At 43.4% G+C, this 264631-nt stretch overlaps 7 protein-coding genes and 1 long non-coding RNA gene across 41 annotated transcripts; 3 read left to right on the top strand and 5 right to left on the bottom strand.

Annotated features, from left to right (window-relative positions):
* Positions 1-4940: 4940 nt before the first annotated feature.
* On the bottom strand, positions 4941-79884 carry col12a1b (collagen, type XII, alpha 1b). Of its 7 annotated transcripts, XM_029114769.2 has the most exons (85): positions 79671-79884; positions 79004-79074; positions 78579-78683; positions 74790-74906; positions 74418-74561; positions 73665-73724; positions 72712-72975; positions 72374-72538; positions 71596-71769; positions 71157-71447; positions 70427-71029; positions 68743-69021; positions 68374-68649; positions 67219-67491; positions 60072-60341; positions 58744-59004; positions 58123-58315; positions 57681-57805; positions 55522-55671; positions 55201-55320; positions 54940-55104; positions 54586-54732; positions 53989-54131; positions 52886-53018; positions 51783-51928; positions 51057-51186; positions 50818-50954; positions 49411-49540; positions 48340-48479; positions 48070-48202; positions 47922-47942; positions 47062-47201; positions 43983-44112; positions 43548-43687; positions 42970-43099; positions 42439-42581; positions 42193-42322; positions 41690-41829; positions 41136-41259; positions 40885-41027; positions 40622-40751; positions 39742-39884; positions 39491-39620; positions 39219-39358; positions 38378-38507; positions 37579-37718; positions 37303-37432; positions 37053-37192; positions 36811-36940; positions 36426-36565; positions 36200-36329; positions 35836-35975; positions 35569-35698; positions 33301-33443; positions 30825-30954; positions 30475-30617; positions 29641-29770; positions 28886-29005; positions 28477-28629; positions 28138-28254; positions 25783-25935; positions 25588-25662; positions 22790-22929; positions 22373-22496; positions 21947-22090; positions 21649-21813; positions 21457-21495; positions 21068-21206; positions 19236-19378; positions 18417-18526; positions 15055-15213; positions 14717-14794; positions 13475-13561; positions 12974-13027; positions 12455-12550; positions 11917-11970; positions 10719-10772; positions 10553-10606; positions 10106-10177; positions 9959-9994; positions 9802-9868; positions 9505-9690; positions 8905-8973; positions 7286-7456; positions 4941-5878 (listed from the first exon to the last, which is right to left on the bottom strand). In XM_029114769.2, the coding sequence occupies exons 3-85, from the start codon at positions 78649-78651 to the stop codon at positions 5751-5753; spliced, it is 11769 nt and encodes a 3922-aa protein (XP_028970602.2). In that variant the 5' UTR covers positions 78652-78683; positions 79004-79074; positions 79671-79884; the 3' UTR covers positions 4941-5750. The 7 variants fall into 7 exon arrangements, with proteins under 7 accessions (XP_028970602.2, XP_028970601.2, XP_028970603.2 ...); XM_029114768.2 differs by lacking the exon at positions 79004-79074; XM_029114772.2 differs by lacking the exon at positions 79004-79074 and having other exon boundaries at positions 5772-7030.
* Positions 79885-83598: 3714 nt separating this feature from the next.
* Positions 83599-85917, bottom strand: LOC105017838 (cytochrome c oxidase subunit 7A2, mitochondrial). Its single transcript, XM_010882759.5, has 4 exons — positions 85639-85917; positions 85182-85271; positions 83956-84040; positions 83599-83817 (listed from the first exon to the last, which is right to left on the bottom strand). Exons 1-4 carry the CDS (start codon positions 85654-85656, stop codon positions 83759-83761), a joined length of 252 nt encoding a protein of 83 aa, XP_010881061.1. The 5' UTR covers positions 85657-85917; the 3' UTR covers positions 83599-83758.
* Positions 85918-86096: 179 nt separating this feature from the next.
* Positions 86097-90927, bottom strand: LOC105017839 (cell cycle control protein 50A). The gene is made up of 7 exons (XM_010882760.5): positions 90228-90927; positions 89585-89704; positions 89375-89482; positions 89093-89180; positions 88855-88998; positions 88548-88754; positions 86097-87933 (listed from the first exon to the last, which is right to left on the bottom strand). Exons 1-7 carry the CDS (start codon positions 90462-90464, stop codon positions 87740-87742), a joined length of 1098 nt encoding a protein of 365 aa, XP_010881062.2. The 5' UTR covers positions 90465-90927; the 3' UTR covers positions 86097-87739.
* Positions 90928-91926: 999 nt separating this feature from the next.
* LOC105017840 (filamin-A-interacting protein 1) lies at positions 91927-121111 on the bottom strand. 6 transcript variants are annotated; one of them, XM_013138669.4, is made up of 8 exons: positions 120705-121111; positions 108914-109192; positions 107005-107181; positions 106597-106775; positions 98035-100876; positions 97766-97830; positions 97157-97214; positions 91927-92763 (listed from the first exon to the last, which is right to left on the bottom strand). In XM_013138669.4, the coding sequence occupies exons 2-8, from the start codon at positions 109184-109186 to the stop codon at positions 92743-92745; spliced, it is 3615 nt and encodes a 1204-aa protein (XP_012994123.2). In that variant the 5' UTR covers positions 109187-109192; positions 120705-121111; the 3' UTR covers positions 91927-92742. The 6 variants fall into 6 exon arrangements, with proteins under 6 accessions (XP_012994123.2, XP_010881066.2, XP_010881065.2 ...); XM_010882764.5 differs by lacking the exon at positions 97766-97830; XM_010882763.5 differs by lacking the exons at positions 91927-92763; positions 97766-97830 and adding an exon at positions 109551-109645 and having other exon boundaries at positions 96172-97214.
* A 7011-nt stretch (positions 121112-128122) lies between these two features.
* senp6a (SUMO specific peptidase 6a) lies at positions 128123-146837 on the top strand. Of its 6 annotated transcripts, none has more exons than XM_034287815.1 (23): positions 128123-128542; positions 132198-132291; positions 132720-132786; positions 133848-134086; positions 134333-134353; positions 135257-135336; positions 136041-136141; positions 137218-137659; positions 137936-138192; positions 138740-138877; positions 138997-139030; positions 139312-139500; positions 139758-139942; positions 140232-140395; positions 140574-140690; positions 140846-140968; positions 141131-141223; positions 141478-141830; positions 142248-142339; positions 142427-142515; positions 142674-142742; positions 142838-142988; positions 146338-146837. In XM_034287815.1, exons 1-23 carry the CDS (start codon positions 128515-128517, stop codon positions 146578-146580), a joined length of 3369 nt encoding a protein of 1122 aa, XP_034143706.1. In that variant the 5' UTR covers positions 128123-128514; the 3' UTR covers positions 146581-146837. The 6 variants fall into 6 exon arrangements, with proteins under 6 accessions (XP_034143706.1, XP_034143707.1, XP_034143708.1 ...); XM_034287816.1 differs by having other exon boundaries at positions 134336-134353; XM_034287817.1 differs by having other exon boundaries at positions 132723-132786.
* A 2361-nt stretch (positions 146838-149198) lies between these two features.
* Positions 149199-205439, top strand: myo6a (myosin VIa). Of its 17 annotated transcripts, XM_029114640.2 has the most exons (37): positions 149199-149332; positions 161232-161369; positions 163842-163911; positions 164354-164427; positions 165272-165401; positions 165871-165976; positions 166139-166194; positions 166283-166380; positions 166617-166781; positions 169945-170025; positions 173598-173778; positions 174030-174041; positions 175626-175770; positions 177745-177902; positions 178549-178640; positions 182386-182458; positions 183460-183587; positions 183757-183852; positions 184587-184757; positions 186429-186467; positions 187098-187191; positions 188061-188191; positions 188315-188392; positions 188990-189119; positions 189816-189906; positions 190294-190444; positions 192647-192855; positions 194079-194157; positions 195790-195950; positions 196206-196247; positions 196703-196741; positions 197696-197734; positions 199257-199363; positions 200194-200334; positions 201433-201459; positions 202861-203079; positions 203190-205439. In XM_029114640.2, exons 2-37 carry the CDS (start codon positions 161253-161255, stop codon positions 203387-203389), a joined length of 3930 nt encoding a protein of 1309 aa, XP_028970473.2. In that variant the 5' UTR covers positions 149199-149332; positions 161232-161252; the 3' UTR covers positions 203390-205439. The 17 variants fall into 17 exon arrangements, with proteins under 17 accessions (XP_028970473.2, XP_028970470.2, XP_028970471.2 ...); XM_029114650.2 differs by lacking the exons at positions 149199-149332; positions 161232-161369 and adding an exon at positions 162839-163036; XM_029114651.2 differs by lacking the exons at positions 149199-149332; positions 161232-161369 and adding an exon at positions 163054-163158.
* On the bottom strand, positions 204856-236899 carry LOC105017843 (interphotoreceptor matrix proteoglycan 1). The gene is made up of 17 exons (XM_010882775.4): positions 236490-236899; positions 233674-233916; positions 232671-232837; positions 232042-232076; positions 231292-231341; positions 230946-231058; positions 230471-230620; positions 228445-228503; positions 227907-227927; positions 226694-226863; positions 226544-226605; positions 223737-226446; positions 222675-223210; positions 216663-216882; positions 215993-216203; positions 211866-211948; positions 204856-206127 (listed from the first exon to the last, which is right to left on the bottom strand). Exons 1-16 carry the CDS (start codon positions 236557-236559, stop codon positions 211906-211908), a joined length of 4860 nt encoding a protein of 1619 aa, XP_010881077.3. The 5' UTR covers positions 236560-236899; the 3' UTR covers positions 204856-206127; positions 211866-211905.
* A 9811-nt stretch (positions 236900-246710) lies between these two features.
* Positions 246711-250455, top strand: LOC105017844. 2 transcript variants are annotated; one of them, XR_828547.4, is made up of 3 exons: positions 246711-247020; positions 247118-247244; positions 249763-250455. It is a non-coding gene; the product is annotated as an uncharacterized LOC105017844 (long non-coding RNA). The 2 variants fall into 2 exon arrangements; XR_828548.4 differs by having other exon boundaries at positions 247121-247244.
* The last annotated feature ends 14176 nt before the right edge of the window (positions 250456-264631 follow it).

The raw sequence follows: 264631 nt of genomic DNA on the forward strand, positions 1-264631 counted from the left end.
TTCTGCTTCCTCTGGTTACGTCATCCCATAAAAAAGTCCATCGAGAAAAAAGCATTAGTTCAATATAAGTCGAGTGGTTTTGCTTCACCCTTTTCGATCCCAAAATAATGTAGAGCAGTTATGTGAGAGGAAGATGAAGCCAACAGTATTATCTAAGTAATATAATTCCATACAGGGAAATGTATTATACAGAATTATACTTATACTCCAGTCCAGGCAGTTATCATAATAATTAAATACATTAGATTGTCATAGTTTTTTTTTTAGAACTCACTCAAAAACATGATAAATGCATCCCCATGTTGTAGTGGGACAATGACCTCAACAGGCAGAGCAGCAAAGAAACAATAGTGATTGTTTTCTGGTGAAATCCGTAACACAGGACTAAATAGCATATCTAACTAAAGCCACTCTTCTTGAATGATTTACTGTCTTTTGTTGCAACCTTGGCTGACTGTTAAATGAATTAGTCTTACTGAGGCCCATGTAAGACATAGAGAAAATCTGACTGCTAGCTTAATGCTGTCTCAGCATTTGTCATAAAATATGAAAACATGTTGGAGTATGACTGTAGGTTTTTTGGCGCTATGCCTATGCAGAACAGCTATGTGGAGATGGTGAATATATGAAGCATGTTAACAACAGAATGAAGAAAAGCCATCTTATTTATAATCTAATAGGGATTTTACTATCACAAAAACACATATTCTCTCCTGTTCTATTCCAAGTATACATTATCTGTCATGTACTCTTGATAAAAGTTCCAAAAGTTAAATTGATACCAGTGTAAATCATGATCTATGTGTGATCACAGTGTATAATCAGCACAACATGGGAGTATATCATTAACGACCATCTTGTCTTTCTCTGCCATAACACGCAACAGTGAAATCTGCTTTCACCATGTAATTTAGTACGCTTTCATAATATGATGGTCTAACAACCAGTTTAATGACACTGCACAGCTTATTACCCGGTAAAAGTACGACTTACTGTATGTGTAATTGTACAATTGACATGGATTTTCCTTTGACTTTTTCTGGAAAACATCTGTAACCCCATGTTCTCAGGGAGCGTCTTATATCACGTGGGGGGGAGTTATATTGTCTATGCACTCCACTGTCAGTCGCTCTGAATTAGAGCATCTGCTAAATGACTCAAAGGTCAAATGTAATCTTAAACTCTTAAATCTTTGCTCTTTCCTGACTGTTTCTAAGTGATAATGTAATCTGTCTATATCATTTAGAAAATGAACCATTTTTTGAAGAACTGAGTTCTTTCATCCCTTAAGCCTCCAGGCACTCATCCTCTAATACAGCACTGGAATCCCCACTGGAATGTGAGTGTTCATGAAAGAGCGAGCGTGTACAGAACAGAAACCATGTTATATATGTCGGATCATCTCTGTGGTGTTGAGGAAGGCCAACAGTTATCAGGAAATGGAGTGGCTGCTCAATGAACACGTTATGTTGTGCAGACAAGACCCTCCGCCAGACGAACATCTACTAGCTGCTGCCTCTTTCCATGAGATCATCCCTGGCTGGGGAGATTCTGTGAGTTTATAGTTCTGCTAAGTGCCTCAAAAAGTCAGACAGGAGATGTTTTTTTTTATTTCAACTTCACAGCAACATATAAACAATGGTCTGCACTGTGTTGAAGGCAGGTTGGACCCAAAACCTCCGATCATATGGATTCAATATTGTGGCCAGGTGAAGTTGGGTAACCCCTTGCTTTTGTTAATTTCTCAGTAAACACTCGAGTCATTGTGATACGAATGTATTTATCAGTGTGATACAGTATGCATCGCTTTGATTAATTTAGAATTTAGTACCCGAACCCTGTGTGTATGCAAAGCCAAAGTGCCATTGTTCAGAGACGTCTGCAGACAAATTAGGTTTTGCACAAGTCTTTGATTATATTCTGCAGATGTGAGAACGTTAAGCTCAAAATCGGGCGAGACCCATTTACGGACCCTACTGCCGTGATGCATCCCAGAATGCACTGCACTCCCTATATTGCGCACAAACTTTCACCAGAGCCCTGAGGTTTGATAGAATTTAGGACTCTCTGCATTGGGACACTCTGTATCGAGGATAGTTGGCAAAATGTGCAAAAACACTTGCTTTCATCTGTCCTGGTCTGGCTGTGACAGAGGGTGGCGGACTCCCATTCAGAGCACCTGAGTCAACAGGGTCGGCTCCAACTCCAGGAAGTGAGTCACCCCCGGATTTGAGGGGTGGACTACATTTTATAGGCAAGTTGGTAATATTACGTATCTCCACGACAATGATACACCCCCCCCCCCCACACACACTTCCAACCACTACCTAGTAAAGATAGAAAAGGGTGACTTAACTATTTCTAAAGGGATCCACCATAATGTAACCGCAACATTTTAATCTACATACCTTTTCCGAGGTCCAGACCAGGAACACTCGTAGAAGTCGGCGCAATGAAACCAGTCTCCTTCCTCCCTCCCCGGTCATCCCCTTTCAGTTTAGTACCAGAACTTACATGCCAGAGCTGCATGAAGACGCAGTGATTCCTTCAAATCCTTTTTTCACCGTGTCGCCTGGGAACGTGCTTTTAACTCAGAAAAGGGCTGCGTCTGTTAAATCTATTAAATGTCCAAGAAAACAAAAATATCAGGGTTTGTTGGATGGGCCTGTTGGAGGAAGGATTGTTGATGTATTTGGACATTTGTATCTGAAAGTAACTGAGAAATAATTCATCAATGTTGACATATTTATTTTTGGCCTTAGGCATCCTTTAAGACTGTACTACTTCAAATACTGTGTTGGTGCTACAAAGCACCAATTTGTGTAATACAAAGTTTTTTTTAGCATGCTCTAAAAATTTGATAAAATAACCTTCCATTTGTTTTAAATAAAATTCCACCAACTAAACACAACTGTTAGGGCAAATTCTATTGCTCAATATCAGTACATTTGGCTGGGAGTCAATTATGGACAGCTATGCAAACCTTGTCTTTTTTTCTAATTTATGTTATGACAGAGCAGACAATTCAGGAAAACTGGACACAAGTAATGCCATTCATGTCTTTTGCATTTAAATGTGTTTAACTATATAAAACAACCCCAGGCAGGATTTTGCGAAAATGTTTATCTTAGCTCCATTCTAATTCAATTTCACCCAGACAAATTGATCAGTACCTGCTGGTGGCAGAATATAGATATAATCAGTGGTGTCGTTAGCCCTGGACAAAGGTATTGTGATCCTAGCGACGTCTCTGGATATGATGCTGCCACCTCAGTACTTGACAATACAGGGAGGCACAAAGCAAGACACATCACTGCCAAATGTTTTCAGATTGGGGTGGGTTGAGCAAGTGGCAGGGGACTTATGTTCAGCTAAGTGCCTCTGCCCTGACCAGAAAAAGGGAGCAAGTGAGATGTCTCCTTTCTGTGCTGTCACTGGGTAGAATCCACAGCTAGAACCATCAAAAGAAACAGTTAAATTGAATCCATTGAGAGGTGTTATTTGAAATGTGTGTTACATTTTTTTCAGTGAAAAACCTTTAGGGATTCCCCAACAGATTCAATGAAATGTTCCTCCAAGAACATTACATCTAATAAAATAGAAAACGTAAAAATGGGTGATCTGTATTATTTTCAGCCTTCCAGTTGCTCAGCTTAACTACGAGCATTTAAGTTCAAAAGAACATACCCATACCATGTAAAACACATTGTACATTTAAACAAAAAAGAAATCCTGTCCCAGACTAGGATGTCGAGGTGTCCATGTCGTTAATACACTGTGCTGTGGTGATTGTAGCTTATAAAAACTACATTGTGCACATAACATTAACTTTTATATTCAGAGCCCAGGCAAATGTTTTGAAAGGAAAATGTCTGAGGGGAAAAAGTGTTGCACAAATAGGTCAGAGGAATTCTCAATTATCCATGAGTGTTGTGCCATACAAAATTGAATGCTTAATAGCAAGCTCATTTTCTCATCTCTTACACACACAATAACCTAAGTACCTTTACAGATTGTTTACAATATTCTCTGTAAAGTCTGTAGGAAAACTATATTTAGAAATGTGTAAGTTAATGGTTCAAAGTTTTAAAAAACAACTGTACTTTCTGTCTGCGTTTCTGTAAAAACCTTGGATGGGTTCTTCTCTGGAATTTCATAGACAGAGCTATGAATGCAAGGAATGACCACCCATGATCTATGTTTTGAGGCTGTAGTTTATTTACATTGACTTTACCAAAAATGAAAAATTACATATTTTGGGTTCTAAATAGCATACAACCGTTAAACTAGAAGTGCATGAGGCTTTTTAAAATTATATTCTTGAAAAATGTATGTATAAATAACATGATTTTATTGGTCTAAAAATTATGAATTTAACAATTTCTCCACTAACTGAACAAGCTTGCTACCGTTTTCTACCTCCTGACATTTTCTTTCTACACAAAACACACCTGTTGTGACATGTTATTTCTAGTTGTAAAAATCTAAATCTAATTCCATATAGGTCATAGGGACTGAGGGGCTTGACAAATGATTTATGTTTTTGAGCAAGCATTCCATGAGTGCATTAATTTGTTTACAAACTCATTGAAGTAGTAAAATAGTAAAAAAAACATACTACACTACACATTTATGTTAGACTCACTAGTGTCTCTGGAACATGAGAGTGTGTTCCACACAAGCATTAATGTGCTTCAAACAAATATCCCAATTATATTTTTTTCCCCAGTTTGTTTTAGTACTTAAATATGTTTTACAATGTCTTTCTATGCACCATAGCAGGAAAAGCCAAAGTCACTGTATTTTTTTATTATGTTTTTATAAACCTGTAGGTCCTAAACTAAAAACTTAAATACCAAATAATTCATAGCATACATTCATGAAACCAATCCATCTCCAGATCATCTATATTTAGTTACTTGGAAGAAATTGACACATTCAATTTTCAGTAGTTTTATTGAAAAATGCCTCTTCTGTTTCAGAAATAAATAAGAAAATAAGGCTGTGGAATTCACAATTTGCAGTTAAAACATGAAGAAGCAATACCATATCCATAGTCTTGCATACAAATTCTAACTGCATTTGATATTGATAAAACAACAATGACAACAACTATATTCTGATTAAAACTTTTACTAAATATACAACACAGACATGCAATTCCACCTTTGGTAAAATCAGCTGTGAGTTGATATAAGAAAACTAATAAATATTTAGTCTAATGATACAAAATGGAAGCCATGTTTAATTGCAGTACTGAAGTGGAGAATGGTGAACAAATATCCCTCTTTCACGAGAGAGAGCGGTTAAAAGAATAACATAGGATTAAATCTAAATTTGATCAACAGACATTTTGAATTAAAGTGATATGAAAAGAGAGGCGTTTTTCATTGGATGCTCCAACACTGTGTGAACAAACATTAGCTTTCATCCAATACCTTTGGTTGTTGGTTTTGATATAAAGAGTGCATTGTCTAACACTGCAATTCAATTAACACTTAATGCAGATATGTTACAAGCAAAAAAACAAAAAAAACACAAGCTCACTGATTGTCATGGAATCATTTCTAAGATTTGGTTTTTGTTTCTCCTCCCCACAACGAAAAATAAATGCATATATGATTTAAAGTTCTTCCAAATATAGATGAGGTATCAAACCCCTTTTTAATTAAATCTGCATAGCCCTTTATTACATAATTATGTGAACACAGCAACAACAAACACAAGAAGAACAAAAAACGAACATCTTTTTATGACACTATCCTTTTGGATTCCCTTCTTGATAGTGATCTCTTTCGACGTTGGTTTTGAGAGACCTCAAATTCATCTTCTTCGGTTATTGGGTCTACTTGTGTCTCAGGCTCTGGTGGATATGATTCTGGTTGGAAATAGTATTTTACGCCAATTGAAAACGAGTGTATTTTGCAGAGTATATATATAGAAATATATATATATATATCTCAACATGCACAGAATGAATTGTGTTATGTTTCCTTGGTGACATGCGTAAATTGAGTCACATGTTGTTTCTGTAATTCAAGGGAACTGATAGAAAGGCTTTGTAAACAATTCAGTGCGATTTTTTTTTAATACCCGGGTGAGTTTATCAATGCCATGTTAGTAAAGATTAAGTGTTGAATGGGTTAGATAATTTAACAGAATCCTCATTGCAATTTGTGGCAACTCATTCATTTTACAAAATATCAACACAAAGAATGAAAATAATCTAGTACTAGTTCTACCACCTACTCATTCATACGTTTTGGAATAATTAAGTTATTCCTTATAACACAGAGGTCACCAACTGGCAGTCATAGAGAAATAATGAAGAGTGAATGCATGAATGAATAAATGAATGATGATTCTTAGAATGGTACTACTGTGTACTAAGAGAGAAAAGCTAAACCTCCAGAGTCACATGGTCTGAAAAGCTGTTTCATTATGGCCCTGAGCAAACTGTGCATGTGTGGTAGCTACAGGAACAGCCATTCATGTTGGCATCAGGCAAGAAGCGGGTTACAGGGCAAAAGCGTACGTACAGGTGTTAAAACTAAGTTTAGTGGATGTTATTCAAACATCATTTACAAGGCACAATTAGTTTATTTACAGATATCACCTCAGAGTAACCATGTTAATGTTGTTGTTCTTGAAATTGTTGTTTCTCATCTGCTACAAAATCCCACCTGGTTAGTAATTTTTTTTGTTTTGTTTTTTTGTTTGTTTGTACATGCTTCTCCATCCGATAGAAGGCCTTTGTCTGTTCCTTCTTTTTGCTTCAAGATGCAAACAGGCCACTACGTTGATGCCATCACCGATGCTTGTTTGTTCTAGTTGCTCTACAATGTTGTTAGTACCAGTCCGTGATGTCGTTTGTCTTGTCTTTCTCAACATAGTTTGTTAATGTTATCCTTTGGTGGTTATCCTCAAACAGCTAGAGCGTGTGAGCAAGTATCTCAGTTACGGGACTTTTTTTTTCAGGAATTCAAAGTGAAAGCAGCACAGGCGATTTAGAAAGTTTACTATGGTGAACCTGAAATAGGTCAAACAGTGTGTTAGTCCACAGTTGGGATGGGAATATTTACCGTCTCACCAAACGTTAACCAATCAATCATCAAAGCCGTTAAAAAGTCGATTCTGAAATATATCAATTTTGTTATCACTCTGCACTGTAGTCACTTATCTAATGGCTATGTGGTAAATTGTCATGCTTTTCCCTCATGTTTCATGCTTCAGACTCATGCAGTCATCGAGTATGTCGTGCCCATGAACCTTTTCAGTCACACACCTCTGTATCCTTGACCATTGTAAGGAATGCCGACACACTGGGAGGAATCACAGTAGCCAGGGTTGCCAGGTTGGCCCCTGATTCCTGCGAACCCTTGACGCCCAGGAGGGCCCCGGGGTCCGGTGGAACCTGCTGGGCCTGGGGGGCCAGTCCGACTCTCGCCTTGTGGGCCTGGGGGAGAAAAAAATCACAAACTGACCACTCTGAAGCCATCTGAGTGCCATCATCCTTTGACATTAGTGGGAACTGTTTCCACAGCAACACTTCGGAAACATTTAAAAAAACAAAACAAAGCAAAGGCCAAAGGCGGAAAATTCTAGATTCATTCGTTGATCCTTTTTTTCCCTCACTTTCTTTTCGTCTAGACGTTTATTAAAGCTAAGCCCGGAATCGTTCCCCTCATAGTCTCTATGTCTTTCATTAATGGTCCTCAAAGTCCTTTAGGCCTGTGTTGTGAATGAGGTCTGGAGAAGAAGACCTCAGCGCATTGATCTGACCAGCCCCATAACAATGACGCTAGCAATCCCAGCAATATGGGCAATTCCTTTTTCCCCAAGTTAAGAACAAGTCTTTCTCACGTTGTAAACGTCAGTAAATTACATGCTGGTTTCCCCCGGCAACCCTTATTCAAAACAAGGCTTCTGGAATCCCATTAACTTTCTAGCTAAGCATTTGTATAACAATGAGAGTTGCTGGCTGTATTAGCTACCCAGTGGCTGTCCCGCGACAACAGGGTATGTCACCTGACAGGATAAGCGTTTGTTATTGCTGGATGACCAGCCAAGTAGTTTGGCTGTGTTACGGGGTTAAACTAATAGGAATACTCGGTTTCAATACTTTATGATCTCTGTCAGAAAAGTGGGCCTATCAGTGCCAACTTCTACAGACAGTGTTCCTGCCTGTGACATCGGAATGGAGACAGGATAAGGATAGATTGGACACTGAAATAGACTGGAGACTATGTCCGGGAAAAGCTGATGCCACTTATTTGTTTGGTACAGGTGACGGACATGAACCTATCTCACTCTTTTTGGTTTTTCCCATCTGCGGCCATAATTGGTTTCCTTTACTTTCCCTCTGAACCTGGTACTTTCCCAATCACGAGGTGCCATAGAGTTTGGATGAGGCCTTCTATCTTCAGGTGCAGCAGTTAATGTTTGCCCCAGTGTGAATAAAAAAAAAAAGATTTCAACATCTGTGTGTAAGTGCACCACAGACACAAAAGCAAGATAAATCCCTTAGAAGCCAGAGTGTTTAACTGGGACATTTGGTTATTAAGCACAGCTGCCCCAAAAAACGACTTCAGCCAACACCTCTGAGCAGGGCTATATACACACCCTGCAAAGTAGACTTAAACTGGTAAGAAACTTTTTCCTTTCACAGTGACTCAATGAGACAGTGACAGACGTGTCGAGGAACTACATCTGATACAGTAGCTATTATGTAATAATCGATTTACCCACAGGCATTAGAACAAGATGATATGATGCCACGCGAATCATGTGTGGGACATATCAAACCAACGGGATGAGTGCCCTCAGAAGAGTGGGGATGAGGTTCTAATATGCTGACACGAAGACGTGAGCAGGTTGGGATGTGAAATGTTGTGTGGAACTAACCAGGAGGTCCTCTCGGTCCTCTCTCTCCGACTCCCGAAGTCCCACGATCACCCTTCTCTCCTGGAGGGCCTGTGAAACAAACATTCACAGTAGTTCACCGAGACAAGACGGAAGGCCTGATGCAACCACTACAACTGCACAGGAAATTAAACATTGATGAAGCTTGAAGTAAAGAAGAGAAAAAAAAAACTATTGACATTTCTTAAGCTACTTAAATCCGTCTGAGGCAGACAAATGGAAAAACATTTAGACAGATGGAATATTGTTGAAAAATAGACTTTAGAGAAGTCTTGGTAAGACATGATGGCAATATGAGAAATTATCTTATGATTTCAAACTGTGGGACGAGGCCCCAGTTGGACCTGCTGATAGTAGACAGCTAGGCCAGGTGTGGAGCATTGCGTCTGCTGGTTTTTGCTATTTATTTTATTTCCCTAAAATATGTGTCCACCTAAGACCTTGACAACCAGGTGAATTTAACAAGAAGCTGTGAAAAAAACACTCCATAAATTGAATGTCGAGACCTGTTAAACTGCTGAATTAGTCAACTTATGGGAATTGTTGGGCTCTTGACTGTCATGAACTCCTGGGACAACGTACCTCTTTCTCCTTGCTGGCCAGGTTGTCCAGGGCTTCCTGGGAATCCATTCCTGCCTGCCTGTCCAGGCTCTCCACGGGGACCCTGGTTGCCATTGGGCCCTGGGGGTCCGGGGGGACCTGGGTTATTGCTGCTTCGGTAACCATTGGGTATCTGGTTCAGCATCGAATTGACTCGACTCATTTGTCCTAAAGATCAATACAAAAAGGGAACATTAAGAACATTTCACAAAATGCATGACTCTCTCAGGATTTAACGGAACTGACATGACTACTTAAGTGGTGCTGAAACAAGCTCACCATTTACAATCTGCTCACACACTTGTCTGGCAATAGATCGCATCATGTTCTGAGGAGCAAAGTCGCCCTGGAAATAAACAGAGGTAGGCTTGGTGATGAACATACACAATTGACTGAGACTCACTGGGATATGTGATAATTCTTGGCCTTTACTCACTCTTTCTCCCCTGTCTCCTTTCATACCAGCAGCTCCCTGAAACAACATTCAAAGCCCCAAGCTGTTACATCTCTCTCTGACCACGGACAACTGCATGACGCAACTGCTTTGTCTTTGCTAAAAAGCATTTGTGAGAAAGATGCTTACCGGAATGCCTGCATCACCAGGCTTTCCTGGTTCTCCCGAAGGTCCAGGCATTCCAGGAGACCCAGGAGGTCCCTGAATATCGTCAGGAGGAAAGTAACCTTGTAACATCCGATGTTTTGTACCCTGTGTTTGGTGCTGTGCACTTCGAGGTTCCACTGAGTGGTTGTGTTATTTCTGTCTAGCTTCTGAAGTGTAATGTGCTGTGTGTTTTGCTTCTTGCACTGGCAAATGAAATTAATCAACTGATGATATTAGGCAAATTAACCGATCAGATACATTGACAAGAATAAAGTAACCAATCAGGTACAGAGAGACCACAACAAAAGAACCAATCAGATACATTGAGACCAACAAAAAAAACATCAGAATACACCCAAGAGATGTTTGGCCTTGACAGTCACAGTGGTGTAACGTACATAGATTTGTATTTATTACGTCTGAACATACCATTGGTCCTGTCTGACCTCTGGCTCCAGCTTGTCCCTCCTTTCCTGGTGGTCCCTGCATTCACACAGTTGAGGTTAGAGTAACATATGTCAATGAGCTGAAGGGGTCAAGTACAGTAGATGGTCATTAAATGATAATTAGACAATGGTTCATTGATGTGACCCACCCTCGGTCCAGCAGGCCCAATTGGACCGGCGGTCCCAGCTGTCCCAGGTGGACCCTGTGAAAAACACAAACCACTTCAGAGCGGGATTCTTGGTTTCGCCGTCATTTACCTTTGACCAACCAAACCCAACAGCTTGTTTCGCCGCAGGTTTTCTGCGCGTCAAACTGTGAATCTATTATTCATTTGCTCTGAAACCCTGCTCACTTTTTTTTATTGTCAATCTTTTGCCTTTGATGCTTTGGCATAAGATTTACAGCTAACATAATTTATTCCAGATCCATTTTATTGGCCATTATAAACCAGGACTGCAAACTCTGCAAGCCATTAAAGGCATGTTTCTATAGCATCTGTTCTAGCATGGTCACCTGCAAACACTACCCATAATCTGCATGAGGATGAGTTCACCAAGGCTGTTGTCTTGAAAGTCACTAATTATCATGAACTGAGTCATTCATTCTCAAGTGTCTTGAGGCATGTCATGAACATTTTCCCCAACTTTGTCCTCAGTGTGAAGGTTCTGAGTTTCCTTGGGTACACCTGTTGTTGTTTCATCTCTAAATAAAAGTGGGGCCTCTTCTACGAATACAAAGGCAGCACTTTAAGTATATTTATATTTGTCTGTGGACACACTGATTGACGACACATGGAAGACCATTGTTGTTCTGTTAAATAATCTCAAACTAAGCCTGGAAATCATTGAGAGGCTCACATTATTTTGTCAATATGGAAATAAAAGAGCCGGCTTTGTTAAGTCAGCAGAGAAGGGTTGTTATAAAATAATGTCCTGTGTATCAAAGCCATCTATCATAGATAGTGGGTACATAACAAAATATGGACTCCATTAATCCTGATAATCAATTGTTCTACTGTTTATCATTTCATCCCCTGATCTTCCAAGTATAAAAACTGACACAATGAGGAAGGCCTTACCAGCCTGTAACCAAGAGGAACAGTGATTCGTATATCAAGGTGATTTGTTTTCCACTCACTTTCCACAATCAAGATTAAAGCCATATTTGGGAATTTCAGCCTTTTCAGTTAGTTGCTGCCTCTTTCTGAGTCCTCCTCACATGAAATATCGTCTGTGGCTTTGCCACATGGAGGGAGGCCAGAGTAGTAGCATAAAAGTACACTGTGAATTATTCCTGGTTTCCTGTTCTAAACCACAGCTTAGGCACCGGGCCAATGCAGCACTCACTTTCTGTCCAGGTAGCCCAGAATCACCAGGCTCTCCTTTTGGTCCTTGGCGACCCTGAAACAGCGGGAGGGAGAAAAACACGCTAAGACACGGCGGAGGACAACCCGAAACTCCAGTTGACAGTTATTAAAAAGAACTGCAGATCTATCTCAGTGTAACCCAAGATAAACACACTGTGTGGGGAGAGTTGAAGGCGAGATGTGGAAGGGTCCTGGTAATTTGCAAACTGTCCAGTGCTAATGGCAAAAAAACATTTATCTTTGGTTTGGGTGGATTTCAAAGGAGGAAATCCCAGTGGTGATTTATGCAGCAGCATTGAGATTAGGCTGGTTTAAAGGCCTCAGATTTCATGTCCATCCCCAGACATGAATACAGACTCAATAGGCACAGTTACCTTGTAAATCATGAATTCCACACATAATAAACAACCAATTTATCCCTATTTTGCGTGCGGAGACATTGTGTTATTTATGTCTAATCGCTGGAAAAATAACTTGGGGAGCAGCAAGTGTGTGTGGAGTGTGGGAGTGAGACTCACTGGTTCTCCAGGAATAGACAGCCCGCTGGGTCCTTGAGGGCCGGGCAGACCCATAGGTCCTGGCAATCCTGGATCTCCACGCGGTCCAATTGGACCCTATCGAAGAAACCAAGACACGAGATAAGAATCAGTTGGGCCTGGAACCTTTTTTGCTTCTCCAGACTTACAGTAGTGACCCAGTCAACATGCTACTGTTGCAATCTCTGAAAAAAGGCACCAGAAATTGTGGAATGCCTGCACTGTCAAACTGAGCCTCCCTCAATTTCAAGAAGACTAACACACTCCCATTAAGTGAATTCAGATGGGTTTCTTCCCCTTCAAATCAGTGAAACTGTAAACAGTCCTGAGTTTTCATCAAGAGCAGAAAAAGCTTAAAAGTCAACCACTATCCCACATTCTCCGAACTCGGCCAAATGCCTTCAGCAGTTTATGACTTGCCTGCTGTCAGTCATGACTTTAAAAGGTATCCCTGAAACCTCCGCAAGGAAACCCGAGAGTTGAGATAAGGACGGTACTTACAGCTGGGCCGGTTTCACCTCTTTCACCCCGGGGACCTTTGCTACCTGGTGCGCCCTGGGAAAAGAAGAGCATTTGTCAAGTTAATGCAGTGAAAGAGGGAGTGAGAGGGAGACGGAGGAGTGTCCAGAACCCCAGACCCAGAGCACCATCTATCAAGAAGCCGTCAGGATGGATGTTCCCTCCCACACTGCCCCCTCAGTCATAACATATAGTCCTACTGTTGTCTCCGTCTCGTTTTTACCACATTAACTGACATTAAACAGTCATCATCAGCCCAACACAACGGATGCGTTCAACCTACGGCACATAAACAAGAACGTGCGAAGAATGTCAACTTCGATCTGGCAGACCCTGGAAGTCACTGGAACCCCCTAGCTCGTGGAAAGAACTGTGGCATATTCCCCTGTGCTTGTGACCAAAGCCCTAGTCAAGCAGAGCTCTAAATAGGGAATATGGTGCTGTTTAGGGCGGAGATGGAGAAGGCACTGGATTGGTCCTTACCACTGCCCCCTGTGGCCCCTGGGGTCCTGTGCTCTCCGAGGTGCAGGTGCAGGCGTTGGGAAGGGACGGGCATTTGGACTCATCTCTCTGATTGGCAGAGGAAACAAGGAGTACAGTGGTGAGCTGAGGTAACCAATAGGAAGTGCAAGACCCAGTCTTTTTAAAGTCTACAGATCTAGAAGTACAGGAGGTCTTCTCGGGCCTGTCTCACACAAACAGACTAGCTGACATCCTGACTGTAAGTCTCTATGGATACGAGGGTCTGCGAGATGACAGAAATGTACTGTAAATGTAAGCTGACAGCGTCAAGAAGTTGGATTGATTACATCTAAGAAGAATTGATCTAATGTGATTAGTTACTACTAGAAATATAGTATAGGTTGTGTCAAACAAGAAAATAAAACAGACCAACCACAAAGCCAACAAATAATTATTGTGTAGCACTTGAAACAAAGGCTGATTCGCTTTTTTGAAACAGAGGGAGTTCTTGGATACCACTTATGGGACCAGAGTAAGAAATTCCAGATTGAACTGGGCCTTGAGGGAAGGGATTTGCTTTGAAAACACCACAGCCAGTGCTACAGTAGTACTTTGAAAACACCAGAGCCAGTGCTACAGTAGTACATTGAAAACACCTTGCGAAAAAGAGAGGGTTTTGGTTGACCATTTCTTACCAACTCTGCACTATTTCTGGTACAGATCTGTGTATTTTTTAACGCTGTTCATAGTTCTGATGCCTTCACATTTCATAACTGTTGCTTCTCTGGCTACCAGCAATCTCTGGTACTGTAGAGCAGGGTAACTGCGAACCTGCGACACTCTCCTTCAAACAAGATGCGTTTGAAGCTGCGGCAGGGTGATTTAAACACAGTCTTTGTCCTTTAACTGGCAGGACCAGAGACTATAATTATGGTATGGTCAACTAGGACTATAACATAACGTGCCTCACGCACATTCATTGGGAGTCTTCCAGAAGTTTCAATAATTTCGGGAAAAAAACAGGTGGCCTCAAATATTTCTTGTTGTATACAGACTTAACAATTAACTTTCCTTTTCTGCTGCTGAAATGTTCTCTATACTGATGTCCTCTTATAGTCAGACTTGCTTTTGACATTAGAGGACAATTGTGTGAAGGTGGTTATTGCATTATAAGCATGTGTCTAATATACAGGCACGCACACACGCACACTCGCACGCACGCACGCACGCACACTGGGGTAGGAGAAGCTGATCGTAGCACACCATAGATGGGAGGTCACAGCATCTATCTCTGCTCGTCCATCCCAGGGTGCACACAATGTCAAACATCTGGAGCTGGAACTGTGGAACAACAACAAAAAAACACAAGTGTTACTCACACGTGGCTTTGATTCTTCTGGCACATCCAACAACGCAAAAAAACTTGAAAACAAGAGAATACTGACAGGTAGCCCATAGAGACTCGGCAAAGGCAGCCTTCAATTAAGGTGCACTCAACCCATCCTCCGTTTGTATCAGCAGTCAAACATACAAAGGGCACTGACACTGGCAAGCTGGCTCGTCGGTCCATTGGCCCAGAAGTTGTTTGAAGTTTCACTTACAGTCGCAGATTCCCCCGTGGAGCCGATGGACTTGGACATTTTGCCCAGAACCTGATAGCCGTCCATGGATGTGTTTCCAGCTTCTTTGATCTCCTTGTCCGCCACCTCTTGGCAGTCAAGGATCAGCTTAACCGAGGTAGGGGAGACAAGGATGTGCAGCTGCACGGAGAAAACATTGAGAGTTGTTACTTTCCTTGTCAAGGACATATTTTTGTCTAGGACTGTCTGCTTTCTATCTTGAATCAACGGGTTATATGGGGGTTTGGCAATAAAGCCGGGCTTATGTGGAAGTGCTATTTCCTCCCATTACAGTTTATTCCCCTCCATAATGTGCTGCTCACAGAGGCACTTCACTGTCTTAACGCACTGCGATGCGTTCAAGGGATCTATAAGGTCTCCTTTCAGTGTATTCAGGCCGAGCTATGCTGTCGGATAAATGTTTGTGTCCGTCTATGCCCTCTCTGTTAACCGTTTACTACATCATGTATTTTCATCCGATAGCGTGTAATATCATCAGCACGATTAATCGATGGTAGAACTAGTGCAGCAAAATTCCAGATCAGCATCGCCATCCATTCATCTTAGTCACTGTCTTGTGGTGATGGGTAAGGGCACGTGGTATTAACCAAGGGAGGGTCCCCCCCCACCACAGAGTCAACACACACACTATGTCACCAGTCCTTGTTCAGATCTACCTGACCACATTGTCTGATGATGTAGTTCTGTGGTGCGCCATAAGAACTCACTCCTTTGTCTGCCAAGCATTCAGAGGCTAGCTGCTGTTCTGGAGGGTTAAAGTGTTGCCTGGTAATCACATTCTTACTTAGCAGGCAAAATGTCACTGTACCAAGCAACTGAGTTGGCCCTGAAAGGTTTGGCAGTTGAACACAGGTTTATTAACTGTGGTCAACGTCTTTGGAAATGCACGACCATGTTTAGCCGACCACTAGCAGAGGAAACTAATATGTCAGGATTCTTCGATGAGAGCAGGCAGACTGACAGAGGAGCGCAGCAACTTATGGAAACTGTGAGACTATTTTGGACACCAATAGGATAAGATAAGATAAACAGATATACTGTGATGAAGCAACTTGAAGTAAATATTAAATGTGTATGAGGAAATAACATCATCAGGCAAGCCTCTTCGCAGCCTTTAAAGAACGTGATTGGATCATTTGCTATCTAGTCACACATTGTGTTACATTGAGTCAATGCTGCCCACGTGTTTCAACACAAATCTATCAACTGTACGGACATATGGATATTTGCATGTTTTCTAACATCAACAACGGATTAAGTAACTGTTCTGGAGTCTGATTCATGTGGGTCTGCTAGTAAGCTTGGACTAATCTCACTTAAAAGAGAAGGTTACTGAACAAAGCATTAAACTATTGTTGAAAAAGGCCATTTCAACATGGTGTACACAGCTTTAGTAACCAGCACAACCACAAGGGGCTCCGATTGCCTTCAGAATCCATACAGGATTTCTCGATTGAATTCAGCACGTCTGTTTAACACGTTTTAGGGGATTTTGTGTTGTGCCAGTAGCTAAGACCTTTCAGACGCTGAGTTAGCGGTTTTCTCACTGCCTAGGTCGAGGTAAATAAGACTTATGGTAAAGCCGTGCAACCCAAAAGCCCATAGCGCTTCTCACCAGACGACACTTCCATAAATCTGACAGAGATGGCTAAGAAAACAAAACCAGGACATCAATCACATAGAGGAGTGAGAGCCTGGGTTCAAGCTAGTCTGTCTAAATCATGTTTGTTTGTGCTGCATTTGCTGTCAGCAGCAATGGAGAAAGGGTTTTTATAAGTCACTGACTCTCTAAATGACAGTCAGCTACTTCTTCAAAATATATGCATTGTGTCACTTCAAAGGAAATCGTTTGAACCTCTCCACTGGCGGAGAGAAATTTACAAGTGAAAAGGGCTTACATTACTTAATCCCTGCTCATAACTATCTATGTGTCTGTCTGTCTGTAGGCCTATCTGTCGTTCTGACTGTCCAGCTGTCAGCCCGCCTGCCTACCTATCTGTCTGACTGACTCAGAGACTTGTGAGAAGTGTGGTTGAAGTCCCATCGCAGGGTAACATGTCCCGGGGGTGAAGCGGTGGGCAGTATCAGTATGTCAGCCATAGGCTCTCACTCACGAAACAGAAAGAGAATAACCACAACCATGCTGGGAGGTAAACCGCAGAGCAGAAGCCCCTCCCCTACAGCAACGGCAAGAATCCCCCTGTGGTCGGCTACCAGAGGCAACACAGGCCATGCTAGGCCGGCCTCCAACTTACAGAGAAACGGCAGCCGGGCCAAAAGGGAGAGAGAAAGCGAGAGACAAAACGATAGAGAGACTAAGAAAGATACACAGTGAGAGACAGCGAGAGAGAGGCAGGCAAAAAACATCTCCCCAGCCTGTCATTCCACTACCTCTCTGATGTAATTGTTTAATAGCTATAGCAGTGACCCAATATTTTCCAGACTAGCGCGCCAGCACGGACTAGCAATGGACTTTAACGGTCTCCCTAAAAGGACTTATAGATTCTAGTGAAGGTTTGCGATAGGGTCCCCCACACCGCCCTCGGCTGCGGTGTGTCTCGTTAAATTGTGTTGTCTGCGGTCTCTACCTGCACACCTCTCTGACCTTGGCCTGTTACACTTTTCTGGCTGTTAAGAAACTGTTAGGAAAGTGCTACCATAAAGCGCCAAATGCAGACATGGCCCACCACTCTCTGCCCATGGGAAATCTTGAGGGGCCCCCTTCCTTTAGGCTACGACGACGGCATTGCACTTAATGCTAATTCATGTCTTCACATACTGTTTGTCAGCGCAGATGGATTTTTAGACCCACTTAGTCTGGTAGAACTGGAAGGCCAACCCGGGAGAATGTTGGAGCCGGACCAAAGATGACCGTTCTACGAACCAGTCAGGTGATTAATATGCAAATAAACTTGTAGAAGATCAATGGCCCCCTTATATCACTTGATTGCTTCGAGAGGCGTTGATCTTTTTATGTTTATTTGGATTCCCATTGATTACTGTCAATAACAAATCTATACGTCATGTAACATTTACAATTTACAGCCGAAGACCATCTGTTAGCGTGAGCAGACGTTGTTCTGCAGAACACATGTCCCCTGCTTTATCGGAGGTACACCTCCTGTACTATATAACATATCTGGAATGCCAGGTATCTCTTCCCCTCAGGACAAGCAGGCTCACAGCAAGAACAAAGAAGCCAGCTGTGATTGATGCGCCGCACCTCCAGTCCATTTGCCAGCACAGAATGTCATACATCCAATCATTAACTTCACTACATCCAGTATATTCCTCCACACCTGAGAGTCACACAGACAGTTTACCTTGTGGAAGCTTCCATGGAATATTCTCTTCACTTGATCAGTGTCGAACGTGACCCGCTGGATCTCTCCTCTCGTGTCCTTGTTATAAAACGATATTGTTTGGCTAGAAGCTGCAGGAGAAAAACAAGTACAGAGAGAACCAGTGTCCGTTACAGATAGCTCTCCAACGTCGGATTAGCACTTAGTGTCATGCAAAGCTCCTAAACTAGAAACAGGGCTGAAATACCACCATCACCAGTGGGCTGTTTATCATAAAGCACAAGGAGATATGCTGGTTGAAAGCTGCATCACAAAATAACACTGCTGGGGCATTATGAAGGCCAGCTGACACAGGATGCTGGAGCTGGTGGAAACAGAGTCTGAATTAATGGAGACCAAAGCAGCCCTGAGCTCTGGAACCTGTTAAAGTCTATTCACTGTTCTCATGACAGGATTTCAGACAGAACGGCAGAAACATACAGCGGCTAGATAACTTCTCCTCAAGGAACATTACTTCCTGCTTCCTCACAACACTGCTTCCTTCTTCCTGCATTGTTTAGGGCTGGGCTCTATGAACCTCTTTCTTTGTTTAGGACTGGACTCTATGACCCTCTTTTTTAAAAGCTTCCCTGAGGTAGATTTTGGCCTCGAATCACAGCTGTAACTAACCTAGAACTGTGTTGGAGACCTTGTGTAGGGAACAGAGAGCAGGTTGCGAGGCATGTCCAGAATACTCTCGTAACCTGAATGATAACCCCCTTTCCTTCACTCCATTGCACCCCAACCCAAAACACCACCCCATCACCAACACAGTCAAAGAGCAAAACTAGAGAGCCTTACGATTGACGGTGACCCCGACTTCAGGCTTGTGGTCCTTTGTTGACACCTGCCAGATGTCGAAGGCGCTAGTGGGCGTGTCAGGGAGGAGGCGGAAGGTCATGATGATGGTGTAAGAGGGGGGCAGTCCAACTGGGTGGATCTCTCTGTTCAAACCCCACGCACACACACACACACACACACACCCCAAAAGATTAGACCAACCATCAAAAAGACAACATGTAATGATACATAGTGCTGGCTTTAGCCTTTTGGGGCCCTAAGCAACATTTCATTTGGGGGGCCCTCTCCCGTATCAATTGGGGCTCCCTAGTGGTCAGAGACCCCCTAGCGGTCGGGGGTCCGAAGCGACCACTTATATTGGTTATGCCTGGAGCCGGCCCTGACAACACACAATAATGATTTCACCATTTATTTCACAGCACATGTGAATTGTATTAGTCGTACACGTTGTAGCCCTGCGACGTGACTTGTGCTCCGTAGAGCAAAATGAGGAGTTATAACATCTAGACAGTTAAGCTGACAGATCTACGGTGCATCTGATAAAACACTTGGAGATGAGGGGACGTGGGGAGATGGACTGTAGAGTTGGAAGTCTCAAATTCATGTGGGCTGAGTGAACCAACTGACATGCCAGAGCTTCAGACTGAACGAGGAAAACCTCTTTAAGGCCGTCCACGTTGCAACGTGGAAGTCAATAACAAGCACCTTTCTAGGACATCGTAAATCTATTGACCTCGGAAGCAGGCAGGGTCTAACAGTCTGTTTAAGCATGACCGGGCAAGAAGTTAGCGGGCCGTGCTGCTGTTAGCCAGGGCAAGATGTTAGCGGGCCGTGCTGCTGTTAGCCAGGGCAAGATGTTAGCGGGCCGTGCTGATGTTAGCCAGGGCAAGATGTTATGGGCCATGCTGCTGTTAGCCAGGGCAAGATGTTAGCGGGCCGTGCTGATGTTAGCCAGGGCAAGATGTTATGGGCCATGCTGCTGTTAGCCAGGGCAATATGTTATGGGCCATGCTGCTGTTAGCCAGGGCAAGATGTTATGGGCCATGCTGCTGCCAAGTGCCAAACGGAGATAGTTTTTTCCCCGCTTGTCAGTAGGACCACAAAAAGGTAATATTCAAACATGTAATTTCCTAAAGTTTCCCCCCCTTTACCTGCACTGAAATTGACCTCGTTCTCCTCAGACTTCATCGGATTCAGCAATAAACAAGCTATCGGAGTCTGAGCCCCTCATAACATGAACAAACAGCATAAGGGTTGCAAAATTCCCTGGTTTTACCAAAGATTCCGTAACCCTAAGCAGTAATGGTTCTACTATTCTGCATACCAAACATTGGTGGAGGTGCTGCTTTCCTTCAAAGGTTGACCATGCTACAAACCACAGTCAGTAACAGCATATGGAATGATTAGGCACACATAAACAAATCCTGCTGAGCTAAGTATGAGATTGAGCTAAAGTCTTCCAGCAACGTCCCCTGAGGACAGTTTAATGACATGTTATTAATCATAGATGTACAAGTCGATGAAGCAAGGCTTTGTGCTGCAACTCAATTATTGCTGAAATCCATTAGCTCCCCAAAACAATGCAGACATTAAACCGCAAAATTAAGAATTTAACATTTCAAGTCAAATGCATCGGTAGGTTTGCAATATTTAGATAACTTTCAAAAAATGTACAGGTTTTCCAGATATCATATTTGCAGGGTTATGGGAGTCCTGATTATTCTCTTCTGATTCAGTGAATCCAGACTTTAACGTACATTTAAAATGTGTACATTTTGGGTAAAGATACTGAAATCTTTTAATTAAAAAAAACAATAGTATCTCAGACTCACGTGGTGGGCTGGGTGAGTAAGGCGTTTTTATGGAGTCGGTAGGCGGTGTAGGTATTGAAGGAGCCAGGTTCCATAGACACTCCCTTGATATAGCTATAAGTCTTTTCTGTCAGGTTGAACGCCTCCAGCATCCTAAAGCCTAGAGTGCAAGGTAATAAAGTCATTAAGTCATGTCAAGTTCTGGAAAGTTCAACGATGCAGGCTGTTTCAGCAATTTATTCTAAATTTAGCATTGTCAATGCAAAGTCATTGGTTTTTACGGTATGTTATTTCATTTATTGGCATTCTTAAATTTGTTGCATCATTGTTTTCAGGACACTAGTTTAAAACTAAAACGATTTGTATAAAATAATAATTAATAAAATAATAATAACATTAATAAAACTTACCGGGTGATGTGAATCCATTCAGGTATATCAGGGGACAAGCTATAAAGAAAACAAATATCAGCCACAGTTTCCTTTGTTTCTAACTGATTCATTTTTGTTTGTTATGTGGATGAATGCTTAAAATATAGTTTTCTGCTAGATGTTGTGTTATCCAGAATAGCAAAGACCAACAGACAAGATGTACAAACGTACAAGATGTTGCTGTTTCGCAAATGAAGGTGACAAGGTTGTCGTGGATAGTGGCAAAGGCATCAAAGTCGTCCACAACGAAGATGTGTCTGTCGCTCGGCTTGCTGCCGATGTTCTGCAGCTCAGTAAAATCCACATCGGCGACGCCAACCACAAACACGCTGTAGCCTATTGGAGGGACAAACACACGCATTCAGACTGCTGACACCTCAATGGAGACCAGTTGAGAACAGCAATGCGTTGTTTCGTTGTGACCTGTAGGAATCAGAGGATATCAGTAGAGGAACCCAGAGAACCCTACCAGAATGCTGCAATGCAGCAGCGCTTTTCTTAACCTCGTCCTGAGAGCGGCCGTCGGTGACTGCCACAACCACTTTCGGGACGTTCCTCCTCATTCCGTTTTCGGAGATGAAGACCTTCTCTTTGACGTGCTTCAGAGCAACACCTGATGGAGAATGAAAATCAATTAGCATGATGTGGTACACTTGGACGGGTCTTCAACGAATACGCATTTTTGGCCTGCTTTTCACGAAAGGCTTGCGTGAATGCCACTTGCATTTGAATGCTCATGAATTCTCATGAATGCTCATGAATGCTCAAGAATGCTCATGATCATGACTGAGAGCAGAAACAGACCCGGGATGAGGCTCATTGACCATTTCATTCTTTCCATCGTCAGGTTTCTTCAAGAATAGCAGTCGGGGGTGGCGTTTGGGAGGAGGCTCACCTGTCTTTGTGTTTCCTCCTCTGTACGGAATGAGCTGTAGAGCAGCCAGAGCGGTGCCTTTGTCTGAGTAGGTGTTAAGCCTGAACTCCGTTTTTGATTCGTCGCTGTACTGCACAAACGACACCTATTTCCAAAGTAAACATACATTAGCACTACATTTAGGGAATGCCCTTATGACAGATTGACAACAGTAGCGCATACATCGCTTTATTCACCCATCAGCCGCCCACTGGAAGCAGACCCATAACACCGACATTGCGCTGCACCCTGTTTTACCTACCTGAGCTACATGGGACAATCAGGAGCTATGATACAACTTCAAATTGTACCTCGATGTTGTAGGTTGTATTGCTGAGAGGAATGGCTTTCGCCAACTTAGTTAACGATCAAATTCTTCCAGCTTTTACTATTAATTACCTGCATTCCTGTGGATCCGATGACATCGAAGGCTCCAATCATGTTGAATACGAACTGCACTACTTTCTTGAAGCTCTCTTCTCCGATACTCCACGAGCCATCGATAAGAAACACCACATCTGCCTTGGCACCTTTGCACACTAAAGCAACAGGAAAACAACTCAGTGAACTCCACTAATAAGATTCCATGGCAGGCTTCACTCTCTGGGCTGGAACACCAGGACCCAATATGAGAGAATGGCATCAAAATTGAGTCGGCAACCTCAAAAATAAAAACGTCTGGAGGAATCTCACAAACAAAACCACGGATGGCAAAAGCGACATAATTAAGCTATAATTAATTATTGGTTTAATTGATCACACTTTCCTGAATAAACTAACAAAACAACAAACATTTGGTTGCCATAAGGGCGGGATATGAACTGCTATTTAAAAAGCTTTCTTTATTAGTTGAAAATAAGTAGTAGGAAAAAACACAAGATAATGTCTGCCTGATGTGGTAGAACACCATTTTCTATCACTCAAAATACCCTTCTTCCAGGTGTGAATCCATAAACAAGATTTTCCACAAGTACCTTTTCAAATAATCAGCGTCTTTGGACGTGGTGAAAGTCTCTCCACCTTTCTCAACACCTAGGTTAGTCATAAGTAAATGTGTGTTCCCACTGACGAAGCCCTGGAGCCTCAGTATGGAACATGTGGCGGCCATTACTTTAATACCAGCACTAACACTAACTATGATCAGGAGCAGTGGATTTCAACTGGTGTTTTCTTTTTGTAAATTACTTGTGGTCTTTATGAATAGATGATTTTCAATGTTTTCTGAACTATAATTGTCATTACTAATATCTAAACGAGTCACGCTAACCTTAACTTCCAGATGTCTTTTATGCTGACAGCTGGTTTGGAAGGCTAAAACGTTCCATAGTATTGATGTACACTCACCTAAAGGATTATTAGGAACACCATACTAATACTGTGTTTGACCCCTTTCGCCTTCAGAACTGCCTTAATTCTACGTGGAATTGATTCAACAAGGTGCTGAAAGCATTCTTTAGAAATGTTGGCCCATATTGATAGGATAACATCTTGCAGTTGATGGAGATTTGTGGGATGCACATCCAGGGCACGAAGCTCCTGTTCCACCACATCCCAAAGATGCTCTATTGGGTTGAGATCTGGTGATTGTGGGGGCCATTTCAGTACAGTGAACTCATTGTCATGTTCAAGAAACCAATTTGAAATGATTTGAGCTTTGTGACATGGTGCATTATCCTGCTGGAAGTAGCCATCAGAGGATGGGTACATGGTGGTCATAAAGGGATGGACATGGTCAGAAACAATGCTCAGGTAGGCCGTGGCATTTAAATTATGCCCAATTGGCACTAAGGGGCCTAAAATGTGCCAAGAAAACATCCCCCACACCATTACACCACCACCACCAGCCTGCACAGTGGTAACAAGGCATGATGGATCCATGTTCTCATTCTGTTTACGCCAAATTCTGACTCTACCATCTGAATGTCTCAACAGAAATCGAGACTCATCAGATCAGGCAACATTCTTCCAGTCTTCAACTGTCCAATTTTGGTGAGCTTGTGCAAATTGTAGCCTCTTTTTCCTATTTGTAGTGGAGATGAGTGGTACCCGGTGGGGTCTTCTGCTGTTGTAGCCCATCCGCCTCAAGGTTGTGCGTGTTGTGGTTTCACAAATGCTTTGCTGCATACCTCGGTTGTAACGAGTGGTTATTTCAGTCAAAGTTGCTCTTCTATCAGCTTGAATCAGTCGGCCCATTCTCCTCTGACCTCTAGCATCAACAAGGCATTTTCGCCCACAGGACTGCTGCATACTGGATGTTTTTCCCTTTTCACACCATTCTTTGTAAACCCTAGAAATGGTTGTGCGTGAAAATCCCAGAAACTGAGCAGATTGTGAAATACTCAGACCGGCCCATCTGGCACCAACAACCATGCCACGCTCAAAATTGCTTAAATCACCTTTCTTTCCCATTCTGACATTCAGTTTGGAGTTCAGGAGATTGTCTTGACCAGGACCACACCCTTAAATGCATTGAAGCAACTGCCATGTGATTGGTTGATTAGATAATTGCATTAATGAGAAATTGAACAGGTGTTCCTAATAATCCTTTAGGTGAGTGTATGTTGTGCAGTTTAGTACTGCAGTGTAATGGATGTGGATGGTTTGTTGTTGTAGTGTTATGGATGTGGTGCCGTTTGGTGTTGCAGTGTTATGGATGAGGTACGGTTTGGTGCTGCAATGTTATGGATGTGGTACGGTTTGGTGCTGCAGTGTTATGGATGTGGTACAGATTGTTGTTGCAGTGTTATGGATGTGGTACGGTTTGGTACTGCAGTGTTATGGATGTGGTACGGTTTGGTGTTGCAGTGTTATGGATGTGGTGCGGTTTGGTGCTGCAGTGTTATGGATGTGGTACGGTTTGGTGCTGCAGTGTTATGGATGTGGTGCGGTTTCGTGCTGCAGTGTTATGGATTTGGTATGGTTTGGTGCTGCACTGTTATTGATATGGTACGGTTTAGTGTTGCAGTGTTGTGGATGTGGTACGGTTTAGTGCTGCAGTGTTATGGATGTGGTAAGGTTTGGTGTTGCAGTGTTATGGATGTGGTACGGTTTGGTGCTGCAGTGCTATGGATGAGTTACGGTTTGGTGCTGCAGTGTTATGCATGTGGTGCGGTTTGATGCTGCAGTTTTATGGATGTGCAAGCTTTGGTGCAGCATTGTTATGAATGTGGCGCAGTTTATTGTCGCAGCCTGCTCACCTGCCCACCCGGGGGGAATGGTTGGAGGCGGCGGAGGAGTGGGAGGTAGTGTTGGTGCCTCGGTAGGCTTGATCACTAGAGAAAGAGAGAACAAAATATTGGTAAAGGCTGATTAAAAAAACGGGCAACAACAGACAACGCAGAAGGCACATTGGCGCCACTTAAAGTGACTTTCTGAAGACTCGAGACACTCACAGGTTCTCTCCTTCGCGCTGACTCCAGGGCCCTCCAAGTTGGGGGTCTGAACAAACACTGTGGCGCTGTAAAGAGCATCAGGGGACAGGCCACTGAAGCAGTACTGACTCTGACCCGCAGTAATGGTAATCTCCTGCTGCCCTTTACTAGAGGCTGCGCAGAACAAAATGACAGACAAGAAATGAGACGTCGACAAACAGTGGAGGATACATTTTGCACGTGAGAAGCTGCTGCCAGAAACGTTTATACCTCATAAAGCTCACAGACTGACTGGGTAAGCAAAGTTAAAAATGCACTGTGGAAACTGCGTGTCAAATCAGCCACTGGATGTAAAACAGGTGCCCATTATTTGTGTCATCAGGTTTGTGTACTACATCACATACATAATGTTACCACTTACAGTATAGAACATTATATTTTGTATGATAAGAATTGTTTTTTTTTACAATTATATTTACTGCCATTCAGCTAGGGCATTTGAACAGTTCCTACATTAACCTTGATCAAGACAAGTGGAATTATCCCCATAATTCAATTGGCCAGGGTCGACCCTTTTCTGCTCTACAGAAGGCTTTTATAAGTCCTGAAATGCTAAATAATGGCGAAAAAATAAATATTTTTGGAAAAGGAAAAAAATGAAATATAAACTCTTGGTCAGAGATGGGTGTCATGACCACCGCTCCCCGACAACTGTTTGCATTCCATTTCAGTAACAACAGCAACAGCTGTCAAAAATTGATGAGAGGTCAAAGATGCATTTTTGATAGCTGTAACAGCTGCTGAATTAAACAAGAAATTCAGCTATTTAAAAATAAAAATATGTCAATATTGACTCTATTATAGCACATAAGCCATTGTGTAATGGGAAACAGAAAGCCAATGGAATCCAGACATTTTGGTGGGATTCAAAATAATAAGTTGAATGTCACAAATATCACATTAATTTAATCTTTGAAAAGATCCATGCCAACATTTTTAAACCCCATATGGCCCTTTTATATATTTTGTTTTTATATTGATCAAATAATCATGTTTTAAAGAAAGAACAAATTTGGGCATCATTTAATAAATGATCATGAAATGACTCTCTACCCAGTCAACTCTTAATCTGGTTCCTTCACAACGATGATGTGTAACTGTCGCCTCAAAATAATTTGTCAACTTTTACCACGGCTAGAGTACTCACAATTTACGTATTCCAAAACACTAAGTACAATGCTGAAAAAGTTGTAACAACGTAAGGGGCATTTAGTTTTATAATAGCTAAATAATGACACGGTGCATTTGCAAATGGTTATTGTTTGAGCCTCACTAGTATCAAACGACCGATGTTCTGTCAACTGTCGTGGATGCCTTATAACTGATGCGTAGCTTCTCAAAGTTTTGGGGACTGTTTACATCCTGTGAGTGCTTCTCTACAGCAGCTGTCTTTCTCACACAAGCAGAGCCTTCTTCAATTTGAGAATATGTCACGGGTAATGACTACCATGTTGATATTTAAATCCTTGCATTAATGCTTCCTGTTTTTAAAACAGTTTACATCCAGGATCTACATGTGTATATGGAACAGATGGATTTAAAAAGGCTGACAGTAATTAAAAGGGTGTAATCCAATTAAATCTTGGTGGTCGGATGCTCTCAGAACACGCCACAGCATGCATTCTCCTTCGAGGAATAAACACAAGGGAGGGCTGAGGATGACAAGTTGTGTGAATGTCTAGACCCAGTCTCAGCTTGGTGCCGTTCCAACACAGAGGGTGTGGCTCTCCACAATCTGGGAGCTATAGAAGGGCTCTTCAACTGCAACCCAGGAGGGCCCAAACATTACTGGTTTTTGGACTTGTTAGTTAATCACCCACACCCGGTGTCCCGTGTTTCATTCAGTCCCAGATTAGAAGGCAAACAAAGTGTTTTTACCCTCAAGGACCAGAGTTCAATCTCTACCCGAGGACAGACACAAACCGTATTGTGTGTCGACATCCCCAATCTCCTGAATGTCTTCAGAGGTTAGAGGCAGAATAAAACAGGCTATCATGAATAAGCACATTTTTACAGTATAAAATGTGTGTATCTGAGACTGAACGTGCAATCAGCAATGAATGTCTGGCTGAAACAAGAAATCAGTATCAAGTTTCCACGTTGAGACCTAGGCCTCCTAGGTGTGACCCAGCGACCTGATCTGCTGCTTCCTGTGTTGAACTAACGCTGCGAAGCGGGGGCAAATCTGTCCCACTGCTCCTTCCATAAAAAAAAAAAATAACCCTGTCCTCTATCTTTCACCACTGTCTTGGTCCAAGAAAGCATTTAAAAGTCCTGAAAAAACACACGAACGGAACCACAAAGACAGAGACTCACGGTCCAGCGGGTTGAGTTTGATCCGGTAGGACGTGGCGGCCCGGTGAGGACTCCAGCGGACGCAGAACTTGTCAAAGCCGACGTTGTAGGTGTCGATGTTGGTGACGTTCAGGTACACTACGGAGCAGAAACACCATGAGTCTCAGACGGACGTCAAGACCGTAGAAGAGTCCCAAATGGCACCGTATTCTCTAGGTATGGTGCGCTAATATCGCCTGGGGCAGATTGTGGTGTCCCAAGACGTGCACTCTACAGGTAATAGGGTGCCACTTGGGACGCGTCCTTGAGGTTGACATTGACGCTCCACCAAGGCGACATCTGTGCCGAGCGGATACGTACGTGTCGTTCCCTCTCCCTCGAGGGCCCCGCTCAAGCCGGGACCGTACTGAGAAAACACCTTGACATCATAGGTGGTGCCGGGCAGGAGGTTCTGGAGTGTGTACGATGTCACGTCGCCCACGAACACGTCCAAACTCTTCGTCTGATCTTCCTCTGCAGGGCGAAACAAACAGCACAATGTGATCAACGGGGACACTGCGACACTTAACCCCGACAGCCCTCACGAGGAGGGACGGGGACAGCGGTACACCCCACACGCCCTCATTTGGTGTGATCAGGCCTCTGGACTTGCACTGGAATGTATTGTGGATAAGTAGCTCGCAGGGCTCAAACCGCCCCATGTGACAAAACAAGGGGGGGCGGGGTTCCCGGATGCATGCGCGTGGTCCAGAGTGCGACGTTGTCTCACCCGCAGGCGTGTAGACCAGCTTGTATCCGAGCACCGGGGACGGCGAGGGGTCCCATGCCACGCGGAACCGGGTGTACCATTCGTCAGAGATGCGCAGGTTCCTGGGCTCCAGCAGGCCCACTGTAACCAAAGAAAATCCAACACGTGTCAACATTCAGTCAGTCACAATGATGACCCCCCCCACCCCAACGGCAAGTAGGAGCGCAATTCCATCTCCCCCCCCCCCAACAGTAATAAAGCACTGCATGCTGCATGTCTACAACACCCACTGCCTGCTCATCCAATCAGGAAGGACTGTTATGAGCAATGCCAGTGTTTGGATTGGACATATCTGTTCCACTGTCTTGTTGAGGGAGCCGAACCCTCTCAGCAAGCAGTGGATTGGTGGGTCGGCGCGGGCAGGGCAGCATAAGCTCCCCATTGGCGCGGGGCCCGTTTAAACTCCTTGGCTGGCACAGCGGTGCCTCTGTCCGTGCCAAGAAGGGAACGCTTCTATTGTTTGTGTAACTCGGGGTTAATGTTCTCCAGTTGTTTAGCGTTTCCAGTTCCCTCTACTGTGAACTCCCTAATCCTCTGAATTCTTCAAACTGAGACATGTTGGAATTGGTTGGCTATTGAATGGCCATTGTAAGTACTTTCCACTGTTGTGAAGTTGTCCTGGCTCCCAATTCCAGGCTTGGAAATTCTGTGCAGCTAGCTAGACCATTAACTGTGCCGACTGACCACTTCCTAACCACTTTCCCTAACTGCATTACCCGTGCGTCCAGGCCCATTCAGCGTTCCCCCTGGTCCATCGGCGTAGACAGCCTCCACAGTGATGTTGTAGGGAGTGTCAGGAAGCAGGTTCTGCAGAAGGGCATTGTTTCTGTTGCCAGGGACAACCGTCTGTGAGAGAAAGAAAACACACAGAGGAGCTCACTAACTCAAAAGGTTTCAGAAACACACATAGGAACATGACTGCTTATTGGAAGATGCACACTAATGCTAGAATAGCTTGTGTGAACATCCACTCACTGTAGAAGAACGGACAAATTGAAACAGAACCATTGGTTGTAGTGACCTTTCTTTTAAAACTAGGTGCTGAAGGACTTTTTTCTCTTAAGAAGTGTTTTTTCTGTCACTCAGCAGATGTTTAGCTAGAGGAGGCGATAATGCACTGCAGCTGTGCTGTCCTCAACTGCCCCAGCTCTGATTTTAAAGTCATTAATAATCCAGTGTAATGTAACATAATGTTTCCAGTGATAATGTTGTTCTAACTGAGCCTCTGATTCATCTTACTAATCACCAATTATCTGGTGACGTGGACCAAGCAGTCAAGGAATTATGACTTTGTTGGCGTACAGTGCTTGGCAGGTGTTTTACGTCGAACAGGGGCTTGGTGTGAGCGTGCAGGCGTGTGTTTGATTTGACCGTCTGACAAAATATGAAAAATAGACAGTTGGTTAAAGTCAACGGTTCACAAGTCCCTCAAGTCAACCTCTAAAATCCAAAAAAGGTGCCCAGTTTGCGTACACAGCGAACATCTTTTTTTTATTTTTTTTTTACCAGAGCCTGATTTGTGTCATTAGGGATCCAACACATGAACTCACAAACTCTGTGATGGGGTCTCCGGTGGTGGGGGCGTAGGCAATCTTGTACTGCTGAACAGGACCTTCAGCGTGGTCCCAGCCGATCGTCAGGGTGTTGGTAGTGGCATCAAACACACGCATGTTCCTTGGTCCACCACGAGGCACTGCCACAGAAAGAACACGCGTGAATCTAACAACCCCAAGCGTGCGTGCGGCGTGCGTAGACACGCCGGCATGTGAATGCTGCGGACCGCGGCATCGGGAAAGCGTGAGTAACGGTCATGAGTGTGCGATTTCTATGTACACAAGGCGAATTAGTCACTCATATCAATGTACACAACTCGGACAGGTTGATTGGATTTAAGTCTCACATGTTTTGCCGTTTCCCTTCAGTGGTGGTCCATCCCCGTCGGCGTACACAGCCTGAACACTGACGGAGTACGGCGTGTCGGGAATGAGCGAATCCAGGAAGGCAGTGTTGATGTTTCCCGGGACCAGGACCTTCAGGGAGGTCATGAGACATACATCACAATGACGCCTGACCTGCATCCCAAATGGCACTCTATTCGGAGCACGACGTTCGCCCAGGGCCCGCAGTGCTACGGGCTCCCGACAAAAGAAGTGCACTAGATAGAGATAGAGTGTCAGTTGGGACGCGGAGCTGATGGCTTCCCTTATTCAAATGAGCTCCTCTGTGTGTTACATAATGCCCTGGCATTGCTAATGTACATAATGAGCTCACTGTTAATCCCTGATAATGCCTTCTTTGAGGTAGCCTCGTGCCAAAGTCTAACACAAAGTACTAGCAAGGCCTTGAAGGAAATTCAAAGGCTAAACAATGACATTCATTCGGCTAAGCGATGAGTGATAAACAGTTAGTGTTATGTATCGTCCACCGTCAGGTTAATGTTTGACCGACACCACAAGACCAGTTGGACAGGCCCAATGTCTACCTCAGCACTGTCTCAGTTTCACCACAGCCAATAATACAGACCGTTGGCTAGAGTGTTGGTTTATCTGGGTTCTGACCACTACATTGTCCTAAACACAGCTGCGATTTAAATTAGTCTACCTCCAGTCTACCTGCACGGTAAACTTCCTCTGAACACCACTATTCAGACCCCACATTTTGTTGTTTTATCGACTGAATTTAATTGTTTTTATTTATTTTTTTTTACCATCAATCTACAGAACATAATGACAGATCAGAAACATATGTATTTATGAATTTGTTTCAGTTTACTGAATTCGAAGAACTTAAATTGATTGGACATGATTTAGAAAAGGCACACACACCTGTCTATAAAATATGCCACGCTTTATAGTGCCAAAACCAAGCTATGAAGTCCAAGGAAATCTCTATAGACCTCCAAGACCAAATTGTGTTATGGTATAGACATGGCAAATGTTATTAAAAGAATAGCTATAGCAATGAATGTTCCCTGGAGCACAGTGGGCTCCATCACTGACAAATGGAAGAACTTTGGAAACACCAACACTCTTCCTAACTTGGCTTTCTGACCAAACTAAATAACTGGGCAAGATGGGCCTTGCTGAGGGAGGTGACTCAATGGCCACTCTAAAATAGCTTTTGAATTATCTTTCCACAGAGATGGGAGAAAGTGACAGAAGGACAACCATTTCTGCAGTGCTCCATCAACCAGGCCTTTATGGTAGAGAACCAAAACAGAACCACGTCTGATTAAGGCATATGATAAGCGGGCTGAGACTTTTATCCGGTCTGATGAGACCACATCGTACTATTAGGCCTGAATGCCAAGGGCTACATCTGGCAAAAACAAGGCACCACTCATCACCTGGCAAATACCATGCCTACAGCGAAACGTGGTGGTGAGAGAATCATGCAGCGGGTATGGGTTTCGGCAGCATTTTCACTAGAAGAGTGGTTAGGGTCCAGGGAAGGATGAATGAAGCGATTGATGGATGTGCATTCTGGATGAGATTTTCTTCAATGTTCATCTATCAACGCGAAAATGACCCGAAGCACAAATGTGTGTTTTGTCTTTGTCATCATGGGGTATCATGTGTAGACCGATGGCAAAAAAAGGTTTTAATTTGTTATGAATTAAGTCCATAACACAACAAAATGTCAAAAGGTGGAGAGAATGAAGGGATGTGCGTACTTTCTGAAGGCACTGTATAAGCTGTGTTGTCTTCAATAAGACATGTAGGGATATTGAGAATAGATAAGGGGGAAGAGGCTGAATGAGAATAAAATAATGTGTTTGTTACCATGAGGGCTTTTAAGGCCTACAGCTGCATCAAAGAACAATACAATCATAAAAACCCCATTATCCCCTAACCAAGACATTATGCCATCCAAAATGTCAAGGAAAATTTATTTCAATGTCTATCAGATGTGGATGTGCATATTTGCTGATCTGATGATACAGTAAAAGCTGTCTGTAAGGCACTCTCATTCATCTTTGTCTTACAACCCAAGATACAGCATGTGCTTTGGAGTTGTAAAATCAATCCTGTTGGACAAATAATTAAGAGCCCGAAAAATCTTGGTTTCTGATACAACGGACACAAAGACGGGACAATTATCTCTGCAGGCTTCTACAGACGAACAACGTCTTCCAGATTTCTATGCGTCTCGTGAAACACAGCAAGCCTATTCCCAACTCCTGCCGTTTAAGTAGACTTTCCCTTTCCGTCTAAAGGTGGTCGGGGTCGACCTCGCCTCAGCATAATTACGGGATCCCGTAAACAGTCACGCACCAAATGCATCCCTATCCCCTACATAGTGTGATATGTCTGACATAACTTTAAGGCACTACTCTGGGAAGAGGGGGCTATTTGGGGTGCACCTAGTGGACTTACCGTCTCAGAGGGTCTGACTCCAGACAGTGAGGAATAGGTGACGCGATATTGCTGCACCTGGCCGGAGGCGGGCTCCCAGCGTACATTCAGGCTGTTGGGGGAGGGGTTGTACACCTGGATGTTCTTGGGAGGGGTGCGTGGAACTGGAGTTCACAGAGGGTCAGAGAAAGTCAAGAGAGACGAGGGACATTTCAAGGGTCACTTCCCCTGACGCCCTGACCACACAAAAGCGTTTATTTCACACTACTGCGCCATGTCGAGCTTTAAGTCGAGCAAGAAAACAGAGACACAAGAGCAAAATGTTAAACATCTTTATATTGCAAGGATTGAAACTTGACCTAGCTCAGAAGAAAAAGGGGGTGACTGAAATGCTGAGGAAAGCAAAGTCTCGAAAAACCATGTGATTTTATAATGTCTATGTGGAAAGCATCTAAGGAGAAATAGCACACTTTGAGTTCATGCAAAAACCTCTTAACTTCCCTTTTAAACAAAAACAGATGTGCATGTTGCTCTGGCTTTCAGCACTTTCCGCCAAGTGAAGTTATAAGCAGTAGATGGACCTAGACCTAGCTACCCTATGTAGAACTTAAAACATTCACAGTATAACCTACATTATTTGTCCAACACACAGGTTCAATCTACTGTACATGAAACAAATGATGGTGTTTCAGTAGAAAGATTAGCCTGTTAAACATTCCATCTTTACATTTGGCTTGTCATCGGATATGACTCAATTACCATAAATCTGTGTCTGTCTCAAGATTGACAAGCACTTAGAAAGCTCAAACTAAAAGCTTGACGCCCATACTGACGATTTCACATAAGCCTTGCCCAACGGAGTCTCTGGAACTTCCTGTGGGATCATTATACTCCACAGGCTCTGTAATACTGATACGCTCTGCTGGAATCACAGTTTTCCAGTCAACTTCTTTGGGATGAATATCTGCTGACTGAGCATGGCAAGCCATTTCAAACAAACGCATGCACACAATAGGTTATAAAAACCACACAGAGCTACTAAAACAACAATTATTAGTATGGTATTTTTTATATTTTTCTTGGGGTGAGGTAACCCATACAGAAATCTAATATATGGCCATATATTATCATTTAGATTAAAAGACTTAACATATAAAAAATACTTTAAATATATTTTAAAACACATGATCATATATGTTCATTACATATTTCAATCTGACATATAAAATATAAAAACGGCCAATTCTTGTATATTTTGACAGATATGTACATGTGTGTTCATCAAACCAAATATGTGTTTACAACATACAGTATCTCACAAAAGTGTGTACACCCCTCAAATTTTTGCAAATATTTGATTGTATCTTTTCATCCGACAACACTGAAGAAATGACACTTTGCTACAATGTAAAGTAGTGAGTGTACAGCTTGTATAACAGTGTAAATTTGCTGTCCCCTCAAAATAACACAACACACAGCCATTAATGCCCCACAGATGCTCAATAGGGTTTAGGTCTAGAGACATGCTTGACCAATCCATCACCTTTACCCTCAGCTTCTTTAGCAAGGCAGTGATCGTCTGGGAGGTGTGTTTGGGGTCGTTATCATGTTGGAATACTGCCCTGCGGCCCAGTCACCGAAGGTAGGGGATCATGCTCTGCTTCAGTGTGTCACAGTACATGTGGGCATTCATGGTTCCCTCAATGAACTGTAGCTCCCCAGTGCCGGCAGCACTCATGCAGCCCCAGACCATGACACTCCCACCACCATGCTTGACTGTAGGCAAGACACACTTGTCTTTGTACTCCTCACCTGGTTGCCACCACACACGATTGACACCATCTGAACCAAATACGTGTATCTTGTTCTCATCAGACCACAGGACATGGTTCCAGTAATCTAGTTTCAGGGTCTTGGTAATCTTCTTATAGCCTAGGCCATCTTTATGTAGAGCAACAATTCTTTTTTTCTGATCTTTAGAGAGTTCTTTGCTATGAGGTGCCATGTTGAACTTCCAGTAACCAGTATGAGGGAGTGTGAGAGTGATAACACCAAATTTAACACACTTGTTCCCCATTCACACCTGAGTCCTTGTAACACTAACGAGTAACATTTTCACTTAGGGGTGTACTCACTTCAATCAAATATTTGCAAAAATGTGAGGGGTATACTTACTTGTGAGATACTGTATATGCTGACACAAGACATATAAAGCTACGCACTTCAATCCATCTGATGCAGTGTTATTTTTTTTGGGGGGGGGGGGGCATTTGTTAATTGATGACTTACGTGTCTTTCCTTTGTCTGCCTGACGCTGGCCCTCTCCCTCTGGGTAGACAGGGACCACTGTGACGGTGTAGGGTGTGTCTGATAGAAGGTTCCTCAGGATGGTGTTGGTCGTGCCTCCCGACACCTGCTCCTGTTCACAAGGGAGGTGTTCGCATCGACTCATCAAAGTTCACCCCCACCCCCTGCGTATCGTTGAATCTGGCCTCGTCAGATTTCAAGCAAACACGCCGCGATTGGTCACAACGTGCGGACTGCCAGTGGCCTTACCATGTCCTCAGCTCCACCGGATGTGGGGACGTAGAAGAGGCGGTACTGGCGCACGTTGCCCTCCGCCGGCTCCCAGCGCACCTTCAGGGAGCTGGTGGTGGGATCAGTGACCTGTAGGTTCTTCACACCTCCCAACGCCTCTGGCGGGAAGGGGCGGAAAACAATGATGTCAACATCACTCAAAAGCAAATGGAGCCGGTCGTCCTCGAGCCATTGCCACGTCAAAGTGAGCTTAATACTGAAGCGTACAGTCAAAAAAAAAATCTTGCAGTGAGTTTAACTTCAGATATTTGTACGGGTTTCACAGATTGGAAATGTTTTTCATTTGAGTACATATTGTCCAGTTGGTTCAGTCACAACTTACTTGTTTTTCCGTTTTTAGAGTTTCTCTTCCCTTCGATATCCCCGTACATAGGCACCAATGTCACCTTGTACTGTGTGTCTGGCACGAGGTTCCTAAGAATGGTGTTGGTTGACATCCCAGAAACCGTGGTCTGTGAAAACGAGTGAACAAGAATGGAAAGTCGATCTCCATTAAAGATCACAAAGTGATTGCTTACACAGTGCAAGAACAAGTGTTGGCAACATACCGTGAACTCAGGTCCTCCAGCAAGCGGGGCGTAGAGGACAATGTACTGGCGCACGTCCCCCTCGGCTGGCTCCCAGCGTACCCTCAGGGAGTTGGTGGTGGGATCTGTCACCTGCAGGTTCTTCACTCCACTCAGCGGCTCTGAAGGACACCCAAAACCACAGAACAACATCAGGCCGCTCGCCGACACCCATCGAGTGAGCTACTCGGTCGACTCAAAGGCCGACGTGGAAGTACGCAGTCCAAAAATACAGGTGATTTTACACATTTCACTGTTTTGTTGTACGAAATACCGTTCTTGTAATTGTTATTACTATAATGACGTACGTCAATATTATAGCATGGCGTTTCGTGAGTGAAAGTGACCATTGAAATTCTGCACTGACTTGTCTTTCCCTGGTCCGACTGCAAGATCCCCTCCACGTCTGTGTAAACTGGGACGACAGACACGTTGTACTGAGTATCGGACTGCAGGTTACGCAGGACAAGGTTGGTGGTGCCCCCTGACACTTGCTCCTGTTTCGGAGGGCAGGTAAATATCAACGTTAGCATTTCACCACAGCGACAACCAAATGACAACGTCAGCGCGGCGTAGGCTGACCGCCGAAGAGGACAGAGACGGGCGTACCATTTGTTCCGTCCCATCCGGCTTGGCCACGTAGAAGACCTTGTAGTTACGCACATCACCGACGGCCGGGTCCCAACGAACTGTCAGGCTGTTAATGGTGGGGTTGGTGACCTTCAAGTTCCTCACTCCTCCCAAAGGATCTGAGGCAGAAGGGACCGGGTTACACCAGCCCACGGGAAGGCACGGCCTGGCATTCACTTAACGAGTGGCACCAGAAGGAATAACGTCACCCCGTTCAAGTTGGACTCACTTGTCTTTCCATTCTGGGACCTAGAGAGTCCCTCCATCTCTTCGTAGACTGGCACCACAGTCACAGTGTATTCCGTGTCTGGGGTCAGTTCCTTCAGCACAGTGTTGGTTGTTGTTCCAGACAACTGGTCCTGTTAAGAACAGATGAGAGATTGTCAGTGGCCTCAGGGGAGAATAGTACTGGAGGTGTGTGTCACGTTAGATCAAAAGTGGGGCTCTGAAATTGGTCATTCTAGAGAGCATTAGGAAGAGTGCTGGTTAAGCGACCAAGACGCACCACGTCCTGCTCCCCGCCGGCCGCCGGGACGTAGACGATGATGTATTCGCGCACTTTCCCCTCGGCTGGGTCCCAGCGCACATTCAGGGTGCTGGTGGTGGGCTGGTAAACCTGCATGTTCTTCACGAAGCCCAGGGGTTCTGGGCAGGAGGACGAAACAGAGAAAGTGAAAAGTGCTGCCTGCATATTACAACTACAATATGTCTATAGATAGTAGTGTATGTCTACAAATAGTAGTGTATGTCTATAGATAGTAGTGAATATCTAGATAGTAGTGTATGTCTATAGATAGTAGTCTATGTCTATAGATAGTAGTGTATGTCTAGATAGTAGTGTATGTCTACAGATAGTAGTGTATGTCTACAGATAGTAGTGTATGTCTATATATAGTAGTGTATGTCTATAGATAGTAGTGTATGTCTATAGATAGTAGTGTATGTCTACAAATAGTAGTGTATGTCTATAGATAGTAGTGTATGTCTACAGATAGTAGTGTATGTCTACAGATAGTAGTGTATGTCTACAGATAGTAGTGTATGTCTACAGATAGTAGTGTATGTCTATAGATAGTAGTGTATGTCTATAGATAGTAGTGTATGTCTATAGATAGTAGTGTATGTCTACAGATAGTAGTGTATGTCTATAGATAGTAGTGTATGTCTATAGATAGTAGTGTACGTCTACAGATAGCAGTGTACGTGCAGGTTACCTCAGATATTCTCATCTATCATTGAACCACATGCCTGTTATTACCACCGATCACTGACAGGGTCATGTGCAAGACTTTGCCATTACTCACTTGTGGTTCCGTCCTTGGTCTGGGTCGGACCATCTCCCTCCGCGTACACCGGCACGACCGTCACTCTGTACTTGGTGTTTGGCGAGAGGCTCCTCAGAACCGAGGTGGTCGTGCTCTCCGAGACTTGCTCCTTCAGAGGGGAGAGATGGAGTCACACCGGCAGATCTCCAACAGACATACCACAACACAACTGACACATCACGAAGAAACCTAAATGCACTACTTCCTAAATGCACTACTTTTGCCCTGGTAGAAAGTAGTACACTAAATGATAAGTAGGATGCAGACTGTAATACCAGATCCGTATGATAAAGCCCAATTGTGCTATGGTCAGTAAAAGTACATTAACTATACAACTACTACTGTTCCAGTTTTTCCGTGGAGTTTATTTATACGGGAGGTTGGATTTAGAGTGAAAGCTATGACAGGCGCACACAGGCCAACTCAACAGTTAACCAAACAAGACTTAAGAGGATCAGGTTCCACAGACCGGGGCCAAACCATAAAGGCAATTGCATTAGTGTTGTTATCACAGAGCTGCTGTTCTCAGCTACGCTAGGCTACAGGGGCACAACAGCACGACCACTCCACTGCTGCTGCCTCCAATCATAATCAACACTGCAGGCTAACTGCTAGCGGCAAGGCCTCTGCGCTAACTTCTCTAGCCGGTTGACATAATCCCCACTCTACAAAGTATGCTGTGCGACGAGACGGTGCTCTTTCCTCCCTAGACACGGGAAACTGTTGCAATAGGCTGGCCCAGGGACACTACGCTGTCAACACGCGTGACCTCACACGCGTAAGTAATACGCCTCTTGGGAGCACATGGAGTGGGACTCACGATGAGCTCAGGGCCTCCTGTGACAGGAGTGTAGATGATCTTGTAGCCCTGCACGTTGCCGTCAGCGGCGTCCCAGGTGGCGGTGAGGGTGGTGTGGGTGGGGTTGATGACCTGCAGACCGGCCACTCCACCCAATGGCACTGACAAGAAAAACAAAACTTTGTTTATTATTCCGGGATTATTGTGGAAAATCCAGTGAATATACAGTGTATGATGTTCTTCAATGCATGTTTGCCATGCAGCTAAATCCCTTTTTGTGACGGCATACTCACACGTTCGTCCGTTTTCTGACTGACGTCTTCCTTCTCTGGCCGGGTAAATAGGTAAGACAGATATTGTATACGGAGTGTCGGGCTTGAGGTTTCTCAAAACAATACTGGTGGTTGCTCCAGGCACTTGCTCCTGTTCACAAGCATGTGGAAAGTGACATTAATCGGACGACTGACCCCATGACGGATCCTTTGATTTCAAAGTGGAATATGCTCAATGCTATTTTTCAGCTCATACGGTAGAAGACACCAACCATTTCCTCAGGTGTTTCTCCAGCCTCAGGAACGAAGAAGATCTTGTACTGGCGCACGGCTCCGTCCGCTGGGTCCCAGTCCACCTTCAGAGAAGTCATGGTGGGATCGGTTACCCGCAGGTTCTTCACCCCGCCCAACGGTCCTGGTGACAGATGCACAGTTAGAAACAAAGGCCGCTCTATTCTATTCTTCTAAATTGAATTATAACAAGCGAGCTCGCTTTGGGGCTCCTCTGGAACGCACGAACTACAGCTTAGACTAAAGGTTTGATTTAGAGTGAAAGCTTGGATGTGCACAACAGGCAACAGGGCCAATTGAACAGTAAACCAAACATTGTTCTAGAGGATCTTGTTCCACGGATTCGGGCCAAACCATAAAGGCAACTGCATTACAGTCTCTATCTCAGAGCTGCTGTTCACACTCCGTTAGCTCCGACAAAGCATGAACTCTGTCAACACCAGGCAAAAATGAAACAGCAGAATGACCACACCGGGTTTTGTTGGATAGTCTATCGGTAGACGATGTAAAGACAGTCATATTATCAACTATCTGTTGATGAGCAACTGCAAGCTATAGGCTTAGGGTAAGGATCAGGGCTAGGGTTATGACTAGGGGTCGGGTTCATTTGTTGCTGATCTGTAGAGCATCTAAAGATGAACTCTATCCGAATACAGTCAGAAATTGCGTGCCGTAAAAACAAATGAAATGTAGGGCACGTTTCCTCTGATGTCGGCCACTGTTAAAACCGACACGCGGACATGAGCTGCAAATGCATGAACGTTACACACTCACCGCTCATCTCCAAGTATCATCCATGCCCATCACACACAGTTCATGACTGTATGTCAACTCTGTCCACCACCAAGTCAATGTGCTTACTTGTCTTCCCGTTCTCAGACTGCCTCTTGCCCTCTGTCTCCGCGAAGACGGGCACCAGTGAGACGGTGTAGATGGTGTCTGGCTGAAGGCCCCTCAGAACTGTGCTGGTGGTGGTGGCCGTCACAGTCTCCTACGTTACACCCAAGCGGAATCAAAATATTAACCTCTGCCCACAACCAACGTTTAAGTGGCGTTACGGCGCAGCGACGCTTCCTTACGCCCCACCCCCCCCCCCCCCACCCCCCCCCACCCCGCGGTCCTACCATTGCCTCAGGAGCTCCACCGGCGGCAGGCACATAGATGACTTTGTACTCTTTGACTTTCCCATCGGCCGGTTCCCAGCGCACGTTCAGGGTGGTCATGGTCGGGTTGATCACCTGCAGGTTCCTCACTCCGCCAACGGGTCCTGGGACGGATCAAGGGTGACAATCCAGCACTGAAGAGAGATCCCTTCCACTGACCACACTCTCAGAATGTTCATCACCCAACCCCTGCCAATGTCTGTCAAGCTTACTTGTCTTCCCGTTCTCTGACATCTTCTTGCCGTCTCCCAGGTCATAGACAGGCACCACCGAAACAGTGTAAAGGGTTTCTGGCGTAAGGCCCTTCAAGACTGTATTCGTCCCGCCCACAGTCTCCTTTACATTGCACACACACAGTTGAGGTATTTAAATCTGCCCATTCCTCGTATATGAAATAAGGCATGGTAGGGTGTGGTATATCGCCAATATTGGAAATATAACACAAAGATGCCTTATTGGTTTTATAAACTGGTTACCAGCACAATTAGAACTGCAAACATGAATGTTTTGTCATAAATGTTTTGGCCTCCTATACCATGCCCTTCAGCCAGTCAGCAGCCAGGATAATAACGTGCTTAGAATCCTGATTGATAATTGGCTGAAAGTCATGAATTGGCAGGCTGAACGTTATACGGTATAAATCACAAGATATGGCAAGCGACTATAGCCAGTCAAATAGGAGTGCAGAGGCATTATGGGTCCGTACAGTGGTGCTCAAGCCCTAGAAAGTGACCACATTTTCTACACTCTCAGTTAGCAGTCCTACCACGCTCTCAGCTCCGCCCGCAGCCGGCACGTAGATGACCTTGTACTCTCTGACTGACCCCTCGGCTGCCTCCCATTTCACGTTCAGTGTGGTAATGGTGGGGTTGGTCACCTGCAGGTTCCTCACTCCACTGAGAGGCTCTGGGCACAACCAACCGACTCTTTAGTAATGCAACTTTGTGAAGTACTATCGTGTGTTATTTAGTTGAGTTTGCACAAAGCAAGAATCCAGCAAAATGAGTCCTGTCCTGTCTAGGCATAGCTTGTAAGAAGGCCAATAGTAAATTTCTGAACTGAAACTTTTTTTTATTTAATATTGTTAAGAGTCTATATGAGATTAAAACAGATCTAAAACAGTTACCCTCTTCATTGGTGGTTATTTATGGATTTACTCCGTAATCCACTTTTAAGAAGGCCATTAGTCAGACCCAGAAAAGATCACTGAAGAAGTGATCTTTAGAAGATCTTTAACGATCTTCACAAGTAGCGGTCAGACACTCTTACTTGTCCTTCCGATGTCAGACTGTTTCTGGCCATCTCCCACTTCGTAGACCGGCACCAGTGAAACGGTGTAGAGGGTGTCTGGCTGGAGGCTTTTCAGAACAGTGCTGGTGGCCGAAGCGACCACAGTCTCCTTCACACAAACACAAGCTGACCGTTAACCCCTGCCCACCGTCGACATGCCAACAAAACATATTTTATACGGCAACCAATTTCTAACATCTTGGCACACTGCTGCACTCGTCCTACCGTTGCCTCAGCAGCTCCGCCATCCTCTGGCACATAGGTCACTTTGTATTCTTTCACATTCCCATCGGCCGGCTCCCATTTCACGTTCAGAGTGGTCATTGTGGGATTGGTCACCTGCAAGTTTCTCACTCCACCAATGGGCCCTTGATGTGTTGAACAATGCTTAAGTAATATCATTTTATTCTGACTGATTTTACAGTTCTCACTACTAACGGATTTTAGGGAGTTTGAATAGAATTAAAATCCAGCAATAAAGAGTCATCCTCTCTATTGATGATATTAATGGCTTTTCAGAAAGCCATTAGTCTGCCCTTGAATCTTTATACAATAACTTGGGATTGCAAGGAGTCTGTATGAAGTTTAAATACAGACTAAATGAAGAGTTACCCTCTTCATTGGTGGTTATTTATGGATTTACTCCATAAACCCGCTTTTAAGAAGGCCAATAGTCAAACCATGAAAAGATCACTGAATAACTGATCTTTAGAAGATCTTTAACGATCTTCACAAGTAGCGGTCAGACACTCTTACTTGTCCTTCCGTTGTCAGACTGTTTCTGGCCATCTCCCACTTCGTAGACCGGCACCAGTGAAACGGTGTAGAGGGTGTCTGGCTGGAGGCTTTTCAGAACAGTGCTGGTGGCCGAAGCGGCCACAGTCTCCTTCACACAAACACAAGCTGACCGTTAACCCCTGCCCACCATCGACATAACCCTGTTTGACCGGAGATAGTTGTTTTGCGAATATTTTGTGATTTATCATAACACACCACTCAATACATTAAATACGCTTCTTCTACATCGCAAAAAATATCTGCCTTACCAAGTATATTTAACTTGTTTTCAAGTAAAAAAATCAAACCATCCTTAATATTAGGCACATTTTTCTTAACAAGCTAGAATATACACGCTTGTTTTTAGAAAATATGCCTTGAATATCTCTTTTTCCATTGGCATATTATTTCACTTATTTCAAACAAACATCTCTTCAAAAATAGTGAAATTGTCTTGTTCCACTGGCAAAATTATTTGCAGTGTAATGACATTTTGTATTGTTGGAAATGTTTCTACAGTCAGGCGATAGTCCTTCCCATAGTCCTACCATGCCTACCATGCTCTCTGCTCCACCAGCTGCTGGCACATAGATCACTTTGTACTCCCTGACTTTCCCATCGGCCGGCTCCCATTTCACGTTCAGTGTGGTCATCGTGGGATTGGTCACCTGCAGGTTCCTCACTCCACCAAGAGGCTCTGGGCACAAACACAAGATCCTTTAATATGCTTATTTTGCATCACGTTACTGTATATGGACAGAACTGTAGACCAACAATATGGTGCAAAAGATATTTGTGACGAAATGTGTTAATTATTCAGCATGATTATGTTTATTAACCTTTTTAGTACAAGAGTATTTTGTGGAGATTGTCTGACGCGGAAACACAATGAAATGTAACGCAAAAAATACAGATGGAAATGTGGCGGGAAGTGCTGTCTTTTCATGTCTTGTGGGTGTTTATGTCTTTTTATGTCTTGTGGGTCCACTTACTTGTCTTTCCTTGCCCTGAGATACTTTTCGCTTCGCCACTGGGGTACACTGCAGCCACGGTGATGGAGTAGGGCGTGTCAGGCGTTAGCTTCTGGAGGATAACGCTGTTCTTCTTCCCACCCACTTGTGTCTGTGTACAGCACAACAACATGTCAGCGGTCGGTGGTCTTTCTTAATCTCAGGGAGGAGAGGTGAAGAACGTCTCTCTTTAAAGTCAGAGGTTTATTTATTATATGACACCGGGAAAGAAGTGGTAGTCAAGACGACAAGTTACAATTTCTCCATGGATACGATTTGGTCTGTATTCTCCTGGGATCACACAAAAAGTCCTGACACTCATCAGCTAGCTACCTTGGTCGGGTGAGTTCTTCTACACTGTCCGGGGGAAAGCCATTCAGACATGACCAAAGTAAACTCAAAATTCCTCTTTGAATTTGGACTTTTACCAAGTTGTGGAGTATGAACACGACTACTCGCAGAGTCCAGGGACCTCTATTAAAGCAGCAATTCAGTTTCTCTATAATCAGCCCATACTTTTGCCTTGATTTCAGTCTAGCAGAAACCAAAGCAAGGTTCCATAAGTCATCTTTTTTAACTTGATTTATTTGGTCTTTTTTTTTTCATTTGAGTCATTTAGCAGATGCTGTTATAGACTGAAATAATCGGCGGTCACAATCCCCATTAAGTCTAGCGGCACAATTTGGTACTGGGTCGTCTCACATTTCACCATTAATTTATTCCATAAGGAATTTTAGAATCACTTTAAATAAGACCAGTGTTTTGTTTGTGCTTACTCCGGCTAGGAGTTTTGAGAACCTTGTATATCTCGTCAGGACTTGATGACAATATATTTGCATCAATTAGCTTGACAAAAAATATGTTTGATTATATTTATATACACAGGAACTCTTAGCTGCCTTTTGATAGTCATCACAGCTTAGCAATACTCCTCACAGCGCAATAATAATCATTCCAGCCCCATAATAGTCCTTACAGGTTGAAAGGGAGTTATGACTAATACAATTTCAGTCTATACAGAGGAACTATCAGCTGCCTTGTGATAGTCATCATAGCTTAGCAATAGTCATATCAGCGCAATAATATTGTTGTATTACCGGGTTGTTCCTACCCGGTAATAGTCATTACAGCTCTACAATAGTCATAACACTTAATGAAGTAGCTATCAGCAAAGTCATTGCTAGAAGGAACAATGAAAAAAGTGCCTAATTCACAAAAGGGTCAGGGAATGACTATAGCCATGGAGCAGACAACACAATTCCCAAAATATGTGCTTGCATCCATGTAGCAGATCACCTAGGATACAGATCCACTGTTTGTATTCCAACATCACTAAACCGTCGTATCAAAGGATGGAACTTCAGGGTCCTGCTATTTTACAATTCAAAATGTTATGCCTAGCTTATATGGCTTAAACATTAAATCAGCAAGTCTACAGACCAAAACATCACAACAGCAGATGTCTCCATTCTGCTAGTACAGAGATACTATAATACCAATGACGTGCCATAATGGGCTCACTTATTCACCAGTTCTCATTGTGTATGAGATCACAGTTTAGACAACTGACACATGGTTTGTGGTACACTGTCAAAACTTCCCAGAGACAATAACTAACCAAATTCTTTTCATATAAGCGCATCGTCAACCGAAGGTTAAATCCCAAAAGTTTCCTAAAGGTATTTTCTAAGCATTTTCCGTCGCTGATAACAATTAAGTTATCATTTAGGAATGTTGGCTTGGCTGCCAGATACAGACCTCCTTTAAGTACACAAATACACTGGACAGGAGGACAATGTCATTATCCAAAATAATGGTCAGACTAATGATGTGTAAAAAGACAAATTGGCCTGGTGTTATTACCCTTTTAGGGAGGACACCATGTGTGGATTCCAATAGGAAAGGGATTGTTATAATAAACCTATGAACAAAAATGTACACAGTTGACTTTGAAATTTTGGACTGTTTATCTGCTGGCCTTGAGAAGTAGCCTACTGATACTGAAGTAGCCTACCAATGCTTAGATTGTCCTGGATTCATCACTGGGGTGATCACTAGCTCGGGGACATCAGATACTGGAGCAGCATTAAAGGGATAGTTCACCCAAAATATATAGCTGGGGAAATGATTTTACAGAGGGATTGTATAAGAGAAAATATTTTGGAGGATATTTTTTAAATACTTTCAGTTAACTTCCTTAAATTTGGTAGATTTAAACAATCTTTTTTTTTTTTTGCATTGTCACAACAAATAACATGTCATCTCCATCGCCCTAAAATATTACCAACTAGGCATATTATGACAAATATGTTTGTATTAATTAGGTTTTGAGTCAAAACGCAGCTGAAGAAAACAATATTGCAACTTTGTATGCCATTTTGAAAAAATAAGTAACATCAGCTTTTTGATCAAATTCATAAAACTCCTTTTAAGTGCTGAAATATGTGATTGAAGGTTTTATATTCCAAGGGCTAATGGAATTTTTCCTTTCCTATTATATAGTGCTGTAAAACAAAACAAAAAGTGTAGATTTTTTTTCTTAGTTGAATGATAATGTTGGAACAATAAAAGCAGGGCTTTAAATGTATAAATCTGACATTACTGTTGACAATAGTCTAGTTAGTTTCATGACAAATTTCATAAACTGCGTGTCTTTGCACATTGTGGTAGTTGAATTGGTCTATCAAAATATATAATAAATACATGGGAAATATAAAAAAGTGAATGGTCACAAAATAATTCCTGACCAATATGTCAACAATCAGTTAGTTACAGGCCAGCGAGGAAGAACACTATTCTATATATTGTCGGCCATTGTACTGAAAGACACAAATTCTAGGTGCTTTAAACTCAATTGCTTGAAATACACTCAGTCATGTCAAAAGACTAAAGCAAGCTAGGAGCCGGTTTCGCAGAAACGGATTAAGCCTAGCCTCAGACAAAACTAAATTAAGTTCAATAGAAAACTCCATGGAGCTATTGTCAGTCCTAGACTAGGCTTAATCTGGGCCTAGTGGTCTTTATTCAAGAAACTGCTTCAATCTTTGTGTATTTGACTTACTGAGAGAGCTTTGCCCCCAGCCACAGGCTGAAAGGAGATCTTGTAGTTTTGGACAGGGCCTGGGGCATGGTCCCACTTCACCGTCAGAGAGACCGTTGTCGCATTGAACACCTGTAGGTTCTGTGGCGGTCCGGTGGGAGCTGGAAACATATGATAATTAATACATGGGACCGAGTTGCTGGTGATCTACAGTAAGATGGCTTCAGGCAACATGGGACACCCTCAACCAGTCCCACACTATAACATGGTTCAGGAAGCTGGATGAAGCAATGATGATGAGACGATGACGGATGAGATGATGAAATGATTTGTCACATGACTTTGTCGATGAGAACACATGATTTGGTGATGGAGTATGCATGGTTTGGTGATGGAGTATGCATGGTTTGGTGATGGAGTATGCATGGTTTGGTGATCAAGTGCACACAAACGACACAATGAAGCAGCCGGTAAACATGCATGTTTCCAATGACGGCGCTGACGAGGAACGACACTGACGACATGAAGGAACGAAAACGTCACGGCACGTGAGAAATGGCAATGAATGACATGAGAGACGACAACGTTACAACACGAAAAAAATGACACCTGAGACAACATTAGGTATGATGTTATGACAAATGGTGGACAATGATGGTGTCTGTGGAGGACCGACGGCCACATCGCAGGCCGCCGCCCGTCAGTAGTCACACTTTTGCATTTGCAGCCCTAAAAGGCCCAGCAATGCACATGCAAGTTTTATTTCTAAAATTAAAAAGTGTGTTTTCCAGCAACAACACTTTCATTATCAGTCGCTACGTATCATCACAACCATTTGCCATTCGATGTGATAAGGTCCTTCTCCAATCAAAGCAACATACCGGGTGTGGGCATCTTTAACACTGGGAAAACAGGAGCGTTAAAAGAACAAGGGGTTATTTCAAATATGCTGTGGACCACACCTGTGGCCTGAATGTAAAACCTGAATGTGATCGAATGGCGGGCGGCCGAAGGCGAGGGGAGACCTACACGTGCGCTGCGTGCCGAACAGGTCCTCACTCTCCGACTCGTCTGGGTAGATGGCTGTGAGGGTCACGTCGTACAGGGTGTCCGGGTCCAGATTTTGCAGATTATGGGTAGTTTCATCGTTGCTAAGGATAGCCTGGTGAGAGAGAGAGTGACGGCGGGGGGGGTGAACAGCTGTCCCAGCTCACCATTTCATGAAATCCTGCCCACTGCCCTCTGCGGTGGACTGTGAAGTCACAAGCCGCTGTGGGATGTTCACTTGAAAAAACATACGTATTGGAAGTTGTTCTCTCCATTCTTGGTCCAGCCGATACGATAGAGGGCCACGTCTGGAGCCCCATGTTCCCAGGTGGCCCTGAACGAGGTTTGGGTCACTTCAGAGAACTTCAGGTTCTGTGGCGCAGGGACAACGTCTGTGCGCGTGGACGGAGACATGAGAGGTTATGGATGTGACTATTATGCGTGAGTCCAGACAGATGAGGCAAGGCCATTTTGTCAGAGCCGTCGTGAACTATGTGCGGAGCATTTTTACTATGAGTCCATTTATAGGTCAACGGCCAACAAACAGGTTTTGCATGTGCGTGTGTGTGTGTGAGTTCACAGCATTTCCTCAAATCATCTGGAATTAATGATGAACAAGGCCCCATGGAGCGACTGCAGACAAAAACGTAATACTTTTTCGGTTCATATTCAATTCAATACATACAAGGCAAGGCAAGGCAAGGCAATTTTATTTATATAGCACATTTCATACACAATGGTCATTCAAAGTGCTTTACATAAATATCCATTTGACAGAGGAACTGTTACAGAAATAAGAAATAATAAAAACCATTAAGAATATAAAATCAAATACAGAACAGTGAAGAAATAAGAAAAATTAAAACCGTTAAGAATATAATGTCAAATACAGTTTAGAATAAAAAATATAATAAAATACACACATGCAACAGTGGCTTTATGTTTGGGCTTCATCCAGAAAATAATCTTGGTTAAACCAGAAATAAAGTCTTGCATTATTGGTCAGAGACTCTGATAAGTTCAGGGTCCATGTGTGCTCACTTGTGCAAAGAGCTCTAGTCCTTACTGACAATTCAGAGCAAATCTATGGGCCAGTTTCGCCCTTCCATTACAATTTTTTTTAATAAAAACTTGCAAAATTGTGAATTTCTTAAATCCCCGGAACTAATGCCGCTCATCTTCTCATGCATGTTGTTTAAAGACAGATAAAAAATGTATTTACTCCACAAGAGATTATTGCAAAAACTGAATCCAAGAAGGACCTGCAATCTTTCACCTGTCACCACCCAGACATGCTCATTAACCACAATAATGGTTGTGTACCTGTAATAGCATCTCCAAGCATCGGGTTTCCATCACCTTCATCATAAACTGGTGTGACGGCAACATTGTACTCAGATTGTGAGATGAGGTTGGCAAGAGGCAAGTATGTTGTATCGCCACTGACTTCCACCTGGCAGAAAGGGAATAAGTATATAAACTGTATTTTAGCTACTGCCAATGTTAACATGATTGAAACCTATGATTTGTTGTACTGCTAGAGCATTTTTAGCCAAATCCTGGAAGATCTGGATTCCCATTTTGAACATTTATCATGCATAATGATATAATAATGAATAAATGGGTCCTCCCAGGGTAACAAACCAATCTAAGGCGCTAGTTCATACCACCAACATTTGAGCCTTGAATGTGGCTGGAAAATCAATCCCAAGGGCAATGTAAATTGGGCAGCACCACCCAGGTAGGGGAAGACATGAAATTCCCCATCTTAATGTGCTATCGCGACTCAGTTGGTGCTAACTGAGGTTATCAGGTCTAGTGAGCGAGCCCTCAAGCCTGTCTGACCCATGTGACTTCCTAGTTGGATAGAGTAGGCTGAGGGAAAAAAAAGGAATGTCAGGGAGGTAGTTTGTCCCAAGCTTCAACTCTCCTGAATCCGTAGGGAGTTTCAATGAGACATTAGAATAGAATAAAGGGGTAAAACATTTTACAGATCAAAACTATAAAAATGTAATGGGAATTGTTTTCAACCAAAGGGTTTCTCATAGGGAAATCAATCTTCCCTCCAAGCTATGTCTTTGCTTTTTTTAAATGTCGTCAGAGCATTTGGGAAAATCTATATCAATAATATGAAGTGTCATCAAATCCAGGGGATGTTTGATGGTAGGAAAAACCTTTCAAGCCTCAAGCAGAAATGTTGAGAAATATCTCTTTAACCTAAGTTTCCACACTGAAGAAAAAAATTATGGAAAACGTGTCCAAAGAAGCCTTAGTTCTTAACCAGCAGGAAGAACGTCTGCGACAGCAGGCAGACCAGACCAGGGAGCATAAATTCATAGAGGCTACTTTGGATATGTCCTTAGATCATCCATCAGTAATTACTGGAGCTTCTTTAAGCGGTGTCCACAGAGACACCAATTTCAAGTAGGCTTGTATTCCCCCAACGCTGTGTCATGGCCAGGCATGGCCCACGGAGCGAAGATCCCATTCCGCTCCTATAGCCTCTCCCATTACTTAAATTACTTCAGTAACCTTCCCTGAACACATTTCCAGTGACCTCACAACTCCACATTAGACTCTTGAGCGCAGTAAGGGCTGGTGCATTAAGATGGTGGGTGCCATATGGAATAAACCATATGTGTTTTTTATTGCTGTAAACTGAAAGGAAAGTAAAAAATGAAATATTAGCGACAGACTGTGGACCGCTTGGACGTTTGGGTGTGGCGTTACCTCTTTGAGCTCTCCGTCCTCCGGCTTGTACCTGATCACGTACTTGCGGACAGCCCCCGGGGCGGCATCCCAGTTGAGCTTCATGGTGCTGTGGGTGACATCGGTAATCCTGAGCTTGCCCGCTGGTGGCATGGGCACTGGCAAAGGGGAACAACAGAGGAACAGTCAAAGCGGGTGATCGGGTGGGGGGGGGGGGGGGGGGTGGAAACAGCTCTGGGGTGGGGGGTGGGTAGACATACAGGTGACTCCTTGGTCCACGAGCGGGTCACTGGCGTCTTCTCCGTGCAGAGCCAACAGGGAGAGTGAATACGCGGTGTTAGGGGTTAGGCCCTTCAGCTGAACGTCGTTCACATCTGCCCCAACTCGCATCTGCCCCCGGGGAGGGAGAAAAGGAAGGGTGGAGAAAAGGGGGAGAGAGGGAGAGAAAGGAGGAGGACGGACAAGACGGGGGAACAGAAAAAACCAGACAGGACTTGTCAAGAGGATACTGTCTGAACACCTGGTCCGTAGCACTAACACCTGGGGCCGCTGCGTGTGTGTGTGTGTGTCTCATGGGGTCTGGCTGCCTCTCTGCCTCCAGCCCTGAGTGGATGTCCCTAAAGGCTACAGAACTCCCTGCCAGCCCTGACACAACCCTGCAACTCAAAGTATACAGCGTCTGTCAAAGTTTGTTTCGTTAGTATCATCTCAATGACTCTGCTGGTGAGAGAAGCTGTGCAGGGCCAGCATGAGCTAATCTTTCCCGTTACCCTCGAGGTCCAAAGGGTCTGTTATTTTGCAAGGCCCTGCCTGAACACCGCCATAAAAGTCCACTTCCTGCCGTCAGCGGCGGTCGTCGTATACACTCATCTGGAATGAGTAAGGTCTCACTAACAGAGGCTTTGGCTGCCCTGCCTTATAAACTGGATGTGGAAATGCTGAGTACACAAACAGCATCCTCTAAGAGTCCGTGTGTGTGTTCTCACCTCCTTCTCATCTTGGGGCGCCGTGCCGTTGATGGGGCTGTAGAGGAGCATGTAGCCCGTCGCCCCTTGGGCCTTCCTCCAACGCACCTTAAAGGCGGTCATGGTCTCGTCGTACACGTTCAGCTGTTTCACCCCCGGCAGTGGTACTGTGGAGAGAACAGTCTAGAATGTTGAGCCGCGCCGACCGATAATGATGACCCAACTCGCAGTGCTAGTTTAAAATTACAAATAAAGAATGTCACAAGTGTTCTACCAGGACTAATGCGGTATCCAAGTGGTTGCCTACAAAACCATAACCATGTTTTATGGCAGTGAGAACTATCTTTTAATGTCGCCCATAACAATCAAAGGGACTCGTTAATAAAAAATTAACAGCGTCCATTATGAAGCCCAGCGGAACAATGAAAGTGGTTCTGTGTACTCAACCATCGTGTTAAATTATGTCAGTTTTCTTAAGACTCTCTTAATGTGGCGAAGAATGACAGAATGCTGTTGGCCCTATGGGAACCTGTTGTTGACACTTTAACACTTAACCGCCACCGGTAACACATAAACCCAGACTGTGTAGAATGAGCCTGCTTAATATACCAACAAAATTAAAACAACATAAACAAGATCCATCCATTTCTAAAACATTTTGAACCACTCAATGAGCATGGATTAAGGATTTTGTTAATTTCAGCATAGTAGCCTATTATATTGAAACAAAGGCATTCCCAGTGTAGTGAATTTCCTGCAATGCATCAATGCTATCCCCACACTGAAGTCACAAATGAATAACCTCTGTCCCCCAGAGGGCAATAAACAACGTATGTGAAATTAATTTAAGTTTGCATCCTGCATGTCACTGGAGCCCCTGTCTACACCATTCAGCTTCCAAATAAGGCTGCTGGATTCACTAAACCTGGACACCTCTCCAGGAAGTGAAGTCTGGGTTTACTCTGTATAGTGGGGATGATGTTGTTTGTGGAAACGGACAGACATAGACAAAACAGACAGAAAAGGAGGAGGAGGGGAAGTGGAGGATGATAGGAGAAGGAGGATGGCAGGAAGGGAGGAGACTGACAGGACAGGGAAGGGAGCAGAGCAGCTGCAACACTTACAAGTGGTTTCAGTGCCTTTTAAGGGGTCAGCGCTGGTCTCCTCTCCAGCCACGGAGAAGACGTTGACCGCGTACTCGGTAAGAGGGGTCAGACTGGTCAGGACCGCGGTGGTGACTGTCCCGTCAACAGACATCTGAAGAGAGGGAAAATGACATGCTGATTATGCAACAAGTCCAAAGAAAAATAATCAGAGACTGCGGAAGATAAACAGCAACCTCAAATCACCCCTGTGTGCTAGTCTGCCCAGTTCTACATCTGGCAGGGGATACTCTTAGAATTACCACAGGTCAGAATGAAACGTTCAGTCTCATAAGTGCTAGTTTGGATAATATACTAATAAATATGACTAACAACTCTCCCACACACTCTCTTCTATGTATGTCTAAGGGCTATCCAGAAGCAAATTTGAAGTAAAGTTGTGTTTATTTGTGTGGACACGCATCTTTGGGTCCAATGCACATAATTTATATGAAGGAGAATGGAAACCCATAGCCACGAACCTGAGCTATGCAACATGAGCTATGCAGCTACGCAAAAGGTTAATTATTTATGTTTCTAGCCAGTAGCTCCCGGGAGCAGCACAAAGAGTCAAATGGAGTCCTTGAAAGATGTGTTCTGTGTCATCGCATTTTGCCTCCTGAGCCTGCCTGACAAAGATAACAATTCGCTTGGGCACACCCCGCAAAAGCTCACTGGCGAGGCTTTGCCTGTCTGATCCCGTATCCCGCTTGAACATTGCAACCTACATCCAAATGCCAAACCACATTGTCCCTCAAGGTTCCTGGCTAATCTCCCTGATCGACTGGTATCGCATATCAGGCAGGCGATTGTGAAAATGTAATATAATACATCTCGCACCCAATGTCCTGACTTTAAACGTTTTGTAATCATTTTCTGCACTGTTTACTATCCCATTTCATGGAATGCTCGTGCGCACAGTGCGTTGTGACACACCATCATCTAGTCCCAAAACAAAAAGGACCAGCTAGCTATAAAAGCTGTTGCGCTCGGCAGGTATCTCGCCAACATTGTAAATGTAAATAACATATTCTACTTTGCTGCGGCTATAATCCAAATGTGCTTTTTAACATCCGGGCCTTTACCTGTTTGGTGGTTCCTCCCGCTACAGGCGTGTATTCAATGCGGTACTTTTCCACTGGACCGTCTGGAGCAGTCCAGGAGGCACGGAAGGAGTAGTGGGTCACCTCGGAGGTCACAAGGTTGGATGGAGGCTCCAAACTTTCTCCTGGTCAGACAGCGGAGGAATTATGAGGGACAAACATTTCCCGTGCTTTGCTCCCAAATCACAAATGTGTCCTCAGTGCCTCAGCCTTACTGGCACAGCGGTTTCGTGTAGTTCAGTCACAGCTATTTCTGCACAGCTTGAGTTATAACGCACATGCAAGTCAAACAACTACATTCACCGTGTTAGGCTAACCTGTAACTGTTCTGATCATGTGGCTCATCTCTACTTTCTATCCATTTATGTTGACTGATGGGAAATATCGATACAGCTTGTGTTATGGTTACAGATGAATGGCCTTGCAATGTCTGCTGTCAGCCAATAGAATCTGTCTGTTCTGCGTTGATCATCTTAGACTAGAAGGACCCCTAAACACAAATAACAACCTGAGTACGATTATGAGAAAAGACAGTAACGGGAACAATTAAGAGACATGGACAGAGGGAGGTCTGGCTACCTGGACCTTTGACACTGTTACAGAGGTTGATGGTGAGTTCATCCACTATGTCCATCAGGAAGGAGAAGTCATTCACGTTGTACATGTGAATCTCATCCGGGTCTGAAGCAATGGACCTCAACTCATTCTCGTCAGCATTCTTCACACCTAGAGTTCATAAAACACCACAATATTTACTTGTGTCGAGACCATTGACAAAACAGACTAAACAGTCCTGTTTATCGTACAGTCAAAACCTGTAAACCACCAAGATCTGTTCGTGGCAGAAACATGTCCTCTCGCTGGACATGCTTACAAACATCAATGATGAAATGATGCACGGGAGGTTTGGTTTAGACACGGAAGATCACCCACCAATGGCATAGAGCTCAATGTTATCATCCCTCAGCCTCTGGGAGTTGGTGATGATGTCGTCCTGCGACTTTCCGTCTGTGATGAGCACACCGATCTTGCGGGAGTCTTTACGCAGGCCAACGTTGGGCTTGAAGTTGTTATCGAGGATGTAGTTCAAGGCCATGCCTGTAGAGAAGGTCGACGGCTGAGATGTTAGCTATGCGCTGGACTTGAGTTGAGTGACGGCGGCTGTTGGTCGTCTCTCTGACCACGTCACCTCACCTGTCATTGTGTTTCCTCCTTTGTAGGGAAGGTCGGCCACAGCCTTGAGCAGCCCATCACGAGTTGGGTAGGAATGCAGATGCCACTCAGTCTTGGGGTCTCCACTGTACTGGACCATACCTGGAGAGAACAAACCCAGGACGACAACAAGCTGAGGTCAGACTCCATGTGTACAGTATAATCTCTGTCGAAAGAGAGCGATCCAACGTTTCGTTTTTTTCCCCCGGATCAAACTTCAAAGGCCTGAGTTTTTCGGGGGTGATTACACAGCACCGCCCGCATCACATTTGTCTCACACCATACTGATCAACGGAAAATTACCGATCATGACTCTCTCCGGGCCGATGTCAAAGACACCAACGATGCGAGAGATGAAGGTGCGGATCGTTTTGAAGTTCAGTCGGCCAATACTCCATGAGCCATCGACAAGAAGGATGATGTCAGCCTTGGCCTGGGTCTTACACTTGAATTCTGTAACGGGGGAAGGAGAGGGCCATGAGAGGGAGGCGGATGTGTCCACTTAACATCCGTGTTGTGTGGTGGATGAGACAATGTACGCAGGAAGGGATGAGGACAGAGGTGCAAAAAAACAAAGTCATTTCACAAAAGACAAACAACGAAATTACGAAATAAAGTGCACACACCAGATACAGAGATGGACAAATATTGGAAAGACATCTCACGGGAAGAAATCACAACAACACACTAACTGTACATTAAACATTTCTGTCTAAAGTGAATCTGTTTTTATTTTTGCTGGAACACATTTTGCGGCAGCATTACTCTTGCAGGAGCATGAACTCTTTTCTTCATCCGGGACTTTTTTCTCATCTGTTCATAAATTTTTTTCCTCTGTGTGAATCCGGTTGTGTGTTACACGGATCCAAAAGGCCGTGTTTATGGGCCCGTGGCCTTCGGGATGCATGTGGGGCTGTCAATGGGTTCTGCCCCCTTGCCCCTGAAAAACAAGATCATCACTGCTGACAGATGAAACATGACAGACTCCCTCAAAAGCATTGCACGATGCCTGCTGTACTCCCTACTTGCTACACGAGTAACCTGCGGGGAGGGTTGCTTCTTCGTTTGTTCTGCGCCTGAAGCAAAATAAAAGACCCAGAGGCGCTGAGTCATTTGGACACTGAGCTATGAATTCTGCCGCTGTGTCTGCAACGGAAAACAAGTTAGAAGAGATCAAAATAAATTCACCCACTTTATTGCGTCGTGTGCGCGTGTATTTATTTGCAACCGTGCTCTGGTGTGTTGCAGACTAGAACTTCCCAAGCTTGGCTGAGCGGGCAGCGTGTCATTGTGTGTCACTGTCTCTGCACTCCATTACTGACAGGAATTTCTGCCCAGGGTCAATGGCGGCTCTTTACGGTCTTATATGAGAAACACAACATTTTCCTCTCCAGCCGTGGTCAACGGCGGTCCAGGCTGCGCTGGATACTTTCCCGGGTTGTAAAACATCTCTGCTTGCACGCAAATTAGCTTTTTTCCATTGTGACAGCTTTTTTTATATAAGGTAAATTTGGGAAATATTAACTTTTGCATGTCAAGAGCTGGGCTGAATGGGAACAGACAGAATAGCCTTAATAAGAGGCGTGCAGAGTTGCCTTTTCCTTTTCAGTGATTCATAAGTGCATTCTGGTTATTCCTGGGACAAGGATTAGACTCCATTAAGTCCATTAAGACAGAATAGTAGTCTGGGGAATAGCTAAATAAAATAAACATTATCGGGACTTACATCAACAAGAACTACAACATTACAAAAGTTTCTAGTCCTACCCAGATTATTTGTGCACTTAACTATGCAAGCGACGCAGGAAAAGAAACGCAATTAGTTGATGGCCAGGCTACTTGCTTAAAACCGACCAATGACAACAGCCTGGGAGGCAGGGTGTAATACATTACTCCATTAACTGACCAATGGCATTACCATCTCCTAATATTTTGGCTGTGGTGGTGTTCTGAAATATTTGTTGAGAAAAAGCAAAAAAAGAAAAAGTATGTTTATGCCCAGTCACTGACTAAATGGCAGTGAGGCAGAAAAGCTCTGCAAAGCCAAACAGCTACGAGTTGTTAATACTCATCGAAATGAGTGCGTAAGGCGACATGTAATTAAAATGGATTTGTGACACGGGTTTGTTCAAACGAATCCACAAGAGTGAGGTAATTGCTGTCATGTCGCCCACGTCGGGAAGACTACTCCTCTGTTCTGCTCCTCTGATCTACGCTACAAATGGCTCTGGCCGGGACACTGTGTCTTGGTCCGTGTGTTAATCTAAGTGGCCGCACCAAGTAGCTAAAGAGTAGCTGGTTCAAAACCCTGAGCGGACGAGGTTGGAAAAGAGACGGTGGAGAGTGTATGCTGAGCGATCAGTGTTCCATCTGTCCTGCGTCCCAGAACCTCCTGCACACTTCTGAGGAGTATGATGTCATTTGGAACACAGTCTACGTGTCATGGTGCTGTAAGGTTCTACCGTTCGAAGGCTTCAACTCCACTTCTGGTCTTTCATAGAGGGTAGTATTCTCCTCTCCTGCCAGAGGATCAGAGCTGCCTCCGTCAAACATCCCGAACACAGCCACAGAGTACTTTGTTTCAGCCCTGTAAGAGACGGCGACATCACAGTCAAAGTTACAATCACCCATGTCGTTGGTAACGTGCCCTTATCACAGTGCCATGTCCCCTACAATGCAGTCACATAGCTCCGGTCACAAGTAGGACACAATCTAGAGCAGGCCTGTTCAAGTCCATTCCTGGAACTCTGACAGCAGTCAGGGGCGAATTAACCACCGGGTAGAAACAACAGACGAAATATTTCAGCACTCCGGGACCAGACTTGAACAGCCCCAATCTAGGGGTGAAGGGTCACATTCGGGTGCAGCCAATGTTAATGTCAGAGAGGAATTAGTGTGTCTCGCCTGAGCTCCTCTAGCACCACGGTGTTGTCATAGGGGCCGACCTCCAGCTCGCCCAGGTCAACATCGTTGCCACTGGGGTGGAAGGTGACCTTGTAGCCACGCACATTTCCAGGGGCTGGGTCCCAGGACACTCTGAAGCTGGACTTGTCAGGCTCAGAAGTCTTCAGGTTCCTGGGGGCCTTGTAGGGTGATACTACAAAAGAACAAAAAAAAAAGGGGAAACCATATCAGTTGTAACTCACAAGGAAAGGAAACCATATCAGTTGCAACTCACGAGGAAAGCATGGGATATTTCTCATTGAGATCAGCCAACCCACATTTTAATCAGTTTCTGATTAGTGAATAACACCAAGTCTAAATTCCTAGCTTGACTTAACACATTGAGTGGGCTACTTTTAGCCAGTGTAGCTATGAACCAAAAAAAAATATATATGTTCTTAACGGATCTGCTGTTAAAATAAAGGTACAAAACATATCACATATAAAAGGGCCAAGGGTGTCACTGTGTGTCTAAAAACCAAAAACGGTGTGTGTTAGCGGTGAGTAGCGTCTGGGGCACCTGGCCCTCTCCCAGCGAGTCCCAACAACACCCTGCGGGGTTTGATTTATGGACCAACGTACGTGTCGTTCCTACTCCTTGCCTTGCTTTTCCTTCTCCGCGTTTGTAGATGGGGTGCACCGTGATGTCATAGGTGGTCTTATGCATCAGGCGTGTTAGCACGGTGGAGGTGCCGGTAACCTTGGCGGCCATCTCTTTGCCGCCACCCGCGGGTGAGTATCTCACCCGGTAGTTGATAACTTTACCCGGCGCGGCCGTCCACGTCACCCTCATGCTGTTTTCGGTCTCATCGGACACAGTCAGTGCCTTCGCTGCTGCCGACACTGAGGATAGAGAAAACATTGTCATTTTTTTTAGAAAAAATATATCTTTATATTCTGCACCGGATTTTTCTCCTTGATTTACATGATGTTCATATCAGCACGGGCACAAGCTGTTTAATCTTAACTATTCTTGTTCTGAAATGTAGCTAAGCTCCATAAACCATGTCAAAAGTGTTTTTGGTTTTTTTCACCATTTCTGTATGAATAGTCTAACCAAAGGCTACTTTTCCAAACAGTTAATGATACCTGGTTAAAAAAAAAAAGAAACAGGACCACTTGTTCACTGGAAGGAATGTTACCGGTGGAATAAACGAATCCTCCAACTGCTCAATGTGTTGACTGACCTGAATGGACCTAGAACCCTCCTACCGGGGAACCATTGGTTCCGCTACGCTGACGTAACAAGGTAAACACGGGTATGAAAGAGGTGATGTCTCCCGAGACCTTCCCAAGGTTGTTGTTCTGTTAAAAATGTGCTTGACTTGGCCGTGCCATGTCAATACATTAAAGGGCTTTCCATATTTCCATGTGTCTTTTCATGTGATTCCACTGGTTTCTCGAGCGTTTGAGGACCTTCCCAGTGTTATGATTTCCCCTGTGTGCATCTGTAGGACATGGGGACGTGTAGTCGATTTGAGATTTTATCTGAGTTCTGCTCCCACACACCCAGACAGGCCCATTACGCCGCACACATGCATCACTTTAAAATGTTCCCCTTCAGAAAAGTTACGTTATCTCAGAGTTAAGAACACATAATGCATCATAGCTGTCACCACTTAAATTTTCCACAGCAGACTTGAAAGGGAGCACTAGAAATGGTTTCTTCATAACACCGGACACCGAGACCAGGAGAGCGAAGACGATGAGAACTCGGGTTGGAGTATGTTCTTTCTCCGTCCCTTCACATCCTGACCCGGGCACACATTGGGCCAGGGTGTGAACATTTATACGATGGTCAGGTGACTTTTAAACGGTTCTACGGTGCAGGGTTTTTCTCTACCTCCAGGGTCCCACACTAAGAGACTTCCCTAGCTATAGGCAAGGTAGACGGAGGATGGTAACAGTACCGTCAGTGGTTTCCAGTCCTGTCAGTGGGTCTCCGTCTCCTCTGCCGTAACCAGCGGTAACCGAGACCTGGTAGAGGGTCTCTGGGGTGAGTCCCTCCAGGACAGTGTTTGTAACGTCCCCAGGGACGGTCTTCTCCCCGGACTCGCTGCTGTACATAGACCTCCAGCGGACCTTGTAGACCTCTGCATTCCCAGGGGCAGCTGTCCAGGAAACCGCAAAGCTGTCCTCTGTCACGTCGCTGGTGACAAGGTTCTTGGGGGAGCCCAGTACTTAAAACGAAAACAATTTGGAAAAATGTGTTAGGTTTCGGGATGAGGATTTGGGAGAGAATGCATGGTACACTGACTGGTGGCTACAGCCCTGTTTCAAAAACAGTTGGGACGCTGTGTAAAATGCAAATAAAAACCGAATGCGATGATGTGCAAATCATTTATCCCAGTATTTAATTGAAAAAAGTACAAAGACAACATATCAAATGATGAAACTGAGAAATGCTATTGTTTTTGGAAAAATATCGATTGTGAATGTGATGCCAAGAACATGTTTCAAAAAGAGTTTGACGAATTTCATATTTTTGATTTGTCAGACCACAGAACAGTTTTCTTTTTCGCCTCAGTCCATCTTAAATGATCTCGGGCCGAGTGAAGGCGGCTGTGTTTATGGATCTTGTTTATATATGGTTTCTTCTTCGCACGGTAGAGTTTTGTATAGCTTTTTTGGATCCCCAAACTCTTTGCAATTTTACATTGAGAAACATATTCTTAAATTGTTGCAATATTTGTGCAGTCTTTCACTGAGTGGTGAACCCCTCCCCATACACAATTCTGACAGACCAATTCTCTCTGGAATTATCTTTTAATACCCTATCATGTTACTGAGTTGTTGCCAATTGATCTTATTAGTTGTGTGATATTCCACCAGGTTTAGTTTTTTAGCATTACCCAACTTTTCCAGTCTTTTGTTGCCTCTGTTCCAACTATTCTGAAATGTGTTGCTGGCATCAAATTTGAAATGGCCATATCTTTTTAAAGAAACAATAAAATATCTCAGTTAAACATCTGATATTATTTTCTATTGAATATAGGGTTCAAATGATTTGCCCGTCATCGCATTCTGTTGTTATTTACATTTTAAGCAGTGTCCCAACTTTTTGGGAAACAGGGTTGTCGATCTGGGCAGGACTTTTCCAGTAAAGCAAAAGGACAGGCTTAGAACCCAAAAAAATCACAGTACACATGCCAACAACACACACATTCAAACGGATGAGTACTGTTGACAAATCCTCACGCCCAGGCAGAACCTCAGCAGCCATTTGTTGACAGCGCCTGGACAAGCTGAAGAGCTCCGAGTACAAAGTGTTGCTACTGTGTCCGAAAGAATACAACAGACTGGGGAGAACGTGAACAACATCACAGAGACACATCTGTCCGGGGGAGGCAGATAGAGACAGAGCCACAACAAAGCAATATGTGAAACCAGTCAGTTGTCGGGCTCACAGATGGAGGCAGGTAGCTGCGGTTGGACTGGACTCCCTTTGAGCCCGGCTGTTCTTCATTTCAGAGGGTTAAACTGGGAGTACAAACACGGCCATCACTGTGACATACGAGCCCGGGCCAACGTATAGGGAACTGCCAATTAACTGAAGCTCCACTACTGTACACATCTGCTTAACGTACAGGATGGATGCGGTGGGGTGCGCGATGAGGGGGGGGGGGGGGCTGTTGGTCTTTGGGAGAGTAAGGTCATATTGTGGGCTCTCTCCACTCTCCCTTACAGATCACTGAGACAAGGGAATCCTGTTCTCTATAGCGTGTAGGTTCGTTTCATTGAGAAAAGCTGCGCATGGGGCCAAAGTCACTGAGCTAGGACACACAGATCTCATAGTATTTAAACTACGGACGTGACAGATTCTGTAAAGAGTTTGTGATTGGCACAGACAACCCTTACTGTATTTATTGCATTGACCGTGTTCATTTTTCAGCAACCAGCGCCCCAGAGGGCAGAGTTTGTATATTTTTGACCATTGCACTGATCCTAGTAAAGTCTCCACCCACCTAAAGTAGATGGGGGTGCAAAACATACACCCTAAATGAACACACCCACCCTCATCCTGGTAGGTCAGGAGTTGAACAGAGTTAAAATCACACAAAAGTGAAATAAAGAGGGTGAGTCGTTAAACTATGTTTCTCTGTCTATGATAATAATGAATAATTTCAATCTTAACAGCAGAGCAGCCATAACAGAAAACCCTCTACTTTCTGCCAATGGACATACTGATATTCTAACAGACAGTCAACAGCACAAAACACTGATTAAAGGGGAGCTTAGCCAGCAATATTACTCCCAAGATACAGGATGAAATGTTCATGCAATCATCAAAACCGTTGTTTGCTTCATGGACCGGTGAATCAGAGACAGACTGTAGAATAATTCTAGACAGCCCATGGCATAAGAACTTGTGGATGTTTACTGGTAAGATGTGACCAATCTGACCAAGCCACCACAAGTGCTGCAAGCACATTCTGCCTCAAATCTGTTCTCCTTCTGTTGTCCAGTCCAGCGCTGAAGCCAAACAAGCAAACCGTTAAACGCAAAGGTCTGGTTCCACATCGAATCAACATGTGAACATGTGTAATCTTTCATATTGAAAAATAAACATACCAGGGGGTAATTTTTTCTGACTCAAGATTGTAGGCGGGGGGGGGTAGAGATTAACTTAAGCATGTGTTTAATTTTATAGATCAACTAGTAAGCTGCATCTGATTTCACCACAAGCCTTTCCAACTTCCACGCCAAAAAATAATCTATCAAACGTAATGTTGCTCCGAAGCAAACCATTCCAGCACTGGCTTTAGTCTAATTTCCCAAATCTTACTACACACGTCCCGCTTGCCGTCTCAACCGACTCAGAAGGGCGAGGCGACACGGACAAACCTGGCCAACGAATGAATGGCATACTCGCCGACGTACGTGCCGCAGCTTATAGTCAAGCGAACCGTGTCACAAAGATGAACTTTCTATAGTAGCGAACGAAGGAGTTTTTTTATTTGTTGTTCCCTGTAACGATTTTGGCTACACTCCCCTGCTCGGTGGTGTCCAGTAACAATAATATGTTAGTCTAGGCCTGAGGTAAACAACCATTCCCTGGATCCAAGGCAGTGCATGTTTCCTCCCTCTCACTATTTTTTCATGTACCCTTTTAGCCATTAATCTGGCGTTCCAGAACCATCGTGCCACAGAAACAAAAATGGATTGATTAACGTGTTAAAGTGTATTTCCAAGACTCTTAATTGGTGCAGGCATTTTAGGATATGAAAAACATTATATTCCATAGTTATTCAGATTTGGGGAATGGCAATGGGGTCGCCACTCAAGGTAGGGGCTATTCACCAATGGGTACACCGTACTTTATTTAGTTATTATTCATTCTTATATTTATGAGGATTGATTTCCTTATTGAGATTTGATTCACTTTCACGTCATCATCATTTATTTAACGGCGACTGGCTAATCATTTTGGTTTTTATTTTATTTATCTACTTTTGTGAGGTGGACTACTGCTTGACAAGGAAACTTTATGGCAAGGTGGCAGGTAAAAAGTAATCAGCGGCATAATTTTGGCTAACAAATATTTATATATTTCGGAGGTGGAAACCTAGCACGTTTCTTCTGGTCCCGATCAGAGTTGTTGCAAGTTAGATGTCTAACGGTCACCCCCTTGGTGGGGCAGACAAAGCGGACTGCCAAGATTTTAAAAATGAGGGAGGGTCTCAAAGCCAGCTGTCTCCCTTTCCATACTGTCTCTCGAGTTGACTAGTTAAGATCCAAAATCTGAAATGATGTCACAGACTCTCTCTTTCCAGTTTCTGGGATGTTCATTAAAAAAAAATCTAACATTTAAGTACTAAAGCACATCAACTTGTAAGTGCATACCTATGTGCACAGTTACTTTATAATGCAATGTTATCATATTATGAAGACTGGGGGTGTCGGAAAAACACTGTTTAAAACGATGGTCCAATAGAAGGGAGAATGCAGGTGCTAAAGGTCACGCGGTGTCGGCACCGCTTCTTTGTCTAAATGACATCCCCAAAGGTCGATGTCACAGCAGCAGTTTGAACCCTGACGTATGCCAGAGAAGAAACCAATCCACCCAACCAAAGGGGATTCCCAGGTGTTTTTGTATTTATTTACCACTATTTTCCCCTCATTTACAGCAATGACCAGGGAGCAGTTACAGCTCCCCGGGTTGCTCATGGACAGACCAAAATATTTATGTTTGTTTTCCCTCTCTTTGTTTTGTTTTTTTTGTTTTTTTTTTTACGTTGCTGGCTTGGCGATTCCACCTAACAGCCTTTCAGTTACTGGTCAGATGCTCAAGCAGTTAGGCTTCCTTCTGGCCCTAGAGGGGACATATCAACAACTACAGAGACAAGCCCCAGACCAAACCACCAATGTATTGACTTGGCCGGCAACAGTCTTCACGATCGCTGTTGATTACATCTGCATGCCTCTCTTAGTTTTCTTCGGTCTTTATTCCCAGCACCGTCTTGACCCCCCGTCACCCCCATCTCTGATGGAAGTGGATGGTGAGCGCTAATTACGGAGGCAGCCAGCGTCGAGTGCGAGCAGCTTGGATGTCTTTCCGCAGGTAACACTTTCCATATGCCTCCCCCCTGCTTTTAACATCCATTGTCTCATCGCGTTTCCCCTTTCATTTGTTTTGCTAAAACGATTCCGTCCTGCTCCTCCTGAACTGCACAGTACGCTAACTCGATTTATCTCCCCAACGTGAGAAAATGAGGAACACGAACTCCCATTCAAAAATCTATCTACACTTTCCCTCCCATCGGGGACTTGACCTAAGCTGAGCTTGCGCTGGCGTGTTGCTGGCCATATTTGGAGTCTCCACAGAAACTGCCACCACCCTAGGCAGAGGGGTATGGGGAACATTTGGGAAGCAGGACTGAGACAGGCACAGGTCCAGGGCCTGACTAAAAATCCCAACATGAACTCCTCTGGCCATCATCACTTCAAATCCCCACGACGTCAATGGGGCTGCTATTGTCCTTTCGCTCTGTTGATAAAGCAAGCCAGGTTTTGGCTGTTGCTGTAGGAATTCCCAGAACACTGTCGCAGTGAAAGGACTTCCTACACCAAACCCCAGGTAGATATTCCACTCTGTCGGACTGAAACATGCCACAGGAGCCCGGTAGACAGTGTTCAGTGTGTGTGTGTTGACTTGGCGGCCTGATTGAAAGCAGGGAAAGTAGCCGCCGCTGTGTCAGCAAATTAACTAACTCAGAGACTCTGAGACTCCAGTTCCCTCAGGAGAGAACACAGTCAGCCAGCTGGGGCTCGGGCCTGAACTAGACAGGGTGAGATGCATTCTGGGAACGGGGCCTATTCCCAGTCACAGTGGCGGTACCAAGTCAAGGACCAGTCAAATGTCAAATAAGCAACATGGTCCAAGAACTGAGGAAGGAAGGCTGGCTAACATCAAGCTCTTGAAGTTTTTTTATGAATGTAAAATGAAAAAAATTCTGTGGAAAATGTCTGAAAGGCAGAGATTTTCTTAGCACAACTCCGTTCTCTTTCCTACTGGATCGCACCAGTGTAACAAAAGCGGAGAGCCTAGCACGCCTGTCGGCTCTGAAGGACTGGAGCTTCAAAGTCTATTCCGTTTTAAGTCGGCGACAGTGGCTGGCATAGATTCTTCTTTTTTTTCTCCTGTGTTGATCATCTTAACATTTTCTTTCATCTTGTTTTTTTGGCCATTTGCATGCTTTGTTCGACAGAGTCAGTGGAGCAATGGTCCAGTCAAAATCCCTTCAGGGGCAGTGTGTGTCGGGGCAGGGTGGGAGGGGGCGTGGGGGCAGGGTGGGGAAGGAGGGGAAAAGAAAGGCAGTGGCCTAGCTCAGTGGAGCACCCTGGGTCACTGCTAAACCCTTCTAATCCTACTTACTGAGGAGCTGTGTGGAAGAACTCAGTCTTTGCCGACGAGTGTATTAAATTCCAGGCAAGCCCTCACAAGGCACAGAACTTAATACCACCCACCCCGCCCCCACCTTCCACCCACCAAAACCAATCCAGGACACATTCCAACCTGACCCACCCATGCACCAACTGTACAGCTGTTCTGTATTTCTACCCCAAATCCTACAGCATCGCCGATACAGATAGAGCTGTTTGATCTCCAGTCCTGTCTGATCAAGGCAATGCAGAACCAGAACTAGCTGAGCAACACTGTCCGGACAGCTCCAGTTGTGACCTCTCAAATTAGCACAACCTCCGGTAGATACGCTCCTTGTGCTGTATCTGGTGAGCTCATTAGGCGATACGGTGGCCGTGTTGTAGCTGTGGCAATCTGGGGCAAGCAGCTTGACCCCGAGCCAAGGCACAATGACACAACATGATCTCCAGCCTCTAGAGAGATAGAGTTCAGCTTGCCGAGTGCCTTCGTTTATGAAATATTGGCGATGCAACAGCATGAGATCATCTGTGCCGATTCTCTATGAAAGGACCCGTTGTAAGCAAGTGAACAAAGAGCAGTGACGTCGACAGACGTTTTTATTGACTTGTATTCAGGACAAAGTGTCTCCAAGGCTGTATTGTGTTGCTGTGAAAACAAAGTACATAATGCTTGCACTTTCAGTGGACACGCTTTAAGAAGATGATCTGAAAAGTGCAAACTCTACTATGTAGGCTACTTGAATTATGTTTTTTTTTCTTTTTTCTTCCTGTAAAACATCAAATACTGTATGTTACATTTTGTCTAATGTTGTGTGCTGAAAATGGATGGAATGTTTAAGATACTGGTGATTTTCAAAATGTGTTTTTCTCTATATTTTACAAATGTTTGTATTCCCAAAAGGAAAAAAAAAATGTTTTGGTGATTTATCAGCTGATGGCTTACATTCTAAATCACTGTTACGCAACAAATTATGTTTTAACACTTAGAAATATTAGTGATTATTTTCAAGATTTCCTGAGTTAACGACACTATGAGAGACGACCTTCAGGCCTAAACACAAAACGAACATGCTGTTGACTCATACGGCCCATTCCCAAGACCCAGACTAAGATCAGGCTCAGCAAGCCCTTCACATGCACAAACAATCCACCCATTTCCAGGCCTCTGCTTACCTTCTAGCGTGGTCCCTTTCCCCTTCAGAGGCTCCCCCAGGCCAGAGGAGTAGCGTGCCCTGACAGTCAGGTCGTACTCGGTGCTGGGCTCCAGGTTTTTCAGGAGGGCACTGGTGTCACCGCCCTTCACTGACACCTCTTTCGCCGCGCCTCCCTCTGAAGGACGGTAACTGACGCGGTACTGGAGCACGTTGCCCGGCGCCGGCGCCCACGACAGTTTCATGGTGGACACAGTCTGGTTGAAGACCCGCAGGTCACGTGGAGAGCCTCGCGCTGGAAGAGAAACAGAGTGGAAAAGCCGTGCTGTCAATGAGGGGACATTCAAGGTGGGGGATTTTGGGGCAGAGTGTGTTGTTCATGGCATATGGACAATTAACTCAGGTGCCTGTTTGACGGTGTCTATAGGCTGGAAAGACACCAAGTCGTCATTAATCCAAGTATCCCGTCGCATATTTACAGAAACTTGACATTTTTGGAAAGCCACACAGTGAATATTACATAAATCCATCTTGGAGACGGCGTGGCGCTGGATGCCAGAGACACAGGCTGGGATACGTTCGACCCTTTTGACGGCTCTGGAAACAAACAGCTGCTTTATTTAAAGGAGCTGGAAGTCCGTGGACACTAACAGCTCTAAGCACTGATAATCACATAGAAGAATGTGGTTGCTGTGGTAAATAGGAGTAAGGTTTTGGTTATTTACTTCAGCCCCCATTGCTCCAGTATAACTAAGCCTAGTCAACATCTCTTTCGCTCAGACACACCTTTGGTAGTATTTATAGAAAACCCTCCCCTTATAGATCCCAAACCAACTGGCAAGTCTACGTTTGACTTCCAGCCAAAATATAATGACAAAATATAATGACATAATATCACTGGTATACATAACAATAACTCAGTAGGACATGATCAGGTTGGAAACAAAAGCCAGAAACGTTCACACCCCTTTCTGGGTGAAGTGCAACAACAGAGTTGGATTCGTAGTCACACTCCCCACACTAGAAATGCCTCAAATAGCTAGCTTGCTTGAGCGGACAGATGTTTTTTTGGTGAGGCGAGGGCCTGCTTTGAGCCCAGTGAGGGCCGAGGACTGAGATAAGTTAGACTGTAAATGGAGCCCGGTGAGACCAGTTCGGCAAGCAGAAACCCAGTCACCTTCTTTGGTGGTGCCGTCGATCTGCATCTCCCGGCCAGGGCCTGACTCGTACTCCGGCACCACGGACACATGGTACGTCGTCATGGGGAGAAGTTGCGGCAGTATGACGGTGGTCTGATCACCCGTGGTGGTTGTCTCCAGCGTTGGACTGTCGCCCCTGATCGGCACGTAGCTCAAACGATACCGAACCACAGCGCCCGGCGCCGCTGCCCATGACACCCGGAAACTCTCGGCCGTTTCCTCAGAGACCCTCAGGTTGCGCACGGAACCTTGTTCTGTGGAGTGATAGGCCACAGGAAATATTAGAACAGAAGTTACGGCATTGGCATCGAAGCTATTCACATGTACTATTTCCTGACAGCACCGACCATCTAGCGTGGTCTCGAATCCATTCACAGGGAAGCTGTCTCCTTCCACATACTGGGCAAAGACGTTGACCTCGTAACGTGTGGCAGGCGTGAGGTGAGGCAGCAGAGTGCTGAGCGTGTCACCGGGCACGGACATGGAGACAAAGTTCCCGTTGGTATCGTCAGCCGGTCTGACCTGGACCAGATAGGACAGGGCATTGGGGGCTTCGTTCTCCCACGTGGCTCTGAAGCTCCTTGGGGCCACCTCGGAGAAGCTCAAGGATGTTGGCGGTAGTAAGCCTGGGGGAGATAACATATGACCATTAGGTCACCACAGCCGGGACACTAACCCTAACCCAATAGAACCGGCAGCTACGGGACCCGGGTCAAAAGCAGTGAACATAATCTGAACCCCAATCAAATTTAAGCATGATCTGTATTTTGTTTCTCAAAATTCCTGTATTGTTTCCCATGTTTACGGTACTCCATGTTGTCATGATGGATTTTTATATAAGGGTTGAATCAGGTAATCAAACCTTGTGAGTTACACAATGCTCTGGCAGAGATGAACACCTTTCAGCCATGTAATGCAGAGTGATTCATTTTGGCAGTACACTTTCACATGTGAGTCCCAGCTGAGCAAGAGGTTTTTACATTTGTGTGTGTGTGTGTGTAACATGTTGCTAAACCGAAGATGATAATTTTTGTTCACAAGAATCTAACTGTGAGCACACGTTCTGTACACGCAGGGTTTTCCCTTTTACTAGGTAATGGAGTTATTCCTCATGAAACTAAGGAACATTTTACAAAAATGTTTTACATTGTATATATAACCTGTTTCCAAAAATGTTGGGAAGCTGCATAAAATCATCTTTTCAAAATCATAAAATAATGTTATAAAAGGTAAAAGAATAATCAAATTACCCAAATGTTTCAGTGTTTTAAAAACATGATTATTTAATTAAAAGAAAAATGTTTGGAATGATCAAGCAGCTATCTTTCTTATCCACCCGCAAATGAAATAGCCATTTCACTTGTCTGTATCACATTCAAGGTCTAATTACTGGTGGACACAGCCTCAAACAAATTAGAATTACTTATGAAAGCAGAACATTCAGCAGGAAATTTGTTTTAAAACTGCAACATTCTCTCTCTGCCTCATGGCAAAATGTTTGGGGGTATGATCACTGGTAGTTGTTGAAAAGCTTGAATGCTGCATGCAACTCCCAGGAACTAGTTTGATGGCAGGTTAACATACTGGGGCTCAGTATTTGGGGGGTCCACGGCATTAAACTGTTTAAAAACCGCATCTTGCCTACTGTAATGCTAGCACTTTGTTTTGTAAACATACTTTATCTTGGATACTTCCATAAACAGACTTTGGTAATGCCGGGCGCTCTGCCATTATCTCCATTCACATCTTTGACATAAACAAATGTTTTTCATATTACTTCTGTGGAATCTGAGCATTAACACTTACAATATGAAAGTATGTTTCATTGGAAGTGAATGTGCCTAGATAATGAGAACAACTAATTATTACGACCACTATACGAAACGGCCGATTTCTAACACTTCTTTGCAAGAAATTGAAGACATCCATTACCAACAGTAACCCCACCAGTTTGTCTTAGAACCCTTGGCATGGGTTTACTGATTGACAAAAATGGCTACAATATCCAGACATTGAAATGTTACTACTCACTTCTCTTCTTGATGGAAATTAGCTCCTGCTCGATTCTCAGGCATATAGACTGGGTGAGCTCCTTCGAGATCCTCTGGAAAGCGTCAAAGTCCTCCACGGTGTACACATGGGTCTCCACGGGCTCAGTGGCTATGGCCTCCAACTCGGCCCTCACGGCGTCCTTCACGCCCACGGCAAAGACCTCCACATCCGCGTTCTTCAGCTTGGTGGCCGGGTCCTTGAAGGAGTCCGACGATTTACCGTCCGTGATGAGGATGGTGACGCGGGGCACGTTCAGCCGCGATCCCCGGTTGGCCAAATATATCTTCTCCCTGACGTAGGTCATGGCCTTGCCGGTGTTGGTGGAGCCACCGCGGTAGGGGAACGTCCGAACCGCCTTGACCACGGCACTCAGGTCACGGTGGGTGTTCAGGTAGAACTCTGTGTGAGGGTCCCTGCTGTACTGGACCAAACTGATCTGGATCTTGTCTGGTCCGATGTCAAATGAGTTCACCAGCACTTCCAGAAAAGCTCTGACCTTGGCGAAGTTGGACAGTCCTATGCTGTACGAGCCATCGACCAGAAGGACTACATCAGCTTGCACGTCCACTCCAAGAGAACATTCTGGCAGGGGACACAAACGCATCTGTCATGTGACGACGAAATAAGACACCGAATGGACCCCAACAATGACTGGGATTATTATACTGCGGAACGAGGAGTCGTATGGCTGCGTGTAGAGTAGACTTACCAAGAGACACTTTGATTGTCTCAGTTTTCTCCATGGCCATGATGGGCTCGCTGGGAGTCAGGCCTCTGAGTGCGAACAGGCTGATCTGGTACTCCGTGTCCGGGGACAGGTCTCGAACCATCATGGAAGTCTGTCCGGGGCCGACGTACATTTCCTGGCGCCTGCTGCCGACCATCATAGGGATCAGCTGGAGCTTGTAACCAGACACATCTCCCACAGAAGGGTCCCATGTCACCCTCATTGACTTGGAGGCAACCTCTACAACTTGGAGGTTTGACGGTGGTTCAACGACTGTACCGGAAACAACCGCGACCAGGAAATGGTTAGTTCGCCATCTACCAAGCTGGGCATGTTTGGATTATCTATCCTTCAAGTATTTCTTTGAATTTATCCACACCAAAACCAATTCCAACATTAAAGTTGTAAAACTGGATTTTACCTTCCTCTCCGCTTATGGGCGAGTTGAGTTGATCCTCCACCCCTGAGCACACTTGGGTAATAAGCTCTTTCTGCACATCCTTGATGAGATCAAAGTTGAGGACATTATAGACATGGGTGCTATAAGGTTTTGAAGCCATTTGTTTTAGCTCGTCTTCATCTGCTCCTTTGATACCTACATTGGACAAAAGAAATTGAAAGTTGGAGTAAAATGAATGTGGTATAACAAAGGGATTCTGAACTCCTGCCAGAAAGGTTTAAGCAATCTTAATTAGGAGTTAACAGCAGTAACCCAAATACACCCCAATGGTCAATGGTGGCACATCATTCTGATTCTAGAAATGAATGACTTTTTGCGTAGTTCCTCAGGTTTTGACAGTCACAGATACAGAACAAAAAAAAATATCTATAAATATTTTAAATGCAGCAGGAGGTCTTTGCTTCTTTTCTACTTTCAAGAACAACCACCTGGACTTGGAATAATTTTTCAAAAGTAATGTCATAACTACAGATGGAAAAAATGACAACATGGAATAAAATGTGTGGAAAAACCTTTGATACCATTCTAGCTGCTACAAACTGTATGTGATTTGAATACTTCAAAAAAAAAAAATTACTGTCATCATATTTCAGCTGGAAGACTTACAATTTGAGTTGCTGGTTGAACTTCAATGCTGTTTTGTTCAGCAAATTCACAATCCTATTGCAGCTCATTGCCTCACAATTGAACATTGAATCAAACACTTAACATGTTTACAACGCAGCCTGTAGTCACCTACCCAAGGCGAAGATCTCCACCCCCATATTCCTGAGTTTCTTGGCGATCGCCTCCACTGGGTCTTGAGACTTTCCATCTGTGATAATCACGGCCACCTTCGGGAACCCTTTCCTGGCACCGCTCGCCTCAGTGAACGTGTTTTTCAGCAGATAATCCATGGCCTCACCTGTAAAGCAGCACATCAACACGACATCCCCTATGGTTCTGACAGTTCAAGAATTCATATCCTGCGTCCAATCTGGCTGTGCTTTTTGGTGTGAAGCCGTGGAAGTGATCACGGGTGTTTGTGCAGTGTATTAGGGTGTGGTCAGGCACTGTCTACAGGCTTTGATTGGATACCTGTCATTGTGTTGCCACCCTTGTAAGGCAGTGTGTTGATGGCTCTTAGAAGCTCCCCCCTTTTCATGTACTGGTTGAGATTAAACTCAGTCCTGGTATCAGTGCTGTACTGCACCACACCGACCCTGGTCTTGTCCTCCCCGATGTCGAAGGCCCCCGCCATGGCAGAGATGAAGCTACGGATGTATTTGAAGTTCTCTCTGCCAACGCTCCACGAACCATCGACCAGGAACACCAGATCTGCGATGGCACTGAACGAGCACTCTGGTAGAGAAGGAGATGGTCAAGGGGAAGAGAGTTTGAAAGGAACACTCCGGAAAAGGGCCGGGTTTTGGACCCAAAAGGTTCATTTTCTGAACAGAAGCATGTCCTGTTTCCCTAAGTCCTAGAAGCTGTGTCATTGACCAAAAGAAAACAATATGAAGTGTGGTATTGGGCAAATATGTAAATACACAGTAAAAAGGAAAAGTAGCCTCTGGGGGAAAACTGCGGTCCCAGGCTGCATGCATCATCTGGGGGGTGTGGTCGGTGCTCTTGTAAAGAGCTGTGTCTGTAATGGTTTCCACTTCACTCTGCCAGGCTTTACACTTCAGCTCCAGCCCCAGAGGCCCCTCCTCCTGACACAGCTGTAAACTCCCCACCACGGAGCGCCAAACTGAGCATGTGCAAACCCCCTCGGCACAATTGCGATCGGGCTTCATAAAAGGCAGTTTACCAGCTTAATGACCAATATTTTCGAGATTTATATAGGCAAAAAAATGATTTGGCTATAAAATGAGGCCCTGAATGGACTAATATGTGGAAACTCCCTCCACTGTGCAGCTGACCGCACATTGATGGAAAGAGCCCAGGCGGAGGATGAGAAATGAGAAAGACTGTAGCTTAAGAACCAACTGGAAAATGTTGTTAACTGTTTCGTGTCCGAATAAAAGCCAAGTAGGCAATGCACTTACTGACTGCATCTGTAACTTGTGGTTTCCTGGGACCTCCTTGTGCTGTGCCACTTGATTGGACTGAAATACAAGAGTTAATCAAATGAAATGCTAGTCAAGCCTTAAAAAATATAATAACACAAATCTCCATTATCAGAGTAATTCACCAATTTAACAGCATGGGGAAAAAATGTAACACAAAAAATATTTGAATTGACCCAGTCAGTCTACATATTCTGATGTAAGCGTCTGTAATACATACACCTGCAGACACAATAAGCAGGCAAGCAGCCGACTCCCAAATGATACAGTAATGGACCGATTAGTTCCGTCCGTTTTCTCATCTCTAAAGACCCTAACTGGCCTTGCACAGAACCGTGCCAAATAGGCTTCCCCCCACCAAGCAGTTCATATCACATTACAGCACACTGTCGTCGCTGGTCCGTTTGGAAAGGCGGCTGGCCTGACCCATGCATTTCCATTATCTTCTCTAGAAAGTCTGAATCTTTAACGAGTGATGTAAGAATCTGGTGATACCAAGTCCCAAGTGATACACTATTCTCCAAGTAGTGTACTACTTGACTGGGGACAGTTGAAAATAGGTTGCCATTTTGGACACAACCTGGCTTCCTGGGTGTCATAGAGACCCACTTCATTCATTAGTCTACATACAATATTATGTATATGCCAGATGTGATGGTAAGTGACTCACTTCATTCACTGTTAGTCTACGTACTATGATATATACAACAGATGTGATGGTAAGTGACTCACTTGTAAGCTGTCCTGATATGGGCAGACTTTCCTGCGATCCAGAGTATGAGATAATTGTTACTGTATAGTCCTTGTCTGGAGTCAGATCTGTGATGGATGTTTTAGTGGCAGTGGCAGGGAGGGTTATGTCTTTTGTTGGTTCGTCTATGGAAACGGCAGAGTATCAAGTTAGGAATAAACTGTTAAAAAATAAACACTATAGCACTGCATGCGATGGTAATCTTGGGCTTTGAGTGCATAACACGTTTGCATGTTCTCATAAATACATGTGTTTCTCCATGTCAACGGCACCAATTGCGTGTTGTCGTACATGTAGGTGTTGTTGCAGTGGAGGTGAAGTTGAGATTGACCGCAGCAACACAGACCACCCACCTGTTTCTGAGGCCACCTGTATCCTGAAACCCTCTATCCATGTTAACGGCGCTTTCCATGCCATCTGTACCGTGTTCTCATTTAAAATCTTAAATCTCAAATCTGATGGAGGTTCAACTGCGAAAAGGAGAAGTAGCTCATGTTAATTTCCGTCGTTATGCTAAATAAGTGTATTGACCAGAAAAGGCGTAGCCAACGATCCCAACAACCAACACTTCAAGACTGAAGTCATACGTTCATTGTTGGGGCAAACAGCAGGAGATGACGAGAGGCGGATTACATTTGACACACGAGCAGCCATTTTTGAGAAAAATGACATCCGTTTGAGCTGTCCAACCGTGTCCATTCAAACACAGTCAACAAACTCAAGCACATATAGTAAGGACACGACACAGTTTGGCAACGACAAATGTCAAAGGTCACAGAGAAAATCACAAGGAACGACTTTCGTCTTGCATGCTGATGAAGTCAACCCCAACTCATGCCTAAACTGAGTCAAACAGCAACATAGACTTTCCATGAAACTTGTGGCATTGATTTTACAATGGAGTCTTCTCATACCTTTTCAACCATGGTTGTGTTTAGGCCTCCTTACGGCCACAAGTACCCTTCTGTACAGCGTGTCTTTTAATTAACCCCATGTGTATGACTGCCATCCATTGCAAACCTCATAAAAGAATACACAATTGCCATTCAAGACGCTTGTGTACATCTTTTCAAAACTCTCCAGCAGTAACAGGAATCGACATTTTATTATTATCATTATTATTATTATACAAAGGAAAAAAAGTGAACAAAAAGGAAAACAAACTGAATGTGAATGGTCATACCAAATGGACTGAAGATCATGCACATGTACATGAAAAGTTGTTTATAACAACTTATGGAACCAGACAAAAGTGTCCATGTACAAGACAGACCAGAAACAATAATTTATTAATATTTTAAAATGATATTCATCTGACAGGGAACGGGATTGCTCTTTTTTCATTATAGCTTAGTAGTGCTAAAATAATAAAGTGTTAAGTTGTCTATATTGGAATAACCAAATGTCTAAAGAGTCTAAAAAGTAGCTACTGCATTTGTGGATAGAGATTACAGGTGACAAATTAACTTAGATTAACTTTAACAAGATAAGTAAGTAGATATGTGATTGTGGTGCTTGGCATTATTGCTGACTGGGTTCTTTTGGTGTTTTCTGAATAGGAAAACCTATGGGGCTCAAGAATATCATTCTAAAATATTGTTGAAAAGCCATGACCCAGGACACATTGAATGCACGGTTGCACAGCAAATGACCTGAGCAAAGCTTGTCCAGTAGACAATATCATAAATGAGAACCACCAACCTGGCATATCAACTCAAGGACCTTGGTCTGCTCCTTGTCTGTTTCCAAATGGGCTCATCGCAATCATACCGTACTAACGCTCTCTCCTCCATAACACACACACAAACACGTTATGACCATTGACCTTTAGTTCTGGCCATCAACGTCCTAGCCTATAACCTGTAAAATAGCTATCTTGACCTACTTGCTTAATCAGCGTAAACGCGGGGGCGAATGATGACTTGGTGGGAAGATGGTGAATCTTCTCAGTGCCCCTGAGCAAAATTAGAGTAGATTCAAGCAATTTTGTGTACGTGTATTTCCCGTTATGTCGACGTAAAAATCGAAGTGCATTGCTGGTATGAAGGTCAACCTTAATCCATGTTTATGTCAATAACACCAATCCACTACATTACAGTTAGAATTTTTTTGTGCAACCACCGATTTCTGTATGCTAGCAATGACACACACAAATAAGTGGCAGGATGCAGCAGTTTCAGGTTGAGAAGTAAGTTCTTTTCAATCTGAACACAACGATTTTCAACAAAAAAATTAATAAAACCGGACACGTTAACTAGATTGTGGGCCTGCACACAATAAAAAAATCAAGACGGATTGACGAATATCAACTATGTTAGATCAAGGTTTTTGACTGTGTGACAAAGACCGTCATTCTTCTATCCCCCACGTTGTGAGTTCCGTTGGGCTCTTGACTGCATACATCTTCATACTAAACCATCTTTGGTGTGGTGTTTTCCTCAGTCAGAAGTATGTGTGTCATTCTGGGTGTTCACAGAACCTTGCTTACGTGAGTAACCTTATTAGCGGCTGGGACACACTGAGAAATGCTTCTGGCGCATCTTGAAATAATTTTCTTCCAAGAATTTGGCTCGGGGTTTTCAACGGTTGAAGCTATTACTGACTGTGACCCAATCACTGAAAGTTCTACTCAGAATAACACGTAGGCTACGTGTCTTCTGAAACCACTCCTGACAGGAGCTGCGAAGGATTAATTGAAGACTGATATCTAACTGAGGCAAATTATGTGATTTTCTGCAAACAATCATAGCTAAATGTTTGATGATCATGCCTGATATTTTCCTTTAGACTGAAATCTGCCATCTGACATACAGTTTCTTGTGTCAATAACAATTATTGAGACATAGAAAATGCAGTCAGATTCTAAAGATTCATCCAATTTTTTCAAACGTTTCTTTTGTTAGCCCCAGTCATAAAACAGAGAATGGGATTCATCAAATTGCTTGATGGTCCACATTAACAGTAATAGCTTGTACTGTGTAAGAAATCTATGTAATAATGCGATTCAATGTGAACCAATTTTGACTGGAATTCCAACCACCTCCATTTTCCAGTGAGCATGGCAGCTTGCCAGTGATGTTTTTTTTTTTTAAAGTGTCCCCCTCAGAAAATGTAACTGACTACCAGTTTGTTAATAAAAAAAGCTCTGTCATCTGCATTCTATATGAATGGCCATTGTAGCTTTGGAAAAAATGCTCCAAACTCCAAAGTTTCTGGAAAATAATGTTAGAAAAACTCATATTTGTCTTTCTGTTCCATCAGAAAAAAAAATTACACAAAGAGGAAAATTGGCCTCAAAGCCGCTTTTTCTCCAAATTACAATGGAAAGATACATTTGAGTTCTCAGTTATTTTAGATTTCTCTTATTGTAATACAGTATCTCATCTACAGTTTAATTCATAAAGGGCAAAAAAAAAGAATTACTTCCTAACCTTATTTGTTTACCTAATTCCTTAATCATTATCTAGTTCCTTTGCTAAAACATATACCAGATGAACTTCCTCCCTTCAATAGAGCGCTAGGCAATGATTCCTAGTAAGTGCCCCTCTTAGCGGAGGACAGACGTCACTGCAACTATCCCTGCATCGCGATAACCCCTAGGTTCTAGGCTGCTGTGGAGCCTGTTCCACTTTCAATTGAGGTATTCACATTCGATTTCAAACGTACCATTCGTATGAAAAATATGTATCCTTTCGTTTTTCAAAAGATTTGTCTGGTTTAGCTTACACTATGCTACAGTACTTTTTTGAGTTAAGTCCACCTGTTAGAATATTTAGACAAAGTTGGATGAGAAAGCAATTTAAATTGTCAACAGATATATCAAACACACAAAACAAATCGAATACTCTACCGAGGATATACGCATGTAATAGACACAAATACAAAATATATTTTAGACATTTTCATTCCGCAAATATTTATTGGTGATAATAATGTATTGATGAATGTGTTGCATTTTTACCAACACGAACATAACCTACACCATCAGCTTCAGACAGAGAAACAGAGACGGGGTGAGGGGGGTGGAGGGGGGCGGGGCGCTGAGGAGGCTGTACATTTTCATTCAGATGTGTTTAATCAACAGTAGGAAAATTGGAAGGGATGGAGGGAGGAAAAGACTGGCGGTTAAGGGGTAACTTTACCTTCTTGGGCCTCGACGGAGGATAGTAGCACAGCAAGGAAGGCAGCCGCTGCCAAAGACAGCTTTATCTTCATTTTGTCACTGGCTCAGAAGAACATGAATGGGGCTACAAAAGGAACAGGCACGACTCAAGTAAATGCTCCAATATTCCCCACAAGCCCTATGCCTGAAAAAACAGCCCAAATACCCACAGGCAACATCTAACATCTAAAAGACTATCAGGCTGTCTCTAAAGACCAGACCATTATACGTTTAGCACATTATCTTGATAAACTGGCTTACTGTCACAAATTAACTCGTTTTTAAATATCATCGAAAACTTATTCAACTTTTAATGAGGTCCAGGGATATGGAAACACATCTTCCTCCTAATTTAAACAAATAACTGCGGTTTCAATTCAGCTGCAGTTGGAATTCTCTACGCACTATTTTGTGGATAAGCGCGCCTCCTGCCGTGTCTGATCAGGAAAGGCTGTCCCCATTCAGTCAAAACTTGCCTTGAGGAATGCGTTAGAATTGATGGAGATGGGGGAAAAAGTCACTCAAGACTCAAAAGCCATAATCTTTCACACACGTTCACAAACCCAAAGATAACATAAAGTATGGTAGCAATTTCACATCACATATTCAAAATATGTCAAAAAGTCGCAAGAATGCGGGTGTGCTTAAAGCGGACTATTTTAATCGCCATTTCTTTGCGGTTAATTAAAAATCCTTGACATTTTGAAATCTGTACAATCTGAAGTTATCAATATCTTGTAGCTTTACCTTAGGAATAGATTTGAACAAATTTAACCTGATTATTAATACCCCGAATAACCAGCCAAATATCCAACACTTATGCGCAATGGCCATGACTCCAAGACGCACGACTTTATTGTTTTGGGGCTGTAATTACGGGCTTTTATTAATTTCAAATCAACGTAGTTTACACAAATCCAAATAATAAAACACTTGCTTAGAGCGGTCGTGGGATAGACTATTTCCCTGGTCTCCAGGAGAGCAAATCATCATCTCTCCTTTTCTCCATCTCTCCCTCCAAGACAGCCTATAAGCAGTAGCCAAATCCTTACTAAAATAATTCAATACTGACCTGTGTAAATGTTGTTTCCCAAGTTTGATATCAGCATAGAAAAACAATAACGTCTCTTTGGAAATGCCCTTCTGCGTAATGATGGATAAAAAGTTTCACGGGAGGAGATTCAATTAGCCAATGCACAGACGAAAACTTAGTGCTCCTTTTGCGGAGGTCCCAGATAAGAAGACTTTTTCAAGTGGGAAGACTCTACACTATCTGCTACTTAATAGGGGGCTGTTCCCAACTCTCTCTTTACTACCGTAAGCTCTTACGACACTCAGCAAGTGTGGAATCCTGCCACGGGTTGATCTGCAGCCTCTCCGTTACGGGATATACTTTTGGAAACTTTGCATAGTTTTCGACATTCCTTTGCAATGAAATACTCCTCTGTGTGTTTTATTCACAAGTCCACTACACATTAAAGGGATAGCATCTGCGTTTGGTAACCAGGAGATGTGTTACTGGCAGCTGTTTAGCCTTTTTTTTAAACATGGAACAATGGAAAAATCTTCAACAGCCCCAAAGCATTTAGGTCTATTCAGTGACCGCGTTTTAGAGGCAGTATGTGATTTATGTCTGTGTATAAATGCTTATAATATTTTTTTATATATATTATTGAAGGCCTTTGAAATTCCAATCAGCAATTGTCGTTAAATGAGTAGTCATAATTATACAGGCTAAAGAAAAAGGGTGATGCATTCTACTACATTTCGTAATTTCGTAACTTTTTTACATTGTCCAAGTTATTAAAACCAATCGATCCTCATCTGTACATTACAGATTATAGCCCAACAGACCATTTGTAATAACATTATTTTTATAAAAACCTTTTCATTAATTGTTATTGGGAAGTGAATTAAAGAGAGACAAAGAGAGTAGGTCTCTTGTCAACTTCTCAGACGAAATTATTCCTGGGATAGACTTGCATGAGAGACCCGTATGGAATTTGGTCCGTTTCACCAGTTTATTCATTCCATTTTAAGGTCCGTTCCAGCATGGCCAGCGCGAATGCCTCCACGTTAATACAGTAGTACATTTTAGTATTTTTCATTGGCAAATCCTTTATAAGCATCATGGTCATTACTCAAGAATTAGCCAATGACCTGCGGGGTCATCAGGGGGGATCTTTCCAATGAACTTGATTAGTCCCAGTGCATGATATTATGCCTTCAACCCGTACATTTACGCTAGGACGCGTTTTCATGTCAGGTCGTCTAACCATATCTATGGTGAGACCCTTCAATCCCCGTGGAGACATAGCCCTCTAGTGTTACAAGAGGCAAATTGGACATGTAAAACGTATTATTTTAAGATTACAATGTTAGATGCATTTTAATAATCTTTCACGTACCAGTATCTAAACAAGTACATGATCTCAATATATATAATAGACATACAAATAGGTGACTCTGATAGATGTTCAGGCCTTTTTCTATCAAATCAAATTGCTTTGTAACATGCTTCATTACTAACAGGTATCGCCTATGATTGAATTTAAACACGTCGGCTACTGACCAACAACAAAAGAGTTCTTAAGTGGTTCTTGTGACATGGCACAAGTGGCGGTGGGATTTTTCTCTTTTGCTATTTCTTTTTAACTATTGAGCAGTGTGAATGAAAGCTACAAGCCTGTTATTGCAAGTGCCATGCTCTACAAACTGCCTACACAACTCCTCCATTGTTCTGCATGCAAGGAGGGAGAATGGCCTTAACAGCTGTGAGTCATTTGGAATAATATTCTACTTACTTTGCACAACTCATAGGGTAACGTTCTGTGTCCATTGTTTAGTTTTGTTTTTTTTACTGCCCAGGTTCAGTACATTCATTTGGGAATTATTGATGGATAGCAATATTCAAACCATGTGTCTCTGATTGGCATAGTAGATTATAGATTGTACGTTTGTATTAGACTGAGTTAGGCTTTCCTTTATATCTTTTTCTAACATAATTGCCTATATTCCTTTCCGGAGACACCATGCTCTCACCTCAACAGGTGAAAATGCAAAGGGGATTTGCTGGATAACATGAGCACAATCACAGGATGTCTGGTGTATCTGCTTCAATAGATGTCCAGTCATTGCACAAACAGACAATTCAAATTGCACACCAAGACATGAAAAACAGTGTTTTCACAACATCATCTGACACCGGAGAAGGAGAGAAAGGTCCTCACAGCCAAAAGCAAGTCTCCCTGTTGGCCTTACATCTCCGTTACTAGGTAGGCTTACACGCATGATCCCGGTGTGTTTGTGTTCCCTGTTAGTGTAAACTGGGGGGGACGTGTCAGTGGGTCCCAGACTAGCAAACAAATGAAACTGAGGCACTTCATTTTCTTGACACTGAATTTGCTGTCACCCATTTATACACCATTGCTTTGAAGGAGACCGCGGCGTTCTTTTGAATGACGCAAAATGACTGGATTTCAAAACGTGTGGTGTTAAACTGTAGCACAGCACCCTATTGGTGTATTTCTTCCAGACATTTTGGTCAGATGGGGTGGCCAATGCTAGATTTTGATTTTGGGCTGTGGAGGAAATTTCAAAGATCCCTTTTATCGTGTTCTTCAATCTCATAAAAAATTGCAGAAGAAGGCTTGGGATCAGTGTTGTGGCAAAGAGGGGTTGGACATAAGACATAAATTGGGGGTGCCCATAGTTGTTGTTGTTGCTAAACAAATCTTTCTCAGAAACATTTCTTATATACAGCGGGCTGCATAATTAGTACACCCGCCCTTTTCCACTTTTGCATATAGCCCAGCTGAAAGCATCCAGTAATAGCATTTGACAGTTTCTACCACCCGGAAGATGTGGAATTCTGTAGTTCCTTTAATGTTAGCATTGGCCCCCTGGTGCTTTCTCTGACCACCATTTAATAATGGTATTCACCGTGCTCCAGGGGACATTCAACGTTTTCAATGTTCACAGCCCAACACTGACTGGTGCCAGAAATTGTTCCCGTACTTGTGCCAAAATCCCCTTGGTCTTCACAGAGTATTTAATCTAAGCTCATGTGACACACTGACAGAGATTACTTGAATTGCGTAAGCCCTGAAAACAACTGTCCATACCACTGCTCATTTGTGTAATATCAAAGTGGGTGCTTTCCATTGTTTGGTTAAAATACACTATCAATATGGAGCTCAATGGTACCCGTTCTGACTGTGTTCATAATAAGATATGTACATGTTTATTCAGTAAGAACATTTGTACTACCTCTAATTTTAATTCACAGCACTGATAATAATTCCATTGGTTTGGGTGTCATTAGCAGCACACCAGACATGGGCAACATCGCTAACATTTTTCTTCCTCCACCCTTGTGCTGACAAACATACCAGACCAGATGTAGACCACCACCGCAATTCCTTCATACAGACTTTAATGCGAGTGACTGAAATAAAGCAGTCCTTTCCTGTATGTCGTACTGGGTATGTGCATGGACTTTGTGAGGACAGGGCTGTGGGTTTTAATTCCCACAGGGAGACCATATGAAAAATGAATGCACTCATACCACGACAGTAAGTTCCTCGGGCCACAAGCATCTGCTAAATTAATGACATGTTAACAACGAAAGAATGTAAAGCCTCACCATGCCCAGTGGATCAGATGTCGGGGTTTCCACTGAGTTTCAACATCAGGTTAAATTGTTGGGAAAATCAACAGAAAATTACACTCTGTGGTCACAGGCTGTATAATGGCTCCCCGCGCCATCAGAGTTAGAATGGTGTGCCATGTCCCTAACATAGAGACAGAGTGGTCTAGGATGGTGTCAGGTGGTCTGGGATGGTCCAGGCCACAGCCCCCATTCACATGTACTGCAGCATGAACAACAACTTTCTCCAGTGTCCCCCAAAAATAAAGTATTAAAATGTCTTATAATAATAAAACAATATTAAATAATGAACATTAACATACATACAAAATGAAAGACAAATAACACACAGTAATGAGAGGCATGTTTAATTATCCTCAGTTAAAATGAATTAATATCGATCCCGTCAACCTGAAACAAAAGCCATTATGACAGGAAACATTTACTGCATGATTACATGGAAACAGCTTCTTACAACTGACATGGCGACGTGTAAAACGGGCGAGATGTGGTTACGCCTTCTTCTTGGGGAAAGCGGCACAAGCAAGTTCATACACGACATATGCAGCTCCTGCAATGAAACGCAATACACAATTACTGATCAGTATAGTAAACAGCCTTGCGCCAGTAGGGACAGTTAGAGTGTACCGTACCAATATGTCATGCCTAGAGTCTACATAGAACCTCTGCCACTAAGTTCCATACTCACCGACGATAGTGAGGGTCATTGTTGCTCTGTACAGGATAGCATCGCTCACACCCCCTTTCAAATGAACGGGAATTCCATTGTCCTCCTTGTGAGTAAAAACGTGCAGCCTCAAACTCATGTCATGCCATAGACAAACACAGTCAGCGACATGCATTGGCAGAGACAGACAGTGTTTACAGAGTCGGGCCAGTCACTATAAGGCCACAGCAACCTTTAGCCAGATGGAGTGGATACTACTGCCCATAAATTGGCCACCAAGATAAGAAACGCATTGTTAAAAACCTTTATATTCCAGCCATTAAGGTCTTCATTGTTGACAGTTAGACCAGCAGCCCCCTATTACAACACATTTATTGCAACAGTTTTGCACAATATATCAGTGAAAAGCAGCCGTCATCTTCCATCTTCCCTGATCAACAGTCAGTGGTTGTCCTGCATTTTTACTTGGCTGCTCACTGCTCACACGGCATGCAAAGCCAAGCCTATAAGCTGCTTCAGATGTACTTATCTGTCACTAGGGTTTCACAGGAGGGCAAGAGGGAGTCGATTAGAGTGTCACCAGTCATCAAACCTAATTATAAACAGAGTTGTTTGGATCCTGTATGCTGATTGGCAGAAAGTCAACGAGCATGACTTAAACGGTACCTTAATGTTCTAATTAAGTTTGTAACAGTTTGTAATAGCAGTATGGCACCTTGGTGCCAATGGCTCTATCCAGAAACTATACCCCTTAGGCAGGCACAGTGCCACGTGGGGGGGCCTTGCACCTTCAGATAGAATATGTGCACCCCCCCCCCCAGTTTTGTTTCCCCATAAACAGTGCAAATGGTATATGAATTATATATGCCCCCTTATCATTAAAAAATTCCCCCTCAGTCATTTCATCCCGCAGCTTGTCCTGCTCTTAGGCCAATATACCAGAGCTAAGAGGTATTCTCAGTATTCTCAGATAGGATGCATCACACTGTCTGGTGCCAATATACCAGGCACTCCGAGATGCAATGTGCGTAAGAACAGCTCTTATCGGTAGTTTATTGGCCTAGTTTAGTGCCTCATATTATTATTTAAAACAATATCCTATGGAGTTTGTTATGAGGGGAAAATGCCACAACTAAAGGCAATGAGTCGTTAAACAAAACTGTACATTTTGCGATAACGAGGCACGTCAAGGTCCGCGCAGATACTGTTACCCATCAGATCCGTCAACTATATAATGCGTTAGTTACCTGGAAAAACTTCTGCTTCTCTGGGACCTTGTTCTCCACCTGCCGGCGAGCGCTGCTACTCAGCATCCGCCGCGACACCTGCTGGAGCGCCTGTCAAATCACGAAAGAGTGGCTTTTTTCACTTTCTAAAGCCCTTAAAGACATCTGAGATTTACTGTGCAGATTAGAAGATATTTTAGGATCAACGCAATAAAACGCTTTACATATGGAAACTGGACCATGTTAATTTGCCATAAAAATTTATGTATAACAATACTCTAGTTAACATGTTACGTGAATACCTTAATACCAGTTATATGGCTAGCTAGCCGGCTCTAACGTTACGGTAGGTCTCCAGAGACAAGCCCTTTTAAGACATTTAAAGGCTAATGTAATAGCCTCTTGCAAACCAATGATATTGAATACATGCAGACAAAAACGACACAAAAAAAATATAGCTAGGTAATTATATTAGTACTTGAATGTGCCGGTACATCTCCACACGTTAGTCTTCTTCAATGCACCGTAACAGATGTTGTTTCTGAAGACACGGAAATGTTAATCCCGTCTGCTTTAATTCCGCCCAACAGTGGTGTTGCCCCAAAGCGATACGTCACACGGGTAATTTTTTTCTCGTCTAGCAGAAAAATCAACCAGTGAGATTTCTCTGTTTGAGGCAACCCTTCTGTCGTTGGTATCATTGGGTGGTATTAAATCAAAAAGGAGGGGCCCCGCCTGGACAAACAAAATAGAGGCGGAGATCGAATGGCTGTCTCGGTCCATAGACTGTCTCTGATTGGAAAATAGCGTTTCCCGTTACTACGCTTCACAAATAGCAATACCGCCACATACTGGGCTGGAGCGTGGACTTTCTGCAGTACAAAATCTTTGCAAAAGTGTATCAGGAAAACAGAAAATAATCTGGTAACGAATACATGTTTTGTCAAAAAGGTATTTTATTTGTCAAGCCACAGACGTAGAATCAGCAGATAATAGGTACGTTTAATGTGCAACAACCATAGTAAAGCAAATATGGATTTTTTTATATCCAGATTAGACAGACATGAATACTAGGTTGGTCTCGTGTGTTTGTACTCCTACCTACATTGTGTTGACAATCATGTTATGAATGACAAACACGTAAAGGAATTGGCAAGAAAGCCAAAACAGACTGGCACCCAGGCTACAGTACATTGAGGATGGCTAGTTTGAAAGACACAATCATAGATTTTGTTTTTGAAAACCCGCATCGGGCGGTTTTATTTGTATTCTTTATTCGTCCAAATGGATTAATTCAAAACATCCTTGTCCAGTTTTTTATTGATTTACAAAATACCTGACGTTATTAAAACAGTTATATTAAATGGAGAAAACTTTTAATAACGGAGCCTTTTCCAAATACAAATAAAAAATACCTGTAATCGGACACAGACATTTTGAACAGTCGTTCCCGGTTTCAACGACCCCCTGGGGGTACTTGGCCTATCCACTGGGGGTACTTGAGAGAACACATAACACCATTCCCTTATTATTAAAATGTAATTTTGGGGGACATTTCAGAAGTATTCCGGGAAAAGCAAAGCCCAGTTGGTGACAATGTAAAAAAGAAACGTTTGGGAACGACTCATTTGCAAGATGCATCTTTGGGCAAAATGAGAAACCTTATAGCACTAGTAAATGTAGGTCGGTTAAAAAAAACATATGGATTGTGTCTTACAAAGGCTGGTGAATCACCTTACCAGTTTCAAAATGTAGCTATATGAATCTTTGGTCCCTGAAAACCACAAAACCGACTCTTTCCTGGAGCCAAGCTTAGGCAGCTGAACAGCATTACTACTGAGAAAGAAAGTATGATAGAAAACACTGCAAGCAATCCATAACACTTGACCTGAAAATGAGAGCACATCCTGGTGCAATCTAACGAGTCTCACTGCAGTGTAAACAGACCAGAAATATGTGCCTCAAATTACTGAACTGCAAAAGAATATGGACCTACTGCTAACTCTTTGATCTTTCTTAAATATTCTTTTAAATATTATATTGATTTAAAGATGAACAGCTATGACAATCATTTTGTCAGCATTTAAACTGTACTATTGGCATTAGAATTTAAACTCTATCTGCCAATTCGACTTGACGGCAAACCCAGCTCTGTAACTTCACAGCTATCTGACCATGAAAAACAAGAGACTGTCAATATAATTGGAGCTGTCCCCTGGTATTTCTGCACTTCCAGTACTTGCACAGTACTTTTGATAAGCAGGACACTTACACACAGTACACAAGCCAGACACATAAAATCACCAGGGCCATATTCATTTAGTCCAAAAAAAAAGATCTTCAGTCGCTAAACCTTTCTTGAACAGAGACAAACCGAACAGGAAGGGGCCTTGTCATCGAGCATATTTCATACTGGGCAAAATTCAGTTTGGCGCCTACACGTTTTTGCGTCTGAATGAAATGTTTCACAAAGAAGAGCTTTCAGTTTGGTGACATGAATACACCTCGGCGCTTGTAGTGAACCATTGGTTATCCTCATGCCTCTGTGAGCCAGCATGCAACAAACTCAGAGCATACATTTAGTTAGGGATGTCGGCACTGTTGTTGCGGCTTCCATATTTGTGGTGGATGATGAGGAGGACCACTCCAAGGAAGAAGCACACAGAGCCCACGGTGATGTAAGCAATGCCCAGGAAGGGGTTCTTTCCCCCCATCCAGGAGATGGTACTGAGTATCACGCGCTTCCGGCCCTCAAAGCTACGAACAGGGTAGTCTGGGATTAACTCGTTAAGGAATACTCAACAAAATGTCCAACCTCAGACCCGCTAAACAACTAAAACAGTAACTATCTAGTAACATGGATCTTAAAAATGCAGACTCACCGTAGAGATATTTTGTTGTCCATTATGATATTATTATAATAATTAGGTGGGCTTTTGTACTTGTCCTATTTTACATATGTATTGCACTCATGTGAATTGGAAATATGTTTTTTCATATTCCTCACTCCCTGAGACTCCCTCAGAGAGCGAGGTCACTCTCAGCAATTAAGGTTTGACAGCTCAAGGGCTGAATATCATTGTCTTTTTTAAATGTATTCATTACTGTTGTCGGTTGGGATTCAAACCTGCAACCAGATTGGTTGCTGGCCCAATGTGGGAAGAAAGCAAGCATTTTTCAACATCCGGCAGTAGATGCCAATTCTTATAGCAAGTGGTGAAATGACCCCATATAACACGGCTCACCGGCCCAGTCCACCTGACCTATTTTGACACCGGCTAATTTAAAGCATTCCAATTACATCACAGCAGAGAAAAATCATTCCATAAAACCAAACTTCCTGTGAAGCAATATCATTTGAAACAGCTGTCGGTGGAAGAAGGATACTGTAGCTGACTTCCAGTGTGTAGTTGCCTCGAGGAAGAGTCGGCGTCATGTTGTTCTTCTTCTGGATAATACGATACAGCTTACGGAAGGTGGGCAGGGCCGCTGTGCGCATCCACACAATGAAGTCCTCATTGATGAAGCCGTTATTCTCCTCGTCCGTGTCGAGTTCGTAGACAGGCCTGCGCCAGTTGATCGGCTTGCTTGTGCCTGGGGGCCGGTGGAGTGGAGGGTGGACAGCGAGATTCTTAGTCAATGACATTTGGAGTCCTTAATGTCAGTAGTAGCATTTCGGCTGAGTGACGCTTACCTTGGAAAGCAGCTGTGAGGTTGGGGTTGTTCCCTGGGTTCCTGAACTTCACATGCTTGTCCGTCCACCAAGCGATATCCTTCTTGGACAGAGGAATTTGGATCCTCGTGCCGTTAGGGTGAACGTAATACAAGTCCAAAGTGTCTAAGTAAAAAAAAAAATACTGAGACTGAACAAGGCGGTTCCTGTCATAATTCCTGTCATCATGGTCTAAAAATGAAGTGACAAACTGCTTTACCATTGAACATGCTGTTTGCGATGGCGCCACAAGGAGCAATGGGGGCTTTTTCATTGCGAGCATAAGGCTCACACTCCTTGCTAGGGTTCTGAGGACAGTGCATGCAGGCACGTAGTTAGTTCACTAACCAGAACAAACTGACATCTTGACAATTTTACAGTTGCACCGGATAACTAGACACGCAACGTTTTTGATCTTCCTTGCAGAAATTGATACCGTGTGAAATGCATCTTATATTGGCTATAGAACCGTTTTTCCCCCTTCCAATGACATATTCCTTACCTTTAGTGAGTTGATGTCTCCATTCAGTTGGCTGTCATCCCTTGATTTGACATAGCGCCGGTGATTTTGGTAGAAATTTGACAGGCCGTAATACATGAAGACGTTGCTCTGTGAAGGCATTTTTCAATTTGTCGTTCATGACTATCCATCTTGAACTGAAAGGTTACGATGACACCAACGGAGTGAATTTGAGAAATGTTTTATGCTTACCTCAAAAGGATGGTCTAAAGAAAAGTCAAGTGCGCAGGTGCATGGTCTGGTGTTGTTCCAACTAAAGCTCTGAGAGCAGTTGAAGCACGGGTCGTCAATGTCAGTCCCTGTGTAGTCAATCTGTAACAAGATGTAAGGCACCAAATATAACATCCAAATAGATAGCTTTGTTGAAGTGAATCACAGCTACTGTTAATGCAGGATTCACTGCAGAACTTGAGCAAACACCTCAGCTTCTTGCCTTTCCAGACTTAAGCTTCATGTTAGTGTTAGAACACTTACGGGTGGCTATTAACCTTTCAGTGGTGCATAATGGCCTCGGTAGGAAGTGTTCGTGTTTATATATAGGTTATTGATAGAAATTATGAGAAGCAATCTGGGTTGAAACTATGATACGATGGTAGATGGTGAATTTACCGAGGTTATAAATGGCTCCGGTTTATACCAGGAACCTGTTCTGATCAACTGAGTTTGACTTAACCGAACGAGAAATACACCTGTCCCGTGAACGCTTTCTCTACTTCCAAATATATTGTAATTTCAATAATTAGACTGCTGGTCATATTAAGCTGTTCCATATAACTTTATTTATTTAGCTCAAATTACTAATCTTCCACTAGCTAGATCGGTCATGCCCATTTACCTCGAACTCCCTGATGTTGTTGGACGTGACGTATAGGCCGATACCAATAGGGATGAAGATAAGTCCGATAACGAAGAATGCTGGAAGAACTGTGCCCGCAGTCAGGATGGGTTGCCATGCAGGCAACCTTTGCTGTTTAAACGCTGTGTTGTCGGGTTTTTTATTTTTGATGGTCCCACCGACAGGTACGGCGACATGACCGTCTTCCTCCTTCGCGTTGTAGCTGGACGCCATCATGACTATCTGCTAGCTAAAGCAATAACACAAGCACTGCAGCTACTAAAATTAGTTTTCCTGAAGCTCGTAGTTCAGACAAGGCTGAGAAACCTCTCTGACAATACAAAATACGAGTTATATCTGCTAGTTTTCTATTATTTATTCATATTGCTTGAACTCTTTTTTTTTTTAATGAAAGAAACCATGACCCAACGACGTTACAAACCATGACCCAGGACGTTACAGTCTGCAGTAGAACACAGACAATGTCGCGTTCAAACCAACACAACACCCGGAAATATCTTCACATGCGAAACACCTTGGGGGGAAAAAACCTCAGAAGTTCAATTTAGAAATTGTGTTTAGAATAAACGTTCTCCCTTTTTAACTACGTCTTTTTAAATTAAAAAAAAATCCGTAGGTCGGAACCGGCCAGGTCCCGAGTGATTAAAACGTAGCACAAGTCAGGCAGTTTTCACCATTTTTCACTGTACTACACTCTCCGACATTGTGTAGAAAGGGGTAATTATCATCCTGGTAAATAAAACGTAGAAACGTTTAACGCCCCCAGCAGCAGCAGACCAAAAGTACTTAATGAGAAATATTTTTACTAATAACACGTTGGATGTAGCAGGTATCACAAAATAATAATAATATTGGGGTTTTCTTGTTAAAGTAACACCGTTTGTGTTAAAGTTGCGATGTTTTGTCCAAGGAACCGAGAACTGATGAGACATCTCTTTTGAAGACCTAATATGTCTTTATAATGTTTTTGATCCGAGCTGGGCCACATTTCAGCCTGCTTTTTAAATGCTGGCTTCGAGTCTGGTCCAGAGCTATTTCAGCAGACTCTGTTCTCTACATTTCCATGGTATCTTTATCCTATTATACATAATATGCTGTAAATACACAAAAAATAACAATTAGCCAGTGAGACATCTTTCTCTTGGGTATCCCCACTGTAAGACCAAAGCAATAAGATGAGCAGAGGGGCCCTGTCTGAATTTATAAAGTGATGGGACCATGTTTAGTTTTTGCATATATTCATACCAAAACAGCCCATCTAGTGTCCAGCCTTCTTAAGTTCTCACGTGGCCAGCTCCTCTACACATCCCACTGCATTTCAATTACATGGCAGTTAATTCTAATGTAATAATACATTTTCACCTCCTTTGGTCTCTTGGCTGGCTCACCTCTACGAAAGGGTCAGCTCCCCCTCAGACTAGTCAAAACCTTTCTCTGTCCTGGCATCCCAGCTTTCCCTTGAACATTGATCAGCAGAGGCACTCTTACTGTTTTAATAAAACAAAGACCAAAGTTCAGATCAATGGGCCTCATAACAGTGGTCGCTGAAGATTGGTCTAGTTTGCGTCTACCATTGTGTCTACCAACGCCTATGCTTTGCCCTATCTACTTGGATATCCAATTATGAGTTCTCAAATAATGACAAACAACTAATTTAGTATTTAGATTTATTTCTGCAAACAAATAACCAGCTGATAAGCCCCCCCCCCCCCCACACCACCACCACTTGTGTTTTGGTAAAAGCGAAAGGATAGGTCTGGGTAAATGTAATTACCTTTTAATTCATAGACAGACCCACACAAAAAAGGCCTGACCATCCATGTAATCTAAATAAAAGTTTTAACTCAGTTTTAATTTCCTCAATATTGTGGAATTGTATGTTCTGATGGAGTGTGGCAGTTGAAATTAACTCATGAAGCATTTCAGATAAATTCTTCAAGAATAAATGCGTTCATACTATAATTCAAGTCCAAAAATGTTTGGTGAGGAAAATGCACTATCAAAGGCAGATGCTGTCAGATAGGCCTATAGCTAACATAAGAAATAAATCTCTGTGGTCAGTTGGCGGTGTAGGCTTCTGTAGCATGTAACTACTGCACAGTAATGTGGTGCTATTCCTCCCGATCTCTTTTCATTGGCATGTGTGGGATAAGCAGCAGATATCATCCTAGACCAGATCGGGCTACAATAGATTATACTTTGTGTACCTCATATATATCTAATTGAGGTCCTATTAAGCATTGGCATGTAGGCCTGAATCCACTGGTAATGTTAACAGAAAGCCCTCAAAATTGGAAAGAGAGCCTTGTTTGGTACTCTTAAGTTCAGAAACCATCTCCATGACACCCTGTTGAGTGGTGACCTTTTATTTCCTGACAGTGGTTGGCAGTTGTCCCTAACGCTGCGGCTGCACCCTGAGAGAGAAGAGTAGCGGTGCTCAGCTGAGAAGGTGAAGGAAGGAGTTCCCCATCACTGCCTCATCTGGGCTGAACTATCATATGCTGCACAACATTTCCTGTGGGGACAAGAAATCATTAAAAAGGGCTTGACCCTCACATCAGAGTCCTTAATTGATCCAAACTGCACAACACAGCGTCACAGGTTTTTCGCAAAAACAGACAAACATTGCTTATTCGAAACTTGCTACAGGCACACGTCAAAAGCCTTTTTTTTTTCATGAAAAGGACACAATTGTCCTCAGTCATTGAAAGAAAGGCATGTGATTGGTAGAATCAACTTGCATTTCAAACAGGAATAGAGTGGAGTTTGCATTGCAAACCGGCTAGCAAGATCATTAGACACTGTTCCTTCTTTGAATCCTAACATTAATTCTTACCCTAACCTTAACTTTACCCTAACCATAACTCTAACCTTAACCCTAGTCCAACATTAATTACAGTAATTTATTCCTTCAGGACGTGTCCTGTACACAAATGTCTTTCTTCTGTGCTGATTGGAATTTTTCAACAAAAAAAAGAATGTGCATGTCACAAATTTCTAATAAGCAATTTGTGTTTTGACTGTCATCTTACTCTACCTGCATTGCCTTCCTGCTTTAGAGCTGGTATTGGCTGTATCTCAGTCACACTCATAATTGTGGTCCTTACGCAGTAATGGGCCATCTTTGCCCAGGCAAAGCTAAATTCACCCAGTAGACATCTCCACTCAGTCCTACCTTTCACTGATAATTCCTGATATAAATACAGTGCCTCCATTGATCGTCATTCTTTACAGTTCTCTACCTGCCACTGGCTGGGATGAAGTGCAAAAATCATGACACGAGTCCATCCTTGCTCATTTAAAAAAACGATTGTCTGAGCTGCTATTTGATCAGTGTACCTAGGAAGCCCCTTATTTCATCTGTATACAGTGCCTTTGGAAAGTATTCTGGAAATATCTGATGTAAATAATTATTCAGACCCTTTGCCATGACACCAAATTGTGCTCAGATTAATCCTGTGTCCTTTGAGCATCCTTGAAAGGTCTCAGAACCTGATTGGAGTCCACCTTTGGCAAATGCAAATGATTGGACATGATTTAGAAAGGCGTAAATATGTCAATATTAGGTCCCACACTTAGAGTACACGTCAGAGCAAAACCAAGCCAGTAGACCTCAGAGATAGAATTGAATTACAACATAGGACTGGAAAAGGTTATAAAAAAATTGCTATATAACTGGATGTTCCCAGGAGAAGAGGTGGGGTCCATCATTGTGAAATGGAAGAGGTTTGGAACCACCATGTCTCGCCCTAGAACTGGCATATGACATGCTGCCAAGTTAGAGATGCATGGCGTGCTGCCTGAAGAACTCTGAGGGCATTAAGAAAATGTTTCTCTGGTCTGATGTGACCAAGATCGAACGATTAGGCCCAAATGCCATGTCTAGTGAAACAAAGATCCCGTTCATCACCTAGTCTGATCCAGAGGACCTCAGACTGGGGTGAAGATTCATCTTTCAGCACAACAACCCGGAGAACACAGCCAAATCTACACAGGAGTGGCTTTGGAAAAAGTCTGTGAATGTCCTCGAGTGGCCCAGCCACAGCCCAGACTTGAAATCCGTCGAACATCTGTGGGAAGACCTGAAGATCACAGTTCACCAGTGCTCCCTATCTAACTTGACAGTGATTGGGAAAATCTACAAGAAAATAAAAAAAATGCCCAAATCCAGGTGTGCAATGCTGGTAGAGCGTACATAAGAAGACTTGAAGCCGTGACATCTACCAATGGCGTTTCTACCAAGTTCTGAATAAAGGTTCAGGAAACTTATGTACATGAGATATTTCTGTTATTTATTTCCAATAAATTGGCACAAACAAAACAAAAGAAATATGTATTTGCTTTGTCATTACGGCGTATAGTGTGTAGATCTTTGGCAAAAAAATTATATAATTCTACAACACAAATTAAGTAAATAACACAACCACATGTGGAGAAAGAGAAGGGGTCTGAATACTTTCTGAAGGCACTGTATATAATGTGTTTTACCTGATATCTTTTTATATACATAACACCACACCTGGAGTCATTGCCGCAGTTTTGCAGTTTGATCTGACCTCTATGCTTTTTTGCTGACTGTGCTGTACAGTACACTGTTTCTTTCAAGTACTGTATGCATAACTTTGTGTTGTCTTGCAGTGTTTTGAATTTGGCCATGTAGTAATTGCAAATGAGAATTGGTTCCCGGCTTACCCAGTAAAATAAAGGTGAACAAAAAGGGTAAATTCAAAAAGAGTTATGCTTACATCCCAAATAAAACTGTATTCCTTACATGCTGTAGTGGTTTTGACCAAAGCCCAAAGGTTTGGTGAAAAGCAGTGCGCTGTATAACAAATAGTGTTCTATTTGGGACAGCCAACAAGGAGCCTTTTGATCAACTAATAAGATGATTCCAAGATTTACTTAGATATGTATGTCTATAAAAAATGCAGGGGGTGTTGTGTGATTAAATTCATCGACACACACACACACACACACACACACACTTTGATCCCACCAAGCCTTTGATCTGCCGAAGTCAAAGTCAAACAATCCTCCAGCAGGGAGGGCAGGTGACTCCATGGAGGATCAGGATGCAGCTGTTTAAAGTGAACGTGATGTGTTGTACATCTGTGTGTTTCAGCTGTGTCCCGTCGACAATCCCTGGTCTGCTTTAAAGATGATTTTCTTCTGAGGGAGACCTCCCAGGACCCAATCACCCCCTTGTAATCCCTATACGTTTTTTTCCTAACCGCACCATACCCAAATGACCACTATTCCACATATAGTGTGTTACAGGACTTTCTGACATGGACCCAAATGACCACTTCCAACCAGTGGCCAAAACCTATGAAATATTTTTTTAATTGTTCAGAGGATAGGCTTAATCTACCGGTGCCTGGCTCTGAGACCATCACCAATCTGAGTTGAATTTTCTCCCCGTCCTGATCCAGGCATATGTCCTGCTTTGCCTCAGGGCTGCATTTTCACATCCTAGTTTAATTACTTTTTGGAACAGGAGCCATTTGGAGGAATTTGATACTGTAGACCACAATGGTAGCTAGCCAAATCTAGTGGACTGTGTAAATGTAGTATACATCAATTATCCAACATACAGATAACATGAAAGCATATTAGATCAAAAACAATGCTTCATTGACCTAGATGGATAGACCTAGAATGTCTGTCCAGGTGAGGGAGCCAAAGATCAATCTCATATTGAGCGAAGGCTACAAATGCTGGAAGCTAACGTAGGGAAACTTGACAATTCGACAAGGAGGCTACACAAATGATGTCCTTCGTGCTCTGGAAGCAGAAAACACAAGCATGAATTTAACCTTGAAATATTTTGCCCGGTCTCCTCTCAGACTGAGTGCAGTACTGTAACTTATTCCTTTCCCATGGCCGTACTGAATTAGGCTAGCAAAGCATTATGGACATGCAGTATTACACAAGAGGCTTTTATTGTTGTTTTGCTTACTATGCTTAGTAGGCCTAAGACATTTTACAGATGCCCCTCTACAAAGCAGCATGGATAAAACTCTATGGAGGTTTCCTGAGTGTTTACTGCTTGCCTTTCGATAAATACTTTGTTTTATGAACATAAAGATGCTTTTACATTGTTACAATATCTCCACATAAATAGTATAAAACACAATATCATACTTTATTCCAAGCAAAGAAAAATACTTCATTGTTTTGGCTCCACAAATGAGTTTGACTGAACAAAATGTCACACACGAAATTCATAAGAGCTATTGTATTCAGAAACCTCCATAAGAGCCGATGAAATAAACAAGAACATAAACAAGATGAATAATGAAGAAAAAAAAACAGAAGGTATCTCAGTGTGACAACGAACCCAGATGAGGGATTAGTGACATGTCAATAAAAACAAAAAAGCATTGCATTCTGGGCAGATTCTAACATGCATGGAAATGCATTTGGGTCAACGTGTGACAAAGCCAGATTGAAATCAACATGGATATAGAAAAATATTTTTGCAATACATAATTACAATACAATCAACTTTTGGATGTGCTTCACCCAATTATTTGAAAATAACAACATAAGCGTGTCTGTGATATACCGTAGTCATGTTGCGTTTTCTTGTGTGTGTCTGTTCTACTGTGTGTCATTGGAACAGATTATAAAGGTATTGTAAGTCCAGTGTCTTCTATAGTAACCTATCTGTTTTGGGCCGGCTACAGACTGGTTCCGAATTGAATCATGGGTGACCATGGACAGTGCCCCCCCCCCCCCCCACAACGCTTCCATGGCGCATAATCAACACTTCCCTCCCCCTGTCGAGGTAGAGCTGCAGACTGTGGACCTCCTCAGTTCAATTTTCATTGACTGGCTCTCAGCTCGTGACTCTAAACGTGTCACACTAGAGATGCCTGTCACCACCGCTTTGCCAGTTTTCATACCTTTTGACATAGGGATTCGTGTGGCCGTGACCCGAGTTGATGGCACATCCGGCCCGGGCTGAAAGGAATCACACAACACAGGACAAAAGCATTGGTTATTAAGGTGCTGCAATGGTCGTAGCTGGGAACATTAGCAACAACCACAATTTAGTGTACGTTTTGTTGGAAGCAAATTCAAGCTGGCAAGCTATATAACTGTTGCACAAAACCACTGTTTGTCATTGTTAGAACAGTGGTGCAGAATTATATGTAAATTTTATTAATTAATTTACGCCGGTTTTAGAGGGATGACAAGAGTTGGCCATCTTGGATATTGTTGATAATAAGAAGTGGGTTACTGAAAGTGAGGGAAAGTGAATTTAACAAAATTAGGAACATGATATTATACACTACAGTAAGCCAATTATTGCTTATGTGTAGGAGTAGCCAAACATCCAAATTGGTCATCACTGGTTGATCTTGGGTTAAAGGGGAAGGATATGTGAGGTTTTGCCACTAGAAACAGGTGTGTCAAATAAAGGCCCTGTAAGAGGGACATTTTTAAGGTGGGGATTGTGTGAATGTTAGTACTGGAAATTCTGATAAAGAGTACATTTGTTTTTGGTATACCTGGAAAGAGTGCTATCTAGGGAGCAGACACCACCTGATATCATTTTGAAACAATTCAGAAGCAACTGAAATGTAGAATATTGGATACCATTTAGATATTTTTCCAGAAAAGAATGTCACACACATGATTCAACAGAAACTACTCCATCAACAACGATGAAATATGAACTTGAACCATTTAAAATGGTTACATCCATTCAATGGAAAAAAATATAAGTAAAAAAAAAAAATGTAAGCAGATATAAAGAAAGCAGATTTTAAACACTCACCACAGACTGAGTTGTCCTGGAGGATGCAGAAGTAACCGGGACAATGGTGATGCTGCTGGTCAATTTGCTGGCCACGGTTTTCCCGGGTACAAAGGCGGTGCTGTTGGGGTGACGCGGGGAGCGCAGCACTGTACCCGTCGGTGCCTCCCTGCTCTCGGCGCTCACACTGAGGGGCCTGACAGTCACTGTGGGGCTGCCACTGCTGCCATCTGTTGGCCTCTTGAACTGAGGTCCCAGGTGGATGTGGATCTTGTTGTCCTCTGTGGTGGTGATAACGCTGGCGTTAGCGCTGTACTTCTTGACGGGTGACGCCACTGTCTGCTTCTCCGGGGTCACCTTGAACACGGCCCGGCCCGTGGTGCTCACTTCGTGGGAGCCCGGGGATGCGGAGGCAATGTCCTCCACCAGCGGACTGGTGCTAACTGTGATGATGGAGACGGGCGACAGGGGTCTGTATGGGTCTGAGTGGGTGGAGCCTGTACTCCGGTCCGGGGACTTGGCCCTAGAGATGGTCGTGATGGTGACTGGAGATTTGCACCTCTCAGGGCCCACTGTCACACCCTCGCCTGGCTTGCTTTTCGAGGACAAGGTGGTGGGCTTGGGAACAATGGTTATGCGGGGCCTCTGCAGGCCCAGGGTGGGGATGATGGTGGAGCTGGAGAAGAAGTCCTCAGAGCGGGGGCTGGTGATCTCCAATGTGGCAGTGCTGTTCTCATGATCTGGAGTCACTCGGATGTGCAGCGGACGGCCTGGCTTCTGGGACATGGTCAACTCAGGAGGACAAGAGGAGGAGTCCCCATTGACCTGAGGAGCGGAGGTCTTCTGTGGGCTTGTCTGGGTAATCGTCACTGCATCCTTTTTCTTCATCCAGGGGATCCAGGACTTTCTTGTACCCAGCTCAGTGGCTGCTGGCGGGTAGCGCTCCAGCACAGTTGCTGGCTTCTTCAGACTCCCTTGCCTCAGGTTGCTCATGATATGGTTCTCCTCCAGGACTGATTTCCTGATGAACACTGCAGGCGTTTCCTCCTCAGCAGGCTCGTTGACAAACACATCAGTCTGCACTGCCGTGGACGTAACTGGGACATCTACTATCCTCCTCCCATTCATGCTGGGCCGCAGAGCGCGGCTGTAGCGCTTGGTGACCTCTAGCTCTTTGGTGAGGTTGATCACTTCCTGGCTCATCCTCTTCTTATTGTCCTCCTCTTCCAGGAACCTTTGCTGGAGGACAGAGAAGTCCACCTGCAGCTGGGACAGCAGATCCTCCTTGTTCATCAGCTCATGGATCTTCTCCTTTAAGGCCTGGACATCTGCCTGCAGGTCTCTAGTTTTGGCCTCCTCTATTTTACAGCGCATCCTTAGCTCAACCTCTTGGCTCACTGCTTCTCCCTTCTCTATGGCCTTGTTCCTAGCAATCTGGCTTTTCATATCCTCCAGCAGCTGAGAGAGGGCATTTGCTTTTTCCTGCTCTGATCGGAACTTCTTCTCAAGTAAGTCATACTCGTCCTCTGTCTTCATCAGGTCGCCTTCCAATACCTCCAGCTGTTTGAGACGGTTTCTGAGCCTTTCAATTTCTTGCGTTAGCTCCTTGACTTTGTGGTCTTCATCTAAGGATCGTTTGTCCTTATTAGCTCTGCATTTTAATGATTCCCTTTCTGCCTCCTCTAGCTGGTCCATCCGTTTTGTCATTACACCAACCTTAAAGCTAAGACTCCTGCACTTTTCCTCTTCACTTGCAAGTTTCATTTTCAGCTCATCTTTCTCTTTGGTAAGAGATGTTACTTTTACCTCCATTTCTGATTTCAGTTTAAGGAGCTTTTTACTCTCTTCAATTAACTTTTCTGTGACCTCCATGACCTTACCTTGCTCAGTTTTGAACATCTGATTTAAATCATTGCTCTTTAGCTCTTCCTGTTTTATTCTTTCAGTCATGTTCTTTCTTTCATCAACTAATATCACTGTAAATGACTTCAGTTTCATCAGGTCATCCTTTAGACCCAGCTCTGCCTTCTCAAGTCTTGACTCAGAATTCTCCAGTTCTTTCACACGTTTTTTCACTGTGTCCAGCTCACCGGCTAATCCCTTTGCCAGTCCCTTCTCTCTCTCTAGATTAATATGAAGTGTTGCACACTCTGATTTGCTTGTGTTGAAGGCCCCTTCCAGTTTCTCTAATTCCACCATTCTCTTTTGTAGTTTCTCCACCTCCAGCCTCAGCTCTCGGCCAGCGGTTTCCTCATCCTTCAGCCTCTTTCTTAGTTCCCTGGCCTGGTTTTCAGTCTTAGTGATCTCCTCGTCCTTGCCTTCCATCTCCAGGACTTTCTTGCGCAGGGTCTCGAGCTCTGCCATTACGCTTGAGTTCCCACACTCTCCCTTACTGATCTTGTCCCTCAGCTCTACAAGGTCGTCCTCTGACCTTTGCAGTGCCTTGTTGCTTTCCTCCAGCTCTTTGATCTTATTAGTCAGGCCGGCCAGCTTCAGACGGAGCTCGCGGCTGTGGGAGTCCTGATTAGCAAGCTTGGCTGTCATCTCCTCGTGCTCCCGGGTGAACTTGACAGCTTTGCACTCCAGCTCTGCCTCTAGTCTAAGGACCCTCTGGCGGTCCTCCTTGGCTGTGCCGCTAACAGCAGCCAGCCGCTGCTCCCTCTCCTGGAGCTTGTTGCTGAGTTCCTGGACCTTCTGGCTCTGTTGGTCGATCTGCTCAATGTGGAGCTGCCGCTCATCTACAAGCATCAAGGCAAATGACTTGAGTTTGACCAGCTCTTCACGGACCTTCTCCAGCCTTCTGCTGTGATCCTTGTCTTTACGGGCCTGGTACGCCTTCTCCTGCTCCAACAACTTCTTTAATCTTGGAGAGAGAACAAAGAGGGTGAGGGGAAGAGATAAAGTGATAAGGAGAGAAAAAACTGAGAGAGAGAGATAGCGTGCGACTGAAATGTAAATGATCTATTTGAGAGGCTTTTTCATTATCGTTATGTTCTCTATACTGAGAAGACTGTAAAACATACAGTACTTATCTACTGACTGTAAGTAAATCTGCAGGAACCTTGCACTGGAATGCAGTTGTACTTATCTACTGATTGTATTTAAATCTGCAGGAACGGAGCACTGGAATGCAGTTGTACTTATATACTGATTGTATTTAAATCTGCAGGAACAGAGCACTGGAATGCAGTTGTACTTATCTACTGATTGTATTTAAATCTGCAGGAACAGAGCACCAGAATGCAGTTGTACTTATCTACTGATTGCAATTAATTGAGTTATAGCAAACTACAGATAGCCTTAACATTAAAGTTAAACATTATCAAACAAGTATTGTAACTCTACTAAACTGTACAGGTTGCCCTGGTAGTGTGCACATCTCCGTGGTTCCCAGAGCTGCTGGGAGCCTGACCAGACTCAGAATGAGTGCGTTACCCCCGTCCCAGATCCCTGTGAGCAGGGGTGGGAGCCTGGATGGGAGGCAGGCAAGCAGAAAAAATGCCAACAGCATGATTGCAGAGGGAACAAAGGGAGGGGGGGGGGCTTAGGGGGGTAGATTAGAAGCTTGAACGCGCACGTGATTCTCCCCAGCAGAACGAACCCTTAACCGGCCCATCACACCGTGCACAGAGTCACGCCGCTCAACACACCTTAACTAAAGTGTCAAAGAAAAACTTAAAGTGGCGCGCCGGACTGCCCACCTATGGGGATGCACCGAATGAACCTTAACGGGAATAACACAAGTAGATGTTTAACTTAGGACTCTCTGCGGGAGTCTCTGTGTGCCCTTTGCAACCGCCAGAGAAAGAGAGAGAGAGAGAGAGAGAGAGGGAGAGAAAGAGGGAGAGAGAGAGGGAGAGAGAGGGTGCGGGCTGCCTGCTACAGACCCCCCGTATGGTGGCCAGACTAGAAAGCCAGTGAATAATCAGGGGACAAGCCACTTAAATGTCCCTTGTCGAAGCTTGTGTCTGAGTGCATTAGAAATACATCCTCCCTGCACAGCAGCAACATCCAACAGGGGCCCTGCCGAATGACCCTTTGCATGATCGAGGCCCCAGAATACGCTACTTTTAAAAAATTCCAACAGCTCAGAACTCAGACTTACCCACCAGCGGTCGGGAGGGAGACACAGCAGGTAGGTCCATGCCAAGCAGGCTCTGGGCTGTGCGGGAGCAGTGTGCAGCCAGGCTGTGGCTGTCTCTCTCTCACTAACAGGGTCTTGAGAGGGCCCCCACACCACAGGGAATTAGCCGTCACATTCCGAACATGTCATCAGTGGACAATGAAAGGTGAATGTTGTGTTAAACGGGCCCTGTACCGGCCAGCCAGTGATATCATCCCTCCTCCCATATATGGCACAGAATGGTGCAGCCCATGTTTGGCCACAGGAGGAGGGGTTCAAGCCAGACAGGGTAGGTTTTTCACATGTCTTTGCTATTCCAGTTTTTCTCATTCTTTAATTTGCCCCACTCCTATAACAGTGATGGGGACCTACATTTGTGAGATATTCACTGGATATTAAGCAGCCTTTTAGACCTTATGTTAATGTGTATTTAACGGTATGTAGCAGATCTTTATATCCACTGTTGTCTAGCCTGACCCAATTGTCCCTCTTCTGTCTTGCGACCAACTGTGTTTCCATAGAAACAAGACAACAATGCAAGGGGGACGTTTTGTTTGGAGGAAACAATGCTACGCTAATGCCAGACTCTCCAGTCCATAACTGTCTGTCCACTGAATGCAAAACTTAAAACACAAAAACATATTTATTATTAATTAATGACAAATACTACAGCAAAAGTAGACCTTTTCCGAGTTAAAAGGTTAGACTCCACTTGGTACTTTCCCAGTCGTAAACATTCCCCCCATCTGTGTAGTGTGAACAAGCAGACCACCTCCAACGAGCCATTAGTGTCAGTCAGTCTCCAGGAAGGATGAAGCTGCTCTCGGACATGTTCTCCATTAGAGTGCAGATGTCTGACCCTAGCTACAGCCTCCTGACCGGGTGAAGCCCGGAACGGCTTGTTAATGCGGAGTCATGCAAAAGCCACGCGAATGATGTCACTGGTCACATGGATCCTAAAACCTGCGTCATGAAGACAGAGGTGGCCTTCGACACTATCTGCCTGGCAGCGTGTACGATGTAAAGGGTCCAGATGAATGGCAATAAAGGAGTCAACTGTCACAGGACTTATTACTATGGTTGCAGAAGGAGAGTATTTTATTGGGAAACCTTTGCCAGGAAACTACAAGAATTGGTTTAAGGGTTTTAGGGAATTCATGTCGACATGAAGTGGCCTTTATGTGTAATTCTGGTGTCCTTAGTTCTGGCCATACGCCGTATGTGAGTTAATTAAATAATCTAGATATTTTTTTAAACCTAAAACTTATCTTAGAAATAAACATTTCAAGTTAGTGAATAGTTTCTAGCAAAAAGAGAACCTTCACCCATGCTTCCAGGTTTACCCTGGTAAAAGTGTTTCATGCCCCTCTTATGACATGAATAATATTGTGCCTTTACATACACTCCATCTTCTCCTGTTCCCCCACTGGGATGTCACTGTCATGAGCCAAACGCTCTATGACCTTTCAGTGATTATCCTGGCATTATGAATGTCCTATAGCAGGTGACAGGCTTGTTTCTGGTCGTCAAGGCTATTCAGAGCCATTCCGTTGCCTATCTGTTACAACAGAGAAGGTCCAAGCCTCCCACACCACGTCTTTAGCCAAACTAGGCCCAGAAGAGAGACTAAACTAATGTGATTACTGTAATTAATATAACAAACACAAGTACAATAATAAATAAACTCGGGACTTGATGAAGTAGAGGATGAGGTTTCTGGATGATTTAGAAAAATAGTGCATTTTATTGGCCTGTGTTCTCTCTTTGTCCCCTTTTCTCGCTTTCTTCCCTGTCTCTCCCCTCCCTCTCTCCCCCCCTCTCCCCTTCACCCCTCTCTTTGCGCTCTCTATCTCGTCTCTCTTTATCTCCCTCTTTGTCAGCGGAGCAGCATCAGTTCGCAGGTGTTCGGTCTATGACATCACCTGCAGTCAGTCTCTGAGATGACAGTGGCTGTGAGGAATGTGTTATCACACACTGCTGAGAGAACCGAGCGGGGGAGTCGCGGGGGGATAGGGGGTTGTGGCGGGGTCTACTGGAAATCTTTGCGTCAGAGAGCACCATGAAGACCATGAAGATAACACATTTTTCAAGAATAAAATCATTTTTAACAGTGAGGCTCACTAAGAGTGCAGCGATGAGCATGGAGAATATAATCAGTCTGTGTTTGAACGGTACAGGGGGCAGAGGTCACACGTCTCTGTCCTTCCACGGTGCTGTGACTTAATGTGACCCGGTCAAACCAAATATGAAAATAACATTTTAGGTTTATTAGTTCTATTTGTTCAACATGGAATATTATGCATAGCTGTCACACTTTCCCAGGAATTAGATCCATGTAAAACTAGCTAAAGAATTTGACTACTTGTGAAGTTTTTAGTGAAGTAGATTATGTGAGTTCCCTCGCTCTAAAATTCATTCTACTTCCAAATGAGCACAGCACATCTGGGAATTTGTTCACCAGTTCACTCAACCAGCCACTGCATGTCCTCAGCGCATGAAAACACCTTAGGTTTTAGGCTAAACACCTGGAAGATGGCATCCCTCAAAATCATCAAGTAATTTGAAACTCAAAATCATCAAGTAATGTGAAACTCAAAATCATCAAGTAATGTGATTATGTCGAACCTCGGAGGTGAATAGGTTCTATGGAAACTGAATATGTCCCAAATCGCACCCTACTTTCCTGAAAAGCTCACTACTTTAGACCAAGCCTATAGTAGCGCAGTACATTGTGAGCAGGGGGCCATCCTGAGCACACTATTTTTCTCACTGGGCTGTCTGTCTGACAATCACAAAGAAGTAGTATCAGATATAAAGGGGTTTGATGCACAACTGACTGAGTAGCATCATCTTTTGCTCTGCCACTGGCGCACACTGAGAGATTTGTATGTTTCGATGTGTTGTCACAAATACATCGTAGCAAATGCCTTTGTGGATGTTGTTGTTCAGTGTAGGTAAATGTCACTAAAGAAACACGTTGCTTTGGAAAGATGACGAACAACAACCTGTGGAAAATATTAACACATCAGCCAGTAAACTAATTATGGATGAGGTATTTCATTGAGAAAAAGCAGGGCGGCTTTCCTGTCATGAAAGAGGACGCATTTGTTCCCATTGGAACCTCAATCTGTACTGTACATAAGCGTACAAGTCTATACGAATGCAACCCACTGTCAAAACACCACAACATTTTCATGTTGTGGGTAAATGGTTCAGTGAGGCATGAGGCCTTTCCTTTGGGGGGGTGTTTTACGCCTTGAGTAGAACTGGTTGGGCGTAGCGCTGTAGTGTTCAGAGTCTTCTGACGCTGCTGGACCATTCAGTGATACGCTTTATCAGGGAGACAGGTCCCCACTCCGGATCTTATCAGTTACTCTAGTGCTCTGTATCTAGATGATGAAGTCAGTGGTTCTGTCTTGACTTGCCAGCCTTTTAAGGTATGGAGGAGACCACCGAGGCAGAGTACCAGGGGCCCGGATTGATCATCTGTGAGTCCACTTCTGTCATGGGCCTGATAAACTGAATCTGAGGGCATTGTGCCTGTATTACATTTAAAACAAATTGCTTGTTTGTTTAATGCCCGACAAAGACCTATTGGTCTCATAATATAGACTTGGTTTCACAATAGACACAATAGACTAAATATATTTAATGGGAGATCACAGTGACACATATGAAGGTAAAGACTTTTGTCAGGTGACAGCTGTGCATTATGTTCACATGAAATACCATAACACTGTAAATCATGTTTCTAACAAATCATAACATAACTTATATCATGTACCAGATGGCATAGCAGTGCCTCTTCTGCACGATGTGATTAATAAGAATAGTCATGTAAACATGATCTAATGTGATGTTTCGGCAGGTCCTGATCCAGGTGTGCGCCCCTTTCACGGGTTTAGTCCAGTTTTCACTCTTCTGTTGACTCTGTTGGTTCTCATTGACGGTGCCTATCTGGGTCCCTAAGGACCTCTTCTTGGGGCCCCATTCAGGCTCTCTGTGGGGTTCACCAGTTTTGGTGTCTCTGCACACAAGGTCAGGTCTCTCTCATGTAACGATTTGTTCCACCGTCTTTGTCCGGCAATGCTTGGGCAGAGCAGCTCGATTGTGTGTGTGTGTGTTTATGCGTGAGGGGGTCTGTGTGTGTGTGTGTGTGTGTGTGTGTGTGCGCGTGTGCATGCCACTCTAGCATGGCCTCAGGGATGAGGGCTGTTGTGTGTGACTGTGTGGGACTGATAATGATCCCAACTCAATATGGCGGGCACTGACCTCCCTGTAATCCCTCATCCTGTCCGGTTGGTCAACATCCCCTTAGCGCACAGATTAGCGCCCAGCTAGTTCTGTAATGAACACAAGGTGCTCACATGCGTGGACGCAGCACTCTCTCTCGTTCGCACACACTGACACACACACTGACACAAACACACACTGACACACACACACACACCTCACCTCACCTCTCTCTCTCCTGCTCGAGCAGGTTGGTGAAGTCATCGCTCTTGTTCATGAAGTCGGTGTGTTTGTGCTTCTCGTTCTCCAGCTCGTTGACCGTGCGCCGATGACACTTCTCGGCCAGCAGCAGCTGTTCCAGCATGCGCCTGTAGGTCTCACGATGCTTCCCCTCCAGCCGCTCCAACTGACCGCCATATTAGAGGGTCTTTAAATGACAACCACCATTGTTTCGTCCCAAAACGGCACCCTGGTCCCGACATCGCGGGAATACTTTTAAAAGAGGGCCCGGAGGTTCACTGCTTAAGGGGATTGGGTGCCATTCGCAGGAATATTCATTACAAACGTCAACCTCTTCTGCTGCTGTCTATGTTTTTGATTTATTTTTGGGTTTCTATAAATTCAGTGGCACTCACCTCTTGCATGGGCATCTCGTAAACATCGTCCCTGAGTGTTGTTGTGTTATGGGTGAGCAGGCTGTCTCTTTGCAGGGCCTGTAGGGGTTTGATGGGGGCAGCTGAGCCGTAATGGGCCTCCAGAGCTTCGGGTCTCGTGCGTTCTGACTTCAACATGTGGATGATATCTTCTCTGGCCTGCAGGCACAAGGAGCAGAGAAATATGTCAGGTTGCCTATGATCCATTTAAGAGACCAAGACATCCTTGTTCTTATTACCTGTCATTGTTTCTACATGATGACTCAAACCTCAGTGACCTGACTGCTGTGGCTTTAAGTATTGGTTAAGACTTGTAGGTTGTAGTTTTTTTGTCCATGGAAATGAATAAAAACAAAGTATCTTTAAATTTCACAAGCTGTCAGATTGGTTGGAGAACGTCCAGCCTAGGGCCAATCATTTACAATTATTCAAATTAAACGCTATTTTTTCTCTGCCTCAAGGTGGGGTAGCTAATGAGATGAAACAGCAAAATCTAGGTGGTGATCTCAACTATGCCCACAAGGGGGTGCTCTTCCACAAATGCAATTCTCATACCCCAGATTGTTTCACAAAATGCCACCCTATTCCCAACACAAGTGGACCACTACTTGCTCAAACATACTCGGGAATAGATGCCCTATGAAGGCTAACATTTTGGACATGGTTACTCTGGCATGGAGATGGAAACCACAAGCATGTTCTTCATCTCACCCCTTAGTAATGGTTCATAGAGTGGACTGATCGTCATACTGCTGGGCTAGGACGTCACTAGCATGTTATTTACATAGTATGAACAAGACCATTCTTGTGTTACTTGACCTTTCTTCAGTGTTTGATTAGATTCATGTTGGAATTCAACATGCTCAGTGTTGGATTTCAATATTAGGGTGTAGGAGGAGGAAAACTGTCGTTCTCTATTCCAAATTAAAACTTGAAAGTTGGCAGCATGCGCTCGTCAAAACCGACCAGCCAGATGAACAGGGGGAGTTCGAGAGAGGGTTTGAGGACAGATTGCTGGGAGCACCGGATTCCCCCGTCTCCCTGTCGGTTTGTTCTTAAATGGAACTTTGTTTGGGAGCCTAACGAGCAGCAGAATTAACACTGGACAAGCCCCATGGGCCTCTGCTTCCTGTTAATCAGGACCTGCACTACAGAGTGGAACCGCTTTGAAAGCTGCTGACAGTGAGGCCAACTCCCACCAGCTGGAGACTCCACCGGTTGCCTCCACACGTTGCCACCGGCCGACTTTCACTCAAACACGGCTGACCACAGATACCCCAGCGGGCACACGGCGGCACAGTGTCCGTGGAGAAACCGCGTGTGCCCCAAACAGCGCCCTACCCCATATAATGTGTACTAGTTCAAAGGCAGTGCATTGTGGGACGCTATCTGGTGCTGGGGCCTATGTCACTGTCTCATACCAAGACTGCGTCTATTGCCACTATTGTAACAGGTGTTACGATAGCGGCAAACCGACAGTGTCCATGGGTCCAGTGTGGGATGGGGCTAACTGGCTAAAACGGGCTGCCTTGTCGCATTGCACTACAGTGACCCCTGCTGGTTGGTTAGGCGCCTGTGAAGCTCGGCCCTGGTTGTTGGCCAGAAAACGCGTTCTTGTCCACAGCGCGTGTGCGTGTGCCAGCGGAGACCTCCAGGGTTAAACAATCGACGCACATACAGTGGATATTAAAAGTCTACACACCCCTGTTGAAATGCCAAGTTTCTGTGATGTAAAAGAATGAGAAAAAAAGAGGAATCATGTCGGAACCTTTTTCCCACTTTCAGTGTGACCTATAATGTGAACAATTCAACAGAAAAACAAACCAAAATCTTCGAGGGGGGAAAAATGAAAAATAAAAACCTATATGTCTGGAGAGAGAGAACTTCTCACCTGCACCTCTCCCTCCATGACCCCCAGCAGACGGAGCAGTTCCTCCTTAGAGAGGTCCCTCAACCCCGCTGTCTTCCGTTGTACGATGCTGATCACTGGGGTCTGCATCCTCCCGTCTTTATCTTTCTCCACTCGCTGGGCTTTCATTTTCCTCTTCACCAGCTCTGGTGTGTTCTCCTCTGCTTTCTTAGCGAAGGCTTTAGTGGGTTGTGCCACCTGGTTAATCTGTCCATCATCTGGGCTCCCCGTGGCTGTGCTGCTCCTGGACCTCATTCTCACCTGCAGGGGTGTGAGGGGAGGGAAGGAGATAAATAACAGGCCCTCTGAGTCCACAGCCCGAATAGTTGACACGTCATCCGTGTATAAATTGAAATGGCCCTCTGGGAGCCTGTAAATCGTGTGAAGACAATTAGTATTCTGACGGTTCTCTTCCCTGGCTTTGGACAGCAGCTATTTTTGATCACAGGGGTCATTGGGGAGGTAAATGTGACTCTACCAACTCCTGGCTGTAACAGGATCATGTTTTGTTTACGAAGCCTGGGTCTTGTACTATGTCATTATCTCTGCAGAGCAACATAATAATGTGTTAATGTTGCATTCTTTTGTAATTAGAAATGAGGTCACCTAGCATACTCACTTGGCATTCTTTATGAATGGGTTAGTTGGTTTTGCAAATGTTTCTCCAGAGTAGATCTCGTTTGGGCGACAGTCGCACACAATTGACCGGTAAAGCTAAAAAAAGGGAACATAATACTTTTCATAATCTCACCCACATTTAAGTTTTAATTACAGAACTGTGGTGTATTAACCATGATTCCCTTCTGATCTTCTACTCTTTCACCACTGACTAATGCCCTGTGTGATTCCTGCTGTACTTCAAAGTACATAATATTTGTCTTCTATCCACAGTGTCTGGAGTGGGTAAGTTATTGCTTTCATTGCTACTTGAACACTGCATTCCATACTAATAATCTAAGAGCAGGGAGGACTTTTCCTGGCCAAGAGCTCTTGGAACCCAGCTGTGCCAAGTCAGATCTATTGTTTCCATTGTCTTAACAGCAAGAGGCAGAGTCCCTCTGTCCATCATCAAACGCCAGGCAAATGCTAAGCTACAGCATGCCTGGCCTTGATTGGACATTGATCAGACCAGTGTGTTTGTTGTACTTCTGCAGTGACAACCCACAGAGGAATGGGTCAGTGCTGCCAGCTTGTGAAAAAATTCAGACCACAAAAAAATACTCATAACAGAAACATTTTCTATTAAGTACAAGTTCCGTGTGAATTAAAATAATTAGCTCTCATAAGGGGAGTCACACTTTGGGCCAGTGCCAGCCAGAATGACGGCATACAAACACGACAACAGTCCCGGCAACACTCACAGAGACCTCAGAGAGGGGGGAAAGAACGAGATGAGAACGGTGCATCTGAACAGGGGCCCAGAGTTCCCCAAGGTGGCGTAGCCTCTGATGAAAGCAGTGTCTGACTCAGACTGAGAGAATCCTGGCAGCTAAAATGGTAGCAGCCACTTCGGAGCTGGGCGTTATTAATAGTTGTTTCAGGGGAGAAGCCAAGGACTCCCAGGGAATGGTCATGGAGCCGACTTCATTTTGACTGTCAGTTTGATTCTAACCAAAACCAAGTCTTGGCTTTATTTTCCTGTGTATAAAAAGCCCATGTTAAAGGCAGACTGAAGGTTGTTCACTTAAGGATCCTTTATTGAATATCTTAAACAAGCTCATGGGAAAGGGTAGCAATTTTTATAATATAATTAATACAATATGAAGTCTGCTATTACAAGTTACAGTAACACTTTAAGTAACTATCTACACACCCTAACCTTTACCACAAACTTTATCCTAATCCTAACCTTAACCCTTACCCTAAATGTTATTTTAAACATAACCTTAACCTTACCAAGAAGTTGCCTTATCAACAGATAATTAGTTGAATGTTTGTTGATAGTATGAAAATTGGGGCTCAAAATAAAGTGTAACCTGAGACATTTGTTCTCTTCTGTCTCTTCAATGACAGTGAAGTTATTTCCTGTTTTTCACAACTTCTTTCCTCTAAATGATGATTCACATGCTGATTATAGGGAATGTATGTGAACCGTGACGGTAAAAATGACACCTGTGTTAACAAGAAACACTTCCTCATTGAGTATGTTCATTTCCTAAAAACTTTTCCCAGTGTCACAAATTAGCATTTGGCTTTGCCGAATGACCACTGAGAGCAACATATGCACTGACAATTCATCTTCACTGAGCCCCTAGGTTTCTGTAGATGCGACCACGTCAGGCTGGGGTCCCAGCTAACACCTCAGCCTTGATAAAACCTGGGACAGCTTCGGTACAAATTGCAAGCAATCCCCCGTACTGCATCCTTCTGTCCAGGCACTGCGGGGCACGAAATAAGGGATCAGCGTTCATTTGAGACGTACCCTCTGCGAATTCTCTGCATACGAAAATAAGGAGGTAAAGAAGGGCAGGACCACTAGCCCGGACTTCAGGCTGCACAGCTGTCCACTGGGGACGTTTTCAGGGTATTTATAGGGGACCCATCCTTCTACTGGTGCAGTGGGATCCAGAATTTGGAACTCCAGAAGGCTATCACTTTATAAGCCATCAGCATTCTAAACCGATGCCAGTGCTGATATTTTACTCCACAGCTGTAGAACTCGCACGCCAGCCACCAGTAAATCTTTGCTGCTGCCTGTCGGACAGGGCTGAGGTGCGCACATGATCGCATAGTGGTTTATTCGTTGCTGATGATTCTCCATGCACATTTGTCTGAGGTTTTGCTACACCCTGTGACAGCCAAAGAGCTCTGCTATTTATGAAAACAACATGGCGGATATTTAGGGGCACGTGTTCTCTTCTCTCACATTCACCTATAGGCCTTGTGACAGTGCACCTAATCTGGGAAACAAAGATTAGTGACGTGGGATGAGGCTGTTAACAGTGACTTTTAATGGATGTAATATATAATACGTACGAACAGCTTAAACAGCTTACTGGCAGGCTGACAATATTACATCCTGGTATTATAGATGCCCCATCTGCTAGTTTCTCTCATGGTGGTCGTCAAGCATTTCCGCTTATCCGTCCAATACTTCCTGATGTCAGACAACCCAGCCCCCCAGGGTCCCAAATATTAACCCTTGGCTTGCATGAACTAACATTCCACATTAACCCCCACCTGCTTCTTGCATTGCCTTTGCTGATAGCTAATTTGAATAAAAGTGTACTTACACAAGCTATAAGGTTGTTCTGTGTAGCCATCTTAAGATGAATACACTAACTGGGGACCTTTAGATAAGAATGCCTGCTAAATTACAAAAATGGAATTTCATTAATGGAAGTTTTCCAGTAGGATCAGGTGTTATGAGGGCGACTTTAATGTGGAACAAGTTGTATGTCGAAGTGCTCTCCTAGAAAAGCCTGTAAAACTAGATACTGACTGTTGCTGGCACTGGTCCAAATTCATCCCACTTGATTTTGTAGCTTTTCATAAGAAAGGCCTTTGAAATGGAATTTGATGCAGCCATGCATGCGACTGAGGACTCCCATTGTGACTAAATATGGAAAGAGGAACATTTTGAAGAAAGAATTTATATTATGAGGATCCAGTCCAGTACTGCTGTAATAACTCACTTAGCATGAAGGGAAGAAAAGACAGCATAGCTTAATTCAGAGGCTTAACTTGACCATAGATGTGTCGCAGCTATTATGACTCCTCTGAAGATGTGCTTTGTATTTATTTTTACCCCGTTTTTCTCTCCAATTTCATGGCATCGAATTTCTGATTAAGGCCCTAATTCATCGCAGCGACTCCCATTGGACTAGTCAATCTCGAGATTTGTTTCTCCTTAAGCACATCTACTATGCGGTTCTAGTTCTAGTCTTAACCAGAATCTTTATACGCCGGAGGAAACTCTCCAGCGCTTTAACTTGACTGAGCTCACAGCCACCCAAGACGCCAAAGGAGTTGCTAGAGTGCAACAAGGCTACACATTCAGTCGCCAACCCCAATAACCTGCATGACGCTGGCCGTGTGCACTAGCCTCCTCTTCTACTACACCATTTGGAGGTCAGATGACAAAAATACACTGAGTAGATTTTGCCCCATTTAAAAAAGCTAAATATCGTGTTGTGTGCTTTCTTGGCAACCCTGCGCACTGTTTCCCAATCCTGGTCCTGGGGACCCAAATTTGGTGTGTGAGTGCTGTGGCAAAAAATAAAACGTGCAACCCTTCAGGTCCCCAGGACCAGGATTGGGAAACAGTGCTAGAGGACAGGGTAGGTCTCAGAGCTGTGTGCAGCATGGGAACCTAATACAGCGTGGCACTTTGTTTATGAGATGATTGAGTGATATCTATTTCGGCGTCTGATTTGGATCATGCTGTTCTCACGAGTTCAGCTGTCACCGTCATTAGGTATACCGCTACCAGCAGGGAGGGGAGAAACAAACTAAAACAAAGTTCAAGTGACTCACTTCTAATGAGAACACAGCTTGATTGGAGCCCCTACAGGCAACAAAGAGATACTCTGCATACCAAACCCCGCTAACCTCTGGGGAAGAATCTGATTGGTTGCAGTAGTTTAAAGTTTGTTCACGTCTGACTCTTGTAGGTGCATAAGTTCAGGAAGAGGGCAATCTGTCTGTTCCGTGAATTCTCCCACCATTCCTTCTGGCCCAGAAACTCTTTTGAACAAAGGTCAGGGTAGGGTCATAAATGACAGGGGCTCCAGATCAAGGTGGTAGAACAAAACTCTGTCGTGGAAGGAAAAGTGTCTCCACAGGTTTGGGTGCACAGAGCAGAGACCAGTTATAGTGAGGTTAAAGCCAGTGTGGACATCTGGTCACATGCGTCTGGTTTAGTCACAAATTCCACATTGCAATGTTTAATTTAATACTGTGGTAGTTATATGGTATCACACCAAATAAAAACATCCAAAACGCTAATATACTATTTTACTGGACATATGCGGACAGCTTGCCGTGGTGTATATGGAACTCTGCAGATCTCAACATGCTGTGCCGCGTTGTTGTCGCTTATTAATATCACGCATTTATAGCCTGATTTAGTGCTGATGGGTGCAGTGGAATATAACTGGGTCCATCTCAATCGGGCCCCTGGCCTGACGGGTACAGTGGAATATGACTGGTTCCTTCTCAATCGGGCCCCTGGCCTGATGGGTACAGTGGAATATGACTGGGTCCTTCTCAATCGGGCCCCTGGCCTGATGGGTACAGTGGAATATGACTGGTTCCTTCTCAATCGGGCCCTTGGCCTGACAGGTACAGTGGAATATCACTGAGTGCATCTGAATCTGGCCCCTGGCCTGACGGGTACAGTGGAATATGATTGGGTCCATCTGAATCTGGCCCTTGGCCTGACAGGTACAGTGGAATATCACTGAGTCCATCTGAATCTGGCCCCTGGCCTAACGGGTACAGTGGAATATCACTGGGTCCATCTTAATCGGGCCCCCTGGCCTGTGGTTGCACATGCTGAGGCCACCAGCAGATGTTACATACTCATACATGCTATATTACAATCCATAACACTTCCAACACTGGAGCTGGACAGAATGCATTCACAGAAGAGACTGCTATGATTCACACAGCGAATAAAGTTGTTTATTGTCTATCTGAGTCAATGACCTGCATCCTTTGGCAAAGTTGCCCAACATTGTCAGCTGCCACCTTACAAGGCTGTAGCCAGGCTGAGCAGACAGCACAAGGGTTCAAACAGAGGCTGGCATAAAAATAGAATTATTGACCAAGTTCAACGCTATTCACACCAAGAATCCAGCCCAAGGTTTTAAGGTTTTTAGCAGGGCCAAGCCAAGGAAAGGGCTTCTCAGAATCCAGACTGTTTCCAAAACTGAAACCACATGGGTGGATCTCACTCAAGAGAGATGGTTCAGCTGAATGGTCAATCCAAAGCCAACAGCAACAGAATTATAATGGAATATGAAATTACATGGTAAAGTGCTTAGAAAACTCAGTGTTTAATGGAAATGGCTAATTTTAAGCTATTGCCATCAGAAATTGAATACCACTACAGACTAAAAACATGGCTTCAACTTGTGATTGCGGCATTATTTCAATAGCCATGTTTCCATTTCTAAGCCAGTTTTGGCATCGTTCACAGTGATTGATGACGACTAATAACTGTTATGCCATTCCACTCACAATTCCATTTAGTTCTTATTCAGTGACAATTTGTGAGCAAGATATATGTCCATTTTGAATATGTCTTCAGAAGCCAATGTGCTAAGACTTAGCCAGTGGTTTTACATTCAGCAAACTGACATCACTGGCCAGATGCAGTTCACTTTCAAGATGACTAGTTTCAGATAAAACTGGCCAACAACAGGGAAATCTCTCCCCCCTTATAACGTGGGTGACAAAGTTACAGCAAAGAAAGACAGAGGAAGAGAGTGGGAGGATATAATGTGGACTGAAGAGATTATTGCTGACTGTGTTTTATTATTTTGATGTTCGCAGCCTATTTTCTCCCTAACCATGAAACATCCAATGTTCTGGTTGTCAATGGTTCCCCTGCAAACATGTGTTGTCGTAGTTCATAGGAAAGTCAGGAAAGACAATTGTTTACAATAAGAAAATAATACAGCTCACTGAATTGTCCATAGGTAGATTTACAGAAAACATCATTCTTTACTGACGGCGTGATACAATTTTAGGAAGCTTTTAATCAGTAACGATTTGTTATGTTCTCATCACTCGTTTGGGTGAGTGTTTCAGCCTCCAGATGAAAACACACAGCACCACTGCTCTTACATTGGTCAGCTGAACCAAATCTTCTGCTATCCCTCTCCTGTGGGCTTGGACTGAGATTCTGCCATGGAAATTATTCTAATGCAGCCTGTTTAAACTGATAATGACAGAAGGATCTGGGGATGTGTGAATGTGTCCCGGGGCGTGGGGTAAGGGGCTGCACATCCCATCATGCACCACACCTTCGGCTCTGCTCCAGTGTGTGGGCAGTTTGGCTGATTTCACTGTAAGGGTGGGCTGATATGGAATGTTAAATAGCATGCTGGTAATTCAAGGTTTCCCTTGACTGACCATGTTCTGTAAGACACACCCTTGTGGATGTAAGAGCACCCACAACATCTGGCTAACACTGGGGAATACCCCTAAACCATCCTATCCTCATATCCAGTCAACATCTGGCTAACACTGGGGAATACCCCTAAACCATCATATCCTCATATCCAGTCAACATCTGGCTAACACTGGGGAATACCCCTAAACCATCATATCCTCATATCCAGTCAGCGTCTGGCTAACACTGGGGAATACCCCTAAACCATCATATCCTCATATCCAGTCAACATCTGGCTAACACTGGGGAATACCCCTAAACCATCATATCCTCATATCCAGTCAGCATCTTGCTAACACTGGGGAACACACCTAAACCATAATATCCTCATATCCAGTCAACATCTGGCTAACAATGGGGAATACCCCTAAACCATCATATCCTCATATCCAGTCAACATCTGGGGATCACTGGGGAATACCCCTAAACCATCATATCCTCATATCCAGTCAGCGTCTGGCTAACACTGGGGAATACCCCTAAACCATCATATCCTCATATCCAGTCAACATCTGGCTAACACTGGAGAATACCCCTAAACCATCATATCCTCATATCCAGTCAGCGTCTTGCTAACACTGGGGAACACACCTAAACCATCATATCCTCATATCCAGTCAACATCTGGGGATCACTGGGGAATACCCCTAAACCATCATATCCTCATATCCAGTCAGCGTCTGGCTAACACTGGGGAATACCCCTAAACCATCATATCCTCATATCCAGTCAACATCTGGCTAACACTGGAGAATACCCCTAAACCATCATATCCTCATATCCAGTCAGCGTCTTGCTAACACTGGGGAACACACCTAAACCATCATATCCTCATATCCAGTCAACATCTGGGGATCACTGGGGAATACCCCTAAACCATCATATCCTCATATCCTGTCAACATGTGGCTAACAGTCGGTTATGCACTCAAACCATCATATACTCATGTCCAGTCAATGTTTGCCAAACAGTGGGTAATTTAATTATACCATCAGCCATCACATCTTCATATCCAGTCAATGTTTGGCTAACAGTGGGTTATTTAATCAAACAATCATATCCTCATTTCCACTCATGGTTTGGCTGACAGTGGGTTATTGAATCAAAAGGGCACATCCTCATACCCATTGAAGAATTGGCTAACAATGGGTTATTTAATGTGATAGCCTCATATCAAGTCAAAATTTGGCTTACAGTGGGTGACTTAATCAAACCATCAGATCCTCATATTCATTCAACGTTTGGCTAGCCGTGGGTCATTTGATCAATCCATGATATCCTCTCATCAAGACAACAATCAGCTAACAGTGGGTTATTCTCTCAAATCATAACATATAGTCACATTTTATTCACAATATTTTTTGGTGATCTGTCAGTATTTCGTACATCTCATCATCCTGTAAACAATGCAATTAATCTCCCTCTAGTCCCCTATTTTGCTGTCATGGGAACAGCAGTGCTGTTGTTATGAAGAAAAACATGAGGCCACTCAGGCCTTGCTCTGCTGTTTCGCCTCACTGGAATATTGCTGAGCTGAATTAGCTTGGTGATCTCATGGTTCGCTGTCTTATCACTTGGGCTGTGGCAAATGATGAAGTAATGCCACAAACACTTAGTTAAGTAGATGATATGGAGGCAAACCGCTGACAGACTTACAGAAGCACAAGGGAATGCGGTGTGACAATGTGAGGAAAAGAAGGAGGGGCGGCGTCTGCAGGTTGTCATTAAGTTGCTTATCGGTAATACCCAAATAACCAGCCAGTAATCTGTTTAAGTGCACTCCCTCAAGCTCATTCAGGCTTGTTAGAGATGGGGGATTCATTTTGGTTTTGTTGTTATTTATGGTGTCATGAGTTGTAATGATACCTAGCCAACGTGCCTTTCAATACACTGTGTTTGCGGGATCCATGTAAAACTATCATACTTACCTTACAGTGCCTTCATAATGTACCCAGACATCACTTTCTCACAGTGCATGTAACAGCAAAAAACCAAGCCATGAAGTGCAAAGGACTTTCCATAGGCAGAATTGTGTTGAGACATAGATCTGGAGGTTGTAAAAATATGCTAAAGCACTGAAAGTTCCCCAGAACACAGTGGACTCCATCATTGTGAAATGGAAGATGTTTAGAACCACCAAGGCTTTTACTAGTAACCAGGATAGAATGGTCTTGGTCTGGGAGATGATGAAAAACCCAATGGCTACTTTAAGAGACCTCAAATGCCAGAAGGACAACCATCTCTGCGGTAGTGCATCAATCAGGTCTTTATTGTAGTGAGGTTGGATGGAAGCCACTCCTGAGTGAAAGGCATATGACAATGTCGCCTGAAGGACACAGAGAATGAGGAAAAATATTCTCTGGTCAGATAAGACCAAAATCAAACAAATGCTACGCCTGGCAAAAACAAAGTTGAGCTCATAAACTGGCTAATAACATTCCCACGGTCAAGTATGGTGGTAGGAGAATCATGCTATGGAAATGCTTCTCAGTGGCAGTGACTGGGAAACTGGTCAGGATTTAGGGAAGACAATGATCCGAAGCACACAATGACAATGTTGGATTGGCTTTGGGACAGGTCTGTCAGTGCTCTCGAGTGGCCCATCCAAAGCCTGGACTTGAACCCCACTGGACATCTATGATCCCAGTTCACTGTTGCTCCCCATCCAGTCTGACAGACCTTGAGAGAATCCACTAGAAAGAATGGGAGAAACTGCCTAAATCCTGGTGTGCCCAAGCAGACTTGCTTTGAGTCATGCCCAAGCAGACTCAAAGCTGTGATTGATGTGAAATGTGCTTCTACAAAGTACTGAATTAAGGGTCTTTGTACATTGAATACTTCAGCTTTTCATTTTCAATAGATTGGCACACAGTTCTAAAAACAACAAAAGGTGTAGAAAGTCAAGGGTTCTGAAAACCTATTGAAGGCACTGTCTGCAGTATGCAGCCAGTTACATCTATAGATGTATATATATATATATATATATATATATATATATATATATATATATATATACACACACACACACTAACTCACATACACACATAGACACACATACAATTATTTATACCCTTAATAAAGATGTCGGTCTAAAATAAACAATAAATGTAATTAGCAAGACTTTATTAAATAAACATGAATTATAATTTTATCCTCATAACAGTTGGTGGAAAAATGAATGTCACTCCTAAGCATTCTCACAAATTGCAGGAACAAATTGCAGGAATACAAAATGGTTACAACATTGAAGATTTTGAATGGCAAGTCCGCTTCTACAGTATCTACAGATATGTACCATTATACAGCTTGTGAAAGAACGTATTTAGGCGTTTTGGGGTTATTAAACCTGGTTGCCTCTACCAAGAGATTGAAACTTGTCTGCAAATGGATCTTCCAGTAAAACAATGACCCCAACCACACATCGAAATAATGAACTGGTTGGTGACAAAATCAAACTTTTACAACGACCATCTTCGTCTCTGAACTGGAATCCAATTGTTATTTGAATTGAAAAGGGTTATCTAGATACGAAAGATCTCAAGGGTCTGGATAGTTTCTGTATGAAGAAATGGTTTAAAATCCCTTCAAATGTGAAAATGATAGAAAATGATAGGAAGATACAATAATTGCTGATATATCTATGAAGGCAAGGGGTACTGAAAACAACCCTGCCAAAAACCCTGAGAGCCTCGAAAATATTTCTAAACAAACTGCTACACATCCCAGGGGACCATTACAAAAGACAATAGATAGTATGACCATTTAACATCCCACAGATCACAAACAGGATTTGTGGGTGGAGTTCCAAAAGCTGACGATAATGACGTAACGACACCAAAGCACAACCAAATTCAAATGGGCAGCGGACATTCATGGTGTCATCACAAAGGGAAAGATGTCTTCTTCCAATTCAAAACGACGTACGACAAAAACAGTGGAAACAGTGATTATTACTGGAACGTTCCTTCGTCTCTTGGGAATGCGTCTGCCTGGGTATGTTACCACAGAGTGGACTCACAGTGGTGGGGGTCGGAGGAGGGCCACTACTACTTGGGTGTGGGGCATTCAAACCCGGATTCTCTCAGGGAATCTCTCATCAGAAGCTGTTGTTTTGGCACGAGAAAAAGTCTCACTCGAAGAGCCCAGAATTTATTTTTGTCTGTCATGCATGCGTCCCATTTTGATAAGAGGTGGTCTTGAACACTACTTAAGTTCTACTTTGATTCAACGCGAACACGTTCCAACCAGTCACATTTTACTGAGAAAGTTAATCTGCTGTCACTGGCCCTAATTTACCATGATTTTCTCTCTACTCTCACATTCTGGTATTTGTACATTTAATGCATCCTCTAGAGAGAGGGAGCTAAAGCTTTCTTCTGGTAAAAGATGTAATCAATTAATGCCTGCTAATGTACCATTTCCTGAGCTGAGCCTGGACAGGACGTAAGAGCGTGAGGCAACACAACCCATAGTTCAGCAGACGCAAGCCATTCATGAAATACACAAATGACAAAAAGAAATGACAAAATGTCAATATTTGTTCCACTATACCAATAAGAAAGGACAACATTGTTGTATTCCACAAGGGTGACATTTCTTTCATGTTCATTCATTTCCTATTATTAAGAAAAGCAGATGTGGCATTGTTCTTACCTGTGGTAACAGCTGACACAAACCTCAGGTCAAAAGGTCAAATCTCCCCTGTGTCTCAATGTCTTCGGTTACCTTGAATGTCTCAATGTCTTCGGTTACCTTGAATGTCTCAATGTTTTCAGTTACCTTGAATGTCTCAATGTTTTCAGTTACCCTGACAAAAAGAGACCATGTCTAAGGTAGATTTTTTATCAGTCCTTTCCCCTCTAAACTGTTTTGAATTTTTGAATCTCCTCCTCACTCCTCTCAAGGTTCCAGAGGCAATGCAAGAGCTGTCTGAAGATAAACACCCAGCTTTGTGCTCTCCAGACGTTTGGGCCAGCAGAGTCTTTCATACTGAGAGGAAGAGTGAGTGAGCAAGTGAGCGAGAGAGAAATAAAGAGAGAGAGAGTGGGAGAGAGACAGAGAGAGACAAAGAGGGAGAATGGGAGAGAGAGCCAGACTGATATATAGATAGAGAGGGAGAGAGAGAGAGGGAGACCAGCAGACAAGAGGACCAGGGCTGCTCTTCTTCAAATTCTACTTTTATTTCAAATGTCCCTTCACACTTGAAATGCTGCTATCTGTAGTTTGATGGAGAACAGACTACAGTATATTAACTGAGATTAGCCTTTTACTAGCCAGGACCCTGCCTTTCCCCTTTTGTTCCTGGGCAGGAGAGTACAGAACTATGTGTTTAGTGGAGTCTGTCTGGGCTATATTTAACAAGTGGTCTCAGTCACTCATGGGTGTTAGCAGCTGAGCAGATTGACCGAGAGTTTTCCAAGCCCCTCAGACAGCTGAACTATCCCAACAACCACTCCCACCAGAGTTGCAGCAGGGTTATGAAGGAGGGCTCAGTCTCCGGTTAGTGGTTCAGAATCACAGGTAAATAACACAGGCTTACCGGCTGTGCTTCAGCTTTTGTTTCAGTTTTAAATCTAATATTCATCTATTTTCCTGTCGAGCAGTTCTTCCCTAAAAAGGTTCAACCAATGACAGTGTGTTTTAACAGAAAAAAACGATTAAGCAAATAGATGAATAAATGCGAGTACATTTGTTCCCAATAAAACGTCAAAACCAGGCATTCTAAATCCATAGCAGGGATTCGTTCTAGTGAGAGTTCTGTTGCTTCTTCACAAACATGACATCTAGTCTTAAACATGGGCTCTGTTGACACCAAAGTGTGGTCACTTTATTGGGTAGGGGTGTATGACTGTGTTCAAGTTTTAATTTAGAATGGCTTTCACACTGGAGCCAGTTGAACAGCACATCTTTCTTTGAAGTCATGGTACTCAGATAATATAAACATTCACCTTGTGAGTAACTCCAGCCACATCAACACTCGCCAATGATATAGAAAATTGTAACTGCAACATCTTGTCAACTCTTTCCAATAAAACGAACCTATCGTTCAATAAATCAAACCGCTTCTATGACAGATGAAAGCCGGAACTTCAGACCGGCGCAGAGTTGCTATGTCTACTTGTTGAAATATGGCGTCTGGATTTGGCCCGAACTGAAAACCTATATTCTTACAGTGTGTAGTGCATTCCTTTTGACCCAAGCCCATTGGATTCTATAAAAAGTGTGCCCTGTGTGCCCAGGTCAAATGTATTGCACTACATTAGGAAAAGTGCATGATTTGGGGTTTACAATTGTGATCGAAAGTTTGCATACCCTTAGAGAATTGGTAATATATGAACCATTTGTAAAGAAAACATGAGCCAGCAGGCAAAACATGTCTTTTATTTCTTATGGGATTCAAAATCAACTGTAGGTCATAACAGAATGGCAGAATCATAAAACATAACATGGCAACAAAGAAAAAAATGAACTGACCCCTGTTCAAAAGTTTGTATACCCTAAGTTCTTAATACTGTGTATTGCCCCCTTTAGCATCAATGACAGCGTGCAGTCTTTTGAAATAGTTGTCTTGGCAAAATGCCCCCAGGTCATGCACAGTCTTTGGTCGTCTTGCATGTATGCATGTTTGAGATCTCCCCAAAGTGGCTTGATGATATTAAGGTCAGGAGACTGTGATGGCCTCTCCAGAACCTTCACCTTTTTCTCCAGTAACCACTGGAGGGTCATTACCGTGCTGGAGCGTCCCATGCGCAGCATGCTTGGAGCATTCCATCCCAAGTCCAAGAGCGTCCCATGCGCAGCTTTCGTGTAGAAGAATGCAAATAGTCTGCCAGTATTTTCTGATAATTTTCTGCATAAATCTTGCCATACATTTTCATAAGATTCCCCATGCCTTCAGAGCTCACACCCCCCCCAAAACATCAGTGAGCCACCACCATGCTTCACACTGGGGATGGTATTCTGTTCACTGTAGGCCTTATTGACCCCTCTCCAAACATATTTTGGTCTCGTCACTCCAAATTACAGTGTGACAGAAGCTGTGAGGTGTGTCAAGGTGTTGTCGGGCATATTGTAACCAGGCTTTTTTGTGGCATTGGCGCGGTAAAGGCTTCTTTCTGGCAACTCGACCATGCAGCTCATTTTTGTTGAAGTATCCTCGTATTGTGCTCCTTGAAAAAAAAAACACAGTCTTTTTCCTGAGTAGCCTATATTTCTCCTGAGGTTACCTGTGGGTTTTTCTTTGTATGCCAAACAATTCTTCTGGCAGTTTTGGCAGAAATGTTTCTTGGTCTACCTGACCTTGGCTTGGTATCAAGAGATCCCCGAATGTTCCACTTCTTAATAAGTGATTGAACAGAACTGACTGGGATTTGCAAGGCTTTGGGTATCTTTTAATATACTTTTTTTTTTCCATTACCTTGCTGCACAGTTTTTGACAGTTCTTTTCTGCTCCCCATGGCTCAGTATCTAGCTTGCTCACTGTATGCTCCATGTGAGCGCTAACAAACTCATTGACTATTTATACACAGGTGCCACAGGTGTGGGCAGGGTAGGTCACTTTTTGAATGTAATCCCTTACAGTTACAAGTTACCTGTCCACATTTGTAATCAGTAACATAACTTTTTGATTACTCAAACTCAGTAACCTAATCTGATTACTTTCATATAAAGAGGAAGGGGTTTATAAACCATTACTTTCTACTTCAATATGATTGGGCTACATCTCTATATTACACGCTAAAGGTCTTATCAGATATTCAGTCTTTCCAATTAATCCAATAAACCTCGCTCTTCCAGAATCTGACTTTTTATCTGAACATAACCAAAAATCTAATGATGCTTAAGCCTGTTCTGTTATTTGTGTTTTATTCATGTTTTTAATTGATTCAAAACATTGTTAAAAAATAAATGGCAATTATTCGAAAAGGGTATATGAAAATTAAGATATAGCTTTTCGCGCATAAACTAAATCTGCAGTAGTCTGTTGATTTGCCCCCGGCACGCGAATGCACGTTTGCAATAGTGAACACCCGCATAGAAATAAGATTTACCCTGCGCGAACTTAACCTGAGATTATAATGGCCACCGAGTGATGGATTTTCAAAACGCAAATGAATGTATCACACATATATAAAATGATATTTATCCTTTATAAGTATTGTTTGTTACATTTGTGTAAAATCCTGGCAGAAACGCAGTAGCATCTTGCAACAACAAAAAACAACAACAAAAAAAAAACATGATTATCTCTGAAATATCTGTGATTAGGAAATAAAAAATAAAAGCAAACAGGTCACTTTCCAACTCTAGGATATGAAGTTTTGCGTTTTGGTTAGAAACCATTAAATTGTACTTGAATGTCAACATCACCCACACACCTCAATTAAGTTAAAGTCATTGTGCAATTTCATGGTTGTTGTTTTAAAACGATCATTCTATATTTTTAGTCCCTGAATTCACATTCAGTGTTGGTTAACATGAGTTGTGCTCTAGGGCATGTCAGCGGTCTGGGCCACTGCCGTCCGTGCGTATGAACTGATGCAGTAGGTTAGAATACCGCCTAATGCTCTTTTATCAACAACAAAAAAACTCCCTCTTTCACCACTTTCCTGTCAGAAAAAGAATAAAAATATATTTTTATAAATAGAAAGAAAACACAAGTCACTTGAGACATGGCTGTGAAACGGACCATGCTGTTATCTAGTTATCTAGTAGTTCAGATAATCATGTGAGCTACATCTGCCCTCTAACCACTATACTGTCCTAATATTCTGCTATTCTTTTCATTGATTATACCCACCTTTAATCTTCATCCTGAAATGTAGCCTAACAGCAATGAACGACATCTGGAAATGTATTGTTTTTTTTCTTTTTAATCTTTCCGGAACATGAAACCTGATGGTACATGCTGCTTATAACTGAGGCTATAGATAAAATGTTCCCTGCCCTGCTAATGCACCAGGAGCGGAAACCAAAGTGCCAGTCATTACCAACAATTGAGTCAGGGCCTCCGCATACTTCCTATACTTCAAGATGGTTATCATGGTCTGAATCTTTCTCTTGAGCTATTGTTTTGCCTACACTGCCTTTGGAAAGCATTCAGGCCCCTTTTCTCCACATTTTGTTTGGAATTCATAACTGATTAACCACTTTAATGAAAATGCATTAAATACTATCTAACTCAGATGCCATAGTGCAATTCAACACTACTGTTGTTTGCTCCTTGGGGTTTAAGGCTGGGTGTTTTTGTAAAAGCACTTTGTGACAACTGCTGTTGTAAAAAGGGCTTTATGAATACATTTGATTGATTGATTGATTGATAGTGTCCAAACAAGACAACTGAACTTAATTCACTGTCAGTTAAACATTGCGAACTAGTTAGCTTAGCCCCCCCCCCCCCCCAAACTAATGGTAGAACTAATCAAATATAACACATTAAATGAATATGCTTGTTGCTGTTTTTGGGGGATTTGTGTTTTTATTTTAGGGAGGGGGGTGTATCTAATGTAAAATAGGGGGACCTGGTGGAAATAACCCTCCTCTAGTAACCCTGCTCTACATTAACCCTCCTCTACATTTGATTATTTAATAGTTTAGATGTAATGGAAAAAATTTTAGTCAGTCATTGTAGTTAGCTGAAAAGGCAAGATATTAAGCAGACACACCTGTTTTCACAGATAGGGGCAACCATTCTCCTATTGGACTGAACTGAATAGGGTCAGTCCATAACGTCTTCAGATATGGGGGCCTTACGTTTTAAAAGGCTACATGCATTTTTTGTCACAAATCAACACATAATATCCCATAATGTCAAAGTGAAAAAACACGTTTTGAGGCATTTGTGATCATCTAAAAAAACTTTAATATCTCAGGTATATAAGTATTCAGACCCCTTGCCATGGCAATCCAAATTGTGCTCAGATTCATAATGTGCCCTTTGATCATTCTTGAGATGTCTGTAGAACTTGATTGGAGTCCACCTGTGACATCATTTAGAAAGGCACCCATGTCTGTAAAAGGTCCCAAGCTTCACTGTGAATGTCAGAACAAAAACCAAGCCAGGAAATCCAAGGAACTATGTGTATATCTCTGAGATCTAGGAAACATTATAAATTATAAAAAATGTACTAAAGTATAAAGTGCCCAGTGGCACAGTGGGCTCCATTACTGTGAAATGGAGGACGTCTGAAACCAACAAAACTCTTCCTAGAGCTGGCAAACCAGCCAAACTAAGTAACCGGGCAGTAAAGGGCCTTGGTCAGGGAGTTGACTGAGAACCCAATGGCCACAGAGCTTCAGAGTTTCCCCTGCCAGAAGGACAACCATCTCTGCAGTACTTCATCAATCAGGCCTTTATGCTAGAGTGGCTGGACCAATATCACTCCAGAGTAAAAGGCACATGACATCATGCTGCCTGAAGGACTATGAGAGCAAGTGGGAAACATATCCTCTGCTCAGATGAGACAAAAATCTAATGTTAGGCCTGAGTGCCAAGTGCTACGACTGATGAAAACAAGGTACTACTCATCAACTGGCTAATACCATCCCTATGGTGAAGCATGCTGATGGGAGCATCATGCTATGGGAATGCTTCTCATTGGCAGGGACTGGGAGACTGATCAGGATTGACGGAAGAGTGAAAGAGCAAAACACAGAGATGTCCTTCAAGAAAACCCAATGCAGAGCCTGCAGGACCTCAGAGTGGGGAGAAGATTAATCTTTCAGCACGACAACAACCTGAATCACACAGCCAAGACAACGCTGGAGTGGCTTCAGGAAAAGTCTGTGAATGTCCTTGAGCAGCCCAGCCAAAGACGGGTCCCCGTTTTAACATCTGTGTGGAGACCTAAAGATCGTAGTTCACCAAAGCTGCTCGCCCAAATTCTGAATACTTTCAGAAGGCATTGTCTTTGCCTTTAACATTCACTGAAACCCCCAAAAGTGGATTAAAATAACCAATATTCAGATTAAAGAAACATTTGGGGGGGTTTAAGTGAAATTAAGTGTTGTTTTAAATGTTATAAGCAACATAAATGCATGCATTATTGTTTTGTTTTTTAACCTTATTTTACCAGTGACCTGGGAGCAATTAGGGTTATCAGAAAACAAATATTAATGGTTAAAAACACACTTGTATTTACAGCATAATGTTTCAGATATGTATAATGTCTAACTGTTGGGAACTGGCGGATGTAGCAGACTTTGCCACACACAGTGTTTCAGGAAACTAACTGGGCGATGCAGTTACAACAAAGATCTGTGCATTAAATGAGACCTCTGTCTGACTTCACATAGGCTAATGTAATGTAATGGATATGCTGACCACCCCAAACCCAAATGTATCAATGCCGACATCTGTCTTGTTATGGGGTCATTGAATACTTCTAGTAAATATCACATTCCACATCAGTGGTATTAGGCAGTTCAGTCTATGAATACATGTTTATATTTTCATGTAAATTGCTTGACCATAATAACCTTTTGTAGGCTAACAGTGTGATGTATTGAAATGTATGCATCACTTTCAATATTGTATAATCAGGAGGCATTTCACATATCTACACAATTACATAGATTATTTTTTCATTATTTAAGTGAATTAATTTATTTTCAAATGCAAAGTTATCTGTTTGTACGTAATACGTCATTCAGGGTTGTAATTATTTCATTTTAACCAGCCCGGCAATGAGGAGTGTAGAGACTATGACATTCGAGGTGGTTGTACAAAAGTTCCTTCTGGAGAGTTGTCGCCACCTAGCAGGTTCCTATGTTTTGGGAACTAAAGTTTTGGGTGGTAGTCCCAGTGGTGATCGGTGTTAATGTGGTGTCATCTGAACACTGTGTCAATGGGGATGGAAATGATGTCCTTGCCATCATCTATACCTCAAATCCTGTGTACTCTTCAAGTAATTATTTGTCACGGGCAGTTTGTTGGCAGATTACAAGTATTTGTAACTAGGTTTGGAAGTAGGCTACTTGCAAACGAGGTATAGCATCTTTCGAATCCTAGTAAAGTAGGAACACAGTCTGTTCCATCAGGCAATAGTTTAGCCAGCCCTTATGCTCACACAGAACTGGCTGCATGGGGAGCAGTTGATGCGCCTATGTCGACCCACATGTGTTATTTTGATAATGGGTATCTAGCGCCTTAATAAGTAACACGGAAATCAATTTCATTTTTTTCCGTATTTATAATACTACTTCCATACAAATCTAACGGTCGCTACCAAACCCAGTTTATAGCTAACTAGCTACTTACATAAATTGTGTGTAGCGCTGGGGTCCATTATTTAGACAGTGTTGCGACAGTTACATTTTACCATTCGTTGGCCAAAAAGTAATCAACACATTTATTTAGCTTTGTGCGTAGAATCGCCAAGAACCAAATCCCGAGCCATCTGCGAGACTGGGTCGCTGATGAGCAGCAAACACCATCATCTGAGAGGGAGATCATGGAATAAACATGGCCCACAATAGAAGCTTTTTTGAAGGTAAGGTGCTACAGTACCGCATTCAACTAATTGTAAAGATATTTTTTTATTTTGTTAGCAATACGTAGTCTTCCCAATAGCCTAGTATATGAAACATCAGATACACTGCCCGTAGCTACCAATAATCACCAAAGCTTTCTCGCTTGCTAGCTAAGTTAGCGGTGCCTTGCAGACAAGTTTGCTACGTTTATTCATATTTTATAGCTTATTTCTTGACAGGGAATTAACATTAGCGTAGGAAAACGACCAATCATAATAGGCACAATCAAAACCGAACTATTACATATGTGAAGCACGGCGCTTTGTTGAAAGACACGTATATTTTAGTTAGCTATTATGTGCTAGTCGATGCTAGCTTTAGAACATGCCCGTCTAGCTATGTTGGCTTAGCTAACTAGAATCCATCAGATAGATAGCTTGTTAGCTAGTCTCAAATGTCGTATGTAGATGGACGGTAAACGAATTACTGTCCATATATCTGCCCATTATTTTTACTATATAAGTTAACGCTATTTCCACAGATATAGCTTGTGGTCCATGGCTTGGGTTAAACAAAGAAGGCACTGTAAACTCCGTACCAACCTAACGCGTTGCTACTATTACTACTTATGATTGTCAAGATTGTCTTGGTTTAAAAAATAGTTGACAAGGCCTAGTTTAGCTAGCTACCTATACATAATTGGGGACAGGCCTTCCTGCGAGCTAAACTTAAGTTATTTTTTATTCTCATGTATACGTTCTTTTAATAGCGGGTCTACGCTAACTGTTGGTTAGCTAACCAAACTAGCTATAAACAATGCATTCTTTATGTTCAGAGATAAAGGCCAAGTTAGGATTTACTTTATTTCATATAGCGCATTAAGTAGTTACTCTTCATTCTTTAAGGTAAATAGCCAGCAAGCCAGGAAGGACTAAGCATAATGCTTTATCTATAGGATGCATGCTTCAGCACTGTATAGATCGAGGTAACCGTAATGTCACAAAACTAGGATTGAACCAGCCACTTCTGTATGCACCACGCCAGTGTGGAATGTGGCGTCTCAAATTCAGTGTCACAGAGTTGGGGGATGGAGGATTTGAAGCTTTCGCTATATCCTCAGCACACACAAACTACAGGCAACAGCTGTAGTCATGAACGTTTAGGTAAAGTAATTGCCCTTAATGATTCACTGCCTATGCCACATACTATGTGCAGCAGGGAAGAGGTGCATATGTGGACAGTATGACCCTAAGGCATGTTGCTAATGCCAACTCTTGGAATAACTTTGTTCATTCCTTCTGTACTAAATTACTAGCTGTATAGACCACTTCCTGTTAGAGGGGTCAGCATATTGAAATATTCAGAAGTAAGCCAGTCATTAAAAGCAAAATTCTCTAAAAGCACTAATGCCTAGAATGGATCGGCTAAATGTTAAGTATCTGGCTTTCAAATGCTGGTTCGGACAACATTGTCCACATGTAGCTATTCACAGTTACTGTGTGCCAGTGAGCCATGGATTTTAATCTCCTAGCCAGACTAAAGACACCTTTTAAACTGCTCTCCATACGATTGCCTGCGGAGAGTGTTACCTAGGTTGGGCTAGGTGGAGGCTTTTTGATTTCCCAAGTTCTGTTCTTAGCTGTTGTGTTCTCCGCTTAATCTTACTGCAGACAATTTTGGCGTCATTCATCGTTGAACATACAATGGGGCTAGGTCCTGAGCTGTTATTTTGTTTGTGAGTTAAGGCTGAGGCTAGCCTAATAGTCTTGTCCTTAGCAGCAGATTTTTTAAATCCAGTTAGGTGTGTTAGGATTGCTCCTAGATTGTTTGGTTTATACAGTAACCTTGAAAATACACTGCTCAAAAAAATTTGAGGAATACTTAAATCACACATCGGGTTGCGATGAACGAAATATGTTAGATCAGTCTTTACTGTCTTTATGTGTAATTCATTGTGAACAAAATAATGTAACGGTCATTGAAAAACAAAATCACCAACCGATTGAGGGCTGTATTCAAACTCACACCGAAAATCAAAGTAAACAATTGAAATCACAGGCTGTTCCAAATTGTGTGAATTTCAACACGGCAACTCATAATGTGACTCAGTAGTGTGTATGGCCCCCACATGCCTGTATGCACTCTGACAACGTCTGGGCATGCTCCTGTTGAGACGGTGGATGGTGTCCTGGGGGATCTCCTCCCAGACCTGGATCAGGGCATCAGTGAGCTCCTGGACAGTTTGTGGTGCTACTTTGTGGCGTCGGATGCACCGATACATAAAGTCCCAGAGGTACTCAATTGGATTCAGGTCTAGGGAACGTGATGGCCGGTCAATGGCATCAATGCCTTTGTCCTCCAGGGACTGCCTACACACTCTGGCCACATGAGGCCGGGCATTGTCCTGCACCAGGAGGAACCCAGGGCCCACAGACCAAGGGTCTTAGGATCTCATCCCGGTACCTTACAGCAGTCAGGGTGTTGTTGGCTAGCACATGGAGGTCTGTGTGACCCTCCAAGTATATGCCTACCCAGACCATCACTGACCCACCGCCAAACCGGGCATGCTGGAACATGTTGCAGGCAGCAGCGTCTCCAGACTTTCACGTCTGTCGTGTGCTCAGTGTGAACCGGCTCTCATCTGAGAAGAGAACGAGACGCCAATGGCGGACCTGTCAATTCGGTGGTGTTCTCTGGCAAATGCCAATCGAGCTGCACGGTGCTGGGCTATGAGCTTAAGTCCCACTTGAGGATGTCGGGCCTTCATGACACCCTCATGGAGTCTTGCTGCTGACCTGGATTAGGTTTTCTAGACTCTGGACACAGCCCAAATGCTTTTATTAATTATTACTGTTGTTGCGTGCTCCTAGGGGTTTCAGGCTGGGTTTTTTGCAAAAGCACTTTTCGGCAACTTCTGATTTAAAAGGGCTTTATAAATACATTTGATTTAGATTTGTTTCTGACAGTTTGGTCAGAAACGTGCACACCAGTGGCCCTCTGGAGGTCATTTTGTTGGGCTCTGGCAGTGCTCCTCCTGTTCCTCCTTGCAGAAAGGAGCAGATACCGGTCCTGTTCATGCGCTTCCATGGCCCTGTCCAGCTTTCCTTGTGTAACGACCTGTCTCCTGGTATCTCCTCCATGCTCTTGAGACTGTACTGGGAGACACTGTAAACCTTCTTGCAACAGCACGTATTGGTGTGCCATCCTGGAGGAGCTGGACTACCTGGGCAACCTGAATGCGCTGCAGATACCGCCTCATGCTACCAGTAGTGACAAGGACACTAGCAAAACTAAAGAACAATCAGTAAGGAAGGATAAGGAAAGCGCAATTGTCTGTGGCCACCACCTGCAAAACCATTCCCTTTTTCGGTGTTGTCTTGCTGTTGCCTCTCCAGTGCACCTTTTGTCACTTTCATTTGCACCAAAACAGGTAACATTGATTCACAATTGCTTATGCTTCCCAACTGCACATATATACATATATATATATATATATATAAAAAACCCTAAAGTTTAATTGCCTTGGTGTTTTACTGTGATAATTACGTGTTCCTTTAATTGTTTTGAGCAGTGTGTTATTGACGCTTCTGGAAGTGCACTTGATCATTTCAACTGATGCCTTTAGTTGGCTTCATCTAACTGAACTAATGTAAGTTGGGGTCTATTATATTCAAGCTCTGGATAGATCAGAGGCCAGGCGAGATGGAGGGTACAAGCAGAACTGGAGCTTTTCACTTTCTGGTGGCAGTGAAGAGGAGAGGAGACATGAGTAAGCACTTCTCCGGACCTCATTTCATCTCTCGTCTCTCAGCACCCGCTGCACTGCTTCAGTTTGAACCAGGCCAACCGCCGTACCCACCAGACACAGACAGAGCCCAGCCTTCTTTCCGTTGGATTAGTATACCCACCGGGAGACGGCCTGCCTTTCACCAGCCTAATAGAAGGACTGACACACACAGACACAGGCTGCATGCAGAGTCTTGGTGTTGTAATAATGTCTCTGGAGTTTTACTTCCCACTAGGGGGAGCACACGGACAGATGAGCTTTTATTGTGTCTACACATTGGATTGTTTACATTAAAAATCAAACGTATCCGTAGGTTGATCCAAAGGCATGTGTGAAAAATTTTACAAAGAAAAGGCATGGTCTTACCCGCCCTCACCCACCACTGCCCTTTGCTGTTCTTTTCTCTTCAGCAGCACATCAGTGGTGACCATGGACGAGATGGACGGACAGCAGCAGTCCTCTCCCGATGGACAGAAGGTACTGGCCGGTACCTCTCCCCGTGAGCCAAGCTCTCGTCTAGCACCTGTCCACATAACTCACATTCAGGGCATTTTTTCTCTTACAGGAGGCAACAGGCCTCCATCGCTGTGTATGGAACCTAAACTGAACCGTCTTCGAAAAAAGAACTAATCTTCGTGATGACCACTTCTTTCTATCCATATCTATGTCTCTTGTCTCCGGGAAACAGCTTTTTGCCAAAATCATACAATTTGCTTTCTGCTGCTAGAAAGCAAATTGTATGATCCTGTAACATCCTGTAACTCTGTACTGTGTCTTCTGCATGTTGGCTACACAGTAGACATGCTTGGCCATCTATTACATCAGACCCTTTGTGATATTTGTCTTCTTTCAAACCATACTGTGTCTTCTATTACACCAGACCCTCTGTATAAACAGTCTTGTATTACACCAGACCCTCTGTATTAACAGTCTTCTATTACACCACAGACCCTCTGTATTAAGTCTTGTATTACACCACAGACCCTCTGTATTAAGTCTTGTATTACACCACAGACCCTCTGTATTAACAGTCTTGTATTACACCAGACCCTCTGTATTAACGGTCTTCTATTACACCACAGACCCTCTGTATTAACGGTCTTCTATTACACCACAGACCCTCTGTATTAACGGTCTTCTATTACACCACAGACCCTCTGTATTAACGGTCTTCTATTACACCACAGACCCTCTGTATTAACGGTCTTCTATTACACCACAGACCCTCTGTATTAACGGTCTTCTATTACACCACAGACCCTCTGTGTTAACGGTCTTCTATTACACCACAGACCCTCTGTGTTAACGGTCTTCTATTACACCACAGACCCTCTGTATTAACGGTCTTCTATTACACCACAGACCCTCTGTATTAACGGTCTTCTATTACACCACAGACCCTCTGTATTAATGGTCTTCTATTACACCACAGACCCTCTGTATTACTGGTCTTCTTTTACATCAAAAACCCTCTGTGTTAATGGTCTTCTATTACACCAGACCCTCTGTATAAACTGTCCTTTCTTTCTCTCCACCAGTCCCCGGCTATGCGGCGCTTCTCATCTGCGGATCCTCTGAAAACATATGAAAACAGGGCGAATTCAACTAACCACATACGGGCTCTTAACAAATATTCCTTCACTACAATGTCGCAGAGGCATAACCGGACGGACTATTTAATTGTCAGCCCGACACAGTCTCAAGGTGTTGTTCTCCAGGGGAGACAGTTTCAGCACACCCACCGTGTTCCTGCAGCAGTACGAAAGTCTGTCCACAGGTAGGATTCCTCACCGCAGTCCCACCGTAGTCACACAGTGTAGCTAGTTGGCTTCTCTTTTGAAATAGGAAGTGGATGTACTTTAGATAGGGCACTCAAAACCATTCGCTGACACGGGCACTCATATTTGTCCGTTTACCAAGCTTGAAGTGTAACCAGTTTATTCATGGGTTTTTAAAACGATGGTGATTAGATTTTTTTTTTTTATTGTTAAGACAATTGCTCTCTTCGTGTCCCTTTCTAAAGCAGCCTTGACTTGAAGGAACGGTAAGACATTGCACCCTGCTCATTAAATTCAGCCGTGCTTTGTGCTGCATCCCTGCCTGTTGACCTGAACGACCTGAGAACTTTGTTCTGTTCCCGGCCGTGTTGTTCTTCACATCTCATGCTTTGGTCAAAGTAGTGGTGTCTGTGGCTCTGCCCCGTGTCCGTGAGTTAACCGCCTTAACAACCTAGCTCGGCCTGCATCCACCAACCTTTGGCCTTGTTCTGTAGAAGCAACGCTGTTTGCATGGGACACCCAGTGTACTGTTCGTCATGGATTGGAGTTGAGGTTTAAGGCAGTGTAAATATTTGCACTCTGGGACCATGTCTTGAGTAAACATCTTTGTGGGGGACCAGTGTCGAGTCTGGAGCGTATGTGGTTTTACGTGTGAAAACGTTGCCCATAGTCGTGGAGCGATGATGGCGTAACTCCTGTCGTTCTTTGAGTTCTATTTGCTTGCTGACGTTTAATGCAGTGGTTTGTCTACTTTGGTGAACATTGTGTACTACTGTGACTAACATCTAGTCAGTGACTCTTACATTGCAAGTCACATTGTTTAGAATTCCCTCATATTGTTGGAAAGAGCTGGAATATTTTTGTCCTAACATGGTAATCTTCAGCCTTGGTTTCACGATAGCCTTGTTGTCAGTCTGTTAAGCTGACATTCAGCTCTTTGTCATGTGCCAAAGATATGAAAAGGAGTGGAATGTCAGCTATTTGGCACCTGGCAGGGTGTGCAGTGTTGGCATAACACTGGCAACCATGTCTCAGGTTGCACATCCCTCCAGTGATAACCTGCTGATTTGTATACCTCATTATGGCTGTTGGCTTTGCCAAGATGCTAAATGACATGTGACATCCTGAACCGACCAGGCTCTGACTAGACCGTGCCTCCTTTCCCCCAGAAAAGACCACAGCACCACGCAACAGCAGATCCAACCAGTCGAGGTAGAGAGCATCATCCTCACCTGCCCGGAGAGCCCAGGTAGGTCCAGACTCTGGCCTTACACCTCCCGTACCTGGAGGCCCTTATGTATGTTACTGTGCAAAAGTCATAGCCATCGGAAGTTCAAGCTGAAGCTTTTACATACACCAAACACTTAACTGCCTAAATAAATGGCTTCAGTTCAACTTTCAGTTCCTCCGCGGATGCTGCGCTGTGACGCGGTGGGTGAGTGTCAGGGTGTGATTTCGGAGCAGAAGGGAAAGTGTGTGACTAAAGCGCTGAAAGGCTGTGCCGTTTGGCTGTGGCGTGCGCAGTGCAGCAGACCTCTGCTGGGCCTAGTGCCTGTGTCCGCCCGACGAGGCGGTGGCGGGCCTCGGAGATTAATCCGCTGAGCAACACAGAGAGAGAGAGAGAGAGAGAGAGAGATGAGCGTGGGGAGGGAATCGGCTCTCACAGGCAAGTTAACAAAAGCACGCCACAGGCTAGCATCCCTGACGCCCACCCTGGGAATAATGGTGAGGACCACGTGCAGCGCAGCAAGGTGACCTTAAAACACCGGAACACTTCCACCCGTGTGAAACGGTTCCCCTAGGCCAATGTTCTCCACTCCACCCGCTTCTGTTTCCGTTTGTGTCCAGGATGAAGCTGGTTCCTGACATGATCCGTCCTTACTGCAGATCCTACATAACCGTCAGGAATGTGTACTTTCCATTCAATCTACCATATTATCTGGTCTTTTTTAGACAATGACAACTTGATTATCAAACGGCGTGTCCAGCAGCAGAGTCGGAAGGCCTTGCTGGAGGGCGGTTGTAGCTCTCCTACTGAGGTCCACACAGTGGAGGTAAGGCCCGTGTTCACTAAGTCACTGTTTTTATTTTCTGTTTCTGATTGAACGTTATGTTTTGTGGAGTGGGGGGGCTGAACTAAAAAAAAATTTTCACCTTTTTAAATCCTTATGTTATAAATGTGATGTATACTCGCATAACATGCAAAAACAATTGGGAAACCAAATTGAAATCAGCAAATATGGTCTGTAGTGGCACAAATACATCAGGATGGGATTAGAAAGTTGACGTTTTTGTGTTTGCTGCAGACGATTGTCTCTGACAGGACATTCCTGAACATTCTGTATTATGAGTGATTTCTACCCTCTGGGCCTCTCAAGTCTTTTGCCTTGCTAGTCAATCAAACAGTCCAGCCTTCTGCCTGTCTGAGCTGTACTGTTAGTATTGGGACTACAGCCAGAGATATTATGGACACTGGAGTACAAAGAAGTCTTTACATCTGGCAATGTTGTGTGCTGATTGGTTGCACATGAGAGCATCTCCTGTATTCTGGCCAAAATCCATTTTTCCTCATTTATCTTGCAGGAAATATCTGTTTTGAACTTCTGGTGCATGTATATATTTCCGGTGATAAGCCTAGCAGTAGAGGAAAGAAATACTAGATTGAGGCCTCTGCTTCTCTAAAGCATTCTGCTTTCGTTATGACAGTTTTGCTCAACTTAAAAAACTGTTTATTCTGTGTGGTGCTCTTTATAACCTGCTTGCAGCTCTTTAAGGGGAATGCAAAAGGCTGAGTAAAGCTGATTCATAATTATATTCTGACTGATGGGCTAGAGAAACGTGCAGACTGAACAACTAAAACGGTACACTCGGAAGGCCATAGCAGACGATATGCTGTAAAGAACAAGAAGGTGTTAGTGTTGGCCTGGAGATACTATTAATAACTACGTAGAAAGAAGCATTGTACTTACACTTTTTCTTTACTTCAGCGGTTCATTTCTGAAGAACAGCGTCTTTATGATGATACCCGCTATAGTTTGAGCAGTGTCGCTGGCTACTGTCAGCTAATCCAGATATTGGAAAACGAGCGTGCCAGCTGAGGGAATTGAATTTTGTCCGTCTTGTCCCGCAGCCTCTCCATCCAAACGATTACCTCACTGTGTGTGGCAAGTGCAACAAGTCAAGTGAAAACCACACCAAGTGTGAACACTGCGGGAACCTGTTGGCGCCCGAGGCCCTCCGCCAACCCACAGCCCTGCCGGCGTCCCCCGTGGCCAGAGCCCCCATCCGACCCCACCCCAATGCCCCCCTGCACCCCTCCCCGAGTCCCAACAGCCTGAGCAAGAGCAGCTTCTACGGGACGGCCTCAACGATGAGGGTGCCGAATCTGCGCATGGACGCTGTGATGAACCCGCCCGCCCCGGTTCGGGTCACCACGCGGGCCGGCCTCCTGTCGCCACACAACGGCAGACTCGCAGCTGGGGGCCTGGGGGCGAGCTGCTGCGCCGGGAAAGGAGGCGCTGGCAAGGGCAGGAGGACGACGGCTGCCAGGCAACATGAGCTCAACGACCCTAGTAAGTCCGCCGGGTCCGAGGAAAGGTTGAAAACGGCGCTCCGTTGGGTTTACCTTATACTGCTCCAGTCAGAAGCTAGTGCGCTGTACAGGGAAACGGTCTGGGTAACCCACCACACGCCTCAAAACCACCCGACGCCTGTTTGCCTGTACAGCTCGCTCAAACTCCCCGGGCCGTTGGTGAACAAAGTAATGCCCGCTGAAGCGGAGCGCTAAGCTGCGGGCGTGCGATCCACTCGACGGGGTACTGACTCGGTTTGCGTTCCCTGGGTTACAGTCGTGTTGTCCAGTGACGACGACGACGACGAGGAGGAGGAGGAGGCGGACCGCTCCAGCACGGGCAGCGTCAACAGGCTGGACAGCATCTCCCCGCGGCCCGCGGACTCCGCCCACTCCTCGCCAGCCCCCTCGGGAGGCCGGGTGGAGGCGGCGGTGAAGAGCAGCGCGGAGGAGGAGCAGGAGGAGGTCATGTCAGACTTCTGCGACATCGACAGCAGAATTGCGATACCTAGGAGAAACCGTATGAAAGATCAGGTACGTGTGTGTGTGTGTGTGTGTGTGTGTGTGTGTGTGTGTTAACTAATTTCAGTCACACTTACTGGGCTGACGTGAAAGTTTTTTTTTGTAGTTTTTGTTAAAATCTTTCTGGCTTTGTCATGTTCAAAGACCTGGTTATGTTCACAGACCTGGTTATGTTCACAGACCTGGTTATGTTCACAGATGAGGAAGTCTTATAGTGAGTTGTTTTGGCACATTTCAGTCTCGAGCTTAAACACAAAGATGAAGTGCTGATATTCTCAGAAGTTAACTTTTTGGGGTGTTGTGTTTGGCAGGAAATCACAGCAAGACAGTGTCCTCAGGTTGTTCACGTGGCTGTTGTGTTTAATTATTACGTTTCCTCGTTTTAATCTAAACCCTAACCCTTTACGAAACACACCGCTTTCAACATTGAACTCGCAAACTAATTAGGCAGCAGATTCGACTGACAAGTCGAGGAATGATCTGGTCGGGTTGGCAAGATAAGTACGTGGTTCGCACTGAAGCAGCAGTTTTCAAGGCTGACTTTGTGAGTTATTTTCAGTTTGGAAACCAAATACCTGATGACTCCACACCCAAGAAAAAACAGAGGCTGTCTCCCAACAAGTTGGACAGCATCATACTCGACTGTAGGAGCGTGAGAGTGGGGACTCTACGCCGAATGGTAACCAAGCCTGTCATTGTAAGTACTCTGTTCTGCCTGTACAGGCACTCATTCTTTAGCAGAATATTGCTAACAAATGGTCAAAGCAGCGTCAATGTATTATACTGACTTGTCATTCAATTTGTTTTGTCTTTTAGTTCACAGCAGATCACATTCAACTTGAAACTGAAGGTAAGAGACAGAAGATTTGAAAAGGCGGGTTTGAATGTTGCATTCCGGCTGTGTCCGTTAATAAAGAGCGTGGCCCCCAGCTGACAAACATCCGTCCTTTCCTCAGAGAACCAAGGTTACATTCATAATGTAAAGTTCTCCGTCTGCTCTCAAATGACAGCCATTATTGTAAACAAAGTGTAGGCTGCGGGAAACCCCTCGTGGCTTCCAGACATGGTTTCTGGGATTCCCAGGGGACCTGGGGAAACTGTGTGAGCCGTAACAGCGCTCTGTGCCCGCAGGCCCAGAGATCGACGCTCTGGAGAAGGTTCGCCTGCGAGCGTCCGAGCTGATCAGCTGCGAGTGGTGCAACGTGAGGAAGCTGCCGGTGCTGTTCTTCCAGACCACGCCGGAAGAGTGTCTGCGGCTGCGCACCCAGCTGAAGATGTCCCGTGACAAGGGAGGCCTGTGGTACGACTGTACGGGCAACGGTGAGAACGGCGGACTGTCTACCTCCAAACTTGGTTGAACGTTATTCGGAGAAGAAGGGATGTTTGGACCCGTCCTCTGGATCGGTTTGGTCTTAAACATTTGAATCCAGGGCCGATGCGTACCAGGGAAATGTTTGTTGTTCAGAAAACCTGTCGACGTTGACTTGTGTTTGGAGGAGCCTTTCTGTGACTTTGTTGAGATTTGTTGCCTTGCATTTAATAGAATCTCAGCTAGTCCTGTGGCTTTCTTTCCCCAGACTCGGATGAGAAGTACATAGTGCTGATCTTTGAGAACGGTCTGTCAATGCATGAGCAGTTGATTCTAGAGGAGATCCTGTCTGAAATCGGCCAGGCCAACAACATCAGTTCATTCCCCGCCAAACTGACATTTGATGAAGCTAATATCAGATTGGTCAACTACAACAAAGCAACAAAAGAAAAGGTGGGCTTTCTATACACAGAAGAGTAGCATCTTAGGGCCTTTTGAGACTAGCTAACAACTTTCTCTGCCATTAAAAAAAAAAAAAAAAAAAAAAGGAAATACATTTTTTGGGGGGTAATGTTTTGCTTTATTGATAGGAATGGTGGGAAATATTCTTGTTTCGCTAGAAAGAGCTGTGGCTTGGATTCAGCCCCGTACTGCAGCGGTGCATGTGCACTGTGTGAAACGGCGTCCGCCATTCGACCACGCCCGGCCCGTTCAAAATAAAAGCTGTGTTGTTTTCTCACAGGTAAGCAGCGGTAAGAACAACGGCAGTAAAACCAACACGCCAGTTCCGGTTGCGCGGACACGCATGAGCACTCGCCAACGGATCAGCACGTTGTTTGACTACGACGACGACGAGGACGACGACATGGCCGAGCTCCAACCCACCTTCACCGGACCAATCAGGAAGTACGAGGGGTCGTGCGTCTTCTGCTGCTGGGTCATGTCTGTCAGGAAGGGACCGGGGGTCATGACTGGCCGCCATTTTTGGTTTTCGGCTGCCGTTCTGTTGCGATCTATTTTTGCTTTATTGTGCGGTCGTTAATAAATTGTAGCACGCTAATGTGTTCCTGTTGTTGTGCCGTAGGTTGATTGTCTACCCCCCTCCTCCAGCCAAGGGGGGCATATCAGTGACAAACGAAGACCTCCACTGCCTCAACGATGGAGAATTCCTGAATGACGTCATTATAGACTTTTATTTAAAGTTAGTGGCATTTGCTTACCGTCGCCTAGTTTCGGGGAGATGTGTCCTTTTCACTTTGAAGCCACATTCTCGCTTTCATGTTCTATGGAAATACAAAGTGCTGGCTCCCATTGGGCTCATTGTTATTTGCTGTCACTTGCTTCTTCCCGTTTTAGATATTTGGTTCTAGAAAAGTTGAAAAAAGCAGACTCGCAGAGGAGCCATGTGTTCAGCTCATTCTTTTACAAAAGACTCAACCAGAGAGAGAGGAGAAATGTCCCTGATGCGGCTAACCTGCCGTGAGTCTTCTCACCCTGGCATCGCACCTCACACACACACTTCTGTTATGACCCGACAGGAGTACATTCCAAATGATTATAGTCTCATGTAATCGGGACACCTGGCACGGTTGTTTTGAAGAACAGGAGCTAACGCTGCTGCTGCTCTTTGTTGGTTGTCAGGATCCAGAAGAGGAAACACAACCGGGTAAAGACGTGGACCAGGCACGTGGATCTGTTCCAGAAGGACTTCATCTTCGTTCCCATCAATGAGTCGTGAGTCTCCTTAAATATCCCTGTGTAGAACAGCCAATTTCTACTTTTTATATATGATTCAGTGCGGTGACAAGCTTTTATGTGGGTCTGGTTGAAGCACATTCACCATGTGGGGGATAGGCTGCCATTTGGGCAAAAAGATTCTGCGATGAAAGCATACATGTGTTACACTGTTTCTGATACCGATACAAAAATCAGAGATGGTTAACCTTCTCCTTGTTGACCAAACACATTCCCTCCTCGCGGTGTTTCAGAGCTCACTGGTACTTGGCAGTGATCTGCTTCCCCGGCCTGCAAGGCCCCCGCTTTGAGTCCAACCCTCTTTATCAGGCCCAGGAGCCGGTCCGGACTCAGGCTGTCCAACAGGGCAGCCCCCCAGACCACTGCCGACCACTCTCCCCAGAGCCTGACCACTGTGAGCCCCTGTCCCCGGGCCGGGAGGAACCCGTGGCCCCGTCAGAGATGCCCCGCCTTACCCACAGTGGGCCTTCTGTGGAGGGACACCCCCACGACGAGCGGCCGGCTAGGCAGTCGCCCAGTCCCGATGGGAGCAGCGAGCCTCCCAAGTCCTCTGGAGCCGAGGTCAGCACCCAGCCACAGTTCACAGGTGAGCAAACCAGGAGGCGTCACAACTGTCCCGTTAAACTGATTTGGTTTCTGAGCCAATATCCGGTCTTGTGATTAAAAACGTGAAGGATTTTTAAACCGACACGTTTTGTGTATTCTGTGACACCTTTGTGAAATGAGTCCACGGGTGAAACCAAAGCCGGTGTACGTTCCACGAAAATGCAAATGGTTTCTTGTCGGGATTAAACAGTTTATTGGGCAAGCCTTGTTGAGTTGAACCTCGGGCATCTGCTCGGGCTGGCCTGGTGGAGTACATGCGTGCTGGTTAGTAACGTGGCTAGCGCATAGCATTTCACTGCAGTGTGCGCGCCACAGCTTCCTCTGTGCCTCTGGCAAACGTTGTTCTGAGATGTCTTGGATGCTGTGTGGAAACTGACGGAGAGCGTTTGGCTTGCAGACGGCTTGCACAGAATCAGCGTGTGTTACGGATCCGGTGGCGACACCGGCGATGACACCTACACATTTTCCGATGACCAAAGCTCCTGTCAGGTAAGGTTGCAGTTTCCTGTTCCCTCTGGTGACACTGCGGAGGAAGTGAAACGAATGTCACGTGTAACTTTGTCGTGTCTTGTCTAGGATGAGTGTAGTGAGGACGGCACTCTTGCTGAAGAGCCGATCGCTCCAGACAGCTCAGCGTTGTCCTCAACACCTAACATCTGTAAACAGTGAGTGCTGGGGCATGCTCTACCATTCTTGTGCCAGTAGGCGGCAGTATTCTTCTGACGCTTCTGGATAGTGTGATTTGATGTGAACAACAGTGAATATTCACCAGAGGACATCACTGATTCGGCCATTTTCAAAGTCACCGATTTGTTTTTCTCAGGCCCTGTATTCTAATCATGGACTCGTTACGTGGCCCCACCCGATCTTCCGTGGTTAAAACATTACGAGAGTAAGTGAATACACTTTGACACCGTTGTATGTTCCGTCAGCCTAACCGGCTCGCCGGAAACCGGTTAAACCGTGCGGGTCTGTGTGTGACCGCAGGTACCTGGAGGTGGAATGGGAGGTGAAGAAAGGGAACAAGCGTGGCTTCGGTAAAGACCAGATGAAGGGCTCAAGCCCCCGCGTGCCTCAGCAGGACAATTTCAGCGACTGTGGGGTTTACATCCTGCAGTATGTGGAGAGCTTTTTTGAGGTGAGAGCAGAAGCTGAGTAGATGCCACCATACACGCGGTACAAGACGTAGGTTTGCTGGACCATTAGATGTTTGGTGCTGGTTTAGGGTACCAACCACTGCTCATTGTCCCAGTTGAGGCAGACATCAAGGCTAATTGGAGCTTCCACACCAACACACACACACACCTGACCACTGTAAACATCCTACCCAGTACTGGTGTTCTGCTTCTGAAAAAATAAAGGTCTTAGAAGACAGTGCTGGTATACAGTAGGTGTAGTGTACATTGTCCTCCTAATTATGGTGACAAAAACAGCAAATTTGAAGTCCAGGTTCTCAGTTTTTTGTGGGAGTATTTGTTTACATATTGGTTTCAACCTTTTGAAATAACAACACTTGATATATAGTCCCCATATTTCCCGGCTTGACAGAGGTGTCTGGTTAGTCCGCTGTGTTTTGTATTTTTTGTTCAGGCACTAGTCTTAATTCCAGACTTTCCATTTGTCTTTTAAGTCTGTCAACATGAGGACCTTGGGGGGGAGATTGAAAGTCAAGAAAGCCATTACGACACAGACAAACCTCAAAGAAATTCAGCCAAATCGTAGCCAGACTTTAGATTTGCAGCAGAACAACAGATAATATATGAATAAATGCTGTGAGATCAGAGCCTGTCTTCAGCAGGTGGGTGTAGATGTCAGCCACTATATTTCACAGAAGACCTCACTATGGACGCTACACTGCAAGGTGAAACCACTACTTTGCATCAAAAACAGGATGCGAAAAAAGTACCTAAAGGAGCTTGCAAAGTTCTGTGGACAGATGAGACAAAGATTAACATGAGGTAGAATATGTGAAGAGTAAACAAGGAACAGTCAGGAATCGTCTCTACTGGAAAATCTGGTCTGCTAATGTACAAGCAAATGCCTCCAAACACATCACTTCATCAAACAGCAAGACACTGAGCCTGGCCATCCTGCTTTGGAAACTAGGCAGTTTTTCCGGGGACAAAAAGTATGATGTTCTTGCCAAATTAATCTCCAGATTTAAATCTGACTGAACATGCTCTACGTTTGTTGGAAGATGAGACTAATGGAACGAACACCTCAAAATAAACAACAAATGAGGATGGCTGCAGTAAAGACATAGCGAACCGTCACCAGGAAAGATACCATGCGTTTGTTCAGGGCAACAGTCCCACGCTACGGCCAATTATTGCATGCAAAGGATATGTGACTAGTAGTGCACGTGGTTCACTTGAACAATATATGAATCTGTCCCAAAACGTTTGGTCCCAGAATCAGGGGACTATGTGAAGTGTTGTAATTTCTAAATGGTAAACCGAAACTACACGACAAACACCCTGAAAGAGCCAAAACAATAACAATGTAGGACACTGGAGCTGTAGAAGCAAGAATATGTGCCCCATTCTGAATTTTGTCACTGAATGTTTTTGTTTTAGATCTTCAAACAGAATGTCATATTAAATAAAGGGAACCATAGTGAACAGTTTAGATGTGTATACTTTCATTTTCATAAAGTTGTTCAACTTCCCAATAACCTACCAAACTCTTCCTGTTGTTTTTGATCAGAGTCTATCAGAGACATTTGTACTTGAGTATGAACCGCTTTTTTTTTTTTTGTTTAATTGGTCTAGGTATTATCTGTGCAATTCCAAATTTTGAAATGTTTTGTGTTTTAGCCATTCTCATGTAACTTGCTTGTGTGTTGGAGAATGAAGAAATCATTCAGTGACAAAGAGAATCTGAACTAAATGGGGACACATTCTATTAAATGACACTGTATATAACAGCAAGAGTTGTAGTCTACTGCAGGCACAAGGCTGTGTATTCTAGGCTGGTCTCATGTATACTAGGCTGGTAAGTCTTTTGCCATGCTGACCTTAATAGATGTACTAAAATACACAGTACAATAGTATAGTTATGTCTAATGTCAATGTCTTGTTTATTGTCAAATGCACAACGTGTCATTCTAAGCTGTGAAATTCTTATGACATGGCACGCAACATCTATGAAGTAAGCATTAAGTCAAATAGAAAGCGAAAAATAGAAATGTACATAACAATGCATACTAGCAGCAATTCCAAGAGTAGAAAAGGGGTATATGGACTACATGAAAGAAATATAAAATATAATATAAGTGTAATAGTGCTTATGAATGGTACATTAAAATATGCTAATGTGCATAAAAAGTCATCAGAGCATTTGAAGTGTTCATGTGATCAATATGATCATAGATCAATCTTGCTGGTTGAGAAGCCTTATGGCCTGGGGGGAAAAACTGTTGGTGAGTTTCAAAGTGCATGCCCTGATGCTCTGGTAACGCCTAAATAATATGAAAAGCATTTGCGTTTTTCAAGACAAGAAATAGCCTAGCACTACAAATGACCAACATTAAAAATGGCCTCTCGCTAACTAGTATGCCAAATTGTATTTCATTTGTAATGTAAATGCTAAATTGCTTGAGGGAGCACTAGCCAAAAAAACTGGCTAAAGCAAATAATTTGAAACATCAGACAAGATTACTTTAGTTATCAAGGCATTAACTTTTAGATGCATTATTAGAAGAATTATATTAAAACAGGCAGGGATTCGGCTCATATGAAAGAGTTTGGTAAGAGGGAAAACTAGTCATGTACATAAGTCTGCCCTGCTTATGCCAAATGTCCTAGGCATACCAACTTCTGATTGGTTGTCATAATACTGGCATGACAATTCGTGCTAAAAGGTAAGTTGGGTCTTCTGGGTAGCTGTGTGACTCTGAAGCACTAAACACACACACACACACACACGTTTTTAGCTACCTGCTAATGCTCACCTTAATAACCTAAACTTTATGCCCAAACCTAATGTAACCACATACATAAACTTAAACGAAACCACTAAAGCTTAAGTATGAAACTACCTCCAGTTAAACATTTACCACAATTGTAAGTTTGACCCTAAAGCCAAACCACTAACATGGAAGTCTCCTTTTCCCTCTTGGGGACCGGCAAGAAAATACCTTGTGGGGACAGAAGTGACCGATTTATTGTCTTAGTAAAACCAGAATCACACACATACATTTTAAATTGACAGTGTTTACTGCATGTGTTTACTGAAGCTATTACTGGTTACAGCATCAGCTAACCATTACCAGTGGTGGGATGATGTGCTGAATTGCATGAATTACCAGTAGTGGTTTCCAAATAACAGCTACATTTATTCAATTGAGCATTTGCACCAGACCAGGGCTGTAGTGGATATGGATTTGCACGCTCAAAATCTACCATACACAACTATAAAAATAGGACACTGCTTCAGACTCAATCCATAACAAAGACTATTTATCCCCCCCCCCCCCCCCCATTCAGAATCCACTTCCCAGCTTTCATCTACCCATGAACCTGGCAGATTGGTTCCCACAGCAACGGATGAAGACAAAACGCGAGGAGATCAAGGAGCTCATCCTAAAGATCCAAACCCAGCAGGAGACGGATAAGAAGGAGGCGGGCCAAGGCTCAGCCAAAGGTTCCCCCGGAGGACAGGAGGTGGGCGAGGAGGACTCGGCGGAAGGTGTAGAGATACAGATTCAGAACCTGCCTGTTAGCACCTGAGGCGCCCCCGGTCCAACGCTGCTACCGACAAACGCTCTTCTACTTTGACACAACGGTCCTTCCTGTCGGGCGGGGCTCCCCACAGCCTGGCCTGGGTGGAGGTCTCTCTGCCTGCCTGCCGGGCTCGAGCCTGATTGTACGCTGCTGGATTACTCCCCCACTATTCTTTATTAACTCTCCTATTCCTTTCATTTACGAAAAAAACACCGGAAAACATTTTAAATTTGTATTGAATAAAACATGTACATATGCTGGAGGTTTTTGCTGCTTTTGTAATTGACTGTTTTTGATGCTTGGCAACACACGAAAACCATCACCCATCGGTTGTATATTTTGCTTAGTTCATAGACTTTTTCCTGGGTGAATCTGTGCAGACGTCACGCTCTTGCATCATTTTTGCTTCTGACTGAGTTGTGTGGAGAACTTTCTGTTATTTTCCATTGATATCCATACCTCTCAATGCTTAGCCGGTGCCTGTTAACAATTTTTACGTGAGTGGATGGATCTTAAGAATTAAACAAGGAGATGCAAGAGCACGTAGTTTGCCTTAGTTTTTAATAACGTACTGAAGGGTAGGCAACTCTGGTCCTAGAGGGCACAGAAACCGTTTGGTTTATGTTTCTACCTGCTAGTGAGTTGCCCTCACCTGGTGGCCCAGGTCTCTGATTACAAGGAGAGAGTGAAAACCAGAAGTGGCTTGGCCCTCCAGGAACGGAGTTGCCTAGCGTGACATATTGTTTGCCAGTGTATTTCCCTTAGTCATTCTGAGTTGGACACGCCTTTTTACTAGTACAGTGAACACTTACTTTAACAGAACTGTCACCTCATTGTTCAGGTTTTTTGTATAGTAGTGGGTGTCCACTCTAAACAAAAATAAGTCAGGGGAAGGTCCTTGGAATAGTCCCGTGGACATCCCCAATTTTCTGGGTCGTTGCATCGTCTGGTCATCTGGGGTCGAAGGGATTAAACGTCAGCCCTCTAGAACTGCCCGACCTCCTTTGCCTGAACCAAAAATTGCTCTCGTATGGTATGCCATAATGCACCTTATATGGTATGCCATAATGCACCTTATATGGTATGCCATAATGCACCTTATATGGTATGCCATAATGCACCTTATATGGTATGCCATAATGCACCTTATATGGTATGCCATAATGCACCGTAAGGGGTACTGTTTTCCATGGTGTGAACCACCACGACCCAGGCCCGGGAATACGGCCCTGCTTTCCGCCAGAACGTGGGTATGCGGCGCTAGCTTCAAACATCTGTGTGGGGAATAGGATGCCATTTAGGTGGCTCACCAAGAGACGATAACCGAGAGCAGCCTTGCTTTACTGAGAATATGGTAACAGGCAGTAGGTTGTAAATATTTTACAAGCTGAAGTTGGATCAGTGAACCCTGGCGCTCTGCGATGGGACAGGCAGGATCTATTGTTCCCCAAAATATAAAGTGCATTCAAGCCTTGCTGCCACACGACCGGCTGTAATAGTTTCCATGGAGTGTAGGTCTTTCATGGTGTCTGAACAGCGAGCCTTGTTTTTAATGAGGGCTGGCCCCTGTGAGATGGTGAACAAACAACAAACACATTTACTCCCGCATTTCATAAAGGAAGATGAATAATGACCCCGGCTCAACTCACCAGGTGTGGGGTGAAGTATTTTTGCGTTCTCTCTTTCCTCTTTAAGTATGCACATGTTCAATTCCTTTATCCTTAATAACACGTTATTGGCACAAGACACAGTTGTTACTTGCAGCATCCAATTACTCGACCAATCTGATAGTTTACAATGTATGGGGAGCAGTGAGTGAGCGCAGAATTATATTTTCATACTGGCCCACAATCCTGGCTTTCCTGGCACTTTGGGAGGGGGGGTAATAAATTAGCTACACCAGCCAGGTGACAACGTGTTGCGACTTAGACGTCGCCATTGAATGCATCCACCATTTTAATGTAGTCCACTGAGTGAATCGCCTAACCTCATTAAGATACGTGTTCGGCCATACGGTCGCTACTCAAACCAGGACATCCAGAGGGGTCTGCCAATAATACAGAAATGGACTACCTTAACATGAAGATGGTGCTGCCCTTTGCCCTGGGAACAGAAAGCAACAGTTGCACATACACACAGATGAGACCAATTACCAGGTCCACTGGTGGGAAGTACCGGTGAGGTGATCCAGTATATGTGCACTGGCAGCATTTAGTCCCATCATCCATGTGCATAGAAACAGAAGAAGCAGATGTTGCTCTGGCCTCTTCTCGGGTGCTTCTTTAATTAGATGCACTCACCCTGCACATATTGCTTTCAGTCTGGCATCGGGTGACTTCTTTGGGGGGTGGGGAGGGGCGGCTTTGCAAGTTTATTGTTACTGGGTCACTCAAAAATGGATGATTCCCAAGTTGTGTTGTTTCTGTTTACAGCACCCCTGCGTAATTTCTTAGAAATGAGCCTGGTTAAGTGGCCATTGAACCAGGTGGATGTAAAGGCAGTTTGAAAAGATGGTATACGTATTAGAATAGAAAACTGCCCGTTTACCTGTACTGTCAAGCGCTCCACAAGGCCGGCGGATGCTACTGCGTGTAATGTTCGTGACGTCACGGCCAATTCCATGGATTTGTAAGCGAGTTGGAGGTTGCTGTGGGAAGGAGAGATCGGAGGTTGGATCTTTACCCGGCAGTCTATCGGGGAACATTGCATGTTATTTAATATACTAGCGCCTGGCTGCACTGGTTGACACGGATACGAGGTAGGTAATTTCCGTGAGCGTTTTCCCCCATACGAACACAATTTACTGCACATTTTCTTAAAGCTTTAAATAGTGGCAGTTGAATACAAGGTTCTTTTTACTAGCTGGCTAGCTAACGTTAGCAGGCTACATTGATGCCAATGGAGGCTGTCAAAACACATGAAGCTATTGCCATCACATTTATCCTTCCTGGTAAACTAATCACAGCTTCCTCAACAGTCAATGTGTTTTTTTTAATTGTCGCTCAACGTGTGTTCTTTCATAAAACATTACGGGGTTTGGTGATTTCAGCGTAAGGGTGGGAAATTCGACATTTGACAGATGCTACGGGACAAACCAGTGTGTGGGAATCACCGAAGCCTCATTCACTGCTCCAGAGTTCAGTCATTTCCCAGCCTCAGTGAATGTACTGCGTGCCTAAGATGATTGTATGCCAGACGGTTGTTTTATCCGTTCCAACAAACTTCCATTCCAGTTCAATCATGCATCATCAACGCCACTTCATCGGTATTAATGGAACCCTCAATTGTTTAATTCTAATACCGTTTTAGTGACATTGTCCTCCCAGCGTTAGTTAAAACAGTGTGTGTGTGTGTGTGAAGATATTTTATTAGCAAATTGAAACCAAGTTTCAAATTCAAGTCTGCTGTCATTATGGATGCAATAAATCATGCCTGTGTTCTCAGATGCAGTAGCCTATAACCGTCCTTAAAAAAATCACCCTTTATTTTACACGGTTACATAAGAGTTCTGTGTGTGCAGTGGGAGCTGCTCTTCTCTGCGTCTGACTGACACCAGGCAGACATGGAAAGAACTACAGGAGCTGAGGTCACCATGATTTCACATTGATCCTAATTGTCTGGGTTGGTCACCAAGGGAAAATGGTTTGTCTCAGGTTTTGTAAGGGACTTTGATCTGTGGTAATTTCCCTACCTGGGTTTTTATGAGACTGCATTTAGTATCAGTCTTGTCTCTGGGATGCTGCCACCGACAAGTGTTGAACCGGTGTTGACATCCGGCTAGTAAAAGTTGAGGGTGTTCAAAGTTCTTTCAGGAAATGGGTTCTTCACCACCCAGATTCCACACTGCTGGTCTCATCTTTCTACTAACTATTTAGAGGATTATTGGCAAAGTCCCGTTTTCTTTATTCGCGCATGGCCTAGGGAAATCGCTTGTAATGTGTAGTATACATTTTAGCCTAGCAAGTTGTGCGTCCCAGCTTTACTGTCATAACCACTGGGTGTGCTTCAACAATGCAAATATCTTCATAGTTACTGACGTCCAGCCACAATAAAATCTTTAGTTTCAGTGGGTATATGTACACTATAAAACAAGCCTTGACTTTGACTTTGGCCCTTAATGTGTTGTTGATGGTAAACTGGGAGACATTTCCCTGAAACAACTAAACCACATTGAACCAGTTAAGGTTTGTTATAACCCTTTATCAGACAATGGCTGCTTCCCGAATTACGCCTGTTCCCTGTTGGCAACAGTTTTTGACCAGAGGCAAATGTGGACAGAAAATAATGGACTAAAGAATAGGTTTCCATTCTGGAAAGGATGAATGCAGCTATTCCTTCCACAAGAGGAGCAAATTCTGGGGGCCACCGTGATAGAGGAATGGGGACTGCACGCATCGTGTTTCTGGGCTGGATGATACTCTATGGTGGGTTCCAGCGCCCACTGGCTTACCCATGAGCCTTTGTGTTCATGGGGAATGTGAGCTGAATTGGTTACGGCCCAGTGAGCAGACTAACTTCTCCGTTCAGCTCGATGAGTACCAAGGAGTGTCACCTTTCCCTGTCTGTGGCGTAAGTTGGCCTGACCTCGTCCCTGTGCTGTGTCTGGGTCTTCTGGCTTGTTGTGTATTCACACACGGCAAACCTCACCGAACGTTGTTGTGTATTCACACACGGCTAACCTCATCGGACGTTGTTGTGTATTCACACACGGTTAACGTCACCAAACAGCCTTCAGTTACAGTTATGGCACTTCAAAAACACTTCTATTGGTCGTAGTATTTGCAACATACTGCAGTTATACTGCCCTCTCGCTGCAATCTGTTTTCGTAAAGATTTATCTGTAAAGGCTAAAGTTTTGTTTTTCTCATTTCACTACTACCACTCAGACCAATACTATGTACAATTTCTTCCCTTCTTAGACCAATTGCCTGAGACCATCATCTCTGCTTACTGAACCATGGCTGTCCATGATGGGCACAGTTGGCATGGAACCTTTCTCACATTGCACTGTGTATTTTTGGGCGTTGGTTCAAATCCTGAGTTCTCGTGCTTGTTTTTCTCACACCGTCACAGCTCGGCCGTTAACTTGGACTGAGCGCACACAGCTTTAATGCCTTCCAGTGATTAAGCAGCCGACACGCATACAAACGAACCCATCATTAAGGCAAGTAGTCAGGGAAACTGTGGCAAAACACGTTAAACCTTAAATCACGTGTCTCTGACCTTTGGGACTTGAGGCATCGTATGATAAACGCTGTGCTGTTTATACTAGAGCGGCCAGGCTGTAGGTATGCTATGGGCTGTAGATGTGTTAGAGTTGTGGGTAGAGTTTGTATAGCTCTAGGTAATATATTGCCAGTCAGCCTGATGATAGTTGTTGCTAAAACAGGGAGTTGCCCGAGTAGGTTTAGAATAAATAATATAGTTTATTAACTGAAATTTATGGCAATATGGATATTTTTTTTGGTCTGAATAGACAAGGGCTTAGAGGGGACAGATTTGCCCTGAGGCTTTTAAAAGCTTTTTTTTAATGCTTCAGTTGAACAAACTATAGAACTCTATGAACTGTAACTACATTCGGCCATTCGAATCTAACTAACGCTTTTGCTGTAGGAACTGTGCAGATGCTTTGTTTGGTTAAATCATTTCTGTTAAAATCTAAGGTTTTTGTGGCTGCCTTTTCTGAAATTTGTTAATATATGCTTGAAATTGAAATCAATGTTTATAGTTCAAATGCATAGCAGTGCGTGTCTAATCTTTTATTTTTCTTTTTTTCTTGCATGTTGTCTACATTTGTTCCACTAGCATTTATTCCGCAAATCTTCAAGTCCTGGGACTGTCATAATTATTCACGCAGGGTAGTTTGAATCATTTGAAAGTATCTCATCAGTTCTGAAGCTAAAAATACCGTAATCGTGACAATGATTTTTCTGGCATTTGTGCCACAAATCCCATTTGATTAATTCTCCCTGCATTTATTATGCGAAAATAATTTATGATTCATGTGTTGCTGCATTCTATACAATATATTTAGGACAATAATACACAACACATGCTGATATTGGGACTATGACTGAAATTGTTTTTGTGCCTCATGCCAAAACATTATGACTTCAAAATAGTGCCTGTCATGGCTTTATTTCAAAGATTGGCTGGACAAATCATGGGGTGTCAGCTATGAATGACAGAACAATATAATATCCACCTTTGCAATGAGTATTATTCTATACACTGGCTATTATTCTTAATGATCTCTGCTCATGCAAAGTACAGTAGGGTGCAACACAGTACAATAAAGTTCAGTTCAGCACAAAGGACACTTTTTCCATGCAATGCATTGAAGTACAGTACTGTGTAAAACAGTAAGCATACAGTATATTTGAGCAGTAACTATTTATGTATTCAGAACCACGGTCTGGAGCTGCTCTGAATCAGAATCTAAAAATGAATTATCATCAAGGGTTGATCGTGAAAATGAGGACGTCTTCCTGGCCATAAAAAGTAGTTCACAGAATCCTACATTGTGACTACAAAGCCCCCCCCGCCTTCTCACTGAGAGGCAGGCAGTTTCTCTACACAGCATAATAGTAACAGTGGATGAAACATTGGAAAATGGGAATCATTGCCCATTGGACGATCAGCTTTTGTTGTTGTTTTCTGCTCACAATTTAGCAACCGCATCTATAATACAGAGTCTCTATGGCCATGAATCTTGTATTGCTTTTACTAAACCGGCTTGTTCCCTGTGTTTCTCCGCAACACTCGGGGATAAGCAACTTGTGGTCCCAACCGGCCCCTTGCCCCACTGCTGACCTTAAACCTCCTTTTAAAGTAGTGTGCTGCCTGGGGAGGTTGTTGTTTGGGACGCGCTGGCCTGGTTTCCTGCTTGACTCCAGTGAATGTGTCTTGCCTGAGATGGATGGAGTCAGGAAGAACTGGGATGCCCCCCCCCCCAGTGTTTCAGTTGTCGTTGTCTCCCCCCGTGTGGTTTCTGAGCGTCTTCAGGCTGTGTCACCACCGAGGCTTCCTGTCTTTGTTGGTCAGTCCCACCAAAGGGAACTATTTCTCCTGTATTGCTCTAGTACTTCGGCCTGAACCCTATGGGCCTTGGCCGAACGGCATGCCATTTGGGTCGCAGCTTCTGTGACGATCACGTCACACAGCGAGGAGATTACCGCAAGCCTGAAAAGACAAGATTGTGGGAAAGATGTTAGCTGTTTGTGTCGCTCTCGAGGGACTGGCCTTAGGGGAAGTTTTCTTAGGAGTTGGTTGACAAAGGACAGGCTGCACGGACCAGACCCTATTAACAGCATATTTTTATAAGTGGAAGTTTTGCTTGCCTTTGTGTTACTCAAACTTTAGCGCGGGGCCTGATGTCTATGAAAGTTTGGGACAAAACCTTGATATTTAATGCTTTCCAATTAGGCATCTCTGAAGGCATGTTAATTGGAAATGAAATGCAAGAGATTGTTAGCTCTCTATTGTTTCAACGGACTGTCTCAGTGAGTTCTAGTTACTCAACATTGTGAAATTCATGGGAATTTACACTGAATGGTGCTAACACATTAAGCTTGTTTTCAGATGCCACCCTAACCTTATAGTTGATTAATGACTTGTTTTTAAAACCAGATGATCATACCAACTTGTCAATGCTTAAGCCCAAAATCCTGCTGAGCTGTTCATTAGGGGACACAGAGTTGGATTTCATTCAGATCAATTCAGGTTATGTAAAACTCTTAGACACCCTCATGAAATTAGAATTATGGGAAGGAATTGATTTGAGAAATACTTTTGTTTGTTTAATGTTTAACTTTTTAAGTGATGAGGAAATTTTATTGACGTTAGACTTCGACATAAGGAAGATGAGCCTTGTAAATATTTAACCTCTGTAACCGAGGTTATAGGTTGTGGTTAGGCTTTTGTACTCCTGCATCTGCTGACCTAATCAAAACCAAGTACACTGGGCTGGCATTTTACCAAATGGAGTCTGACGATGGTGGGGAGGGAACTCCTGTCCACTTCAATAGCGAAAAGCTGGTAATCTGTTGATCCTTCTGCAACTAGTTTAGGCAAGGCTTGGCTGCGGGAGAATAATGCCTTGGTTTTGTGGACTGCCTGGTCACCACGGTCCCCTTACACAACCGTCAAAAACTTTACCTTCCAGTACCAAACTGGCTTACACCAGGATCAAGGACCCACTCCTGCTGAGGTTCTGTCGGCTACAGTTAACAGGGAATGGAGGGAAGACCTGTTCTGACCCGCAGTCTGGAACCGTCAGTCAGAATTACAATGAGTTTACCCAAAGTGAACTAATGTCTATAGATGGAACTCCTGACTGTAGGAAAACCTGTTGTCTGAGAATTTCCTTAAAATGTTACGGCACCAAGTAGACCTAAAACGATTGTCCATGTTTGAAACCTGTTTTGTCAGGTATAGTAATCCTTACTCAAGGGTTATTAATGTGGTGTACAGTCTTTATTGTAGGCATACAGTCGCGCCCTTTAGGGCAGAGAAGACATGCCTTCGTTTTCTTGCTCCTGGGCACAGGTTATGTCTCAACAAACTGTCTCTGACTCAGTGAGGTTCTAGTTACTCAACATGGTATTGAAGGCCCCTCCCACTCTAAACTCACATTTTCTTTGGCCGGCTTTAATTATTTCCTATCAGGTGTCACTAATGATGATACGAAGTTATGCTTGGACTGGGGACAGTATACTACAGTTTATATGGTAATATGCTATACGTTTAGCCAGGAAAGAGTAGATCCAGTTTGTAAAGAGTAGATACAAAAGCCTTTTTAATGGTCAGCTATGTGGAATTCTTCAGTTCTTGTCACATTCACTGCCGCCTCGGGGGCTCATTGTTCCTTAACATGTCACTGAGGTTTGTGTTCAGAGGCGTGGCTTCTTTGTCCCCCCCCCGTGCCACTTTTCCTTCTCTATGACAGTGAGTTCTCAGTCCGTGGCGGACCGTCCAGATGCCCCTTCGACAATCCTCTGTTTGTCCCAGCCGGGGCAGAGACGAGTGGGCACCACATGAATAACTCTGAGGCCGTTCGACGCGGCCTCTCAACCGTTTCCTCTGCTCTGAATAGACGGGCTACGGTGTGATGCGTTTCTCTTCCTCTCCGGAAACGTACCGGGAAACTCCACCAGCATCTGCTATCGGCCTGAAGGGTTAAACGACTGGTTTGTTCAGTTTACCTTGATGGACTGACTATCTCTTTAATGGTATTATGTTGGTCAACAGGCTCCCAGCCACCACACACACACACACACACAAAGTCAATCCTGCCGCTAGCAACTCCCACCGCTAGCAGTCCTCTCTAAGCTTTTGTCTTTCCCTGTTAGCCTCCAGCTTTTTGCCAGATTGTGGCCAGAGAGCGCAGAGTGAGATGGTGGCAAGATAAGACGACGTCTGGGGCTCCGTGGCATGTAGTGATAGGTCACCAGGCATGGCCTCAGTTGAGCCTTAAAATGCCCACTGTTCCCTACATAGTGCGCTCATTTTCAGCAGAGCGTTAGGCCTGCTTAGGGAAAAGGTAGCCATTCAGGACTCCACCCTTGTCACAAAGCCAAGCAAACAGCGCTGGGTGTGCCCTATGCCCTACCCAGTGATTGGAAACATATTTCCTTTAGATGCACATAGCTCAAGATATTTTAGATGTGCCGGAGTGCCTTCATTAGTTCCAATGCCTTGACAATTGACTGGCACCTTCTCTACTGTGCTTGTCTGGCATGCCTGAAATGATTGTCTGAATAAAGGAAAGTAGCGACTACTACCCTGCTCTCTACATAATGGCTTGTGAAAAATACTCTAAATTGCTGGGAGGGGGGGGGGGTGTATAAACTACCTCCCAGTCTACATCCCAAATTCCATATTTCTTTACAGTGAACTTGTTGTGCCCTGTTGGGCTTTGGTGGAGGTTGTGCAATATATAGGAAATGGGGTTCCATTTAATATTCACAAAGTGTCAGGTGGCTTCAATCCCTATTTCCTGTCCCCTCTAGGAGTTATCAGTAGGGAGTAACTGCCATATGTGGAATATACAATTAGCATTTTGTCTGTACGCTAGACTGATGGCCCTTCGCACAGTCATCATTTGACGGATCTGCAAATGACTTTGGCAGATGTGCAGTCAGTGATTGGTTGGCATTTCTGACTTTTAATTTACCACACCAGTGGATATCTAATTAACATGGCTTCTGTATTCCAGTCAGCTCCGTTGAGACTCTCTCTCTGACAGATGGAGAGACCTTCAGCGTGGGCCCGTGGGCGACCGGCTATTCTGCTCGTGGACTGTTGGACCTACATGTGTGTTGAGCCCTTTCAGCTAGGTGAATGTTGAATATTGAGTGGTTCTATTGACAATGCGCCGTGACATCTTGAATTGCAGCGCGTGGGGTTCTGTGGACCCTGGTCACGCGAGGTGCGGTACTTGGGTGAACTGAGGAGCCATTACTCTGGTGAGGTTAGAATACTGGGTGATGTCATCGTTCCTTAAACAGTAGATCCAATATGAGGGAGAATTTACGCCTCCACAAATCAGTGTTTCTCTGATCTTCATGGCTCTTTTTAAGTGTTTTTAGATTCCTAAAGATAAATAATCTGTAAGGAATATTTAAATTGTATTCACACTTTAATGAGGTTGTCTTGCTGGGCCAGAGGAATGCGGTAAGACTATGAGAATGTGACTTGTTGCCAAATTTGTGAGGATGGATAGAGCAATTGTTTCTTGTTGCTAGGGTGAATAGATTTTATTTACATATTATGTAAATGTTATTTAAAGAGTCCAACAACTACAATTGTTGTATTCTAAATAGTCTCTGGGCTGTTCTAATAACGTGTGTCATGAGAATTGGGGTACTGTGTGTGTTCGTGCGAACGGTTCTTTTTCATATACAGTATCAGTCAGAAGTCTGGAAACGCCTACTCATTCAAAGGTAGCCTATTTCTTTAGTTTTATTATTTTCCACAATGTAGAATAATAATGAAGACATCAGAACTTTGGAATGACACATGGAATCATGTAGCAAACAAAAAGGGTTTATACTTCCACACAATGTCTTTATCTCTGGCTTTTAATCTCTAGGGTAAACGATTTCATTCAAATTCTTAATTCCTCCAAGTAAATATGTATTTGTAGGAAAAAGGTAACAAAACAATAATTAACTTTTTTTCTGCATACCACACTTTTTTTAAGTGATTGCAAGTCTTCTGAATTAATGATTCACCTCAGTACCTATGCAACGTTTTGGAAGCAGTATAACCAGCCATGTGGCCTGTGTGTATGAGGAAAATGAATAGTCCTTTTTTAATTCTGTGAGTCCTATTAAAGTGATCTTGCATCATCAGCTCAGACGTCACATTTAATATCCAGCGAACTTCATTCTCCTCAAATAGTGATTGGTCAGATGTTTAGCAGGTCCCACACAGTTAATGGTCATGCTTTGCAAGTTATATTCAGACATTAGAGAATACTATATTTTTGGAAGCCTAGTATTCCGCTGTATTCCAGTTAGTCTATGTCTCAAAGTACACCTCAGCACGAGTAGTAGAATGTGATGTGTTGAACTTCCATTGGCAGTTTAATTTTACAACCCAGCCAATAAGTTACTTGCAACCTTTGACCTGTGTTTTGTAACGCCTTATTGGGTTAAGGGACATTAATGAAATTTTAGTGAGACGTTTCTATGCTGTGCCATGGAGCGTTCTGTGTTTGAGTGGATTATGAGGATGTGTTATTTTGGGCCTAACAGAATTGTCTTTTCATAGGATCACGCTGAAAGCACAGACTCAGCTCTTGGCACCTTGTTGAATTATTAAATGGGTTATTATGAATGAAGGTCCACACAAGCCTTTCCAGCGTGATATAGTATTCCAGTTGGACTTGACTACAGGCTATGCAGATCTTATTAGAGTTGATGGCTGTAACATTTTAAATAAGTCTAGGTGTCATTGGATTTATTTACTTTTGTTGTTTGTAAGAAACAAATAAAAATGTATCTCCGGTTAGGTTAATAGGCTCAGTGTACACCTTACTGATGCGAAAGAAGCTTCGTAAATTCTGGAAATATTCTGGACAAAATGCTCCTAGTCATTGCCAACATGATCAGTCCCTTGCTCTTCCATTTTTTCACAAGTGGGGAACGACTAGATTTACAGTGGATTATAGAAGTATTGACCTCCCTGTTACCTATTACTTTTCACTTTTTGTTGCATTGAAATGTGGAATTGTAATGTATTGTTCTCTTCTGTGATTGATTGAAACAAAATACACCAGTTGCGTGAGTATTTACCCCTCTTTAGCCTAAATTGGTTCTGGAGTAAAACCTGTGGGTTAAACTCTTATGTCTGAACTCATAGAAATTACTAACCCTTTCTGTCCCTCCATTCATGCAGCATCTATAAAGTCCCTAAGTCATATTTTGAAGATTGTATCTATTTAAGCTTGGCATCGTTATGGTAATTATTCTGCAGGTGATGGGCTAATCAACCCAGACACCTATACAGTACAGGCAGGAAACAACAAGAATGAGTTTGGGACCCACCCAAAACAACATAAAAGTTTACTGCCTCTGTATTCACAAGTGTGTTGGCCTCAGGCAAAATCCTACAGGAACTACTTGGGGAATTCAATCATTATAATTTGGAAAATAGTATTTCTTTCCAGTTTTTGCTTTAGGTAGATTGACTATAAGGATATGTAGGAGGTGGGACCTGCACTGTATCATCAGACGAGAGCGGTACTAGCCATGCGTGGACATTTGTTCATATTCTTTGCTATTTTCTGAGGTTGTTAGCCCCGTTATAGCCGATGTCTGGTAAAAAATTAGGGACTTTAGGCACATGCAAATCAAGTTACTTTTCTCTAAGGGCAGTGTTCAGAGAGGCTTGGATAAGATGGAAATGTTGTAGGCAGATTGAACACAGCATACATTTGTGTGTAACTGTCTATTGCTACTAATGACAATGGTGCGAGTAATGGTATGGGGATGCATTTCCTTTGGTAAGCTTATTTGTTGCATAACACAACATTGGCAGTCCCCTACTTGTTGGATGGATGAGTGGCCAAAAAACTTAACGATGAGTTGCTGAAAAGGCCACGCATAACGCTTCAGTTTCCACAAAATAAAGGCCTATGTTGAACCCGCCCCATTTTGGGATTTGGGTCAAAAATGTTTATTTGCAGCAGTCTCAAAATGACACCTCCGTAAAAGTGAATGGAATCCACCATAACATGAATGTGGTGCACAGTAAGCAGTTCCCAAAGCAAGACCTGCATATTTAATGACAGAACACTTGCAAATCTCCCTTGAAGCCTGGTGTTCTGGGACCTGTCCAAAGCCCGAGAGCTTTGTCTGAATGGTTGGTCAGTGGACCCCTGTCTGGAACAAACCGTTAATTGGAGAAATTAACAGTTAAAAGGAGTTCTGCGTTGTGCCTGGTGGATTCGACGGCCTACCCGGCAGTGCTGCTGTACCTTCACCGGTGAACCCGAAATGTATTACCATGCCGTTGCTCAAAACCTGGTTTGATGTCCGTTTGATGTGACTGGCCTGACACCGTCCCGACCCGATGAATAGCCTGTTGAACTTGGTACTTCTGTTTTCTCAGAACCACCCCGTTATCATAGTCACATCTGGGTGGTGTTGGTGGTGGTGACAGACTCTGTCAGCGTTATTCGTGGCTCCCACCTTGACCCACACGCAGAAGTAGTTTGAGGGCCTATCATCCCCTAAAGGCGTTTCACGGACAACTTGCGGTGTCTTCCGATTTCCCCCGAGGGGAAGCCAGACCGCTAGCTCTGCTGGGCTGTAATCTCGCCACAGCAACAGGATCAGCTGGCGGTCGGGCTGAACAACATGTTAATTAGGGACCTGGTTGTGGTAAGTCCCGACGGGGAGTGTGGTTGGCCTGCTGGTGTGTTGCTCTTCTCCTTAGTGTACAGCTGCTTCACCTAACTGTCTCCAATAAACTGAAATGGGGAGTAGGGTGCCATTTGGTACACATACTCAGGGCACTGTTCTGGCCAGTGATAGTTCAACGAGTAAGTGTAAATCTGTCCGCATGTCGGCTGTATGTACGTCAAATGTCACACGCCATGTCTCCAACACAACTAACCTGAATTTATTTTATATATATTATATTTAGAGCTCCGTTGACTTGTGTCTTGCTGTTGACTTTAGAAACCACTAATTTCAAATACTGGGAATTTTACTTAATTCTCTTAGAATACACTAAATCCACGCAGGGTTGGCGTAATGCATGGTGACCATATCCATGTGGTAATGGGATAAGAGTGCATATAATGTACATGGATTTATAATTGCTCTTAACATTTACACTATGAATATATTTTATCAAGCCCAAATTGCAGGGAGGTACATACCGTATTTTTTAAAAAATGTTTGGAGGAAGTGCTGCTATTTTGTTTACAGACCTGATGATTCTATATTCAGGCTGCTGTATAATGTTTATAAACCACTTATTATTTAATAGGCTCTTGTGCTGGTCATTGTCCTCTTTGCTGAGACGAAAGAAGGCACTGTGTGGATCTTTTCCCTGTCCCTTTGCTGTGGTTTGGCACACATGCTCAGGGATGTGCACAACAACTCAAATCGAATGTTTCAAATCGGTTATCCTATGTCCTGCAGCAGTGCCCGTCCAGCGGTGCGATGGAGGACGGGAAGCCGGTGTGGGCGCCACACCCAGCGGACGGGTTCCAGCTGGGGACCATAGTGGACATCGGAGCCGACAGCTTGACCATTGAACCACTGAAACAGGGCCAGAAGGTGGGTGATCTCGCGCACGCACGCACGCACGCACATGATCTCCATGATTGCTTTTACCGTTTCCACACAATCGTTGACCATATTGTGGATGCATCTGCGACTGAAATGTTCATACTCTGGTGGTTTAATTACCTTGCACTCTGGCTGTTGCACCCTGCCCTTTGGGAAGAAAGTGTCTGGAACAAAAGTAGTAGTAAACGGAAGGTGCCCTCATCCTTCTGTGGTTGAAACTACCTTTTATCAGTCTATAGTGACTCTCTTGCCTTGTCAAATCAGCCAGTTCCGTTTTTTAATCGGGGGGGGGGATGATGTATTGCACCCTTTACAAAGATTGTGGTGTTGGCCAACTCTGTTTCTGTCCTCATATTTCCTTCTGTGGCTTTGTCATCTGTTGACAGTCCTCCTCAAACAATCTGCTCGCTTGGAGTGTTTACTTCCTGGCCGTAAAGTGTGTGTGTGTGTGTGTGTGTGTCCAGTCGTTGTGTGGTTTAGTTCTGGCCCATAACAGGGACTCTTAAGGGGCACAATGTGTGTTCTGTCCGCCAGCAGCCAGTTTGTGCCAGTGTGCGGTAGGCTCACATCACATCGAGGCCTAGCAGACCAGCGCGGGGTTGCGTCAGTGCATGACACCACGTCACACCCACCACCGAGCCACAATGGCCGTCTGTGGCCCGGGCAGCGCTAGGTGATGGCTCTCTGACTGGGTTCCCAAGGGCTCCGTGTTCTGTTGTGGTGCGCTACTTTTGATTGGGGCCATAGTTTAATATGGTGGACAGAAATAGAATAGGATGCTATTTGGGACGTGGGCCGATTGTCCACGGTTTCACTCAGCTCTGGTGTCGGTGGAACTCTGAGAGTGAGGACTGGGGGAGGTACGTCTTTAAATTCAGGGGGCATTGCATCATCCTCCCCCTCTCTGGCCTCCCGTTACCTCACGCAGCTCAGTGCTTTGGAGTCCTGCCAGTTTGGGCCCAGAATTTCGAACATGCCACAGCAGGAAAGAATGAACTGACTGTACGTAACCTTGGCATTTCCGACCTTGGTGGTTTAAAAAAAAAAAAAAAAGAAGGGGGGAAAAAAAGGCCTTTTTGGTGCCTCTTAAAGAGACCAAGGACGTTTCCCAAATGGCTGCCTGGTCCTTTCACTGTCTCAGTTTTTCTATTGAGTCATGGCATTGTACCATCTTCTGTCATTCCAACTCTTTGCATTGTGACTCTTCACTTCCCTGTATTGTTGCTTTATTTTGTTTATTTTATCCGCAATCTGTTGGTTGAATCGGATTAAAACCATTACGAGAAGCCCAAAGACTCGGCAAATGATAGGTTACACATCGCTATTCGAATAGCACAGCATGGGGCGTCTTTCGCAAGCACGTAACGCGTCAACCCGCAAACCCCGCCCCAAGTCCTAAAGTCCGGGGCTTGTGCGTAGTCCTCTTTAAAAAGAGGTGTACTGTGTAGGTTCTGTCCCCTGACGTGGCCACTGTGTCCTGCCTGGCCTGGCTGGCTGGTCATCACCGTCTTAGACTGGCTCACATACGTCTCACGCTGACTTCTACATTTTGTCACACATTCTTTCACTGGTGTGCCACGTGTGAAGTGGATGAAATGAAGCGGCGGAATGCTTTCGTGTGATGTTGTCCGACACGCGAATGTCGGCAGAGAATGGTGAAGCCATCTCTCGCAGGCCTCCGTTACTTATCGCTAATTACCTTATTGGGATGTTGGACCGGAATTAACTTGGAAACATCAAGAGAAACTTTGTTGTAGCGATCATCTTGGCTCCCCGAGTTAGTCTGGACTTTTGTTTGTGTTTGTGATGAATCCGAAGCATGTGCCAGTGTTTCGTTTCAGCGCCGAGTTTTCAAATTCTCCCGGGGTCTTAATGGCGAGTGTGCTGTGGGCAGGCGGGATACTTTGTGAGAAATTTCTGGAGGATATCTTTAGTTTAGCTAACTAGCGGATTTTCACACGTAGTAGCTCTAACTTACTAGCGCCGTGCGTGTGCCTAGAGCTAGGGGCTTGTGTATCAAGGCAAGGTAAATTATGCATGGGGGGGGGGGGGGGGGGGGGCTGTACTCTGCATTGGAGGTGCGGACGTATGACCTTGGGCCTGAATGGGGGAGGGGCAGCGCCTCACCAGATCGCTCCTAGGCCGCAGTTCCTGTTTCTGTCTCTCTTCAAATAACTCATGTTGATGTGTTCCCACCACTGGGTGCTCTAGGGGTTCAGCCGTCCCTTTGTTCTGTTAGTTTGACTAATCGGTTTACTGAGGAGTCAGTGTTTTTAGTTGCGGGGGTGGGGGGGGGGTAGAATATTACATTGGCCATTTTTTTTTAATGGCAGGCACATTAAAACAAATTCACAGGTGCATTGGGTTTATGGACTCCTCTTTTGGGTATTGTTTAATGTATTTTAAGACACGTGTACTTTATGTAAGCTGAGTGATTTATTTATTTTTTCTTTCTAACAGAGCTTTACGGCCCAGATCAACCAAGTGTTCCCGGCTGAGGATGACGTCAACAAACATGTGGAAGACAACTGTGAGTTTGTAGCACGCACCCAGTCGCCATTTGTCTCACCCTGTCTGCGCGACTCACTCGCTCTCACTCTCCCCCGCATAACCACCATTCAAATAAGTGGTTTGACAATTTGCTTCTACCTGTCTGGATTTCCTGAATAAAGTTCAGAAGGTCATAGGGGTGGGGTTTGCTGTTTTGGGATGCTCTATTGATCAGTTTAACAAGGCAAGCTCAGTCAAGTGGTTTAAATACTTTCTTACGGTATTTTACCCCAGTAATGTCTGAGGTTTTTAGATTTTCTCACTTTGAAAGTGGCCCTAGCGGACAATTAGTGTCATACAGGGCTGAAAAGAAAATGGAAATGAATTACAAACCTAGGGCTGTTGTCAAGTTTGTATGCGTTGTACATGTTGATGGATCCTCTTTTCATAGCTCCTCTTGTCTCGGTTTCTCTGTATTTCAGGTTCTTTGATGTACTTGAATGAAGCCACACTGTTGAACAACATCCGTGTGCGTTATAGTAAAGACAAAATCTACGTGAGTACTTCATAACTTACCCATGGCTATATCCTGCTTTCTGCATCGTCTCGTTTTGTCAGTTGTTGTGCACCGTAATGTGTGTGCGTGCGTGCGTGCGCGAGCGTGCCCGGGTTAGCGTCTGGTGGCCCTTGTCACTCTGGGCTGCCCGTCAGGTGTGTTTGGGAGGAAACGCACGCGTCTCTTGTCATCGCGGCCTCCCCGCCGGCCCCTGCGTCTACCTCTCGGCTCCTGTCATCCAGGGAGCGGAGCAGCGCCACGGAGCGCTATCATGTTCCCCCACTGAACTTAATGAGGTACTCAGAGGTGATGTGGGGGGTGGGGGGGGGGGCTGACACTGAGAGGGCCGAGAGGAGAGCGAGCGGTCTCGGCGTCCGACAGGTGGCGTCTAGTGGCTGCAGTTAGGGGGCTGTCTGCCATCTGTCACCGGAGTGTTTTGCCGATACGCTCCTGGACAATTTCTTTTAGCTGTGGCGCGGCGTGCATGTTTGGTTGGGATACTTGAGAGACAACAGGTTGTTGTGTTAGTGTTGGTCTCAAATGCATTGGATGTGCACTGTAGCCCTTTGGAGGCTGATAAACGGCTATAAACTCTATCTTTTCTTCCGGCGTGGGATTTTACTGACAGTTGTTGGCTTGAGCACCGGACGGAACAAAAGGATTTCTCCATCCCTCCCGCTGGTTGGGCTAGTCAGACCAATGATTAAATTATCTGTTTAGCCACAAACTGTTTACTGTGAACCGCTACAGTGTTTACGCAGAGGCTTAATGTGCTCTCTGAGAAACATTTCATTCACCCCCGGTCGATATACAGGCCAGTTCACATTTCTTTGTTTTCTACCAGACGTTTGTAGCCAATATCCTGATAGCAGTGAACCCGTACTATGACATCCCAAAGCTGTACGCTCCAGAGACCATTAAACAGTACCGTGGGAAGTCCCTGGGTACCCTCCCGCCTCATGTCTACGCCATCGGTGAGTCCTGGTTGGGAGAGACACACAGGCTGCCTTTGTAGAGTTTTACACATTTGTCCACCAGAGGGCAGTAATGCTTTTCAGTTTTAGTGTTTCTTTTTTTTAAATGTTTTTATCAGTGCAGTTTAGCAGACGGCATTCCTTCTACTGTTTGATTTGGCTAATGCAACAGGTATATTGGGGCATTGGCACAGATAAGTTGAGGGTAAATGTTCCTGTGAACCTTATCATTTAGAAGCATAAGGAGCCTGTTTTATAAGGCTTGCATGGGTCATGCCGTTTTTCTTTTAATCTATTTCAAATCATGTAAATGAGTAGTTTTAGCCAGCGATCAGGTAAATCACAAAAGTGACGTTACGTGTTCCTTGTTGATTTAACTCTTGTTAAGTCTTTTAAAGACAGTTTTTTTTTTTTTTTTTTTTTTTTTTTTTTACGCGGCCTAATGGGTCTCTGTCTCTGTGCGTGTCAGCTGACAAGGCCTACAGGGACATGAGGGTCCTGAAGATGAGCCAGTCCATCATCGTGTCTGGAGAGTCTGGAGCTGGAAAGACCGAAAACACCAAGTTTGTCCTCCGGTAAAGTCAGCGCATTCTCTATGCCTACAGTAGGTGTCCGAAATGGCAACCTGCGATGGTAGGCTGCCATTTGGGATGCGTGCCTGTGGTCTTATATAGCACATTGCTTCTGTTGCTTAGTGTAATAAAGCACAGTATAATAACTAACACTTTTTTTTGTAGATACTTGACATCGTCTTATGGAACAGGTCAAGATATCGATGAGAGAATAGTCGAAGGTACACTTGAATGTCACTTCACAGAATCATTACCTAATATCACACTGAATAGATTTGTTTTAATTGCTGTTCTTCATCATCCCTACAGCAAATCCCCTGTTAGAGGCTTTTGGGAATGCTAAAACGGTCAGGAATAATAACAGCAGTCGCTTTGGAAAGTTTGTGGAGATTCACTTCAACGAAAAGGTACAGCCAGTCATCCCATGACAATAGCGTTACAATTACTGTTTCTCATTCAAATACCTTTGAGGGGTCTACTTGGGCTTGACCAATGTCCCAGAAGGGCAGACGTTCCAGTTTTCTGACAACTCTATGGGTTACCTTGCATTGGGCAAGCTCGGTCAAACCCAGATTGTATTCTACGGTCATTTCGGGTAACGTTTTGACTTGGGCGTCTACATGGTCCTGTGTTGTATGGTCAGAATGCCGTGGTTGGAGGCTTCGTGTCCCACTATCTTCTGGAGAAGTCCAGGATCTGCCAGCAAAGCCAGGAAGAGAGGAACTATCACATCTTCTACCGGCTGTGTGCCGGGGCGTCTGAGGACATCAGGACCAAGCTGCACCTGGGCTCCCCAGACGCCTTCAGGGTGAGTGGGTCTCCCTTCTGGGTCGGGGTCCCTGTTTGTGTGGTCTCGTGTTTCCAGAATATTTTCAGTCTGAGTTCTTTTGGACAACTGGCTGAGAGCAGTGTTCGGTGACAGGCCACACCCACTGGTTTGGAACCCTCCGCCCCTTGGTTGTGGTCAAGGTGATTGTTAGCGACAACAAACTTTTTATTGATTCTGCTGTGTGGCTTTTGTTCTTCTTACTTTTCTGTCTGTCCACTTCCACGTAGACTTAAGTCCCCAGTCTTTTGAGTGTAACATGGAATTTGGCTAATGCGTCTGCCTTTTGTATAACACCTCTTGTCTATCTAAAGACATTGCTCTTTAGCATGTTTTCAGCATGTACAGGGGGGCAGAGACACTAGTTGTTATTGTAGTAAATTATTAGAAATTGATGTTTCAGGTGACCCAACATCCTTTAAAACTGTCAGGATTATACTTTCACATTTTAATGTCGCCTTGTGTTTTTGGGACCACTAGATGGCACTCTATCATCCTGCACACCAACCATTGTCAAATGTTTTAGTGCCTTTGACCGCAGTCGACTGTGAAATGTGCGCTATGTATTCGCTCAATCTAAATCAATTGAGATTTATGGTATTTTGTTCTTAATGTTCCCCTGCCATTCTGGCTGGCAATGGTAATCCCTTGTTTTCCATAGGGTATGAATCAACAGTACAATGTGTTGTAATTATCTAATTGTCCAATTATGTCATAAACAGTAAATTTACTGTAGCCAAGTAGGTGAATTTGGGCTTGTTTACGCTATTTTCTAGTGACATTCGTGTGGATGCATCCAACATTGTCTTAATGATGCCTAACTCTGTCTGGCATAGCAAAGTTTGCCTTCTCGTTAGGACACATTAGAGTAGAGGACTGAATTGCTAAATAAACAGTGGGCTGGTAGCATGCAAATCATCTGTTGCTAGCGAAACTTTTAATAACAACAACAATCCCATTATGTTAAAATGATTCCCCCTTTCATGTTAAATGTTCTGGCAGGTAGGTTACAGCTTATTGTTTCCATCTGTTTGCTTGATATGCCAGATGATCTGTTCAGTTCAGGACTGCGTGTCTGGCGGACTGCCCAGTGACCACAGACACGCAAATGAATCGAAAGAGCGACCACAGTCAGTTTGGACGGAAACAATGCAAATGAATTGGCCGACCAGCTGGCTTGAGTGGCAATGCAAGATTTGTTGTGACTTTCATAATAAAAATAATCACTAGTTGTAGAGGATGCAGAAGGTCAGGTCCTCCAGAGTTGTCTGGGAAAATGGCCAATGGCGCCAGGTGGGCTACGAGCAGGGGAAATCATGTGGGCTATTTCAACATGTTACATTTTATTTTCTTCTCTGTTTTCATGTATGACACCTTGTATATAACTATATATATCCATTTCCTGTTTTTGTTAAATGTTAAAATTTGTTTAAAGTTCTCTTAAAATCGTACCAAGTACTCCTGCCCCCTCCGTCCGCTATTGGTCCTTCATTTTAACAGTCCATGCCTTTGTTGGTGGCCCCGCCCAGCCTCTGACTCCAGCGGTGACAGGAACATCATCCACTGTAATGGGGATGGCCAGGCGGGATGGATGAAGGGATGATGACGGTGACATTTCAGCTGATATTCAATTTAACTTGGACATTGACCTTTGCAGTTCCTGGCCCTCAGCGCACATTTTAGAGGGCTTAGTCATGCCCTGCCAGCGCCGCTGATTACAATATAGAATAAAATTAAAAGCACCCAGACAACTCCCGTGCCCTCCTGCCTGTCCAGTACAGATTGGCATCAAATGGAATTGGAATAGAGTTTGAACAGCTAGACAGGAAGGATGTGGCGACGAAAAATTGGATTTAAGTCAAACATCAATACTGATAAATCATTTTGGTGTGACCCAGGAGCTCTCGTGTCCTTTTCAGTACAGCATGTGTAGACTCCCTTATTTATTTTCATCTCTACACTGATGTGGTTCTTTTTGCCACCAAGTACTTTTAATAGTTATGTCTATCCAAGAAATGTTTCCGCTGATTTGGAAATGACCTTTGTGCACAGTTTGATTTAAAAAAATGTATGTCATATTTTTATGCCGATTTAAATCAAGCCCTGGGTCTCTTATAGTTGGGCCCTGTATTAGAGCAAAGATAAAAACATACAAATATGCAGATATGAAACACACATGAGAGAGAGAGCGAGAGCGTGCGGGTGGAACGCGAGGAAAGGAAACAGAGATTGAGTAAGGTAGAGAGGAAAGGAGAGGGAGGACGGCGAGGAAAGGAAACAGAGATTGAGTGAGGTAGAGAGGAAAGGAGAGGGAGGGCAGCGAGGAAAGGAAACAGATTGAGTCAGGTAGAGAGGAAAGCAGAGCGAGCGAGAGGAGGCAGAGAAGGAGAGACTGAGAGAAACCTCCCTAAGGCCCATCTCTGTAATGAAAGTCTTTGTTCCGTTCCATCTGGCCGTGTGAAAATGACTCGTCTTGTACAAACAAGATAAGCCACCGGGTTCTGTTTTGTTTTTCTCCCCTACCCACCTGGGAGGTTGTGGTTGCGTTCATCATCAGGCCGTATCTCTAGCGACGGGCAGGAAGGGAGCAGGCTACTCAGAAGTAATTAAAAGTCGCAACAAAAGCAATTACAGGGAGCAATAAACTTATTTTGTGCCAAATGCAAACTCTTTGCCGTGAACAATGGCGAGCGATCAACAAGCCGCTCGTCGGGGTTGTAGGCCACCGGGGATGTGGCAGTAGTAGTTCACGTTGGCTTTCAGTAAGGTTTCCCTTGTCGCCGCTGGTTACGCGTGGTGTCTGAAGTCCTGTCACATGCTCTTCCCGTTCCCGCTGAAAAACGGACCGTGTCGACGTGTCACGGAGGGGGTTGATGTATTGACGCTCCGGTAACCACTTCCCGTTCGGAGTTGATGGGTGGGTCAAAGGTTTGAGGGGAAGGTTCCGGTCTAATTGTTGGCGCACATAGGTAGATGCAGGTACACGATGAAACCCAAGTATTAACATTTCAGGTCGCTCAGCAACAAAATAAACGGGTGCACGTTGGAGCTCTGAGGAGTCAGAATAACCGTACTTTACAGCTGTGTGTAGATCAGTGCAGTATAATGACTTGTTATTGCTGATCGCTGTCTTTTTATGTTGCAGTATTTAAACAGAGGATGCACCCGCTTCTTTGCAAACAAGGAAACGGACAAACAGATCCTTCAGAACCGCAAGAGCCCGGAGGTACAGTACCAAGTTTAATCTCTCTCTTGCTTCACCCCTTTCTGAAGCTCCTCCATCCCTCATTCCATCCCTTCATATCTCTCTCTCGTTGTTTCCTTCTTAACATCCTTTTTTCCCTCATGTACATCATGCATTGGATTGACGCCCCTTGGACCTTTTTCCCATTCTTGTGATACAAACCTTTGAGAGGCAGTGTCATTGAAAAGGAGCTACTTGATGTTTTTCTGACAGCTGTCTCCCACAAAATATTAAATGCTGTTTAAGTGAAAATACTTGAGTTTAGGTAAGCCCTTGGTCACATACTGAAAATCCTGTGTTTTTCTTTGTAGTGTGATATTATTAATTGCGCTTGGGATGATGTGGCTCTCCGATGCATAGCTGTTCTTCTGAACTAAGAGCGTAGAGTTTTACACTATAATTGTATTTTGTTTTGGGGTTGAACGAGACCCTTTGCCAAGTGTCCAATTGCGTCAGAATGGAAAAATAACTTTTTTTTTAGTATGAACGGGTGACAGTGGCTCTGTGTGTTGGAGTGGAATGAGCAGTGATGTAGCAAGACTGGCTGGGTAAGTTCATAAACCAAATCCAAATGGTGAACACCATTGTGAGTTCATGCGCCATCCGAGTCCGGTTGGGCCTTATGGCGAGTTTCTCATTCCTGGAGTTAGTAGAAACTACATATTATGTAAATTCTATTTTAAATTATCCTCTGAACTACAGGAAACTGCTCATGGAGGTCTCTGTGGTCATTGAGGGCCAGATTTTGTAAAGCAGCAAGAGAGTTCAGTTGTAATGGATGAAAACGGAGGACTGATAAACCATTTGGTAGTGACCTGAAATGAACGTGGTGGAAGAAAATACATTTTAAAGAGACTTATCCAATGGCATTCAAAGTTGTAATCGCTGCCCAAGGTGTTTCTAACATGTGAATGCTCATCTAAGCAACGTGTTTTATGTTTTTAAGTTTTAATTAGCCTTTATTTGCCAATGTTTCTTCCACACAAGCAATGCAATGAAATACATTTATCGTACTTTGCAATGCTGTAAATTGGGTGAAGTTCAAGGGGGTGAAAGCTTTTTCAGTTGGTTGAATTAAAAGATCCTCTTCACTACACGCATTTCCACATCCAAAACGCTTCCGGGTAGAAATCCTCCCTCTGATCTGTAGACCTTGTCTAATATGTCTGTTGTTATCAAGTCCGACACGGTGTGGGTTTCATATCTCCAAGACTAGCTGGAAATGCACTTAGACATTACTCTGTCTGCAGAGAGATGGAAAAGGATGTACTTCTCCATCCCCATCCTAAATCCTGTCTCCTTCACAATAGCTTTTACCTTTACTTAGTCAGAGAACTATAATTTGTATTGTTCTGGGGACGAACCACCTGTTCTTTCCATTAGTAAAAAGGGGATTTGCCCTGAAGGCTGCTTCTTAGTTTGGCAACCTCTGCCAATGTGCTCTACAAAGTTTTATTTGTCTTCAGACGGAACATGCCCCTTGGTGTCGCCTCTTCAATTTGGCCTCTACGCAATGTGATGCAGATGAGCTGCAAACGTATTAGTTAGGCAAGGAGTCGCTGAGATGAAGACTGTGTGAATAGATGTAACGTGCGGCATCAATAAGAATTCTTTATCATCGGCTGAGATTAATTCCTCGCTGTGCTCTTCACCCTTTGATTAATTATGCATGAATACTCCTGCATTGCAGCTGTGCAGCCCTTCAGGACCGAGTTGTGTAACAAATTATTATTGTCATTAAGAAATACCCTGGACATGAGTGCTCTTTTTCTTGCAGGGCACTCATGATTTATTCATTGTCTGTAGTTAGGAATGTCATCTGGAGAACTGAGTGTGTTTGTCTGTGTGTTTTATTCCGATAATAGCGTGTTTTTTTTCGGCCTTTGCCGAGTGCCTCAGTAGAATCAACGCTGTCTACCATGTCGAACTATTCAATTGGAGATCACCAGGCCTGTTTCACAGACACAGGCGGCGACAGTCTCCGTAGATGGTGCTTCATAGCCGAGCCCTGGTAATCTGTTTTCAGTGTGTGTTTAAGTACATGTGGTTCGAGGTACTTTATTTGTGAAGGACAGCATTTGGCAGGTAGGGCAGTCTAATCACCAGGCTTTCAGCCAGGTGAGTTTCACGTAGAAAAATATGCTCCCAATCATAATAGTAATAATAATAAATCTCATCATAATGTTCCCGCCCCTCCAATCATCCACCCTAGGGGTTCATATCTCTGGTTATGTTCCTCAAATTCCTACATTTTCTAGGATTCCTGGAACTGTACCAGAATTTTCCCACCCTGGCCTTTACATTGTGCATTTGTTCCTTGTGATTTGTCACTGTGTTGACCCAAGTCGTATGTCTCTTCACACTGCTTCTCTGTCATACAGGACACTGAGGTGATTATGCACGAGGCACACTGGCTGTCATTACTTTTTAGATGTGACGTTTGGGATGTTTCTTCTGCTCAGGGTTCACATCATCGCTGAGTGTAGTGGGTTCCTTGCATGCTTTCTCCCTCTCAAAAATGCATGTTGTGATGTTTTGTTTTTCAGGGCTTGATGTCAGAATGAAAATGGATATTCTGTCCAGCGTTAAGCTGGATCAGAATGTTACAGTAAAGTGGTTTGAAAGGCACTCTTAGGGCAATAAAAGCGTATTCTAGTTGATGTCAGAACGTAACTGTAAACCTGTACATACATTTTTGCAAATGCAGCTATGAAAGCAGTTACTGTAATTGGGCATAGACGTTGTCAAGTGTGCTTTAAACTAACTGCTATATTTTCATTAATGGAATTGGGTTTGGGTTTCTTGTCCTGTTAGGTCATCCATTTTCATATAGAGAACCACTCCTGTACATTAAGTGACTTTAGCTCTTTAATGTATAATATACTGACAAATATTACGTTCCTACAGTTTCTATTAATATATTGCCAAATTAACAATGTAAAATTGCATGAAAGGATTGGTCCTAATGAGTCTCATAAACATTGCATAAGAGAGAGTATAATTGATGACATTTTGTCTTAATGTGTGTTTTTTTTTTTATTCGTCTAAGAATGATCTGCCATTCTAGTCTAGCATTGGAGTTTGTCATAGTTATTCCAGTACACCATTGTGTCTTCTGGTTTGTTTGGTTGACCCGTTTCTTCTGGTGTGATTGGTTTTGGTGTGCTCTACTTTACTATCTTTGATTTTCTTCCTACTGCAGCTTGCTGGAAATGTTATCTTATAATCAATGCAGGTTTTCAGTGCTAATTCCGTAAATACATTGCATCACAGTTTCAAGTCCCAATAATAAATGTCCAATAGAAAACCACAGCCTCAGCAGTTCCTCCACAGGTCAAAAAGAAAAGGTAAAAGAAAAGGAAAATGTATTTCTGTCAAGGGAGTATTTTTAAAATTTTTCACTTCATGGGTTATTGAGTGGTTTCATGGACGTAGCACAGCTTTGACCGTTTCATGCCTACAATGTAAGGCTGGAGTTTCTGAGACTGAGTCTCTGTACAGATTGGATCACTTGGTCACTGGTCCCGTTTCCTCCCCACTCTATGGTTTCTCAGTACCTGAAGGCCGGGCCCCTTAAGGACCCTCTGTTGGATGACCAGGGCGACTTCAACAGGATGTGCGGGGCCATGAAGAAGATCGGCCTGGACGACACGGAGAAGCTGGACCTGTTTCGGGTGGTGGCCGGGGTGCTGCATCTGGGAAACATTGACTTCGAGGAGGCAGGGAGCACCTCAGGTGAGCAGGCTGTCTGTCTGGTTAGTTAGGCTGTCTGTCTGGTTAGTTAGGCTGTCTGTCTGTCTGGTTAGTTAGGCTGTCTGTCTGTCTGGTTAGTTAGGCTGTCTGTCTGTCTGGTTAGTTAGGCTGTCTGTCTGTCTGGTTAGTTAGGCTGTCTGTCTGTCTGTCTAGTTAGGCTGTCTGTCTGTCTGTCTATATGTCTCACAGTCTCTCTTACTCTCTCTGTCTCTCTCACTCACTTCTCCTCATAGTTTCCACCTCAGGTGAGCAAAGCTCTTACTTTTTTTGCAAGCTCACTCACGACTCATCGTTGTTTCAAGCCGTGCTCTTTATTTAATTTTTCGATTTTTCGCACACCCTTGTCTGCAAGCTTTCTTAACCTATGGCCGGCTTATAATATGTCCCTGTCAGCGTGTTAAAAATACAGACCGGTTACTTTTCTGCACGCTGTCCAGCGCCTCAGTGCAGTGGCAGTGTGAGGGGCAAGTCCAGGAGACGGGGCAGGGGACCCTGACAGCTTTTGAGGTATTTAATAAAGTTTGGTCGGGCACCTGGCAGACCTCGGCATTTTGCTCGTCGTGCGTCATTGCCTCGAGAGGTAATCTGTCTAGTCATCCGCATTGTCTGGGCGGCAGGTGCCAGTTCGCCGTGGTCCCGCGGGGCTCGTCCCAGTGATCGATTACTTTAATATTTCGCTTCTCTCTGAAGGGTATGTGGGCCTGTTGTTGCCGGCTGTGAAACGGATTTAATTCGCCTCTTTCCGACACCGGGACAAGTCTTTCTCTCCCCCTTTCATTATGGACTCAAAGCCGTCGGAGTAATGATGTATGAAATAAGTTGCGTGTGTCCGTGTGAATGTTGGTCTTTGTAGACTACGGCGACGATATGCTTTGGTCGTTCTGAGTGGGCTTCCTGTTTCAGCGTTACGGTATCCGTTTTGAGCCTTTGCTCCGCCAAGTGACTCTGCGTTCCACCAGCGTTTCAGGCGCCGCGGAGGTAACGTCCGTGCCAGTAAGCTGTTTGTTTTTTAACTTGAGGGAAACCTTAAGTAACGCAAATGTTAGCTTTCAGCTCTCAAGTGCTGTATCCCTCTCTGGGCATGTGATGAGAGTGGTAGTGACACAGCATGGCACCATTTAAGAAGAGTAGTTTCTACTCTGCTGGTGTTTCCGGTAGTGCAGTTCTACCGCCAGTTGAATCAGTGAGCATAATGATCCCGGTAGATCGACAGGAAATCCTGCCTTAGCTTCTTTGAGACCGGCCCCTTCTTGTGTCACAACCAAACCTGTCCAGTATCCCCTCTTTAGTTTGTTGATCCCAAACCTTTTCCAGTGTGCTTCGCTGCAGTCCAACTTTTAGGTTAGAAAACTTAATGTGATTAATAATTCGGGTATAATGAAAGATCGAAATAATGCAGGAATTGTTTACTGTTTGGTAAGGAAATGGATTATGCCTTTTATTTTATTTATTTTTTAAACCAGGCCAATGTGATCTAGTGAATGTGTAATAACTGCTTTAAAACAGTCTCACAGTTAGTGACAGTATGGGACTGTGATTGTGCTGTTATATGCAATATGCTCAGAGTATATTTCCAGTACTGACATGGGCAGTGCTGGATTGGCACAGCTTCTGTTAACCGTACAGCGTGACTCACCTTTACCTAATGCCAGTGCATACCCGTCCTTCAATTAAATCCCTCTGCATTTTGACCCTGCCAGTGAATGACGGCTGGATTGAATAGTAACTTCTGGCAAAATCCGTACTAATAGCTTTGCCGTGCTCACGGTGTAACTAACCACGTCGCTAACTGCTCCCAACGTTACTGCCCTGAACGACTGCCCCACCAGGCGGATGCACCATCAGGAACCAGTCGAGCCAGACGGTGGACTACTGTGCTGACCTGCTTGGTCTGGAAGAGCAGGATCTGAGGATCAGCCTCACATCCAGGGTCATGCTTACCACAGCAGGGGGCGCCAAAGGAACAGTTATCAAGTAAGTCGCAGTGGATTTCTCAGTGTGTTGTGAGGACAAAAAGTGTCGCCTTGTAATACTTTCATGGATATTTAATCTTTATTTTAACACTGGGTAATCTAATTTAAATATGCGTTAAATATTGCAAACAAATACACTTTTTTTTTGTATTTATTTTTTTTTGTCTGGATGTGTAGTAGTTTTAAAATGTGCGTAGGAACGCCATCATGGAATGGTTGCAAAATATCTTGAAACATGACGTAGTTTGTTGGGAATTCGTTTTTTGGTTTGAGCGGATATCACTTTTGCAAACTGAAGCCAAAGCTCTTGCAATTAATGTAATAACACAGAAAAAGCACACGTTGCGATTTAATTACGCAAAATAAACTGGCATTGCAGCCCGATCAATCATTTTAATCATTACAAATACCACACAAAAAAATTCTGCAATCCATAAAAAAGGGTGTATGTTCCCAAATGTGTGCAATGTAGATGATGGGTGTCCTGACCTGGGAACAACTGCTCAGACTGGACCACGTGGCCCTGGTCAACAGCATGGGGAACCAGGCTATAGGCTCACTCTGTGAATGCGGCGTCTCTCGGCTTGCCCGTGGTGAATGGGAGGGGCTGTAATATAAAGCAGCTAATTAGCAGTGTGTCGTGCCTGGTTTAGCCTCCCTTTTAATTAATAGCATGAAGTGGCTTCTAAAGGGCGGGGCGGGGATTTCAACCGGCTCTCTGTCTGTGTCTCCGCCGCTAAGCACGGCTATTTTTACGACTTACGTAAGGGGCAAAGCCTCAGCTAGCTGAATGGTAGCCTGTTTGGGGGCCTATCTTTTAAGGTGTTCACATGTGCATGGCGTGGTGTGGGAGAGGGCGATGTTTATCGTATTGTATCTAATGTGTGCGACAGTCGCTGTGGGTAGCACTGGATAACGGTCGTCTAAAAGTCTCTTAAAATGTGAAATGTGTTTAACCTGGGTCCGTGCTGACTCTACAGCCTTGGCCGATACTCACAGCACGCAGACCGACAGGTTTAGGATATTCAAATGATGTGTGAGTTTCTCAACGGTAATTCAGCCGAGACCTCTGAATGGTGGTGAACCTGGGACGTCTTATTCCCATCGCCGCTGCTGGTCTGGTTCTTCGTACCTCTTGGTGTTTAAATAAATTGGTTAACTGTGAGCTGTTGGCCCTTCGCTCCTAACTGGCACGGGGTTATTAGTTACACACCGTCTGGTTGTGGGGCCGTGAGGGAGAGCGAGAGGCAGACCGAGATGGACGTAGCCGCCAGGTACTCGGAGAACGGCTACGTTCCACACATGGAGAACCGTACCCTTTTGCGCTCCTTTTTTAAATGCACGGCAGCAGTGTGTTTGTGAAACGTGAAGGTCCTGCTTGTTGAGGTCTGTTGGGTCTCTGACCATCGAGTTGCACCCTTGACTCCGGTCAGCTCACGGTGACTTTGCGGGGCGGTGACGTCTAACGGTGCTTGGCTTGGGATGAGAAGGGGTGCACGAGCACATCATTCACAAGTGACGTTGGGAATTCACATTTGCAGATTCATGGGAGTTTTGACAGAGGGAACTTCGTTACTTAATGTCTGGCCACGTGGCCTCTTATTGTAGCCCACGGAAACAGCCTTTATTTCACCATGAACGCGCCGACACCAAGGACACTGGGGACCGTTCATTATTCTCCGTCTTTCCGGTCGTTATTGACACAAAGCCGGCGTAGCTGGGGTATGAAATGTCTTTGCACTCGGTCGAGCCCTCCTCATTGGCACCCTAGACGCAATATGTTGCAAAGTTACAACCAAACGCCTTTTTATGTCTTCATTCAGTTATTCTTGATTCAGTGAATGAGGACTCAAATGGAGAAGGCAGGCTATTTGAGCAAGGCGGCGGTGTGAGCTTGAACCAGGTGCTTGTTGCTGTTTTGTTTCTTTTGCCCCCCCCCCCCCGCTCCCCCATAATTTTCTCTTATCCCCCCCAGAGTGCCACTGAAAGTGGAGCAGGCGAACAATGCGCGGGACGCCCTAGCCAAGGCCGTGTACAGCCGGCTGTTTGACCACGTGGTCACCAGGGTCAACCAGTGCTTCCCGTTTGACTCCTCGGCCAACTTCATTGGGGTCCTGGACATCGCTGGCTTCGGTCTGTAGGCCTTCTGTCACCTCCATACTGCACATTCGCTGTGTGTGTGTGTGTGTGTGTGTGTGTGTGTGTGTGTGTGTGTGTGTGTGTGTGTGTGTGTGTGTGTGTGTGTGTGTGTGTGTGTGTGTGTGTGTGTGTGTGTGTGTGTGTGTGTGTGTGTGTGTGTGTGTGTGTGTGTGTGTGTGTGTGTGTGTGTGTGTGTGTGTGTGTGTGTGTGTGTGTGTGTGTGTGTGTGTGTGTGTGTGTGTGTGTGTGTGTGTGTGTGTGTGTGTGTGTGTGTGTGTGACTCAGCGTAATGAAGTCCTTAAAAACGATATGAACAACAGATTTTCCCACGAGACCGATGTTACGCTACATGACATTAACCGCACACTGCATGATATTGCAGGATTTTATTAGTCAGTGCTGCCAGTCGACAGTGATAACAAAGATTATGGGTGCATTTTAAGAGGAATGATTCAAGCCGCTGTTTTATTTATTTTTTTAAATTTTATTCTCACGATTCCTGAGTGGGCGTATGTTCATGTTCCTTTATGATCCCTGGCATGCTCGTTCGACGGAGGGAACAGCTGGCTCTGGGTTTGTCCCCCCGGGGTGGCGCTCGTCGTTTAATGGGTTTTTGTTTTCGGTGGTCTCTCTCTTCCAGAGTACTTTGAGCACAACAGCTTTGAACAGTTCTGCATCAACTACTGTAACGAGAAGCTCCAACAGTTCTTCAATGAACGCATCCTGAAAGAGGTGAGGTCACTGTCTGTTTTTCTACCCCAGAATGGTCCTTCCTCCCGCCCTAACATTGTCTGACCAGGGCTCTAGTCGCATTTCTGAGATTCCTAGTATCCATTAAACAAGGTGCAATCATTTTTGCTTTCTCAACTGTGTATCAGTGCATTTTGAGGAATGGATGTGAAAGTATGAACAGGGAAAGGGCCTAACATTACAACAAAAGTTTGAGCAATTAGCGAAGTGACTGATGAACGGAGTTCAACTCAGGATAACAGGTCCATTTAAAGTGGCTCATCTTTTAGCAATGCACACTGGTAACACATGCAGAATAACATTTCAACACCTTTGCTAATAACCTTAGCTTTAACCTTTATCTTAACCCTAATCCTTCCCCTAACATTTACCCACGCCTTAAAGTATACCCTAATCCTTATTCCAACCCTGACTTTAACCTTAACAAGCAGTTGCTAATCCCCCAATAGTTTGCATATATATATATATATGCACGCAAACTATTGGGGGATTAGCAACTGCTAATATCTCTGTACAGCATCTACCAATAAACTATCCAAATAATGTGTGACTGGTTCTCCATGAATTATTCGCAATAACTCAATTTACGCTGAATTTATAAAAAAAGAAGATTGTGTTGTCACACTTTCTTAATTAAATTAGTATACCTATTACAAGGTACATTTAATGACAGGATGCATTTGATGGTTTTCACAGTAACAAATTTGTATAATGTATAATTTATGATTATTGTATCTGCAGGAGTGGGGATTTTTTTTTTATTAACAGCAACACCAAACCAGATCAAAGACAAAATTAACAATAGATAATAAAAATATCACTTGGATGTTTCACAACACTGCCTTCTGTAATTGGAAACAAAAATGTTTGGTATTGGCAGCAAATGCCTTGTGGGGGGACAAAATGGAAAGTTGACTTTAGTTAGATAAATCTGAAAGAAGAAAGTTATAGACATTTTTCTGCCATTTTTGCAGATGAAAGCATTGTTATTTACTTAAATGTTCATGTATTTGGTTGGCTTAGAGCCTTGTGGTTAGAGTCTGACCATGTGTTCTCGGTGAACTTACAGTGGGGAGAACAAGTATTTGATACACTGCCGATTTTGCAGTCTGTAATTTTTATCATAGGTACACTTCAACTGTGAGTGACAGAATCTAAAACTAAAATCCAGAAAATCACATTGTATGATTTTTAAGTAATTAATTTGCATTTTATTGCATGACATAAGTATTTGATACATCAGAAAAGCAGAACATAATATTTGGTACAGAAACCTTTGTTTGCAATTACAGAGATCACACGTTTCCTGTAGTTCTTGACCAGGTTTGCACACACTGCAGCAGGGATTTTGGCCCACTCCTCCATACAGACCTTCTCCAGATCCTTCAGGTTTCGGGGCTGTCGCTGGGCAATACAGACTTTCAGCTCCCTCCAAAGATTTTCTATTGGGTTCAGGTCTGGAGACTGGCTAGGCCACTCCAGGACCTTGAGATGCTTCTTACGGAACCACTCCTTAGTTGCCCTGGCTGTGTTTCGGCTGTGTTTCGGGTCGTTGTCATGCTGGAAGACCCAGCCACGACGCATCTTCAATGCTCTTACTGAGGGAAGGAGGTTGTTGACCAAGATCTCTCGATACCTGGCCCCATCCATCCTCCCCTCAATACGGTGCAGTCGTCCTGTCCCCTTTGCAGAAAAGCATCTCCAAAGAATGATGTTTCCACCTCCATGCTTCACGGTTGGGATTGTGTTCTTGGGGTTGTACTCATCCTTCTTCTTCTTTTACAAACACAGCGAGTGGAGTTTATACCAAAAAGCTATATTTTTGTCCCATCAGACCACATGACCTTCTCCCATTCCTCCTCTGGATCATCCAGGTGGTCATTGGCAAACTTCAGACGGGCCTGGACATGCGCTGGCTTGAGCAGGGGGACCTTGCGTGCGCTGCAGGATTTTAATCCATGGCAGCGTAGTGTGTTACTAATGGTTTTCTTTGAGACTGTGGTCCCAGCTCTCTTCAGGTCATTGGCCAGGTCCTGCCGTGTAGTTCTGGGCTGATCCCTCACCTTCCTCATGATCATTGATGCCCCACGAGGTGAGATCTTCCATGGAGCCCCAGACCGAGGGAGATTGACCGTCATCTTGAACTTCTTCCATTTTCGAATAAATGCGCCAACAGTTGTTGCCTTCTCATCAAGCTGCTTGCCTATTGTCCTGTAGGCCATCCCAGCCTTCTGCAGGTCTACAGTTTTATCCCTGATGTCCTTTCACAGCTCTCTGGTCTTGGCCATTGTGGAGGGGTTGGAGTCTGAGTGTGTGGACAGGTGTCTTATACAGGTAATGAGTTCAAACCGGTGCAGTTAATACAGGTAATGAGTGGAGAACAGGAGGGCTTCTTAAAGAAGAACTAACAGGTCTGTGAGAGCCGGAATTCTTACAGGTTGGTAGGTGATTAAATACTTATGTCATGCAATAAAATGCAAATGAATTACTTAAAAATCATACAATGTGATTTTCTGTATTTTTGTTTTAGATTCCGTCTCTCACAGTTGAAGTGTACCTATGATAAAAATGACACACTTCTATATGCTTTGTAAGTAGGAAAACAACCTGCAAAATCGGCAGTGTATCAAATACTTGTTCTCCCCACTGTACCTAGTAAAATGATGAGGAACATGGTTCTATAGGTAAAATGTTTTCCATGGATCACAGAAGATTGAATCACAAGGCCTTATCAAATTAAAGGCTCTGCTCTCATCAAGACATAAACAACCGTACCAGAAGTTTGCTAAACTTCCTTGCAACTTTGATTGGAACCAGGTTGTACTGTCATTGGAGGGGAGAATTATTTTTGGCCGCACCCACCAGAGGTGCGTTAGGCGTAAAAAGTTGGATGGTCATGCAGAAAATAACCTAATCCCACAGCTGGATTATGTGATGTGGACCTGTTTTGCCTCCGAAGGCACTGGGAACCTTGTTAGGATACATGGCATTAAGCCCTCTCTCTGGTACCAAGAGATAAGCTAAAACTAGGTCGTCGCTGGATCTTCCAGCAGGAGGATGATGATCCAGAACATTCCTCTAAATCCACACGCACTGCTCACAGACCACTGGATCCCAGACTCTGAAGGACCAGAGACGATCGTGCATGGTCTCCGATTCCATCCTTTGTGTTCTCCCACCTAGTCAAACGTTACAGGAGACGAATCAGAGCTTTTGTCTTGGCATAGGATGGATGCACAAAGTACTACATTTCTTAATTGGAATTTGTTTTTGCTTTACATGTCAAATGAGAGAACTGTAAGATGTTGCTGATAAACAACGATTATGTTTCCTACTTTGTTATTACCAAGGGGCCTATAATTATGCAGGGCACAGTATGTTTACCAAATATTTGCATTTAAATCTGATTTGATTGTTCCAGTGAACCGTGCACGTGGTTGAACGGAAATGTCTGTAGACAAGTCTACGAAGAGTCAAATGATAATATATTTTTCTGAAGGGAGGGTAATTCATTTTAATTTCAGAGGGATCCGTCTTATTACAAATAACATAAGATCCCTTGTACCTGGATAACCATAATAGACGAGGCTTGTGCCTTCTAACGTTCCATTTTTAATACATTTGAGTCCATAGCTTCATTAAAATAGAGAGGCCAAGCTTCAGTTATTTTCTGAATGTCATTATGCATGAAGGCATGTTATGAGAAGTGTTCTGTTTTGAATTCCAGGAACAAGAGCTGTATCAGAAGGAAGGTCTTGGGGTGAATGAGGTCCATTATGTCGACAATCAGGACTGTATAGGTTTGTCTGATCTTAATATCATTACATGCGTATCGTTGCCCGCTCTCCCTAGTTTCCAGTGTTTTCCCCATATTATCAGTGTGTTGCTTTTCCGTGTGGCTTGGTCTAGATGTCTGTTTTGCGTGGGAAGATTAATTGGCAGTTTTCTTCGAGAGAGGGAGATTAAGCGCTTGAGTGCTGACCCTGAGCCCTGACCCCCAAGTTATGTTGCATGGCCAACAGAAATAAAGCCAGTTGAAGTGAAGTGGATTGATTGTGGTGCATTACACACCCAAACGTATTTTCCCCTCCATTTGAGATACGTGTGCGGTATGGAGGTGATGGGGTTAATTCTGTCTAGAATGGGTTCTGGCTCGGGAGAATGGGTCTGCGTTTTTAAAAGGAGCTGCTGTTGTAGCTCTTGACTCTTACAGATACTTTTCTCTGAGAACAGACATTTTACTTGTTTATTTTTCGTAACAAAAAAAAGAAACGTGTACTATTTGGCAGTTTTTTTTGTATATCAGTGATGTTTTTTTATCATCCTGGACTGGCAGAGGAAAAAGGTGTCTTAAATGTGGTGTGTATTGTGCTTGGCAGTCTGTTGCGTCATGAGCATTCATTGTTATAAGCATTCTGTGTGTGCAACCTGTTGCTAAGACAAAACCCATCACAGGAAACTGTCAAGTGAAAGTCAGCGACTGCAACTCCACCTGGTCTGGTCTAGTTATCAGGGTTTCATAAGGAAGCATGTGCCTGTAGAGTCGTCAGTTTAAGTCAGTAATGGGCTGTGCTGAACTGAAATACGTTCATTATTTTATTACACCTTAAATTAGTTTTTAGGAACACCTCACTCTCTGTATAATTGGATATCTTACACATTCAGTGGCCCTGGGACACAGTATGTACAAAGACCCCAAATAAAATAAATGGAGGAACAGGCTAGGCTTTTTGGTTAAAGCAATTTGGGTCTCTTGACTACTTGATTTCTGACATCTTGTCTTTTTGTTTTTTTCCTGCAGACCTTGTGGAGGCAAAGCTGGTGGGCATTCTAGACATCCTGGATGAGGAGAACCGTCTGCCTCAGCCGAGCGACCAGCACTTCACAGAGACCGTGCACAACAAGCATAGGAACCACTTCCGCCTGACAGTGAGTGGTCCGGTTGACCGCGACCTGTTTTCTCTCTGTGTTATCGGCTGTGTGGGTTTTAGTGGCTGTCAGCTGTGGGACCACTGCTTTACGACACGGGAATAATTTCTGTCAGTGTTTTTTTTTTTTTTTTTTTTTTGGACTTATTTAAAATTGACCTGCTCCTCAGGTGCCCAGGAAATCCAAGCTGCAGGTCCACAGGAACGTGAGGGATGACGAGGGATTCATTGTCCGACACTTTGCAGGAGCTGTGTGCTATGAGACGGTACGTTCAGATGGGCAAGCAAGCACTCTGCTGAAGGGTAGACAGTTAGAAAACAGACTCATTACACCTTGGATTATTTTGTCCAGGCATGGTTTCCCTCTCCCCGTGCACAAAGAACCTTGTCATGAACCTAGTCTACGCCCAGCTGTTCTCGGTATTATACGTGAAGACGGTGACTTGCTGTAACGTTTTGTAATGTACCCCCCCGTGTCGGCCAGCAGATTCACGCCCTCGACTGGCTTCGTGTTGACACTCAAGTCCTCTTCAGGAACTTGGTGCTTGACTACAGAGCTACTACTCTGCTTCAAGCATTGAATCCCTACGCGAGCTCTTCGTTTTGCCACATTTGGCTGTCCTACCTCAACGACTGTTCAGCTCCTCAGTAGTCCTGTCAAGGCTCCCTGCCATCCTCACTTCAGATACATTGTCAATGCATTGCTGTCTAAACTGTCTGAGTTCACTGTGTGCTTTCAGGCATTTACATTTTTTTATGGGTACATAGTGAAGATTTGTTTTTGCTGAAAAAGGAATTGGGCAGATTTGAGCAAGGGCCGCTTAGACTGGAGAACCAACTAAGGCCGTTCTACAAAAACGTTTTAACATAACTGACCACAGTCGTTGTTTTTTTTTAAACTGAGTTCTAGCTGCATCTTTAAGGTTTTACATTAGAAGTGGAACTGATCCATTTCTGACGTTCCGGTTGTCTGGGTTTTGCATTCAATCTCAAATTGCAGACCAAGTTTGTGGAGAAGAACAACGACGCACTGCACATGTCTTTGGAGTGCCTGGTGAGTGAGTCTAAGGACCGATTTATCCGGGAGCTATTTGAGAACTCCAACAACACAAAGGACTCGAAACAGAAGGCCGGCAAGCTCAGCTTTATCAGTGTTGGCAACAAATTCAAGGTGAGGACCAATGTTTATACAGCTAACGTTACCATGCATGCTTCTCGACATGGAAGATATCCCAGTCGGCACGCTATTTCCTGTAGGGGGCATTGCTGTTGACAAGGCTCCGGGGGGAGGGGTATATTCAGTAGGGAGTAGAGTTATTTGGGGTGCAGCCATGGTATAGTTAGGGTAAAGCGTATACTCTGTAGGGAGATGGGTGTTATTTGGGGTGCAGCCATGGTATAGTTAGGGTAAAGCGTATACTCTGTAGGGAGATGGGTGTTATTTGGGGTGCAGCCATGGTATAGTTAGGGTAAAGCGTATACTCTGTAGGGAGATGGGTGTTATTTGGGGTGCAGCCATGGTATAGTTAGGGTAAAGCGTATACTCTGTAGGGAGATTGGTGTTATTTGGGACACAGCCATGGTATAGTCAGTGTAATGGGTATGAAAATCACTTTGAACAGCTGTAGCCGTTGTCCATGCTTCAATTTGTCCTGTGTTTTGTGTGTAGAACCGTAGCCTCAAGGCGATTATTTTTCAGTCTTAACAGCTGTTCATCTTACTCTATGCAACAGTAAGAGATCATCATCCAGTAAGAAGTGTAGATATGCTGTGTTGTAAGTGAAATCAGAGCATTCAGGTGCTTCTTTTGTCAGGGTTGCATGATTATTTTGATGGCGTTGTTGAATTTAATCTCTGGCTTAGTTTCCACAAATTAAATTTTGCTCCAGTGTTCTGATACTATCTGTTCTGCCTCAGTTTCAATTCTTCATTCCTCTTCCATCCTTTGCTGTCACCATTGTAGCTGCGATGTTTAAATGTCAGGTGTGTCGTGAATGGGAGAAATACCAACAGGCACAGCAGAAATACGGGGGGCGAAATCAGTGGTGACGGCTCATGGAGTCGGCCGGGGGCTGGTAGCACGAATCCAACAATGTCTCAGTGGATAAGCAGTTGACAGCCCTGCTGTTCTTCAGTCACCCTCTGCCCTGACCCTTTGCCCTGGGTCTGTCCTGTTTGGGCACCCTCTCCCAGCTAATCCCTGTTTGTCTCGTGGAACTCTCTGGGTTGATACATTTCTTGAACCAAGATTTGAATTCAGCTCACAGCAAGCACTCGCTATTAATATCTTGATTGTGGCAGTGTTATTCATTTCATTATAAAGATTGTGTCTGTCTGGTTTGCCGTGGGTTCCATAGCATGTAGGATTAGATACATTTTCACTGACACGATCGAAGAGCGCACACAATCAATTTCCCCTGAAATCGCATTACTGTGATACGATGCAACGATTAATCCTCGTACAGGAAGAGCAAGAATTATTAACCAGTTGGCAGATTAAACCCTACAGAAGACATTTAGAAGTCTTGGAGCTTGACTAAGGCCTAATTAGCAATGCAGCGTGTTGTACCTGTCCTTTCTCAGTGGCGAGGTGAGTTAATGTGCGTTATCAGCTGCTTACTGGATGTGATATCCTGCTGGGTCTTTATAAATCTCTCTCTTTCTGCACACTGTGGTCGCAAAGTTATTTAAAATGTTGTCTGTTGGGCCTTGCTATCAAGTTGTTCTTTGGGTGGTTGGTGAACCCAAGGCCATGAAGGATAGGGCTTTGAAGGGAACATGGCATAGCACCTGCTATTGAGAGGTTTTAGTGGTAGCTGATTGTCTTGTTTTCCACCAACAGACCCAGCTGAACATTCTACTGGAGAAGCTTCGAAGCACGGTAAAGTATCTCCTGCAGTGCTTTTCCCTGCGAACAGGTCATCTGACTGGAGTTGACATCACTTCTTATGATATACACTTCACTGTATTTATTTGGACTGAGAAACAGACATTTTGTGAAAAAGAGCATCTACTCCAGCATTTTGGATTGTTTAATATGAGGCAATAGTACATTTAAGTATATTTTTGAATATATTCAAGCACTTTTTTTTGCTAGTCACCTGGCCAAAACAATTGGACAACTAGAAAGAAAGGAATGTAAGGTTTAACAATTTTAATGTAAAAACCAGTGTCCATCCAATTTAGATGTGGATCACTAAAGAGGTACTCTGGCCATCTTCAACGTTTTTGCTGTCAGGATGACAGTGTGATATTACATACAGTACAGAACACTTCAGTTTAATGGGATCTTCATTGCTGATAGACTCTTCAAAAAAAAAAAAAAAAATGTGGTTTTCTAAATTCATTTCACAGAGGAGTGTGACTTTAGAGATCAGCCAGGCAATTGTTCCATTTCGTCACTCCCCAATGTCAAAACCAGTGTCAGTCCAATTTCGATCTAGATCGCCAATGTAGAGCACACTTCAATGTAATAGGATCTCCATTGCTGACAGGTTCCTCTCCCCTGCAGGGATCCAGTTTCATCCGCTGCATCAAGCCCAATCTGAAGATGGTCAGCCATCAGTTTGAAGGAGCTCAGATACTCTCTCAGCTGCAGTGTTCAGGTCAGTGAAGTGGGGCCCAAGCTGAGAGGGCAACTTGGCACCCTGTTCCCATGTGTAGATGTACATTCATCTGAAAGCTCTTTAATTCGCCATCTGCCTCCAATCAATCACTGCTTCATTGTTGTTGTGTTTAGGCCTTTGTCCACTGGCCTAGTGAACCTCGCACTGCTGAGGGTTGTGGTGCTTTCATGGCACGCTAGTCGGTCACGTGTAAATAAAACCATAATAAAGACTTTTTTTAACTGGTCTAAAAACCATTCGAGTACGAAATACTTGGTGACCATGTGTTTGTAGTAATATGTTCTGAAATTGGCCATTCTCATTGTTCACACACGCTCGTGCCTTGTGAAAACAAAATATTTTTTTTCCAGCCTCTCTTGTTTAAATTATGCTGTGACTTTAATAAATGTGGCAAAATAAAAACCCATCAACATGTGACTGAAAGAGCTCTTAAACCTGACTTGAGTTATCGTAGTTATGGACAAAATACAGAAATGTTGGTTTGCATAATAAAACAAATCCCTTTAAAATCACACACTGTGGATGAGTGTTCATATGTATATTTAAATCTATAATGAATTCAGAAACCATAGTAGGGTTGCACAGAAAGTCAGAAATGGGTCTACCACTAACTGTACAAATCGCATGAAGCAAAGATATTTAACTATGGATTTACAATGAATATTCCTGTCACCTCACCTTATGAAATCATAATTTGATAACTTAAGCTAATTTAAAGCATGCCAGATATTTTCTTTTGAAAATGTAGCAACGTCGGCCCTAGGGCGACCCAGGAAGCCACTCATGCGTTACAACCACAGCCATGTTCTCCTTGTGGGGCTGGTGACCCTGTGTGTGTCTTTCCCTAGGGATGGTGTCTGTGCTGGACCTGATGCAGGGAGGCTTTCCCTCGAGAGCCCCCTTCCACGAGCTCTACAACATGTACAAACAGTACATGCCTGCCAAGCTGACCCGTCTGGACCCGAGGCTGTTCTGCAAGGTCAGTCCCCAAGCCGTTGCTCCGGGTCCGGTCCGCCCGTCCCCCCCGGGAGTCCCCCCCCCCCCCCCCCCCACGTGCTACAGTTCCATGTTGATAATGGTGTGTGTGTGTTTTGTCCCGCAGGCCCTGTTCAAAGCTCTGGGTCTGAACGAGAACGACTACAAGTTTGGGCTGACCAGAGTGTTCTTCAGACCTGGGAAGGTGAGACCCTCCGTGAGGGCCTTCTGTCCGCCTCGTTGTTACGGCGCTTCAAAGGGAACGCCGTTGGTCGTTTGTTTGCCAGGGAAAACCGATTAGGATAATAAACCTTTGAGCGCTAACACGTGGGGTATTCATTTCCGTTACAGATGAATTATTCAATTATGTTAATTGTGTGTTTTTGGGGGGGGGGGCTTTTAAAAAAAAAAAAAAAAGAAATCTGTTGTGGCATTAATGGCCAGTTGTCAGAGGTGATCGCATTGTGGTTGATTGAACTCCTGTAGTTTGGTGCTCATGAATAAATGAATACCTGATCCTTTATTGACAGCAACCAGACAGGTGCTTTGCTGCTCTGATGGTATAGTCTTCTGCCTTCACCTTCCCTGCCCAGGAAACATCAGCATACTAATGGCTGTTTCAGCAGAGAAATTGCCTTTGGCTGTTCTATGTCCTCTCACATCTCTCCTGTATTGTTTCGTGTCTCATCCCCCTCCTCTCTCTCTCATCCGCGCTCCATTCCTCCTTCGTCCGTCCGTTCCCTTCGCCGTCCCACCCTCTCGTTCCTCTCCCGTGTCCGTCCTCTGTCCGTTCTGCCCTCAGTTTAAAGAGTTTGACCAGATCATGAAGTCTGACCCGGACCACCTGGCAGAGCTGGTCAAGAAGGTCAACCAGTGGCTCGTCTGCAGCCGATGGAAGAAGGTGCAGTGGTGTTCCCTCTCCGTCATCAAACGTGAGTGAGGTCGCCGTCCCGCTGATGTGTTTCCCCCACAGTTTTATGGACCGGGTCGCCCGGTCTTAGAACCGGGGTCATACGTTGGCCCGATTTTTGTGACCTGTTACGTTGTTGGAGACAAAGGGATTTAGGTTAAGCCACCAATGGCTCAAACCAAATTCCCGCCACGAAACACTGGCTGTTCTGTGTGAAGATGTCCTCTGATAGACCACCTCATACGACACTGAAAACAGTCACTATTACTCTCTATCCTGGACTGAGGGAACTTTTTCCCTTTTTATCTTTCATTGTATTTTATGTTGGCAGAAAATTCACCTCCAATTGCTTCCCACTAGACATGATTTATTACCTGCCCAGACAGCGTAGGGGGCTGTATCACCAATAGCATCCTTTTCCCTACATAGTTCACTTCATTTGACCATGCACTTTGTAAAGAGTCCGCTATATAGGGAATGTGGTATCATTTGGGACATGTGCTCACAACTGACAGCTGCTGTCCCATTGTTTTCCTCACATGGGGGCAGTATGTCCGTATGGCTTCTGTGGTGCCAGCCTGCGTCAGTCCCACTTGGTCTGCTGGTATTTGGGCTCGGTGTCTCACTGTCTGTACCCCCCCCGCGTCTCTCTCTCCCTCTCTCCCCCGCGTCCCCCCCACCCCCCGCGTCTCTCTCTCCCCCCTTTGTCTCTCCACAGTGAGGAATAAGATGCTGTACCGTGCCAGTGCCTGTATCAAGATGCAGAAGACAGTGCGGATGTGGCTGTGCAGGAAGAAGCATAAGCCACGGTGGGTCAACCATTCTGTCTGTCCCCTTCTCTGCCTGTCTGTAACTCCGTCTGTCCCCCTCTCTGCCTGTCTGTAACTCTGTCTTGTCCCCTTCTTGGTTTATCTGTCTGTCTGCCTCTCGGTCTCTCTCCCTCTCCCGGTACTTGTCGTTATACGGCACATCCACAGCTCGGCGGTGCCAGGCTGCTTAACACGTCATGCATGCATCACCACGGAGACAGTCTGGTGTTCTGTGTGTTTTTACCTCTGTGAAGCTCCGGGAGATCTGATAAAACATAACATCCCTGGGGGAGGGGTGTGGGGGATGCATGCAGACGCTTTAGTAATGTGTGTGTGTGTGTGTGTGTGTGTGTGTGTGTGTGTGTGTGTGTGTGTGTTGGGGTATAGGATCGATGGACTGGTGAAGGTGCGTAGCCTGAAGAACCGGATTGACAAGTTCAATGAGGTGATCGCTGGCCTGAAGGAGGGAAAGACTGAGATGATCAAACAGATCCAGGAGCTGGAAGCTAATATAAACGACACCATGTTCAGAATTAAGGTCTGACGTTCTGCAAACCACTCCTCTCTGAAAGTCTAACTTTTGTACAACCTCTTGTTACTCCTCTGGGCGTGAGTCCAAAATATCTTAAAGTGAGCTTGATGTCTGCATTTCAATATGTCTCCACATGAAACTTTGAGAACCTCCATGTAGCCCTTTCCTTCCCCTCTATTGTCAATTCTCTTAGAACCCAAAATCAAAAGTCTGTTTCAAGTTTGACGAGTAGAGATCAAACGTCAGAGAAACACATGCATGTTATTCTCACTTCTGTGTGTTTCATTATTTGTTTGGTTTTAGCATTCACCATTCCATTTGAAAGTCCAACTTCTACCCATTTTTTCTATTGTCAAATGTAGAAGAAAAAGAAAAGCTGTTGTCAAGCAAGTTTCATGAATCATTTTCCAGCGTGCGTATAGAATCAAAGTATATGACATGCGATTAAGACACACCTGTTATGTAAGTTAAGGCAAAAAAAAAAAAACGAAATCAGAAAATCAAAGACCTGCGAAGCCCGGCACGTCATTCTCTTCTCACCTGTGCATTTCATCGCTCATCATTCTTACATTGTTTTCTGAATATCATTACGCCAGCATGTGCATAGAATGTCTGCACCAGATGGAGCCCCTAGTGCACTACTTTTTGAAGGTTGCGTTACACGCTGCATGGAGAGTGTATGAGGTGGTGCTTGGAACACGCCCTTGACACGGTTGTCCATGACACTGTTATGCCTTTGTGAAATATTCAGCAACGGTTGTTGGAGGCGAGCTCTGCCTGCTGTTATTAAGGGGATTCAGCTGGCCAGATGGTGTGTAATTACAGCGGGCTCGGGCAGACTATGTATTTTGGGGGAACGTCTGGGGGTACGAGGCCTTTTAGAGGAGGGCAGCTTTGACTGCCATGTTTCACTCCCCTGTGTAATCCCTCTAATTTTCTCTCATTTTCCGAGCCGCAACATCCAGGGTTTGTTATTTATTCACACGACCTGATGTTATTTTGGCATTCAGACTGTGTATCTGCCCCCCCCCCCCCCCTCAACCGCTGGCACCGTATCTTATTCTGAAGCTAGGATATTTTATCGTAGTAGCGGCTGCATTTAATAGGTTGCCTTAATCCAGGAGTTATTTTCTGCACTTTGGGTTGATTCGCATCCTGTCTCAGAGGGCCGTGGATATTAACTTTTGACTCCTCTTGCATTTTTATGGTTCTGCTTAGGGTAGTGGCTTGGAAGAGACGCTGCTGCTAATGGAACCTAATAAAATCCCCCCCTCAAAAATTATCTGTTTAAAGAAAAAATAAAAGCCTAGTCGACGTTTAGTTCCTTTGCACCCAATTGATATGTTAGGCTTTATAAGTGGTACTATTGTAGGATGTAGGGGAGCCTTCTAGTTGAAATGAACATCAAGTAGTGCTAAATGTGAGTTCAGAGTGGGAAGGGTTACCCAAGGTACACTTCAATTACCACGCTGAGTGGATACATCGTCTTCTGGGTGGGCCAAGCAGGAATCAGGCCCGGGATCCTGGCGTTGCTATGTTTGAATTTACATTCCGATGGGATGGAATGAATCTCATTCCGATCGCTCGCCGGTGAGTCGGAGATGCTCTGTAAGAGACACTGGGACACATCAAACTAAGGCCCGCGACTGTGGAGCTGAATAATCTATTCTGATAGAAGGTTACTTTGAGGACAGATGTGTATGAATATTCAGAGGCAGCAGAGAGCTCGCTCGAACTCATTTGCCTCTAATTCAAACCAACCAATCGACCGGCGCTCGCGCTAGAAGGTTCTGCAAATGTCGATAGTCAGAATGTTCGATTCTGTGGAACGTGCGAGTGTTCAGAGAAGTACGCGCCAGTAGCGACTTGAACATCCTCTCGGACCACAAAGTGTTGGTGTGCTGGAGTCCTTGAACAGCTCGGTCAACCGTGAGAGGGGTTGACTCGGTGCCACGCAGTCTGAACGGTGTCCCGCCACCGCGTAGTGTTCGGGTCAGGTGGTTTTGACGCTGTGCTCCCTGGGCTTTCTTGGCCTCCATTATCCCCCGTGTCCAACCCGTCTGTGTTTTACGCCCAACAGGACGTGCTTGTCCTTGCGTCGTCCTCCATTATTGATTTCGGTGTCGTCCCCCCGTTTTGGCTGCTGCCGTTTCTGTGTTTGTGTGTTTTATTTTTTTTAAACGGGACTCTGCTCTCCTGTCTCCTCAGTCCACGGTGATGACCCGCATGGACATCGACCACGAGTACCGCGTCCTGGTGACCCGGTCGGAGCAGCTGCTGACGGCCATGCAGAACAAGAAGAAGGAGGAGGAGGAGAAGGAGCGGTTGAAGAAGATCCAGGAGGAGATGGAGAGGGAGAAAAAGAGGAGGGAGCAGGAGGAGCAACGCCGTAAGCAGGACGAGGAGGACCGGCGTCTGTGAGTGTGGTGGGGTGGGTGGGTGGGGTGGTGGGGTTTGAATGAGAGCGGAGGAGCGAGGGCACATCAGTCATGCCTAGCTTCTTACCCCTCGTTATTGGAGTATGAGACCTCTGAGCCAAACGGATGGTTCATTGTTCCCTTCACAAGTCACTAGCTCCTTATTATAGGCTTCAGGGAGGGCGGCACACGTCTCTGGTGCCTGCCAAGTTCATCTGCCTGTTAACTCAAGGGCAATGTCGTGGAAATGGCTCCGTTAATTAGGTCTACCTTGTGCTGGGGCACTTTGAGCGTGGCCTTTGACAATGGACCTCCTAGTCATATATTGTATTGTAACTTTCCAGCTTTCAATTATCAGGGCTCCTCCAATGGTCACCGAGGGTTTATGTGTTTGTTTTTTAGCCCAGTGTTATTTATTAGGGGTGTTTCACCCTCACAACACTAACTCTACAGGAGCCGCCTAATAGGATGGAGGTTATTTATTGAGGTCAGGCTTTTTAGGGCTGTACTCTCGTACCTTAAACCAAAGGATGGCTGTACAAATGCCCTTTAATTGCTACTGATGACCTGGCTTACATTACTATTAATTTTTATTTTTCATCTTTGCAGTAGTGGTACACACATTCAATATGACCTGCAGTCATTTTGATCCTCTTGTACATGTGATCCTCTTGCCAGTGTGCCTGAGCCACCACAAGGAGTCACTAGAGTGCAGTAACACAAGGTCGACTATTAGAATGCTAATCCCCCAAACCCAGACGGTGCTAACCAATTGCAAAGCCCTCCACCGGACCCCTAGGCTAATCCGCCAGCAGGATTCAATCCCTGGCCCCGCGACCAAGCAGCTAAGACTTCACCGCTCCACCATTCAGAGGCTCCAAAAGGCATTTGTTTTCAGAAGACCTCAGCAATGTATAATGGGGTGGTCATCTGACCGGTGAAATTCAATTAATTACTATAGCCTTGTGAAAGTCAGTTGACACGGTCTCTCTGTAATACAAACAACCTGATATCAAGGGACAGCTGTTTGTTGCACTGGCTCGGTTTCGGTGTGATTCGACTGGTAGACCCGTTTACTTGTTTCTGCATATGAGCTATGCTAACTGACCTCGCTATGACATCACTCACGATTGTGATCAAGGTTTTCAGTCGTAGAAGCAGTTTTTATCATATTTCTTTCTCCCATAAGGAGAGAAAGTAAGCCTGTCTCACTCTTTTCTCAGGAAAGCAGAAATGGAGCAGAAGAGGAAACACGAGGAAGAGGAGCGGAAGAAGAGGGAGGAAGAGGAGAGAAAACTTCAGGTTAGCGACCGTGTTCTTCTTCCCTGCGTGGGTTTCTTGTCATCAGTGTCTGCCACGGGGCCTAAGGAGTTAACATTCTGGCTGGAATACAATGCTCCACTTCCCCTGCTCTACTTCTCAGTGTTTCTCTGGCAGCTGAGCGCCCTCCAACTTCTGTTCTGCTCCATCCCCCACTAAACACACACACAGACCCTCTGACTGCCTCCTCCTACTCACTCTAATTCTGTGGAGATGGTTCTACTTCTGAGGGTAATGTTCTGTTTGTTTGGCTCCCCATGTTGTCCATCTGGAGAGGGAAATCATGAAGAGGCCCAGAGATCGGACCCTGGATCAGCTACAGGCTCTTCGCTTTTCATGCTGAAAGCTGCTCCTTTAGGATCAAAGTGTCGGGCCCTGAGCCCAGGGCAGGCTTGGTGCTTCTCAAACGATATTTTTGGTCTTTAGATGACCCACCGTTATCTCATTGGGTTTCTGTACACACGCTAGTGTGAATATTCATGATTTGCACTGTCGCTTTTGCAGGAGGGAAGAAAACCTCAAACTTCCTTTAACTTTAGAGTGATGGTTTGCTCATATGCATATATCATATATAACGCCTCGAAGGGCAGTTTTCTTCCAAGTTGAGTGTCACAGGCGGTTCTTTGAAACCCATTTATGAATTCATCTGCTTGAGATCTTCTCAATCCTGACTCTCCGACTGGAGAACTTGTCCAAAGAAACAGAAAGATGAAAGACATTCTTGGTCCTGTGCCCCAGTGCCTCGCCCTAAAGCTGCTTGTCCCCCGAATCTGTGGCGCTAATGGGTTGTTTTCTCCATCAAGCCCCAAGGTGGTGACCAGCTCCTGTGGACTTTGGGTAACAGCCATCCAGGGACCCACAGGCTGGACAACGGCTCATTAGCAGAGGTGTGAGGAGTCTCGTTAGACTGGCAGACAGAGACCTCTTCTGTGAAACGTTATACGCTTCAGTCCCTGACAGGACTGAACGCCAACACACACACACACACACACACACACAGAAGGTGCCAAAGGGTGCTTCACCCAATCTGTTGAACCTAACATTGTCCTGGACCTGCAGGGATGGGCTGATTTTCTGAGCCCTGGAGAATGTCTGGCACGTTATCTCCCTTTATTATTATTTTTCATACAAGGTTTTTCCTCACTGTCTTCAACACCACGTTCCCGGTGCCCTTCATGAGTCTGTAGCTGGGAATGTTCTCAAGGACGTGGAGCCGGCAGGAGCATTTATTATAATACTGGGTCTACAGCCCCACCCCCCCCACAACCTCCTTCCACCCCCTGTATCATCACCTGGAGTAATGGTCCACAGGCCGTCCACAGCATAACACAGGAAATGAGGCGGTCCTCTGATTTGCCTCACACTCCTGTAGGCCTTATGCTTCACTGTGTGTGTGTGTGTGCGCGCTTGCTGAGGTTGTGGTCAATTCCATTAAAGTTCCAGTCAATTTAGAAAGTTAAACAAATTCCAATTCCGAATGTGCTCATTGAAAAGCACTGAAGAGCATTGGAATTCAAATGGGAATCTCAATGTATTCCTGGAATTGGCTTTTAACTGAACTGACCCCCCCACCCCCGGTGGGGCCCCAGATATTAATAGACGCTGTGTCTGCAGGCGGAGATGGAGGTTCAGTTGGAGGCTGAGCGGGAGGAGGAGGCGGCGCGTCAAAACATCTTGGAGCAGGAGCGACGTGACCGGGAGCTGGCCATGAGGATTGCCCAAAGCGAGTCCGAACTCATCCCGGAGGAGAGCCAGAATGATGCAGGCCTACGCAGGTAACCGCCCACCAACCCTGCAAGCCCCCCCTCTGCCCTGTCTCCGCCCCCTCTCTGCCCTGTCTCCGGCCCCCTCTCTGCCCTGTCTCCGGCCCCCTCTCTGCCCTGTCTCCGGCCCCCTCTCTGCCCTGTCTCCGGCCCCCTCTCTGCCCTGTCTCCGGCCCGGTGTACACTTCAGAGAGACGGGGGAGGAGCTCATTCCTCTGGCCGTCTGGGGTACCTAACCAATCTCTTTTTTTTCTTCTTGTCTCCCAGTAACGGTACCTCAGGTGTTCCATCATCCCCAGAGAGAGCTATGTAAGACGCACACAAGATTTAACCCCTTACCCCTGCCCATCCGCCCCCCACCCCGAGTTCAACCTATACTTGACCCCCCCCCCCGACCACTGAATTGTCTGTTTTACTACCCTGCATGCTTTGGCAATCTGCCCGCTTACCAGCAATCACAGCCATTCTGCTAGTTGGGATGTTTACCCAAACCCATGATTCGACTTGAGAATTCCTTAGAATTTGTATGAGGTACATTTACGTGAACTGGGAATTTGACATCAGATTACACTTTTCACTTGAAGCTCACACTGAAAATCAATCGGTTCCTTATTTGAATTTCAAATTATTGTCGTAGAGAAATGATATGTACTTCAATCAATCAGATGGACAGGGGTGCAAAAAAGAATCACCATTTCATCCAGTTCCTGATTGGCTTTGTGTTGTTCACTGTACCAGAGGTAATCCTCATTCTTTTTTTGCAGTGGAGCTGGAGGATCTCAAAAGCTCAAGAGCATGTCCATGTAGGTCACCTCCAAACACCACATTCACCTTGTTCAGGAACACACTCGGCACATGTTTACCATGGCTGAAAACGAGGCATTCTGGGAAAGCATTGGCTGGGAAGATTCCCGTGGCTATTTAGTTTCGTAACGCTGATATATGCTAATGCACCCAACGCTGGTAGCACTAACCGTAACAACACTGTCTAATGAACCTCAGTTCCCCCTCGACTTCACTTACTAACCTGTGTTTGATGAATGTGTCACGTTGTGAATCTGGCATGCTGCTGTGCACTCACCTGTTTCACTCTTTGAAATTGTGTTTTGAAGGGTCCTTAGAGACATGCCATATGGTTACTCTCTCTACAAGGCTCTCTTCCTATCAATTTCATTTTTTCCCCCTGAAAATATGAGCTCTCGTCAGGTAATGAGAAACCGCTGTGAAGGACGATAACACCAGGTCCCTGTGCAGTGGGGCTATAACAATGTACACGTTCGCGCCGTCGTTTCGCCTAAGTGTCAAAATCAAGACTAGAGAAACCTGGTAATGGTGTGACATGTTCGTCCTTAAGAACAACATGAGTGACTCCATCACAGTGGGGAGTTTAATTAGTGGCCATGCAGTTCACATGCTGAGCTCATCGCTGCGACATGCTGATACGCACGCACGCGCGCACGCGCACACACCTGGATCAGCCTTCTTGTATCACTTTGTGAGTCCAGCTCAGATTACTGAGTGGCCAGTGAAGCAGTCATGTTCTAATTGGGGAGGGATGGAAAGTCACTGGGTTAACCTCTTGGCCACACACACACACACACACACACACACACCCACACACACACTGTTCTCTTCACACACCTTTTTCCTCTCTACCCTCTTACAGTTGCAGTCAATCTAAACGTGACTGTTATCTGGAATTAATGTGTCTCTGTGGTTCTAACTGTCATTATGCTGGCCTCATCATGTCCTTTTAGGGAGGAAATGGCCAAGGAAATGTCTGAGCTCCTGTCTAGGTGGGTAGAGGTCTTTAATTTTGATTTGATCAGAGAGAACTCCAAAAATCACTTAACTCAATGGAACAAAACCGAATGATCAACCAAATTCTATGTATCTGAATCAATACTTCTCGTCATAGGCATTCATCTTAATTTAGGCTAATCTTAAAAAATTCCACATAATTCACCATCATTGAATATTCGTACACAATTGGCCGGGATTGGTTTTTAAATCATACTTTTTTTTTTTTTTCTTAAACAATCACCTTCTATCTATCTTTTATTTCAAATCCTGGTAAGTAAATAACAAAGACAAATACCACGGTGCCTTGTGTTGGGTCAAAATATTTAACTCTCATTATGAAAAACCGCCTGATCCTGTGTGCTGGGCCCCTGGTCTTCCATTTCAGCCAAGCTCTTCTTGATCAGGGTTCCCTGTTAGCAGACTCCACGAGGTCAGTCTCTCCCCGTCCGAATGGCTGACTGAGTGACTTTGGTTGGAACCAGGAGGCCACAACCAGCTGGTAATGGTGTCACTGAGTCTGTCCTAATTGCCCCAAGGCTCCTCCCACTACGCCTCATCGTGTCACTTGGCCAGCAGCCACAGGAAGCGGGATCAGGAAGGTGACCGGCTGCCTGGACCGCTGGTCGAAGGTCAGCTGATTCGCGTGCTCTTGGGTACCCGGAATAGCTGCCAACTTCACCGAGTGTGTGCGACAGCAGCTCCCTTGTTTGGAGAGGCTCAGATGCCCATTCGGCCAATGGGATTACAGGCCTGGGGCCACCCCCAGCTCCAACCTGCCGTCCAGAGAGTCCGTGTTCTATAAGGGGCAAATCCCTGCCGGGACTTAATCAGCCCCGTCAGCCGGGCCGTGGTGGAGGAGACCGCCAAACACAGTCACACAGCTGGAGAGAAGGACACACAAAGCCAGTTTCCTGGATGCCAATTAACGCTTGTCCTTAATCTGTGTCCGGTAAACTGTTCCTCACTGTGCTCAACGGCTGTTCACCTTCCACCAGAATAAGCAGCGCCGAAGCGCTGTCACGACCAGCCTCCTAACCTCGTGGTTGGTGTCTTCCCTGTGATGGGAAGGTGCCCCGGCGGAGTCGGAGCCGACATGTTCACGCCGCCGACAGGTTTCCACAAGGCCCTGTGGAAGACTAGCACACAGAAACAGGAGACGGGCTCGTCCTCCTGTTAGCCAATCCGGCTTCATTTAAGAGTCGGGTTGTGAACGTTGCCCTGCGGGTATGAGTTCTCAAATGCCTATTTTAAGCTGAGAGTGAATTTCTCTTGTACAGCCACCCCCTTCTCCCCCCCGCCGGTCATCGGCATCCTTTTCCTAACTCCTCCAATGAACTTGTTGATATGTCATCATGTGACGTGATTCATGGCCTTTGGGTGTCTCTGTCCATATGATTCCTGTCAGTCGTTGCTCCACACCCCCCCCCCCCCCCTCCAACCCCCCGCCCCCGGAGCCTCCGCCGTGTTGCTCTGGTTGGGGTCGTAACCCCGTGTCATTTGTGTCTCCGCTGCCAGAGGGCCGCAGGTGCTGGCCACCAAAGCCGCCGCCGCTGGAACCAAGAAGTACGAGCTCAGCAAGTGGAAGTACGCCGAGCTGAGGGACGCCATCAACACGTCCTGCGGTAAGGAGGTCGGCCCGTGCCAAACGGGCGGGTTGATGTTATTTGGAAACTTGACCTCTGATGTTACTTTGGCGATGTGTTGCTCCCAACAGACCTTGTGCAATGTGGAACTGTCAGTTATCAGAGCGTGTCATGTTTCGGACTGAGTGTTATCTTACCACCTTTTATTGCTCTAAGCCTTTTTATCATTTGATGGAACGTTGGGAGAACACTGGTCAAATGGAGTCTTATGCAGGGATGAGGTTTCATTTGGGTTGACTCATTGGTTGTTCCTTACAATCTCTGTGTTGAATGAGCTGCCAAAATGCTCCAGGAATACATTCCTGCAGTTGTTCACACACCTCTGTATTGAAAGCAAAAATAAGCCATTTCACCTCCGGAAGAATCAGGCATGCTGTTTATTAAATGGTGTGGACGTGACACTAAGTCATTTTGAAAGTCGTTTTACTCAATTATCTGGAAGATGGGAAGCCTTTTGTGCACTTGCATTTACCAAGGCACTTAGCGGGCTCCAGGCATCTAATTTCACATGATATTTCACTTCAGGATGTTGTCTGATGTGCTGATGACAATTTAAATGTTTTAATTCTGGCAGCAATTGTTTCTGAGAATCATGAGGATTGAACGCCAGTGACAAGTGTAATGAATTTCCTTTGTTTAATGACGTTTGCGTTGTTGTAGAAGGAATGTAATGGTCTCGTGGTTTGCAGGTCCTCCATGTGACTCTGCGCATGTGTCTGTCAGACTTGTACTCTGCTCTAATGCATAACCCTCTCAGGTCTTCTCCTCTCCCATTCTTCCACTCTGTCCTCTCTCTCCCCTGCCTGCAGACATTGAATTGCTGGCCGCCTGCCGGGAGGAATTCCACCGCCGGCTGAAGGTCTATCACGCCTGGAAGTCAAAGAACAAAAAGCGTGGCAACGACACCAGCAACCCTGAGCAGAGGGCCCCGAAATCAGTCACTGACTACGGTAAGGTCCCCCTTTTCGGGCCCATGGGGGGGTCAGCGGTGTACAGTACAGCGTCACAGTAGGGTTCCTACTGTGGGTCCTTCTCACTCTTTGATATGAGGAAATTCAATAAAAACATCCATTTCAATAGAAATGCAATAGTGGAGGCAGACTGGCAGAGCTTTAGCCTCCTGTTGAGCGTTGTACAATGGTAGTGTGTCCTAAATTGCAGCCTTTTCCCTACACAGTGCCCTGGTGGAGAGCAGTGCAATGTGTGATATTCACAGGGAATAGGGTAGAATGGGGGGATAGGGCGCCATTTGGAACGTCTGCTGATGTGGTCTTCCAGAGTGCCCTCATTTCTCCTCAGAACTCTGTGCCGCCCTTCTGTGGGACGCGAATGTCTCCTTTAGCCCTCCACTGGCTCTGCCTCATTTCCATGATCAACGCAACGAGTCGCCATGACGACAAAGGGCCGTTTCTCCCGTGTGGCAGAGTGCACACATTTTGTTGTACATGCTGTCTGTTCGGCTACCAATGGGACTACATATCAGCCCCTGTAGAGTCACGTACAGAATAGTTATGCATCAGAGGATCTCTCTGCTCGGCTGCTCTTGCTTCAGTTGGCAGCACAGTGCCATAGACTGAGGACAGCTTTCGTGTTATGCAGGTTATTAGCATGATGTTCTGGACCAGTCCAAAGCTCGGACACTTGCCCGGTTCAGTTGAATAGGTGTGATCAAGCTTTGTACTGGTTTTGTGTATATACTTGCTTGTTAATGACCTTGCCAGGCCTGCGTTTTCACTCATTTTAGCTGTTTTTAGGGACCGGAAAACATGGTAATGAATCTCATTATAGATCATTGTTTGTCTCACTCACATTCTTGATGGTTCCAAGATGTATTCATAAAAAAATTCACGATCTTGTGACACACTTTACATATTTTCCTGAATTGTCTTTTTTTTTGGGGGGGGGGGGGGGTGAATACTGTCCTATGAAATAGAAATCACGTTTCCTTGATCATGTTATTTGCTTAGAGTATTCTGTTGTTTTTTCCACTGTATCTCATACCAGTCTGTGTGATGCATGTTTGTGTAACCCGCCGTGTTTGTTTGCAGATGTCACACCTCTTGTGAAACAGAAACGTAAGTGGTTCTCCAGGACATAGATGCACCACTAACCTCTTGCCCCGTGCTGTGCCCTTCATTAACACTGGGGATATGGAGGGATGTGCTGTGTGGGGTCCTGCCGGTGGGGGCGGTGGGGGCGGACCTTGGTGTCGGCAGTGGAAACGCTGGTGATTGCCCATGGAAACTTCCGGGCAACCGATTTCTGCTTGAACGGGCAAACCCAATGGCTTTGGTTTGCGTGTGTTTTTTTTATTTTTTTTTTATTTTTGGGACAGGAGATTGTGTATATACTACAGACTCTTCTCTGGTCAAACACACTTGGACGTATATAGAAAATGCGGGACTATTTAGGAAAATGGATTTGCTTTTTCCAAGATGTTCCAAGCTTCCCTTAGTACTCAAGTCACTGAGATTGCTTTCCTTCTCCCCGACAAGTTTACTGAGCTGTACGGAGCCATCTTTTTATTTGTCTGAATACTCACACAAAACAAAATGTTTTGGGCCGGTACTTTGGAGGCTATGAGCGGTCTCTGTTCCAAGTCCAGTTACATGGCTGGATTCAAGTGCTTGTCGGAAATGGGAGGAGTCTGAGGTGACTGTGATTAACTGCGTTTGCAGTAGGAACTGTTCCTATATGATTTACTGTGCGTTCCCTCTTTTGGTCCGATTAGCTGTTTTGTCTGTAGTGAATGTGAGTTTCCCAACACAATAATCGGATTCTCTGATAATTCCACTTGCGCGTTTAAAGCTGTGTTTACTCTGTGGTGTGCAGACACCACGGAGTAACAAAGCGGTGATGTACGATACGTGCAGTATTCACCAGCAGATCAAGTCAATGGCCCCAATTCCGACACTCTGAGATCGCTGGTTTTGTAAGCCAGATGGACTATAACAACTCCCTGCAAGGCACAAAATGAGTGGGTGGCCATTGTGGTTCCTTGTTTATAATAATTTAATATTTTGGTGTTCACGGGTCCACTTGTCTGCTTTCTGGTTTTAACTAAGTTGGTGTAATGGATTTATTTTTGGTGGGGGGGGGGGGGGGGGGGGGTTTCGCCTGAGGTTGCTTTGTAAGGAGGGATCTATACTACTATAACCTTTTCTCCATAGAGCCTGACCCCCCCCCCCCCCCCCCGAATCACTAGACTACACCCACATTGTAGCGCATAGAATGTCTGTCCTTTAGGTTTGGACACGAGTTTTCGATCTCCGTAACAACTCCTGTCAGACATGCTGCTTGACGCTCTAACTTGCTCCCCTGTCGATTTAGCAGCCCTGTGATTTTCCCCCCCGTCCCTTTTCCTTCCTTGGTTCCCATTCCTCATGGCCCCCCCCCCCCCCGATCCCATTCCCCACTAGCTCCCGATCCCATTCTCACCAGTCACTCTAACCGCGTCCCAACCCCCCCTCCAACAGCCCAGGCGAACCCGGCCCCGCCCATCCCGGCCAGGCAGCACGAGGTGGCCATGAACAGGCAGCAGCGCTACTTCCGCATCCCGTTCATCCGGCCAGGGGACCAGTACAAGGACCCCCAGAATAAGAAGAAGGGCTGGTGGTACGCCCACTTCGACGGGCCCTGGATCGCCAGGCAGATGGAGCTGCACCCCGATAAGCAGCCCATCCTGCTGGTGGCGGGTCGGTTCCCAGCTCTTACTCATTTACCCCACATTTCATCTGCCCAGTGCTAATTGTGGCGCGGCGGTCTCGGGCAGTCAGTTCAGTGGTCTGTCTCTTCGCACCCGCAGGGAAAGACGACATGGAGATGTGCGAGTTGAGCCTGGAGGAGACGGGCCTCACCAGGAAGAGGGGAGCCGAGATCCTGCCCCGGCAGTTCGAGGAGATCTGGGAGCGCTGCGGGGGCGTCCAATACCTCCGAAGCGCCATCGAGAGCCGACAGGCGCGCCCCACCTATGCCACAGCCATGCTGCAGAGCCTGCTCAAGTAAAGAGCGGCGGGTGAATTTGCCCTCCCCCCCCCCCCCCCCCTCAGTGTCACTGGACCTGCCTCAGTTTAGAATGTCCCTCACTTTGATTATGGTTAGGATTGGGGGTGGGGGGGCAGAAGCTCATCTTTCATCTGTACTTAGGGAGATTTGCCCCAAAGGCTGAAGCCCCTGTCCCAAACCACTGGCCTCTCACTACAGCAAAGGGAAGAATGCACTTAACCACGGCACCTAACAGTTGGCATTCAAACTGTCAAGTGATTAGGTGCGTGTCATAAGAGAATAGGTTTTTGTCAGTTGTCTTTTTTTTTTTTTCATGTTTCTGGTCTTGCCGGCTTTCAGTTGTCTTGATTATTATTTCTAGGTGTGTGTGTGTGTGGGGGGGGGGGGATTTGCAGTGAACCTATGCAGTGGAATCTGAGTAATTATTACATCTAGTTCTGTTCTCGAGCAAGTATATTTTTTCTTTAGTATTCCTGCTACTTTAACTGAGGCCTTATAAAGAACACTGCTACAAAAGGGTCCATTTCTCAAAGTAGGGACTGTTTCTACCCTCCGTCTCCAAATAATATTTTTGAGTATCAAATCTTAGGTTTATCTTTTTTAGTGATTTGAACTGAAGTAAAATCCTTTTGTCCTTCTGCAACCTTAACTGCTTGCTGATAATTTCACTCAAATCCATACTTGCTGTTTACATTGTTTTCATTAGTTAATTTCAGGAAATGAAATTGCACAAAATAGTTGTTGGATCTAGAGGGTGGAAACGGGAAGTGGATTCTGGAACTTTCCACTGCTGATTGGATATTTCTGTTATCACGAGACAGTAATTAAAGTTGGGTTCTGCCTGAAGGAATGTTTTCAGTAACTGCGCATCAATTCACATTCATTTCAATATATAATATTTCATAATACTGTAATGATTTTTTTACCTCTGACTTTCAGACCGAATGTAATTTGAGTTTGTTGATTTATTCCTTCAGTCCTTAGTTTGTTTATTTTGTCTTATTTTTCATGTGTGTGTTAATGGAAAAAAAAGACAGGTAAATTTCATTTTCCCATTCCCAAACCATTCATTCCTAAAGCCGTGTTGAAATTAAAATGGATTGTTGGATGTTGTCGACACTAGGCTATGATATTCCAAATATTGTCTTAAAAATGAACAATAATGTGTTAATCAAACTTAATTATGGTGTGAAGAGATTATACATTACCAGAGGGGAACAATACAACTCTTGAGATACTCAATCTTCCAACAGCATTCTAGTCTTATGTCAGACAAAGCGTGTATGGGAGTGAAATAGTGAAATCATGCAGAATGATTTGGGCTCAAAAAGACATCAAACTCCTATACAGTAACATTACAGTCTGGTAATATTACCTCTCCTAGAAGTCATCTCATATTTCCATAGACACTGAATACATACAGAATATTTTATAATTGTGTAATACAAAGAGAGTAATGTTTCTACTGGAATGTACACATTTATTTTCAAAAGAAATCTTTCTACTATCGTTGGATTTGGGCACATGACTCAATGTCTTTTTCTTCAGGGGGAAAACCAGCTCTTGTCTACTGTTAAATAAAGCAATAATTTACCCATACAAAGCTACATGGAGGAGGACAGCCTTTGTCACTGTACAGTACTGTGTTATAGAGACAATCTCTTATGAGACTGGAAGTACCCTGTTCAGGTAAGGCTGTTAGTCTTTAGTTTTGTTCTCATTCCCTCTGATGCGCTGCATATGCGAAAAGCGTTGTCATGGTTGTTTGAATGGATTAAATCTATCCAATCATGCGCTTGTATCTGAGGCATGTTTTCTTCTGTTTAGACCTTAGTATTTATTAATAATTTGAACACCAGTGTGTACTACTGTACTGTGGGTTCTCCTGGAATATACTGTACCTCGTAATGTTCAACAAATGTCTGACTGGCGTCTAAGCTCTGTATCTCAACACGCGTAACAATCATTCCTCAGATACTGCCTTTTCACTGTCACTTTTCTAACGCTGTTCTATAATTGATTAAATAAATGCATTCCATGTTTCGCTCTACTGCTTTTGCAATTATTATTATATACTTTTTTTTTTTACATCATTCTATTGTTCAGCATGTTAATGCTACAGCAGGAAAACCAGAGAAAACACAGGTGCTTAGGAAAAAGCCCTATTGAAGTGTAAGTGAATAGTTAATTTTACTGTATGGATGTTGGAGGACACTAAAAAACATTAACACCATGGCAGTGTAACAGAGACACATTAGAACAATGGTTCTCTCTCACAGGTCTAAGGTATATGATTCATTGTACCCACTGCAATATAAGAACCTCATTATGAGGAAAACATTTCTCATAACCTTTCATCTGGCATTTAAAATAAAAAAAAACATTTTCACTACTAAAATGTCACATTTGTATAAAAGCAGTTTGCTGGCCTAGGGTGCTTCAGCACTTAGTTATATGATAACATTGGATTGTCATGTATCTGTTGGTATTGAGTTTTGTCCACTGATGACAAAGATCGAGTTCGGCTGCCCACAGCGTTTGCCTGAGTGTCTGACAGAAAAGGGGAGTGTCCTTCCTGGCAAATCACAGGCATGGAAAAGTTCCTATGCAGAGCTGTTATTAAGGGGTTGTGTCTGGCTGAGTGCCTGTCCATCAGTTATCCACAGGTTAATGTCTTTCTGCAGTCAACGACAGTCTGTTATTCGCCTCCGCTATTCCAATATCCTTTAAAAACAGTCCTGTGTTAAGTCAAGAAAAAAAGAGAAACACAAGGTTATCTTTGACAAAGACAGGCAAAAGTAGTGCATGCAAGCTAAGACCGCTCCATTATGTCACCTGTGTGAATTCATACAGTCATACTGTAGCCTGACGCTTTGAATTGTGTGATCTATAGAATTAATGTCCGCCAAACATAATTCTGCATTCTGTATGCTTTAATTTAAACCCTTTAGACATTTCACCCAGTTCCTCAATATTCTCAAAATCCAGACCCTAGGCAACCATCCCTGTTGCCTAGGTTTAGACTGGTACCTCAACAACAAAACAACACTGATTAGGTTATAGGGTCAAAGATTGCCAGACTAATCTAGCAAGGCTAAAGCAGCAGCACGCAGCTCTCATTGCCATAATGTGGCTGTATTTCAGAAGTAAATCATCTATTTGTCACTGTACAGATTGCTTTCAAAATCGAAACTGACAACATTCATAGATTTGCCTATGCAGACCACCTTTTTTTCCCTGCAGTGTACCATCACGATCATAATCAAGTATGAAACAACGTCTGTTGGACAGAGTCATTTTATTTAAATGTATGCTGATGATTTTTTTTTTACATTTGAGTCATTTAGCAGACGCTCTTCTCCAGACCAACTTACAGTAAGTGCATTCATTTTGAAACAGCTCGGTGAAACAACCACACAGTTTTGGATTAAGTGCATTCTAATCAATGAATTTGTTTTCGTCAAAGGTTAGTGCTGGAAAGACCGGTCAAATAATAAACATAAATAGTTAAAATACAACAGACCAAGGTGGGGGCAGTGGACATTTTTTTGGTACTGTATGTAAAGGTGAGTTTTCAGATTAGATTTTTTGACGATAGGTAGAGACTGCTAGCCTAGCCTTCAAGGGAAGCTGGCACCATTGAGGAGCCAGGACAGAGAAGGGTTTTGACTCTTCAAATGGAATCGAGTTTAGAGTGCGAAAAGACACAGGCTGACACTGGAGAACTAGGGAAGGTTGAACACGAGGCAACTGCATTCTGAATGAGTTGCAGCGGTTAGGTTGCACATGCCAGGAGCCCCAACAAGTGTGATCTGCAGACTACCTGCAGGAGCAAGTCACTGCCTTGACGTTAGTAGAGACTGACAGCTTTCTCATGGAGGTTCATGCCAAGAGTCTTTGCACTGTGGGAGGACGCTTTGCAGTTGGAGAGGACAGACCTTCGCACGAAAGAAGAGCAGCTCAGTTTTGTCAAGGTTATGCTTGAGTTGGTGGGCCGACATCCAGATATCCAGATATCGGCCAGGCACGCAGGGATGCATGTTGTCATCTGGCTGTCGAAAGGGGGATAAGGATAGCAGTGAAAGTAAATTTGAGGATATGAAAGAGCCAACAGACTTGGTGTGTAGGGAGAGGAGGAAATGGCCAAGAAGCAAGCATTGGGGGAACACCAGTAGTAAGATGCTGCGCAGCAAACTCTGATCCTCTCCATGTCACTTGGTAGGAGCCAGGTAGGAACCATTCCAAGAGTGAGCAAAGACTGAAATGCCCAAATCAGAGAGCACGGAAAGTGGGAGAGGTAGGGGATAGGTGATCCAACGTGTCAAAGATAGGGGATAGGTCAGGCGTTATGAGAACGGAGGAGTGTCTGTTAGAAAGAGGAGAGCCGCCTCGGTGGAGTGGCCCGTTTTGAAAACTGACTGGTTAGGGACTAGTTGATTGTTCTGAGAGAGGTAAGAAGGGAGTTGGGCAGTGACAGTGTGCTTAAGTGGTTTGGAAAGGAAAAACGGAAGCGATACTGGCCTTGTTGCTTTTGACGTCAGAGGTGTCAAGTGTTGGTTTCTTTAAGAGTGAAGCTACTCTGGCCATATGGAAATCCACTGGGACGCAAACATGTAATGCCATGTATCCTTTCAAAGAACACCACTCGATACAGTGGGGAGAACAAGTATTTGATACACTGCAGATTTTGCAGGTTTTCCCACTTTATCACAGGTACTCTTCAACTGTGAGTGATGGAACCTATAAACAAAAATCCAGAAAATCACATTGTATGATTTTTAAGTAATTCATTTGATTTTATTGCATGACATAACTATTTGATACATCAGAAAAGCAGAACTTAATATTTGGTACAGAAACCTTTGTTTGCAATTACAGAGATCATACGTTTCCTGTACTTTTTGACCAGGTTTGCACACACTGCAGCAGGGATTTTGGCTAACCCCTCCATTCAGACCTTCTCCAGATCCTTCAGGTTTCGGGGCTGTCGATGGGCAATACAGACTTTCAGCTCCCTCCAAAGATTTTCTATTGGGTTCAGGTCTGGAGACTGGCTGAGACACTCCAGGACCTTGAGATGCTTCTTACGGAGCCACTCGTTAGTTGCCCTGGCTATGTGTTTCGGGTCGTTGTCATGCTGGAAGACCCAGCCACGACCCATCTTCAATGCTCTTACTGAGGGAAGGAGGTTGTTGGCCAAGATCTTGCGATACATGGCCCCATCCATCCTCCCCTCAATACAGTGCAGTCGTCCTGTCCCCTTTGCAGAAAAGCATCCCCAAAGAATGATGTTTCCACCTCCATGCTTCACGGTTGGGATGGTGTTCTTGGGGTTGTACTCATCCTTCTTCCTCCAAATACAGCGAGTGGAGTTTAGACCAAAAGTGGAGTTTAGACCACATGACCTTCTCCCATTCCTCCTCTGGATCATCCAGGTGGTCATTGGCAAACTTCAAACGGGCCTGGACATGCGCTGGCTTGAGCAGGGGGACCTTGCGTGCGCTGCAGGATTTTAATCCATGGCGGCGTAGTGTGTTACTAATGGTTTTCTTTGAGACTGTGGTCCCAGCTCTCTTCAGGTCATTGACCAGGTCCTGCCATGTAGTTCTGGGCTGATCCATCACCTTCCTCATGATCATTGATGCCCCACGAGGTGAGATCTTGCATGGAGCCCCAGACCGAGGGAGATTGACAGTCATCTTGAACTTCTTCCATTTTCGAATAATTGCGCCAACAGTTGTTGCCTTCTCACCAAGCTGCTTGCCTATTGTCCTGTAGCCCATCCCAGCCTTGTGCAGGTCTACAGTTTTATCCCTGATGTCCTTACACAGCTCTCTGGTCTTGGCCAGTGTGGAGAGGTTGGAGTCTTTTTGATTGAGTGTGTGGACAGGAGTCTTTTATACAGGTAACGGGTTCAAACAGGAGCAGTTAATACAGGTAATGAATGGAGAACAGGAGGGCTTCTTAAAGAAGAACTATCAGGTCTGTGAGAGCCGGAATTCTTACTGGTTAGTAGGTGATCAAATACTTATGTCATGCAATAAAATGCAAATTAATTTCTTAAAAATCATACAATGTGAGTTTCTAGGATTCTTGTTTTAGATTCCGTCTCTCACAGTTGAAGAGTACCTATGTTAAATTACAGACCTCTACCTGCTTTGTAAGTAGGAAAACCTGCAAAATCAGCAGTGTATCAACTACTTTTTTCCCCACTGTATTTGATATTCTAAGATTTCATACACTTTCTAACTTTCATAATGCAACAGTGAATTTTCTAAAACACATTCAATATTAGATGGACATTTTTATTTGAAGAGTTGAGTATATTGCTGTTATATTTTAACTGTATTGTGCAAGTGTTACATTTTACTCTTATATTCAGAAAATAATTTTTGACTGAATCACAATTGTGAAAACTTCAGAAAGCAACAACAGCCTCTCCCAAGTTATGTACCTCTTGACAGAGAAAAGACAGTTTGTCAAGCCTGTTGGTTTTTCTGTCCTTCTTCAAGAGGTAGGGATAAGCTTTAGTCTGTCTGCAGCTTACAGTGGAAATACACTCACCTCTAAACCAATTTCAGCTCTGTATGTAAACTAGAGGAAAGATAATGGAGCAATTTGTTGGCCATTCAGACCCATTTGTTTGTACAATAATTACAGTAATGTGCAAAAGTCTGAGGCACCTGAAAGTCGAACTATTTATTTGGGTAGTAAGTGTTTAAATTAAAAAATATATATGGGTGGTTGACATAATATTAGGCATGAAAATTATTGAATCTTAGATTTCCAAAAATATAAGTGGTCCCTACGATTTTGTATTGGAATCTGAATTTGTTCACCCATTCGTTGTATTAGTGTATACAATTGTCATATGGTGTGACATGTAAGTTACTGTATACAAAACTAAAATGGTGTATACTTTTCTTAAGAATCTCCCTTTATCATAATTCTTTATCATGACTATCCTGAGATCCAGCATTTCCTTGTTAAAATTAATTAACTTGTGTATTTTTTTTCTTAATCATTGCGCGAAGTTAGTTCTCAATCTGTTCTAAATCTTTCAATATATTTTAGATTAATTCTGGCAAACGTGTTACAAATCTAACAAAATGATTGTGTCTCTTGCTGATACTATTTTACGTGTTCCATTGAGATTTTTATGATTGATTTTCTTTGGGTCACAATTCTGAATGTCACCTCATAGGATGAACCACACCACACTACAATTTGTCAATGCAAAAATGTGTATTATATGCATTTAACATCCAAACAAAAATGTTTAAGAACAATCACACAAAGATGTGAAACACTGTGCCACCAAACATTTTGTAGCACTTGGTTATCTGACACAGGACTAGTGAAGAACCATATTTCTAGTGAGGAACACACTAATAAAGAATTGTATCACAAGTAATTGTTTACAGGTAAGTCTGTTGAATATTAACTACAGGTAAGTATTGATTACTCATAACTACCCCTAAGTAAATCAGTCTTATACAGTGGGGAGAACAAGTATTTGAAACACTGCAGATTTTGCAGGTTTTCCTACTTACAAAGCATGTAGAGGTCTGTCATTTTTATCATAGGTACACTTCAACTGTGAGAGACAGAATCTAAAAAATACAGAAAATCACATTATATGATTTTTAAGTAATTCATTTGCATTTTATTGCAAATTTTATTACTTAAAAATCATACAATGTGATTTTCTGGATTTTTGTTTTAGATTCAGTCTCTCACAGTTGAAGAGTACCTATGATAAAAATTACAGACTTCTACATGCTTTGTATGTGGGAAAACCTGCAAATCAGCAGTATATCAAATACTTGTTCTCCCCACTGTAAACAAGGTTAGGTTAGTAATGAGTAAGTATGACAAATGGTGTAGGTTGTCTTCTTCAAAGGGAAAATAAAAGGCTACTTTAACTGTGAGAGGTCCGCTAAAAGAAAATGTACAACCCACGAATTAGCAATCAAGGCATTCAAGGCCGGCCCGGCTATAAAACCAGACTTCAGCCTAGTTCACTTGTCTTCATTTGATAGATAAAGTGGTAAAAAGCACAAAACATACATTAAGCTTGGCTATTAGTTATAACATATAAGAATAAGCTGTTAGATCAAATTAATAATTATTGTGTGTAGGTAAATACTGTTCATATCATATGGTGTGACGAATGGATCATATGAAGTGACAAGCAAAACCTGTCCCACAACATGATAGGTTTCATGCACATAGCACAAGATTGAGCCTTGGGTTATGTGCTAGCATCCTAGCAACATACCCACTTCAACATGGTTACATAGATCTAAAAGTAATCATGACCAAAAAAAGTCATTTATCGTTGGCATTTTCATGTAAATAGCATCAGACTGACTTTTTTGTTATTGATGTAACTTAAAACCATTGGCCTTCTCTGACTGACTGGTTGTGAAATAATGGAAGTTGATAGAAAACAAAATAATGAACAAGTCCTTACCTCAATATGTAACTTTGATGTCATTCAACCCTGTATTTTCTTAACTACTCAGGCCCGGAAGACTTGAAGACTTGTCTGGGTATCTACAAAAGAAAAAGTCGTGAAAAAAGGTTTTACTTAAAGAACGAGACAAAGGAGTGAACAAGAAAACAATCGCAAGTGAAATGTATGTAATTCCAATGGTCAAAATCACAGTGTTAATGCATGAAAAAAAAAAATGAAAACATGAAATAAAGAAATCTGTAACATGCATTAGTCGTTAAATCACAGTAGAGACATGGCTGTTTATCATGGTGCAATGACACTTTGTTCACAAGGGGGTAGGTGTAGTATCCTCTGTGCTGTACCTTCACTTTCTTTACAGACCAATAGAGTGATAACATCAAATCAATAATTAGACAATTCAATTATTTTCAAAGATGCCGTGATTGTAGGCACTACATTTCCTTCCTTTATTTCTTTTCTTTTTTTGGAAGGAGGGGGGTTGCTCTATCTTTGACCCAAGAAAACATACTATTTATAACTAGATACTGTCATTGCCCTGCATGGTATTAACCTTTAGATTTTCAAAGACTTTTCAAGATTGTTGTTGTTGTTGTTGTGGACTGTATTTGGTGCTGCCTGGTCTAGACACTGGATTAGTCTGTGTGAGGGTACTACTGTGTCCCAAATTGCACCCTATTCCCACTTACAGCAGCGCATGGGCCCAGATAAGAAGCAGTGCACTATATAAAGAATAGGGTGCCATTTGGAAAGCTCACGTGTTAATAGGAGATGGCAAATCCAAGTCTGTGTGGGTGTGTTGACTGGTTCCTGGTGGGGTGAAGCCCTCCAGAAAAACTGATTGTACAATTACACACTGACTAAACTGATGACAGAGGGAACTAAAGCAGCAGACATTTAACCTTTGCTTGAACACTTTGTCTGTATTCATTAATTAAATAGTGAAGTGGTTTGCTTAGTTGGTGAAGGATTTTGAAGTTTCTGATTTTTGTCCCATGGGCTTTACAGAAATAAAGTATTGTTCAAAAGTCATTCATTAAAGTCATTTATTTGGATAGTAAGGGTTCATTTGTAAAAAAAAAAAAAAAATAATAGATTATATATATATATATATATTTTAATTCATGTTTTTATATATATTATTTTAAATTAAAACACTTATTACCTAAAAAAAATTCCCTTACTTCGACTTTAAGGTGTCCAAGTCTTTAGTACAGTACTGGACATCTTTATGCTTATAAAATGCATAATGGTAAGCATTTAAGATTCATGTAATGTGATAACCAAGATTTTAATTCTCTTTTACCTCTATTTCTTAGCTGAATATGTTTAATCAGGTAGCCATAATATAAATTATTTAAAGATAAAAATTACATTACAGGGACCTTTTCTTTATAGTTTCCAGTGAGTCATTATGACATTGTCTGAAAGTCTGACTTCAAGCTGGGAGCTTATAATGTCAGCACAACGTCATTCTGATAACCTCAAGTACAAGAGAATTAAGTCTACAGTACAGCTCTCAGGTCTAAAAGCCCATCAGACCTAATCTCTAACCAGTATGTATATACCAAGCCTTCGGAAAGTATTCAGACCCCTTCACTTTCTCCAGATTTTGTTTTATTTTTTTATTTGTTTTAATTTATTAAACATCTTTTTGCCGTTCATCTACGCACAAAAACCCATAATGACACAGGAAAAACACATTTTTACAAATGTATGCCAATTTCATTAAATTTTTTTTACTTAAATATATATATCATGTTCATAAGAATTCAGACCCTTTGGGATTGACACTCCAAACTGAAGTCATATGTATCATGTGTCCTTTGATCATCCATGAGATGTCTTCAATGAAATTGATTGGACGTGGTTTAGAAAGGCACACACCTGTCTACATAAGGTCCCACACTTATTGTAAAATACACTCACCTAAAGGATTATTAGGAACACCTGTTCAATTTCTCATTTATGCAGTTATCTAATCAACCAATCACATGGCAGTTGCTTCAATGCATTCAGGGGTGTGGTCCTGGTCAAGACAATCTCCTGAACTCCAAACTGAATGTCAGAATGGGAAAGAAAGGTGATTTAAGCAATTTTGAGTGTGGCATGGTTGTTGGTGCCATGACGGGCCAGTCTGAGTATTTCACAATCTGCTCAGTTACTGGGATTTTCACGCACAACCATTTCTAGGGTTTACAAAGAATGGTGTGAAAAGGGAAAAACATCCAGTATGCGGCAGTCCTGTTGGCGAAAATGCCTTGTTGATGCTAGAGGTCAGAGGAGAATGGGCCGACTGATTCAAGCTGATAGAAGAGCAACTTTGACTGAAATAACCACTCGTTACAACCGAGGTATTCAGCAAAGCATTTGTGAAGCCACAACACGCACAACCTTGAGGCGATGGGCTACAACAGCAGAAGACCCCACCGGGTACCACTCATCTCCACTACAAATAGGAAAAAGAGGCTACAATTTGCACGCGCTCACCAAAATTGGACAGTTGAAAACTGGAAGAATGTTGCCTGGTCTGATGAGTCTCGATTTCTGTTGAGACATTTAGATGGTAGAGTCAGAATTTAGCGTAAACAGAATGAGAACATGGATCCATCATGCCTTGTTACCACTGTGCAGGCTGGTGGTGGTGGTGTAATGGTGTGGGGGATGTTTTCTTGGCACACTTTAGGCCCCTTAGTGCCAATTGGGCATCGTTTAAATGCCACGGCCTACCTGAGCATTGTTTCTGACCATGTCCATCCCTTTATGACCACCATGTACCCATCCTCTGATGGCTACTTCCAGCAGGATAATGCACCATGTCACAAAGCTCGAATCATTTCAAATTGGTTTCTTGAACATGACAATGAGTTCACTGTACTGAAATGGCCCCCACAGTCACCAGATCTCAACCCAATAGAGCATATTTGGGATGTGGTGGAACGGGAGCTTCGTGCCCTGGATGTGCATCCCACAAATCTCCATCAACTGCAAGATGCTATCCTATCAATATGGGCCAACATTTCTAAAGAATGCTTTCAGCACCTTGTTGAATCAATGCCACGTAGAATTAAGGCAGTTCTGAAGGCGAAAGGGGGTCAAACACAGTATTAGTATGGTGTTCCTAATAATCCTTTAGGTGAGTGTAGATGGAGTTTGGAACCACCAACTCTCTTCCAAGATGCGCCACACCCAACCTGACAGAGCTTGAGAGAATCCACAATGAAGAATAAAAGAAAATGCTTTAATCCAGGTGTGTAAAGCTGATAGAGGCCTACCAAAGCTGTGATCACTGTCAAAGGTGCTTCTGCAAAGTACTGCATAAAGAGCTTGAATACTTATGTAGATTAAATCTGTCCATTATTTTTTTTTTTTTCAGTCAAAGGACAACATTTTTTACTTCATCATTACTGGGAATTGTATGAAGATAGACGGCAACAAAAAGTTAATCTAACCAATTATGATTGAAGTCTATAACACAATAAAATGTGAAGAAAGTGCATCGGACTGAACACCTTCCAAAGGCACTTTATTCATAGAGGGCATTGAACGAATGCATATAGCACAGCTAAAGACATGTACCATACAAATCAACACAGTGAAGAAAAGGCTTTTCGCTTACGCCAATATCACCGTGTCTCTGGTCCGTCTACATTGTGTGTACATGAATATCATGAGAGCTATCGCAGCATATACAAAGGACAGGAAGCCCACAAAGCAGCTTATGAAAAGGAAGGGGTCTAGCGGCTGGGCCACCAGCTCAGTGCAGCGCTCCCCGTTAAATTGCCAGAGCTTACCTATGGGACATCTAAAGAGGTCAAAGACACTGGGTTAGAGCATGTAGAGAATGGTACACTTCATCAAATGATGCGCGCGCGTCGCGTGTCATGTGCTATTAGAACGCTGTAGTGCAATTGCTTTCCTCTTAGCACTTTACGGAGACAAAACAAGGAGAACAAAGTTATATTTGAACACTGCAACGGGTCACAGAAACGATAAGTGATGTTGTCAGCGCTACCTAAATATTAGGTAGCGCTGACAATGGATTGCTGGCAACCAGGGTTTGATATCCACAGACATACAGCATTGCCAATTCACTAAATGAGGAGACGGTTACTCGAAGGTACCTGCAAGTAGCTCCATGCCCTGGTACTGTCTCACACTGGCCCCCGTTCTGGCAGTAGTCGGGCTGCAGGACACAGATGCTCTGACAGGGCAGGCCATCCAGTGTCATGTAGCCCGGGTCACACAGACACTCGGCCTCCCGAGACCAGCGGTTCACCACACAGCGAGAGAAGTCATTGCAAGCCAAGAACTTACAGGGATCTGCTTGGTCAGCTGTTAAAAAAAGCAATGAGAGAGGGGAGAATTGTAGGATCAGTATTCATGAAATGGCCACATAAAGAATCTGCCTTTTAAAGATCTTCTTTCTCTCAGGGAGACACTGAGGGAGACACTGAAATGATTTGACTGATTTTAATGTGTGTCCTCCTTGGCTTCTTGTCTGCACTGAATTATAAGGTCCCCACTGAGAAACTGAGGCCCCAGACAAAGCACACAGATGCATTTCAGTCTACATTAGTGTGTCATTCCTTGTGGATGGAATATCCTACATGCTAAATATGTTATGTCACGGCTGTATATTCACTGTTATATTTGTTTCATAATCTGTAAACATCACAATTAAAATATCTGCAACACAGCCATGAAATGTGGTCCCCATATTGGGCGTTGGGGATAAAGTGAAAGCTTTGGGTTGTGCCTAACTAGTGACAAGCACAGGGGCTTATCTCATACCAGGTTTTATGTCCAGAGAGTGACTGTCGATCTCAATGTTGAGCCTCATGGCTGCAGCGTTGCAGAAGTCTTCCAGGACACAGTGGATGGCCTGGGTCACATTGTACGGCACAGACTTGGTGAACTTCACCTTGCTGTTGACGACAACGCTGCCATTCCTGAAGTTCAGAATCTCCAACTTCTTGAATCCTGTTAGATTGGACTGCAGGTACGGCAGCAGCTGGACAGAAACCGAGATACAATCCAGAAGTGACTGTTAAAGGTACATGCTGTAGGACAAATCATTTCCTGTAAATAAATGTAAAAGCAACTGCTTGACTTTTTCCTCTTGATTTTGGCCTTCACTTAGTTTGAAAACTTTCTAATAACAGTTGCATTCTAACATTGTCCTTAGCTACTGTGTGGTAGTTCAAAGAGTTCTTCCCCGTACACCAGTTTTTTGTACACTACTGAGTGGACAGTATTTCTGTTGTGTTTCTTTAAAAAAAAAACGTATATATTTGTAAATATTTTCACCAAGTACTTTCCAAGATATTTTTAACAAGATAATTAAGGTCTGTATTTTAAAAAAATATTCTAAATATTTTACCATATACCAGCATTTATCAGATCCCTGAGTACTTAGTCAAATGTCAAATATTTCAGATAGAGACTTCATAATTCATTTTCTAAATGTGTAAAAGCCCCGTTCCATTATAGATGGCAGGTGACAGTTGTTTACTGACTACATTCACTCAGTTTGTCTTTGTTGAATAACTTAAATTTGTGTATGTTCTGTATTAAAAACATTTCTTTTTCATTTGTTCACTATAGTATTTTGTATTCTATGTTTATTTATGACTTGCAATATTTAAAATAATTCATAACAAGTTATTGTAATTAATGTTTTCCCATCTCTACAATCAGTCAAACTGTATGTATTTTATTCAAACATGGGCTTGCTTGGCAAAGCTCATTAAAATATTGGCAAACATCATATAAAATATTAATATACATACTATACATTTATTCATTGTTATAATTATATGTATTACTGCATGTATTCCTTGCTTAAATACCTCTTATCTTCCATGTTGTATTTTCTTTTTACAAAATGTGTATTCTGGGTATGAAAAAGGGCCCTTAAGCATTTCACTGCTGTAAATGAAGCACCTAACAAGTAACAAGTGTCCTCCAGTCACGAAGAAGACAGCTGCTAATCCCCCGGCCCGTGAATGAGGTTTATCTAAAAGGTACTTGCCAGCAAGGGAGAATGATAATCAAACTTAGCTAACTTGTACTAACTAGTACGCACCTCAAATAGTTTCCCAACTAGCTACGCACCTGAAATAGTTTCCCAACTAGCTACGCACCTCAAATAGAGTTTACCAACAGCTACGCACCTCAAATAGAGTTTACTAACTAGCTACGCACCTCGAAGATCCGGTCAGTTTGGTTAAACAATTCAGTAGTGCTGGTTAAATTTAACACATTGATATCTCCTATGTCCGACACATAAGTGTGGGGGCAGCCTTTGTAAACTGGACTGCCCCTTTTGATGGCAATTTAGAACTTCATCCGGTTTCAATGGGGATTCCCCAAGGAGCCAGTGGCGAGGGGTGGGTGCTCAGTGGCTTTCTACTTTGTTATTAGTAAAAATACAAGACGTAGAAACATAACGATTTTACCTAAATACAAATTAATACGCAACTTTGAATAATACACTTTGATTTTACACCATTCAATAACTCCAGAGAACTGCCACCTTTGATACTTGTAATGCAATAGCATACTATCTTTACCTATTAAATTAATCCATTACATTCATTTATTGACTATTTTGTAATCATCTATGAAATGGGTCAAAGCCAAGTTCCACCGTCAGTATGTTTGATTGAAGTCAGAATTATAAAAAAAAAAAATGAGAGTATATAGAATACAATTTGCAAGTACAACTAAAGTATTGAATGGAGAAGCCAGGACCAGAAACGCCCCATTTCACAATGTACATTTTTGCTCACTTTCACTCTCCTCTGCTCCTCTCATTTATTCACTTTGAACTAAGTCAAAAATGGGGCCAGAGAACAGGCAATAGGTCTGGAAATCTGTTTGAAGAGTCTGCCAAATCTCAACCAGCACCTTCTCTCTGAATCATAGAAACTCTGACATTTGTGATACTGCTTTTGATTCTGAGCACAGATGAAATAAGACAGGTGGAAATAAACCTTGCCATCAATTATTCCTTTAAAATGGAAATATTGAGTAAATTTAGAACTGTTACTGACAGGAAGCACGTTCTCTAACTTGAACAGGGTTTTGGTCTTTAGGGGGCAAAAAGGACTGTGGGTCACAGCTGTGATACAGGCAGAGATCCCAAGGCTTATCAGTACAGGCTATAGCAGTCAGAGCAGGAAACTTTTCATTCATTGCTTTTGTCAAAGTGATTTAAAGCACTACCATTTTAGGCCCACAGAGACCAGAGCCTGCTCTCTACAATTATTTGTTAAGTATGTACAGATTTTGAGTGAAGTGCCAAATCTTTAGTAAATCATGTCCTCAAGGGGGAAAACACTTCAGTGGTTGCCCACTTACATAGCTGGGAATCTGAATCAAATTGAAACAACATCTAACCACTTTATTTCTCAGTGTCCCATGGAGAATAACATAATTAGCTATATTGTTTCAGTAAAATTAAACACTTATTTGTTTTGTAGCTCAAAAAGAATTGGTTGTACCACATGAGCAAAATAAACTATACACATAATAAATACATAATGTACATATGTATGTACAGACATCACACACAAATGAAGGTCGTTGAGGTCGTTGCTGAAGACTCCCAACAACTCTCAGGTAAAAAAAGAAAAATATGTGGGTTTTTTTGAGGCACGTGGTCGGTCAGTATGTGGTCGGTCAGTGCATTTTAATTGTTAAGCAGTCCAATGGCTTATATAAAATTGCCTCTCAGATGGCCTTGATGGTCCATTACAAGTCCTATCTCCCAGGAGAGGAACTTTAAACTGGAGGCTTTGCCTACTCTGGCTCCATTGACATTAAAGGAAAGGTTGTTGTCCTGGCAACATCAGACTGGTTTGCTTAGAATTCTTAGATGTTTCTGTTCTACAGGTGCTTTGAGACTGCATGAGAAACGGAAATCTTCCGTTGGTCTGTTCTAGGTGTAGGCTATGGTGTCTGCCACTGATGTGGGCCATGACAAACATTTTGAAGCAAATCATGACTACAGTGTTGACTGCAATAGTCATTAGGACATTACAAACGTTACCTTGTTTTCTATTGAATTTAAAAAAAATTTGGGGGGGGTATTCGGATTACGGCGGAATTTCTTGAAACAAGCGGAACACGTTGAAGAGGTCCATGAATATGTTCGTCATTTGGTTGGCACACATTCTGAGGAAATGATCGCGGGGATGACCATCTGGGCTGGCAGCTTGGTTAGTGTTCACAACATTCCTTAGGGACTGAGGGCACTCGTTTTCTGTAACAACAAGAGCCTCCTTGGCTGACTCATCATTCTCCAACTTGAAGCGATAATAGAATGTGTTGAGCTTGTCTGCGAGGGAGGCATCGTTTGGTGTCATGCTGCGGTATTTGCCCATGTGATAACTAAATGCTTATAGGACGTGCAGCGACTCAGCTCAGATTCGGAAGCAAGTAAGGAGGTCAACACGGTGAAGTGAAAATAAAGTTTCCCTTGGTGATTGGAGCCTTACTCTGAGGTCACAGAGTATACTCTCCGGCATTTGCATGTTTGCCAACAAGAAATGTGGAGGAAGAGGCCTTGTGGCGCATCTTTTCCAACCAGGTAGTTTCCCCTTCCTGACTTACCTCCAGCACCATCAATGTCTTTGTTCGGCCAGGTCTCCATTAACAGGTAAGATTGTTGCACCAACATCTTGAGCAAATACTGTATACTGTGTGTGTGTGTATATATATATATATGTATACATATTTTTATGTATATATTTTTTTAAACACCACTTCTGCTGTGCCACCACAGTGTTCCTCATGGCCTCATGTCTTTGTGACATTCCTCACGGCCTCATGTCTTCGTTACATCTCTCATGGCCTGATGTCTTCGTTACATCCCTCATGGCCTCATGTCTACTGTCCTGGCTGTCTAATCACCCCTACTTCCTGATTGGCCCATTTATCCCTTCTCCACCACACTGTAATTATAAAACTATTTGTTAATTGCTAAAGGTACTCAAGGTCTGCAATCATCAATGCACATACTGAAAGTCGCTCTGCTTAAGAGCATCAGCTGATGTGACTCATGTAAATGGAACCGCAATGCAGGTGGTCGTAATGGCTCTATCATGCATTTATCTAGATACAAGCACATGGAAACGTTCACAATAAGCAGGCATTTAAAATCCATTTACTTCTCAGGGTGGCACGTTGTCCCTTCGGTTTACAAATAGTGTCATTTCAAAGCCTGAGAAAGGCATGAACAGGCGGTTGTATCAGAGTATCCAGATGTGGCAAAGGCTGAGAGGTCACCGGCATGCTTTTAGTGACCACGGGGCTATGGGGTCAATCACATAAGGACATTAAATGAAGTACAGTAGCAACAACAAAAAGTGGAGAAAATGTGTTTAGCCTATGAAATAGATCGACTCTCCTGCCCTATCACCCTCTCTTGCTCTACATTAGGGGTCTTCAACAGGTCAATAGCAGTTGGTGAACACCTCAGAGACCATTCTGAATAGCTTGCCTAACAATTATTTAAGGTCAGTTGCATTTGTTCCACCACAAACTAAATGGACAAATTAACGAATCTGACAAGTAATAGTCAGTGATTGCGAAGTACCTCAACTCATCCTCAATTGATCGCAAGTTGAACAATGATCAAAGCTGGCAGGATTTTCTAGAAACCTGAGTCACCTAAAAGGGATGCTCCGTAAAACGTTTTCCTGCACTTTCTGTATGTTTACTCTGTAGAACCGCAGCTTTTCAAACAGGTAACTCAACTCATAGCTTACTCTTTAATTGGCATCCGATTTTCTGTTTCTTATCATCAATGTGAAGAACAAGATACATCAGTTTGGAGACACCTATACATCCTGTTAGTTATATTTCAGCCCACACTTAATTGCACTAGAAGTAATCAAAAGAGAGCGAATTGGTTCTGTTCTAAACACGGCACACTGTATAATAAGGAAAACATTGCATTTATTTTTGCACGGATGTGTGACAAATTAATCTGCTCACATAAATAATTAAATCAAATCAATCTAAATTGTCTGTTGACAACACAACTAACCAGTAAAGGAAACTAGAAAAGAGAGAATTCATATCTGACATGTCAAGTTCAGCAGAGAGGTGAAGCAAGGTTAGCTATGCCAATAACAATATACCCTTCAGTTGCATGATTTGAATCTGCCTTGTTCTGAAAGCAACAGCATGGTTAAACAAGCACATCCGATTGGTCAGAGGAAAAGGAATCCAGTGGAATACCAGACTTTGAATAGTTAAAAGAGCAAGAGATAAGCAAGCCCATATATGATTGTTATATTTTTGGATATGAGTTATATGTATAGTTCATTGATAAAGACGATGACGATGTTCCAGCTGTATTTTGAATCTGAGAGCCATTAAATTTAGCTCAGTACAGTAAAATGTATCTAAACAATTAAATCCAATCACTTAAACTAACTTGCCAATGCTGTATCAAAACTTTTCTAAGGCAGCTCTTCCTCTCCACATAATTTCTAAGTCATAAACCAAGGTGCTGGCTTTTACCGCACCTTTCTTTCAGTAATAAGTACCTGAACGACAAAAGACAGTAAAAATATAGTGTTTCTCTGTTGCTTGTCAATTTAGCCTGAATAATCAAAGACAGATCTTGTCATTTCTATTTCTATCTATACTTCCTATTCTTTCCTCTCTCACTCGTTTGATTGTTATCTCTTCCTTCAAATGTCATGACATTGGGTTCAGTTACCTGCTGCTTTTTGAACAAAAGAGCTGTCACTCTTATCTCTTCAAGAACATTATTCCGTACTCACTCACCAGTTCCACAAAGGTGTTCTCCAGGGATCTATATTCGGAGGAGCTCTTGTTGAAGAGGTCATCGGAGAACCTCATGTTGGTCACCCGTAGGCTGAAGAACACCACCAGCTCTCTTCCCTTGCTGGCTGTGGTCTTGGAGGGAGTGGTCAAATATCTCAGTGGTGGTGATGCAGTGGTCTCAAAGGGGTGCTCCTCAGGAGCCAATGGGTATCCACTCGCCTCTGGAAGGTCAGTGAGCTCTGTGCTCACCAGGTCCATTTTATCGAGTTCATCAGCAATGTCTTGTACACTAATGCCCTTAGGTTCTGAGACCTCCATGACTTCTTCGTCCAACTCTTCTTCATCAATAACAGTCACATCATGTTCCTCAACATCCTCCTCCATAGGCTCTAGCTCTGAAGGTGACCCTTTGACATTTACCTCAGGCACAGTGTCAGATTCTCCAGGTGGTGTGGGTATAGAATCTGGGATGGGTTGTGCTGTCTCTGCTATCCCCTTTTCCCTCCCATCTGGCAATGAAACAGATTCTCTGTCCTCTGTTGTGTTTTGAAACAGGAGAGGATATTTCAATAAGTCACAAACCAATACCATCAATTGTGTTTTATCAGTACTGCAAATGTCTGCCAAGTGTCCAGCACAAAATATATAATCCTAATTTATATTGAATGTGCAGTTATATTGCCAACATGACTGCAGGGGCAGAGTTCCAGGCAAGCCCTTTATTCCTGCCAGGTCCTTTTTTTATTAACAATATTTGTCAGATTTATTTAATGAAAAAATATGTATGCATCGTTTGATGAGGTAAGCTCTCAGCGATGTAAGCATTGGTAATTAATGAATTTGCCAAAGCCTTTTGTTTACTGCATATGAAATGATAAATGCAACATTAAAGGCAGGCAGCAGGGCAATCAGTCCAAACACAGACCATTAATATATCTCCTCCATGTGACTCTAATTATTAGCTGTAATGCAATATCACACCTCTATTGTTCAAATGTATTGCTTCAAATTATTTCATTATCTGTGCCTAGTGGAACTGTTTTAATAATGTGCATTGCTCACCCGTTTCTTCCACAGTATCAACAGCTTCCTCATGGTGGATGTCCTCATACCCAGGGTATTCAGGTAGCAGGTCCTCAATTTCCTCTTCAAATGATTGGTCTTCTTTTGGCACAATATTGTCTTCTTCTAGAGGTTCAGTTTCCTCTCCAAAGGGAGTGCCCTCTACAGAATCCACAGGTTGGATAATTTTAATTTCTCCTGCTAATGATTTGGTAACATCTTCATCAAGTGCTGTTTCCTGAACTTCTTCTTCTTTAGCTTCCACAACAATCTCTTCCCCAGGCTTTGGTTTGACAACAACCTCTTTCTCATGTTCTGTTTTCTCAACTGACTCTTCTGGTTCCAAGACCTCTACTATTTCTTTTTCATGTTTTGAGACCTCAGCTCCTTCGTTAATTGGTTCTGGTTCCTCAACTATCCCTTCTTCGGTTTCTGAGGCCTCATCAACACCTTTGTCAGGTTCTGCTTTTTCAACTATCCCTTCTTCAGGCTCTGAGACCTTAGCTTCCTCATCGTCAGGTTCTGAGACTTCAACTAGCTCTTCCTTAGGTTCTGGTTCATTAACTATATCATCCTCAGGTTCCAAGACCTTGAATACCTCTCCTTCAGTTTCAAAGACACCTACAACCTCGTCCTTAGATTCTGGTTCCTCAACTACCTCTTCCACAGGTTCCATCACTTCAACAGCCTCATCCACTGGTTTGTCTTTCTCAGCTATCCCCTCCCCAGGTTTGAGTTCAACTTCCTCTTCATTTGGCTTGTGTTCCTCAACATCCTTTTCCTCATGCTCTCCTTCCACAACAAACTCTTCATCAGGTTTGGGTTCCTCAGAAACCTTTTCCTCATGCTCTCCTTCCACAACAAACTCTTCATCAGGTTTGGGTTCCTCAGAAACCTTTTCCTCATGCTCTCCTTCCACAACAACCTCTTCATCAGGTTTGAGTTCCTCAACTTCCTTTTCCTCAGTTTCTGGACCCTCAACTACCTCTCCCTCATGTACCGAGGAGTCAAAAACCTCTTCCTTAGATTCAACTAACTCTTGCTCATGTTCCAAGACCTCAATAATCTCAGGTTCCAAGACCTTAATTACCCCTTCCTCAGGTTCCAAGACCTCAACTACCTCTTGCTCAAATTCTGAGATGTCAGCTACCTCTTTGTCTGATTCTGGTTTCCCCAATATTTCTTTCTCAGTTTCTGAGAAATCAACTCCCTCTTCTGCCGGTTCTGGGGTCTTAATTACCTCTTCCTCAGGTTCTGTTTTTTCAGTTACCTTCTCCTCAGGTGCCACATTTTGTTCTGGTGCTTGAACTATCTCTTCCTTTGGTTCAAAGACCTCAGCTACCTCTTGATCTGGTTCTGAAACCTCAATTACATCTTCTGCTGGTTTTTCAACTATCTCCTGAGATTCCACATCCTCAGATTGTGAGACCTCAACTACATCCTCATCCTTCCGAATTACACTTTCCTCAGGTACTGGTTCCTCAACTATCTCTTCCTTATGTTCTGAGTCCTCAAGTACAGCTGGCTCCTCGACTAACATATTCTCAGCTTCTGAGACCTCATCTACCTTTTCCTCAGGTTCAGAGATCTTATCTGTATCTTCTTCAGGTTCATCAACGGTCTCTTCTTCAGCTTCCACGACTTCAACTACCTCATCCTCAGGTTTAGATATCTTAGCTACCTCTTTATTAGTCTCTGAGAACTCATCAACTTTTTCCTTAGGTTCTGAGACCTCAACTATCTCTTTGTCAGTTTCTGGTTCCTCAACTACTTCTCCCTCAGATGTTGTTTCCTCAACTACCTCTTCTTTTGGTTCCAATACCTCAACTACTTCTTTCTCAGATTCTGAAACCATAACTACCTCTTTGTCAGGTTCTGGTTCCACAAATACATTCTCCTCAGGTTCCAATACCTCAACTATTTCTTTCTCAGGTTCTTGTTCCTCTACTACCTCTTCTTCATATTCTGGCTCTTCTTCAACTACAACATGTTCAAGATCCCCCTCAACTTCATTGTCCTCTATTGCTTTAGTGGCAGGCTGATCTGTGATGGCCGAAAGAGTCGTCACAGGCAATACAGTGTCAGATGCTTCTTCCTCAGTGGCTGTTGTGAGAAGAATCTGAGTGGTGGGAGTGGGCTTTGCCTCCGCCTCCACAACAGCCTCATCTTCTGATATCCAATTAGGAGGGAGTTCAGTTGGATTGTCTGTTTCTGTACCTTCATTTTTAGGAGCAGAGGTAATATCCAAATCCTCAGGGGGTAAGACAGGGTACCCATTAGTAGGGACTACATTACCAAAAGGAGGCTCAGGGTATTCCTCTGGAATGCTAGGCTCAGCAACATATTCCTGTGGAGTTGTAGTTAGGAAGTAGTGTCTTACAAGCTCACCATTTCCCTTATCAGTGGCATGGATGGTTTCAATCAGATGTGTAATAAACAGAACTTCTTCCGGTTCAGTTGTTGCTTCAGACTCACTCTCGTCAATGTCCATCGATTCACTAGTATCCTCGTAGATGTAGGGTACATCACCTCTCTCTGGTGGTGCCTTTTCTTCATCATCTGGAATATCTCCAGTAGGGTCCAGTAAGGTGACAAGAGCCTTATCTTTATCCACAGGTCCAAGTGGAACATCCAGACGAGGCTTCTCCACAGCAATCTCTGGCTCATCTGTGACTATTTCCATGTGGTTGTGTATAGGTGGGTTACTGAACTGAAAAGGAAAAGACAACAAAAAAGCATGTTGATACATAATTCCAAGGTTTGATATTTTACTATTGGTAGTCTAGATTAATAAAGATAATACTTACATCCTCAAACACTTCCTCAACAGCTTCCTTGGCAGGTTTAGTAGTTAGTGGAATTACTTTTACTGTGGAATGAGGTTGAAAATATTGGGAAATCACGTCATTAACAAATACAACATACGTGTTATAAGTTATTCACTCTAATTCAGGTACCTGGTTCAAAGTTTAAGGACTGTAGATCCACTGGCAGAGACGCCTCTTCACTTAAAGAGTTGGCCACTATTTCCCGCAGGCTGGACACGGCTGTGGCTGGAGTCCTCGTGGCATTCTCTGGTGAAATTCTCTCAAAGACCAGAGAATAATGCACCGTCACTCCTCCAGGTCTGAAAGAGCATAAAACTGTGTGAGAGAGAAGCATTGTGCGCAGTGCCGGCTCCAGCCTTTTGGGGTCCCCTCTCCCCTAGGCAAAATGTAATTTGGGGTCCCCTCACCCCTAGCGATCAGGCACTCTAAACTTATGCCTCGAACCGGCTCTGATTGTCCGTAGCGAAGCTTGGTGATACTACACTACTAAATTTTTTTTATAAAAGCTATAAGCAATTTATAAATGCCTGAACCAAAACAAAAGGTATCAACTGCCAGGTTTAAGATCTGGAGAGTTTAAATACAAATTCAGGAATAGCATATTTGGAATGCAGAGCATGAAAATATGTCACTTTTTCTCTCACCGACTTTAATGGCACAATCAAAAATGTATCAATATTCAGCTCTATCTTAGAGAAGCCGGAGGGTAAACAGATTAGTTAAATGGAATTTTGATTAGAATGGTAATGACACATCAATGGTGTATTTCTTCCCTTTTTATTTCTGTCAATAGTGGCGCGCAGGCAAAGGTCGAATTAGTTGTGAATCTTTTATCAGATTAGTGGAGCGGGCTCAAGCCACTGACTGGCATGGCTGTTATTGCTGTTGGCAGCACTGCCCAACACAGGGCACTCAAAATAGGCAATTATTCCGTTCACACAGGGCTTTATATTGAAATGCTTACTTTCCTTCCATCTTAAGATTAAGGAAGCCAGAAGCATTAACAGCCTTTCAGAAAGAATTAAATAACCATATTTCCAATGTTAACCCTCACTGAGCCACAGAAGGGAAATAAAATCAGAGTCCAGTTTCTGCTGATGTTGATCCTCATTTCTTAACAGTTTCCCTTGTTGATTTATTGACCCATCAAGGAGGCTCAAAGAGCAGAGTAATTATAGAGTTGCCGTTTGTTGAGGTTATCTGATTCTTCTCTATTTGGGCCCTGTGTTACAGTTGAGGGAGATATACACAGAGCAAAGCAGCACACTGGCATGGACAATCACAGACAGACAGAAACAGCAGCTACCACTCAAGATGGCTCTCATCACAGTAATTCTATTACCCGTCACTCTCCAGGGTCTCGCTTAGATTAGAGGAAGGAAATAAAGAGACCATTAGTATGAGATATAATGACACGTCATCTTAAAAGGAAATAGAGCATTATTCATTGCTTGGTTAATATGGTGATAAAACCTGCACTTTTCTTTTGCATTGTACGTAAAAACATAATGGCATTTAATTTTACAACACAGCTGTATGTATTTTCAGTATGCATATGGATCACACTAACAACGTATCAGGTTATCATTAATCAGCATAGCCTAGGGCTCAACCTGTAGCATGACAGAATGGCTTTGCTTGCACAAAACTTTTTCCTGGCATTTGACAGAATTTCAGCTGGGTGGGAATGAACTAGTTATGTTTTCGAATATCCAAAATCCATGCCAAATCAATATTTATTCAAGATCTGATTAAATACATTTTTAAGAGCAATAAGAGGCCATTTATTTTAATTTACAGGAAGGGTTTGCCAGCTTTCAATCTCGCTTTCCTCCGTCTCCGTCTGAATCTATTGCCAATTTTATTTGCATTTGATGTACCTGATTCCCAAAACACTGATCTCTTTAAATCCTGGGAGTTTGTCAAAAACATGGAGCATCTGTGGAAGAAGAAGGACCGTATTAGACTTTGTTCAAAGCTTATAGAAACACATGCCTCTCCAGTAAACATAGCAGTCCTACAGAGGTACTACATCCAATACGTGTTGCTAGTTATGCATCTGATGTAATCTGAGGAAATGTGAAGTACTGTAAGTCAGAGCAGGGGAGTGTATAAATGGGACACTTAGTCATTGATATCTATTTTTCGTGGATGACATTTAGAGCACTTGTGACACAATCTTGTCCGACAGAGCTTTAAGAGTCTGATGGGTGAATCCGGACATCCTCTCCATTAGAGCTTAAACAGATATAAGTTCCAAGGAAGTTGAAATGGATTGGCAAGTGATTATTCCCGGAATGTAGCGCTACACAGAATGTAGCGCTTTGGGCTACATCTCCATTCTCCAACCAGAAGCATGCATTCACACATTTAACAGCATCAATTTGGCGCTTGTATCTGCTGTTTGTCCATTCCGTCTATGTAACATCAATGTGGGAAAACGCATTATTTTGGAGGACGGAGAATCGGGACTGAGCATTTGTCTACGTATATAGGTTGGAAATCCAGCCCTCATGGTCCAGGTGGAGATCAGTAATCTGCTTTTTGCTTTCTCTGCCACTGACTCATGAACCTGTGGCATTCTGTAATCCTCTTTACCATGAACCACTTCAGAGGGCACCTGCAAGAACATGCCATAGACAATTGTACAGCATCAGATGACTATCTTTTGGTTCAGCATTACACTGATAAGATAATTACTTTATTTCCATTGCAATATTTTCCATGTGACTCTGTGTGGTCATTATGGATACATACATTTCATAATTATCAGTTGCGTGGAGATGTTCATTTCGGATGAAATGTAATACCTTTATACACAATATCAAAAATATTTTATATGTACCATGTTAACAATTTGGAAGAAATAAACGCAGTTCAGGGTTTTGGTGGGAATTACATTTTTTATCAAAGTGTGCTTTTAACCATGAATGCTAACATGTACTGTGACATACTGAAGCATGATCCCCTTCCTTCAGAGACTGGGCCGCAGGGCAGCATTCTAACAACCCCAAACACACCTCCAAGACGACCACTGCCTTGCTAAAGAAGCTGTGGGTAAAGGTGATGGACTGGCCAAGCATGTCTCCAGACCTAAATCCTGTTGAGCATCTGTGGGGCATCCTCAAACGGAAGGTGGAGGAGCACAAGGTCTCTAACATCCACCAGCTCTGTGATGTTGTCATGGAGGAGTGGAAGAGAACTCCAGTGGCAACCTGTGAAGCTCTGGTGAACTCCATGCCCAAGAGGGTTAAGGCAGTGCTGGAAAATTATGGTGGACACAAAAAATATTGACACTTTGGGCCCACTTTGGACATTTTCACTTAGGAGTGTACTCACTTTTGTTGCCAGCGGTTTAAACATTAATGGCTGTTTGTTGTGTTTTTTTGAGGGGACAGCAAATTTACACTTCTACAAGCTGTACACTAACTACTTTACATTGTAGCAAAGTGTCATTTCTTCAGTGTTGTCACATACATTTTCAAAAATGTGAGGAGTGTACTCACTTTTGTGAGATACTGTATATTCTGAATTAAAGAAAATTATATGTGGTTAAATTGCTTACACTATATACTTGTTGTGTTTGCATACATAATAAAAGTCAAATAATAGTGTGGAATAGGGCTACAATCATCAAATACTGGCTCTCTGTAGTACTGTCTAACCTATACTCACCTCAATGTCAAAACTCTTTAATATTTAAGGCAATATAAAGGTAATAATTACTGTACTATTTACTGCAATAAACTACAGTATTTACTAAGGTGTTGTTGGGTATTTCTCATTGAAAAACATGAAAAAAAATGTGTAGAGCAAATTAGCCAGAACATTTTTGTGGCTAGGACTGTGTACGAGAACGTGAGAGCCACCTAACCGAAATGTATCCAGGCTATGTTTTCATCTTACCTGGTCTTGCAGGTGATGAGAAAGGTCAACGTACTGGGGGGAGTCAGGGTCATCCAGTAATTCCCTGTAACCTGGGTCCACCAGATCAATGCTGAATTCTACTATCTCCTCCACAAGGTTCTCCGGGACCACGTTGGGTAGCTCAGAGTCCTGCAAACAGGAGAATACAAAAGGGTCCTATTAACTAGTCACAAAAGACAACTGACTAAAACTGAAAAAGACAACCTGAAAAAATGCAATAACTAATAGAATTTTCTTTTTTTTCCGTGCAAATCATTATGCCACGATTGGTGGTAATGAATAGAACCCATTATTGAGATAATTTGAGGTGTATTACTAGACAATGTGGTCAAATAATATCAGCTGTCTGGAAAAAGGAAGACACCAGCTGAGCAACCACAAGCATTCTGTCTGTTAACTTTTCAATCAGCCCGCAAGCTCTTAGCAATCTTAGGCCAAAATGAATTTGGTTTACCTTCTCAGCAGCGGTTTCTGTTTCAAGTGTTCCCTCAGGTGTTTCAGGGACCTTGGCATCGTTGGTCACAGGAGCAGGTGGTTCTGGGACTGAAGTCCGGGCCTCCTCAGAACCTGAAAGGTTAATTAAAAAGTAATTATACTGTGCAATGGATTTAATTTACCACGGATACATTTTGATTCAATTACTTGGCATGTTACGATACAGTACGCTGATGTTAATACAGAGCGTTTGCAACTTGATACATAGTCGACACAACTTAATACAGTACGTTGACAACTTGATACATAGTTGACACAACTTGATACAGTGAGTTGACATCTTGACAGTGTCTTGCTTGTCATACCTGCAATCTCAGTGACCACAGCAGCAGCTATGGTTGTGGCAGCTACGCCTCTTCGGGTGACAAAGGAGGAAATAGGAAGAGTTAACTTTTGAAGCATTATATGAACATGTGTTTTCTAGTATATACATTGCCAGAATGTTTTTTATGTTAACAAAAAATGCAGCAGAAAAAATACAAAATTAAATACTGATCACTGTAGCCTATGTACTTCCTTGTTCATATGTATATGAACGATAATGTTTATGAATATAGTAACTACTTGGGTAGATTGTTTATGCTAACTGATGGTAATTCTGAAATATGAAAAACTAAGAACTAATGTTAGCACTGACATTAGTCTTATGGATTTTCTTTTTAGAATTCCTTGGTGCTACTGCCTACAGTACACCATAATCAACGTCAGCTTGATACAGTACATTCCAATAAAAGTCAACATTTCTAGTTAATTACTACTCATGTACCATCTTGTGTGGCTTCATTATCATAATTTCAGTGCAAACTGCCATCATCCGGTGTATGTATAGTGTCTGAAGACGCGTGACGGATTCATTCATGTCTCAGGAGGTACTCCACCCGTAAGTATGCATAATCAGCGCTACATGAACAGTAAGCGCTACACGCGTAGTGCGTCCAGTACAAAGCCTGACTTAAGAGGGCTGCAATGTGTGTGAGAAAGCAACACGCCTTGACAGCTATCCGTCGAGATCTGCTATCAGCAGACAGCAGGCCGCATACTGTCTTCTGCCTTACCCAGTCGACTGCTTCTTATCTCGCAGGTTCATCCTCTATGAGAGCAGAATCACAATTGTAGCATGAGTCACAACACACCATCTTAAATCAAGCCAAAAAAACGTAACACTTCAAGACTGCGTGGCATATGAAGCACCACTGAAACGTGCTCTTGGGGGGGGGGGGGCTGTCAGCAAATAGATACGCATTTTATACCCTCTTTGAGATGTAAATGAAGTGTGTTAATGGGAGCAGGATTATCCCTTCCCTGTTTTCTCAAGAGACTGATATGTAATTAAATGTCAACAGCTTTAAATAAAGGGGAAAGACAGAAGTTTTAACTTGATCAACAATTGGCTTTCTCCATGGCTATTGCACAAGTAACAATGCTGTTGTTTACAAAGGAAAATATACTAAAATCCATTTATTTCACATGATATCATAAAGGCTTTTGGATATTGCCATTTGTTTTAGTGTTGGTAGCTTTTCGGGGTTTGGCCGTGCATAAGGCAGAACAATAAAAAAAAGATGTAATTTGACAGTACAAATTATTTTCAAATGTGTCCTTTGCTTTTAGAAAACCCATCTAATTGCAGGGGCTCACAGTCAAAAAAACACAAGAGAAGGTGACATGCTGTTGGTTTTCTCACCCTGTACACCATACTCAGGTGCTCTTCTGAGTTACTGAAGTTCCCAGCCAGGTCAGAGAGACACAGGGGTTCATGTCGACATTTGTGAACCCACGTCGTGTACTCTGTAGTTCCAGGGATTCGGTCAAAGAAGATCCGGAATGCTTCCCAAACGGCTTCCTGACAAACTGACCAGAGACAGAACAGTGAATGTGTCACAGAGCACAAATAACTTACATTTCCAAATGAATTACAATACATTCAATTTAGAGAGCACAGATTCACCATTTCTCATGATGAATTGCAATTTAGTGATACAGTGAGACACACCCTTCGCCTTCCTGATTCCCAGTGCAATCGGAATTGTATGAGGCAATGCATCTTTTTGTTACAAATATAGAGATAAATTATCCTACCGGAAATAAATTGCTCGCTTGGGAAATTGTAGATACAATTCAGCAATGAATTGTCTTTATTTGCCATGGTTTTACTACATCACTTTTCGCTCCGTGAACACCACTCTATTTAATTATGGATAAAAGTAACCAACTGGATACAATGGGTAATGAACTATATCATCACATAACGCATCTGCATTGTGCATCAGGTGAAATATGCAGCATTGTTCAGAGTGTATTTCACAGACTCCTTCTAGTCATTCGGCTTGTGTGTCCTTCAATCAGCCCATTTTGAGATTCAATAATGTAGAACAGACAGATAAACTTTGTATATTATATATAAGGTTATGTTTAGGCATAATAGTAGTTGGCTCCAATTCACTCACTTTCTACACTTGCATATCCAGTTGCAGGTTCTGCCATGGTCACTACTGTGGTGCACACTATACTGTAACTTTCAGCATTTCATTTGACTAGTGACTATCCAGGTCATATCATAGACCAGGAAATTGTGTACCTTTACAAGGGCAAAAGAGCAGACGCTTAATATATCAACATGCAATAGCTAACAGAATGCCAGTCAAGTAATTCTGACCATCCTCAGTTAATGAATAGACAACCCATACCTCTGAGCCTGTAGTAAGCTTGGTGGCTGGCTATGACCTCATTGATGGTCTCTTGTGGACAGACTCTCACTCCAGACTGGAAGACCGCTGACCTCTTCGCACGGTACTTTCCCAAATCAAATATGGTTCGGATATTAGAGTTCTGCTGGGTCGTTTCCAAAAGTTCATCCAAGCGCGTAGAACTGATTTCTTCCGTTGTCGCTCTGATATCTCCTCTCAGCCATGAACTTGGATAATTCCTTGCTGAAAAGACAATAAAAATGGAAAAAGGCATTCAAACTATGATATTTTCAGAATTTTAAGAAATGTAAAGAAATGTCTGTCATGACTGTCCAAATATAAATGAGAGTATGCTGTTGAATCATACAGTAACAGTGCAAACAAATATCTATGTCTCTGGCTTTGATTTGTAATTAAATGTCACGTTTCACATTTTCTAGATATGAGAATTGTATTGTTGTGGTGGGAGAGTAATTCACAACGGTCATTATTCAAACCACTTATAAGCAGACAGTAATGTTAACAGCATTAATATCAATATGAAGGGACGCTGGTAACATGGCCTTTTCAGAAATGTGCTTGTCTCCAAGGAAACAGAGACCACAGTTCTAATTTAGATGTTGTTTGTACATTTCCATGTCATACAGACATGAAGGTGATCAATGATGAACATCATAATCACACTGAAAATAATACTTGCTTTACCGGCATGGGTGGATATTTGAAGATTATTGGCCAAAATAGTTGTAGGTATGTTCTATTTATTGCTTTTGTCCAATGGCTCATTATTAACAGCTTGAACTATTCTCTAAGATATTGAAACAAAATATTGAGTGTGTGCTAGGGATATACAGATGAGGAAATGATTGGCTGATAACGATAGCTAAAATTCACATTCAACAATGGGCCAGTGTTGATACAGATACCGAACTTTTGTCATTTCTGAACCGGTTTGCCCTGGCATAAATTAAATAAAAAAATGTGCATCTGTTGATTTATCTTATTTCAACAAATGTAAATTAAATTATACAAAAGTTATCTTTATAAATATTTTAATAACAAGAGTCTCCCCAAAATATATCTGATAATGAATGGAAAATGTATACATTAAATGATAAATACACATTCGATTTCTGTATATAAAAAAAAAATATCACATTATAATTCCTGGATATATATTTTTTTAATAATCTAGGTAAGGTATTTACTCTTAGAACTCCTTTACCAATGCGATTGTTGGTCTTTTGATAGGGAGTAATTTGCTAAGGAGCAATTTCATTTAAATCAGCTGTGTTGCTGAAGATCGTTAAGTGCTCTGACATAGTTTGCAGCCTTAAATGCACTTAATTATTTTAAGCCCAGCATCAAATTAGCATTCAAAATCTACCAGCCGCTCAGTTTGCCAGCCAGCACCCATCCCTTTGCACCATAAAACACAAAACAAACACGTACTGTATGCTACCTACTGACTTGAAAAGAGAACAGAATTATATAAAAGTACCGTGGGACATTGCTGCTCAATTTACAAAACATTTTGTGACCTCAGCAGCATCTACTAAAGACTCGATAGATCAGTTTATCCATAATATGTTCTCTTGAAATGTCATTTAAAACACCAGAATGAGCTGTTAATGTGGGTATCAGGTTTCTGGTAATTCTGTGGGCAGGGCCATGGTCTACTGCACATGAGCTCTAAATTAGTAATGTCTGCTGGTATAATGTAGAACAGGCATGGTCAAAATTATAATAAATTGTCAATATATAATAAAATGTATATATTGAAAAAAAAAATGTACTCGCCATTTCATCTGAACCTTTCGTCTGTCTCTTCAGAATAGCTGTAGCTTTCAATAAATCACAATGACATCACCAAGTTGGCGCCAATGTGTTATGCAACTACAAGGAGTCCTACAACCATCAACGAGGGATAAACCCATACTGTAAGTTCAAATAAGTCAAAGAGGCTCGTGATAAGCGCTGTGATGTTGCTCTCCTCCTGGGAAAGCTCATCGAGCTGGGAAGTCTTTTATAGGCGTTACTATAACACTATAGTCTTACAAGCTGTTATTTCGCCCTTATGCAACCCACAGTGCTGACAACCTGCCCACATTTATTCACAGCCATACTGTATGCTAACCATATCCACCTAATACACAGTACAATAACTCCTTATGAAATAAAGTTTATCTAACATGTCATTTGAGTGCGATGCTACGAAATGCTCAGCGAAAACACGTGATAGTTTCATTAGTATGGTCAGCGGAATCAGTAAGCCTTTGTGGAAGAGCTTTGACGATAGCGGTGATATAGCAGTCGTAAAGAGAGCTCTTTGTATCTGCCCCAAAGCTTGGTTAGACCCAATTACCCTTAACGTAACCTTGCAGACTGCCATTGTAGAGTTCTGCACACATTGGCCATAGCTTAAAATCGTCTATACTGTGGCACTGAAATTGTTCGATCCTCTGCATAAGAGCTGTCAAATGTTATATCACATGCAGTGAAAACATCCCGTAAAATAGACCAATGATTCCAACTTTAATTCAATCTAATCCACTTTGCCTTTATTCATGCAGTAACTCAATGGTAAAATGCAAACTGGTCTTGGGTACTGAATGAAAACCTACAATTACTGCCTGTGTGACCTCTCGCAGAGATGTGTTTTTACTTTTCAGAAATGTTTGTGCACCAGAATCTTGGAAATAAAGACTGTGCAAACAATGTTACGGCAGGTTTGAATGAAGTAAAGCCTCAGTCTAGTGCCCTTCGGACTCAAAAGGCTCACGTCTCCTTGAATTAAAATGGAGCCCGAAGCTTACCTTTAATTCCAGTCGCTTGAAGAGCAGAGAAAAACAGCGTAAGAGTAAGCAGCCCATATTTCCAAGGCATGATTAAACCGTTTAGTTTCCAGTTATCAGCGTAAAAAAAAAAAGTTCAGGTTCAGTTTTATCTCATTTGGTGCCCATGCGTGACAATACTTTCCTCAGGATCACTAAATATCTGGGCCGTCTATAAATTCCACATGGAAGTGGTTGGTCATTTATGTTCAGACCTGCTTTCCCGGCAGATAATGAGAATTTGATAGCGGCATCTGACAGACATGGCGCGGAACTATGAGAGCAAACCCTGTCCAACAAGGGATTGTGGATGTGCTCAAAGTGTGACAAGACTGACAGTTAAAAAAGCCAGCACTGTTTCGGGAATAATCTGTTTATCTGCTGCTCAGACATAATCCGTCTTTACCCCATGGGCCCTTCAGAACCAGTGTCATCCTGTTAGGGGCTTTCTTGGTGGGGAGCATCTGCCAAACAGGGCCTTGGGGTCATCTTTGCCGACACTCCTGCTTACCACATCCTCTACGCCCACATTTAGCTTCACCTGAGACGGCCCTCGACGTAACCTCGTCACCCCCACTCTGTCACCCAGATCCCCACTCTCCTGTTAAAGATTACTTGGCAACTAACTACAGCAGCTTTCAGGACATCGTCCATAAGACAATGCACTGTTTCTCTGTGGGTAATAATGTACAGTGTGTCATTTGTTTTGTCTCCTCTAGGGTTTAAAGTGGGTGATTTAACTGTGGATTTCAACCTGCACTCCTGGCAGATTGCAGAACGGTTGCCAACGTATTATATTTGTTTTCATCTGCGTTAACACTGCTTTTAGCCTTCTCAGGATAAGTGCCTATGAACTGAGATCTGTGAGTGGGGGAGATTTGCAAGTTGTTACTTTTGTCACCGACCACTGAAAAAGGTACCCAGAAGAGGCAGAGGTTATATTGGTTGGTTAAAAAAATGGAAATGACTGACTGACTAACAGAACATGACTGTCATTTAACCAGTTCTGACCGTTAAAAAAGAAAACACACTCAACATAATAAAAACACAAGGTTTTATTTAAAAAAATGACTGCTGTAGAAAGTATTTATTAAAGTGTAGCTAACATTTATTTTAACTCACCAAAGGAACAACACAGGGTGGTAAAAAAAAAAAGGAAGAAACAACTTAGTTAACTAAACTAATGTGTTTGGGGTTTTGCAAAAAACTAATTTTGTAAATCTTGGCAAAACCCATGATGCAATATTGTCAATGTGATGAAGAGGACCTATTGAGTAATACAACACCTGAGCTGACTAAAGTCAGCAACTACACATACTTAGTGCTGTTGTGTTTGTCTCTTCCTTTGCACTTTTTCTGGATAATTGGAATTCATCTACTTTGGAATTCCCTCTGATATTATTGTAATTTGCCTACTTCAAATTTGTAATTTTCCTATTTGGGACAGGCTAGCAGCTAGCTTTGCCAACGACACCAGCACTTTAATCAGTGTATTGTGAGTTGTGGTTTTCAACCATAGGCTTGAAGCTCTGACAGGCTAACCCACCAAGCCACAGGTATAGTTACATAATGTAGGTTTGATGTCTACACCTACACATAGATTTTAGAAATTCAGTCTAGGTAAAAACACTTCTCAAAGTTGAGCTGTTACCATAAAGTGGGGAAAAACAATATTAGGCTACACGTAGTGCCTGACAAGTTCCTCCCAGATGAAGTTGCTCCTTGACCTGAAATCCCTCCTCACATTTACTGCCATTTTCCAGCATTCATTAATTAACTAACATATCAGGGGAAGCTTTGCCTGTCCTTGTCAGCCCATTCTCATTCAACAGGGTTTAGATGAGTTGTCAGGTTTCCAAGATGTCTTGTCGGGCAATTGGTACACAGTTCTGACACATCGGCACAACAAACAGCATGCAACTAGAGTTATATTTACAATCCCCAAGTCCAGCCAGAACAGAGGCTAAGAGGCGTATTGCCCGAAATAGAGCCATGACATTATTGATCTCACTGCCAGCCAAGGAAACCCAAACTAGGGACTGTGAAAAGACAGACATTATTAAGCTTTTTTTCTACTTTCTTAGTTTTTTAAGGTCTATCAGAATAGATATTGCATTATGATGTGTCTGCTCCCCTGGTAAATATGAACAAAAAGCTCTTTAAATACATTTTAACCAAACAATGATAATTGAATAAAATATAACCAACAATAATATGAAGAAAAAATAATATGAAGAGCAAAAAAACTCCAATCTGAAGGAACGCTATCATTCCCTTGCCCACTCCTGTGTCTATGAAGAGCAAAAAAACTCCAATCTGAAGGAACGCCATCATTCCCTTGCCCACTCCTGTGTCTATGAAGAGCAAAAAAACTCCAATCTGAAGGAACGCCATCATTCCCTTGCCCACTCCTGTGTCTATGAAGAGCAAAAAAACTCCAATCTGAAGGAACGCCATCATTCCCTTGCCCACTCCTGTGTCTATGAAGAGCAAAAAAACTCCAATCTGAAGGAACGCTATCATTCCCTTGCCCACTCCTGTGTCTCCGCTTTGCAGTTCTTTCTTTTTTTCTCATACACTATTTCGTCAGTTAATTAGAATCCATGTTGGTCATAGGATGAACAGTTTCAACATTAAAGTTATATATAAAATAATGGGAAGATACCTGTTTTAGATTTGGATCAATCCAATTTCTATGGGTGTCAATAAAATATTTTGATTAAGAATAATTTTCCTTATTTTAAATGATAGATAAAGCTTATAATGTCAGATTTAACCTATTAAATATCATAAAAAATATCAAATGTAACATCTGCCAATAATTAAATGCATTTTGGAATCTTTCTGTTGTAAATAAGCTCAAACACCAAAGGAGAGCTACCACATTTTAAAACAGGTCATCATCTTGGTCAGTGCTGAATTATAGTACTTTATGTTTTACCAGTGAAATGTCTAAACTGTATCTGTATGCCAATCATTTGATCTTAACAACTGTCAGACTTCCTCCACTATTTGACATTTGATGAAGTACTTTGAAACCTGAATCGTTAATATTCAGGCGCTGGATTCACTGACCTATTCTCAGAGGCATTACGTAAAATGGAAATTATTCCTTAACAAAAGGAAGAGATAAGCAGGAATCTCTGAGACTGAAGCCATTTATACAAATCAAACAAAAATGACAGTTCTCTAAAATTGTATTTCTGTTAAATATGCAGACTTCGGTGGATTTTCATACAACCCTGTTTCCAGAGAAGTTGGCACGCTGCGTAAAATGTAAATAAAATCAGAATGCAATGATGTGCAAATCATTTAAACCCTACATTCAATAGATAATTGTACAAAGACAACTTTATTGTTTCTTGAAAAATATATGCCCGCTTTGAATTTGATGCCAGCAACACGTTTCAAAAAGGTTAGGACAGAAGCAACAAAAGACTGTAATGCTGTAATGTGTAATGCTAAATAACTAAACCTGCTGGAATATCACACAACTAATTAGGTCAACTAGCAACAGTCAGTAACATGACTGGGTATTAAAAGACCATTCCAGAGAGGATGGGCCTGTCACAAATGAGGATGGGGAGGGGTTCACAACACAACATTTCTCAACGGAAAATTGCAAATGTTTGGGGATATCATCATTTCAGGTAGATAATGTCACTAAAAGCCACAGAGAATCTGGAGAAATCTCTGTATGCAAGGGACAAGGCAGAAAACAAATATTGGATGGCCGTGATCTTCGGGCCCTCAGGCGGCACTGCATTAAAAACAGACACAATTCTGTAGTGGAAATCACTGCATGGGCACAGGAACACTTCTGAAAACCACTGTCTCTGAACGCAGCACATCGCTGCCTCCAGTAATGCAAGTTAATAATTTACCATGCAAAGAAGAAACAATGTATAAACAAGATCCAGAAATGCCGCTGCCTTCTCTGGGCCCGAGCTCATTTAAGACGGACTGAGGCGAAGAAGAACACTGTCCTGTGGTCTGACTCGATTTTGGCTATTGTTGCTTGTTCTCTAAGCTCTTCACTCCTTTTGCTGTCTAGATAATAAAACTGTTATTTTTCTTTTTGGACACTTCATTACAAGCATTAACATAATTTTTTTAAGTTGTGATGCAGACTTGGTTAAAAAACAATGTTCTCATTGGTTTTTCATTTATAAAAACACTCCATATTCCCTGAGTTTCCATGTTAGTATGACGTTCTGTGATTAAATTTTTTAGACTTTATAGAGAGTGATTAAATTACTGAGGGGATACGGTTCAGAGACACAAAAAGGTTGGAGCTGGGAACTGAACTTCCGTTTTCAACGGGCAGAGAGGTACATACAGTGTGTCCAAGCCGCGGGAAAGTAAACTCTGGACCAAAGTATCTGAACATTATATGTTTAAACGTCTCTGGACAGCAGTGACTCACACTGACCAGGTTAACATTTCAACTCCTCTAGCTCTGCCACGCGAATACGGTGCTACAGTCAGTGGACGGGTTGAATCACCGAATTAATCCAGTCAACGTAGCTTCCAGATTGACCTTCTCAATATAACCAGCGACAGCTGAAGACGAGGGCCACTTCACACTGAGTAATGTGGTGTAAAATGAAGGAGGCAACTCACTGTGTTGCAGTGGGGAAGGTGCGTCGGAGTGACACTGCGTAGGCGCGTGACACAGGGTTGCGCAAAACAACGCACTAACGACAAGCCGCCAAAAGCGCTTACTCCTCCGGCTCTCCGTGGGATGCCTGGCTTGTGTGAGTGCCCTAATCCCTCTCTCCCTTTCCTAAATACCTGCGCGTAAACACACGTCTCTGGGAGTGAGGGCCAAGCACCGGTTAGATAAACAACTGGACAGGCTAATCCTATTGTGGAGTTCCATTCAGTTGACACAACAAGCACGTCGGGGTCATGCTTAACGTAGCAGATGTTCAAAGAAACGCCTGAAATCAGATCCCCCACATAATTGTACTGGCGAAAAGAAAACAACGCTTCACGCAGTCACTCCTTCACATGACCAGTCAAGGGAATTTTGGAGGAGTTATAAAAGACTGTTGAATTGCTGAAGTCTACAAGTGGACGCCACGTCATAGCACGTCCACTTGTTACATACCCCATAAAGGGTGGTCGGGGCCGAACTTGATCTTCTGAACACCCTGCTGTCAGACACAGTGGATTGACATGATGACATTCTGATTAATTGACGTGAACAGCTTGGAGAGACAGGGTGTCCCGGGTGGAAGGCGACAACGGACGGATACCAGAAGGCAACGAGGAAACCTGGCAGTGATCCTTGCCATCTCCTTTAGATAATTTTGTGAAAGAACCACAAATGAAATGTTATTTATGACAGAGTTATGGAGCTCAAGTGAGAAGACATCTGATATCTCTTGTTTCTTGCAGTAAGATTCTACATTCATCTAGATTCTATAAGCCAGAAAACTGACATATGATTTTGAAATCAGGACAGAATCATTCCTATAACTTAAAGATAAATTCCAAGGTTTTTAGCACACCAAATTCAAACATATATATTTCTGATGACTACCTCATACTTATTTCACTCATTAAAATGCAAATCAGTTTATTACATTTTTGACATGTCTTTTTCTGGATTTTTTGTTGTTGTTATTCTGTCTCTCACTGTTCAAATTAACCTTCCCTTAGAATTATAGACTGATAATTTCTTTGTCAGTGGGCTAACGTACAAAATCAGCAGGGGTTCAAATAATAGTTTCCCTCACTGTGTACTTATTTAGGAAAAGTCAAATGAGTGTCAAAATGACTCATTTGGCTTCACTCGTGTTAAAGACCATCATGAGTCATCTTCTCAGCACTGCCTGAGGTTAACCGTGTTTCTTGAGGGCTTTGCCAAGTTGCAAAATAGAATGACGTTAAGGAGGCTGCTTTGCAATATCATATGCTTAGATAAGTTCAAAATTATTTACACTTGACCAAATTCTCCCTCTGTCTGTGCTTGTTGGTGAAAACCCCAAAACATGTTTCATGTTGTGTCATTAAAGATACAATTCTTACATTATTTATCAAATTTATCAAATGAGTTATCAAATGTAAATAAGTTAAATGTATTGGTCACAAACATTATAGCATGGATGCTGTCGCAGGGGTAGCAAAAAGTGCCAGCACACTGAAGGTGATTGATTTTGCCCTCCCTCGCCACCTGCTTTTAAGAAATTCATGGATCTAGTGACTAAGACCAGGGTTTAGCCTCTGGTCTTCCAGCATCATCACTTTGCGGGGCACCATGGTGTTGAAAACATCTGTAGCCGATAAACTGCTTGGACAGAGCAATGTGCAATGGCGTCATCCTGGGGTCTCTTTCGGTTGTATGCATAGTGCAATGGGTCCAGGAGCACTTCATAATGTTGGATGTGAATGCTGTAGAGACATTTAGCACCGTCAGCTTGGCTTGTTCAGGTACTGGAGCAATGGTGGATTGCTTGCAGTGGGTAGGGACAAACAACTGGGAAGGGTCAGGTTGAGCAAGACAGTAAACCATCTTGCTAGTCGTTTTCCACTTGCTGTAAGGACGAGATCAGGGATGCCGTCTGCGCCAACAGCCCTGCCAAGGGTTAAGGCCTCATAGAGCAGTTTGGGGAAAGATAGAAAAAAAGAAGACTGAAGGAAGTAGAAGAAAGAAAGATAAATATGACTACGCGGCAGGCACAAGGGACACGTGTGCTCTTGACTTAAAAACACAATGTTTATCCTGTATTCCTACACATACAGCAGCACTCAGAAATATTCACGCACCCTTATGACTTTTCCACATTTTAGTGTTAAAACATGAAATCATCCTTTATTTATTCAGGAGTTATTAAATCCTTTATTAAAACCATGAACATCATCCATAGTCACTTCACAAGTGATGATATTTTGTTGGCATAATTTATTGTTTTATATTTTTATTTCGTTTATTTGAGGCAATTCAACTTTTGGCTGTCATGTAAAAATAAATAATAAAATACATTACATAAGAATATGAATCTTACATTTAGAGGGTGTAGACCTGTAGACATGTGTATAAAGCATTGAAGTTCGTTGTCGTTATAAAAACTGTTTCATGATGATGAGCAGTGGGATGTTAAACAATGAAAGTTATGGGTTAACACTCAAAGCATCTTAAATCTTTCGCCAGGCTCCATATTATTGATCAAAGCTGCCAGACAGACACCTTCCTGAGTATTTTCAAAACCGCCTCTTTTCAACAACAGTTTAGCCTCAAAAATATTGTTATAAAGACATAGTATTTTGGACACTCAATTTGGGGTTTTGGTTTCACTTTTATAAAAAAAAATGTGTCTGAAGATGGGGTGCGTATGAAAGGAAATGTGGGAAGCATTTACTGAGGCAGGGATCGAATAAATCTCTTCACATAGCCGGATAAAGGTGCTCTAGGTTTGTTAGATGTGATAAAGCTTGACCTGACTCACCTTTCTTCACCTTTGAGGTCCTTCAGCATAAGAGCACTTCGCTCTGAGCGCCGACATTCTATCACCTTAATTCAGAAACCTTCGACATACAGATCCTGAGGCAAAATTATACATCCTGAACATAATTAGGACAGATTTCCGGGAATACTGACACAATGTTCTGCACAAAAAACAATTTCTAAGCCCCAATCCGTAGTAACAATAGCTAGTACTGCTAGGCAAGACTGAGTTATTGGCCTGACAGTGTCCCATTCTGCCTAAAGCGCTTCAGCCATCACTGTATGTAAGACGCACCTGAATACAGATTGCTGCTTCGAGGAGTAGACTATATTTAATAAGGGGCCTAATATGGACAAACACTCTACAACACAGACATGAACATGCACTCTGCTGAGAAGGGTCTGGTCAACATGGTAGGCAGAGGTCGATGTCTTTGGTCTTTCACAGTCATGCCAACGGATCTCAGTAAGCCATGTCGCCCAGACCTTCGTTTTGTTGAAAAACTCAATGGGGTGGGTAAAAAAAAAAAAAGAATGTTGTCGCATCCTGGCAAAGCAAGATCCAACACCCTGTCTACCTCGTTTAAAGCACAGACACCTGTTTGTTGTTATTGCCCTCACCTGTGATACTGTCCACTCTCTCAATTTAAGTTCCTCCTTTCCCAGTGTATCTTTGTCAGCCTTGGTGTTTTCTTTTTGTTCCTACGTAACGTTCTTTCTTTTCTTTCCTGTCTTAGTTTCAGTTTTTATACAGCTTAGTTACTTACTAAATGTCATGTTCTACCTGCGTCCGTGTCCTCTCACCAGCAACGTTACAGTTGTCCTCCGTAATTTCATTCAATGTCAGCTTATTTGACGTGGGTTTCATTACTGACTTTTGGCGAAAGGGCAAGTTGATATGGGCACATGGATGATAACACATTCACTCAGAAAAATGTAAATAAAATCGGAGTTAAGCCCGTTGAATTCTGTAGGTGTTAAAACTCCCTCTGAGGTGCAGATACTATTGATCTTGATTCAGAAGGCTGCCCATTGTCTGTGAACTCCATTTGCTATCGCAGCAGTTTTCCCCGATTCTTTAGAAGACACAGAAGCTTTTAAACTTGCAAAGTGCTGCATAATTTAAAGTCATATTACAAAAGCACACAGGCTATGTTTGATATATTAAAAGACTGATTTTGCCCAACTACTCTCACAAGTCAATGAAATATGAAGTACCGTATCATTTCAATTTAATAAGGTAATTTGGAGTGGAGTGAACAAATAATAGTATGTACAGTATAAAGCTCTGGAAAAAATTAAGAGATCACTGCCCCTTTTTCGTTCCTTTCCAAAAAAGTCATAAAGGAAGGTTTTGAGTGAGGAACAGAAGGGTTAAAATTAAGAGACCACTGCAAACTGAACACTTCTGTTCCTCACTCAAAACTTTCCTTTTCAACTTTTTTGGAAAGGAAAGAACAAGGTGCAGTGGTCTCTTGATTTGTTAAAAAACCCATAAAAACACTGAAATTGGTTTTACATTTTTCCTGATGTGCCGTCCACTCTTCTGAAAAAGCTTGGCGCCATTCCATAGTTCTGAAGGTCAATAGAGCGAACAACCCTTGAGGAAAATTCTTATTAACTGAAAAGCTGAGTAGCCTAAATACATTTCTGGAGAAAGAGCCATGGTTGAACCACCCTCAGGGGCCTGGCAGGGTCGCCATGTCCGCTTATTATAAGCCACTTTGGGCTTCTTTTTTTAGAAAGTTGCTTGGAAATATTGTCTATTGCTGGTTGAGTTTCTTTGGGCTTGTTTCCTAAATGCACATTCTTATTTGGGCTTGTGTATTGTTTTGACCGTGATACATACTAAAACTGAGAGCAAGTTTAAATAAAGGTTTCAACGTCCCAATCTATTGTCTAGCTTTGCTGCCTACTGTACATCTATGGGCTACAACCGCATACTACTAGCTGTGATTGTTTCCCATCCCCAAATGAGTTCTGTGGCTTGAGGTGCGTTCAATCAGTTCACTTTTGTTTGCAAACAACGGCAAATTCATTTCTGCTAGCTTTGTATTCGCCATCACATTTGAAGATTTTGAACTTAACTTCAACATTAAGTGCTTGGCCCCAGTAGGATAGTTGGCTGTCTCTCACACTTAAAATAGTACACCTACTTGTGTGTGTGTGTAAAAGCGTTGCTTTTTCTGGCTTCATCTACAGCTTCCAAGTTGCTTGTTGGGGTCTTCTTTTGACAGTCCCGGGTTGCTTGTTTCTCTAGCGACATCTGGCAAGATGGGGGCCTGGTTTTTAGGTAGGCCTACACACCCAGTGATTGTAGGCCTAGCTACAAACACTGGGTGTTTGGTTTGACATGGCAAACCAAACACCCAGAACTGGCCGCTGTGTTTGGTTTGCCATGTCACTAGTTTGGAATTTGTCTTTATTTTAATGATTTTAGATTGAAGACCATAATGAATAATTTTTCACATTTCAATAAAAACAAGCAATTTTAAGTTTCCTAGTCATGATACTAAAATCATGCTCAATGGATTAAATTGTTCATTGAAATAGCTATATTCTTCCAGGATTATGCTTTACCTGTGTCTGGGAAACCAGCCCTGTCGGATTTGTCATGTTGGAAACATTTGTCCCATTTGTACACACCACTCGAGTACAGTACCCTCTGTGTGTAAAAGACAGAAGACAAGAGTGTTACAGAGCGTTGGAGTAATCCACTTGGCGTAGGTAATAATGTCATAACGGAAGCACGGATTCTACATCCCAAATGGCACACTATTTCCAAAGTACAGTGCACTACTTTTCACAAGCAGTGCTCTATCTAGGGAATCGGGTGCCATTTTGGGACGAGTATTACTGTAGCAGTCAGAGTAGTCCTCCAAGCATTAATAACTTATCCTGTGACTGCTACGATCAAGGGGGAGTGAGGAATGAGGGTTGCTGGTCCGTGATACATCCCTAGCACTTTGGAGCTGTCGAGGAGAGTAATCGCTGCTCCGCAGTGTAGCCTAAATAGAAATGCTTCAATAGCCCCCTCACCAACTGTAAAGGTCCCTTAAAGTGAGTGTCAGAAATGTAGTATATTTGTGCCTTTATTTTCCTTCGAATTTGCAGGTAATGTTTTCTTGACATTTCATTGTGACTTTTATTTTCAAAGCAGCTGCATTGCTTATTTGTTTCGGAGCAGAATGGTAAATGCGCGCGAGCAAAAGTTGAGTGGAAAGGTGTGCGAGGTGAGAAGAAATAATGTTCAACTAGCTCTTACAAAGTCGAAAGCGAACAAGGTAATTTCTTAATACATTGATTTATTTAATGTTTCACATTATTTTTAATAAATGTTTAATTTATTGAACATGTATATAGCAAATATTTCGTTACGATATTGCTGTATTTGAATTAGTTAGCAATGTCACGTTACCTGTTTCCTGTTCGTGTCGAGTAGTTAATCACCCGCCACATAGCAAGCTATAGCTCGCAATTTCGGCTAGTTTTAAAAGGAAATGGTGAAATATTGTTTCAAAATGTAAGAGCCTTTTAATTTTACTCATTACCTCTTACTGAGTGTCTGGAATAGCAATAAACGTTTCATCCGTTAGAGACTTGACCATTATATTGAGCTGGGAATACTACACAAACCTCATATACACTGGCCCCTCTTCACTCCTTTGACCAAACAGTGCTTCGGCCAGTTTATCCCCACTTCAGTGGGTTAAACTATGTCTCCAGTAGTTTAAAAGAACTATGGCAATCATGGTAAAATTGGCTTCGCGTGCAGCCTTCGTGCCTTCGGCTCCCTGTCCGTGCGCAGCATAAACGCAACACATTGAGTTACAAATATTGAAGAGAGTCACTGCAGGTTATTTAGGATGTTGTTGGTAGCAGTCATGTGAAAGAGTAAGCACACCCATATCTGGACGCATGGATATCTGAGTTAAATTGCTATCATATTTACTGATAATATGGTGACATACATACATTTTTGAAAACATTTCTACTCATCATCCCTACTTTAAAAATGACATAGAATGGTTACAGTTACACTCAGGTGCATCAAAAGAAGTGCAAATTATTAGAAACTTTTTAGATTGTAATTTGGGAGGGTCCAGCCTTCCATAAAGGTCTGGTTTTATTGGGTGTGCAGTAACATCTCATGCCATGATCAAAAGACCCACCTGAGTCCCTCAGAAGAAAGATTACTGATGCCCATGAGTCTGGGAGGGGTTACAGAGCCTTTCCAGGCAATTCAAAGTACGTCATTCTATTGTCTAGAAAATCATCCACAAATCGAGAACAATCCAGACCACTGGCAATCCGCACCAAATTCAGGCCATGAGCTGACCTAAAGATGCTTATTAAAGTCTTTGTGGCTAATAGAAGTCATTATGGTCTACAGTTGCTTTGCTGTCTCAGGGTCTGGCCAACTTGCCCTCATATGTATTCCATATTGTACCAGAGAGTTCTTGAGGAGAGTGTGAGTGTGTGGTCTGTCAAAAGCTGAAGATGAACCGAACATGGATCTTACAAGCAAAGCTATAACAGAGTGGTAAAAAAATAGTAAATCAATGTTTATGGAATAGTTGAGTCAAAACCCCGATTTCAGTTCTATTAAAATGCTGTGACAGAACTTGAAGCAAACCATGTATGCAGGAACGCCATTGAACATGAAAATGATGTACTGTAAAGACGAGTGGGGGAACCCCCCCCCCCCCAGTCACTCTGAGACTAATAGAAAGTTTGAAGAAATGGATACATTAAGTTATGTAAGTCATAGGTGGGAACACCTGCTGTTGAAGGTAGAGCTGTATTTTTTTTTCACACTATATAAAATGCTTTCCTACTGATATTTGATTAATACATTTTTACAAAGTATCATCACGTTCATTTGTCAAATTTGGTTACTTTTGTCGGTCAATAGTATTGAAAAGAAAATTACATATCCATATGTTGAAATATTTTTTTCGATCCAGGGGTTATACTTTTTCACATAACTACATTTGAATGAATCCCATTGTGCTGTAAGTCAAAGGGCTATGTAGAGAGTCCCTAGTAAACAATAAATATTAGGTAATAGCAGCAAACTGATTGGCCACCGATTCTGGAAGCACTTTGGAGTTTGAGTGAGAAAAGGTCAGTCTTGTATTGTTTTTCTTTCTTCCCCACTACCTGGTTAATGGTTGTGCAGCCCCGGAAATGTGCAGTGAGTCATTGTTTTCTGGATGGCATTTTGTATCTGTGGTGTTCATCGTATCTTGAAACACGACCACTCGATAATATTGGACTGTATTTCCTTGGTGCTTAACTTCCTACGTTTGAAAGAGCTTGAAACTTAGAGATTTAGCGAGGACACATGGAAGCAGTGAAGTTATCTGACGTTTCAAATGATTACAGGGGCGAACAATACAGATCTTTGGAATCATGTTTAGACCTATCGTCGGCCACATAATTAGCCTAACTCATAGCCGTTGAGAGAAGACTAAGACAGACCAAACAATCACAGAAGCCCGACCAAACAAACACAGAGACCCGACCAAACAAACACAGAGACCCGACCAAACAATAACAGAGGCCCGACAACCACTTGGCTTTTCAGGACATGTCTGCAGATAAGGGCATGAGGTCAACTTATTCCGCCCTTCCAATGCACCAATCACAAAGTAGGCTATTTACTAAGCACTTCAGGCCACTTCACCTCTATATTTCTCCTGTATATTGCTTAAGCACACTTATGCTAAACCCTAGGTGTATAATTCGCTCACATTCAGATTCGGTCTGTCTCAGTATGTACTGACCTCCTTGTTTTAGGTCTCCGCCAGGTAAACTATCTTTATCCTTCCACCGTCTCATCACAACACTGGCCAAGGGGAGTTCAGACAGTCATCCCAGCTCCAGACAGTCATATGACTCCCAATCGTATAACAGATACAGTCTATAAGTGGAGTTGAGACACAGACAGACTGCTGAGGATGGCACGGGGATCTGAAGTCACCTTCCTAATTGTCTGTCTGTGGAAAAAGGGCATGCTGTCAACAAAACAACCCTAGGCAACACCTTTATGTTTCCTGTTATTTTATCATCTTGGAGTCGATTGTAGACCCAGATGTTTTGTTTACTGTACTTAAAGCTAGTCAGCTTGTGAAAACTGATCAATGTGCATGATGTTATCTGTCAGTTCATTTCAGTGAGATACCAATTACACAGGTTGTGCTTGACATACATATCCAGGAAGGTACTTTGTGCTTAATGTAGAAAACTAGATTGAGCTTGAAATGTATTACACAAATTGCTTTTTCAAACCATAATGTTTTCAAGCGCTCCGTATTTCCATGTTTATAAGTGTTACTGTATACACTTTTTTGGTTCGCTGGCCCACCATTTTATTTTAATATTAAACCAGTGAAGGACATCATCAGTGGCTGTTTTCAAAGTGAATACCTGTCATCGGCCTGAACAGCAATATCCCAAAAAATTCTGCAATAAACAAACGTTACAAACAGATTTTGGACCAGTGTTTCATAGTTCTTTTTTATCGGAGTGATCTGGATACTGTAAACCATTTAGAATTTAATTTGATCGGAATCTGATAATTTTTATCCAAATACCGCACTTTCTAGGACAAAGTCTACATTTTGTGATTTTTGTTTAGGTCTCTATATTGCCATCTATTGGGCAACTTATGTTACAACATTTAATTTAGCCAATAACCGACAGGTTTTTGAAAACATTTTATCAGGATCAGATACTGTCAGCCGGCTCCATCCATCTCCCAAACCCCCGGAAACTGAACATGACAAAACAAAAATGCTCAAAACAATAAAAAAAAATGTGCACCGTATTCAGTCGATAATATGGTCACGACACTACCAAAATGCACCACTCTTACACCATATACATACTGGTGACAGCAGGGGTTGGTTGGGATTTGGGAAGTAGGGGACCCCTGCTTTCGCTTACTTTCCAGTTGTATGTAAGATGTTAAACTGCTACCCAGTGGAATTACAGTGGGAGCTCAGCTCCCCCCAGGTCTCATTTCAACCATACGTTATGTTCTGGAGCTCAGCTCCGGTGGGATTCTGCCTAATTTAACCCCTGGGTGACAATAAGTTTAGCACAGGCTAGCGGCACCATCGAGGCTCAAACTCAGACTATTGGTTGTCAGCTTGCTGCCAAGGAAGAGATGCTCAGACATTTTAAGGGTAAGATTTCTATTTTCCAAATGGAAGCTTTCTGAAATGAGCCATGATCATCGTTGACTTCATGGATTCTTTGGGCCTTTTCAAGTTTGACTTTCACAGCCAGCCAGAGACCAGAACTCATTTTGCAGTGCTAATGAGATTTTGCTACCCCTACTTTATCTATCTGTATGCCAGAGAAGGGCCGACTTGAAATATACCTCTCTCTTCCTTCTCGCTCTCAGAATGAGTACGGAAGAGATTGTACAGCACAGACAGGGGCGATTTAATGGAGTTCAATTTTCCCCACTGCGTTTGAAGACCTATTTGGGTTTATGAATGATTCAGTTTCAGCTGAATGACACATATTAGCATTAAACACAAACAAAGGGACTCACAGAGGTATTGTGAGATTGGTGACCGGCAAGGGAATGCAATGGGCAAGTTTGGGTCCAAACTGCTGTTCCCCCATGAAGAACATACATGTATAAGGTTGGGATCCACTGACAATCTTGGGATTGAGCATTGGTTAGTCTGTTAGGTCCAATATATGGACTATAGTCACAAAACTCCAATGATTCCGTTTCAATCAAATGCTCACACTTCTCGGATTGCATTCAAATACAGCTTTGTCTATCGAACCTAAGTTAAATCCCGTAAGATTGTGCTGTAGATCAATTCAGGCCTTCGGGGATTCTAATTGGACATTTCCCTGAGGACAAGCGTCCTCAGGGGAACCTCATTGTAAGTGGATCTTCCGACAAGACTATAACGTAAAGTGCACTAGAAAGTACATAACAAAATAGGTCAATTGACCACAAAATCAACATTGGCCATGGCCATATCATTCTCTGGACTAAAAACCTGTATTTTGTATCAAGAATCTAGAAATATTCTGATTGTGGGAATGGTCTAAGTGCCCTCTCAATGTGTTTTTTAAACCACTGACCATGCAAGGGAAGGATGTCGGGAGTACTGGAAAAGGGGATGGCAAAAACTTTGCAGAATAATAAATGATTTCTCTTTTACAGATCTACATCTAAAAACTTTTTTTTTGGGAGTTAAGGATGCAACACTCAGTGACAAGCTGCTGTGCAACACAAGACTATTCAGCAATTACATTTTACCACATCTCCACCTCTTTGGCTCTATTTAACATGGGGCCAGTGACTAATGGGCTGAAAGTCAAACATGTAGCAGGGTTTTTTATACTCTTGGCTTCTACCCGCTCAGTCATATAACGATGGATGGACAATATCATTCCTAGAGAATTATCTCTTTAATTCACTGTCCCCCACGCCATCCACAACTGTCCTGCCGCAATACAAAGGCGGTTGATAATGACAGAGTCGGTCCACTGAGTAACGAACCAATTCCAGCCTGAGCTAACAGAACACACCATCTAGTCAGTAGTTAAGGAGCTTTGTGTGGTGCTGAATATAGAGCGTGTGATTGCTCGTAACAGCAAGGGTCAAACAATGATACATGGCCTGGTTGCAACTGTTCATCATGGGTCCCTACAGACCCCAGCAGACTGTGGCCATAATAACATATCCACTGAGACACTCAGTGGAAGGAGATGTTCTGGGGGAAGGAGAAATAAGAAACAAACTGCCACCCAAATAGGGAGCTTGCCCAAAAAATAGTGCACCAAGTAGGGAATAGGATGATTTGGGCTGTGGTCACACTGATGTAATGAAATGGCTGCGTTTCTTCCAGGTCTTTTGATGGAGCAGCAGAGGTTAATTGGAATGAGGCAAAGCTAGTCTTACACAAAAGCCATTCCAAACACGCAAACTAGCGAGGGTGAATGGAACGTTGTTGGGGGCAGGTCATTTGGTCATGCTCAGGAGAACTAAACAGGTAACTAGATTTATCTGGATGGACAATAGTGAGTTTATGATCATTAATCAGGTGTCTTAATATGTCAAACATTTAACAAAATATTTATTGACACATAATGTGCCACACTACAATATATTGAGTAGTTACCGTATTTACACAGCCTGGTCTGATCGTCCTGATTTATGAAAACGCTGTTTAACAGCATCCATAACTATAAATTGTCTTCATTAGGCTTCCTAAAACTGAGAATATTGATTCAAGATTGTTTCGGAGTCTTTGGGATCTGGTGTGCATAGCATGTACCTTGGCAATTAAACTATAAAATAAGTAATATCCTCAGTTACTGGCTGTAGATCTATATTTAGTTTCAAAGACTATAAAAAAGAAACTATTAGCAGGCATAAATGCAGCCTGAGAGCTCATTATAAACATTCTTTTTCAGTATGACAAAAGTAACTCATTCTAATGGACACTCTGCATGACACTGTTTTTTCTTATGTTTCTTGCGAAAAAAGTACACTGGCAATTTGTCATGTGATCTGAAATCGGTTCCAAGCAGAACCATTATTAAATGGTTCTCATGAGATCCCATGTCTGCTCTTGGAAGACCTCATTGTCTGTGGTTCCTTTTGGATCTTATATTCATTCTTAATAGAACCTATATTTAATGGTTCTTCATAAACCCCATATTGGTTAGTGGATATTTCTTTGTGGATTTCATATATTATGAATGTTCAGAATAAACCCTAAATATTAAACTGTAAATACCATTTTGTTCTTTCTGGAACGTATATAAGTTCTGAATGAAACCTATAACGGCTGCAATGTTTCTTCCCCTATGCAATGTAATTTTTGTTTGAAATCATAATTTCCTTTTACTTCCCATATGTATTATTTAAAGAAAACGGATAGCAAAGCATTTGTTTATTGCCATCAAGATAGACGGACATATATACAACCTTAACCAGTCAATAAGTATGTGTTTTATATAGCCCTCTTTAAACCAGCTGTCCACACAAAATGGTTGTACAGACAGCCAGTGTAACCCCAAAGAGCAAGTAACAACATGTATCACAATGGCTAGTAGGTTCAGAAACTTGACAAAACCTAGTGAGTGTCTGGACTCACGGGAGGTGGCCAGTCCTCTTTTGCCTGTGCCGGGTGAATAACAGTCCATGACCTTTAAAGGTCACTTTGGGTAAATGAATACAGATGGGCTGTGGTCAGAGTCTTTAGGCACAATTCAGATTAGCAGCAGGACCAGGTGGACTTGAGCAGCTGCATGTCGCCAGGCCAGGTAGCACTGAAATACGCTTCCATAACATCATCCCATTGCTCTCCTTCTTATTCATCCTGGTTTATCATTGATAATGTATTTTGCAAATGAACAATTAGAGAAAATAAAGAAATTGTAACTAATATTCAAAGTGGAAACTGAACCCCAGTATTAATGTGTGACTGGCTACAGTAAAGCCCTCTCTGATTCTATGTAACCTTTTGTGCTACTTAGTATTGTATAGACAACGTTTTAGTGAATTCTCCAAACAGGTTAAAAAGCAGTCATAATAAAAATAAACACATTTGAAAATGTATGAGGGGAATAAATGAAGCCCATAATGAAGAGACAGTCCATACAGAGACAGTCCCTAATGAAACTCAGTAATAATTATATAGACACAATCCCAATCTGGTCAAACATCAGTTGACTGCTAAATGCATTTACCAGGCTGTACTGCTCAATTCAAAAATAATAATATTGAAATTCAAAAATAAAGACAATTTAATTGTTTGCTTATATGTAGAATAAACTCTTGATTTGTTCTTTTCTTTTTCACCCTTCCCCAGTGTCCAATATCCACTTCTCTACAACCCTGTTTGGAGAAACCCATTGCAGTTCCTCCAAAAGGATTCAGGAGAGCTGAAAATTGTGACATGCCTTCCTCATAGGCGTCCGCACAAAGCCATTCTGCTTTTTCCCACTCAGCTTTTCCAATAAGCAAGTCAAGTAGGTTAACAAGTTATATAGGCACATTCACTGACCCGACAAACGTCAGCTAGCTCTGCAGGCACCGGGGCAAACCCGAGTGGTCGCTAGAGCATGATGAAATCCAACCTGACGACACCTCCCCCTCCCCAGGTGATGCTGGCACTTTTGCTTCACACATGTGGCTTCCCAGCCACTTGTCAGTCAAGGCTCAAACCTAGATTGTTGTGTGGTCAGCTTAGCGCCCACGAAAGAGTGCATTAGATCACTGCGCCACCGGGGATTGCCCAGTCTCCATTCTTTGTGTGTAATGCCATCTGTTTGGTGAAAACACTAACATCTTCTACTGTTTGGACTCATTTTAGCTATGACTGAGAACACATTCTTATTTTCAGCAACAACGGTTCGAGTTAGCGGGCTTACCCATACTTTGTCTTGGCAATCTGTTTCACTGGGGTAACTCACAGCCATCGCATGATTGCGTATAAAATATTACTAATGACATTAAAAGGGTAATGTTATTAATAGTGCCATATTTATTAATACAAATGTATTGGCAATTAGCAAGGTACACAGTAGCAACCTCCTCGCAGAAGGGACCACATGCTTAAGACATTGAAGAAAGCGCAGCAGACTTGTTGAATAGGCCGTCATATTGAATAGGTCACCATGTTGAATAGGCCGCCATGTTGAATCGGCCACCATGTTACAGTGGGGAGAAGAAGTATTTGATACACTGCCGATTTTGCAGGTTTTCCTACTTACAAAGCATGTAGAGGTCTGTCATTTTTATCATAGGTACACTTCAACTGTGAGAGACAGAATCTAAAGCAAAAATCCAAAGAAATCACATTGTATTGATTTTAAAATAATTAATTTGCATTTTATTGCATTACATAAGTATTTGATCACCTACCAACTAGTAAGAATTCCGGCTCTCACAGACATGTTAGTTTTTCTTTAAGAAGCCCTCCTGTTCTCCACTCATTACATGTATTAACTGCACCTGTTTGAACATGTTACCTGTATAAGACACACCTGTCCACACACTCAATCAAACAAACTCCAACCTCTTCACACTGGCCAAGACCAGAGAGATGTGTAAGGACATCAGGGATAAAATTGTAGACCTGCACAAAGCTGGGATGGCCTACAGGACAATAAGCAAGCAGCTTGGTGAGGAGGCAACAACTGTTGGCGCAATTATTAGAAAATGGAAGAAGTTCAAGATGACGGTCAATCTCCCCCGGTCTGGGGCTCCATGCAAGTTCTCACCTCGTGGGGGCAACAATGATCATGAGGAAGGTGAGGGATCAGCCCAGAACTACACAGCAGGACCTGGTCAATGACCTGAAGAGAGCTGGGACCACAGTCTCAAAGAAAACCATTAGTAGCACACTACGCTGTCATGGATCAATATCCTACAGTGCACGCAAGGTCCCCCTGCTCAAGCCAGCGCATGTCCAGGCCCGTCTGAAGTTTGCCAATGACCATCTGGATGGTCCGTATTGAGGGGAGGATGGATGGGGCCATGTATCGCAAGATCTTGGCAAACAACCTCCTTCCCTCTGTAAGTGCATTGAAGATGCGTCGTGGCTGGGTATTCCAGCATGACAACGACCCGAAATACACAGCCAGGGCAACTAAGGAGTGGCTCCGTAAGAAGCATCTCAAGGTCCTGGAGTGGCCTAGCCAGTCTCCAGACCTGAACCCAATAGAAAATCTATGGAGGGAGCTGAAAGTCCGTATTGCCCAGCGACAGCCCCGAAACCTGAAGGATCTGGAGAAGGTCTGTTTGGAGGAGTGGGCCAAAATCCCTGCTGCAGTGTGTGCAAACCTGGTCAAGAACTACAGGAAACATATGATCTCTGTAATTGCAAACAAAGGTTTCTGTACCAAATATTAATATTAAATTACAGACTTCTACATGCTTTGTAAGTGGGAAAACCTGCAAAATCGGAAGTATATCAAATACTTGTTCTCCCCACTGTAGATAGGCCGCCATGTTAGATAGGCCAACATGTTGAATTGGCTGCCATGTTAGATAGGCCCGCCATGTTGAATAGGCCACCATTTAAGATAAAGAAATCTTGACGTCCACTGAATCATCGCTGAGCCAATGCCCACTCGGCTTCCCTGGCTGAACTTGCTGTGCTTTATTAATTAGAGGTCATGAGCTCTACATTTGGCAGTATTTGGGACGCAACCCATGACCCTACATCAGGCTGCCATCCAGCCACACTACCACCTAAAAATACACATCAGCAAATAAACAGAAAATGATAGGCTGGCTGTAGGATGTCAATGAACTCTCACATTGGGCTCGTTCTAACCCTTTATCAACACCACATAAAATCATAGGCTTCAGTAAGCTTTCATATCAGCTTTTATGCCTTACAGCGTTATATCAGCTCTTTTAAACATAGAAATGTTGGGTTAATGGCATCTTTTTTGGGCCATGCTCAAAAATAGGAAAAAGCTGGTGGTGAGTCTTTTCTAACTGATTCATGCATCTGACATATTATTGGGAAGAATCCTGAGTTACACCCTATCCCCTACATAGCCCACTTATCCTGACCAGGCCCAAGTCAAATGTAGTGCACCATATAATAAAAAGTGTAATTTGGTATGCAGGCCCTGGGGATGCTAAGTGGCGGTACAAGACACAGACGGGGCTTCGCCAGATGGTGAGGGTCTCATTACAACGACTCTGGAGCCCTGATAAGACAAAGCATGCGTGGGGATGTGAGGACCGAAATCCACTCAGCGTCCTTCCTGCCCAGCACGCTTTCTCACTCTCCCCTTCGTACCCTCATCGCCCCTCTCCTGGTTTCATCAGTGCGCCCATTGTTCGCACTGTGGCAGAAAATAGCCTGGTCCACAATGCAGCACAGCAGCGGTAGAGGAACACTCCAGTAGAGAGTGGAGAGAGGAGAGGTTATGTCCACTGTGGCTGGCGCACCTGTGTTGTGACTCAGAGTCCAGGATGGAATGGAGTTTTGCGGATGTCGTTACTCTGTTACGTGGTGGTTTTCCTACTAACTGTTGTGCCGAGCTACATTAAGAATGTGTGCTTTCTTGGGGTGAAAACACTGCTGTGCTTTATACCACCAAATATCTAGGAAGAGGTCAGAGGTCAACAAAAACATTATCTGTTATATCCTATTTTTCTTCCGTAAGGAAAAGAGAAACCAGCACACTGTTCTTGCGTGTAACGTTTGGTTATTTACTAGTATTACTTCATCCAAGATTTTTTTTTGTCATGTGAATGGCACCCTTATGTAGACATGGCTCCACTTGCATGGAACAAATTAAACCAGGAATATACCTACACAAATTTCACGGAAACTGTGAGAACTCTTGAAATTATGTTGGCTTTCACCTTGATTGCGCTTACATGGGACCCCTGGACTAATTCGCCAGTAGGATACAAACATTGATCTCACAATGACTCAAATAGTTGCAAGGCAGTGATTTTAACTACTCCACTCAGGGGCCCTAAGTGTATCCCTTTAGTTATTGATTTCATTATGCTTTTGTTATTAGTTGGGAGACTATATAAGTTACATTATTTGGTTTCAAAGATGCATAGTTTTGGTCAGGACCTGTAGTTTTAATTTGTTCTTTAGCTCTTCCTCACTCATAACACATTGCTGGTGCTCCTGGTTATTTGAAAACATTTGATTGAGACCAAGTGAGAAACTCATTATGTTTTCAGCACAATTGGTCTGTCTTCAGTCAGAACTTGAGACTGGGCTACAGCTTGAGCCCATTAAGTGACAGTGATGAGTGACAGCGAGGAATGAGAAATCTGCCTGACTGACAAGCTTCACGCCGGCATTTTGCACTCGCTGGAGCTGATAGCGCACAACACGGGGAGCAGTTGAGTTAGAGCAAACCAACTTGAGTAATGAATGAAGTAATTTTACATTCCCTCTGACAAGCCGCGACCCAGCATCAACACGTCAGCGGCCCACAACAGGATCTATAGATTGAGAATGGCTAAATTGAGGCCGGAGGTTGTCTGTGACTGATAGCGCTCTCTGTATGGCCATGTTATCCGAAGGTGCCAGCCGGATGCTGAGTGGGTCTCCAACACCCAGCTCCTACACTCGGTTCTTGGTGGGTGCTTTGTTTTTGAGATTTGCGTCACGGAGGAGACCATCCGGCTATCGTTCGGTGGAGCATTTTCTCCCATTTTGATTTCCCGTCAGACTGGGTCGGCATTGAATCCAGCGCCGATCCAAATAAACCTTTGGCCGAAATCAGGTCAGTTAGGTAAAACTTTTTACCTCCGCCCAGCTGCCACGGCTGAAAACCTCCAAAGTCTCTTTGGAAGCACAGACTCAAGTTCACGTTTATCTCACAAGATCTTTTTTCCCCATTCCTTCCACTTTTCCCTCCCATTCCGTCCACCTTTCTCTCCCATTCCTTCCACCTTTCTCTCCCATTCCGTCCACCTTTCTCCCCCATTCTGTCCACCTTTCTCCCCCATTCCTTCCACCTAGAGAAAAAAAAATGTATTGTCAGTTAAAGTCGCAAAGAAGCACAACACAAAACACAACCGTTGTATCTAGCAAGAGAGGTAATCTCCATAAGTGGACCATTAATTTGCAGTCAAGTTTCCAATATTGAGTAACCTTCAAGGCTTTGCATATTAGGCAAGTCTGAGTCCTTCTACTCAGTTTAAGGAAGAGCAAATAATCTAGAGAAATAAAGGAAGCAAGGCTTTAAGTGAGTGTTACTTGGTTGACTTCATTTTTTTCCAGCTTTATTTTACCAGGTAAGTTCAATGGGAATACATTCTCAATTATAGAAATGACCCGGGAGTACTCAGAGTTAACTGCCTTGCTTGCGGCCAGAACAGATTATTTTTTTCAATAATTATTTTTTGCTTGGTTTTCTGGTCAGTTGCTCTTGGTCACTAAGCTACCTTCTGCCCCTAGTAAAGAAAGTATTGTATAAGGTTTTCAATTAAGAAGTTAGTGAGGGCCAAACCCATAATGATGAGAGGGAAATGTTATGTTTACATGATTTCGTATTACTTCCAATGATGTACAGTAAAACATTCTGAAAAATGCTGTATATGTAGATATATATTATTAAAAAACATTAAAATGTTCCCTCAATGTAGTCACAGGCTGAAAAAAAGTGAATGGTTGGCAGAGAGCAATAATTATAGTAGATGCCTGCAGTGAGTTGCTCATCAGACAGGTAGTTCGGGATTCATTGTTTTCCTTCAAAACTCCTGGGTTTTGTGTCAGTTGGGAATGTTATTTTGGACTGTCTGATGGGGAAACTATCTCAGTTGGCTCGCCTATTCTTCCCCTCATGCCTTATCCTGTATGCATGTTTCCATGGTGTTCTTTTGAATGTGCGTCTGTGGTGATTGTTTTGAGAATCGCTGTCTGCAGTCAGGAGGAGTCTCCCGGGAAACGCAAATGAGGACGGCCACGCTGGTGATGAGGGTAGCCGTGGCAGACCTGAGGGCCCAGGCCAAGGCAGACATTGATACAGCGTGAATCTATGAGCTTTTAGCTCCACTGAGTCAGGAATGTTTTGCTTCCTGTGTGTTTCCCTTACACTTCTCTGTGAGCTATTTCACCCAAACACCGAAAGCCCTTTTCGCCCACAGGCTGCCCACCATCACTCTCCCGTTCCGTTCCCGAGGAGCGTCCATCTGTGATTTCTACTGAGCAGAGCCCCAGCCAGCGTGTTTCAGGAACTCTGTGTCCGGCTGTAACTGCCGAACGCCAGGCTGGTCGCGCTCTCTGAGTGGCGTGGCCTTCTGGTGATAGCCATACAGATACAGTCCCTTTACTGTGTTTGTGGGGATACGGTTCGCATTGAGCAGGAACTTGAGTTGCCATCCCAGTCTTTTATCCTTCATGTTGTCTTGTTTGTCTTTCCCTCTGCCCAGCCGCCCCATAGCCATGGTGTACCTTTTAGGGTAGGGCAGAGTAGAACATGGCCATAGGTGGGTCCACTATTGCGCGCAGCACCACAGTGACGTCTGTGGTGTTTTTCACCGGACTGTATGCGGTGCTATCCAGTAGAAATGTTTTGCCGTGCCACCTGAAAGCATTTCAGTGTGGAGCTCGAAGGATGCCAGTTCTGCACGCTTTATAGTAAGAGTGAGGGGAACCAACCTGCAGAGAGCCTCTTCTGTGCCCACGTAGTCTAGGGAAGGGTATAGACTGCTGAGGGAGGCAGGGGAATGGATTTGGTTATTTTATATAGTTAAACCTATTATTTTTGTAATAATATATACCTGTGAGCATACCTGCCTGTCCTGATCTTCTGTGTTGGGGTTGTGTGGTGGAGAACATTCAAGCTTGTGTTGATGAAATGCGGGTGAACTCCCACTGAGGCACAGCTCACATAGAACAGCTGAGAGAAAATAGGTTACACTTTATTTTGAAAGTCTCAATTTGTGTCTGTAGATGTTCTGTAGTTAGTAATAAGGTCAACAAGCTTTCAACAAACTTTCAACAAAGTATCTGTTGATAATTAGTTGCTCGCTAATGTTATGTTTTGATTTAAAATAAGGTTTAGGGTAAGGGTTAAGGTTAGGGTTAGGTTAAGGGTTAGGGTTAGTATATAGTTAAAATGTTACTGATAGTCAGTAGATTATCTGTTTTGGCATGCTCCTGATACATTGAGTGTGTTATAGAGAAAGTGATGTTTGCAGTAACTGCAAACATGTTAGAATGAAATCAAGGAAAACGCAATAATTGTTGTCATCACTCACATCAGTTATAGTCTTTTATCTTGGTTTTACTGAGCGCTACAGTAGGTTGCTGTTTCTGTAGTGTGCTTTTGTATTATTGATTTTTCTTTCCTGAGAAGTATCCAACAAACCGACCGTAACAAACAAATACATCCACAGTATGAACACGCGTGTCCAAAAATATTAACGCAAAATACAAGCAAAAATGTCCAGTATACATCTGCAGTTTAGGTTCAAAGTTAATGTGTCAAGTATTATTTTTCTTCAGAAATTGTTCAAAGTGCCTGAAATATTCCCCGTTTGAACTGTCTTGCCAGTCTGCAGAACACGTTGCACTAGAATTGTATCTCCTCATTATTAGATTAGATAGATTAGATTCCACTTTATTATCATTGAATAGTACTAGTGGGGTACAACGACATGCAGTTAGCATCTAACTGGAAGTGTAAATAGAAGAGGGCAGGAAATGTACAAGTATTAAGTATAGTGTACGTCACAACGGGAATGTGCAATGAAGACAAATACTGTGCAAATGCTAATTCTAAATTAGCAATGAAGGCAAATAGAGGAAGTGTCTGGGGAGAGGGAAGTCTGGGCATCCCTGCTTAGACTGCTGCCCCCGCGACCCGGCCCCGGATAAGCGGTTGAAGATGGATGGATGGAGGGATGGCAAATAGGGGAGGGCAGAAAATGTACAAGCATTTAGTACTGTGTTTGTATGTACAAGTGGGAAATGAAGAGCTTTATATACAATTGCAGAACTATCCTTCCCACCCGAAACCTACTCTGGGCAAGCTAATACTGTTCCGGCCTCATTCAGTAAGGGAACACGAGGAGGAGACAAGTTGTGTTCAAACTTATTCTTGTAAAAGTTAGAGGCTGGGTTCTAAACATGGTCCATTAAGTGTGGGAGTCTGAGTGTATGGGCAAGAGAGAGAGAGATAGATTCCAAGTGTGATAGGGTCAATGTTCCTCTTTTCTAAGTGTGAAAGATAGATGTTCTTCTTATCCAGGTGTGATAGATAGATGTTCTTCTTATCCAGGTGTGATATATAGGTGTTCTTCTTATCCAGGTGTGATAGATTGGTGTTTCTTTAGTCCAAATGTGATAGATTGGTGTTTCTTTAGTCCAAATGTGATAGATAGGTGTTCTTCTTATCCAGGTGTGATAGATAGGTGTTCTTCTTATCCAGGTGTGATAGATAGGTGTTCCTGTAGTCTAGCTGTGATAGATAGGTGTTCTTCTTATCCAGGTGTGATAGATAGGTGTTCTTCTTATCCAGGTGTGATAGATAGGTGTTCTTCTTATCCAGGTGTGATAGATAGGTGTTCTTCTTATCCAGGTGTGATAGATAGGTGTTCCTGTAGTCTAGCTGTGATAGATAGGTGTTCTTCTTATCCAGGTCTGATAGATAGGTGTTCTTCTTATCCAGGTGTGATAGATAGGTGTTCTTCTTATCCAGGTGTGATAGATAGGTGTTCCTGTAGTCTAGCTGTGATAGATAGGTGTTCTTCTTATCCAGGTCTGATAGATAGGTGTTCTTCTTATCCAGGTCTGATAGATAGGTGTCCCTGTGGTTTATATGTGATAGATAGGTGTTCCTGTAGTCTAGGTGTGGTAGATACTTATCCATGGCTCTGTTGTATCTATACTCAAATGGGTCCAGGGTCAATGGTAGAATCAAGAGGATGTGGTTCTGGACCAGCCTCTCAAAGACCTTCATGGTGAATGAAGTGAGTGCAACTAAATGGTAGTCATTTAGCTTGATCTCTCTCTCATGGGTACTACCAATCAGCTGTGCAAGGGTTAACTTGCGAAAAGGTTCTTCTCACGTTGTCCATGGAGAAACTGAGCCCGCTGTCCAGGTTAGTAGCAGGCGGCTCAGTGGTCTGTGTTTGTAAATGAATCGATTATTCTCAATAACTTCTACTTCGAGTAACTTCAATCAGAAAAGTTTTAAAATAAATAGAGTTTTCTCAGTACAACAGTTTCTGTGTTTTTTTCCCTCTGCTCTCTCTCTCTATCTTGGCAGTGACTAAAATGAGAATTGAATCGGTGAGTTCTCCAAAAAAGATTCATGCCTAGCTGGATTATTTGTTTGATGTGTAGTCAGTCTCCTTCCAATTCAATCACCTGGCTAGCGAGCTGGATACACCCCTGAAGCGACCATTCACCCCATCACAGCCCACTAAACCATGTCATTTGCAGACCACGAAGGGAAAGTGGGTACTAAAGGCAGAGACTGATAGCTTCCTGGCAGACTCCAAATCTATAACAGCAATTCATTTTGCTCTTTTCATATCAACTTCAGACGAAATACAGAATGAAACCATCAATTCGTCTCATTTCACCTCTGTTAATATCAACTTTAGATCCAAATAACAAACTTTCAACATCGCAGTACTTATTCTCATTCCACAGCACCATGGGAAGCATTGAAATTAAATGGTTTTGCTCCGTAATTATAAATTTTTATATAGGGTACAGGAATACATTCCTCAAAAGAAGGCGCTTAGCCACTTTAAAATCCCATGACAAAATCTCAGATAAAGAAAAATGCATTTGGAGCTTCCATTTCTCTTCCGCTTTATACATTACAAAAGATAAAAATACTGTCACGAGCAGTGAATAAGGGCAAAGAGGATGTTGTAGATAGCGTGTTGGAACAGTTTGCGTACAAACCAGCTGCTAAAATGGAAGCTTTGAAAAACACCAACGGTGAAGTATTCAGGTTGACTGTCAGCATGCATCACTTAGCAGAGAACATAGAGCTCAGCACAGAGGCAGAAAATAGGACTCTAAGTGTGGGGACTGTGGGCGAAAGTGTCATGTCATACAGAAATCAAAAGAGGCAATTAGTCAAGCAGGCAGTCATTCAGTAAGTCAGCTTGTCAGATAGCCAGTTGGTCAGCTATTCAGTCAGTCAGCCAGTCTATTAGTCA

The sequence above is a fragment of the Esox lucius genome, chromosome 18 (assembly GCF_011004845.1).
Source record: "Esox lucius isolate fEsoLuc1 chromosome 18, fEsoLuc1.pri, whole genome shotgun sequence".
Lineage (NCBI taxonomy): Eukaryota > Metazoa > Chordata > Actinopteri > Esociformes > Esocidae > Esox > Esox lucius.

Coding starts and splice junctions, on each gene's coding strand:
- LOC105017839 (XM_010882760.5), bottom strand. CDS start 90,464: ATGATGGCGTCCAGCTACAACGCGAAGGAGGAAGACGGTCATGTCGCC. Junction 89,705..90,227: donor ACAACATCAGGGAGTTCGAG/GTAAATGGGCAT, acceptor ATCTTGTTACAG/ATTGACTACACAGGGACTGA. Junction 87,934..88,547: donor CACACTGGAAGTCAGCTACA/GTATCCTTCTTC, acceptor AGTTAATCCCAG/ACTACCCTGTTCGTAGCTTT.
- LOC105017838 (XM_010882759.5), bottom strand. Junction 84,041..85,181: donor AGAAGCAGAAGTTTTTCCAG/GTAACTAACGCA, acceptor TTTACTCACAAG/GAGGACAATGGAATTCCCGT. Junction 83,818..83,955: donor AATGACCCTCACTATCGTCG/GTGAGTATGGAA, acceptor GTTTCATTGCAG/GAGCTGCATATGTCGTGTAT.
- myo6a (XM_029114640.2), top strand. CDS start 161,253: ATGGAGGACGGGAAGCCGGTGTGGGCGCCACACCCAGCGGACGGGTTC. Junction 182,459..183,459: donor CGACAATCAGGACTGTATAG/GTTTGTCTGATC, acceptor TTTTTCCTGCAG/ACCTTGTGGAGGCAAAGCTG. Junction 192,856..194,078: donor GACGAGGAGGACCGGCGTCT/GTGAGTGTGGTG, acceptor CTCTTTTCTCAG/GAAAGCAGAAATGGAGCAGA.
- LOC105017840 (XM_010882762.5), bottom strand. CDS start 109,186: ATGAGGTCCAGGAGCAGCACAGCCACGGGGAGCCCAGATGATGGACAG. Junction 107,182..108,913: donor TCATGGAGGGAGAGGTGCAG/GTGAGAAGTTCT, acceptor TTGTGCCTGCAG/GCCAGAGAAGATATCATCCA. Junction 100,877..106,596: donor CTCGAGCAGGAGAGAGAGAG/GTGAGGTGAGGT, acceptor TCTCTCTCCAAG/ATTAAAGAAGTTGTTGGAGC.
- col12a1b (XM_029114768.2), bottom strand. CDS start 78,651: ATGAAGATAAAGCTGTCTTTGGCAGCGGCTGCCTTCCTTGCTGTGCTA. Junction 59,005..60,071: donor AGGACTGGAAACCACTGACG/GTACTGTTACCA, acceptor CTCTATCCTCAG/TGTCGGCAGCAGCGAAGGCA. Junction 54,132..54,585: donor TAACAGTGTCAAAGGTCCAG/GTAGCCAGACCT, acceptor CTGTCTGACCAG/GAGAAAGTTTGGAGCCTCCA.
- senp6a (XM_034287815.1), top strand. CDS start 128,515: ATGGCCCACAATAGAAGCTTTTTTGAAG. Junction 132,292..132,719: donor GAAGAGGAGAGGAGACATGA/GTAAGCACTTCT, acceptor TTTTCTCTTCAG/CAGCACATCAGTGGTGACCA. Junction 141,224..141,477: donor TTCGTTCCCATCAATGAGTC/GTGAGTCTCCTT, acceptor GCGGTGTTTCAG/AGCTCACTGGTACTTGGCAG.
- LOC105017843 (XM_010882775.4), bottom strand. CDS start 236,559: ATGCCTTGGAAATATGGGCTGCTTACTCTTACGCTGTTTTTCTCTGCT. Junction 223,211..223,736: donor TGATACTGTGGAAGAAACGG/GTGAGCAATGCA, acceptor AAAACACAACAG/AGGACAGAGAATCTGTTTCA. Junction 216,883..222,674: donor AGAACACCTTTGTGGAACTG/GTGAGTGAGTAC, acceptor GTTTCTGTCCAG/CTGCTGCCGTACCTGCAGTC.